Source organism: Hirundo rustica, chromosome 4 (assembly GCF_015227805.2).
Source record: "Hirundo rustica isolate bHirRus1 chromosome 4, bHirRus1.pri.v3, whole genome shotgun sequence".
Classification (NCBI taxonomy): Eukaryota; Metazoa; Chordata; class Aves; order Passeriformes; family Hirundinidae; genus Hirundo; species Hirundo rustica.
In genome coordinates, this window is record NC_053453.1 from 42,234,617 (window position 1) to 42,522,974 (window position 288,358).

Sequence of the window (288,358 nt, forward strand, 5' to 3'; positions counted from 1 at the left end):
TCTGTATCTGTGACAGAGAGACACATTAAAATGACAGCTGAATATGAAGCAAGCTCTTTTTCTAGTTGGAAAACATACTGAGCGTAATAACTGTATTGCTAAGGAAGAAAACAAGGGAAAAGCAGAATAGGGGAGACAAAATATGTAAACCAAGAACTAATTTATGCTCCCTTTAATGAGTTCTTTCATTTCTGTCCAATGAACTACATATGAAATGTCTAATGTTATGTATTCTTGCCTATCAATCACAAAAAGTCACAACAAACCCCATATCTTTTTAAAACATTACTTAATAATGCAAATGGTGTTATAGGAGATGGGACAGAAAGAGTGAATAAATGCCATTTTCATTTTTGAAACCAACACAAAAACAATCCATAAAAGACAATACAGTTTTTAAGCAGAGAAGATCTGCCTTGTTCACTTCTAAATTCTGTAAAGAAAAACAAATAGGCAGCTGGCTTCATGGACATCTTTGACTAATTTTCAGATGAAAACATAATTGCATAACAGGATCATGTATTGAGTCCTGTAAACCTGTGACAGACAGTATAGAGAGCAGAACCAAGGTTCTGTCTAGATTTACCCATATACAGATAATTTCTGTAATTTTTCTTCAATGACTTTATAGTTTTAATTTACTTACACTTAATTTAATTAATTAATTTAATTACACTTTATAGTGTTTCAATTTGCTTTTTAAATAGATGGTGTGTACAGAGGTGAAAAAACCAATTATTCCAAACAGAGAGAAGGCTTTACCAGAATTAATATGTTTAACAAGATGAGATTCTGTGGAAACAACTCAGTATGTAGTGGTCAAAACCAAAATCGTTCTATTTGCCCTAATGTATTGCACATAGTAAACCAATGATGGTTATTTAACTGATGAAGACACATATTGTGCACTACTGAGGACTGACAAAAAGATCAGAACGGATTTCATCTCAGACAATGAGTCCATGATTACAGTAGCAGGCACCAGGAGTGCCCACTGGTTCTCATGCCAGCTGGCTGTGATTAGCCCATCGTGGTACTAAAAACTACCCTGGCCCTCACAATGGTGCGAGTGCATTCAAGCTGCATGCTGGGAATGACCTTTGCAATCTATTTGACAGCTGCTGGGAGAATGGGGGTTGCATGGGCCAGAAGTCTACTAAGGACCATGCTATTAAATTAAAACTACAGATGGTCATATTCCAGTGCTAGACAACATTTCTAGTTGCTATTTAATTTATTGGTACAAATGCAGCCTCTAGGTCTCTACCCATATTCCACTACTAAATATCAAAATTCTCCATGAGAGAATTCACCTATACAGAAGTGATGCTGGGTTCCTAAAGCTATTTCAATAAAACAGTATATTTTTCTTGGAAGGGCAAAAGAACATGCAGATGTCAGACACTCAGAATCTAATTTTCAGTAAGGAATATATGTGAATATTCCACTGTATCTTCAAAGATTCCTTTATTTTTGTTTTCCCAGTAAATGTTTCTTTTCTAAAAAATCAAAATACTTTTTCCTCTCAAATATCCTTTCTTGTTTTACCTCTGTAAAACATATATATGTGAAATATTGTATGAAGACACACATACACTCCAGCCCATATGCACACTTTACATGTATACTTATTCTCTAAATGAAAAGTATCTTTTACTATTGACAATAGTGGTGAGAGGTTTTGTATTTCTGTGTTGGGTTAATTTTATTGTTTCTTTATTTGTTTGGTTTTGTTTTTTTTAAATGGGAACTGTGCCAAAATATTAGTCCTTCAATTCCTTTCTACACCATACACCCATGTCACCGCAATCTCAGAAGTTTACTGCATATTTTGTGGATGTTTTTCAACAGTCTTTAATTTTATCTTGCAGAGTAATCACATTAAATATATTGCACTTTAAAACATACATATTCTATTTAATTAGTGGTAAATTTCAAAAGGGTAAAAAAACCCACTTCTGTTTCAGATTCAATAAACTTAATGATGAATGTAGGAAATAAAACTTTAAAATATTTTTAAAGAAGCTTATAAAATTATAAGAAAAATAAGGAGGAATTTATAAATATTCTTCTTATGAAACTATTTTACTTTAAAATTACTGAAAAGTTTTCCTTTCTTCATTCTTAAAAGTGGTTAGATTCTTAATTTCTATCACAAGTGCTGTTAACATCCTAAACCCCTGAATTTTAACAATGTTACCCTAGTTCATGTGAATAATACTTGTGTTTATGTGTGTCATGGATTTAAGAACAACAAAATTACTCAAGTGTCAACTACTCAAAGTTATAACAATGCTGTAGATCTTACTTTTGTATTTCAGTAGTCAAGAACAAGATAATTTGGATAATTAATACAGATTTTTGCTTTTTTACCTACATAAATAATGTAAACCAGTGCTTGAGGTACATTATTATTTGGAATGCTTTCTTAATTGTAAAATCTATCAGGTAGTTCTGACTCTGTGATGTGTATTGCATTGGCTAATCATATTAATTCATAATTCAATAAACACTGTACAGAGTTTTCAACAGTTTTAAATTGTCTTGTGTGAGAAAAGGAATTATTTTTCAAATTTTAACATATGGTGTTTTTCAAAATGTCTAAGCATGCAAGCAGAAATGTGAATGTATCATCCGTATAAATTGTATAGTGTGGTGTACTAATCCTAAGGAATGGGTGGTACATTTTTCTGGGTGTGTTTAAAGTAACATTTTGTGGTTCTGATACAGACCTGCATGAAGGCAGTGAATAATTGTCAGTGTGGTATTTTGAAATATTCTGCACTTTCTTTAACCGAAATTTAATTAAATGCAATGAGTAATTTACTTATATTTCTTCAAACAGTTAAAATACTTTAAAACAAAAACCCAACATAACTGTTTTAGTCATTATTTACTGTTTTACTCTGGTTGCCATTATGGTTCAAATGTTAGGATTTTACACAATGGGAATACATCAGAATAGAACAACGGAGGGTCAGAGAACATCTCTTTATAGTTAGCATAGAAGTTCTTTAACATTTGGAGTCCAAAATTATGACAGTTAACATTTTGGGGGGGGGGGGGGGGGTGCACTTCTTAGTATATGTTTGGCTACAGAACAGCCTATTTTTATAGCATCCCTAGCGCAAAATATATGACTGTGGTGTTTTTGGTCCAAATCCAGACTTCAGTTTTCATGATTCAACTTTCAACACCTCTCAATGTAATAAATCATAATAGGCAGTGAGGAATCTACTTATAATGCACAAACCCAAACCCCTAACCCATTGAGACACCACAGAAATCTGAAGTTTCCACATCTGAGGAGCAAAACAAGTATTTTTTAGATTGCAAATTCATGTTAGCAAATGGTGTGTTGGTAACACTAAAACAAAAAAGCCCTGTTGTACAATGAAGTCCATTGAGCTCTCTTCACCATAGCTAAATTTGGCAGGTTAATATGAAAGAGTGAAGATTCAATGTCAAAAAGTCTAAAATTACTTAAAATCTCAAAATTACTACAAATGTGCACCACAGGACTGTTTTGGGAAAGTAAAAAAACTTTTAAAGATTAGACTTTCTGAAGACATAATGTGGAAAAATAACGAAATGAAAATTCTTTTGCCATCAAAAGTAAAGTGATTTTTTTTTTTTTTTTCCTCTCAGAAATGTTGGTTCAAAGGGGGGGAAATTAAGACAAGAAAAGAGGTTTTTGTTGCAGGAGATGAGAATCTATACAAAGGATGCAATGAGTAGTGTCTTGTCCTGGTTCAGTATGTGAAGTGCTGTAAGCTACTGTTACAAAAGTAACTTTTACTATTTTGACTGCACAAATCATCTTGGAGACTGACAGGGACAAGTTGCCTTGAAAATTGTTGTCTTTTTTCAGTATTAAAGACTTACTCGTCAGAAGACATTTTCAACAGAAGTAAAGGAAGGAAAATGGTATGTACAGTGTCTCAGGAGAAGAGATGGGAGTTTGTGATGCAGGTGCAAACTATTAAATATTTTAGTTAGAAGGTCTTTTTGGAGTGATGCCAGAAAGATACAGAAGAAGCTGTAACTTCTTTTAGGTCATAAAGAGGTAGTTTACTGGTACTAATGTGAATCTAAACAGATTGAAAATAAATTATAAATAATTTTAATTTTATGGCTTTCTGAATAAGTGATATTTAGTTGTAACAAGCACAAAGATGTGAAAACAATTATTAAATGGATACTGAATTACATAAATAAGCAAATATTCATATAACTATATATCGTTTAAAAAGTAGAAAAGGAGAACATTAGAAAAGGAGAACTCACAAAAAAGAGCAAACCAAACAACAATAATTACACAGTATTCGGCAGTTAAACTTCTCTATTTAAATCTTGCTTTGAAAAGACATTTGGAAAACATTTTGACAGTAACATATTGTTTATTCTTACTCATAATTATACTTCTCATTTCTGTAAGACAGTAGGCATCAGAAATATACCTGTGTTGGAATGACACCTACAAGAGGAAAGAAAGACATTTACAATTGAAAGCTTTTCCCAGGGATGGGTATTTTCATAAGGAACTTCCTTTGAAAAACAAAGTAAGGTGACACATTTGCTCCTTCTGTATCTTACCTTCCATGTAGCTTCAAGCTGGAAAATGACAAAGCTGTCAGATGAAAGTACCACACAGTTGCTCTTCCTCTTGCAATAAAATTATTTGCCAAATAACTCCCTCATCCTGAATAAAACCTTTTATGTGAGATCAAAATAAATCTCTGAAAGGACCCAACTGGGAACTTGAGATAAGAAAAAGGTGGTACTATTGTCTGAGTGTTATCTCAGACCTAGGGGGAGGTTAACAAGCTGGAGGAGAAGAATCTATCACTGATAATGGATGTAAAGAATGCTGAATTTATGTGTCACAAGGAAAGCCAATTCAACGATTGTGCTGAAAACAGCTTGGATTGGGGAAGAGGTAATTAATTCCAGCAAGGGGAGATAGTGACCAACTCACAGCCCACTGACTCAAGAGAAAGATTGGGCATGGGACTAATAAGCATTAGAAGCAGGGGAATCATTTTACCAACAGAATAAGAGAACAGCATAGCCAATGAGCATTAATTTATTTCATTAGTTAACATGACAGTGATGAAATAGTGAAAATTTTGAATTAGATTGGACCACCACCACTGAAAATCCCAGGCTGAAGAAGAGCCAAAAGAATTCTGCTGAATGTATGAGTGATGACTCTTCTTGACATCTCAAACTCTCTCTCACCTCCCACCCCCTTTTCTATCTCTTGATCTCTACCTCACATTTATTGTTAAATAAAAACCATGTTGTTGACTGCAGAATATGATCTTGTTTGCACCTTAAACTGGGCAGAAAAATCTCTCACTGATAAATCTAATCAATAGGTCACGTGACCCCAAAGGAGCCTTGATTCTACCCACATGACTGTGGAAAACCCCACCAACTGAGAAATTTTATAGGAAGGGTGCTATTCATAGAGCTTTTGTTCTTGCTCTTGTAGTTTGCAAATAGCTGAGGCCACCCTTTATTTTACATATTTTTTGGCTTTAGGTTTGTTATGAAACCATCAGTTTAATAAATAATGTGGAGTGCTGCTTGAAATTTAATACCTTGGCAGTTTTTGATGTAGATCTCAGCAGTTACAGATTATTATTTATACAGTTTCATAGAAAACAGCTATTGTTGTTCTACAAACAAACCACTGATGCCTTAATAAAAGCAGGCAAGATTTTAGTATAAATTTCATTAAAAATATGCAGAAAATTTATGAGAAGGGTGAAACTCAGAGAGAGCATACATGCCTCTTATACATTCTTTATTATCCTGAAAATCTTTGACATAATTTTTTTGAATTCTATTTCTAGATTTCTGCATGGTGCAGTTTTATCCTTATTGCAAGTATTGCATTTGATAGCTGATGTGTGCAGAGAACAATACCTTTAGATCTTTATATGTATAAACAGATATATAGGTCATATATTAAAAGAATATTGCTTCATAACTCAGATATTTGAAGACAAAGTGGGGAAAGAAAATAATAATCCTCATGTACCTGTCAAAATTAATTAAAATCCCCAAATCTTACACTCATTTGAGACTTTCACTGTCTGTCTTTGATTATTTGTTAATTTGTCCATAACACAATATAACTATAAAAGGAACAAGAATATCAAGTGATCTTAAAAACTAACTTTGTGACCTTGACTGAAGAGGATTTCTCTGTAACAAAGACTGAAGACAAGGCTGAGAGTAAAAGGGAAACTGATGTTTGAGGAATCATGATTAATCAAACTAAATTTAGTTAAACCTTTTTTATTATTTTTATTCACAACATTGTGTTGAAAATTATTAATGTCCAAAGCCAACATTATAAAAGTAAATCTATCAAGGATATTATCATTACTGCTTACATGAATCCAGCAAATAAATATGTTGTGGGGAAAAAAAATGAGATATTTTCAAGCCACTGTCATGTAACCTGAAATCTGACAGATAAGTAAACACTGACCGCTGTGACAGAACCCTGTTCAGCAATGAGAGAGGAAAACCAAGACCAAGTCCACCAGTATTACCAAATTTTGTATGGTTTGGGTAATTTATGAGCATTAGTAAGCCAGTCCTACTCCAGTATCAATACCTTTCCCTCCAAATCTAATTACTTGAGACAAGCTTTGTGAAAAGTGAAAACAGGTCTTTACCAGGAGCTCCTGTTGAGGACTTTGCCCTCCTCTCTGGGAGGAATGCGATGTAGAAACTTTTTTCCACTACACTGTTGAGTTCTGCCTGAATCTCCCTCTACACATTTCCTTCACATAGGCTGTTTCCTACACATCTCTTACCCTCGAAGCCTGAGACCCCTTAGTCTCAGAGGACACAGAAGGATACTGTTTGCTTTGCAGTCATCTTATTTGGGCTTTGTCACACCTTCGCCATAAGGTATTCACAGGGTTTTAGATAAAATAGGCACGGTGATAGGCACTTGGCAGAAGGACAGCAGTTAAAGCAAGGTAAAACAAGGTTAAGCCCAGTTAAGTCCTGAGCACCTGCACTCAGGAGCCCAAATGACCGTAGAAAGCCTGTGACTATTGCCAATAATGACAAAGTAACATTCACTGGGGCTACAGACAAAATAATTATCACACTTTAAAATTACTTTATTGGAATTTGAGTTGATTCACTTTGAATGAAGACATAGAAGTTAATATTAGTCCATATTTTGGTACAGTTTAAATTACAATTTAAGTCATATGGGAACATCACAATTAGCAGGAGAGACTTGAAACCCAAGAAATAAAATTAAAGCATGCTTTCATTCTAAAAGAAGGAACCATAAAGAGAATTAAAACCATTTCTCTAACAACTTCTCATTAAAATCCTTATTTAATAACATTAAAGCCTTTTCTTGCCCTTCCAGAACAGGTGTAATAGTTAATATTCTTAGCAGCATTAAAGGCTATTTGGAGGAAAGAACACCTAAGTATTCAAATTGCTTTTCTGGGAGAGAAGTTGTACCAAATTTACCATTCCACTGAGGCCTAGTGGAAACCTACCATAACTGACTATGATTCTGTCAAGTGGATTCTAGCTCTCCAGAAGGCAATAGATTTAACATGCTGGAGAGGGCCAGCTACTTTTCAGTGGAGTGGGAGCCACACTGATTAAAGATTAAAGACTTAAAAGAGAATCAGAATCTGAGATTGACTGCTGCCACTGATGCAAAACATCTAATATACAACATAAAAAAACTCCTTCTGACAAGAACTAAGATGCATTAATTATACATTTAAAAAAAAATACCTTCTGACAAGAATTATGATTAATTAAAGTGATTAACTTGAACTGGCAGTATTAACAACATATTTGTAACCTCCTTTAAGAATATTAATTACATAATGGACTCCATCATAGCCCACAAAAATTTAAACTTTGAAAAACAAAAAGATGTTACATTTCAGTGTGTTACACTTTAAATGTCAAGATGCCTATTTCTTCCTCTTTTTTGATTCACCTATTGAAAATGAAGCTACTACTCATTTAAATATTAATCACTGGAAAAGATGGGACAAGAAATCCCTTTTTGAGGTCCTAAATGTTTCCATGCTTGGAATCTAGGAAGCAAATATCATGTACCTAAGCAAATTTTCTATAGCCATTTTAGAAACAATATGGCACCCAATCTGGTCTTCAGTTGTTGCTGCAAAAAGATGAAATACACCCTTGTACAGAAAACTCAGAGATTATTGAGGTACCTAAACTGGCTCTAGAGAACTACTTTAAAGTAGATGAACTGTCATCTATATGTTCAGGCTAGACACACCGAATAAGTCAAATATAGTTGTGCCTGAAAATATGAATTTTCTTCCATGTGTTTAAAAAGGTCCCTGGGCTACTACTCTTGATGTAAGTGCGTACACAGAATCTTTTTATGGATGTCCTTTTGCAGATTGAGGTCTTATGTCCTATAGATCATTCTGAAGAGATGCAGTTTTACTGACCATTTAAGAACTCCTTTAGGGTATTGCTGTGTGTATCTAATGGGGATATTTTGAGCCTATCAATGGAAGATTCATTATGGGTCCTATGAAAATTGTATTACATTTTATGTGTTTTATGCCTTTGTAAAATTGGGACCAAAAAAAAAAAAAACACAAACCAACCCACAAAAAACAACAAAAGCCGAACACAAGAAAAATCAAGCAAGAAAAAAACAAACCAAACCAAAAGCCCAAGGCTCCCCAAACTTATCAGAACCCACATTATAATTGAAATATAATTGGTTCAAGATGAGAGAAATTCACAGTTGCTAGGAAATTTGTTTGGCTAGCAAAACCTTTTTAACAGGGAATGGGAAAAGTTATTCTCTCTTTTTAAAGTAAAAGTACTTCTATTGTTAATGTGTCTGAATCAAAGGTAACTTATGTATATAATTTACTACAACCTAATGAGGTAAGCATTTGAAGTATTCAAAGCAAATTTAGAATACTGCTATAACTCAATAACAGATACACTTCTTGACATTTAATATATGTTGGGGAGGATGAAGCCAAAAAACCCTATAAATATGATTGCCTATATTCTGAGAATGAGAAACCTGTAAGTGAGATAGAATTGAAAGTAAGTTTTGATGTTTGAGGTGTCCTAGCTACTGGATGTCTGGGAAAACAGTTATGTGACCAGCTGAAGGTTACCTGCAGCCAGACCCAGGTCAAATGGAATGTTCTGTCTCACCCCCCAATGGTTCATCCCACACCTGTTCCGCTCCCCTGAAGTATCAGGTATCTGTAACCCCATTGGCCCAAGGCTTGTTCCAGCCCACCCTGAGACCCCTTATCTGGGGGCTTCAAGGGTGGGAGGCTCTCTTTGCCCTTTGCTTTTCGCTCTCCCCCACTCCCAGCCTCTTCCTTCCCCCACCTTCCTAGGCCTTGTCACGAGCTGCAGCCTGGCGGCTCCGAGCCCCATATCCCTTACAATAAACCTCATCTTTTAAAACCCAACTTCAGAGATCTCTCGTCTACATTTATCTACACCGTCCTGGAGTCCACAGCAGCAGCAGCAGCGCAATTTCTATAAATATAATTATTAAATTGTTCTTTGTTCATCAACAAAGAAGAATTTACAACTGATTTTCCATAAAAAATGAGGTCTTCAAGTCTCACTGGTGAGAATAAATCTATAAACTACAGTCTACTTTAAATTTGAGGACTTTTATACCTTTTTTCTTTATGCAAAACACTACTCTTTTCATCTTAGACCATGTCAAGGTAAACAGGACCTAGGAAACTTTATCAGCTGAAACAGAACATGCACAGGAAAAAGACAGCATTTCAACACTGCTTGCGAACTCCAGACAAGGCACGGGCTACACACCATTGGCATAACACTGGGAAATTTTGCATGCCCTGAGGCAAAAATTTCCATTGATACCGCTGTGTGGGCTCGGCATTATTTATTGTCGGTACCATGAAGGCAAATTTTGGTCTGTCATCGGGATGCAGAGGGATCGTAAAAAAACAATCCTTCAGATCCACAATGAGGACCGGCCAGTCCGCAGGAAGCATGGTAGGCGATGGCACACCAGCCTGCAATGTCCTCATGCCTTCCATCACGCCATTGCTCTTTCAGAGGTCTTGTAGCAACCTCCATTTCCCAGACTTCTTTTTGATACAAAAGACAGGAGTGTTCCAGGGACTGGTAGATGGTTCTAAATGCTCCTGATCCAGCTGCTCCTGTACAAGTTCACGAAGGGTGACTAGCTTGTCATGAGGGAGGGGCCACTGGTTCTCCCAGATGGGTCTGTCCACCAGCTACTGTAAAGGAGGCATGGGACACTCTGCGCCCTTCATCACAGTGGCCCCAATCATAATTTCGTTCCCAATCGCACCCCCCACACGGCCAAAACATCCCTCCCCCAGAGGTTCTGAGCAATCTCAGTAACATGAGGCCAAATTATGGCTGTCTGTCCCTCCAGGTTCGTGATGGCCGCAGGATTCTGGCTCACGTAGCATTGCTTTGTTCCTCCTAAGCCTGCGATCGATGTCTTTGCCAGGGTCAAAGGCCACTGCAGGGGCCAAGCAGCCAGGGAGAGAATGCTCACGTCGGCCCTGGTATCTAGGAGACCACAAAGGTGAATCTCCGACGGCGTGGCACAAGCCCACAGCGTCTCAGGACGGTCTTTGGTCAGGACAGCAGTCCAGCGCACCTGAGGTGGCCCAGTAGAGCCAAAGCTGCCATCACCTCGTGACCGGTCCTCGGTTCTGGAAACAGAAGACTTAAAAGGAACCAGTTGAGCAATTCGTGTGCCTTTTGGGATAGTCAGAGGGGGGGTGGGTGTGGAGACCATTGCATGAATCTGTCCCGAAAAATCCGCATCAATCAGTCCCAGGTGCACCATGATACTCTGAATGGTGGCACTGGACCTCCCCATCAGGAAGGCGCTCATACCATCACCCAAGGGACCAAAGGCATCCAGGGGAACCTTGTGTACTTGGTCTGAATCAATCACAACAGACTCGGCTGTGCAGACATCAACACCTGCTGAATCGCGGGTGCTGGCTGCAAGCCTGCTGAGCAGATCTCCATCAGTTGGGGCTGAGGCAGAGACATTTGTGTCGGCATGCGTCTCGCCTTCGTGCTCCACGTTGTGTTTCCCAAACTGCCCAACGAATGACCATTCATGTGCACTGTTGCCTTACACACACATCCGCAGCGTGATTCGGCCTTCCACATCGTGCACAATGAAACAAGATAGCCGTAGGCTTCTGTGCCTTTCTGCCCTGTTTCTTCCTGGCCCGAGCACCCCATTGCTGCTGGTGCACACCCTGGGGAACATTCCAGGCAGACTGCACAGCAGCAGCCACAGCCGGTTGCAGGTTGGACAACCATAGCCACAGCTGTAGGCACAGCTGTAGGCACAGCTTGTTGGACAGCCGTAGCCACTGTTGCTTGGACAACCGTAGCCATGGCTGGCTGTACAGCCATAGCTACGGCAACCATCTGTTGGCTGGAAGGGGTTACCTTCGCACAGGCCTCAACCATCTCCAACATGGATGGTTCCCCAGGAAGCGCCTCAATTATCCTCTTGCAAACAGCATTGCAGTTGCTTCGAGCAAGGGACTGAAGCATGATTTTCCTTGCCGCAGGATCACTCACCTGCTTCTCAACCGCAGCAGTCAGCCGTCCTGCAAAGCACAGGAAGGGCTCATCAACTCCCTGGACAATCGTTGCAAAGGACTCCTGTGGAGTAGCCAGCTGTATGGTCTGAACCAGGGCTGCCATGCCTGTCTGCTGGCACTGCTCCTGGACCAAGGGCTCAAAACCAGCCTGCCCATCGGCCCTGGTATAATTGCCTGTTCCCATTAGCATATCATTATTAACCTGTCACCGAGACACACAAAGCAGCCACACACAGACAAGCGGTTTTGCAGAGCAGAGGTTTCTCCGTCCAGCCCAAAAGCTGAAATCCAGGCGGAGAGAGAGCCTCTTTGTTTTATTTCTTACTTTTTATACATTTGTGGGTCTAGCAGAAGATTGGCTTCTGGGGTTTTTCACCCCTCAGCCAAGTGGCTAAACCAACTGTCAGTTACAATCGTTTTCAGGTTAGAAATATGCAAACAAAGGACAGAGAATGAAAAACAAAGTATTTGTTTATGTTACATGTGTGAGAAAAGGTAGAAAACTGCTCCTAATATTGTACAGTAGCTAAAAAGATCTGACTCCATTTTATGAACAATCAAAAGGCTCAGAAAAACCAGGGTGACACCTGTGCATCCATGTTTTCTGCCTCATTTCCCTCTTGAAGCAGACCTGCATACAAGGATTAGGAGAAAATTTTATAAATAGCCTAATCATCCTAAACAGTTCCTGTTTATTGCCAGCACTTTGTTCTCATTTTTGGCTAATGCAAAGTTTTGCCAATTATATATATATATATATATACACACATACATGCAGCAGAATCAAAGGTGTCACAAGATCTTTGAAAAATCCTCACACATTCTTGTCCCTTGTCTGCTGTGATTCCCAAGGATGTCATTATGACCAGTGTAACGGGCAGAAGGGTGATTGTAACGAGTAGAAGCAGAACCTTAAATGTACAAGCCTATCAGACCAGCTAAAGCATGATGTGCAGATGTCAGCCATTCCAGTTTATGCAGAGGATCATGATCCAATCCTAAGTTTCAAAGAAAAGCAATTCTGTTGTGTCTGTCAGAGGTAGAAACATGCAATAAACTCAACAGATTGAATCAAAGCAAAGTAATTGGACAATTACAACACTTAAGTGCACCAATGTAACTCATGAGTTTCTCTTAGGCCTGATGAAAACTTGCTTGCATAAGGTCTTTCACTGAGTTTCAATTAATAACAGGTTGTGGTTAGATGTATAGACATTGAATTAATGGAAAGTAAAATTGCTAAAGTATAAAAAGTTAGTGATGAAAACATAATTTCTACAGCTAAAAAAATGCATTGAAAATTTAACATTGGTTGTTGGAAACCTATTATCTTTTATCTTGATCATTATACCTGCTTCTCATATTTCAGTCATATCCAGATTTTTGTACTGTAACAAAGTATAATGTGTTCTTTCAAAATGTGGATGATTTGCTTATGCTTTTTTTATGAGTATAAACTTCAAACATATAATAGTTGTGACCAGTGGGAGCTATTTAGAAATTCACAAAGATTAACAAGTAGCTGGGAGGGCCTCTCCATTTGCCTCTTGACATAATAGGAAAAAATGTTGTTGTACATATGTTTATTTTGTATATATCTCTACCTACCTTTATGACCCACTCCTGTTGCATAAAACTAATAGGATTAGAAACAACACTTAGAAACATCCACTGGTAAATCCTATATATATAAATAGTAAATTGCTGTTATAAATAGTAAAACCTAAAAAACATTCAAGATTAAAGGTGACATCTAAACATCATCTGGTCTGATCGTCCACTCTCCACCATCAATGTTTTGGTTTTTATCCTATTTCTAAATTTCAATTAAAAAAAACCCAAAAACCAAACCCACTATCAAGGAGTGTAGTATATTCCACAGGGTTTGCATCCAAACCGCCTTTCATGCATACAAAATCAAAACTCCTGTACCCTAGTGAGTTCTGTACCTTATGTGAGACTCCTAGTCCTAGCTGTATTTGGAGAGGTGCTTAGTTCTGAGGACCCAACTAGAGCCATTATCTTAAGACATTTCAACCCTAAAACTCGTCCAAAAAGAAAAATATTTGATGGTGCTTTGGGTCCATCTTTGATTTTTGATGATTTATACATTACTCCTATTTTGGCAAGTGTTCTGAGCAGTAATGGGAAGATTGGCAATAACATGCAAATTTCAAATACCAAGGGACAGGCCTGGAAGAGATGCTTTGCTTATGGTTCCTGAGCAATTGCCAAAGATAGTATGTTATTGGTTTCTCAAGCCAAAAAAAAGAAAGAGGACAGCAAGAAGTGGTATGTACAGAGTAAATTAGTGTGAGAGATGGTTTCTGCTTGAGTGTTAGTTTCAGGGATACCTTGAGTTCCTGAACTCTGGACACATCATGAATGCACACAGAAGTGAAATTGACGAAAACCACTTAAGCAGAATTGTTGATCTCATGTAACAACAACCTACACGATTATAAAGAAAACAAGCAGAGAATTTAACTTTTGGGCATTTTGCCTCACCATACTTGCAATGTACTAAGCCAGACAGCATTTTAGGAAAGAATTAGATGTTACTTTGCTCTTAATTTTCTTCAAAGAAAAGGAGGCAGAAATATTTCTAATATCATGTATATCCAATGGACTGTTTTCTTTAGCTGTTGTATATCTTCACAAGACTAGACGACTGCCGATGGGAAAAAGAAAGAGCCTGCTCTTTGTCCTGGAGGGAAAATATTGCTTTATTCTCCAGTCCTGCCCTGCCTTGGTTGGAGATCTTCCCCGATCACTTTCCAGTACCAGAGTGCCGAGGCCCTGCCCACACTCGGACTTTTTCCCCAGGGGGCAGGGCCCAGAGGCAGGGACAAGACACTACCCAATCAGGAAGAAGTGGCAGTGGAAGAGAATTAGGTTACAGCTGAGTCAGGACAAACCACATGATACAGATTACAAACGCAATGAAACACAATACAAACCAAATTAATACATTACAACATTTCCCCCTTTCTTATTAAATTGAGAAGGAGGAAGGCTCAGTCTGTGGGAGATGTTCAGAGTTCGGACCTTGAGTACCTTTAAAGTTACAGAAAATTACTTTTAGTGCAAACAAACTGTCTAGAAAAACACTGTTAAGGGATAATGATAAATAGAAGGAGAAGGTTCGGTGCTTTTTCCTCCTCCAGGCAGCACTGGCCACTTGTGGGACCTCTGCAGGTGGCTTTGCAGTTTTAGGGATGAAAGGTTTCACCCACTTGGCTGGCACCCACTTGAGACCTGAGGGAGTGGCCACACAGGCATACCCACGACCCCAGGTGATCAGATCATGAGGACCTTCTGTTTCCCTGGTTGCTGGATCCTTTACCATTACCGGTGGCTTTCCTTTAAGCTGCAGTTGGCAGTTCTCTCTGAAATGGCACACAAATAGTGGGTTAAGATTTTCAAACGTGCAGTTTAAAAAGTTCAGAGTGAACAAGGCTTTGGACAACTGGATTTGGGGTGTTTCTAATTTTAGAGACTGATGTTGTTGGCTGAGGACCCTTTTGAGATTTTGGTGGGTTCCTTTCCACGATGGCCTGACCTGTTGGGGAGTAGGGGATGCCTCTTTTGTGCTCTACTCCCCATTGCTGCAGGAAGCTTCTGAACTCCTTGGATGTGTACGTGGGTTCATTGTCAGTTTTTATTGATTTGAGGATGCCCAGGAAGGAGAAAGCCTATATTAGGTGTTTCATGGCATCACTAGACTTCTCCCCTTTGTGGACAGAGGCATAGACAGCTCCAGAAAAGGTGTCTACAGATACATGGACATACCTTTGCCTACCAAAGGACATGATGTGGGTCATGTCTGTCTGCCATACCTCACAGCTGTTCAATCCCCTGGGGTTTGCTCCTGCCCTCAGGGCTGGGAGTTGCTGGCACGAGGGGCACACTGACACAATTGCCCCAGTCTGTTCCCGAGTTAGGTGGAACTGGCAGACTAGGCTTGGTTCATTCTGGTGAAAAAGCTGATGGCTGATTTTGGCTTGTTCAAAGATGTTTGGGAGTGGGGCCATTTCCACAGGCGCAGCCAGAGCATTAGCCCTTCTGTTGCCCTCGGCTATGAATCCTGGTAAATTGGTGTGTGATCTGATGTGCATCACATAAAATTGTTGCTCTCGGTGGGAGATCAGATTTACTACTTTTGAGAGCAAGTTGAAAAGTGCAGAATTGGAGACCTCACTCAGTACAGCTTGTTCAGCTCTGGATACTACACCTGCTACATAGGCCGAATCTGTGACCAAATGGAATGGTTCAGGAAACCTTTCAAAAGCTCTAACAGCTGCAGCCAACTCAGCTACCTGAGGCGATCCTTCCACCTCGACAATATCTTTTTCCCACTGCTGAGTTTGAGGATCTTTCCATGTTATTACTGATTTATGAGATGCTCCAGATGCATCTGTAAAAACGGTTAAGGCCTTTAAAGGCCTCCTGCTCTGAACACTTTTTAATGACAATTTGAACTGAACTTGTTCTCTAAATAATTTGTGAGCAGGCCGATGAATTGAAATTTGACCTATGTAGCTATCCAGAGCAAACTGCAAAGCTTCATTTTCATGAAGCAGGTGCTCCAACATTGCTTTTGTGATTTGGCCCAAGTCTGCCTCAATTGGGATGTGAATACACTCAAAATCACATCCTGACAACTCCCTGATCGGGGTCTTGGCTTTCCGGATCAATTCTGCTACCAATTCCTGTGGCCTGGTCATTCTTTTGGACCGGTAGTGACTGAGGAAAATCCACTCTATGATTAAGAGGGGATCCCTACAGTCTTTATTCTTTTTTGATTTTTCCACTCTTTCCCACTGAAAAATCATTCCATGTAAGTGTGGCAATTTGCCTAAAATGATGAATTTAAATGGCAAGTCTGATTTGCACCTGTTGGCCTGTCTGGTGGCCATACAATCCTGTACCTTTTCTAGGGCTGCTCGTGCCTCTTGGGTAAGGATCCTAGGAGAACTCTCCTCTCCTCTCCTCTCCTCTCCTCTCCTCTCCTCTCCTCTCCTCTCCTCTCCTCTCCTCTCCTCTCCTCTCCTCTCCTCTCCTCTCCTCTCCTCTCCTCTCCTCTCCTCTCCTCTCCTCTCCTCTCCTCTCCTCTCCTCTCCTCTCCTCTCCTCTCCTCTCCTCTCCTCTCCTCTCCTCTCCTCTCCTCTCCTCTCCTCTCCTCTCCTCTCCTCTCCTCTCCCCCTTTTAAAAGATTGAAGAGGGGGTTTAGGTCCTCAGTGGTCAGACCTAACCAAAGTCTTACCCAGTTTAAAGACCCACACAATTGCTGGACATCTGCTAAGGTCTTGATGTTATTTTTGACAACCAATTTTTGCGGCACAATGGTCCACTTACCAATCTCCAGACCCAGGTACTTCCAAGGCAGCATCCTTTGAATCTTTTCCTCCTGAAGCTCAAACCCTGCAGCAACCAAAAAATCGATTATAAGGTCAAGCATGTGGGACAGTAAGTCATCATTGGCAGCATACACGAGCACATCATCCATGTAGTGCAGGATGATGGCTTCTCCCACAGCTGTGCGCACTGGGGACAGCAGGGAAGAGAGGTACCACTGACAAATAGATGGTGAGTTTTTCATCCCTTGGGGAAGAAATATCCAGTGGCATCTTTTCCTTGGGGCTTCTCGGTTGAGGGTAGGGACCAAGAAGGCGAAACGTGGGGCATTGTCAGGGTCCGGAGGGATCTGGAGAAAACAGTCTTTGATATCAATAATTGCCAAATTCCATTTTTGGGGGAGCATCGCTGGGGATGGCATCCCTGGTTGGAGAGAACCCATGTCCTCAATGACATTATTAATTTGACAGAGATCGTGGAGGAGCCGCCACTTGCCTTTGTTTTCAAAAAGAAAAGACTGGGGAATTCCATGGAGACCTGGTTTCCACAATGTGGCCTTTAGGTAGCTTTTCATCCACTAGCTCCTGAAGCGCCTTCAGTTTTTCTTTACTGAGCAGCCACTGCTCTACTCAGACTGGTGAATCAGTTTTCCAATTGAGTTTCTGGGTAGGGCACTCTTCAGTGGCCACAGCCCAAAAAACTGGGGGGGCATCTGGAATGCCAGTCGTGACCCCCACTGGGCCATCAGGTCTCACCCCTACAAGGGCTCTGAATAGTCTAAAACAAATGGATGCAGTGCAGCTAATTGTCCGTTTGGCCCCTTAATTTGCACAACATATTTGATTGTTTTGCCAATTTCATCCCCCCTACACCTTGCACATGCCCTGCCACATTTTGCAGTTCCCAATGTGAGGGCCACATCCTTTCTGGTACAATCGTTACATCCATGCTTTTGTCCAAAACCCCTTTGAGGTTTACTACTTCCTCACCGTGACGGACCTCACACCCTGTTATGAGTTTGTCCCTCCCAATAACTCGTGAGGGGCAAACATCAAGGTGTTTGTTCCTTGTGATGTCTTTTTTAGGGAACGGGTCAGGTGCTGGAATTGCCTGAGCTATTATCTGCCCCTTAGGCAGAAACAAAGGTGGGCAGACACAGTGCAGCCAGAGAACTAGTTGTTTAGGGTTTGATGAGACAAGACCCGGAAGGATCTCAATCTCTCTCAGTGTGTACTTGGTGTCCCCAAGGATGACATACTTACTGCCAACATGTTGCCAGGAGCCTACCACTTGTAGATCCATTGAACCTAAATGCCAGTCTGTGTCACTTAGGTGCAAGGATTCTGTCAGTTGCAACCTAAAAGGCTGTTGGAGACATTCAGTGATTAGACAGGGTCTGCTCACGTCATGATCTGAAAGAGGCATATCTGATGACTTCTGCTGAAAGGTAGAACTGGTTATAGCAGGATTATTTAATTTAACATTTGTATTTTCTAATTTTTTATTGCCCCTCCTCGGACTTGCCCTATTTATGTTGGCACGCTGGGCAAGCTGGTGCTGAGATCTTAGTTTTTTGAAAAATTCCCCTTGGACCCTTGAGACCCCCGCCCCCATTGTCCCGAAAGTCCAGAAATTGTTTCCTTAAAGGGCATTGACATGCCCAATGTCCAGCCTGATTGCACAGGAGACACGTCGTTCTTCTCTTGGGCGGTGGCCATGGCACAGGCATGGGGCATGGCGTCTGCTGCGGCAGCTCTTTGCGGTGGTCTGAATGCATCTCTGCAACTGTGATTGAGGTGATCTGTCATGAAGGGTACCTTCTGGGTATGCACCTGGAGCATGTCATCTAAGGTTGGCACTGGTTCCAAGGCTTGCAATGTTCATGTGCATTGGTCAGCGCCATCTCCTCCAGGACCTGTTCTTGGGCTCCTTCATTCTTAACCTGTGACTCCATAGCTCGGGTTAATCGCTCCACAAATGTTACAAAAGGTTCTGATGGAAGATGCTTTATTTTACTGTAAGGTTGGAAGGACCCATCAGGCTGGATTGAAAAGAATGCTTTGAAAGCAGTCTCTTTAATGCGCTCTAAAACAGCTAAAGAAATTTCCTGAGCTTGCTTGTTGGGGGAAGGGGTCCCAATTACTGTGGACAGCACCCTCCCTTTTTGACCATCGGTATGTGACAAGGGTGGCAGAAAAGCCGGGATCACTTACTGCTTCCGGGTTCCCGGATCCCACCCCCCCCTCCCCTCAGGGGTGTGGGAACTGGGACTGTGGGCCAGGAAACCATGGGAACCAGGGGCAGGAAGGGGCTGGAGGCTTGACTCACATGGGGCAGAATTGGAGGGCAGAGGTTTGAAGGTAGGGGTCGGAGTCAGAGGAGAGGGCAGTGCCGGGGGTGGCACTGAAGGGAGGGAGGGGTCTGGGGAGAGGAAGGGATTGCGAAAGGGATTGTGGGAAAGAGGGACAGACAAAGGGAGAGGCTCCTCCTGACTCGAGAGCACATGGCTTCGGCCATTTTGGACAAAGGAGTCCCCTCCATCTTATGACCCCCGTTCCGAACTAAGACTAGTTTGGGATTCACTAAGATGGGGGTTTTGTGCACTCTAACTGCCTGCAAAAGTAAACCAAACCCAGGGTTTACAAACTGGGGAAGAAGGGAGTTTTCGGGAAAGTTTAGGGGTTTCTTGAGGAATATCCGATTTTGGGGAAGAGATTTTGGAGTCAGGATAGGGAGAAACTGAGGAAACTGGGGAAAATCCACAACAAACTGGCTTTTTTTCATTTTGTTTTTGCATTGCAAATAAAATCTGCAATCTTGTCCTAGGGTAACTTTATGATGCTTGTATCCCCAATTGTCTGTTCTGTTTGTGCTGTATATTGAGTCCTGTGCCTTTAAGACTGGTTCTAAGAGCAAGGAGAAGCGCAGAGTTTGTTTTGAGAAATCTGCCTGACTCCTCCACATTCTTCTGCGGACAGCGTGTTTGGCGGAGGCTTGGAGAGACTGCAGGACAGAGATTTTTTTTTTATTTTTTTTTTTTATTTTTTTTTGCTTTTAGTTAGTTTCAGCTAGCTACGGCAGAGAAGTTCCCTGGATTGTTTTTTTTCCTTTTTCTTGGAACTGTTTAAACCTGCTCTGGACTGAAAACCCAGGGGAGCACTGGGGGCTGCACCTGTGGCCCACCGGGGCCTGGACCTCAGCATTTTCCAGCAGCGCCGGAGAGACTGGGACTGAGGAGAGTCCAAGAGAGAGCCAAGCTACACCCATGGCAAGGACTTTCTCAATTTGCCATCTCACTTCAGAAGGAGAGGTTTTATTGTTTTCATATTATTCATTCTTTATACTTGTATGCACTTTATTTGTTTAGTAAAATAGTTTTTTCCACTTTTCTCCAAAGAGGTGTTTTTTTTTTCCAGACCGGTTGAAGGGAGGGGCCACTTGGGCTTGCTTCCTTAGAGGGATCCTCTACAGGGGTTTTCTCCCAAATTTGTCCCAAACCAGGACAAATCTCTGTGGTGGTGCAGAACTGTTTTATTAGATTTTTGTAAGAAGTTTATGTTATGGTTCGTTTCACTGTATCCCCAATTCTGTATCCCTTTTGTGTTGTCTGTATAATAAGGTGTTTTGTGTCAATCATCCCATACTTCACATGACATGTAACATCCCCTCTGCCCCAACCCCCCTCTCTGGGGCAGCTTGTCAATCACTCCCGGGGTCCCTCCCGGATTGTGAAATCTCCGGGAGAGAGCTTCAGGTGATAGGTAGCCTGGGGGAAATTCCTTTAGCTCTGGATTTTAGTGGTCTGAAGCTTGGGGGTGGGCACACCTTGTTACCCCCTGAAACCCCTGATTTGTGGTCTTTTTTGTATCCTCCCTGGGACCCTCCCCCGCTTATAGGGGGTCGGAGGGAGGAGCAAACTCTCTCAGCCGCGGGGTTCTCAGCCTGGAAGCTCCGAGCCGCTCGCCTCGGAGCTTGGAGATCTCTGCTAATAAACATCCTTTAACCTGCTAAGCTGAGAGCCAGCCTTTTCTCTTCTGCTGCTGTTGACTGTCACCTTTGGGTCCAGCTGCCAAGCCGAGAAGCCAAAACGAACTGGAAACTTTGTGTCTGTGTTGACCCGAGCTAGCTGGGGGTCAGCTCCCACCCGGAGCGGGGACACAACCGGACAAATCTCCAAAGAGCAAAATTTGCTTTTTCCTTACCATTAGGGGAGCTTGATTGAGACAATTTTTTTGCAACAGGTTCCCAAAATGCTGGGGAGCTTATTTGCTCTAATGATACATCTGGAAATTGAGAAAACAAATACCGAATTAATTTTTTCAACTGTTTCTTTGGACAATGGGTCCTGCCATTTTCCAAGGCACTTAAAATTTGAAAATAGACTCTTTTTTGAAACACAGACAGCCTAGCTTCCATTTTTGACTTGGATTTTAACATTCTGTGTCCCCTTTAGCTGTGGCTGGGCAACTGACAGTTAAAAACCCCTTGCTGGAGAGAGAAAAAAAAGAGCCAAGAGAGGAAACTGTTTCCTTTTCCACCCCCCTCCCCCCCCCCCCCACCAGGGGTTGCTACAAGGAACAAAATGTGCTATTAAAGCACCCTGAAAGTTTTCTCTGAAAGGAAAAACCTTCCCCAAAAGGGAAAAACCCCTTTTCCCTGAGAATCACTGCCTCCTAAAAAGATTTTCCCTTAGAAAACCCAAAGTGATACTCACCAAAAATCCAGCGTTCAGACTAATCTTTCATTTCTTTCCCAATCACACCTTTTGCCTGAGACTGACCCTTTTTGGTGCAAAAAGAGCTTCCAGTCCCGGATCCCAGGGTCGGCTTTCCACGAACATGTGGTAACCTTCTCTGGGAGCAGCCTGCCAGTCAGGGGCTTCTTTGCAGCACTCGGATGGGAATTTTGAGTCCAAAGGAGAAACTGGAGCCCTGGCCTGGAGAATCCTGTGTTTCGGAGACTCCACAGTGAACGCCAAGCCTGATAGGTCTGCATCTTTGCGTGGGTGGTCTACGTTTCGTGACTCATGTACCTGCGTGAGATTCCTCAGCCACGTGCTCTCTGAGTGGTTCTTCCAGCTTTCTGGGAGCCCCCTGTGGCTTTGGGCCACACGTTTGGTGCCAGTTGTGGTGTTTCTTTATGAGACCAGATGACCGCCAATGGCCAAAGAAAAGAGCCTGCTCTCTCACCAGGGGAATAATACACCTTTACTCTGGAGTCCTGCCCTGCTGGCTGGAGCTCTTTCCCAGTGTGGTGCTGGCGCCAGAGAGAGCTAGCCTCCGCCCATCCCGGGGCTTTTTCCCCTGGGGGGATGGGCCTAGAGGCAGGGACAAGCCATTACCCAATCAGGGGCAAGGTGGGAGTGGAATAGAGTTGGGTTACATTCCAGTGTGGGAGATGGGCGCAGCCGATCAGGGACAAACCACATGATAACAGTTTCCAAGGGGAACAGGGAATACAATAAAAAAACATTACAAACCCCAATGTAAAAATGAAACACAATATAAACCCAATTAATGCGTTACAACAAATATCAAACTAGATTTTGTCAGATAATGCTGTCAATAATACCAGTTGATGCAATTTTTGTTGTTAAAAATATATTTATTTTATTTTATTTTATTTTATTGTAAGTTTTTTTACTTTTTTCAAGTAATGATGCCAAGTTGGTTAATAAAGAGTTTTAGGCACTAACTATACTTTGAGGTTGTCTCAACAAAGCACTGAAAGAGGAACTTCTCTGGATGGCTTCAGCCTTTGGCTGGTTTCTAAATGATCCAGCTGGCACATGGTAATTTGTGTTGAGAAGTTAAAACCAACAGTTTATAACACAAGTCAACCTATATCCCTGTATACTGTTGGTTATGAGGAACTAGTATTGCTTAAGCTTTCCATGAGTCACTTCCACAGCCTTTTGGATAGAACTCCATCTTAAACTAGTTTTTCTGCTGAAAAAATTAAATGCCTTTTAAATTGCATCATATTTATTTCATTATATGATAAGAATTCCATTTTATGTTCTTGCACCTCTTGCAAGTATGGTAATAAGATATGTGTGTATATTTGCTGCTCCTCATAACAAAAGCCAGATAAATGTAACAGTGAAGGAAGTAATACATCTACCTGAGTTTATAGCTTGGCCCTGTTCAAGTAGCAAAGTTAATACAAAAGATTTCTTGAAGCATAAAAAAACATAAAATGCAATAAAATTAAAATATCTAAGCGAACCTAGAGGAAAAATACATCATTGCCTGTTAATTTTAGACAACATATTTTTCCATAGAACACCCTCACTGAGGGTTAATACTTTGTTTTCTTGAAAGCAATTACTCTACTGTGCAGTACATTAAACTGCAGAAAAAACCACAGCAATAAACAGGAATAATAACAATTCTTTAAAGTGTCCCCAGTGTGCTGTGATGCTAACTCACATATTAAACCTAAATTGTTCAACAAACACCGTAGAATGTATCTGCAGAGCTCAATCCATCTTTTCTCATCTAGCATTCTTAAAGTAAAAAATTGGCTGCAAAACTGCAGTTTCAATAGCAACTCTCACAAAATTTATTTAAATTTTCAGGAAACAATTTTAGAAACTAAGCCCTTTTTGAAAAATCAGATACATGACTGAATAATAAAACATCATAAAATAGAAAAGGTTGGCCTTTGTCTTGCAAACTATTTTGTATAGCTTCTGCTGGGTCATTTGAACTAGGCATCATCGCATTTCAGAATTTTCATTCTAGTTTATGAAAAATATTACACTATTCATATCTGTTAATAAAGTAAGTGCTTTACCTTTAGCAATCACATACTGTAAAACAAACTTTCTGAAACTCATTAGCCTATTTGACTATTATAAATTACTTAATTTCCATTCACTGTTAAGAGAAAAGATCTCTACTTTCTATGATGTCTGGAGAAGAGTGAGACTTTTATCTTTGATGATTTTGGATTTCTAAACAATGGGGGAAGCATTAACTATTCAGTAGAGAGATTAAAAAAACAAACAAACAAACAAACAAAACCAACAAAAAACAAAACCAACTCCACAAATTCTGAGATCCTCTAATGATTTCAGTAAGGTAAAAGTACATCTGAATTTTGTTTGCCGCATTGAACTAGCCTTGACAAACAACCTATAACTGATCATTCTATGGGTGAAGAAATTTTTTCCTAATATCTAATCTAAACCTTCCCTGGCATGACTTGGGGCACTTTTCTCTTGTCCTATCACTTGTTACTTGGGAGAAGAGACTGACCCTTACCTGCCTACAACCTGCAGGTGGTTGTAGAGAACGTTAAGGGCTCCCTTAGGCTGGTTTTCTCCAGGCTAAACAACCCCAGTTCCCTCAGCTGCTCTTCATGGGATTTGTGCTCATGCCACCTTCATTGCCCTTCTCTGGATATGTTCCAGCACCTCAGTATCTTGAGGGGTGAGAACTGAATGTAGTATTTACACATAACCATATTTATAACCTCATACAACTGGCCTTGACCCGTTGATCCAGCCTGTCCATATCACTCTGTAGTGCCTTCCTACCCTCTAGCAGATCAACATTTCCACCCAATTTAGCATCGTCTGTGAACTGACTGTGAAGTGTAGAATAAGGACTTTTACAATTAGAAATTGTAAAGCAGGTGTGTAAAGCAGCTAGGACACAGAGGGAGCTATCTCCTCCAAACTGTGCATACTTCAAGACAAGGTCCAGGTTTAAATACACATTGATCCCACAAACCCACACCTCCCCACCTGCCCATTCCCTACCTTCTCTCACTTTGTATTCTAATGAGCTGTCACACCTCCTGGTGGTCCCGAGTTGGGGTCTTGGGACAAGGCCAACGTCTTCCTCAGGCTGATCTTCACTTCTGGGCAGATGCAGTGGAGGTTTAGCTGTTTTTCAAGTCACTTTGCTCTTGCCAAAGATTAGGAGCTTGATTTTGCTGTATTCAAGCCACAAAGTTCTGCTTTATCAATTTTTGACAAATACCTAGGTCTCACTTTGCTGAGTTTCAACACTATACATCTTACCTATATGACTTTTACTTAGTAACTACCTAACAACCAATCTTAATGGCTAATCTTCTGTGTTCTCAGTACAAGCTGTGTCTTTATTTTTATACAATCACTAAGAGCTGCTTCAAAAATCTTGTGTTTTTATATTCATAAACATCATATCAACTGAAATTTCATTCAATTCCTAATCTGTATCATAGAAAGACATTAAACAGAACAGACCCCAGCACTGAGCCCCAAGGAAGAGTCTATCTCTCACTGTCCCCAGTATTCTCACTTACCTCCTCCTGGGGTAGAGGAGTTCCTTTACATGGGCTCACTCCCATGCTGTGCTCACTGCTGCCAGCAGGTCCTGGCAGCACAGCCAGGCACACTCTATAGATGCCATGGATTTCTCATTGCTCGCTGGTTGGGCTGGCACGGTACAGCTCCTGCCCTGCTCTGCACAGTGCCATGCCATTCCCTGTTTGCCCACTCAGTGGGTGCCCCTGCTAGTAGCTAGTTCCCTAAGGCTGTCTTCTATGCATGTGGGGGGCTTGGCTGCTGCTGCTTCTGGCCCAAGCCAGGTCACATCCGATGCTCTCACATTAGCTTGCGGCTCCTGACAGCTCCCATGGCTTCTACTAAGGTTCTCCCACACTACTTGTGTGCGCCATACTAGAATGCTCTACTCCTGATCATGCCATCACCAGAGACACTCATCTTGGCTACTAATGTAACAAACATACTTACGTAGTCTGATGTAGTAAACTTATTTATAACTTCAAAGATGCTGTCAGGGTTCAGAATCAATGCAGTATTCTACTGCATGCTATAATCTAGCACTTTTGACAGATTATGTAAGAAGCTGAGTATATCCTGAGATTGCTACCTCTTTTTTCTTTTTTTTTCTTTTTTTTTCTTTTTTTTTTTCTTTTTTTTTTCTTTTTTTCTTTTGTCTTTTTTCTTTTTGTTTGTTTGTGGTGTTGTGTTTTGGTTTTGTTTTTGTTTTTGGGGGTGTCTCGGTTTGAAAAGACAGGTCTTTGCTAGGGAGAGGCAGGCCTCTCTAGGAATGAGGAATTCAAATCCTTCCCTCCATGTTATTACAATTTGGAAGATTAAAAAAAAAAAACTTTTCAGTCAGAGCTACGGGGAAAGGAATAACAGTCCTTTACTAGTAAATATAACAGGACAGACAAACAACAACAGCAATTATAATAATAGTAAAACAGAACCAAGAACCCCGAGGGCAAACGGTGGAAACTCCAGTGCTGATGGCTGGGAGCGGTGGATTGTCCTCGGCAGGCAGGGGGGTGCCCTGGCAGAGAAAGTGGGCAGTGCCGGAGAACTCGCAGCAGCTGGACCCGGGCTGACCCAAAATCCAGCAGGGCAGCGAAGAAACTCCAAATTCCTGGGCGCTCCAGCAGATGATAGAATTCCCAGGACCAGACTCCACCGTTAGCCGTGGACTCCAGGCAGCTACCAGTAGCCCGACCGTCCTCCCCAGAAAACCGAGAGCAGTGACCCCTCCACCCTCCGCTCCCGGGAGGTGGTTTTTTTTCCCTCCCCCAAAACTAAGTGATCAACTTTCTTTTTCCGGTTGAGCACCCTTAAACTATCACTATTTAGTCTCCTAGCAACTTAGTGGGGGGGAGGGGGGGGTGGGGGGGGGTGGCAATTCTACAGGAAACTTAACCCTCAACAGGGTTTTTTTTGTGTAGTGCTTTGTCACTTGACTCTCTCACAGAGCTCCAGAGCTCCTGCTCCATTTTCATCCCAGCTAGCTCGAGACAAGCAGCCAGGCAGAAGGAGCTTTCTCAGGGTCCTAAAAACCCAGGAAGCAGCCGAGAACATTTCCCTTAGCACGGGAGAGCAAGATCCCATCGATGGCAAAGGAGGAGGTCTGCGCTTGATCCAGGGGTGAAACCAAGGCTTTATTCTGTCTTTCTTCTGTGGTCCTGCCCCACAGCCCAGCACGGATCAAGAGCCCCGAATCAAGAGGCCTGACCGCGTGTCGCTTGGGCTTATATCCAGGGAAGGGGCTAAAGGAGGGGACAAGCCAACACCCAGTGAGGGATAAGGTGGGACTGGAACAGGGTTGGAGGGACATTCAAGGAAACCAGTGGGGAATATAAAGAGAGGGATCTTCTCGTCCCTCGGCCTGTCATTAGATGTATTTACCCGAACCCTCCAGAACCTGGGTGGGACAGCCAAATGATAGACACGGCCCACAGAAGGGGACTGGGAGGAATGTGGGAGAATGGGCTGGAAAAGAGGCAGGGACAAACTTCAGGATATTGCATTTTCCAGAAGAACAGGGGAGTACAGAACAAACCATTAGAAAACCCAATATAAATATGAGATAAAATATGAAACCAAATAACACACAGCAACAGTGCTTTATAAAAAGCCAGTGGTCCAGCAAAAATAAAGAATATGTTGCATAGCAAAGAATTCATCAATATAATTTTCAGAGGCAACATTACCTCACTTTTCAATTGATGTTTTAGGTATTCCTATACCATTACTGCCTATAGCTGCCTATAGTATTTTCTTTCTGCATTGAAGATTTCAACACCTGAATTATATCAAATTATATTTGCATGCTTCTATTTTACCTGCAAGAGTAAAAATTGATAATGAACAGATTAAAAGGTTAACTAGTCTTTGTTTAAATTATACAATTTATGATCCAAATTGTAATACTAAATACTAGTTACTCTGAAAGCCGCATATTTTGGTAAGAAACTGTGGTGGTGCAAAAGTTGTTTTACTATGTTCTTAAACATTTTCAATAAACTTTTCTGTAAGATTTATAAGAAGTTGTATGTAATGGTTTGTTCCACTGTACCCCCCCCGTTTTATGTAATAGTTCCTCCCCTAAGAGTCTGTTATATAACTAGTCATTTTCTGTCAATCATCCCACTCCCCCACCTGTCCCTGTCAATCCCCTCTCTCTCCTCTTGGGCACCCTGTCTGTCACTTCGGGACCCTTCCCTGGTTTCTGGAAAGATCCAGGGAGGGCGTCGAGTGATAGGCTGGTGTCTGGGAAATCCCCTACCCCCTTCTTGTGGTTGGATCGATGTTTAAGAGTTAACACTCCCTGTTACACCCCCATGTTCCCTCATTGGCTGACCCATTGTCACCACCCCTTGATCCTCCCCTGTTTATAAGTTGTTGCAAAGCTTTGTTCGGGGCTCTCTCCGGGCAGCAGCTCTCTGAGGCGGAGCTCCTTGCCCGACTCCCCTTGAATAAAACCATTCTTAACTCTGCTTGAGAGAGTCAACCCTTTATTCATCGCCGCAGTCGTGACACCATCTGGTCTAGTCGCTGGTGTGGGGGAACCAAGACCCCACAGGGAGGAGGTTGCTTGTCTAGCCTGCAACCCCAACCTAATCGCATTAGCCGCAGTGCAGGATCTGAGCTAGCCTGTGGCCAGCGCCTGCCAGGCGCAGAGGACACTGCAACAAGAAACAATCTGTTCAATAGTAGTTTTCCTCTTAGGCTGAAATGGTAAAATTATCTCACACTCTCAAGGAAAAGATGCCCTGTGAAACTGTCTTTCTTAGGTGCATTCTTGAAACAATTCAACTTACATTTCATCAATCCATTTCCAATCTCTTTTTTATAACTCTTGACCAACCTCTAGGGATCTCATTAATAATTATGTATTAGGTTATGAAGATCTGCCTGCTGTTTTTAAACTTATTAAAGTATATGATATAAAAACCAGAATTTTCGGAGTGTATGAATGTTGCAAGAATCTGTTGCAAGTTCAAAACTATATACAGTGTAGGAGAAAACAAAATTTGATATATATTATTATAAGTCTTCAACAAGACCATGAGTAGCATTATATATTGTTTCACTTTGCAACTACATTACAACAATAAAATAATAAAAAATAATTATTGATTTCTATTGACATTTTCATCTCAAAATTATCCATGACTAATTGTGTTACACAAAATACTCCAATTTGTGTAATTTCTGAGTTTTCTTATGCTCTTGCTTTTAATTCCCTGCTGCTATACTGTGCATGGGTTTATGTCACATCAAATTAAAAGAACTGGAAAACTGCCCTTTGAATGACATCAATTTCTACTCAGATCTCAAATTAATTGTATTTTATTTTATAATTCCTGAAACAAAGCCACTTTCAGTTTGTAAGACTTGAGTCATTACTAAGGAAAGTGGTTTTAGAGTAAGGTTTTAGTGTTTAGGTTAACCCTAGGTAGATCCAGGAATCAATTACCAAGGGTTACCATTGATATGAAGGAAAACAATCCCACCATTGAGCTATATTATAAAAGTCACTTTCTTTCTCCCAAGCAATATTATTTGAAGTTAATTTACTTTTTTTTTTTTGAAGCAGTAGACTTGAGGATCTCACAGAACAACACAGTTTACAAATTACGGGTTACATAATATTTCTAGATATATCGAGGGGCAATTCAGAAGTTTAGTTTCTGTCAATATTAAATATAGCTACTTCTATTTGCACAAACACTGAGATTTTTGTCAGAATTTCTGTTTCCGCCTTATCAGAATTCTCACAGGTTTTGAAAAATAGCTTTCTGTGATAAGGAATAAAGCAGTAATAGCACAATAGCTCAATCTGTGAGGGCAAGATTGGTCTCTTATTCACAAAGTGATTTCAAATTGCCAGAAGGGACTGACTGCTGTAAAGTGTCTTTGTGGGAAACATCTTCAGCAAAATTGAATAATAACATTTCTGTGGGCCTTATGCATTTTGTGAAGGATGTGTGTTTTCCTGAACTCATTTCATTCTCATAATCAGCAAAAGGTATCTCAATACAGCAAAATCATTCTGTTTTATACAAATGATCCTGGACACCTCCTGGGAAACATTTCTTTATACAGAATGTATAAAGAAGCTTCATTCAAGTAAGGAATCTAAGAGGAAAAGGTCTGACATTTTCATACTTTGTTCTCGTTTCTATTCTGAAAAGCTTGAAAAGTATGAGAAAGAACAATCTGAGCACATGTGCATTTCTGTGATTGGGCATTTTATATAAAGTTTTCTACTTCTATTCCTTAGTCTTGTTAAAAATTATTTGCATTGCAGGTATTTACTGAGAGTAGCTTTCATTTTAGCTGGAGGCTTCTCCAGGGAAAGCTCTGAAAACCTGAAACTCCTTTAGTACCATTTTTTTTTTGTACTTCTCAACCTATGAAGTTGATTGAAAAAAGCATCCCTTAATGAACACATTTTAAATATTAATCTTTTCATCCCTAGTGTGAACATTTATCCTGTTTCGTTTGATAGAACTTTAAAATATTATTCTGAATTTTTAGAATTAGCAGGCAACAGTGTTCGTAAAATTGAAGAATCTCTGGGTTATCTCAAAGGAAGATGTGAATTAAACTTTATTTAAAATTTCATGTGTGATATACTGCATTAAATACTCATTATGTTTGTCAGAGGCAAAAATGGAAAAGAGGATAATATTTCCTAAGAAAATCTCTTAACAGATTTCTGGAGTATTCAGCCATAGTTATATTTTTGCTTCTCTGACTTTAGTTGTCTTCTTGTTTCTACCTTCATGAGATGGTGGAGCATATAGGAGGGTTTTATTTGCCTTGTGAAGATGTGCAAAACAGTGTCTTCTAGGCATATGGAAAGCTGACTTACAGAAAAAAAGAAGTAAAAAAAGGAATGTCCTGTTTCAGGGAGGAGAAATTGTCCAGAAAGTGAGTGTCCTGGGGTGATGTCCTAGGGTGACTTTATGATGCTTGTATCCCCAGTTGTCTGTTCCGTTTGTGCTGTATATTGACTTCTGTGCCTCTAAGACTGGTTCTCAGAGCAAGGAGAAGCACGGAGTTTGTTTTGAGAAAACTGCCTTCTACACATTCTTCTCTGGACGGATGGTATTTTCAGCGGAGGCTTGAAGAGACTGCAGGACAGAGACCTTTTTGCTTTTAGTTAGTTTCAACTAGCTAGGGCAGAGAAGTTCCCTGGACTGTTTTTTTTTCCTTTTTCTTGGAACTGTTTAAACCTGCTCTGGACTGAAAAACCCAGGGGAGCACTGGGGGCTTTCACCTGCGGCCCACCGGGGCCTGTACCTCAGCATTTTCCAGCAGCGCCGAAGAGACTGGGACTGATAAAATACTGAGAGAGAGCCAAGCTACACCCATGGCAAGAATGTTCTCAATTTGCCATCTCACTCCAAAACGAGAGGTTTTATTGTTTCATATTATTCATTCTTTATATTTGTATACACTTTGTAAAGTAAAATAGTTTGTTCCACTTTTCTCTGAAGAAGTTTTTTACCAGACTGGTTGGAGGGAGGGGTCATTTAGGTTTGCTCCCCGGAGGGATCCCATTCAGGGGTTTTCTCCCAAATTTGTCCTTAAACCAGGGCAGGTGACATTTTGGTGCTTGTATCCCCAATCGTCTGTTCTGTTTGTGTTGGATATTGTGTTCTGTACCTTGAAGACTGGTTCCGAGAGTCAAGGGGGAGAAAGAAGCAGTGCCCAGTTTGTTTTCAGAAACAGCACTCACTCCTCCGCATTCTGATCCTGGACTGAGCTATCTTCAGCACAGAGAGTGGGACAGAGTTCACCTAGCTAGCTGAGGCAGAGAATTTCCCTGGACTGTTTTTTTTGGGTTTTTTCTCTCTCTTTTTGGGGGCTGTTTAACCCTGCTCTGGATTGAAAAACCCAGAAGAGCACTGGGAGCTCACACCTGCGTCCCACTGGGATGCCAGAGGGACTGGTAAGAGACTAAGAGAGCCGAGCTACACTCACAGCAAGGCCTTTCTCAATTTGCTGTCTCTCTTCAGAGTGGCAAGAGGTTTTGTTGTTTCATATTAATCATTTTTTTGTGCTAGTGGGCACTTTGTTTGTTAAATAAATACTTTTTTCCACTTTTCTCCAAGGAAATTCTTTCCCAGACCAGTTGGATAAGTGTCCAGGGAGGAGTTTCCTTGGAGAAAAGTGGAAAAAAACAGTCTGGAAACCATCTGGGTTCACTTCCCAGAGGGACTCCATTCGGACGTTTCCTCCCAAATTTGCCCTAAACCAGGACAGTGAGGTAGACTCTCTTTAGCAGTATTTCTGCATTGCTGTTATAGATTGTCCATACTGCTCTTGATGATTTAACATCTTTTACATTTGATTTTCCTTGTAAACAACCTGAATTGAGCCTGACAGCAAAACTCATCTGCTCTTTTACTTGATTAAGAGAGGAACCCTTGCCATTTGACATACTTAATGCCTTGCAATTTGACATACTTAATGTCAGTCTTACTGCACCACAACATACCTGAATAGGGAAGACAAAGCTTCAATTTTGCTGGCTAAATCTAGGTGTAAATGTAGGCTTTTCCTCCCCAGAAGAGCTGGACAATATACTCCAGTATTTACAATGACCCCATATGAAAGCATAATTCATTGGATACCACTGTTAGCCTTCAGTACGTCACAAAATTGTCCTAAATTAGAGTGGCTTTCACCCACCCAGTTGGGTTTATGTTACACACAAGATTGTAGATGGATAAAGGACAAGCAATGGTAGTATATAGTAAGCATGATTTGACTTGCTTCTAACACATGAAGATCCTGAATATCCTATAATTCTGGCAGGTATAAGACTACTCATTCAATGATTGTGTCTTGCTAGAAGAATGCCTAAATGCTGTTCGTAATGGATTTTCAAACTATCACCTTTAATTGTGCTGTATTGCTGCTGTAGCATTTGCAAAACTTGTAGGAGCAGAACAAATACTAGCCAAGGTGGTGATATTCTCGGGGCTTCTTGAAAGTTTAAAAATTTATGTTTAAAAACTAGCTGTGCTTTGTTTAAAACCAGGAGTGTAAAAATTGAAATGACAAAGTTGTAATGGTGGTTGATGAATGGTGGAGAAAGAAGTGGTAGTTGATGATGTAGCTTCAAAATAATATCTATATTCAGTATGCCCAGTGTTTAAACTACTGAGTTTGTGAAGCAGCACCACTCACAGAGGTAAGCATCCTTGCTGAGCTTCCAGCAGCACAGAGGACCCAATTTTGTTTCTTGCTACAAAACACAGATGAAAGATATCTATCTCGAGAAAGAAGTATATATATTGTAAGGGATTTTTGAAAAATATGAATCAAGATCATGCTCCTATGGCTTTTAGAATCACTGCAGCAGCTAGAAAAAACCTGCCTCAGGCATGATACATACAATCTAGTATAAGCTGTAAAAACTCTAAGCAAAAAAACAAGAACCATCAACATTGCCCAAATCCAACACAGATACACAGTGTTAACACCAGACAAGATGCTTCTCTTCTCTAATTTTGCAACTTTTTTTTTTTTCGTTTGCACTTTCTGCTCCATTGCTGTGGAAAAAAATTACTGAAATGCCTTCAAAGCCAAACAACTGACACTTTTCACTTCAGGAAAAAAAATAAATAAATAAAAGTTGTTCTTTTACACTTGTTGATTTCTGCTCAATGCTTCTACTGTCTGCAGGTCATCTGCAATGGTAATTCAGAGCACTAACCAGCCAGTGTGAGCAAAAAATGCCAAAAAGAAACAAAGCCCATCAGGTTTTGTAGCAGGCAGTAATTGTACCCATTGTAGCAGGTAATTATTGTCTTATTTTCCATACAAGCCAAACTGATAGCTAGTGTTCTGAGAAGGAGGAATAAATTTGAAAGCCATATTTTTGGTCAGCTTTTTGATTAATTTTTCAGCTTGTAAACCCCTGCCTGCTCTTTTGAAATGCTGTCTTTCCTAGCTATTGCAGTTAAGAAAATATCTGCAGTTCCATAAATTTCATTTTGCTTTGCCTTCGAAACAGAGTTCTACAGGGTACTAAGTTAATATGAAATAAATCAAATCAAGAAACTGATTAATTTTGTTATCAAGATGAAAGTGAAAGAAATTAAACATTCTGAGGCAATGTTAGTTTTCAGCATTCACAGCTGCCAGTGTTCTCCAGACAATTCCATCGGTCTATGACAAACAACCAGTTTTCCAAAGCAATAAATTTTATTTAAAAACTAAATTTTTTGGAAGAAATAAATCTACAGAGACATACATAATAATTGCCTGAGTAGCAGCATTAGATACTATAGATCAAGTTATTAGCAATAAATGTGTCCAAGCCTACTGAAAAATAGATGTCAAATTGCATAGAAAATACAAATGGTCATAACATTAATTTATATATCGTATAGTTTTTACAGGATGGCAATAGGGACTCTCTCAGTTTGCTGTCAGATGCACCCTTGTTCTACTTGTCTTATAAGAAGCTTATTATAAGCAATCTAAGCCATGCTGAAACAATGAAGATGAACTATGCACTAGATATCATGAGTAAAATGAGGAAAGCTTAGGTTAAAAGATTACTTTCTGCAGAATTTGTGTGTGGTCTTGCTGTGTTGAGTAACCCACATGAATGTAATAAAAAGGAAATCATGTTTGTCATGTAAATAGAAAGTTGTGAAGTTCAGTCTAAATGTCTTTGTCAAGAATCTTTAAATTCTCATATACCTGAACCTGTATTATTTAGTATTCCTTCATCTTTTATATAAAATAAAGTTTGAGATGTGAAAGAGTGCAATTTAGATGCTTTGATGTATATTATGCTGGTTAAATTAATGTTAAATCAAAAGTGTTTGACTGATGTTTACTATGCCAGGAATAAAAGTACTTGGAAAATTTCTGTTAGAATACTTTTCAGTGGGAAATGTCAACAAAATCGATGTTCTAAGTCTGCAGTTTTAAAGCATTTTCTCTTTTTGGTCATGAAATAAATTTAATTGCAAAGAGGTAGTGAGCTAATAGGGACCAGGGGTACTTTTTTCCTGCCAGTGGGGCTTTCAGCAATTTAACTTGCCACCAGTAAAACTGGCAGGAGTTTTGGGCAGGAAGCAAACCAAAATATTTCTCTTTATGTTATTCCAAACCCAAATTTTCCTGGGAATCCCCTTGCTTGTAAAAGTTGTATTTTTAGACTTTATCTTGAAGTAGGATGACAAAGATTTCCATTATTTTAGAGGGATATTTTTCATTTTCAATTTCTGTAATATGAAAATCCACTAGGCAAGTAATAGATATTTCTGAACAGCCTGCTAGTGCACTATACATGCATATGTCATTAAAAAGTTTTATTTAACAGTATAAGCCAATTGATACCTCTATAGCCAAAGGCAGCAGCTCTGAGTAGTGACTTATCAGAAAATCCAAGCACTTTCTATGTGTCTGACATCTTCAGTGTATGAAGTAAAGTTGCACTAGATCACAAATGTAAAGTGTATTTTAATAATCCTGGTCACATTGCAACACATTCTGCTGTCTCTAATATCTGCTCCATATCTTGGGACTTCATGAAAGTCTTACTTACGAGACAATTTTAAAACTATTTTATTAAGACCTAAATCCATAAAAAACTTTTACACTGAAACCTTATGACAAGGAGTTACATTTGTAGAAAATGCACAGTATTTTATAGAGAAACCAAAAGAATGTTCAATTGCAGAAGGTCGTAAAAGAACTAGTTCATTTCTCAAATATTGTACCATCAAGGATATAAGATTTCCCACAGTCGAACTTCTAGCAAGTTATGTTGCTATACTAAAGAATTTCAGTTCAATTTTCCAGCAGGCATGCATACACATTGTGTTTTTCAAACTGCAGCACTTAACTCTGTGCTGTCAGGTCTCATCTGGAAAAGATACCTTTGTCACTATAGCTGGGTACTTTGAGATTTCTATTCTGTTGACAGGTACTCTAAAAAAGCAATATTATGAATTGTCAGTAAGGAAAAATAGAGGTGAATTCTTGGGTTGATGGAATATGTAAAGGAATGGGAGATAATGGGAGATGAGGACACAATGGTAACAATATAAAGGTTTTGCCACATGGAAAATACTTTGCTCGTATAGTCCTACATTTGCTTTCTGCTGCTGCTCCAACTGAACCTCTTTTGTCTTTCTTATTCCCAGTATTCATCCCAGATACTTTGAGAAGGTTTAACTGCAAACTAAACACTGAACATTACAGCTGCAAAATCCAGGTGCTCTGCTGTGATATACATTTTTCTAGAAAAAGCATCTGGATGCTTGGCTGGCTGCACCATGGAAAGAACTGGCTCTTAACGTTGCTTGTATTGGCATCCAAAGAAATTGCCTAAGGATCAGTCTGCTGTGGGGCTGGCTGGGATATGCTGCCCAGCTGGAGGTCATAGTCCTTTGATAGGCCTGTCATTGTAAAGAATTTGATCAAGTTTATATACTTAAGAAAAAAAATCCTATTCAATTTTTTCATGATCTCTTCCACATGTAATGCCTTATTATAGTATAAAGGACCTTTATTATAGTATAAAGGATCTTGTACAAAATCACTGAGTAGAGATACAAGCAACTTTTAAGGACCCACGACTTTGGCTAGCTCTTTCACAATCCATATACTACACAGTATGCCACAGAAAACTGCATTTCTGTGTTATATCAACCTTTTATTCCAAAACAAACCATTCTGAAATAACTGATTTACATTTATATATTTTAATCTGAAATGTAAATAGCCTCCACAAAAAATCCACTAAAATGTCCTTGAATTGTTAATTGAAATAACCTAATGAACTAAGTTTGGCAAAGTCTTTCAAACGTATCTCTGATGGCGATACAAACTGAAGATTGGAAATATTTCCTTTCACTTAGAAACTCAAGGATATAGACAAGAAGTTCAGGAAATCTCTGGTAAAGACATGAAAGTAATTGTGAAATTGAGAGGATTAATAATATTGGCTCTATGCATATAATAAGCCTGGAAAATAACTTTTTTCTTCAATCACTAATAATTTTTTAGAATTTATTTTTGCCTTTCAAATTAAAGACACTCAATAACAAAAAAGACTAAAGAATAAAAGACTAAATACTAAAAGTCCTTAATCCAGAGCAACTGCACAACTCAGAGCTCTTCTGTGTACAGTGGAAATATTGGCAAAACAGCTGTGTGGATAAGATTCATGAGCATGTATATGCTTTTTTTCTTTCTTCCAATGATTGCTAATGTTTCTTAGTGTCTTCGTGTGTTTTCTTCCACCTTCTACAGCTGGAAACTTCTTGCACATTGCCCTAATTCCAGCAAAGAGATGCATCAAATACTCAAAGTTCTACATCACTAGTTTGGAAACTCTCCTCCATAAATCCTTTGTGAGGGCAGCAAAAAGGGTGAAGAGATCATTTGAATACTCTACTGCAGTTTGCCAGCATCCTAATTTCATGTAGTCTGTAAGGCGACTATAGTGACCCTAATTTTAAACTACAAAATGCATAAATATGCAAAAACATCTTGCTCTGCATATGTAGAGGCTAGTAAAAGTATTTTTTCTTTGCAGTAAAACCTCTTTTTCTTTTCCTGGAAAACGTTTTATTAATATGACAAGGAACGAGGAAAAGAAAAAAAAAAAGGAAAAAAAAAAAAAAAAAAAGGGAGGGGGTAAAATAAACAAACAAACAAACAAACAAATTAATTTAAATTAAATTAAATTAAAAAACAAAAAACAAACAAACAACAACAACAAAAAAACCCCATACACACTACCTAAAGGAGATTCCTTTGGCTCCTTTTGTTGGAAATCTCCATGCAGATCAGACAGACCTATGAGGGTCAGTATTATTATGATTTTGAGAAGAGAACTTGTACAAGTTCCCAGACCAGATTTACAAACAACTGCAAATTATGGCTGACTACTTTAGTAGCAAATAACTAGGAACAGGTGCAGAGAATACCTACCAAATTGATTAATGTTAGGGCATTCCTGGTCTGGAATTATTTATTTGCTGACAATGGACAATTTTTCATTTAATTCACATATTCACATGGTCACGTATTTTCCTTTACATTTCTGTGATCATACCAGCATAAAATAAGGCAGGCACTATATTTAGGACCTCTGAATACATACTCAGGGCTTATAGAGTTCTCCATTAACTACATCTATCTCTTAAATTCCTAACACAATGTATACACTCTAATTCTCTAGCTAGAAAAGGTATACTCTTTCAGATATTTCAGTATCTAGAATATTTGCTAGTGATCTGATTGAGGTCATAAAATCTATTAATTTATTTTTTTCTTAACACTGAAGAAAGAAATTTAATTTGTTGTATGTACAGCATTTTAAGGCACTTTGTGCCATTACATTCTTTGATAAAACTATGAAGTATTTCATTAATGTTTTCCTGATAGGCTATCCCATAGAAATTACAAATACCATTTGTTTTATAATATTAGTCATTATTTCTCCATCTCTTTTTGGATCTGCTTTGAACTTCTCAGGTGAAAAGCAAAGAAGTCCATTCACCACTGCTCATGGTCTCTTTGATTAAGCAACCATGCAATATCGCAAACATTATCACATTTTCATCATGTTAGTTAAAGCTTTCCTGAGCTCAGGTAGCAGGGGAGCAAAGAGCAAGGGTTTTTTTACATGTGTTCATGTACCTGAAACTGTCTGTTGGGAAACACATTCAATGGTTTCATGATGCATTTGGTTGCCAAGAATGAGCCCAGACCCCCCCTTGTTTAATGGAGGTTCAGAGCTGTGTGTGGGCAGCTCTACTGCTTCCAAGGTTTTCGGGACACATGGAACTTCAGCAAGAAAGTGCAGCAAGGAATAAACTATCATCACTTAAAGACTGTCTGTCCCTTTAACACCTTGAGGCCCTGGATCCAAGCCTGTGGTGGTAGAGTGTTCCAACACAGGGTCATCCCAGTTGAAGTCTCTGAGTTGTACAGCCAGGCCAGCTTCCAGGGAATCAGTCTTTCACACTGTTCTTTTGTGCCCATTAGGGCAGAAAGCGTGTTAATGGCACTTTGCAGATGGCATTCTGGTGCAGTGCTACATTATCAGCTGAAACCCCATGCTGGCAAGGCCAGAGTCTTGCTTTAATGACTCACTTCTTCCAAATGTGAGTAAAGAAAAGCAGAAACCCCAGCGACTGCAGGAGCCAAACTACGTCTGGCGTGACTACTGCTGACATAAAGTTAACAATCCTGCCTCACCAAAACAGGTTTTTTGCAGACACATGGTGAACAGGAGCTCTCCATATAGCTCTTCCAGTAGCCACATAAAATTTTCTGTTGCTAATGATCTCTGCCCCCCATTTACTGGCCAGCTCTTCCAGAGATTGCTTGGCACACTGAAGTTTGGGGGGGAAAAGCATGCCAAGAGCCATTTGAACAATTTAATTCAATGATGTAATTCCAGTCCATGACAATGGTACGCATTGCTGCTTAATGTATTACTACAGATGCTACATATTTTCTACGTGTAGTCCTTAGCCCAGATCCATATTATTCAGGTTAGTAGAAAGTTGATGGTAGTCCACATTAGACAATAAATACTACTTCCATATGGTAATATCTCATTGTGCTATTTTGCTTTTGTATAACTTCTAGCAAATGATTCCTTTCGGTCAAATATACGTTGCAGAGTTTTGCAGGGATGATGGAATTAGAGATCTCTAGCTGAAAAAAAAGTGAAGGATCTCTAAATCCCTTGTTGCTAGAAAGTGCCCTTTTTACTGAAGTAGCAGAGATATAATCAGTAGCTATATTAGAATACTTTATCCTTCCAATGTGCTTTACAGAAATACTTACAAATAGAATTCAACAACTTTGCTAACATGTAAAGTTGCAGCTGTCTTTTTCCTCCCTCTTTAGAGTGGAAGAAATAGTGTGATAACACCTTATCTGATGTAATCTATTGACTCTTAGTCTTTTAACTGTTTAGATATACATATATTTTTCTGTTATGCTCACTCAGTATGATAACAATGGGGAAGAAATGTAAGATCTTTGCTGGTGCAAAGTGCTGGTGCTTCATTGCCTAGCTTCTTGTAATAAAGAGAAAAAAAGAGTGCTTTTTCCTATCTGATTTGACAGATCTTATGCAAATACTGTGCTCAGCATTCAGTCCATCAGATATGCAAGACTGCTGAGAATTTCTAAATAATTTTGTACAATCCTTAGTGCATCCTTTTTTTGATTAACATGGTATTTTAGTAAGGAATAATTTCTTGAATGTTTAGCAATGAGAGGGGCTTTAAAAGCACAACATACTGCAAAACTTATTTGAAATATACATTGGACTAAATTTTATATGATACACAATGCAAATGTCGTATCCAAGGCAATAAAGGTTTAATGACTAAAATAATTATTTTCTATTCATTCTTCTGTAGTTATATAGGAATAAATAAGATGACTTTATATTAGGTTTATTGAATTACTGGTGCAAATTAAAGTGGCTTCTCTAAAAACCTGCATTTGCAGATCAGTGATGGAAAACAAACCATCTCTTCTACCAGAAGTCTTTTTTTCTGTCTCTTTTGTTCATTTAAGTTAGTTGTTTGTTAGTTTGTTGATAGTTTGTTGATAGTAAGTTAGAGACTTGGCAGTTGTTGACACTTAAAAATTATCTGCAGGAAAATGTAATAATACGTCTATATTGATTTTCAATGAAAAAGCCCTATGAGCTCCCTCTGAACGTTTTCCAAGAAAGTTATCTGGCTGAGGTTTGATTCAAATCTTTTAATGTATTTTTATTTTCTTAGATGTTGTAATTTTCTTTGAATGTACTTGTCAGGGTTTATCTCAGAAATGAGATCCAATTCTAAAAGCCCATGGAAAAATTGTGCAAATGAGTACCAAAAAATTCCTTGGACCTTCTATATAAAATTGTTGTGTCAGCATTGTGCACCTAATTCTGGCAGCTTTCATCTGGACTTTTGTTTAAAATAACCTTCCATTTCTGAGTGGGTGAATTGTTCTAAAAACAGGTAGAAATTAACACAACAACAATGGCATTCACCATGTACACAGGTACTAATACAAATTATACATTTATGGAATGCCAAAATGCAAAGAAAAACAATGGAATGAAATTTCCAAAAAGCACAAATTACACCATGCCTGCGTATGCAGCTTGCATCTTGCTTGGTGTAAGTGACAGTGCTTAGAAGTTTTGCTGGATTAGATTTTTAAAAAATAATCTTTTTTCCCTGGCTTTTGCTGCAGCAAATCATGAGAAAATTATCAATGGTATGCAGAAACCTGGGAAGGAAGTTGAGGGATTGCTGTATAATAAACCACCTTCAGCAGATGCTCCTCATTCCAAGGAAACAGTGTATGAACTAGAAGACATGAAGGGAGAGATTCTACTATAAGGATACAAACCTTAAAATCCTTCGAAGTATGAAATTCCTAGGCTCAAATCTTAGATTAATGTGTGTAGAAATTGCCAGGACTGGTTTAGTCTTCTAAAATTTATTAGATCCAAAGAAAAATTTTGCATGTCATTTTTACATGGAAAGAGAATGGTCATTTTCGTTACTGTTGAATAAGAAACACGTTCAGACTTACACTGTGTGGTTGGGGGTGTGAGGGTGGTGGAATTAAATAAAGAAATAAAATCCTCCCTGATGGAAGACTCAGTTTGGAGAAGGATAAGTTCTTTATATTTAACCTGCAAAAAGATGAAGGTAGAATAGTTTATCATTGTAACAATTCTTACTCTAAGCTAACAATCTGCTGCAGCAAGGAATTTCTCAACCTCAAGGAATAACCTTGAGAGGCACGCCTATTCAAGGGGATATCATGACATGCAGGATCTTAGGGAGAAGGGGAGACGAATCACACCACCACACTGTTCTAATTGCATAGTGTTACTTGACTGTCATGGGTTGACACGGTTTTGTTTCTAGTTATAGAGAAATGTATAATGTATTTACAGGTCAGGATCTGGGAATTGCTTTAGAAAGGTCAGGGACCTATCAGAAAGTTTGTTAGAATATTGGCATCTAGTTTGACCACTAAAAATGTCAGTTGTGACTTTGGGAGTACACACATAAAATCCCTTGATTTCCTGCAGGTCACTCTCTTACCCTTTGACCAGAGAGAGAAAGGTAACGTCGTGCAGCAGCCGGGGTCGGCCGGCCCCCTTTGCCCTGGCTGGGTGGCCGGGAGTGGGCTTACCCGGGCCCAGAGGAGTGGCCCTGGTCTGGCTGTGCCTCCGGACCCCATCTGCTGCCAGCAAGGGGAGCAAGGCAGGCCAGCCCGCCGGGCCCCTGTAAGAGCTATGGGCACCGTTTAGGCCGAGGCAGCCCTAAAAAGGCATTTCTGATCCTGCCTGGTTTTTTGTGATTCCGGACTGCCCGGGTTCTCTGATCTCTGATGTTTCTGCATGCGTTCTTCCCCACTCACCAGCATGGCCTTGGAAATCTTAACACTATGAGCTGCAGCAAGAGAGAAAAAAGACTTTAAGCAGATTTAACCCTTTCCTGGCAACACGAAGCTTCCAAAGCCTAACCCTTCCCTGAGAAAGAAAAGGACAGAGTGAACATAAGTGAACATAAAGAAGAAACAGCATGAAGTCAGTGGAGCAAGAGTGAAAAGACTATTGGGACAGGGGGTTGAGGAGTTTGTCATTCTATTCTTATTGAGCCGTGGAAATGAACTTTATATGTAGATTATCCCTTTAAATCATGGGAAATATATGCATTTGGGGAGATGATTGTTTAGATTGATTGGATTTGAGCAAAAGTGTTTGTGATGGACTAAGTGATATTAATCTCATAAGGTGCTTGAACAGAGAGAGAGATGAAAAGCCTTCTGTGCTAGTGAAGAAGACGTTATCTCTGTGCCTTGAGATAAAGAAGCCTTTGCCTTTACAGTTATTCATCTTTAAAAGCTAACACCCCAATATGCAAAAGTCTAAGACCTGTGACCCATAAGCAGCTTGGGAAACTGCTGATGGGAGGAGTCACAAAAGCAGGTTTCCCCAGCCGGCTGTTTTTGTGACAGTTAAAACCCATAAGAGAACTGTTCTAGGTTGTCAGTGGGATCCTAAGAGAGACTCCTCTCCTAAAGAGTGGTGAAAGACTATTTTCAGATGGTGAAACTGACTGAAAATCACAGGTTTTGTCGCTTTATGTTGTTTTCTAAGAAAGTTAATAGTTTGTAAAAGGAGGGAAGGGTGTTTTTGGAGTTTCATTCTGTTTTAATTTTTCCCCAGTTTTCTTTTTCCATTCTTTTAGTGTCTATTAATAAAACTGTTTGTTCATTTTTAAGCTTAAGTCTGCTTTGCTTTTCTCCTAATCTCTCCCACAGAAAAAGAATAAATGTTAAGACCATTACACTAATTTTAGCCACCAAAATTTGGTGAATGTGAAACCACTACATCGAGATTTTCACTTTTCTCTATGTTACTAGATATTAACAGAAGCAGTTGGGCTAAATTGGTAAAAGCAGGGTATGAGCTGATTCTTGAAACAGTGACATAACTTGAAAACCGGCATTTGATTTGAAGAAACTTTCATAAAATATTGTCCTGGTTTAGGGCAAATTCGGGAGGAAACCTTCAAATAGGGTCCCACTGGGAAGCAGACCCAAATGGCCCCTTTTGGTCCGGTGTAGTATCCTTTTGCTCCATTTGCCCTGCAACTCAGGGTAGCTTGGTGGCTTGCGGAGGAATACTACCAGTGTGTGGGGAACAGAGCCCCAGCGGCAGTGCCTTAGGGAACCCTGAACCTGCTGGGGCTCTTTAATCCCAGGTTGACTCCTGCGAGGACAAGGAGGAAGGCGAAGGGAAGACTCTGATCCGAGGATAAGATTCAAAGGGTTTACTGAAGGGAAGTCTGAGGGAAATACAAACTTTGGAGGGTAAAGGGAGGAGAGTGCACAAAGGGATCCACGGACCAGAGCTCCTAGCACAGGCTGTGCACAGGCTTAATTACTGAGGGGCGGGGGGGGCGGTGGAGAAGGGTGGATACAATTGAGCAACCAATGGAAATAACTGGGGAGGAGTTAGGGGGGGAGAACTTTAACATGGGAACCAATAGGATTCTGGGGTAGGAGGGATTACATTACCAAGCCCAATGGTGCATCGAGGGAAGTTTGATTAACAGAGAACATTCTAGGGAAAAGGGAAGGGTTTACAGTGATGGATAAAGGAGGGGTTTGCACATATAAGGAGGTAGGTAGGAGGATACAACTTTGCAAAAAAACAACTCTTACAGAAACAATAGGGGAAATTGGATTGAACCAAATTAATGAAATACAACAGTCTGGGAAAAAAAATCTCCTTACAGAAAAGTGGAAAAAACTATTTATTTAACAAACAAAGTGCCCAAAAGCACAAAAAATTAATATTATGAAGCAATAAAACCTCTGGTCACTCTGAGGTGAGATGGCAAACTCAGAAAGTCCTTGCAGGTGTAGCTCAGCTCGCTCAGTCTCCCATCAGTCCCTCCAGTGCTGGAAAAGTGCCAAGGTCCAGGCCCTAGTGGACCGCAGGTGTGAGATCCCGGTGCGCTTCTGGGTTTTTCAGTCCAGGACAGGTTTAAATAGTCCCAAGAAAAACAAACAAACACACAAACAAAACCAGGGAGCTTCTCTGCCTCAGCTAGCTAAAACTAACAGCAAAGGAGAGCTCTGCCCTGCTGTCTGTCCATGCTGCAGATAACACAGTTCAGGAGTGGAATGTGGAAGAGTGAGTGCAGTTTCTGAAAACAAATTGCGTGCTTCTTCTTTCCCCCTCTTCGCACTCAGAACCAGTCTTAAAGGTACAGAACACAATATCCAACATAAACGGAACAGATGATTGGGGATAAAGGCATCAAAACGTCACCCTAGGACAAATATACAAGACTCGCCTTATCTTTTGCACTAAAAAGAATTTTGGTGACTTTATATCAAGCATGTAAAAATAAAATACCTTTAAAAGAACTTTTTAGGAGTGATTTAAGCAGATTTTTTTTATCACTGCCTTGAAGAAACAGCAGGAAAGAAAGTTAAGCTTGTCAAAATAAATGAGTATGTTAAGCCCCAAATATAATAGTCTTCTTACAGAAAATAAATATGTGACAAAGGATCATCACTCTCTGCTGCCTGTGAACAAGATATGAATATTTACTTTTGAAGTTAATCAGCTGCATTACTCAGTTTATCTGACTGTCAGGAGATTTCTGGCCTTGTTAGCTTGATTCTGATTCAATGCTTGTTTTTTAAGGTTTCAGCCATGACTGGATAGCAGTCTCACAGGAAGAGAAAGTATGGTCCCTGGCAGCCATGGAGGAAGCAGAGACTGTTAAAGGTCAAGGGTTCTGACCTGCTGGTTTTAAAACCAGGTAAATCACTGAAATCCTAAAAGCTTAGATTAGAGTTTTTGGCAGGATTTTGCACTGTTGTTTGGCAAGGCCATTTCCTCATGGTGCTGCCCTTTCATGCAGCAAAGCAAGAAAAAAAGAAAGTGACAGTGTCCTCAGAGATGGATATATTTGGACAAAAGTATATGAAAGACTTTGTATGTGCTTCTGGAAGTAATCCAGTGAAGTCAAAAGGGTATAAAACTCAGTGGCAGCCTTTATCTTTGTGGGCTTGCCAGTTTCAGTGGTTTTGGTCTGCTGCTACTGTTCAAGTTGTTCCTTACACAGGTTAGCTAGAAGCAAGGACAGGTCTTATATTATTTCTGACCTCTTATCATTCCAAATCTACCAGTGTAATTTTCATATAGGAGTCAACTTTATTTTCCTCTTTTTGATTTGTTTTGTATTTCCTTAAAATTGCGGAATTTGTATTTGGCCTCAAGGTCAAGGTGATAAGATGTATGATGCTATGCTACATACGAGAAATTCATTTAGGAAATTGAGAACAATCTTCAAAACTTATATCTTGAAAAAATAGTAGTAGAATTATTTCAATGACACATAGTAAAATACATCTTAAAAAAATGATACTTTTATCTCATTTTCTGAACAGGAAACTATTAATAAATCTGTCTTTTCCTGAAGAAAGGATGTTTATAACTTTAAAGAAAATGTCTATAATTTAAAAAACTACTTTCCTTTAAATTTTCCTGGCAGCATTCTGTTTTAAGTAGCTAATTTTCTTCCCTCCCAACAAAATAAGCAGAAAAAATTCAAAAGTGCGGTTTTTCCTTCCAAAACCAGAATAATTAGGTATCTGTATGTCTATATTTGTATATAAATGTACAGTTATTCTTAAAACAAAGATGCTGGCTGCCTACTAATGTCCTAGGTTCATCACAGCAGCCCAGTTGTTCATATCTGTAAACAGGTTTGAAGATTGGAGTTGGAGTGTCCTGAACCTCTGGCTGCTTTTGAAAAATTGACAGCATGTTACTGGTAAAATAAAAGGCCTTTCCTGTCACCCTAATTGTACATGTCTGTCTATAATCTTAATTAAAGAAGAAAGATACCTGTGATTATTTTTCCTGGTATCAATATTATTATGATAATTTTCAGAATCTATATTCGCTATTTTGCTTTATAGTCTCAGATCATTTATCTATATAACACTGATTTGGCATAAAAAAAAGCCTAGAGTTTAGGTTTAATCTCTGTTTTTGTTCAGAAGGCCCTACATTTTTCTTCTCATTTTCAGAAAAGATCCTCACTCAATCTGTGGTAAGAAATTTTAATTAAAATAGTTACATTACAGTTTTTAAGATAGCCTATTTTGATTCTGTTTTAGAAAAGCTTTACCTCCTACTTTTGTCCCTGAGGGAAAAAAAATATTACATCTTTTTGTCAGTTTATTTTTATTCCTAAGTGTTACTATAGAAGTGTCAAAATAATTAGGTCAAGTGGTGGTAATAAGCCCAACAGATATAAATAACTCATCTTGTGACTTGCCCTAAGATTATTCAACTTCAGTTTGCAGTTTAAATTTTGGTAAATTTATGACAGCTAGTTTAATATATTGAAGACAAGAATAGACTTAATTTTATGTAATACATTCATTAAAGATTTCTGTCTTTGTTTAAGAAGATATCAAATCATTAGCTCCATCCTCCCTCCTGCTTTTTCCTAGAACAGCTGAGGAGAAAATCTGTCTAACCTCAGCAGCCTCTGAAAATTAAACAGAAAAAAAAAAAAAAAAAAAGCTGGAATGACTACAAATTTGAAATTACCCTGACCATAGGGAATTTTTTATTAATTGGATACAATAATACTATCAGCTAGTATAAATCATACACCTTTATTTGAATATCTACTTTTTACAAGATAATTCTTCATATTTACATCATTTACTATTAACAGTCAAATTCAAAATGTTTTTTTAATAATACATGTAGACATAGAAATATACATATCTGCAAACACACACATATGTGTTTGGCCCATACTTTTACTTTAAATGAAATAAAATTCAGGGATCATAAATCACAGTAATGAAGACTAAAGTTATACCACTACATTTTTGACAGGTACCAATATTAAATCAGTCCAATATTAAATCAGGTACCAATATTTCATCAGTCTCTAATTTCAAATTGTGTTCAAATATGAAATAGGTACCAGGAATGTCATCTTCGCTGAAGAAGCAATACTGAAACTGCCTCTCAAGCTGGATAAAGAAAAGAAAAACACAGGCAAGTTTTTGCTTTGAACAGGAAAGCTTGATCTTGGTATTCGAGAACCAGAAAGAAAGAACAGGTAGAAAATTTTATTCTTAGGTTCTCAGAACTACACTTTGCAGAGGTTTTGTCCATTGTGTAGCCTGAGGTATATGATAATGTAAGTCCTATGCCAAACCATTAGCATCAAGATGAATTTCTTTCTGTTAGTGCCAACAGGCTTTGGATCAAAATGCACCAGAATCAGCACTGCAGATTTTCCACATCATTTTTCTTTACCTCTTGTTGGAAGCTGTTGCTTAAGACATTGTTCATCTACACTCAGAAAACTCTATAGGAAACTACTTTTCCCCAGTCCATCCTTAAGGAGTCACAGAATATGCAGAGGTGGAAATGACCCACAAGGATCATCAAGTCAAACTCCCATGCACAGCACCATCCCTAAAAGTCACACCATCTGCCTGAAACCACAAACCAAACCCTTCTTGAATTCTGACAGGTTTGCTGCTGTGACCACTTCCGTGAGGAGGCTCTTCCCGGGCCCAAACCATCCTCTGGATGAAAAATATTTTCCTACCATCCAACCGAAACCTGCCCTGACATGACTTCATGCCGTTCCCTTGGGTTCTGTCACTGGTCACCACAGAGTGACATCAATGACTCCCTTCCACTCCCCTTCACATGGAAGTTGCAGGCTGCAGTGAGGGCTCTCCTCAGCTTCCTTTTTCCCAGGCTGAACTGACCAAGTGACCTCAGCTGCTTCTCATACAGCTACCCCTCAAGGCCTTTCACGATCTTCATTGATGTCCTTTGGAAACTCCTTAACAGTTCAAGATCTTTCTTATACTGTGGTACCAAAAACTGCCCCCAGCACTCGAGGTGAGGCTGCCCCAGCTCAGAGCAGAGTGGAACAATCCCCTCCCTTGCCCAGCTGGCGATGCTGGGCGTGATGCCCCCCCAAGGACAGGGTTGGCCCTCATGGCTGCCAGGGCACTGTTCACTGAAGGTCAATTTTCCATCATACAGGACCGCCAGGACCCTTTCCACAGCTCTTCTTTCCAGCATCTCATTCCTCAGTCTGTCCATACATCCAGGGTGGCCCCATCCCAGGTAAAACAACCAGCACTTTCCCTTGTTGAACTTCATATGGTTGGATCATTGCCCAACTCCCTGATTTGTCAAGGCTTCTCTGCAGGGCCTCCCTGCCTTCCAGGGTATCAACAGCTCCTCCCAGTTTTGTGTGATCTGCAAACTCACTTAGTATCCCTCTCAGTCCTGCATTTCAAGTCATTTCTGAAGATGTTGAAGAATGCAAGGTTGAAAATGTAGCCTTGTGGAACCCCATTATTGACAGGACCCCAGTCCAATGTCACCCCTTTCACTATAACTCAGCATTTTTATATTCTTCCTAGATATTTTATTCTGGATGATGTATGAATATGAAAAATTTCACTATTTAGTAAAACCACTACATACATTTTGGTAAATATGATGATGCATAATGAGCCTCTCTGTCAGCAAGTTTCATCATCATTCTTTGCCATGAACTTTTGGCTATTCAACGTAATTTTGGGTAACGAAAGGGGCTAAAAGGGGGAAAGGAAGAAATGAAACATAAACAGAAAGGTTTAATTGAAAGTGGCATCTTAAGCACCAAAACCTGTCTGAAATTTTTGAGTATATTTGCATAACATCTTGACCCTGCAATAATTAAGCAGATATCTGGTATTATACATGCATGCTCTCCCATGATTCATTAGAAATACTCACATAAGTAAACATTGGCATGGGATTAAGCATTCTCAAGATTGTGGCATGAATCCAGCCAATTACTGGTAATTGGTCTGCATTCACAGTCTTCTTGCTGATGGTGTGTTGTAGCGCATTATTTGGGTTTATATTGTATTTCATTTTTATATTGGGTTTTGTAATGGCTTCTTCTGTACCACCCTGTTCTCATGGAAAATATATCATCATGAGATTTGTCCCTGATCCTTTTCCCCATCCATCCTCCCATGCTGGAATGTAATCCAACTCTGTTCCACTCCCACCTTATCCCTGATTGGGTAGTGGCTTGTCCCTGCCTCTAGCCCCTTCCCCCTGGGTAAAAGCCAGGAGAAGCACATGGATCTCCCTCCTGGGACTGGGACAGGGACGGGGACTGGACTGAGCTCCAGACCTGTGGGGGCAGGACCCCAGAATAAAGCCATGATTTCCCCCTGGACCAAGGGCAGACTCTTTCCTTTTGCCATTGACAGGGACATGCTCACTCTAAAGGAAAAGGTTTGCAGCCTCTGGGATCTTTAAGGCCCTGAAAGAAAAATTCCTTCTGGATGTGGTTTGTCTCTCAAGTTAGCTGAGGCAAAAACGGAGCCAGGGCTCCAAGAGAGAGAAAAAGACATGCCAGGTAACACCCAAGCATGGTGCTCAAAGCCACAAAGGGCTCCCAGAAGGCTCGAAGAACCATGAGTGGAGCACGTGGGCGAGGAAATTCATGCAGGCACGTGAGTCCAAAAATGCGGCCCATCCACGCAGAGAAACAGACCCGTCAGGCTTGGTGTTCACTGTGGAGTCTCTGAAACACTGGGCTCCACAGAGGGAGGCTGTGGTTTTCCTTTGGACTTAAAAAACCCATGGGATTTCTGCGAAGAAGCCCCCCCAAACGGCAGGCTGCTCCCAGAGAAGGCGTGTTTGTGGGCAGCCAACCCCAGAAACTGAAAATGGAAGCTCTTTTTGCACCAAAAGGGTCAGTTTCAGGCAGAGGGAGCAACTGGGAAGTTTATTTGTCTGCACACTGGATTTGGTAAGTATTCCTAACTCGGGAATCTTAGGAAAAAATCTTTCAGAGGCTTTAAACCTCAGGGAGGGGTTTTTCCTTTGGGGGAAGGTTCTCGCCTTCCGGGCAAACCTTCAGGGTGCTTTTAAAAGGAAATCAGTTTAGGGTACACAGCCCCAGGGCTGAAAAAAGTAACAGTTTTTCCTCCCGGCTTTTTTTCTCTCCAGTGAGGTTTTTTTTTTCTTTCGGTTTCCCAGTTGGAGTTAAAGGGGACACAAAAACTTAAAATCTGAGCAAAAAATGTGTGCTAGGCTGTCTGTGTCTCAAAAAAGAGTCTTGTGATATATGTGCTAAAGTTAATTCGTGTTATCAAATTATTAAGGGTAAATGTTAACTGTATGAATATGAGTGTTAAAGATGTGCTCAAACTAACATAGGTAAAGGTAAAATGTAGAAACCAAAATGGAAAAATTTCCTCAGCTTGGGAAGCACAGGAGGGACACGAGGAAAGTATGATTGGAATTACCAGAGAGGGGGCCTTGAAACTATCGCTGCCGGGAATCCCTGAAAAGAGACAAAGGACAACGGAAAACGGAGATACAAGTCCGGAGACCAAGATAATCACTTCAGATGGATATCTCTACTCGTCTCCGTCGAAATTAACATATCCACGACACACCCGGGCTCGGCCATCAGCTGCATTGTTCCACCCTACCGGTCCATTCAGACTCCCGATACCGGGACTTGCATAATTAATGAAGACGCCTCGGAGAGGATAACGTCAGAATCTCGGACTTCACTCCGCGATCTAGTGTATAAAAAAAGGTGGCTGGAGACCAAAATTGTGAACTTGGGGGGATACCAGGCTGGCAGAAGCTGATATCCGTGTTCACCCAGCGGCGATCCCGGGCTCGACGCTGTCCTTTTAATTGTGGCTTTCTGAGACTGATATTTTGTCTCACAATAAAATTCTAAATTTTTGATACATCGAATCTGGTCAATTTATTTATAACAGTCTATTACCAAATTTTTAGAGCCTTGGATGATTGTTCAAATAAACTGTTGAAAAAATATATTCCCTGGTTGTTTTCTCATTTTCCACATGTATCATTAGAACAAATAAGCTTCCCGCAATTTGGGGAGGCCGTTGCAAAAAATTGGCTGAGTCAGGCACTCCTAAGAACACAGAATTTGCAAATTTTGCTATCTGGAGCTTGCAAATTCAGCTTGCATTGCAAAAGCAAAATGAGGTGATAAAACAGCCAGTTCCTTCTACATTTTCCCTAGTTCCCTCAGTTTCTCCCTCTCCCGACCCCAAAATCCCTTCCCCAAACCTCCTTTCTTCCCCAGTCTGTAAATCCCGTGTTCAGTTTACTTTTGCAGACAGTTTGAGTGCTCAAAATCCCCATCCTAGTGATCCCCCAAGCTAGTTTCAGTTCTGGGGGGGGTTCACAAGGAGGGGTTTGGGGAGATGAATGGGTTGCTCAGGTTACCAAAGGGATTATGGGAAGGAGGGAGAGACAAAGAAGGAGGCTACTCATGGCATCTGCCATTTAAGGGAACAAAGGAGTCTCTGCCATCTTGTGAACCCCCCATCAGAGCCCCTCCCTGCCTCTGGTTTCCGTGGTTTCCCCTCCCACAATCCCAGGTCCCATGCCCTGGGTGGGGGGAGGGCCTTTCCAAACTTACAGTAAAATAAAGCAGCTTCCATCAGAACCTTTTGTAACATTTGTGGAGCAATTAACCAGAGCTATTGAGTTACAGGTTAAGGAAAAAGGAGCCCAGGAACAGGTCCTGGAGGAAATGGCTCTGCCTGATGCAAACGAACAGTGCAAGGCTGCCATCCTCAGCCTGCCCATGGAACCGGCTCCAACCTTAGATGACATGCTCCAGGTGTGTGCCAGGAAGGTTCCCTTCATGACGGCTCACCAAAGCCAGACTTCAAGAGATGCATTCAAGCCACTGCAAAGGGGTGCTGCTGCAGACACCCTGCCTCCTGTGCCTGTGCCACGACCACTGCCCAAGAGAAGAACAACGTGTCTCCTGTGCGATCAGGCTGGACATTGGGCATCTCAATGCCCTTTAAAGAGACAATTTCTGGACTTTTGGGACAATGGGGGCGGGGGGTCTCGAGGATCCAAAGGGAATCTTTAAAAAACTAAAAGGTGAGCGCCGGCTTGCCCAGCTTGCTGACATAAATAGGACAAGTCTGAGGAGGGGGGATAAAAAATTAGAAAATACAAATGTTAAATTAAATAATCCTGCTATAACCAGTACTACCTTTCAGCAGAAGTCATCAGATATGACCCTTTCAGATCATGACGTGAGCAGACCCTGTCTAATCACTGAATGTCTCCAAAAGCCTTTTAGGTTGCAACTGACACAGTCCTTGCACCTAAGTGACACAGACTGGCATTTAGGTTCAATGGATCTGCAGGTGCCAGGCTCTTGGCAACACGTTGGCAGTAAGCATGTCATCCTTGGGGACACCAAGTACACACTGAGAGAGATCCTTCTGGGTCTTGTCTCATCAAACCCTAAACAACTAGTTATTTGGCTGGGCAGTGTCCGCCCACCTTTGTTTCTGCCTAAGGGGCAGATAATAGCTTAGGCAATTCCAGCACCTGACCCGTTCTCTGAGAAAGGCACCACAAGGTTTGCAGCCTCTGGGATCTTTAAGGCCCTGAAAGAAAAAGTCCTTCTGACTGTGGTTTGTGTCTCAAGCTAGCCAAGGAAAAAATGGAGCAGGGCTCTGGGAGACAGAAAAAGACACGCCAGTGGTGGTAGTGGTGTTTAGCTACTTCTGATGGCAGTGGCAGTGGTGTTTAACTACTACTTGCAGACGGTAGGGTGGGAGGAAACGTGTGTGTGGCAGTAGGCATAGAAGATGTAGAAAGGTGACATATTTAAGTGGTAAATAAGCTGCTTAGAAGGCTAGATTTGATTTGTTTTCCATCATCACTTTCAGCAAAGAGATTATATAAATATTTTAGACAGTTAAGAAAACAAAAAGTAAATATAAAGTAACAGAATGACATTGTTAGACGTTTTGGAAATGTCCCATGAGCCTTCTATTTTAATTCTAACAGTAAATAAATATTGAGGTTTGGGAAGAGTTTTCTTTACATCAAAAAAAAGTACCTCTCTTCTAAGAAAATATAAGCTGATTTGCAAATCATAACAGATAACCCAGTTACTATGACATGAAATAAAACTCCATGAAAAATTTATTTTTCTGTTTTTTTCTCAGAGGTTTCAGCTGTATGACCTCTTCTAGAATTTTTGCTCCCTACAACAGGCATTAACAGGCATTTTACTTTTTCTTGCAATCTCACCATGGCTGTTATTTCATGAAATTATTAATTCAAATTGTAAAAATATATCAGAGTAATAAGATTTTCACTGTTGGAGCTTTTATCTTCTGCTCTTGAGACCTACAAGTTTCTCATCTGACAGTCTAAAAGAAAGAGAAAGTCACTTTCCCCACTTTTTTTACAGTCTGTTCCCTACTCACACATAATATATTCTTTTTCTCTTGATAAAAGTAGAAAAAAGAAAGAAAAAGCAAATATTCCTTCAGACACCTGAGCTTGTTCTGTACTTCTCTAAGTATGCAAATTTTTAGGAGTGTTCTCTAATTGGAATTAATCAATCAACCGACTTTTTTTTTTTTTTTTTTTTTTTTTTTTTAAATGGCAATTTACCTGGAACACTTCAGGCATGCTTGAGAGCTTGATTAAATCATACACACAAATAATTAAATCACTAAGAAGGAATAATGATTATTCACAGGAGAGATTAAAATTTAAGTACTTTTCTCACAATTTTATTTTTAATTTTTGTCACTAATAGTGAAAAATCAGATTAAAAATCTAAATAGATTTCAAAGTACTTAGAGTGTTCAGCAGCCTACATTTTCTTCCACATTCTCATTATATTCAGAAGATTTTCTGAATCCAGAGTACTTTGGAAAATGTAGCTCTCTCTTTCTGGAGTGAGGGGAGACATTCAGAAGCACCTACATGTATGCCTGAACAAGGAGTGACCGTTAAACAGCACACAGCTGACATATAATTGAAGATTTACTAATGCCTGAGAATTCTGAAAGTTATTCTCTTAGACTTCTCAAGATTTATTCTCTTTTTGGAGCTATATGCTTGATAAGGACGGGTGGTGCAACAGAAGTGGGGGAAAATCATTGCTTCAAGAAATTACTATTGTTCCTTGAACAAAACAGAAAACTTCTTCAAGTGTTGTGAGATATCCACTGGTTTCAAGGGCATGGTTGGACCATTGCATAGTTCAGGTGTAAACTTGGTAAGGGATGATGTCCTAGTTTGGAGACAAATTTGGGGGAAAACCCCTGTATAGGATCCCTCCGGGAAGCAAACCCAAGTGGCCCCTCCCTCCAACCAGTCCGAAAAAAAAAACCTCTTTGGAGAAAAGTGGAAAAAGCTATTTTACTAAACAAATAAAGTGCATACAAGTATAAAAAATGAATAATATGAAACAATAAAACCTCTCCTTCTGAAGTGAGATGGCAAATTGAGAAAGTCCTTGCCATGGGTGTAGCTCGGCTCTCTCTCTCAGTCTCTCATCAGTCCCAGTCCCTCCGGCGCTGCTGGAAAATGCCGAGGTCCAGGCCCCGGTGGGCCGCAGGTGCAGCCCCCAGTGCTCCCCTGGGTTTTCAGTCCAGAGCAGGTTTAAACAGTTCCAAGAAAAAGGAAAAAAACAGTCCAGGGAACTTCTCTGCCCTAGCTAGCTGAAACTAACTAAAAGCAAAAAAAATCTCTGTCCTGCAGTCTCTCCAAGCCTCCGCCAAACATGCCATCCAGAGCAGAAGAATGTGGAGGAGTCAGGCAGTTTTGTCAAAACAAACTCCGCGCTTCTCCTTGCTCTTAGAACCAGTCTTAAAGGCACAAGACTCAATATACAGCACAAACAGAGCAGACGATTGGGGATACAAGCATCGTAAAGTTACCCTAGGACAGATAGTTACTCTGAGTCAGAATGTATTAAAAGGGACAGTGAGGTGCCAGATGGGATCTAAGTGTGATATATGTCCTAAAGTTAATTCGTGTTGATAGATGAAAATGTAATATCCTCCCAATAAATGTAAGTTTTGTTTTAATCCAATAAACTATGAGTTAACTCAGAAGAAAGCAGCTCAGTAAAAGTGCAGGAATTTCTCTCGCTTGAAAAGACAAGGGAGGGGGAAGCACGAGACATAACATGATTAAGAATTACTAGGAGGGAGACACAAACATGCATTAGCTACCAGGAGAGAGACACAAACATGCTTTGGCTACAAATCGTTAAAAAGGAATGTAACATCTGCTCCGAAGTTACTTTATGTTAATAGAATATAAATTGTAATACTGAATGTATGATTATAAGTCCTTTATAAACTAGCATGTTAGAAGTTAAGTTTTGTTTTAGCATTTTATGGGTTAACTTGGGAAGAAGAGGATTTAATACAATACAAAAATGTCCCTAGCCTGAAAAGGTTTGGGAAGGACACAGAAAGAGCTTGATTGGAATTACCAGAAAGGAGGACAGAAGACTGTCACTGCCAAGAATCGCTGAAAGGAAACAAAAAGCAACAGAAAATAGAGATGATAGCCCAAAGAACCTGATGATAGTTTCAGATCCGTATCTAGATAGTCTCCGGCCAAAATTAACATGTCTACACCACACCTAGAACCAACCATCGACAACATTGTCCTCCTCCGCTGATCCATTCAGACTCTTAGAACTGAAACTTGCATACTTAATGAAGCTGCCTCGGATAGAGGACTTTCGTCATCTCGGGCCTCTCTCCGCGATCCAGTGTATAAAAAGAGGCTGCTGCAAACCACAGATGTGAACTTGGGGATAACAGACTGGCAGAGTGTGTTATCGTTGTTCACCCAGCGGCGACCCCGGGCTCGACGCTGTCCTTTTAATTGTGGCTGTCCGAGACTGTTATTTTGTCTCTTAATAAAATTCCAAATTTTGATTTATCAGATTTGGTCTTCTCATTTATAACAATTTTCTGGTGACCCCGACGTGATTGGAGTAATACCGGGACCCCCGTCAGACCCCTGTCTCTGACCAGGAGGCGCCCTGCTGAATTCAGCGGCCTGGTAGAGCTGGGAGAGCCGGGTGGAACCGATCAACCACACGACAGACTAAAACAGCTAAAAGCCACATTTAAAAGGGGATAGGCGAGGTCAGAGCTCTCGGGGAACTCAGGGAGGTTTTGGGAAGCAGAACCTCCGGAGCCACAGCGAAGAAATCTACTCATAAAAGTCTACGTGCACGAAGAATCCATGCAAGAAAAGGATCGTAAGTATTGCGTGGTTGAGTGAGGGTGACCAAGTGTGTGCAGTGAGACGTGATTTATCACGAAGCGAGTGGGACCCCAAAATCGCAGTTCCATTTCCCCACGAGGGGCGTGGTCGGTTGCGAGGGAAGCGAAAGTTTTGGAAGTAAAACGCACCTCACAAGTTAAGCCTTGAAAACTCAGGGAGTTTTCGGAAAGGGGGATCGGTCACAAGAAGGCTGAAAGGGAAGGTTACGTCCCTACAAGAGTTCCGGGGACTAGTAAACTTTTCAGCCTAGGACCGGGAAAGGTCCAAGGAAGAGAGAAAGGAGAGCTCGCAATCACCAGAGAACACCCCGAGGGGGAGCGATCACTCTTAAAGAGCCAGTATCTGGTGGACCCACACCATGGGGCAAACGAAAAGTAAGAGTAGTAAAAAGGCTTTAAGAAAAGCCAAACAGGGAACCAGTAAAAGGATCCCTGAAATCCCGATTGAGAGTCCATTGAGATGGATGTTAGAACATTGGGACGAGTGCCCCATCAGGAAAAAGAAATCAAAGAGTCAGATGGTACATTACTGTATGGAGATATGGGGAGGGGTGGAAATACGGGGCCATGTAACTTGTCCTATTTTTAGGACATTTGAGGAATAGGTTTGCAAAACACTAACACTTTATGTCAAAGAGAGGGGAAGTGAAGAGGAACAGGGATATGCAGGAATCTAGGGAAAGATCGATGCTAGGCTTTTCCCTGTGAAATTAAAGGGCCCTACCTCTGTCTCAGGGGATAAGTAGGAACCTTTAGATAACCTTCCCCCACCTTACATAGTGCCCTCACCCCCTCCCCTCCCAAGTCCAGATAAACCCCAAAACCCCAGGAGACTGGGAGATCCTCTGGGTCAAGGGATCCCCGGACCCTCACCCCCTCCATCTGCCCCTCCGTTAAAGTCACAATCTGGGCCCCCGTTCCCACCGGTTGGGCTCCCTCCCCCGCTAGAACTGGTGCCAGCTCTTCGGCCATCGGGGGGGTGGTGCAGGTTCCCCACGCCCCTGCCCCGCTCCTTGATGGCCAGCCACTTAAATTAAATCTTGCGGCGTTCTTTAGCCCCGCTCCCATGGCACCACAGGTCCCAGCAGAAGCTAAGCATACCCCACCCGCTAGGAGGACTAGGAGACAGCTAAAAAGAATGAATGAAGCAGAGAGTAAAAGGGAAGGTGAAAAGGCTAATCTATTTCCCTTAAGAGAAGTACCAACCGCCCCTAGAATTATCGGGTACGTAAACGTCCCGATTAACACCAGCAATGTGAGAGCTTTCAAAAAGGAGATGGGAAAGCTTATAGATGACCCCTTAAGAGTATCTGAAAGGCTGGATGAGTTTTTAAGAACTAGTATATATTCCTATGAGGATCTCACAGCCATTTTGAGGTCCTTATTTAACACAGAAAAGAGAGAAATTATACGACAGGCAGAAATAAGGGAATGGGAGCGACGGAACCCTCAGAGTACCCCGGGAGATCAGAAATAGCCAAGCCAGGATCCCCAGTGGAATGCCCAGACCGAGGAAAGTAGACGAAACATGATCAATATGAAGAACATAATCATTCAGGGAATCAGAGAGGCCGTACCCCGGGGGCAAAATCTAAGTAAGGTTTTTAGAGAGTGCCAAAAGAAAGAGGAAACCCCTACCGAATAGTTAGAAAGGTTAAGGAAAAGTCTTCAAATATATTCAGGAACAGACCCTGATTCTCCTGTGGGAGAAGTCTTGCTAAAAACCCAGTTTGTAGCAAAATCATGGGAGGATATACGGAAAAAGTTAGAAAAAATTGAAGGGTGGCAAGAGAAGGGATTACAAGAGCTATTGAGGGAAGCTCAGAAGATATATATGAGGAGAGATGAGGAAAAGCAGAAAATACAAGCTCGAGTGCTGGTAGCAGCTGTAAGGGAAGCCCAAAAACAAGAACGACCCCGGGCTTCAGAAAAACCTCTAAAGAAAGGACCATTGAGGGGACCAGTGCGTCCACAGAAAGGGACCCCGGTGAATCGAGCAGAAAGGTTGGAATGCTTTTACTGTAAGAAAAAGGGACACATAAAAAGGGATTGCCCGAAAAGGGTGAGGGATGAAAAGATGTTTCAAGAAAATTAAGGATGTCAGGGGCTCTACATTTTAGGGTCCATAACATCCGAAGAGCCCTTGATAACATTAAAAATTGGACCCAAGGGAACAAAGATGGACTTTTTAGTAGACTCTGGGGCCGAGAAAAGCACATTTAAACAGTTACCCCCAGGATGCCAGGTCAGCAAAGACTTTATAGTGGTTATAAGGGCCAAAAGAGAACCTTTTAAAGTTCCCATAGTAAAGAATGTAAAAATTGAATCAGATACTAAATTTTGTTGCGGAGACATGTTATTAGTAGAAGAAGCTGATTATAACTTGTTAAGAAGGGATCTGATAGTAGCACTGAGTATTAACTTAATTGTAAGGGATTCACGGATAGTAGTTAGCATATATAAACTAACCTGTAAGGATGAAGATAAAATTAACCCTAAAGTATGGCACACAGGGAGGGAGGCCAGGAAGCTAGACATGACCCCTATTTCAGTTGAAATACAGAGACCCAAGGACCCCATAAAGATCAAACAATATCCTATCCCTTTAAAAGAAAGACAGGGACTGAAACCCATCATAGAGGATCTAATAAAAAAGGGCATTTTGGAACCTTGCATGTCAAAGCATAACACCCCAATTTTAGCCATTAAAAAGACAGGTGGAAGCTATAAGTTAGTGCAAGATTTAAGAGCAATAAATGAAAGGACAAAGACACGGTTTCCTGTAGTTGCCAATCCATATACTCTTCTAAATAGAGTCTCCCCCGAGGACACATAGTATAGTGTCATAGATCTAAAGGATGCATTCTGGACCTGCCCTTTAGCCGAAAGCAGTCGGGACTTCTTTGCATTCCAATGGGAAGACCCTGACACTAATCGCAAACAACAGCTAAGATGGGCCTCACTTCCTCAAGGGTTTGTGGACTCGCCCAATTTATTTGGACAAGCCCTAGAGCAATTGCTAAGTCAATTTTCTCCCAAGAAAGGGACAAAGATCTTGCAGTATGTAGATGACTTATTAGTAGCTGGTAAAACAGAAGGGGATGTAAGAGAGTGTATCATTAAATTATTAAACTTTTTAGGGGAAAAGGGGTTGAAGGTGTCTAAACAGAAATTAGAATTCACCGAGCCAGGAGTAAAATATCTAAGACACTAGCTCATAAGAGGAAAGAAAAAGTTAGATCCAGAAAGGATAGCCGGAATTTTAGAACTGCCTTCCCCCAAGAATAAAAGGCAAGTACGCCAATTGTTGGAGCTGTTAAGCTATTGTAGGCAGTAAATAGAAGGGTATAGTAATAAGGCAAAATTCCTATACGAGAAATTGACAAAAGACAAGATAAAATGGACTGAACAGGATGACAAAGAACTGCAAAGACTAAAAGAGGCCTTAGTAACCGCACCTGTCTTAAGCCTCCCCGACATAAACAAAAAGTTCCAGTTGTTTGTAGATGTAAGTAATCACACAGCCTACAGGGTTTTAACACAGGAATGGGCTGGAGATAAAAAGCCTGTAAGCTACCTTTCAAAATTATTAGACCCTGTAAGCAGGGGATGGCCCACATGTTTGCAGGCCATAGTGGCTGTGGCCTTATTAGTAGAAGAAGCCAAAAAGATCACATTTAGAGCTCCTATAGTAGTCTATACCCCACACAATGTGAGGACTATCTTACAACAAAAAGCTGAAAAATAGCTCACGGATGCGAGGCTTTTAAAGTATGAGGCCATTCTCATCCATGCTCCAGAATTAGAATTAAGAACAACCCAAGCAAGCAATCCAGCAGGATTTCTGTATGGGGAAGCACTGGGGAAGCCTATGCATATTTGTTCAGACTTGATAGAATTGCAGACAAAAGTAAGGGAGGACTTAGAAGATGAAGAATTAGATGAGGGGGAGAAATGGTTTGTAGATGGGTCGGCCTGAGTCATAGAAGGAAAAAGAAAATCAGGGTATGCCATCATAAATGGGAAAACCGGGGAGGTAGTCAAATCAGGTCCCCTAAGCACTTCTTAGTCAGCTCAGGCATGTGAATTGTATGCAGTACTGCAAGCCCTAAGAGAGCTGAAAGGGAAAACAGGGACCATCTTTACTGACTCTATGTATGCTATTAAGGTAGTACATACTTTTAGAAAAATTTAAGAAAAAAGGGGACTAATAAACACTCGAGAAAAAAACTTAGTGCATGAAGACTTAATAAGACAAATCCTCGAAGCAGTAAGAGAACTAAAAGCTATTGCCGTAGTATATGTAAAGGGTCATCAAGCAAGATTACAATTCAAAATAAGGGGAAATAATTTGGCCGATCAAGAAGCCAGAAAAGCAGCTCTTCTCACCCTTGAAATCCCTGAGAACATACCAAAAGGTCCCCAGGAATTTCCTCCGCATCCCACAAAAAAAGAAATCGAGGAATTTAAAAAGATAGGAGGTACATTAGAGAATGGGAAATAGAAACTCACTGACGGTCGAGAATTAATTCCAAAAGCATATGCCCAAAAAATACTGAAGAGATTGCATTCTCAAACCCACTGAGGAACTCAAGCATTAGCAGACCAGTTCCTGAAGTTTTTTAAATGCAAAGGTATCTTCGAATTAGCAAAGCAGGAAGTTCAAAATTGCCTAGTGTGTCAGAAAATTAATAAGTCAAGAATCAGACAAAATATACCACAGGGACGACCTTTAGCATACCGCCCCTTTGAGAGGATTCAAGTAGATTTCACTGAGCTACCCAAAATAAGAAGGTATAAGTATTTACTGGTAATAGTAGATCAATTAACACACTGGGTGGAAGCATTCCCTAGCCCCAGGGCAACAGCACAAACCGTGGCCCGAAAGTTACTAGAAGAAATAGTACCTAAATATAGAATCCCTGACTCTATAGACTCAGACCAAGGAACCCACTTCACATCAAAGATCATAAAACACTTAGCAGAGGCCTTGGGGATCAGATGGGAATATCACACTCCTTGGCACCCTCAGAGTTCAGGCCAGGTGGAAAGAATAAATCAGACTCTAAAGGCCCAATTGTCCAAACTTATACTAGAGACTAAAATGTCATAGGTAAGGTGTCTTCCTTTAGCTCTCCTAAATGTTAGGACCAAACCCCATTCAGGTTCTAGTTTGTCCACCTTTAAAATGCTATATGGAATGCCATATGAGCATAGAATGCCGGTTAGACACCCCCAAATAGAAGATTGCCAGATCCAGTCTTATCTTGTCTTAATTAACAAAAATTTACAGGAGCTCCGAAAACGCGGACTAATAGCACAAGGCACACCTCTGAGATTTGCTATTCACAAAATCCAGCCGGGAGACCAGGTGCTGATCAAGACGTAGAAAGAAGCCCCATTGTCACCGCACAGGGAGGGACCTTTTCTCATCCTCCTCACCACTGACACAGCAGTGAGAACAGCAGAAAAGGGTTAGACACACTCATCTCAGGTGAAAAGAGTTGAACAGCAAAGCAGCTCTCCGCAGTGGAAAGTCACCTCAGCTCCGAGAGACTTAAAGCTGAAGATCCATCGGGAAACCTAATGACCAGCGCTTATCAGATAAATTGTAACCAAGCAGGATGTCCCTGCTATCCCTTTGCTCATTTTAAGTGCGGGTATTGTAAACAGATTTGAGTGACTCATTGTTACAGAGGGGCCAGGCCGTAGAGTTTATGTGAACATTGCTTTGAGGAGGAGAGCAAGCTTACGAATCTATTTCTATACATTGCCACAGAATCGGGTCTTTTTAAATTAGATTATCCTGAGTGGTTTCATTATTTCACGAACGAGATAAGGGGAGGACTAAATAAAAGAGCGGAGCCACTCGTAAGAAAACAGTGAAAGTACCCTGTTTAGCTGACAAAGTGAAATTAGCCAGGTGGGAACAATACAAAAGGCGATACGCTCAAAAGAGCACCTGTAGGAGCCCTGAAGAATATCCCTGCTGCCAGGAAGATGGTTTACCCCGCCGTTAGTAGCACCCCAACGGGTGAAGGGTTGAGCAGAGGGATACGCCTGTGGGTAACCCTGGTGACCCTGAGCCTAGCCGTGTACCCCACAAATAGCCTCCCCAACCTCGAGGAGGAGACGGGGAAAGGAACTGACCCCCCAGAAGTTCACTCAGAACTTACCTGGGATCAGGTCTCGAAATCCAGGGTACGAGTAGACTGGTCTACATTGCAAAGGGGAGGGGACTACAAATTGAATAGTAGGTTTCAGATGAACAAAACCAATAACCTGATAGCAATGTCTAAGAAAAGAACTAAAAGGCTTACCTTTAATTCCCACCTGCATAGAATGTAATAAAACTGTATGGATTGGGGGGAAGAAAGAAAGTACCTTTGTAGGATACTTACAAGTGAACCAATTGTGTTATGATAAGAAAAAACTAGACATGTGTACCCTTAACGGGAAAACATATTAAGTGAGACAAAATAAGAAATTGCAAACCAATTCCTTAAGCGGAGGACCCATATTGCTAGATTTGCTGAGTGAAAATAATGAAAGGGTATGTCTGAAACTAAAAAAGGTGTTTTGTTTTTCTAAAGATGAAGAAGGGTTAGACCCAAAAAACAAGATACAAAAGGTAACCTTAGAGCTAAAAAGGCAGGAATTAAAAGCAAAAAAAGAAAAGAATAGAGCAAGAAAAGATGAGAACACTTGGCGAGCAATATGAGCAATTAGAAAGAGAATCTAGTGATTGGAGCCTGTCTGCCTCCAGCAAAAATCTCTTCCTAGATCTAGTGCAAGAGATTGCTACCGAATTGAAGCTAACTAACTGCTAGATCTGTGGAGGATTGAGATCAGCAGAAAAGTAGCCCTGGAAAAGTGAGAGTTTGGCCCCTGAACAACTGCTCAGGTGGGATAACAAAATCTTAAAAACAATGACTCGACCAGAGGGATAGACACTGGATGAATGAGTAATAAGGACAATTTGCATTAGCAGGGAAGGAAATACATACAGTGAGACAGTAGGTTACACCCCATGCCTATCCACCCTAACTGTAAATTCAAACAATAAGTCCAAAATGTGGCAACCTGAACCCCCCAACGGGTATTAGGGAAAGAAAAGGGAAGAAGGATGTAAATAGATAGAAAAAGTTGGACTCTGCTAGCACCAAGTAACAAATGCTAACCCATACTACTCCCTGACTGACTTAGTAAGATTTTAAGAAAACCCAGAAAACATATATATCAGATGGAAAGCCCCAAGTGGAATCTACTGGATTTGTGGGAAAAAAGCTTATAGTGAGTTACCCCGAAAGTAGAAAGGGTCCTGCACCCTAAGAATGATTAGACCCTCATTCTTTACACTCCCCCGAACGGGCAGTAATTTGCTGGGAGCTCCTTTATATGAGACTCTCAGCAGGAGGAGACAAGAGATAAAAAGAGAATTTCCACAAGTAGGGGGGAATCAGAAATGGGGAGAGTATTATAGCCTGCAGAGCGCATTATAGAGTATTATGGCCCTGCCACATGGGCACAAGATGGGAGCTAGAGCTACTGGACCCCAGTATACTTATTAAACCGATTGATCAGGTTACAGGCTGTAGTAGAAATAGTTTCAAATCACACTTCGGATGCTCTAAAGCTGTTAGCCCGACAGCACTCACAGATGAGAGCATTTGTATACCAAAATAGAATTGCCCTGGACTATTTATTAGCAGAAAAATGGGGTGTGTGTAGAAAATTTAATGACTCAGAGTGTTGCATAAAAATCAATGACTATAGAGAGACAATTAGAGATTTAGCGGCAGAAATTTAAAAAGTTGCACATGTCCCAGTAAAAAAATGGAACTCTATACTCCAAGCTTCTTAGTAGGATCAAATATTTAGGGCAGGAAATTAGTAGAAAAAGGTGGGATTTTTTATCCTGTGTTCTGTAGCTGGATTAGTCTTCTTGCCCTATCTGATACCCTGTCTAATTAGATTAATCCATACAGTAGTCCAAAGAATGCAAATAGCAGCACTCCCTATGGACCCTGAATTGGCCTCAGGGGGAGCAAATAAAACAAAGGCAGTCCCAAAAATCATGAAATTGAATGAGAAAAAGAGTAAAGCTGCTCAGGTGTTAGAAAAATTTAAAGCTCAAATGCAAGAAGGAAGCTTAGAAAAAACCTATTGGAACGAGACAACTGGAGAGCTATAACCTGAATAATAAAATAGTTAAGAAGCTTTTTTATCTTAATAGAGAAAAAAGACTATAACCAGAACACGAATTAAATTAGTGAATTTAGAAGAGGGGGGATTGTGATATATGTCCTAAAGTTAATTCGTGTTGATAGATAAAAATGTAATATCATCCCAATAAATGTAAGTTTTGTTTTAATCCAATAAACTATGAGTTAACTCAGAAGAAAGCAGCTCAGTAAAAGTGCAGGAATTTCTCTCGCTTGAAAAGACGAGGGGGAAGCACGAGACATAACATGATTAAGAATTACTAGGAGGGAGACACAAACATGCATTAGCTACCAGGAGAGAGACACAAACATGCTTTGGCTACAAATCATTAAAAAGGAATGTAACATCTGCTCCGAAGTTACTTTATGTTAATAGAATATAAATTGTAATACTGAATGTATAATTATAAGTCCTTTATAAACTAGCATGTTAGAAGTTAAGTTTTGTTTTAGCATTTTATGGGTTAACTTGGGAAGAAGAGGATTTAATAGAATACAAAAATGTCCCTAGCCTGAAAAGGTTTGGGAAGGACACAGAAAGAGCTTGATTGGAATTACCAGAAAGGAGGACAGAAGACTGTCACTGCCAAGAATCGCTGAAAGGAAACAAAAAGCAACAGAAAACAGAGATGATAGGCCAAAGAACCCGATGATAGTTTCAGATCCGTATCTAGATAGTCTCCGGCCAAAATTAACATGTCTACACCACACCTAGAACCAACCATCGACAACATTGTCCTCCTCCGCTGATCCATTCAGACTCTTAGAACTGAAACTTGCATACTTAATGAAGCTGCCTCGGATAGAGGATTTTCGTCATCTCGGGCCTCTCTCCGCGATCCAGTGTATAAAAAGAGGCTGCTGCAAACCACAGATGTGAACTTGGGGATAACAGACTGGCAGAGTGTGTTATCGTTGTTCACCCAGCGGCGACCCCGGGCTCGACGCTGTCCTTTTAATTGTGGCTGTCCGAGACTGTTATTTTGTCTCTTAATAAAATTCCAAATTTTGATTTATCAGATTTGGTCTTCTCATTTATAACATAAGTAAAATCTAACAGTCAAAAGAATTTACAACAGTAATTAAAGTATAATGGCAGATTATTAATAAATAGGAAGTTTTATTCTCGCATTGTTTTTCTTTCTTTAAAATGAGAGTCCACAAATATAATGTCATAGATTCAGACTGGAATCAGATTGCCTTGGAATCAGACTAACCTGGGGATGTTTTCTCTCTTTGATGAAAATAAAGACTTTTCAATGTTTTATTTTCATACAGTTAATCTGGAAGAAGGACAGAATTGGCATATGAGTCACTCTGAATTAATGCAAACATAAGCTTTGTCTCATTTGAGGAATGGAATAAATATGGAAGGATTGTCTTTATTTCAACTGAAACAACTCACTAGCTTCCTAACCATAAAACAAGAATGTTTTTTCCTAACTCCAAATTGCACTGCACTAAAACAATTCCTTCAGAATATTAGTTTTCCTTAAGTTGGTAATTTTAGTCATAGTCATAACAGATTATAGTAAAATTCAGTGACATGTTGAGACTAGTGAATTTAGTGACTAAGATAACTATTTTCAGAAATCTAAATCGCTGTTTTGTGTTCATTTGTAGCTCTATATGGATATATTATACAAAAAAAAGACATTGCTTCTACTGAAATGTTTTTAAATGGTTGTCAAGCTTGTCCACTTTCTGTCTGAGAATTTTAAATCTCATCTTAGAATACTTTCTTACAATATTTTCACCTTAATCCTTGTTAAAATTGCATATTTCAACTAGGTTAGAAGCTTACACTTTAGAGGAAAAAGCACTCATTGTCCTTCTTTTTCTTTATCAATGATTCCCAGCAGCAATGATGTGCCATAGTGCTGCATATTATGTGTGGGAGATTAGGGACAGGCGGTCGGAAGATATCGCGCTGTACGGGCAGACAGAACCCCTCCCTCAACTCTTAGTTGGTTAGTGTCCTTGATAAGATAAGCAATACCTAACCTGTAACGTAAGCAGACGGATGTGATGTAGCAAACAGAGGTTTTATAACTCCATGTAACCAGTTAATAAACGCCATTAGCCGTCCACCACACTGGTGTCTGTGAGCTGATGGACCGAGCAGCCTGGGTGTGGCTGCCGTGTCGTTCCTGAACCAGGTCGCTACACCTCAGCGGAGGTAGCAAGTGGTGCCGAAACCCGGGAGTCGCCCGGGAGTTCGGGAGTCGCCTGGACGGGTGAACGACGGCCGAGCGGCTGGTCCAGCTCGGCGGGAGGGACGCCTCCGGACCCATGCAGAGGATGGAAGCTCTCGTGAAGGTCGTTTCTCAGATTCATAAGCAGTGGGGAATTGATTGTAAAGCAAAAGATTTTACCCTCGCAGTGACGAGGCTTTTGCAACTTAGTATTATTGATCGTCCGGTGGATATCCTCCACCCAGATGTTTGGGATCAATGTACTAAAGCTCTTGCCGAAGACACAATGTCTTCCAGCTCAGGGAAAAATCTTAAAGCATGGGGAAGGGTTGTAAAATCTTTACAGAAAGCGTTGCATGAACAAGACACCTGGAGAGCTGCGCGAAATTGTTTAAAGGTTTCCCCCCAATTAGGTATCGCAGCAGCAACGCAAATTTTCTCAGAGGGAACTGTTGTTGAGAATTTTCAGAATGTAAAAGAATGTACTCTGAATGTTAGTGATAATGCTCAGAGTGTTGATGAAGTCGGTTTGGCTGAATGTATGGGCTCGGGCTCAGAAGGTCAAGAGCTTGCTTCGAAGCCCCCGGTATCAAGGCCGCTCACTGAAGAGATAAAACAGATGCAGTCATTTTACAACGGTCTAGCTGAAGAAGCTAGGAATGCTGAAAAAGTGGGGGAGGGACCTCCACCTTATGCGCCTCAAGATAGCGCTGAAAACAAAGAGAGCTCGTTTGCTAACACGGGGGCGCGCGAGCAGAAAAAGGGAGGAGAGCGCAAAGAGAGAGCTGAAGCCAATCTTTGCCAAAAAGCGCGTTTTTCTAAGGCAAGAAGCTCCCACAGCAGGAGGCGGGGGGAGCGCAGGTGCAGGAGGCCCAGGGGGAAGGAGCGGCTCAGCCCAGAGAGAAAGGGGCGGGGGCCAAGGGAGAAAGAGTGGCCCAGCCCCGAGAGAAAGGGGTGGGGGCCCAGAGGGAAAGGACGGCCCAGTCCTGAGGGAAAGGGGCGGGGGCCCAGGGGGAAGGGACGGCCCAGTCCTGAGGGAAAGGGGCCGGGTCGGAGCCCGACCAAAAAGCTCCAGAGCCCGGAAGCAGCCAGTCAGTCGACTTCCGGCTCTGAACCGGACTTCAGCTGGGACTGGGACAGCCGGTCCTCTGCTGCCGGCTCTGACTCCGGCTCTGACAAAGAAGAAGTAACAGTATATAAAATCAGTAACAACAATGTTTCTACTTGGGTTGAGGGGAAGTCAGAACGAACTCCCCTCACAGACTGGAAGAAGATAAAAATGGCATGCTTTAAATGCAGCCAGGCATTTAAATTGGGCAAACATGCAAATTATCAGACTCCCACCTTCAGTGCCCCAATCATTCAAACCCTATCAGATTCTCACAGCATGCAGACACAGGAGAGAGGCCACATCTGGCACCTCCTCCTCATTCAGTCCTTTAGCTATCTACCAAAAACCTAAGTCAGATCCTTACAATTTGTTTCTTAGTGTGTTAAATGCTACCTTTTTGTCCTTGAACCAATCCAATCCAAACTTTACAAAATCATGCTGGTTATGTTATAATGCAGAACCTCCTTTTTATGAGGGTGTCACCCTTGATGCTCCTTTTGAATACTCTGCAGCAAACAATCCACACAACTGTAAGTGGGACACACCCCGGAGAGAAATTACCCTGAGTCAAGTCACAGGCCGAGGCAAATGCTTTGGCAGTGTAACCATAGCAAAGCAGATGGGAAATATCTGTACTGAGTTCATCCAACCTAGTCAAAAGACTGACAAGTGGGCAGTTCCGTTCCTATCAGGAATGTGGGTCTGTCAACAAATCAGAATAACCCCCTGTGTGTACCTTAGCAAATTCAATAACCTCGCTGACTTTTGTGTCCAAGTTCTGATTGTTCCTAGAGTCCTGTATCACCAAGAAGAAGAAATGTATCACTTTTTAGAAGAAACCATCCTGCTCCACAAAAGAGAAGTAATGACAGGTATAACCATTGCAATGCTCCTTGGCCTAGGAGCCACTGGTACAGCCACAGGTGTTTCAGCTCTCGTGACCCAACATCAAAGACTTTCTCAGCTGCAAATGACAATTGACGAAGACTTACTGAGAATTGAAAAATCCATCTCCTCTCTGGAAAGATCTATCTCCTCGCTTTCGAAAGTCATCTTGCAGAACAGGCGAGGACTGGACCTCTTGCTCATGCAGCAAGGAGGCCTGTGTGTTGCCTTGAGAGAAGAATGCTGTTTTTATGCAGACCACACCGGAGTCGTGCGAGACTCCATGGCCGAACTGAGAGAAAGACTGGCCCAGAGAAAGAGAGAGAGAGAGGCCCAACAAGGATGATTCGAGTCATGGCTCAATCAGTCCCTGTGGCTAGCCACCCTTGTTCCCACATTAATAGGCCCTCTCACCATGATACTCCTGACATTGATTTTTGGGCCTTGCATTCTAAACAAGTTAGTGTCGTTTGTTAGAAGACGTTTAGACAAAGTCGACATCCTATTTGTCGAACGCATGCAATTATCGTGAAGTGTGTTTGTTACTAACATTTTATATTATTTTTGTATCCTATTATACTAACTTTAACAGCTTTTGTATTTTTATGACATTTATACTTTTATAACATTTATACTTTTATAACATTTATACTTTTATACTTTTATACTTTTATACTTTTTTATTTAGTCATGAGAGGGGGGGGAAATGTGGGAGATTAGGGACAGGCGGTCGGAAGATATCGCGCTGTACGGGCAGACAGAACCCCTCCCTCAACTCTTAGTTGGTTAGTGTCCTTGATAAGATAAGCAATACCTAACCTGTAACGTAAGCAGACGGATGTGATGTAGCAAACAGAGGTTTTATAACTCCATGTAACCAGTTAATAAACGCCATTAGCCATCCACCACACTGGTGTCTGTGAGCTGATGGACCGAGCAGCCTGGGTGTGGCTGCCATGTCGTTCCTGAACCAGGTCGCTACACCTCAGCGGAGGTAGCAATTATGCAAATATACCCATTTGTTTTCATAGTCCCTTTGCACTTTACAAATTGTTATGAATCCTCTCCTTGAGTATCAAGTAAAGTTTACTTCACACATTAAGTTTCTTGGTAACACTTATATATATAGTTGTATTTATTTAGATTTTTTGTCATTTTAATAATATTTAGATGAATTTTATATTTGTATATTTGTGGAACAAAACATACATTTAATTTTATTGATATTAATAATATATTTTTGTGGATATCTACCAGGAATTCAAGCCCTTTTTTAAAAATTTCATCTAGAAATTCAAATCAGACTTGATATATGAATATTTATTCAAGTATTCATAAGCTCATTAAAAAAAAAGTCATTTGCAATAATATAGTTTTTCCAAGTGGAGCTTTTAGCATGACACAAACTTCTATCAGCATGCCAAACCTCAAGAGGAGTGAGGTTGACGCATTCTGTTCGTATATCATGCCAGAAAAGTACTACAAATCATCAGTAAAGTTTTTTTCACATTACTTGTAGAAAAACTCTACTTTTTGACTTGTTCCCATTTAGTGAGACTCAAATGGTGAGTAGGTTTAGTAGAATAGAGCTGTGTTTTGATAATTGATGAAAAACTCATGATCTAGAGAGGAGAGATTTAGTTCACTACTTTTACACTCTCCCCAGCAGCTGGTTACAGCCAGGGGTAGCTTAGAGCAGTTCTGAAGCTGAGCTATTGCTTCAGACAAAAATCCCAGGCTGACCCAGAAGAGAGTTTTGCTCCATGCAGATGCTCTGAGTAATTCCATACAGCTGAGAAGTTATCGTGTATCTTAGATACATGAGTCATGTCAGTGGTAAGAAAGAGACAAGCATCTAGTCTCTCTGCAAATCAAAAGACATTTGCAAAATGTTACTGATTTTTTAAGGCTATTGAACTCAGGTTTCAATGATGGTGACAAATTCAAAAGACATATCCTGCACTCACTAGGTAGCGAAATTTTAACTCACATATCCATGCAACTATGTTCCACTGAAAAATACATCTCCTTATGTGATGCACATAAACTCCCATTTTTTTATCTAAATGTATCAAAAAAGTTCAATGCATGTCACTCTCTCCTGGGTCTTGATTAAGCACTTACACTGGTGATCTACTTTTTTGGGATGATAACTGGACCCGGGCTCCTGTGTTGAGATTCCAGGTACTGAAGGATAGCAGAGTAAGTGCGATGTTTTCTCAGTGGATATCTGTTGTAGAAACCTGCTGTAGTAGAAATAGAAATGCATCAATATAAATCAGAAGAACTGCAAGATGGTTTCTGTGCTTATTTTTCATTGTGACACTGGAGTGAATGGTGACCTTACAAGAATATAGACAGATATATACGAATTACTTGCCTTGGCTGCCAATAAATAATGACAGGCAACAGCAATCTAAAAACTCATCCACAGAAAGATGAAATGCTGAATGCTAGTTAAATGACTGGGGAAAAAAAAAAAAAAAAAGCAGCAATATGAAATTTTATATCTTTACTGATTTTTTTTTTTTTTTAAGAAATATATCCTTTTGCTGGTAAGTCATAGACAAAAATCAGACTGCATTAATTTTTTTATAGCTCTTTACAGAAGGAACTGTAGCAGTGAAATGGATATTAGTGAATAATTCTGAGTGTCAATGCAAGTTATATAAAATTAGGCAAAGATTTTGGTAAATGTCAAATCCATGTCTTTTCTAGACTTACAGATTTTGATTGTTATTCTGCTTTCTAAAGTTGATAAATTTAAGAGAAAAAAAATATTTTACAACTGATTCTGAGATTCTCTTTAAGATGTCCATTGTTATTTGTAAGGGTTGGATTCATAGAGGCTTCCCAAACCTACTTTGGAGAGATTTTTACAGCACAATAGGTGGTATCAGTTACCCAATATTTTAGATTGGATATATCTGGGTGTGCAGTAAGCAAGGAAGAATACAGGTCTGAGAAGACAGCAGCAAGAAAAGTCAGTTCTGAAGGCCAGAATCAATGTTGTGGTTAAAACAATAAATTGGGAATTAAGTTGCAGCTTTCAGTCTTTCTTTTTAGGAAGTTGTTTAGAAAGTTGTTTTTAGCTGCAAAAAAAGAAAATTCTGTGAACATTCACAGATTCAGGATTTGTCTAGATGTGACCTTTTATTCTGCCTGACCTTCAATCCACATCTAGCTCTTTTTCCTTAAAGCTAAAAATTATAATAACAATTATAACAGTAATATTCTTGTGCTAATGAAAAAAAGTCACCCTCTAGTAATAATCTCCCAACTAAATTCTAAATATTTGTTCTAGAGAAAAAGATACAAATACAAAAGAAATGTAGTCTTTCAGAGAAAGAGGAAGAGAAAAAAGTGTTTGGGGATGATATTTCTTTTCTGTCAATGGACATATCTTTTAACATTTAAACTTTGAGCAAAGTCAAAAGACTTTTATTTTCTGCAGTTGCATGAAAACAATTGATCCCACTACTTAGTTTTCTGTATTTGTCAGAAATTATTCATCTCAGTACTGGTAAGCTCTATTTTAAACCTTAGAAAAATTGAACAATAATTCACATACTCCTTCACTTCTACCCTCTCTCCCAGTTACTAAGGTGATGATCATATGTGTTATTAATGCAATCTACTTAAGGAATTATATAAGGGAAAAAAAAAAAAAAAGAAAAAAAAAAGAAAAAGAAAAAAATCAGATCATTTAAGTCAAAAAACCTCAGTGAAAATAACGGAATCATAGGTAAGTGATCAAGTGAATGATTTCCAAATTATTTATAGAATAGAGAATCTAATTTTGTTGTTTAAAATATAATCAGACTTCAAATAATTAAAGCATGGAGAAAAAATGATAGATGGATTCTGTGCTTTTCATTTATTCTGATTTGTGATAACCACTAGACAGATTAAATAAAACATACTCTCACATTGTAGAAACTGCCACAAGGTTGAACAAACTCCACCTCCAAAGCCAATCAACACTCTGAATTTAACATGAGCTTCCACAATGCAGAAATCAGATGGAGATTTGCTGAAGTTGGCCTGGAGATATTTGCTGTATTAGATTTTTAGCAATCATGATGTTATCATATCATAGATTCTGTAGCAAACAATTGAAGTCAAAATTTTTTGCAGTTTCCTATTATAAAGAAACTTCGAATTTAAGAGCGATGCTTTATACTCATTCAGACCCAGAACTGAACACTGAACTCTTTTTGGAACTCTTTTAATAGGCTTCAATTTTCTTCTTCTTCTCTCTCTCTTTTTTTTTTTTTTTTTTTTTTTTTTTTTTTTTTTTTGCTTGTGTATCCTGCATGTTGGCTATTTAATACCTATTTTAATACCAGTCTTTCTATGCAGTTGGTTTTTGGGTTTTTTTAAAGTAAATAGCTAACATCTGATTTTTCCTTTCAGATAAAATTAACATAGGAATATAATGAAAAAGTCCCTGTCCAATAAAATATACATGTGAATTACATCATAATGAGGCTAAAATTGTTAAAACACCAGAGAAAATTCAGAAGAGAAAGCAGAATGAACATCTTTGACTACATGACTTGATGGAATACAAGCTACAGGTCAAAATTAAATAAAAATGAGTTCTGAGACAAATGAATCACAAACGTGACAGGAAATTTTCTGTTAGCATCATCATTGGGAATTAAATTGTAGAAAAAAGATACCTCAATTTGCATTTCCTAAAATCCACATCTGAAAGGGCAAAAGCAATTTCTACTTGTATTATTATAGTAGCTTTAAAATCCCTAACATGATTAGGCAATAACATTTGTGAATAGAAGACAGAATTGAATTATTTGGTTATTATAATGAGAGAGAGATGGAGAGAAAGAAACGTAAATCCATTCTAACACACAATAACCTCAAAAGGCATGTCTGTCTCTGCTGAAACATCTCATGGACTACTTTTCAGTCAGCATCTGTCCCATAGGAAGGATACTATTACACATTGTCCAAGAAATGTCTCTAAAGAAATCTTTAAAATTTTCTGCAAATGGAGAAATCCCATTTAGGAAAAGCAGGGGGAGTGTTATATTTTTGTTCTTCCAAGCCACTGATTGCCATGGACTGTGGCATTCACTTTCAGATTCAGACCTCTAGACCCATTTGTGCTCATATGAACATGAGCTATATGTGAACAAAATATCTTTTTCTTATATTCAAAAAAGATTAATTAGTGAAGTTGATAGACCCTACAGAATGACTCCACTGATAAAAGAAACTTCCTACAGGCCTTCACCAATGATCCACTTAATGCCAGTGCTCTGACCTTGGTGGGAGTCCTAATGCAAGCTAATAGGGGAGCGTGACACATCCTGTAGCATAGAAGTCTGGCTTTTTGTTTGAAGTCCATTGCTGTCCTATGCCCCTGTAATTCTCTAGTTTAGTATTACAGTTCTTAAAAAGTACATCCCTGCCTAATCTGTTGCTATCCTCTGTTGGACATACTGCTCTTGAATTTACCCTGTCAAAGTCAGTAGGTGTAAGAGTCACTCTATTATGAATAGTGCAATTCTGATGCCACCATTCAGGCTCTTGAGATGCCCTAAAATGTGACATTTTCTTCTGCTGCTCTGGCCTACTCTGGTGTCATGCGGATCCTCTGTCATGTATAATCTCATGTGGAGAATTGACCTGGTGAGCATCTGAAATTATATCAAACATCTCTGAGATCAGTGAGAGTTTAAGAACTTGGCTCAGATACATCTGTGCAGACATCCATATTTAGCTGTCATTTCCAATTCACCAACACCTCACCAGCTGACATATATAATCTTCCCTCAAATATAATAGCTCTGCAACAAATCTGTAAAAGAGCAGATTATTTTTGATTGCTTTCTCAGTTGTCAGAGATAATCAGAAAGTGTGAAATTGCAAGTTTTTGGGACATTGAGTACATCTGCATGTATTGAAATAGTCCTGAAATGGAATGAAACTTCATAATGCAGCAATATTTTTTGTTATTTTTAGTTTCCAGTGAAAATTATTCCAGTGACAGAACATAAAAAATACAGAAAGAATGTTATACAACAACTGGACTGGCTTTTAAGTCACTCCCATCAAACTCAGTCTTTTTCCTAGAATAGATTTCTTCGTGGGAATTGCATCTTTTTTTACTAAGTGCTTTCTTCATCATTTATAAATCTGATCTCCTTATTGGATAGTATTTCCCTCCTATACTTATAACCATGTTATTCCCAGAATACCATAGGCCATTCTGTGAGAAAAAAAAATACTTCTGTGTCACACAGTATATAGGCTAACTAAGGAGTCTGTTCTTCAAGAGAAAAGAAGAGTTTGGTCTGTGATTACTATGTAGTAACAGATGGAAGAAGGAAATGAGATTAGTTTTTAAACCAATATTTTTGAGGCCATAGAATTCCCCAAAAATATTGTTATTTAAGGTTCACTCAATTTAGAACTAAAGATAAAAGGAGGAAAAAAACAAACAAAAACAAATATTGAACCCCTCTTCTCCTCCTTAATAATTGTTATTTTTCTGAAAATTTCATTTCTGCTGCATAATCATTAACTCCAGTAATCAGTATTCTGTTACTCTGAAGGCTGTGGAGGTTGAACCTTTCTGCTAAAAAATTATGAGCCCAAGAATATTAACTATATGCTTCAGTAACTATGCAAGTGTGTTTATATCCACTGAAATTATGTGATTAAAAGTTGGGCTTTAAGGATAAAGATTTAAATTTCTTTTGCAGAACCTAGTATATATTCAATAAAAGAATAAAGCGTCCACTACGTATATAATATTTAAGATTAAACAAAAGATCTTTACTTTTTACTTGTTTACTTTGTTCACATGCCCAGACATTTCATTTAAAGTTCATAATTTAATAGAATGATGAGGATCTAAGAACAGTCAAATTTATAAGAAGAGCAAGACTTTAATTTTCCTTCTTAATTAAACTATGCTTTTGTTATTAATATATCCAGTGCTCCTATCTACATGTCTTCAGATGCGGCTGAGGACCCAAGGTGGGAGGAAGACTGGATCTGCCTGTCTCTGTTGAGCACTCATCAGTAAATAAACTTGCATTCTGACCACCAAATCTGGAGTTCCCTATAGGGCAAATATTTAACACACTAAAACACTGGGAAAGGAAGTAAACATGCTGAAAGGGGGAATAATAAGCACTCTTTAAAATTTAGCTCTCAGTTTAATTTTTATGAAGTAAAAAAAAAAACTCCATGCGTGTACAAGTTGTTTTGAACAAGCTAGAAGTAAATTATGTACTGAAGGACAGAAACAGAAGATGACTATTATATGTTCTGAGTAAGATACCTATAAAAAGTGACCCACCTCTCAACTCCTTGTAATCTCTGTATGCTTGTACATAATGATGTGTTACTATTCCAGGAAAGAATAAAAAATAGCTTAAGCTGTCTGCATAAGAGAAAAAGATTTTAAGAAAGTCTTCATTTAAAAGACACAGTAATGATTATGAAAGTACTTCTAAATGTGAACCATCTGGTTACTTTGGCAGTTTGGAGATAATTTTTTATTTTAGCACAAATAAGCTAATAATTAACTGTTCTGATCATTATCAATAATAGCAGATCTTGCTGTACATAATTTGTAAAATAAGCTCCATTCCTAAAGTAATCATTACTCTTTTAACAAAAAGAATTGCAATTCAGTGGTATTAACCAGTTCAATAGGCAGAATTTACTATTATAAATATACGTAACATTTATTTAAATATAGTCAGGTATCTACCCAAACCCACCAAGTAGTCACATGTCATATTTCACAAATTAAGAACTATATGTCTCCTTCAAGAAATGTAAAGACAAATGTCTAGAGAAGAATTTTATATCTCCTTTCTTTACTGTCCTTGGTACCCATCCAAATTACTTGTTTTTTCAGGATTTAATCTTGCACAGGGAATTTTATGCACATGGGTTCTCATTAACTTCAAAAGGATTTTGCAAAGACACAAGATAAATGTTTTCTAGGACAGTCAACCTAAAGGTCATTTGTGGTGTTCTTTAGAGAGACCCAGACGACCGTCAATGGCAAAAGGCAGAGTCTGCTCTTTCTCTGGGGGGGGAAATGAGGGCTTTATTTGGGTTCCAGACCCTTTAGCTCCTTTAGCTCCTTCCCCATCCCTGTCCCATGGCGAAAGAGCCTGCCCTGACTCCATCCCAGGGCTTCTATCCAGGGGGCAGGCCCTAGAGGCAGGTACAAGCCACTACCCAATCAGGGACAAGGTGGGAATGGAACAGAGTTGGGTTACATTCCAGCGTGGGAGGATGGGTAAAGAAGAAATGACGGGGAGCAGCCGGAGTCAGGCACCCTCTCCCCAGAAGTAATGGTGAATGCTCATTTATTAAGGGTACACAGGGTTCTTTTATACATATATCATTCTTGTGCATAAGCTGTTCAGGCAGCATTTTACTACTTGCTATTGATTAACCCCTAGTGTTCACACGCCCCAAGTGGCTATACTATTCGCTAGTGTTATCTGCATAAGCATTCCTTTGCAGTTACCTGTTTACAACTTTGTTGAGGGGCCACAGCTTGTTCCCAGACTATTCGTCCTTGACGGTGCTAAAACAAACAGCCTTTTCCCAACACTGCAAGGCCTCTCTGTGTCTATCTCCAGAAATCCTTCTACAGATGGGCATGGCTGAGCAGGGACAAACCATGTGATACAGTTTCCAAGGGGAACAGGGGATACAGAAGAAAACATTACAAAACCCAATATAAAAATGAAACACAATATAAACCCAATTAATGTGCTACAACAGTCATTAGAGCTAAAGAAAAGAATCATTGGAAATGACCCAGAGTTATAGCAGAGAAAATGTTTATAGAGTTAGACTTCTGCTGGTATCTAAATCTCATCTGTGCACATTTTGACAAGTAGGGTTTAAAAAGAATTCCAGTACAGTTCATCTTTTCTTAATAAAATTGATTCATGTAGTTGAAGTCCTAGCCAGGGCTCTTAGAGTAGCTAATTTGAAGATAAATCTCACTTTTGAGGAGAGATTTGACCTTTGGATGCACACATGAAATTTTCATTATATTAATGGGAGCCACATTCTTGCATCCAAGGGCAAAATTTGCTCCTTAGGAAAAAATAATATAAAATAAACAGATAATAAACTGCATCAGTGCAGTCAGGGAAGCTAATTGCATAGGAGGGATTTCCATTGGGATGTCTTTAAATGCTGAGAAAATAAACTTTTTATATAATACCTATAAAACTCACCAGCTTATAATATCTCGAACCTTGTAAATATAAAGTGAATTTTACTGTCATCCAAATAGATAATTTTGTAAACAAACAAGAAAAAAAATTTAACCACCGTATTAGAATTTCTACATTTTTTTCTTTTCCATGTGGAAGAAAAAATGTAAAAATATAGGAGGGGAACACCCTTTTCTTTTTGGAGACATGCTCAAGAATAAAAAGCACAATGAAAAGACTCAATATATTTTTAAAAATAATGTATATGTTATATTTACTCATACAACTTATTTCTTTCTGCAAGTAGAGAATAATCACGCAAAGATCTAGCATGTGTAAAGTTCTGCACAGAAAAATACAGTTTGTTTGTTATAATCAAAACAACCTGACATCTGTAGAATGACCCTACTACAAAAAAAAGGGGTATTTTCACCCATACAGTGCAAAAGTACAGGGAAATTATGCTAATTGTCTCAAAATGCCAAGGGTTTACACTGATTTTTCAGATCAGTATTCTTGTTTTCAAATACATAGTATTGAAAGCAAGGAATTTTTCTTATTTTTTCAAGAATACTATTTCCAAGTCTGTGAATGTTGTTTTTACCAGTCCCCTTCTGTAATGTCCCTGATCTACATCTCTTCATCTGGGTGTCCATTATTAAGTGAAGCCATTACCCACTTTCTTCTAGGATTTTTATCAAGATAGGCAAGCTGACTTTGCTCACTGAAATCAAAAGAAAATGAGGAAGAAAAGACAATCATGATATTGTTTAAAAAAAAAAATGGACAAAAAGTAAAAAAAAAAGAAAAAAAAAAAAAAAAGGGAGAGAAATGAGATTAGAGAATCACATGATATTTGTATTATTCTCATTCCTTGGGTTTTAGCCAGTAGACTACCTTGTCATAAAAGGTGGGGCACTTTGTCTCCTAACATCAAATTTTGCCTTGGAAGACAAAAACAAACCAAAAGAAAGGCACTGCCCCATTATCTACTGTGAACATATTTATTCTTTTGGTCACTTTCCCTGTTTTATTTTGCAAAGGTATGCTGTGGGAACTGACAGTGGTTAGAAATTAGATTTTAGGCTCCAGGAAGTAGCTTGAAGCCTGTGAGAAAAGCCAAGTACGTAACTCTCTCACTTGGGCCTGGGAAATCATAGGGAGGAAACCAAAACAATCTCTGCAGATATCTTCTTCCTGATACCTGGTGTTTTTCCAAGTTGTTTATAGTAAAGATGTCTACTGAGAGGCATTGGTCTGAAAAAAACAATAATATTCATTGTACCGAAATACTGTATAAAAGATCTTACCTTTCAATAAACCTTTGCTATAAGCCCTCCAAAGGAACCGGGGTTCTATGTATTGTTATTTGAGCCATCCCAAATGGTAACGATAGGTATGCTGATCTGAAACAATTCAGAGAATCAACAGCTACAAGAAGATTAAAGCAGAAGGAAATGTAGTCCAAGAGGAATAAGCTATATACTTGTTACATATTTATGTATTTTGTTCCTCCAGGAACAGCTGTAATCTTTCTTTGTCTTGCCAAAGTAGGTAACCTGTTATCATCTTATGACAACAGAAACTAACTCATTGTGTACTAGTAGGAATGGATAAGGATGTGTTTCTTCCCCATGAGTTTTCCACACGGTGCAAAGTTTATTAGTCACACCTCTGAACTGCTCTCTTGTGACCTCTAAAGCACAATAAGAGTGACCAACAGGAGCTAGACTACTAGGTTTTCAAAGCTTTCAATCAGTATCAAAATCATAGCATTACATACATCTTCAAATCACCCTCAGATTCTAGTAATTTTTATTTTAATTAGATTTAGTAATGAATGTGATTTTGGTGCTGCACTTCAATTAATGAATTGATCACTACCAGTCTGCATACTGTTATACACCTTTCATCCTTTAAAAAAGCTATTTTTTCAGTGAGATGCTCTGAGATATCCTCCTGAATATTGTAAGATGGCAAATTATTAGCTGGAACGGGCTGTCAGAAAGAGCAGCTTTATTTATTGCTGTGTACCCCTTGCCAGATTCCACAAGCCCTCTACCTTATAAGAGAATCTCTACTGTAAGAAAATCTTTTCACTCCAGGTAAAAACTTGGTTACAGCTAGCAGGTTTGATTGAGACCCTGGAGGTTCTGTCTTTCCCCATGTTATGTCTTTTACAGACTGAAATATGATTTTAAAGAGTTAAGATTTTAGCTAAGGGTTAGAAGCAATTTGTATTGATCAAGATGTAAATTACATTAGTAAATGGTAGGTTAATGATTATTCGGTGCCCAAGCTAGAGCTAACTGTTATATTATGAGCTTGTTTATAGAAAAAGTGGAGTAAATTAACCGACATAAGAACAGACTGAAACCACTAAGAACAATGGCCAGCACCTGGACTTCATACCAATCAATCACGAAGCAAAGGACCTTGGATCATGCCAGAAGGTCACACAAACCTGATGAAGACTCTCCTGACTTCATCCTTTGTGACCATTGACCCAATTCGAGACCACCGACCCAGTTCAAGAGAAGAACTGCCCACGCGTGAAGGACTAATAGCCTCGTTTTAATGCAGAGCTGGGATGGAAGGTGCTGGGGTTATGCATATGTATTTTATGTAAGATCTTGAAAAATAAATAGAGAGCAAAGAGCCTTGTTTAGGGTGGCCATGCCTTTCAGAGATGTCTCCCGTGCCGCCCGCCGGTGAATAAACATACCACTTTCTAACTTTAAAGGGTTAGAGGGACTTTGTCCGTGACTATATCGGTTTTTAATGACACAGGACAGTTAAAAATACTCTCTAGGTGGCTTGAAGGAGATCATCTAAGTGGTCAGACAAAGTAAATATACCAGACCTAGTTTTCTGAAACCTAGTCTGATGGAAATCAATTTTTTTTTCCATTTTTGCCTCATATTTTTATACAGTTAGTAAAACAGATACCTTAGAACCAAATAGCACTTCTAGCAAAATATTTTTTAGTGTTTCATGTTCTCTAGGGGATTCTAATCCAAAATCTTGGTCTAGAAGAGTTTTGGATCCAGGGAATAAATATATGCATATATATGCTTATAAATATATGCATATACATATTAGCAAACATTTGTTTTCTTTAACTTGTGTTTTCTATAATCAAGAAAATTCAAAAATCTTAAAGCAGGATTTAACTAGGCACATAAACATCTGGTCTCTTGACTTAAACTATGTAGAGTTGGGGTCAATGGCAGATTTTGGCCTAGACTTTTCCTGAAGATGTGGATGCCAAAAAATTAGAAAGTTGGCTTTTCTTCATTTGCAGGTGTGAAAATTTTAATGCATGTAACTGTGGTGACTGAATACATAACAGAAAAAATATGGAAAAATGTAGTACTGGGAGTTGCCTGGCAGCCTGCCAAAAGACTTCCCTTGTTTAGACAGAGAATTTTAATTATTGTCCAAAATTATAATGGAAAGTGGCTCTTGTAGATTCTGAAAAAATAAAAAAGAAAGGAAAAAAAAAAAATAAAAAAAAAGGAGCCAACACAAATACACCTAAAGAGATAAGTCTACAGACTTCCTGCATGGTTTTACATACATAGTTGTTTTAGGAAAGAGAACAAGTGAGATCCATCCTGCCTTTGAAATGTCATTTTTGCACATCCTTCAAAATATGTCCTTTAGGGCTAATGAGTTCAGAAGACATTTTGATCTCCTCACATATACCTTGAAACACTTTCAAAACCAAAGGGGTAGTATTTCAAAGTCATACCAAATGGTCAAATAATCAATATTTCTTTTTCTCCTGAGCTAGTCTGCAATCACTATGCAATGGTTAAAATGTAGCACCTCTCCTTTATCAGAGGAAAGGTTGTCAGTTTGTTTAAGGTGCAAATTGTGTGTTTTCAATACCAGGGAAAGGCCATCTCCTGAGTTACTTGACTGTTTCAGATTCTGAAAGCAGAGGATCTCACTGACAATTAAAGATGCGCCCTGTTAGTGGTACAATGACAAAGCCGTTGTAGATGGAAATATCTTCACATAATTCTGTTGTTTTGCACTGGAATAAATTAAGCTGACAGAGATTGGCAACATACTGGGTTATAATTTGAATTTCCTTCTTTTAAATACTTTTTGTTTAGAAGACACAAATTTAAATGCCTGCTGTTTACTATAATTTCAAAATCATGCATGTGAATAAGTCCACCCCAATAGAAACCCTGTAAGTTTAAGTAAATTGTACTGAAACTGGTGCTGACTGAATACAAAGAGAAGATGATAAAGGACATGCTCTCTTTTCAGGTCAATTTTTAATATGGGGACCATAATATTAGCATGTTCAAAGATACTAAAGATCTGATGATTACCGTTTGTAGTGCTTTTTTCACTGGAAGAGGGAACCATTGATAACAAAGTTGCCAGAAACTTATTATACATGAATTTTAAATAAAATTTAACTGCTATTTCAATTAAAATTACGGAAGTTTTTCTTAAATATGAATGACTGCTACGCATCACAATTCCACACATGCTTTTCTGAATCCAGCTCATTTTACAAAAATTCCCTAGTGTATTCAGAGAAATATTTGGAGAAGGATTTCTACTAGTAGGTCTTAGAAACAGATATGCTCATTCAGGAGAATCGCGTGTCTACCTATAATTGACAAAGCTGTATGATACTAACATAAAGAACTGCATTCATGATTTTCTTTTTTTTTTTAAATTTCTCTTACTGTGCCAAACTAAGCTTTCAATTTGAACCTTTCTGGGACTAAAATTTGTTTTTTCTAATTTTTTTTTTTTAATTTTGCATAATATTTCACTACAATAGCAAACCAATAGGCTGAAACTGAAGAAAAGCATTTTGACTGCCCTGTAATATATATTTATAAATGGCTTCTGCAATCAAAATATTTGGGGGGGGGGGGATTAATAAGGGGCTATTTTTCCGAAACTTTTTTTTTAATTCCGAATTCTCCCTAAATTTATGAACTCAGAACCTTTACAAAATGAACTTTTGCCCTAATAGCAGTTTTAAGGTAAGTAGTTTTAACCATACTATATCATGAATATTCATTCATGAATATATGGTTAGTTAAAACAAAAAGGTAATTTATTAGTGACATGACAAAAAACAACTTACAAAAGGGAGAACAGAAAGATGTTAACAGATGGGGAGGAGCCTCATTTTTGTTGTATACATACCCATGTTTCTTTTGTATAAGTTGTTTTGCTTGGACGTAATTTAATAGCTTGGAGAATCTCTCTTTATTTTGAGCAGAACAAGTTAGGCAACCATCTCATTATTATCTGTAAAACACAAAGTACTTTATCTATTCCTTAGTTATATGTAGCCCATCTATTTTAATTCAGGCAAAATTCCTACTTAAGATATTAAGGACTTTGTGACTTGGCCTTCGTTGCCAGCCCAAATCAATATTTATGGTAGCTTCAGATTGCTCAGACTTGTCCTTCTGCATAAGAGGGTGGGGAGTGGTTAGTTTACCCAAGAGGTTGATTATATAAAAGAGCTGTTCTCTTATATGAACAATGGCTCCAATTTCATGACACAATCATACCCTAACTCTTAATGCAACCCTGTGAATAACCTATCCACCCTGTTCTACCCCTGCTTCCATAGTTATGCTGTTGAGAGAAACTGGACAGATCAGTAAAATACATAGATATTTTTAGATGGAACCTATTTCCTCTTCATGTGGCTATGCTGAGCACATCTCTGGAGATACAACTTACAGCCATCTAATATGCCATGATGTCATAGTATAAAATCCAAAATAAAATATAAATATAAAATCAAAACACAGGAATATTTAAGCTACCACATAGGAGGAGCTGAAGAACAAGTCCCCAAGAAATCCCATATAATTCCTCTGTTCAAAAGGCAGGAAGTGAGAAGAGAATCTAGAGCAGACTGTGAAGAGTGTCAGAACTCAGCAAGCACCATCACAGTTACAACAAAAGATCAGTGTACAAAGAACAAAGCTAGTTAACAGACAAAGCCTCTGCAGAACAGCTGGATTTACAGTGCTGAGGCTTGTCATTTAACATGGAAATGGGAAGAAACTGGGCAAAATCATCCCTCTCAAAGCTAGGGAGTCTTTCCTAGAGAATAATTTTTTATTTTGCAATTAAAATGGAGGTATATTTCTTGTTGCATGTTTACATGTTAACATTAACTTTATATTCATATTTACTTTAAGTATAAACTGAGAGAAGTATCTGGAAACAATATAAATTTAAGACATCATTTGATGGAAATTGCATGCTAGTCTGGAAACTAGCAGAAAAAAATTGTCAAATACCATAACTTCCCTGTTTCTTGATGGCAAAAAAAACCAGATCACTGCTAATAAACCTGCACTTGTCATGAGAAAAGCCCAAAGAGCTTTGTGGTTTAATAGTCCAAAATGTGCAAATAATTTATATTTTATTTGTCCACTTTGATTGCCTGGCCTTAAAACTTTTGAAAAAATTAAACTGTACCTCTATTTCTCTATTGTTACTTCCATTTTATAATACATCTCTTTCAGTGACAATGTCAGTGTGCTTATTAAAAAAACCCAAAAAAACACCAAACAAAATCTGCTGGAAAAATATATGCAGGAGAAAGGAGAACAAGGCAGTTACGCACACTGTAAGAGGTATATTAAACCAAAAGAGAGATTTCATATACAATTTCAGAGACATTATCTTCAAAAGCAAAAAACTGAACCCACAATATGAATAAGTTTATATAAGCCAAAATAAAAGGGGAAAGAAACTTCATTTCAGTGACGGGTCTCAGTGCAAATCAATGAAACTATGATTTGGCTTCATAATCTTTTGCCACTTCTTGAGTGCTTCAAGTTAAATTGGAACTTTCTGTGAGTGGAAAAACTTAATTTGGAGGCATAAATAAAAGTAAAATTCATTGACTGGGTAAGCAACAACAGTCATAAACAGAAAAAAATAATGTTCAGAGTAGCATGGTGGGAGACTTGTTGGCCTTTTCTTCATCTCTGGCTAACTTATATTGAGGAGACAGGTGCCTGGCTTCATTTTCTTCAGGTTTGGGCTGGCAAACCTGATGAGCTTGTAAACCTTTGATGGTTCAGGTGACATGCTACAAAACAGAACAACCCTAATGACCTGTAAAGTCTGTTAAATTGGAAAAACTGAGAGAAAAATGCTCATATATTCCTTCATCTAATCTATCAAGGAATTTAGAACAGTTGCCTCTGACTTTTAACAAATTATGTTTCTAAATTATCTTTTTTTTTATATTGCTTCTCAGTAGCAAGCATGATTTTCTTCCCATGGAAAGCAGGAAACTCAGGAGTATAGTTATATAATTTTACATCCAAACATCATAATCTTCCTCTGCCATCTTTATGGTTGAAAGCAGATTCTGCAGTCTGTGTTTCAGCATTCATCACTTGTGCAGTCCTGGAAGAACTATGGAACAACCAAACATAGCAGTAAACACCAAGCAGTCAGTAATCAGCAGAATGGGTGGAAGGAAAACACCAGAAAGTTTCAGAGAGAATGCACATTCAAGAAGATGCTGCTGCTTTGACACACAGGAGATATCTGTGCAAAAGGGAAGGGCTAGGCAGTCAATTAAATGATTCATTCAGCCTTGGCTAATGACCATGCTCTTTTTATCTACTGAACCCATTACTCCTGCCTTGGTATCAGCAAAACCTTATATTAAAGGCATTCAGAGGACCAATTTCAGGGATCAGCAAATTCAGGTATATACATCAATCAGTCTTCTATACCTTTTAATCACTCAAAAATATGTATAATTCCTGTTCATCTATCTGTAATATGAACACATGTAATATGAACAACTGGTGGCCAGAATAGAACATTGTCGTGTTTCAGCCTGTGGTGAGAGAAAGACTTGTACTTCCACATAATGAGAATGAAAACAACAACTGGAGATTGTAAAAGTTGTCAAATCTCTACCTCCCTGCTATCAGGAATCAGCTGATGTTGCCTTTTTAAGTTTCCAAACCAACTGCTTGCTTCCTTTCCATTTTCTCCCAGGTGTCAGCGTATCAGCTTTTAGAGCTATATTTGAAGTGACACCTAAAATTATTCTTAACTTTCTTTATTGAAGATTCAGATCAAGGCTATCATGATCAGTTTACTATTTTTTGACATATCAGTCTAATCTATTGCTATGAGGTTATCTAATCAAATCAATCATATTCACCCTTCATTTAAAATGGCAATTCATCAGTGTGACTGTAAGTCTATGGTCAACAATAGTATTATCCATACCGGAGAAGACAATAATTTAGACAGACTCTTGCTGATTGTCCTGTGTCCCCTGTAAACTGAAAATTTACCTCTTCTTTATCAGACTTGGAAAATCTGAAAGATATTTTGATTTGTGGCATGGAAGATAGGTGTGTGATGAAGACCAAAGTCATTATAAATCATTAACGCAGTTGATCACATCTTGAAAGCTTGACATATTACTAATATGACCGAAGCTGAACTACCAGATATCTTTGTATTTGGGGAGCATGACATACAGAATATAATTCATTATTTATTTTATGGATTTTTTTTTTTCTGTCTTGGTGCCATCAAAGATTTTTGTCAAGCATACTGAAGCTTTCAAAATCTGAAAACCTCAAAAATTGTTTGTTTCAAACATATAGGAAAGTTATATAGACTTATGTCAGTTAAATTATTCCAATGACATGTGATTTTAAACTATTATTCCTCTTATGAACATTCTCATTCTGGGCTAAAGAGGCTGATGTCACTTACATTTAAACTTAGCCAAAAAGCTACACACCATTTAGTATAAATTTGAATCCACCCAGGAAGACTTACTGAATCTGACTGGCATGAAAGGTCTTTTTATCAACATGGATATGCTTTACTCTCCTTCGGGAGGCTTTGACACGAATGGATTTTATCAAAACCATACTTTTCCAATAATTGTCTTTCTGTTTTTGTGGCAACATACACTCTGTAAGTCTGTTGAAGGCACCCATCAACTTTTTTTTTTTTTAATCACCATTGTCTCTTCAATAATACAAGTGACAGTTGTCAAATGTATCTACTGAAACATTTTGATCACCATTGACATGACAGAGTAGGAGAACAGTGTATAATTAGTCAGTCAGTAACAATAAAGATGGTTTTTATAGCTACCAGATGGGTAGTTTATGTATATGTTTAAATGTGTCCAGAATCTTATGTAACAAATTGAACATTGAATTCAAGTTATCCTTTAATATCATCAAGCATTTTGCAAAATTACACTAAAATGCAAAGGACAGTAATAGCCTTCTGAGATAAAATAAGGGTAATTACAACATGACTTACAATGTGTTTGAAACATGCATCTCAAGTTTTGGCAATGACAGGGCACCTATATTGAAAAATAATAGAAACACACCTCATAAAAATTGCAATTTCACTGCCTTTACCAAAGCAAAACTCATACAGATTGCAGTTCTGTGATAGTGCTTTATTTATGTAATTTTTCAGAATATTAATGGCTAATCTAATACAGTCAAATCTGCTAAATATTAAGCCTGAGGAATCATATTTTCTTCATGACACATAATGCTGGTTTTATATTTTACCCTACAGGAAAAGGAAGTTAATTTTACTTTTCTGCTTTTGCAGCAGGTACAACTAGGAAATTAAAAGCTGTAGCCCCTGCTCAAGGATTGTATGGAGGTTTAAACTTACAAAAGATTCTTTAAACTCATCTAATTTTTCTTCATTTTAAACCATTCTGTCAATACTTTAGTATTATAATGAGTACTATTTTGTGGAAACTCTGCAAAAACAATCACATAGAGAACTATCTTTCCAGTAGTTTATTAAATTCCCAAAAAGAACACTATTCTGATTTCCATTATCAGGCAATTTGCTTTCTAAACTGGGCATTTATTAGCATGTAAAAATGAAAATGATTTTTTTATACAACTTCAAGCATATATATATATACACTAGTTTTGTTTTTTTTGTTTAGTTTTGTTTTGGTTTTGGTTGGTTTGGTGGGGTTTTTTTGTTTTCTTTTTTTTTCAAATGAGCATGAAAGCACTGGGAGTGGCACACAGACTTGCTGCTTGTAATATAACCTAAATTATTTTCCCCACATGAACACCTGTGTTGGAAGAAGATCTAACAAAAATGTGTTGATATTTTTCTGTCCAAAACAGATGTGGAGGATCTGCCCCTCTTCCTAGTGCCATTTTTACAATGGATGATATAAATCATGAGCCCAGTCTTTGAATATCAAGTGTCCCAATAATACATCCACTATTTTTAGAAATATATTAAACAAATTATAGATAGATGAGCAACTGAGGGAGAAATTTGTTTTCCTCATATGGTGGTCTGTCTTGGAACTGGATTGCTTTAACAAAATGTAAATACAGCATGGAAGGTCAGTGGATTGGAGTACCGATTTCCCTCTTATTTTTTTCTTTATAATAAATCTCCATAAAGGCTCACTTTGTTGGGGGTTAAGTTTTCCTGTGGATTTTTTCCCCCTATAAGTTGCTAGAAGACTAAATACTGATAGTTAAAGGGTGCTTAACCCGTACAAAAGGAGTGGATCACTTAGTTTAGTGGGAGGGAAAGGCTCCCAGGAGCTGAGGGTGGGGGTTCTTTTTCGGCTCTCCTTTTTCCAGGGAGGACAGTTGGGCGACGGCTAGCTGCGTGGATTCCGTGGTTAACGGAGGGGTTCGGTCCTGAGAATTCCATCATCTGTTGGAACGCCCAAGAATTCAGAGTTTTTTGCCTGCCCTGCTGGATTTTGGGTCAGCCCGGGTCCAGCCGCTGCGGCTTCTCCAGCACTGCTCACTTCGCCTGCCATGACACCCCCTGCCTGCTAGGGACAACCCACCATTTCCAGCCATCAGCCCCGAGTTTCCACCATTTCAGCTTGGTGCTCTTGGGATCCCAAGAGATCAGACTGCCCGGGACTTGTGAGACAAAGTCCCTCGGGGTTCTTGGTTCTGTTTTTATTATTATTATAATTGCTGTTGTCATTTGTCTGTCCTGTTATATTTACTAGTAAAGGACTGTTATTCCTTTCCCCATAGCTCTGACTGAAAAGTTGTTTTTTTAATCTTCCAAATTATAATAACACGGAAGGGAAGGGATTCCTAGAGAGGCCTGCCTCTCCCTAGCAGATACCTGTCTTTTCAAACCAAGACAATCAGGTACAGGCCAGAAAATTTCCAAAATAAATTAATAACAATCATCCCATTATTCCAATGGTTTACTAAACTGTAATCTATTCCGAACCTAATATATTAAGAAAGTAGTAATGATAAAAGAAGGTATCACAATCAAAAAATTTGTCATCTTAGCATGAAAGAAGGACAACATACGTTCCAGTAAGGACAACATGTAATATCCCTCTGAATATTAACAAAAAATGAATAAAAATGAAACAGATATCGTAGCAGCAGCACATAAGTGTGTGTGTGCATGTGTATGTATATCTATATACATATTGGCTTAAATATACATACATTAATATTTATTGTAGAAAATTATTGCTGCATGTTGCTTGCTTGTAGATTAGTGATTGCCCAGTATAATTAATGACACAGACTGCTGGGATCTCTAACCTCAAATCTTCTGAAGGCAGATATTTTCACTCCTTCAAAGGAAGAAATGAAAAATAATTGAGTCACAGATCTTTTTGCCTTCTAGTATATGACTTTTTGTCTTCAAAACCAGGACAGCTTCCATAGATTTTATAATTTTAACAATAAAAATATTTTTATATAAAGCATATATTTGTTTTGACTATTTGCTCCATGAGGTTGCAAGAAAGAAGATTCTCCTAGTTTCTTTCAGCATGGGCTAAACACATGGGTTGAATAAAATCTTCTCTTATTCCTTGCCTTGGCAGATGATGTCCATGATGTCTTGTAACACTCTGTAAATGAAATTCCTATCACTACATGTAAGATGGGGTAGTTTCAGAAATATCCAAAGTGTACATAAAGAAGAAACAAAGTTCTGGAAAACTACTCTTAATTTGTTGATGATGGTAGGAAGATACTTTCTACAAAATGCAGACATTCCTTGTGCACTTTTGACTGTACTTCCTATCTAGAGGGGTTCCTGACTTTCCAGGTACTGCTGCTCTGATCCAAGGTTTTAAGGGGTGAGTCGGGGAGCTGCATGTCCTCCTTTACAGCCAGACACATGAAGCTTTAGGGTGTAACCACAGGCACTCACTCTTCTCCTGCAATACTCCGACTAGATTTGTGAAGAAAAATCTGCACCTTCCTAAAAATCTGTGTCTCAAGCTCTGTATTTTATTTTAATGTGTTAATCAGTTAGCAATATATTATCATTATATATAATCATTGTACTATTTGATTTACCAAGACTACCTCTGAAATAGTTATTATATGTTCAGTTGTGCTAAACTACATTTTAGTGAGGGAATGAACATGGTTGGAAGCTAATGAAGGAGTCTGATAGAGATCATAATCTTTATTTTTAGTATGATGACTTAGCAATAATGGCATGTAATTTAATAAGAACAAATGCCAGAATCTGCACCCAGGATAGAATAACATTGGACACAAGTAAAAATGGGAACAGGAGTGATTGGAGAGCAGCCCTACAAAAAGAAGTATGGGGAGGCAGCAGGCTCGACAGGAGTCAACAGTGAACCCTGGCAGCCCAGAGGGCAAAATGCATCCAGTGGTGCATAAAACAATGCATAACCAGCTGTGGAAAAGATGTGATTATCACACTGTACTCACTGTTGTTGCAGCCTCGCCACAAGCTGTGGATCAGGACTGTAGAAATTGCTCCTCTGCTGTGGACTCCAGGACGGTGTGGATAAATGTAGAAGAGAGATGTCTGAAGTTGGGTTTTAGAAGATGAGGTTTATTGTAAAGGATATGAGGCCTTGCTCTGAGCTGCCAGGCGCAGCTCGTGGCAAGGCCTAGGGAGGTGGGGGAAGGGAGAGGTAGGGAGAGAGGAGTAAAGAGCAAAGAGTAAAGAGCAAAGAGACTAACCCACCCTCGCAGCCCCTTGATAAAGGGGCTTGAAGGTGGGCTGGAACAGGACTTTGGCCAATGGGGTTACAGATAACTGATACTTCAGGGGAGGGTTACAGGTGTGGGATGAACCATACATTGGGGGTGAGACAGAACATTCCATTTGACCTCTGGGTCTGGCTGCAGGTGACCTTCAGCTGATCACATAACTGTTTTCCCAGACATCCAGTAGCTAGGACATCTCAAACATCAAAACTTACTTTCAATTCTATCTCACTTACAGGTTTCACATTCTCAGAATCTAAGCAATCATATTTATAAGGCTTTCTGGCTTCATCCTCCCCAACACAGGACCCTGCAATCTAAGAAGGATGTGATGGTCCTTTGTTGTGTCCAAAGGAGGTGATATACAAAGCTGGTGAAGGGGCTGGAGGAAATGTCCAGCAAGAAGCGAAGGGGAATTTTGAGCTTGTCTAGTTTGAAGAAAAGGAGGCTGAGGAGTGACCTCATTTCTCTCTGCAGTTTTCTAAGACAGGGACATCTCCCAGGTATCCAGTAATAGGACTTGTGTGAGTAGTTCAAAGCTGCACCAGGGAGAGGTTTAGACTTGTCATTAGGAAACATTTCCTTAACAAGATGGTCAAAGACTGGAATAGGCTTCTTAGAGAGGTGATCAATGCTCCAGAGCTGTCACTGTTTAAGAGGCATTTGGACAATGTTCTTAATAATGTGTTTTAACTTTCAGTAAGCCCTGAAGTGATCAGGAAGTTGGACCAGATAATTGTTGTGGGTTCCTTCCAACTGAAACAATTATATTTATTTATTTTTATTTAATTAATTATTACTCAATTCAATTAGATTCTGGATTAGTTATGCACTTACTAACATAGCCAAGGTCCCATTTCCTCTAGACTGGGGTTTATTAAAGGAATATTTTTAGCTGGAAGTTTTTTGGTTTTTTTAAAGAAGAGATATAATTTAGATGAAATATTGAAAGACTATTATGTAGGGAGAACTAGGTGTAACCAAACTTTATGAAAATGCTATTAATCCCTCAGAAGATACATCGAATATAACAGAAAACCAAAGGCATTTTCTACGGAGATGGCAATCATGTGAATAAGTGAAGAGAGGCTATAGAAAATGGAATGGGAAAAGTAAATAATTTAGGGTATTTCAATGGAAAATATACAGATTCCAGCTTTTAAATGATTCCTATCTAAAAGGCATCAAAACAAGAAATATCTGCTCTTGTATTCCAAGGAATATTTTTGACTTTTAAATGAAACATGGCAACAAAATCTGAAAATTTATTTACATGTATCTGTGGATTTCAAAAGACAAAAGATATTGTCATTATAAGCCTTAATACAAAGGGCTCTGAAATAAATTCAAGGAAAAAAGAAAAGGAAGAAGTCAAACCAAAATGTAAATCCAGGGATAAGGCATGTAATTATTTTGGTTAAAATATTAGAAGTCTTTGTGGTAAACCATTAATATTATGAAATTATGTTTGGTTAGAAGAATGTTTTTTATTCTAGATTAAAATCTTGTCAGGGCTTTCAGTGTTGTAATTTGCCTAGATGCCAAGATCCAGCTTGTCAAGTTTCATTTGCTTGCAAGAGCAAACAAAATTTGTCATCCGTCTGAATCAGCTAACTGGCAAGAAACAGCTAAATTTGATGGAAGGATAAGGAGCAGAAAATCTGAAACAAAGAAAAAAAATCCCCTTCCTTTAGCAAGGCTGCTTCCTCTTCAACAGACATGACCTATCATAAAGCTTTTATAGCATAATCTTTGGCAAGAGACGGAACATGAAACTCATAAAAGCCTCCCATATAAGTTAGTAGAAAACTGGAAAAATGCAACTTGATTGTGGTTTTTCCTGAAAAGAATAGTATGTGAAATTAAAAAAGGGGAAAAAAAAAAAAAAAAAAAAAAAAAAAAAAAAAAAAAAAAGTAACTTTCTGGAATTTGGGGCTTGTTGTTTTCTGATTTTATGCATACTTTTTGTTGTCTTTCAGGACAAAAAGCAAAACAAAGACAAACAAACAAACAAATTAAACCCCCAACAAAACCACTAGGGACCATGTCCAACATATTTTCTGCGAAAAGACTAGTATTTTTCATGCACTTCTTTTTTTGTTAATCAATAGTGGTTACAAAAGTGTATCAGGGAGGAGATAGCACTTACTGATACTTAGAACAAATCTAGACAATATGAAAAGGATTCTTGTTGCTAGAACAACTTTTTGTTCTTGCCTCAGATTAGACCCTTTCTGCTCATCTTAAAGTAAAATAGTTTTTTCCACAGCTCTTGTGTTTCTTTTTATGTTCAAAAGCTGTGTTACCTTACACTGTATCTTAGTACACCATACTGTATCTGCCATTCATAATGTCTTGCATAGATTTGTCTCTGTTCCCCATGGCTTTTAGAAGCATCTTAGTGTATTCAGTTTCTCTTCATATCAGAGCCATTTTGTGTTTTGAATCATCTCTGTCTTCTTACAGATTTCCATTTCTCTGCAATATCCATTTTGAAGATATAGTCCCAGTGAATTTTCTCAGTGGTATAGATCTGAGTTTTCAGATGTGCCATTTGCTCAACTGAGGGTACCTGACATACACAGACTTGACTGCACCTCTGCAGTATTATCTTCATCTGATACAGAATATAAAAATAATCCAGAAATAGTGAAGTACAACATCATAAAATATAGGCATAAGTGTTGTAGTGCATTAATTTGGTTTATATTGTGTTTCATTTGGTTTGTAATGTTTTTCCCCTGTTCCGCTTGGCAACTCTTATCACGTGGTTTGTCCCTGCTCGGCTGCGCCCATCCCCCACACTGGAATGCAACCCAACTCTGTTCCACTCCCACCTTATCTCTGATTGGGTAGTGGCTTGTCCCTGTCTCTAGGCCCTTCCCCCCAGGGAAAAAAGCCCTGGGATGGGCAGAGCCGGGCTCTCTCTGGCCCCGGGGATGGTGAAAGGAGCTAAAATAGCTCTGAACCAAACAAAGCTATAATTCTCCCCCCACCCCGGACAAAGAGCAGGCTCTTTCCTTTTGCCATCAGTGGTCATCTGGGTCTCTCTAAAGAACAACCACACATAAGAGTAATTAAAAATATTCTAACATGGATAAGTTTTATACACAAAATATTTAACAAAAATATTTAATCATACAACAGAAGGTGTATGCTGGGTATTTGCATCATGCTTATATTGATCAAAAAGGCTTATTTCCAAAAGAAAGTAATACAGACTGTATAAACTCCTGAGATGCTACATACATGAGCACATGACTTGAGCACAGTGCTAAGGTTGCTCAAGGTTGTTGTTTTGATCCCCATTTGGGCCATTCACTTAAAAGACAGACTTGATGATTCTTGTTGAGTCCCACCAACTCAGGAGTTTCTGTGATTCCGTGACTTTTGAGAGGTGTGGCTGTGACCTGTCAGCCAGGCCTAATTTATGAAATTGCTTAGGAATGGTAAATGTAAAACTAGCTGGAGACAGTTCCATAATGGATATTTCTTGTTCCATTCACAAAGTTACATGACAAAAGACAGTAAGAAATGATCAAAGTGTTGGTGAATATTTGACATAATGTGCAGTTCCTTCATATGTTGCTCCAATACCAGATCTCTTCTTGGCTCCTTACTGATGTGTGAATATTTCAGTTCTGATGAATAGACACTTTCATCTGCTGTTTTTGGTTGCTTCATGCTGAAGTGAAATGCGTGACTGAATATTTGCAAGATTTGGCATCAAGAATATAAAGGTCTCCGTGTGCAATAGACTAAGGTACATGAAAAACAGATGACATCATTCTTGAGCTTCCAGCCAGTTTCCAGATAAATCTTGCGGAACATGTCCAGGAGGTGAGTGCCTATGATCAGCTAATTCTTCTTTCTTGCCAGTGTTTTCTCTTGGACTATAAAACTGGCTGAAAATCAAGAAGTCTTAATGTGGTGTTCATGTCAGGTGAAGAGAAATAAATAGACTGTTTGAATATTTGATTCAAAGAGCTTATAATGATATTCAAGCAGACTATCTGAACTATACCGTTTTGGTCCAAATAGCAGAATGTTATCTTGTATCTTGAAAAGTTACAAAATGTCATTCAGGGAACTGGAGGCACTGATGTATGGCTAAAACTTGCTAGGATTCTGATCTCTGAAAAACATAACCACAGGTTGGAAGGACTCTCACAAAGGCCACAAAAACCCTTTTTCATCAAAACCATATAAGAGTTCTTTAAAATAAATGTCTCCTCTATTTTCTTCTCTAAACTGAAATAGATGCCTTTATTTCAACATTCTTTTACTAAGCCGTGTCATTTAAAATTTTTTGGCTCTCCTCTCAAAAGTTTCCTACTTTTTAAAACATCTGTGAACAGTAAGGGTCAAAACTAGACACTGTGGATGACCACACCTGAGAAAACTTGCAGACTTCTCTCTGGATATGTAAGTTCTCTAGCAGCATTATGGAGTCGATTTAGTGTACCACACCAACTAATCACAAACCAGTAGGTTTTTTGTCTTATTTACACATAGGCAGATATTTTCTCTTCTTTGTAGTAGTTGATTCAAGATCATATTCTTAAATATAGCTCTTTAAATTCTCCTTTATATTTGTTGTGTTTTCTTTTTTTTTTTTTTTTGAAGTCCAGATTTTAAGAGATTATGTTATGATCCTGTCTCCAATAATTTACAATCCTTCTAAAACATTTCTGTAGTGTTTTTAAAAATGTTGCATTATAAAGGTTTTGGCTTCTTTTCTTCCCGCCAAGGATGAATAATACTTGGGAAACGCCAAGCTCGAATTTGGACTTGGAATGTTTGTTATATCTTATCTATTTACAGTATTTATGGGCTCACACACCATGAGCTCTTAGAAAATGAAGGTAAAATTGAGTGCTTCTAACTCTTTCCAAGGTTATTTAAGGGATAATCCCCCAATAACAAAATTATACCTATATTATTTTTACTTTTGACCCAGTAATGACTATCCAAGGCCTGCAATGTGGACCTTTTTCACCCAATTACAGAAAACTACCCAAACCCATGAAGAAGAAGGTGAAGAAGGACTCAGACAACACCCAAAATCCTCAATTTTGACTCATATGTACTACTATATGCTAATATCACATATTCTAAATTTCTAGGATTCCAATAGAGCATGACCTAAAATACATCTGCACTTTGCCTGAACTTCTTCTGTGCTTGTGAGCGATAGATTTAACTCTCCTTTCATATTTCAGATTTAGTACAAATCTTGACTATCCTTTACATCATGTCAGTGTTTGAGTTGAAGTAGGGAATTTCACATTGAACACTCTTGAAAAGTCTGTACTGTGTCCTACTGTTACTACTTTATGGTTTTGTTTATTGCAAACTGTTTAATAACTTGTTCCCAAAATATTGAAGGAGACAATGTTATGCCAACTGGTCTGTTACTTCTGGTGTTCTTCTTTGTTCCTTTCTTTGTTGCTTTCTCTTTCCTTTGAAGGTGGAAGCATGAAGAGTTTGACTATTTCAAACACCTTGATTCATTTGTTAGTATTTAAGAGTCATAGTGATAAATGAACTTTCCTATCTGTTTGCTTTTTTCTTCCTTTTAACATATAAGTAGAATTAGTTACATTTCAGGGTTTCTGGTTTTGTCTCTGTGCATTTATTCTATCTGCTGGTCAATTTGCCTAATATTGTAGGTTTGTGTCATACCTTTTTGATTTTTCAGTTCTGCTTTGTATCTGATGCCTATCTTGTTTTGCTGCAGGGAAACTACAGGCTGAGGAGGGTTTTGTCCCAAGTAGGAATTATGATTTAGCAAAAAATACAGGCCTTAATGTGTAATGTAAATGTAAATGGAGTGTTTCCCTGGTTCATGTAAAGCAGATTAATCCACTTTCTCTTTCTCTTTGACTTTCTCTTTCTAAGGCTTTCTCTTATGACCCATGCTATTTCTCAGGGCAGAAAAACCTGGTTTCCACAGGTTTTTTTTTAAGTTTGTGTACTGTTTTCTTAAGTTCAGGATCTTATTTACCAAAACAAACAAACCCCCAAAAAACCCCAAACAATGAAATCAAATAAAACTAAAACCATCAGTCCCTCATTACCAATGTCTAATTTATCATCATCATTAATCATCATTTGTTTCATTTATTTTATATTTTAAAGACTGAAAATTTGGAAATTCTAAGAAAAAAATAATTCCCCAAAATATGGATGAGCATAAATATGACTAACACTGATATCCATGCTTCATTATGAAACATATATCCTAAGTTATACTTTTGAACAAAAGTTTGACTTTTATTTAATTATAACCCCAAATCATATTGATTTAATTTTTATTAACTTTGGGGAAACGTTCTGCAGTTTAATTTGATCAGTCTTTTGAAGGACCAGATCAGCTAAAATCAGATGATATACGAAGACAAAGAGGACACAGATGTCAATTTGGACACTTTTTTTTTTTTCTTCTAGGAAAATAATACTTTTTCCAAGATAATGGACCAATAATTTTAAAGGGCTGATCTAGTAACTTATTTCTTACTCTAAGCTTAAAGCAGAAATGTCTGGAAGACTTTAGGAAAAAAGCCTTCTACTCCATTACCTCTTCTCCAGTCCTTTGTAGCCTTCAAAAATGTCACAACAATTCATAGGTATTTAAAGTGATGAGAATGTTCCAGATACATTCTCTATTCTGACTAACTTACAAGTTCTTTGAACATAGGTATAGAACTTGACCATTTCTACTAAATAACAGACTCTGCTTGTATGGAAACAAATCTACTATAAAACCTGCTATTGAAGTAACATAATTTAAAAAACCATATAGTAAGGGATTTTTAATAATTCACATTTATATTTTAAATTTCAATATATTAATAGACTTTAATTTGGTTTGTTTTGTTGTTTTTTGGTTGTTTTTTTTTTCCTTTCTGTTAAGGTTATTTTTAGATTGTATTGGCTTGTAGAATATCGCAGATCGTCTATTACCTAGACAAGATAAATCTGATCATAAATCCAATTCGGCTGACCTGGCTTGTTCTAGAAAGAATTCCCTAGGTGAATAATAGAACTCATACAGAGAACTCAGCCAATCATGGTCAGTCCAGAGAGCAGACATATCATCGGTCAAGGAGCTGAGCAGGGCTAAGACTAAGACCAATCAGCAACTAGATCTGGGAATTTTGAACTCCCTATGTAAGAAGGTTCCAAACAATAAAACAGGCAGTTTGTCTTATGATCAAGAGGACTTGAGTCACGATTTCTGTCTCCAACCTACAATCATCACGTAACAGTAGAACAGCCAAAAGATATATCCTGGGGTTTCTTACACTGACATAAACAGCACTCTGAGCATCTAACTTTTCTCAGAATAACATACGTCCCATGACAGGTACCCAAGTTACTGAAAATGACAATAACAGCTTTTTCCTCCGTGAATTCTATGGGTAGTGAGTCTCATCTCATAACTGCAGCTGAGGCTGCCAGCATAAGTACCCCACCAGAAAACAGATGGGTAAATATGTAGCTGTTACAGTTCCTGGACACTTCAGACTTGTGTAATGGAACAGAAGTTGTAAGTGGGAGACTGTTTCTGCCAAAGACGTATTTCTTTTTCCCCCTAGCTTTGAATAAAATTTTTTAAATGTCACAATGAAAGAGTGTATACTTCCCATTACTAGACTTTCAGCTCCTTTTTTAGTTGCTTCATATACACATTTGGAAAAGTAACAGACAAGAATAATTCCATTACAGTGATGCAAATTAAATGTAACTTTACTAAAGTAAATGGAAGCATGGCATGGCAAAGCCAGTGTAACTACAGAAATCAGACCTCAACCAGTATTTTTTTACTTCCAACTAAATTACAAAGGGAAAAAGTAAAGGAAAACTTACATAAATTCAACTTTTATTCATTCTGAAACCAAATAAACTCTTCAGAAAAAAATCTAAAAGGCATGAAAAAGAACTTACATACACGATTCAAAACGCAATTCAAAAGACTGTAGATTTGAATGAAACCTATCTCACAGGAAAATCTTTTTTCTGTACTATTTTTTATGAACTTGAATATGTACTATTTATCTGAGAAAGTAGACATTAAAAAAAGGGGGGGGTGTGTGGGGGTGTTTGCATCTATAACTTGGAGGAAATTATGAAAGAGCCCAGGTGATTCTCCTTAAATGCCCTTATCTTATTCTTGAACTACTGGCAAGTCCATGAAAATCTATGTTGGATAGACTTTATTAAAAGAACTAAGGACTGATTTATTTTTGTGTGGAAGAGGATTTTGATACATTGCCAGTTTGTTTATGCTACATTTAGACAGCGAAACGTAGAACATCAGAAAGCTTTATGGACCAGAAGACCCAGATAGTTAGGAAAGAAGAAAGATTGTCACTTTGACAAGGCAGCTAATGTCAGTGGTAGCTGGCAAGAGGATGTGGCATTCATTGAGAAAATTACAGTGGAAAGAGCAGCTAGTTTTATAAAGCAATTAAAGCAAATTCATAGAGATTGTCAGCTTTCTTATCACAGGAAAAGAATTTTCTCACCTACAAGCACTGTATTTTCCATATCAGGTGCAAAATTTAATGTTTTACTTTTGCTTTTAATGTAAGTTTTGAACCAAGTAAATATAAGATAAAAATTAAATCACATAAGTATGAAAATATAGATCCTTTACACAGAAGGCATTCAGACAGAGGTACTACTATTTCCAATGCTGCATGAGTAAATATATTTTAGGATATATGTAACTTGTGGTCTTATTTAAAATTCGTTTGAAAATATAATTTCTACATTTCTATTTTATGAAAAATATTTGCATATAACATTGAAAAATTTTGGACATAGTATATCCACTTGAATGCTTGACCTTTCTATATGAAAATCCATCTTCTAAAAATGAAGAAGACAAAGGCAAGCTGTTGTCTGTAATGTGAAAAATATCAAAATCTAGCTTGCTACTTTGCAGTGTACAAATACATGATCCAATCTAAAACAGTGATTTCCAACTAAAAAATATTTCTCATTTGTCAGGATCCTCAACATTATTTGCTGTTGCCACTGCTGTGTGTACTCTGTGTCCCTGTATTGTGCCTCTATAATAAATGACCTACAACATTCCCAGAAAAATGGAGAGATGTGGCACAAGAAAGCAGCTGTGAGGGAATGTTTGTGGTTTTTACTTAAATGCAAACTGAGTTGGAAGACAAAGGACAAGATTGCACTTGTGAAGCTGAAAAAGGGAATGGAAGTTTCTCTTCCTAAGACTCTGTTCATTGAGTGGGGGTTGATAAACTCAAATTTTATAGATTAGGAGATGAGCTCAAGATTTATAGATTGGGAGTAGCCAGAAGATACAGAGGAGATAAACGACCATTAAGGAACACCACTCCCTGGAGGGATCAGAAGCACCTGGTCTGGGAAAAGATTGAAAAAAGGGCTAAAGTAGCATCAAATGTGAAGGGATCAACAACCAATAGCAGATCATATACTAAGAACTGTGTACTATCAATGAACAAGAATTTCTTTGGGTTTTGTCTGTGTAAATATGGGGGAAACGGGATAAAGAACTATGTGTGATGGAATGATTTTCACTGCCCAATGCAGGCCTGAGTGTATGAAATAACTTCTATTGCACATCCTGGCCAGAATAAAGTAATGCCTAAATTACCTAACACTGAAAAGATGTTGTTGGTGCATGTCTATTTTCCCTGTAGTTGCAGCAACACCATCACACAAATGTGCAGGACAGCCGGGGAATCAGGCCCAGACAACATGGAATTAGAAAAGAAGGGTCTTCCTTGACTTGCGTGATCTTTCATGACAAGGTGATCTACTTAGTAGATCAGGATTGTCTCAAACAACATCTTTCACATAAAAAAAATTATGAGGTGTTAATACTAGTGTTAACTAAACCAATTCCCATTTCGGTGTACTTCAGCTGTAACAATTAGGAGAATATGTTACAGGAATGCCTATTTTTGGATAGGGCACATATTTAGATCTAATTAACTGCAAGAAAATTTCTACTTTGACATTAGGGATAGGAAAAGACTGTCAAAGGTGAAAAGCTACTGCATTGTTAATAATTTTATGAAGATTTTCAAATTCTATCATTTAGAATGGAATTGTAATGTACCTAAATCCTTAGAGGAAAACTTTAGGTATAGAAAATAAATTAAAATATATGACATGTGATGATCTAAATGACACAAAACACTGAGAACAAAAAAAGCTTAGAAAGTAATCTTCCATTAATGAGGAAGCATTTGTTAATATGTAAATGATAGTGATGGTTTGTGAGACTAGAATATTAATAGTTAATGGCTTTAACAATTGGCCATTTGCAAAAGCTGTGTGTGCTTTGCTGGGGATCTGCTAGGTAACAGCCCAGGGGCAGAGGGCTGAGCACCTGAGGATGACCAACAAATCAACCTTTGTTAAACATCAAGCCAGATTTTGAGCCATATAAGAGAAGAGGCAGATAAGAAGTAGATCCTGAGGAGGGATGGGGTTTTATCATGCTAATGTCCTCCCTTACACAACTGGCTCATGTGTGAAAACTCCCCTCACGGGGAGATAATGAGGCATTCACATGTAAAGCTGAAGGGATTCATCCTGTCTGACGGGGCATAACTAGCTCAACTAAGCTGATGTGAGACACCTGCCATATCTTAGAAGGTGTCATAAACCATCAAAGACTCCTAAAGTGCTGCCAGACTCATTTCTGGGGGACTTTCTGCCCCTGTACATGATCCACAGTCTGATGAAAGAGATCCACCAGTGTTTGCATCAGTGTAGAACTCCCCTCCCAGTTACCTGGGATTCCAACGCAGCCTGAGCATATATTAAACCCATTAAACTTTTTTTGCTTTATGGGTATTTCCCCACCCCTGAGGGATCAAGACAATCACTTGGAATAAGGAAATGCTACAATAAAACACGGTAAAGTGAGCCGTAAGGCCTGTGACCGTAAGTAGGAAGGCAGGCAGGAAGGAAGGAAGGCAAGGAAGTAAGGAAGGGACGGGAAGGTAATGTGAAGGGACGGGAAGTGGAAGGGAAGGGAAGGGAAGGGAAGGGAAGGGAAGGGAAGGGAAGGGAAGGGAAGGGAAGGGAAGGGAAGTTCCTTGAAGGTGACTTTCCTTTCCTTTCCTTTCCTTTCCTTTCCTTTCCTTTCCTTTCCTTTCCTTTCCTTTCCTTTCCTTTCCTTTCCTTTCCTTTCCTTTCCTTTTCCTTCCCTTCCTTCCCTTCCTTCTCCTAACTTCTCAAAATATATTGTAAGCCAGACTGAAAAGCTCCAGACAATACCTCAATGAGTGCATAATTGTGTCTGGATAAATTAAAGTTGGCAAAATCAAAGTCTGTCAAGTGCCCTACTTTCTCTGGATGTTGGGGTTTTTTTGTTGTTTGTTTTGGTTTGGTTTTTTTGTTTTGTTTTTTTGGTGGGGTTTTTTTTTGTGTGTGTGTTTTGGGTTGTTTTTTGTTGTTGTTGTTGTTTTATGTTTTTTGGTTTTGTTTTGTTTTGGTTTTTAATTTGCCACGTACCTTATTCTACCTTAATATTAGGAAGATATAAGTAAAAGTTTGTTATTGAGCCTCCTGAGAATGTTGTTTCTTCTGTGGGCTATCCAGAGTGAATTAAAGTACTTCCTCCTAAACCCACTGAGTAGACCAAGACATAATGTGGTTTTTAAAAGAGTAGATAGAAAAAAACCACAAAGCACCATGATCTAACATTCTCTTATTGATGGTTTACTGTTGGGGGCTCCTTGGCAGGAGTTTAAATTCCCCGGCATTCAGGTGGTTTTAGTCTTTTTTGCCCTCTGCAAAGCTCTGAGCCAAACGAATGAAAGAGACAGAGTCTTCAAGGTTGCATGCTTCGTGTTTATTGTTTCTTATCTTACAATTTTCTCAGTGTCCAGAAAGATGTTTGCCACAGCTCGGACATCTGACAACTCCCCCGTCCCAGGGCTGTCCTTATCTTTTATACTAATTGCTACGTATTCTTTATTTACTATTTCTTACCAATGTCTATCACTATTACTAAAAAAGTCATCTTTACTCTGACCCAGTCCTCACTAACTACTTTGTGCCAATGTCACTGCAGAAATGGAGTGAGGGAACAAGAAGGAAGAAGAAGGAGACAACGCCCCAAATTCTCCATCTTGCCCCATTCACTTCAATGCCAAAAATCCCAAACCCACTGTTTTTTCACCCTGTGATATACTAAACTACTATTTTTCACACTTTTGTGGCCTGTAAACCCTCTTGCAGTGCAAGAAGCCTTTCCCATGGACTAAAATCAAAGCCAGTGTCTCTCTGAGCTCTGGGCTGGGGTCCCACACCCCCATGCTCAGGTTCCTGACCCTCCAGGGCAACCAAAGGAATGCCCTGGACTCCAACCGTTTACCATCTAAAATACACATGAAATATCAAAGACACCAAAATATTGCTAAGATGTCCTCTAAATCCACAGACATCAGCAAAAACAGTAAGGGTACAAAGGCTTCAAAGCTGCACAGGTGTACATTGAATGAAAGAAAATAAATCAGCCTTCACACATATTTTGATCTACAGCTCTGAGTTTAAAATGCATTCTTCTGTAAGGTAGAATTGAAAGAAATGTACATGGATATAAAATACTTAAAAATTTCACAATAAATAACTGAACAGTTATTTAGTACAAATGTGTGTGTGTGGGGGGGTTGGTTTGGGTTTTGTTGTTGTTGTTGTTTTGGGGTTTTTTTGTTTTGTTTTTGTTTTTGTTTTTTTCTCTTTATAATTTTATATGTGTGTAGGGGAATCCATAACATTAAATAAATCTCAATTTCACACGTCTACCCCTGTGTGGTGGTTGCCATTAAATCACCTGTGGATACTTTAAAACGGAATTATTCTCTGAATTCTCCTTGGTTAGTAAAAGTGTGCTTAAAATTCTTGTTATTAATCTGTTGTACACGCACCCCTCCATACTTGTACTTTCTTTTTTTTTTTCTAGAGGCCAGTTCAGTTGTATGCCATCTATTGTACATTATTTGTCAATTTGGTTAGTGTATGATGTTTGTCACCCTACTACAGGCAATATTGAAGTCTGATTAAACTAATTAAATCAAAAAGAGCTTGTAATTCATCTAGGATACTGCTCAAAAGGGATTGTAGGTAGTATCAAAGCAGATATCTAGGGACAAAGCCTTCCTACTTGCTTGTTTGGCCATTCTTCTTCCTCCTCTTTCCCAGTGGTCAGGTGCATGCTGTGCAGCTGTCCTCCTTACATGACCATAGATGTTTTTCAAGTGGTGTTCACAGCATAGGTTCTCAGCCGAGGTTTCCAAGAAGTTTTCCCTGAAAAATGAAAGCAACTCGGGACTTCTGTCAGTTCCAGAAAAAAACCAAAACAAACCAATCAAACAAACAAAAGTCCAGGAGAAATTATTTTTATTAGGAGATCATAAGAATTTGTCATGACAAAAAATTTGAAGGCCGATGTTTTGGGTTTGGGGTGTACAATCCCAATGGAAGATTGATTTGTACAGATCAAAATGTAGAGGTGTATTTTCACAACAGATTTATGTTAACTACCTATTATGTTCAACATAAAAAGAGATTTTTTTACATGTGTAGAAGCAATAACAATGAAAGAGCATTGGTAGTGCACATTGTCAATTGATATTTTTTGCTCATATTTTCTGTCTGTAAATTGACTAGACAGATCACCTTCAGAGAACTTGCTGAGTTCTATTACGATATAATTCCCAGTGAAGGAGACATTTTTAATCTCTTTGATCCAGAGTTCAGAAAAGACAATAGAAAACTCAGCGCAACAGCACTTTCCATAAAGGAAAAAGTGACATACTGCGTATATGCTTTTTCAAAAGGTAAAAATTGTCTTGACTTATTAAAGAAATATGGGTACTGATCTAGTATCGACACCCAACTGCAATGGACAAAAACTCTCTGACAGTTTAAAGTTAGAAAGTTATGTTTATTATGGCCGGGCAGCACGAGGGATATTTCCCTGATATGCACTGCAAAATTCACAGGTAATTACAAAGCCTTTTATTTACGAAAGTGTTGAATACCCAAATACAAATACATATTCATACCCCTGTCACCTCCCATTCCTCGCTTTGTATGCTAATTGGCAAAAAAGGCTATTAAGCATGTGTACTTTGTTTCTTAAAATGAATTGGGGGTCTCTTCTGGGGAGGAGTCACCCAAAATGAGGAAGTAAGATGAGTCTTCCTCCTGACCTTTCTACCTTTTCAATGCATTCATGACAAAGAATCCTTGTAGAACTTATAGTTTCCTGTGTTGAATGGGTTCTTTAAGCAGGAAGTCTGCCGTTATCTTATATCTTATTTACAGCATTTTGGGTTTTTTGTTACAAGCACAGCTACATAAACATAAAGTTGACAAGCAATGAGTTACTAAATCCGGGACAGTTTATCTAAGATCCGGCTTCTGTTAACTGCGAACAAAGCTTACCGACTTCAGCTAATTCAGCAACTTATTATCTTAACTTTCCTAAAAATCCTTAGTTCTTCAAAATTAATGTCTCAGTCTGTGATATTTTTTACAAAACGGCATTAGCAAGGATAAAAATATGCAGATATTTAATTGTGGTTCAGTGGATTATTTTTCTTCTTTAATAATAGAATTCTCTCTTTGCTGTTTGTTTAATGCTTCTTCAAGGTTTTCAGAAAAATTAGATAATTACAGAATGGATGGAGCAAATCAGTATGACATTTTTCATGTCATGATATGATGTTAGCAATTTCCATTAAATTATGATTCTGATTAACTTCCTTTGAGTTACAGCTAAGCAAACTCTAATTATTGCTCATTTTTAATGATTACAATATTCAGTTTCCAAGTCAGGGTTTTATAAATACTCCATTCAGAAAAAAAAAAAAAAAAAAAAAAAAAAAAAAAAAAAAAAGTTCTGAATCTTTCTTACCAATTTAATTAATATACAGTTTGGTTTATGTTGTTGCTAGAAGAAAAATGTTAATTTAAATAAACATTATTATGATTTGCACTACATCTTCACATCCCTGATCAGATATTCATATTCGAGTGACATGAAGATGTGTTAGAAATAAGAACACCGCCATGGGAGTTTTTAGGATACAATATCCTGAAACTGTGAGCTGTCATTTCTGCTGGTTCTAAATAGTTAAATATCAAGTCTTTGATATATGCACAAAATAAGGACATCACATCATCAAATAATGTATTATCAAATAAATCTTAAGGAAAATTTACATTATATATTATTTAATGTTATCCTAAACACCAGTTAACTGTTAAATAATGTTGTGGATATTCTCTTAACGTTCTTCTTATTCTGATATTACCTCATCTAAGTTGACTGTGTTTCCCATGCTCACTAGCATTTGGTCTGCTATGTGTAGACACTGAGACAAAAGCAAATGTTCCTGATGTAGTACCTTAAATGACTCTCTGGAGTGAACGTTTGATCAATAATTTGCTCTTTAGATCCTCTATTTAAAAATCTCAAGGGACAGTAACAACTACTTTTTTTTTTTTTCTTTTTTTTTTTAAATGAGATACTTCTCATCTGCTGTTGCATTGCATTTGGTGTTTAATATTTCCTTTAAAGCTCTCCTTTTATTCTGTTGCACATTTAATCAAATGCAACTAAAATGACAAAGCAGACCTGATTAATATATTGTTGCTACACAAGAACTGGAAACAGCCTCTAGGCAATGCATTTTTATCTCTCATGGGTAATAAAGCATTCCTACATTAGTGTATATATTTAACCTCCCACATGTTGTTGAGCAACCTTATTTACAGCATGCAAAGTTCTTTTTCTGAGACACCACAGAGCAAGCACAGTTTAAGGTACTACAGAGTAGTTTAGCCATGTGACTCCCATTAAGATAAGTTAGAGTTTTGAAAATATACACAAAAACTTTTAAGACCATGCCTTTATCTGATCAGTTTCTGCAAAAAATTCATCCCTGAGATAAGAAATAAGATTCTGACCTATTTAGTTTTAAATTTTATGGCCTGATTTGTTGGTTTATTGAAACTGATTTATTGAAAAACTGATCTGGAAAAAAACCTATTATTCTAAAATAATAAGCTGTAGTGTTGAATGGTAAGTTCTAGTTTTTATTTATTGCTTCCTTTAGAAAGCAACATTTTTAGTTGCAGTATTTCTTGTAACTGGATAAGAGATTATAATTACATAGTCAAAGTCTGTCCTCAATTATCCAGAAGTCCTTTCCTTTTAGGTCAAACCCTCAAGCAGGGAAAAATCCAAGAAACTATTCTGAGATGTGACTATTAATGTTTTAAAAAAACAACCAATCTGAGATTTTCTCAAATTAAAACCATAGTATTGGTTTCTGTCTGTGTAGTTCCTTATTTGACTCTTACTCACCTATTTCAAAAGTGAAAAGTAGCCTTTTTATGTGGCACGAAGTAATAATTTTCCTGTACTAAATCTAGTAGAGGGTTTTCCTATTCCTTCTAAATTTATGCAAATTTCATCCTTATGAAATCTTATTTATTTAGATCTTTGCCCATCTTTTGCCCTAGACAGTAAGACAAATATTCTTCTGTGGAATCTCAGATAAAACTACCAGATTCATTAATATCAGACTGTTAGCTTTAGATACTTCAAAATCCTCCATTGGAGCAAATCTTTTCTCTCTAATACAATTAGACACTTTGACTTTTACACATAGGTACTTATGCCTACATTCAGTGTCTGAGTTTAGATTAATTTTTTTCCTTAAAAACAACAACAACAACAACAACAATAGTTTCCTCTGCCTATAGAATCCAAAGTTAATTAAGTTAATTTGAAATTGTTGGAGGAAGGGCACACACTTTGTCAGATTTTCTTTGGAAAGAAGCAATCTGAAGTGTCACAGAGATAGCTAAAAGTCCAAAACCCCTGAATTCTTCCAAAACAAGGTATGTGGCATAAGAACATGCTTCATGGAACAAGAAGCATTATTGTACCAATAAGCAAAATGAACGTAGATTTTTACAAGGTCTTCAGTCTCTCTCCTGGTGAAAAAAAAAAAAAAAAAAAAAAAAAAAAAAAAAAAAAAGGCCCATTGATACTTAAATCAACATTTCTTGCAAATGCTGGAATAGTGTTTGTAGCTTCAGCATTAGACAGGATTACATCTACATCTTTTAATGGTAACAAGCAGTGAAACCTGAGGCTGAAAGTATATTTACTTTTTGTGAATTAGCAAGGAGAAAAATGAATTGTTTTAATCCCTTCTGACTGATATAACCATAAAAGAGGACTATATAACAACTAGGGCAACAAACAGAAGTGTCTGAAACAGAGAAGCTCAGGTTCCCTGAGCACAGTTTAGCACCCAAAGTCAGGGGAACTCTGCAGCAAAGAACAGGTCTATTAACAAGCAGAAAATTGTCCATTGGAAGCTAATTGCAGCAATATCCTTCTGAGTGTGGGTCATTCAACACAACTATAAGTGAAAGTGCAACGTATTTTTTTGGGTAACTGTTTCCAAAGGAAACACAGGGGAGGTAGAAATTTGAAAGTCAAATGAAGAATAGACAGGAAGAGGATCATGACTTCTCTCCTGACAGAAGGATGAAACTTTTTCCCTTCTCCTTTTTTATTTTAGTTTTATTCATTTTAGTTTTATTAGGTTACTAGCATGCAAATGTGCAATATTTCCTGAGCTATATACGGACTCTTAATTTTAAAGGTGGATGATTTGGATCTTGGTGGTTTTTTGGGTGGGTTTTTGTTGTTGTTGGTTTTTTTTTCTTTTTTTTTTTTTTTATTTTTTTTTCCCCCTGCAGAGCTTATATAATAGACTTTAAATTGTTTGTAGGCTATATTAGCAGAGTGCCACTTTTTTTAGGAAGAGTCTAATGGGAGTACAGCTTTATTATTTTAGGGAGGTTAGTGCTTCAGCACTTTCTACTTCATATGAGCTATACTCCACGTGATAACTAAACAAGTGATGGCGCAGACACTGATTTTCAGCAAAGATTATCAATCAACGTGGAATCATGTGGCTGACGCGATACTGCAAATACAATCAGAGTTTTCTCTGTGTAAATATGTAAAAACTTAATCTTAACTCACCTAAAATCATTGGTTTATGAGGAAATGCCTTCCTTTCCCATCTCTCTGACCTGCTGCCTATGCTTCGATCCTAAAAGGAAAATAAGACTCAGTGGTTCCCATTGCCACATGGGATGTGTTTGCATTGCTCTGATGCCAGTGGAGCAGACCAACACAGAACACACTTTATATTCAGGAAAGGGTGCAAGAAATAACATGAAAAACAATATGAATTATTTAAGCCTAAATTTCAGAAGTAAAAGATTCAATTTCCTCTGATCTCAGGTAACTTAGTTTGAGAGAATTATGTAATTTGTAGTTGTGGTTATTCCCCGTCACAAGTTATGATGGAATAAGCTTGAAAATGCCAGTTATCCTAAACTATTTTCCTCCATTTAACCACAGAAAAAATCAGCTCTGCCTTATTTTATAGAGAAATTAGGTGGTAGAAGAGGGAGTCTTTTAAAATGACTTTTTCAATTTTCTTTCTTGCAAAATAGCTTTGGCTATTTGCGAAACTTGAATACATCAAGGTGTTCATTGACAATTAACAGCTTTCTTGTATCTGCAGAAAGAGTTACAGTGCAGTTGCACTGTTGGGGTTGATGGAAGTTCAGTCAAATACATGTTTAAAAGCAGAGGAGAGTGTTCCAGATTATAAATGTGAAAAACAGCAGAACATGTACCATTTAGTCCAGAGTATAAGAAATAGAATCATTTCCCTCTTGTCCCCATTCGCTTGAGAATGTGCAGATGTAAATTACATCAAAATGTGGGGAGAAAAAGGTTGGGGGGAAATAGAATTTAAGAGCAGGTAGAATATTTTCAGATAAATGGACACTCACCTTTTATGATTTTATTTTTAAATAAAGGAAAGAGGCATTTATTTGAAGTAGAGCTGAGAGAGCACCTGGTGAGCAAACTTATTAAAAAAAAAAACTATAATGAAAAAGTTCTTTTGAGTTGGCCAAGGCCTGCAAATCTTGAATGAAATGGATTGAAATAAATGGAAACCTTTAAGGGGAACAAATTATTCCACTATCAGCAATACTAGTAAAATAGTAACTCAGATGAAAATAGTTAAGAAGCTCGAATGTCTCAGTCATGATTGGTTGTCTGTGAGGTTTGGGATTAAACTCAAAAAGGGAATAAAATGAGGATTTTGAGTGAAAGTGTTTTGGAAAGGAGAAGATTGCGGACACCATCAAAAGGAAGTTCTTTTCCAAAGAAAAATCACTTTTTCAGGCAACACTGCTGTTCTTTATGTAATATCTTCATCCTGGCTAATGGAAATCTGTGGTATTTATCGTCAATCCTTGTGCTGGTTTATGGGAGTACAGCTCTGTCATAGCCCACCTCTATGCAGACATTACACTTAGTGGCCATTCTTTTCTTCTGTAAAATCCTAAGGGAGTTTTAATCTCTCTGAGTTTTCAGGCTTGCAAAATAAGATTATCCTGTATATTATGTCTCCTAATCCTTTCTTAACCTTCTTTTGGCAAATGCCAAAATTAATTGCATCTTTCTTTATTTTCTCCCATCTAATAAAGCAAAAGCCCCTTCAGAGATGTTTAACAGAAGTATACAATACTGGTCATTCCTCTGATCTTGTTTATAGCATTTGGTGCTACAAGGAAGTAAGTAAACTATGCAAAACCTGTCAAGGACACAGCCAAAAGAGTTGTGAGTGACGGTGGGATAATTGAATCTTTTTAGTACCCAGCTTAGTCTAACTTCAAAACTAGACAATCCAGCTACAGATTATTGAAAAAATGCAATCCATACTGCTACTGATCTAGAGAATGGAGTCAGATAAAAAAAAAGTGGGCTGCCTGACACAGTAAATCATACATAAGCAGGCTAACAGCTGTGGTTCAGCTACCTACAATCCTTAGAGTGAACACAGCCTGAATCTGGATTGCGTCTTTCCTTCTGCTCGTGCTGGAAAACATCAAAGCCCTTTTTAAAGGGCCCTAGAGTCATGTAACATGCAAGGTATCACCAACTTGGTAAAGAAGCCTAGGAAGGCTAAGCACAGATGTCTCCATGCTTGATGACACGTGACCAGTTAATAAACCCAGTTTTGCCCTTCACATGTGTTCCAACAGAATCAATGGATAAAAATACAAGCAAGAAAAAGCTGAATGTAAAAGTTTGGATTGTCTGTTACACTGTGGAAGATGTGATGCTGGAAGAAGATAATTTTCTCATTTTTCCTTTAAAAGACTGCAAAAGAGAATTTGGAGTTCCTGCCCCTATTTTTCTTCTTTCACTCCCCACTGTGACCCCTGTGACCCTCTTAGAAACTTTTGTTCATTCCTGATTGTTCCCAGAGCTTCCAGTGCCTTGTCGTTAGGTATAAGCTTTCCTGGAGACTGATAAAATAGTTTTCTGAAATCAAGTCTACCTCGTCCACTGCTTTTGGAGCTATTTTTGTGTATCAAGATTCTCTTGCCTTTGAACTTTCTCATTGTATTAAAAAAAATATTTCTTCATTTGCCCTGATCCCTGTACATATTCCTAGTAGGCTGCTTCCCCGCTCCATAGCTTCCATTCGCATGTATTTATCTTTTTATGTTCTTCAGTTGTATTTTTTAATTTCTTTTGCTATCACTCTAACCATCAAATCAAGACATATTTTTCATACAAAAAAAAAGGCATCTCCCTGATTTCTATCTAAACCATCTTGCAAACATGGGTTTTTTATCCCACTAGAAGCTGTGTAGTATTACTCACCTAGATTACATAAAAGGGTCAGAGAAAGGAAGTCTTCAGTAATGACTTTAACATGGACTAATTTTAACAAAGGACAGAAAAGCCTTCTCATAGCAGAATGACTAGTTCACATGTAGGCATTAATGATGACTAGTTGCAATCAGGAACACTCCTTTAGTGTTGAAATTCAAGTATATTCTGTTAAAATGTAGCTCTTCAGAAGGACCTCATTTTCCATCATATATTGTAAAAACATGGTTCTGACACTTTCAGTTGCAAAGCTCAACCAGGTAAATCATATCTTGTAACTAGTGTCACAGTAAAAAGAATCCAGTAGTGCAAATTAATCTTCAAACCTCCATGTGCTCTTTGTGTTATGTGTCATTATGTCAAAAGGTAATAAAACTTACAATAGTAATGCAGTAGTGGCTATAATAGCAATGCAGTATTTATTTGGCTCCAAATGGATATATGTGCAAAAGTTTATTCTGTTTTGATCATCATACATTTGTTTTTTGAATTCTGAAGCTTAAAATATAAGGAGTAAATTTCACTAGTATTAATTTTTCTTATATTTTTTCTGACATGCTTCCCATTATTTTTAAAGATTTTTATTTTAGCAGTCAATAGTTGTTCAAAGAAATTATTAACATTTTTAATTGTTGAACTGTGTTGAAACAAAATTTTACAAGAACTGGCACCAGAGTAAGTTATTATAAACTGCAATAAACATTGTCTAATTTAAAAATGAAATCTGCATTTCATCCCTGTTTTGTTTCATTATCTCCAAGTCAATTTCCTAGGCATTCACCTCTTCCATGACAGCAGCTCTGGGTATGGGTCTGCCACATATGTATCCGTTCTTCATGTGCTACTAACGTCACACTCGCATGCCAGCAGTGGGAAACAAGTTCAAGGCAGTTCTACAGCAATTTGTGACTGCACAAGTATTTTGCATACCAATAAGCCCATTGAGGTATAAAACCCACTGGTATGAGTCGATGTTTTGCTAGTGTGATTTCAAAGATCAGTATCTCATGTGGTTCATTCCATTTTCCAGTTGAATATTTTTACTATTATTTTTACAGCTGATGTCATAGTGTCAAATAGATGGCACAGCAAGGTCAGAACCCACAGCCCAATAGTGCTTCCTTGAGAGACCAAATTTTCCTACAGCAAATTGTCTTTTACCTAGAATAGGTTTTTGCTGGAGGTAATAAATACAGAACAATAAATGTAGTAAATTTTGCAATTTTTTTTTATCAGAAGGGAGAGCAGCAATTGTATTTATCTTGTTTTATGCAGAGATTACTGAAGATCTGAGCCTTAGAAAGATGACTTGAAGAAGGGCAATGAATATAGTTTTATGAATAGATAGCATTATTATCCTCTTATGTAGAAAGACCCAATTTGAGGAGAAAGATTGATTCATATTTACTCTACTACTTGTTAGAGTAGTAGAGTAAATATGAGATAATTACAAAAAGAAAATTATTTTGGACAATATGTTTCTTTTTTAACAGTTTCCCTTCATCTCTGGCACATGTTTTCTGGTCTTCATATAAACCTTTTTCTCTCATTGTTCTCTTCTGTTTCTGTGTAGAAAGTTTGTGCTCAGAAGTTCTATATCTTGTTTGATTTTTTTTTTTTAAACATTATTCTTAAAAACTGTTAATGACTGGTCACATTATTCAAGTATTTTTTTGTATAAGTCTGAAATTTACAATTGCTTAATCTATTTGCAAACTACTTTGTTGTCACTCTGTCAGTGGAAGTGTTCTTTAGATCCAAACCTTCTTTCTTCTGATTTTCATATGAGTTGATTTTAAATTGTTGATATTTAACTATAAGGATGATTCACAGCAGGATGTTCCTGAACCACAAAGGAATATGACTGTCATGTCAAAATTTCATATTCAAATGTTAACTTCTGTGCAATTTAGGATTTCGGTTGATGTTCCTGACTCACAAAGCAGCATGTTTCTATTCGTACTATGTTAAACATTCATAAGAAGCACAAGCATACATTACAGACTCACAGTGATTGTTCAGATTTATCCTTAAGGATTATAAACTCCCTAGCATATCAATTCTACAGTCATTAGACAAAAAAAATAATACAGCAAGGAACCAGCAGACATTATTCATACAATGACTAATGCTAGAGATCCTGAGTAGTGTCAATTACCATTATGATCAGGGATGCATAAGGGCCTAGATACCAGAAGCAAAAGGAAAATTCTAAGTAGGGAAAATTTAGCTTTTTATTATCTCTTAGGATGAGGTCCATTGAGTTCATAGCTAGTTATTAAAATGTCTAACTTTGAAAATTGTGGTATTTCAAGAAATATGTTCTGTGTCATCCAAAATGCAGAAGGGAAAATGGTATGCAGGCCTGCTCTGCCTTTTGTTTCTGATCAAAATTCTATATGAATTTCATGTATATTTTATTTTCATGCTCTATTAGTTGCTTATGGTGATTCACCATAGAAATGGATAGTATATAAAGAATTTTTTTTTCAAGTGTGGTAAAGTTTGGTGTTAAGCTACATTTATTATTTAGACTTTTAACAGACTAAAATACAGGAGACAAGAATAGAAGATAGGCACACAAAATACTTTCTGAAATTATTTTTATTATATAGAGTCATTAAAGGGTAACAGTTACCAAACCCTGGCCTTGGAAATAAGCTCACAGATTACATCTTAATAGTACGGTAGGAGAACTGTGTGCAATTCTGTTCCATAATCAGAAATGCAATTTAAAAGGGATTAAGAGTGTGGGATATCCGCTCAGTTCAAAGAAGGCAAGGAAAAGCAGGCCAAAGGAAAGATTTCAACTGTTAACTTAAAACCCACACAACAAGTTTCCACTAATACAGAGTACTTCAGCATATTCACATATTCACCATCAGGCAATAAAACATATTCTGTGTAATATATCAATCTTTAGTAGGGTCTACCTTCCACTTACAAGGAAAACAAAAAACCTGACCTCAACTTCCATTAAAGAATTTCTACTCCTGAGTATAATTAAGACTGGAATATAAAATTACTTTTTCTCTTAAAAGCATTTTTAAGGCATAAACCTGTCAGTTTTGAGGAACATACACTTCAATATTTAAACTGGTATTTTATTATTTATATATTTATATAAAAACCCCATATATTTATATATTATTTATAATCTATCATAGTAGACAAGAATAAAGCAGTTTAAAATTAAATCAAAATCATTACTTTCTACCTCATTTTTCTTCAGAGAATGACTAGATTAGGTCTGGAATATACTTCAAGAGATTCATTCACCCTAGTTCAAGACAGGGATATCAAGACAAACCATTTGCAACAAGCCTGTACATTCTGTAACTGCCATTTAAAAAAACCCCAAAAACTATTCTTGAGTTTCTTACAGAAATGTCTTTCTAATATTTGAACGCAGTTTGCATCAATCCAGGCAGTTTATTTTTTGTTGTATTCATAGTGAACTCACCGCTAATGAGAATGAGACTATTCATGAGGTAAGAAGTCACATAAAAACTTACAAACAAACAATAATTAAATGAGAAGAATCATTTTAGGCTGCATCTGAGGCTACAATCATAAGGATTGTTGTGAAAATAGATACCCTCTAAATTATCTAAATGTCAAATCTGAAAATCAACTCCAATTGAGGCAGAATGTCATAGAGTTTGCTTGGTCTCCAGCAGGGATTTGAGATGTATCCTATAGCTTGCTGCTAGGAAGAAAGAAAACATGAAATTGAATTTTCTCATTGTTTATAGTGATGAAATTGATACCTATTTTTTAAAAATCTTCGGCAACCAAATTACTTAGATTTTGCAGACCTATCTGGTACTGTGAAATTCTGTTTTTCAGCACTCTGAAATACACCTAAATTCAGGACACCTTAGAAGATTTAAGAGCAAATAAAATTGATCTGATCCAGGATGTTTCAGCATTCTTTTGGCTTTCTCTTTGATTGTTATTGTATGGTACATGTTAACCATCTCTATTACCCAAAACAGCTTTAGTGTTTTCTTAATATTTTAAGTGACTGACATACTTTCATAATAGGCCATAGGCTTGCAATGGCATATTTGATTCCAAGTTTTTAGATATAAGCACAAATAATCATTATAAATTCTAAAGCCACCATAGGATACCATGTTTATCTGCAATAGCAAAATATATTTTGTGCATGTATGTAATTGTGGTTTGGCTTGAGTCTTAGTTAAGCAATTGGTAAATGTGTCTCCTGGAACTAGTTTCTGGCCTTGAATGCAAATGACTTGCTTCACAAAATTAAGATTTCCTGCTGGGAAATTTGTAAGTTTCAAATGTACTTTGCCACCTTAATGGCTCTCGACTTACACTCAAAGGAGAAGCAAAAGAGTCCATTAAACAGTGTACTGTATATAACACATGGCAAAGAGTAAGCTTTAGAAGGCCATGTATACCTCTGAAATTAGCAAATTTAAGCAATTCAGAAGACCAAAATTAGATGAACCGGAGATAAACAGTACTGGTGAATGCTTTACTCTTTAGGACGTAAATTGTTAGTTTTAGTAAAATTGATACCAAAAATTGCTATAATTTTAACTTTTACTCCTAGGTACTACCATCAGATTTAAATGTATTGTAGTGTGAATTCCAGAATAGGACCCAAAGGTTTGATACCACCTCTTCTATTATGTTTTCTTTCTCTGATTTTTGACAAATCACTTATCCATCCAAAAGTATGACAAACATCTTCCTATCAGTGCCATGAGGTTTAAGGCAACTTACTCACTAAAATTTACTAGCATGGAAAAATAACATAAATTGTGGTTTATAAATGCCTTCAAAAATACAGTTCTTTGAAGGAGATATTTTAAGATTCTCATTTTTTACCAATTTTATATTTTGACATTTTATAGCTGGGTATGTTGGAGGCTGTAAAAAATGCTTCAGAAATAAATTAATTCATGTTTAAGAATGTTCTACAAGTCTGAATCTGTTAAAATCAGTTTTTCTTTCCCTGTGATATATTGGTTGTATAAATATGAAAACTTCTACTGGCTACCATAATTGCTGATTGTATGAAATATAGCTTCCTAAAAAGTGTACAATGGAGTATTTTGTTTCAGCATCTGTTATATGTCAGTGCAGAATTTCAAGGGTACAAGATTGTGTAATCTTTCTTTGCAGAATACATCAGTCATGAAAAAGTGAGACAGAGTTAAAGAATTAGCCTTTCTTGGCTCTCATTGCATGTAATTTAGGCATGCATGACCCATTGCCATGATTTTTGTACTTATGCCAGCTGGTTCTGATTATTAAGAAAAGCAGCTTTGTATGCTGAAGATAGAAGAAGAAACTATTATCATACAAATGGAGCACTTTTGCTTCTAAGGGGTATAAATACCCATATAATAAAAAAAGTGTCTCCAACTTCACATGTTGCAGAAAACAAATAATAGCTCATCAAGCATACTACAAATGGAACTTGGATATGGAAGGTACCTTACCAGGACCAGTGTGATTTTCTTCCCCTTTTTTGAAGTGGGACATGAAAGGGCTAAAAGTTTTACAGTTCTTACTCTTCTCAAATGAGCTAATTCCAAGAACAGAGGTTTTTGAACAGTTTATGGGAAAATTTTGTTAAACTGTACATTCTTACTCTGTCCTAATGTCAGATATGATGAGTTATATTTCCCATAACCTCCTCATTGATTTTAAACCAGGCACCATGAAAATCCTGGATTCCTAGCAAATAAGAAACTCTTTTAATATTTCCATCAGGGAATAATAAAATCAAGTATGTATAAAAACATACCCTTTAGCATATGAAAGCATAGAAGCATGTGAACTTATACAATAACCAGTAGATACCTCATTTTGAGTATATTCACATATTGACACAACAATGTATGCCAAATAAAACTCTCATGAAGCCTGGAACTCAATAAGACAGCATAATAAAATCTAAGATAGAACTTCCTGAAGTGGGATCAAAATCATCATGTTCTACTAGGAATTGCTCTGGAGGGGTAAAATCCCTAGAAAAGATAACTAGATAACTAAGGAAATGGTTGAAGTAAAAATAAACTTCATTTGGCATATGGCACCTGGCATTTGGCATGTGCAAGACATAGGTAGGGGTGCAAGTTTTCTAAACCTGAAAAGAAGGGGAAAGTATAAAAAGATTTTGCAGTATACTGAAAAAGCATTAACAATCCATTTTGCAAAGTGCATGTTCAGTTTTTCCTATTTCTGTAGTATTTTTTACTTCACAAATTTTTTGATTGTTCTTATAGAATTTTTAACTGAAACAAAGGGTTATTAAATGTCACAGAAAAGAAAAAAAAATATTGTTAATGTGATATTGATAATTTATGTCAACTTTACTGTAAAAACTTCAAAGTGATCCAGTATTTGATCATAATTCTGATACCAATTGTTTCCACAGAGTGAATTAATCCTATGAATTTATAGCCAAGGTGAACACAACATAAGCCAGAGGAAGAGTGAATTCAGGAAACGTAAAGCTCATTTGTGTATTCCCATGACTGCATGATGTTCCCCTGACCATTTCATCTGGAATTAGGGTGTCTATATGATCAGTGACGCATCAGACCAATGGCTCTTCTCTTACCTTTATCTGAATCTTCCAGACAAGAGTCCCAGAGCCCAGGAATTGAAATCCCTTTACTTAAGCTTCACTTCCCATGAAAAGATCCTTTCTATTACTTCGATCAGATTTCTGTGGCCAAGAGGAACCATAATAATGACCTTGTTGGCCCTGGATACTACCTAGTTTCATTCACTGATTCCTATAACAACCCAACAATTTTATGTTTGAATTAGATCATTTCAAAGACAATAAACTGAGACTCAAAATAATATGAACTCATAGATAGAATAGGAATAAAAGACTGAAAGATAGACAGCTATAATAGAGCCCTTGGTAACCCATCCCAATAGATGGTTTCATGAACTTCCTCTTGTACCCTTTAAGACAGAAGAACAATATGAGAGAACAAGGCTCTCTTCCAACAGCTATTTGAATGTCCATTGATAACAGTGTGCTAACAGTAACAGCACTTAGGTCCACTTTATCCACAGATTATTAACTTGCAGGATATTTTGCCAGACTAGTTGTTGCAACTCAGGTAGTTGTTGCTCAGGCAGTAAACACACTCCTCAAACTTATCAGGTAATTTTATAATCAGATAATTTTAAAGCAAGATTGTCATTAAGTGCCTTGTGTCACAGAGGCAACAGGCAAGAAGCAGCCATAAAGACACTTGCAGACAGTTTTGCAAGGTTCAGCACGTCACTCCTCTTGTCTTCTCCACCAACCAGGTTTGGGTCCAGTCCCAGGAAGCATCTGCATAAGAAGTTTGGTGGCACACTGGATAACTCCTGTTAGAATTATGGGGCTTGCTAGCAGAAGCAACTCACTGTACATCAGACTTGCCATGGGTGTCCCTTAATGTCACTCTAGCAAAAAAATCTTGCTGGTCATCCTCTTCCTGATGGGAAGGTGCGGGAAGGTGCGGGAAGGTGTGGGAAGGGAAGGTGCAGGAAGGTGTGGGAAGGGAAGGTGTGGGAAGGGAAGGTGCGGGAAGGGAAGGTGCGGGAAGGTGCGGGAAGGTGTGGGAAGGGAAGGTGCGGGAAGGGAAGGTGCGGGAAGGGAAGGTGCGGGAAGGTGCGGGAAGGGAAGGTGCGGGAAGGGAAGGTGTGGGAAGGGAAGGTGCGGGAAGGTGCGGGAAGGGAAGGTGCGGGAAGGGAAGGTGCGGGAAGGGAAGGTGCGGGAAGGGAAGGGAAGGTGCGGGAAGGGAAGGTGCGGGAAGGTGCGGGAAGGTGCGGGAAGGTGCGGGAAGGGAAGGTGCGGGAAGGGAAGGTGCGGGAAGGGAAGGTGCGGGAAGGGAAGGTGCGGGAAGGGAAGGGAAGGTGCGGGAAGGGAAGGGAAGGTGCGGGAAGGGAAGGGAAGGTGCGGGAAGGGAAGGGAAGGTGCGGGAAGGTGCGGGAAGGTGCGGGAAGGTGCGGGAAGGTGCGGGAAGGTGCGGGAAGGGAAGGGAAGGGAAGGGAAGGGAAGGGAAGGGAAGGGAAGGGAAGGGAAGGGAAGGGAAGGGAAGGGAAGGGAAGGGAAGGGAAGGGAAGGGAAGGGAAGGGAAGGGAAGGGAAGGGAAGGGAAGGGAAGGGAAGGGAAGGGAAGGGAAGGGAAGGGTGATATATGACCTAAAGTTAATTCGTGTTAGGTAATGTGATATGTAATTAATTCATGTTGAAATGTAGTGATATGCAATATAAAATTGATCTGCGTTTGGTCTGATTTAAGATCTGTAAACCTAAAGTGTGTTTAAGGTTAACTAAGACTAAAACTACAAGAAGGGGACATGGGGGTTGGGGAAAGAAAGAATTTCTGCCGGGAACAGCCTCGGGACCACCAACAAAACCATAAAAGAATGGAAAATGGGGAGAGTAGCCGTGCCTTCCCCGGAGATAGGCGTGCTAACGATCGAACAATTTAGAGGAGATTAGTAACTTATCTGTTCCATCCCAATTTAACATTTCCAAACCTTCTCCGGACCCAGCAATCATGACATTGTTCCACTCCGATAATCTATTCAACTGACCCAGGACCTGAACATGAATACCTAATGAAGCTACCACGAAGCAAGAGTTCTACGGTCGCTGTCCACTCTCAGCGAAAGACTGTATAAAAACCGGCGGTGCTGGGCACATTTCGTGAACAGAGGGGGTTATGGAGTAACAGAGCCCGTTACCACATTCACCCAGTGCCAAAACCCTGGGGTTCGACACTGTTCCTTTTAATTGTGGCTGTTGGAGACTGAATTTAAGTCTCAAAATAAAATTCTAAATTTTGATTTACTGAATTTGGCTTGTCAATTTTTTACAGAAGAGAAGGTCAGGGAAGGTCAGGTCAGGGAAGGGAAGGGAAGGGGGAAACTAAGATTGATGCTGGAGCATATCATGGCAGCAGCACAGAGAGTACTCCCTATCATTTGCAGGAAGAATAGGGAGCTGTTATATTTGGCATTTGGGAGGAGAATTAATTCACTGTCCAATACTTCCTGGATATATTTTTCTAGTCTCGGATATAAGCCCTTCACTCATTGCTCTCCTATATCACTGAAATTAGTATTAAAATTATCCCCTTCTTACATCATTGATAGCAGGGAATTTTGAGGAGTGGGAGAACTTTCTCAAACACATTGTTTCCTCTATGAAAAATGTGATAAATGTGGTATTTCACTTTCCATTACCAAAGACAGGTCATATTTCAAGCATATTCTTTAAGGCGAATGAGAGAAGAAAAAGCAAAATGAAAAGGAAAAGGAAAGGGAAAAGGGAAAAAGGAAAAATAAAAATAAATAAATAAAAGCAATGCAGAAATCAACTGTACAGTTACACCTGTAAAATTTAGAAAAACTTTTACCACCAGATATACCAGGCATTCCTCAGACAAAACTTCCTCAAAGAAGTAGGAGTTTTGCCTTTCTTTTTCTTCCTTCTCCTTTTCCTTTCTATTTTCTTGATAGAGAGTAAATTATAAATTGCCTATATACTATAAAAGTGAATAATTACAACATTTAGACTTTGACTTTCTAACTTAATTTGCCAGTTGTAGCCCAGAGTATTTTTTTTTTTCTGAAAAAAAAATAAACAGCCTCATAAGGAAGTATGAGAAATGGCATAGGCTTTTACATTCCATTTGCATGTGCATCACATGAACTGCATATATAATAGTGCTGATGCTGCCAATGAGGATTTTAAAGAGGATTTGCAGGTTACTAAGTGTCTGGCCTCACCTTCAGGGCTCACAACTACAGTGAGTCAGTAAGAATGGTGCCAGAGGATTTAATCCTATCTCAGTTTCTTTTGTTAAACCACTGAACTTGCTCATTATGGAAAAAAATCTACCTATAAACTACAGGCAGAACATTTAAGATGGCTGTTGTTAGGTTTGTGGCAAAAAAAGGAATGGAGGCTTTATTACTGTTTCTGTGCTAGGAGGTGTAGGAAGTTCCTATTCAAAGATTTTGCTTAGGCTCCTCTGCTGTTTTGTCATGTTCAAGAAACAACAGAAATATTTGCCCTTAATTGAACCTGCAACTGCTACTCTAAGTAATATATCAGGGCATTGGGCCAAGAAGTGAGAGACCTAGTTTCCCATTTCATCTTCAGTCTCACACAACTCAAGACTGCCTTGCCCATGGCAGTCAACCTATGCAGTCACCTTCTACAGTGCAATAAAAAGAGCAGGCATCAGCAGAAGAGCAAATAAAGAAGGAAACCTTGTGGCCAAACCACTAATTGCAGAGTACTTCCAAAATTGCTTTCTTTTTAGTGAATGTTTATGTGGAAGAAGTGTTTCCAAGGAGTAGGAGCTACAACCTCAGATGCTCCCCCATCTCCATTTGAATGTAATGAGGGAGACCTTTCCCAAGTTCCCCCACCCCCCATCAGCATTTCATTCCTGTTCTGCACTGGCCACCCTCCAACTAGCAGCAGAACACCTTTACTCCCAGCCCAGACAAATTCAGCATCCTCATAGCATGATTCTGGAGGAGAGTTATGTGGAAATCCCCAGGATGATCCTCCAGATGTACCATAGATAAATTCAATGCCATTAGCATGTGTGTCACAGTGTACTTAGTGTATCACAATCTGTAGAAGAGTAAAGCATGGAGAAGACTCTTTTCTGAGTGAGATGATGTCTTTAAACAGTCAACTAGGCATTTCTAGAAGTCATGTCTTAAAGATGAAAAAGGAGATTTTAAATGGTTGTAGGTTTTTTGTTGTTGTTGGGTTTTTTTGTTTTGTTTTTGTTTTTTAATGCAGTTCAGTGAATTTAATTTCCTTAAATTTCAGTGTCTCTAGAAGATGCTGGCTTAAAATTTTTCATAATACAGGTAGATAAAAGAAGCAGGACCAGCTTTCCTCCAAATATGTTCAAATAACACATAACCTTGGACAAGCTAGGAGAGTTAAATTTAAATATATTTTTTTTCTCTTTCTTTTCTTTTCTTTTCTTTTCTTTTCTTTTCTTTTCTTTTCTTTTCTTTACTTTTCTTTTCTCTTTTCTTTTCCCTTTCCTTTTTTTTTTCAGCTTTAGAGCCTTATGTGTAACACTATCAATATTATTAAAACATCATCAGATAAGCTAAAAATTTCATTACAAAGTATAGAACCTTCAAACAGCCAGAGACTTTGTAAATTATATTCATATTAAAAAAAAAAAAAAAAAAAAAAAAAAAGAATTCTGCTTCATGTAACATTATTTTTTTGTAATTTTCATGGTTTAAATAGTTACTCAAAACAAACAATAAAAAAGCAACATATACGGCAGCTGAACATCCTATATTCTCCATGAAAATTGTGTCCTTTCATTACCTACTTTTTATATAATATAATGCAACTGTAACACAGGATATCTATTATCAAGACAAAGTAGCTACTCAGAGAAAAAGTTGTGTTGTGTTCTCTCAAGCTTATCTCCAGGAAGTGATTTTGAAACCTTTGGGTTTGAACTAAGCAGAAAGACACAGCTAACACAGCTAATTCAGCTGAATAGAAACACAACTGTGGCTTTAGCAATGTCCCACTGATGTTCAGTCAAAGGCCACTGAAATCATGTGAAGCTCTGACTTTCAAAACAGGCTTGTTTTGAAACAAAGGGAAGAACTTTAGAGTTAGGCCAAACAATAAATAAGGTACAGGAGGTGCACATGGAGCTCTATCTAATAACACAAGAACAAAAGAAGTTTAGGTTAAATTGAGAGACAGCTTAAGATAATTTTAAGACATGTTCTCATTAATTTAGAGAACTGATTAGTTAAGGTTCATTGAAGCCAAGATATACTATTCAAAAGGAAAAGGAAAACCAAATTTTTTTAAGAAATAGTTTTGTGAAGTAAATTCCTAAAGAGATAGTGATATTTAATTTCTGCTTGTCTCTTCTTTTGCTCTTGGAGGTGGTTTATTTTTCAAAGAGAATGAAAACAGAGACTAAGAATTTGAGAGTGATTAAGGATACAGAAAATATGGAGGATAAAATGGAATTAATGCCAGAATATCACTTAAGACAGGGTTGAGATGAGACTCAAGCGTACCACCTTTATAGTGATAAAGTTCATTTAAATACAACAAACAAACAAATGTACACAAAAATGGAACACCTAACTTTAAAAACCTGACAGATCTGAATGTAGGACATTGGCCAGTTGAAGACAGAAATGTCTTTAAGAAAATTAAAATTAAAAACAAAAAAAGTCTTATAGAAAACAAGGGAGATATGTATTTCCCCAGAGGGAACACAGACAAAGGAAGAACTGAGAACTCCCAAATATGTTGAGAAAATAAAGGAAATATAAAGAGGAACCTAAACTATAAACTTTCATACAGAAATGAACACTTTAGAAGGGTTTGTTGAACAAGGCTTTTTCCCTTGTATTTTACACTGACAGGGTTGTTGAAGTGACACAGCTGACTGTATCTTTCAAGTTCTGCTGACACAGCTTGTTTTCTCAAGATCTCTTGCTCAGAAAAAGAACTTCTTTGGAAAAAAAAACGCTTAGACATTTTCAAAACCCCCAAGAGTTTGCCTGTAAGAATGTCATTCAAAAAACCCCAGACATGATTGCATGATTAAAAAAAAACAACAAAAACAAAACAAACAAGCAAACAAACAAAAAACACAACAAAAAAACAAACAAACAAAAACAAAACAAAACAAAACAAAAAAAACACCACCACAGTTAATTATTGCAAAACTTCTTGGGTACAGACATTTTTCATAAGTTCAGGACAGTACAAGTTTATAGGAAGGCTGGGGTTTTAATCCATCTGTAAAATGTCAGTTCTAGGGGGAATTAACCTATGGGTGTCTTGGGTTTGACACCATATCTCTATTTTTTTAATCAAACATACCAAGAGAGGTGTTACTCCATGCAGTCCATATTGCTTTGACTGAAGAAATCAGCTGTGTTTGAAGCTTGTGTAAAAGATCAAAATTACAGAACAAGTACATGTAGAACACCTTGAAAAACTGATTCAGGTATAATTTCACTATTACAGATGACAAGGTAAATATAGGCCTTTTAAAGTGGAAACAAAAACTGCCTTGCAAGAGATGAACAATTGTATTATAAATCATTGGACATAACTAGCAAGATTATGCCAATTTAGGCTTTCTAGCCTGAGTGGGAAAATAAATATTCAACTATAATAAATGAGTAAAAAGCCCAGAGAAGTCCTTTTTTAAGGTAATTTCAAAAACTGAAACTCCTTTTTTTTTTTTTTAATCACCAAGTATGAGCATATTGTTTTCAGAATGTAGTCTTTTTTAACTGTAAATATTACCATTGTATGGAAATGAATACTGATATTTTCCCAAAGCTAAAATGTCCCAGCAGGTAACAAAATCCAAATTTAAATCATAAGATACATAAGCATTTTTACTCAAATGCATGTTATTCTACTACTGCTTCACAAAGTTTTTCCTTTTATATGTCTTTTTCCTGAGAGCAGTGTAGCATAAGCTAGTTTACTGATTGTTATATTGGAAATAGTTTAGAGAAAAAATAAATACCTTGGAGTTTGTTATGAATTGCCATAACTTATCATCATAGAAATATTGTGTGTTGCACCAAAAGTAAAAGGCAAAAAATGTTAAATGTAAATACTCATTTCTCTGCATAAAGTCACAGGAAGCATGGGAAGTGGGCCAAAAAAAGTTCCATGGAACTAAATGATCATATGTAATTTTCTACAATAATTATAACTATAAAAATATTCTAATTAATAAGAAAATAATTCAAGAAAAACTCCTGGCAAAGCCTTACCCATGCATTTTTTACATGAAAAGGCATGGCTCAATCTTAAAACTTCTTGTTATATAAATAATAAGATTTAAAAATTTTTGTTACATAAATAAAAAGTTTTTACATACTGATTTGGCTTTTGCATACTGATTTGGGAGCTTCTTTTCTTTTTACAGCTATGTATATTTTTTGCCTTGTTGGAATCCTTGATAATAAGGTATCCTTGATAATAACTCTTTCAGAGTTACTGAAAGTTACAGAGTTACATACTCTTGGTATCCTTGATAATAACTCTTTCAGAAGTATAAACTGATAAATTTTGGCATAGTTATTTTTCCTGGCAGGGTTCTCCAATAATGAACTAAATACAATGAAGGTTCTCTGCATGCATATGATGATATTTCTTGATAACAGTACTGGTAAATGTGCATCAAAGGAAAGAACATGTCATCCTGTATCTGTTTTGATGCACCAAATGATTTCTTGAAGCCAGTTTTAAGTCTCTGTTATTCTTTGCTGTTAAGTAGAGGTGCCATTGAAAAAGAAATGTCAAGTCCCTTGGGCTGAAAGCAGAAAAGCTATACAATGCCTGTCCTGTTTGTGAACTCTGGTAAAGACCACTTAAGTCTTCAAGCAATCTTTTACTTCTGAAATTTAGGCTTAAATAATTCATATTGTTTTTCATGTTATTTCTTGCACCCAAGGGGGCCTATCACCTGAAGCCCTCTCCCTGAGATTTTGCAACCTGGGAGGGCTCCTCAAAGTGATAGACAGGCTGCCCCAGAGCGAGGAGGGTGGGAGGACTGTCACAGAACACTTTGTTATACAGACAACACAAAAGGGATACAGAATTGGGGATACAGTGAAATGAACCATAACATAAACTTCTTACAAAAACCTAATAAAACAGTTCTGCACCACCACACAGCCTCTATTCCACTTTCATGCATCCTAGATTTATTTTGTTTGGTCTTCATTTTTGCCTTTAACACACTTATTATCTTTCTGTAATTCAAGTACCTTGTAGAAGCTGAAGAACATCTCCAAAATGCTCTTATCCTTATCAGCTGTATTTACAATCTTGTCAAAGTGCAGCACCACCTTTTTAAGAACTCATTCCCATGGGGCTCAAGATGCCTGAATGGTTCCATCTGGAGTGAGTTTGTTTACACCGATCCTGCCAAAAAACCAGATAATCAATAGCCTACCACTGAAACCGGCCATGCAGCAGAAATGTGCTCAGCTGCTGCTTCCTATCAACTTCTTCCTGCTTAGGGCATCCCACAGCCACAGACAACCAGCATAAAAATAATTAAATCTGAGTATGTGATGAGCCCCACAAGAAGGCTGGAGACATGGCATGAGCCCTACTCAAAAAGCACCTGGGGTGATAGACAGAAAGAAGAAAAAAGGCTGAAGAAAAGCTGTCAGGTCATTAAGTTTCAGTACTAAAGACTTAATATATAATGTACCGTTATACCATCTGGATGTTCATCTCTACATTTTCTGAGTTAATATCTAAATAAAGTGAAAGTCTCTATTCCAGAGTTCAAAAAAGGGCCATGCTGAAAAACAAAGGCTTTACTGTATTTCACAGAAAAGTCACATATTTTTGCACCAAATCTGTCATGACATATATGATATGTATGTCATAACATATACAGAATAATTGCAGAGAGAGATAGTACCTCCTATTAAACCAAAATATATAGCTAGAGGAAACAGGCACTCAAACAGGACACATAAGCCTTTCTACTGAATGAAGTGTATGCAACAAAAAAATGTGTGTTGGAACACACTGAACAACCGCTTCTGCCATCACACTAAAGTGTGGAGAGTGGGCTGGGACAGTCCACTGCCTTGCAGTCAGAAGTCAGTGGAGGTATTTGCTCTGATCTACACACAAAAAAGTGCTTCCAGTCTCTGTATTTATGTGCGGCCTCTGTGCAAAAAACTGTGAGAACACAACCTGAAAATACTTATTCTATTTTTTATTTACATTAAATTTTGATATGAGAAAATTATTCCCTATACATAAAGACTGATTTGGATTATCAGTATTAGTAGTACTGATGATATAATAATGTTTTTTCTTGTGTGGATGTAGTTGATAGATAAATCACACTCCATCAACACACATCTTTTGTCTCAGGTCCAAAGTCTTCCCTAGTTTTAAACATCTGGACAGAATACCACTGCTCTCAGCAGTATGCATGGCAGTCATGGAAAGTATAGAAACATCTCTGTGTGAGACTCCAGAACCAACTGAAACAGCAGCTCAAAGAGGAGCCATCTTCTTTTGGAATCCTGTACATGTCACAAGAAATTAAAGGATTTTCCAAAGCCTTTGGTACAGAGTTCACTGTCTCTATGCCCTTAAAAGAAAATCACATGAGCTACTGCAATGTCTCCCCTTTACTATCTGATGACCATGTTACAGAAACCTAACTCCTACCAGAAATCTTTGTAGATGGGAGCCTCTCCTATCATGGCTTTAACTTTTCTAGATTATTAAAGTGTGTTAACTGGGTTTATATTGTGTTTCATTGGGTTTGTAATGTTTTCCCCTGTTCCCCTTGGAAACTGTATCATGTGGTTTGTCCCTGCTCGGCTGCGCCCATCCCCCGCACTGGACTGTAACCCAACTCTGTTCCACTCCCACCTTATCCCTGATTGGGTACTGGCTTGTCCCTGCCTCTAGGCCCTTCCCCCCTGGGAAAAAGCCCTGGGAGTGGGAGGAGCACTTTTTTCGCCTTGGAATGGACACAGGGAGGGAGCTAGCTACTACCTCCGGACTTGCTAAGGTGCTGGAACCCAAATAAAGCCTTTATTCTCCCTCAGAAGAAGTAGCCTCTCTTTCTCTCTTTCTTTTTGCCATCGACGGTCAGCTGGGTCTCTCAAAAGAACTACCACATCTGGCACCTAAACGTGTGGCTCAAAGCCACAAGGGGCTTCCAGAAAGCTGGAAGAACCACGCGTGGAGCATGTGGCCAAGGAACCTCACACAAGCACATGAGTCACAAAACACAGCCCACCCATGCAGAGACACAGACCCGTCAGGCTTGGCGTTCACTGTGGAGTCTCCAAAACACAGGATTCCACAGGCCAGGGCTGTAGTTTTTCCTTTGGACTTAAAAAACCCATCGGATTTCTGCAAAGAAGCCCCCCGAACAGCAGGCTGCTCCCAGAGAAGGTGACCAAATGTTCGTGGAAAGCTGACCCAGGGAACTGAGACTGGAAGCTCTTTTTGCACCAAAAGGGTCAGTCTCAGGCAAAAGGAGTGATTGGGAAAGAAAGGAAAGATTCGTCTGAATGCTGGATTTTTGGTGAGTACCACTTTGGGATATCTAAGGAAAAATCTTATTCAGAGGTATTGTTCCTCAGGGAAAGGGGTTTTTCCTTTGGGGGAAGGTTTTTGCTTTCAGAGTAGACCTTCAGGGTGCTTTAATAGCACATTTTGTTTCAGCTGCTGGGGCGGGGGGGGGGGGGGGATGGTGGAAAAGGTAAATGTTTCCCTGTTGGCTTTTTTTTTTCCCCCTCTCTCCAGTGAGGTTTTTTTCCTTTCAGTTTCCCAGCCACAGCTAAAGGGGACACAGAAACTTAGAAACTTAAAATCTGAGCCAAAAATGGGAGCTACGCTGTCTGTGTTTCAAAAAAAAAGTCTATTATCAAATTTTAAGTGCCTTGGAAAATGGCAGGACTCATTGTCCAAAGAAACAGTTGAAAAAATTAATTTGGTACTTGTTTTCCCAATTTCCAGATGTGTCATCTGAGCAAAGAGGCTCCCCGGAAGTTTGGGAAGCTGTTGCAAAAAAGTTGTCTCAATCAAGCTCCCCTAATGATAAGGAAAAAGTAAATTTTGCTCTTTGGAGCTTGCAGATTTTATTTGCATTGCAAAAACAAAATGAAAAGAAAAAAAAGCCAGTTGTTTGTGGATTTTCCCCAGTTTCCTCAGTTTCTCTCTATCCCGACCCCAAAATCCCTTCCCCAAAATTGGATATTCCTCGAGAAACCCCTAAACTTTCCCCAAAACTCCCTTCTTCCCCAGTTTGTAAACCCCAGGTTCGGTTTACTTTTGCAGGCAGTTAAGAGTGCACAAAACCCCCATCTGAGTGAATCCCAAACTAGTCCTAGTTCGAAAGGGGGGTCACAAGATGGAAGGGATTCCTTTGTTCCCCAAAATGGCCAAAGCCATGTGCTCTCGAGTCAGGAGGAGCCTCTCCCTTTGTCTGTCCCTCTTTCCCACAATCCCTTTAGCAATTTGTTCTTTTCCCAAGACCCTCCTTCCCTTCGGTGCTGCCCCGGCACTGCCCTCTCCTCTGACTCTGCCCCCTACCCTCAAACCTCCACCCTCCAACTCTGCCCCATGTGAGTCAAGCCTCCAGCCCCTCCCTTCCTCTGGTTCCCATGGTTTCCTGGCCCACAGTCCCAGTTCCCACGCCCCTGAGGGGAGGAGGGGCTGGATCCGGGAACCCGGAAGCAGTAAGTGATCCCGGCTTTTCTGCCACCCTTGTCACATATCGACGGTCAAAAAGGGGGGGTGCTGTCCACAGTAATTGGGACCCCTTCCCCCAACAAGAGATTCAGGATTTATGCAAAGCTCAGGCCAATTTTGGATGCAAAAGTGAATACTTTCACAGCCTTTTAAAAGCAAATTTAGCAGGGAATCCTATTGTTCCCTTTAACCTCTGGCAGCATTTTTCTGCCCTCCTTTCCTCCACACAGTTTAGGCTTTGGAACTCTACATGGAAAAAAGATTAAGTGATTTACTTCCGGAGCTTTGGCAAAATCCTGAAACGGATGTCGATAATAATAATTTGCCAATTCAATTAGAACATTTATGTGGTCATGATGAATGGGTCTCAGCCCTCAGGCAGGCTCAGGAAATTCCTTTAGCTGTTTTGGAGGGCATTAAAGATGCTGCTTCCGAAGCATTCTTTTCAATCCGGCCCGATTGGTCTTTCCAAACTTACAGTAAAATAAAGCAGCCTCCATCAGAACCTTTTGTAGCATTTGTGGAGTGATTAACCGTTACTGGTTAAGAGTGCAGGAGCCCAAGTACAGGTCCTGGAGGGGATGGCACTGACCAATGCGAACGAACATTGCAAGGCAGCCATCTTCAGCCTCCCCCTGAAATCGGCTCCAACCTTAGATGACATGCTCCAGGTGTGTGCCAGGAAGGTTCCCTTCATGAGAGCTCACCTCAATCACAGTTGCAAAGATGCATTCAGACCACCGCAAAGAGCTGCCACGGCAGATGCCAAGCCCCCTGTGCCTGTGCCACGGCCACTGCCCAAGAGAAGAACGTGTCTCCTGTGCGATCAGGCTGGACATTGGGCATCTCAATGCCCTTTAAAGAAGCAATTTCTGGACTTTTGGGACAATGAGGGTGGGAGGTGCAACTGGTCCAAAGGGAATTTTTCAAAAAACTAAAATGTGAGCGCCGGCTTGCCCAGCATGCCGATATAAATGGGGTAAGTCCAAGGAGGTGGGATGAAAAACTAGAAAATGCAAATGTTAAATTAAATAATCCTAACCAGTTCTGCCTTTCAGCAGAAGTCACCAGATATGACCCTTTCAGATCATGACGTGAGCAGACCCTGTCTAACCACTGAATGTCTCCAAAAGCCTTTTAGGTTGCAACTGACAGTCCTTGCACCTAAGTGACACAGACTGGCATTTAGGTTCAATGGATCTACAAGTGGTAGGCTCCTGGCAACATGTTGGCAGTAAGTATGTCATCCTTGGGGACACCAAGTACACACTGAGAGGGATTGAGATCCTTCCAGGTCTTGCCTCATCAAACCCTAAACAACTGATGTGGCGGTGCACGTTTATTTCATTTTGTTTTATGTTTTAGAATAAGCTCATTGTAATGGTTTTGCCCTTGTACCCCCCTGTTCTGTGAATGGTTCCAACTTGTTTATCGGTTAGAAGGCAATGTTCGTTTTCTGTCAATCACCCCTTTCCCCTTTATCCCTACTTGTCAATCCTCTCCCTCTCTCCTTGGGCACCCCGCCCATCACTTCGGGGCCCTTCCCTGGATTCTGGAAAGGTCCAGGGAGGGCGTCGAGTGATTGGAGGGGACTCTGGAAATCCCCCACCCCTATCTTGTGACTGGTCCCCTGTTCTGAAGTTCACACCCCCAGTTACACCCCACCGTTTTCCTACTGGCTGACCCGTTGTCGCCGCCCCTAAACCCTCCCCTGAATAAAAGCTGTTGCACGGTTCTGTTTGGGGCTCTCCTCAAGCAGCAGTGGACCAAGGCGGAGCTCCATTCCGGTCTCCCCTTCAATAAAACCATCTGTTCACCCTGCTTGAGAGAGAGTCGGCTCTTTTCTCTGCTGCCGTAGTCGTGACGACACCGAGTGCCCATCTCTGTGTGGGGGAACCAAGACCCCACAGGGAGGAGGTGGCTTGCTCCGCCTGCCACCCCGACCTCTCCGCGCGCTTGCCGCAGTGTAGGCTGAGCTAGCCTGAGGCTGCGCTTCTCCAGCGCTTTGGGACACTGCGACAAACTAGTTCTCTGGCTGCGCTGTGTCCGCCCACCTTTGTTTCTGCCTAAGGGGCAGATAATAGCTCAGACAATTCCAGCACCTGACCCGTTCCCTGAAAAAGACATCACAAGGAACAAACACCTTGATGTTTGCCCTACACGAGTTATTGGGAGGGACAAACTCATAATAGGGTGTGAGGTCCGTCATGGTGGGGAAGTAGTAAACCTCAAAGGGGTTTTGGACACAGGCATGGATGTAACAATTGTACCAGAAAGAATGTGGCCTTCACATTGGGAACAGCAAAAAGTGGCTGGGCACGTAGAAGGTATAGGCGGAATGAAATGGGCAAAACAATCAAAAAGTGTTGTGCAAATTAAGGGGCCAAATGGACAGTTAGCTACACTGTGTCCATTTGTTTTAGATTATTCAGAGCCCTTGTGGGGGTGAGACCTGATGGCACAGTGGGGGGTCACGACTGGCATTCCAGATGCCCCCCCTGGTTTTTCAGGCTTTGGCCACAGAAGAGTGCCCTACCCAGAAACTCAATTGGAAAACTGATTCAGCAGTCTGGGTAGAGTAGTGGCCGCTCAGTAAAGAAAAATTGAAGACGCTTCAGGAGCTAGTGGATGAAAAGCTAGCTAAAGGCCACACTGTGGAAACCACGTCTCCATGGAATTCTCCAGTCTTTGTTATAAAAAAGGCAAACAAAGGCAAGTGGCGGCTCCTCCACAATCTCTATCAAATTAATAATGTCATTGAGGACATGGGTTCTCTCCAACCAGGAATGCCATCCCCAGCGATGCTCCCCCAAAAATGGAATTTGGCAATTACTGATATCAGAGATTGTTTTCTCCAGATCCCTCTGCACCCTGACGGTGCCCCACGTTTCACCTTCTTGGTCCCTACCCTCAACCGAGAAGCCCCGAGGAAAAGATACCACTGGATATTTCTTCCCCAAGGGATGAAAAACTCGCCATCTATTTGTCAGTGGTACCTCTCTTCCCTGCTGTCCCCAGTGCGTGCAGCTGCAGGAGAAGCCATGATCCTGCACTACATGGATGATGTGCTCGTGTATGCTGCCAATGATGACTTACTGTCCCATGCGCTTGACCTGACAATCGATTCTTTGGTTGCTGCAGGGTTTGAGCTTCAGGAGGAAAAGATTCAAAGGATGCCACCTTGGAAGTGCCTTCATTCTCATAAAGCTTTGCAGTTTGCTCTGGATAGCTACACAGGTCAAATTTCAATTCATCAGCCTGCCCACAAATTATTTAGAGAACAAATTCAGTTCAAATTGTCATTGAAAAATGTTCAGAGCAGGAGGCCCTTAAAAGCTCTAACCATTTTTCCAGATGCATCTGGAGCCTCTCATAAGTCAGTAATAACATGGAAAAATCCTCAAACTCAGCAGTGGGAAAAAGATATTGTCAAGGTGGAAGGATCGCCTCAGGTAGCTGAGTTGGCTGCAGCTGTTAGAGCTTTTGAAAAGTTTCCTGAACCATTCCATTTGGTCACAGATTCAGCCTATGTAGGAGGTGTAGTATCCAGCGCTGAACAAGCTGTACCGAGTGAGGTCTCCAACACTGCACTTTTCAACTTGCTCTCAAAAGTAGTAAATCTGATCTCCCACCGAGAGCAACAATTTTATGTGATGCACATCAGATCACACACCGATTTACCAGGATTCATAGCCGAGGGCAAGAGAAGGGCTGATGCTCTTGCTGCACCTGTGGAGATGGCCCCACTCCCAAACATCTTTGAACAAGCCAAAATCAGCCATCAGCTTTTTCACCAGAATGAAGCAGGCCTAGTCCGCCAGTTCCACCTAACTCAGGAACAGGCTCGGGCAATTGTGTCAGTGTGCCCCTTGTGCCAGCAACACGCACTCCCAGCTCTGAGTGCAGGAGCAAACCCCAGGGGATTGAACAGCTGTGAGGTATGGCAGACAGACGTGACCCACATCATGTCCTTTGGTAGGCAAAAGTATGTCCATGTATCTGTAGACACCTTTTCTGGAGCTGTCTATGCCTCTGCCCACACAGGGGAGAAGTCTAGTGATGCCATGAAATACCTAATATAGGCTTTCTTCTTCCTGGGCATCCCCAAATCAATAAAAAATGATAACGGACCCACATACACTTCCAAGGAGTTCAGAAGCCTCCTGCAGCAATGGGGAGTAGATCACAAAACAGTCATTCTCTACTCCCTGGCAGGTCAGGCCATTGTGGAAAGGACCCACCAAAATCTCAAAAGGGTCCTCAGCCAACAACATCAGTCTCTAAAATTAGAAACACCCCAAATCCAGTTGTCCAAAACTTGTTCATTCTGAACTTTTTAAATTGCACATTTGAAAATCTTAACCCACCAATTGTGCACCATTTCAGAGAGAACTGCCAACTGCAGCTGAAAGCAAAGCCACTGGTAATGGTAAAGGATCCAGCAACCAGGGAAACAGAGGGTCCTCATGATCTGATCACTTGGGGTCGTGGATATGCCTGCGAGTCCACTCCCTCAGGTCTCAAGTGGGTGCCAGCCAAGTGGGTGAAACCTCTCATCCCTAAAATAGCAAAGCCACCTGCAGAGGCCCCACAAGTGGCCAGTGCTGCCTGGAGGAGGAGAAAGTGCTGAACCTTCTCCTAATTATCATTTTCCCTCAACAGTATTTTTCTGAACAGTTTATCTGCAGTAGATGTCATTATTTTATTTTTCAGCTTTAAAATGACTCAAGGTCCGAATTCTGAGCATCTCCCACAGACTGAGCCTTCCTCCTTCTCAATTTAATAAGAAAGAGGGAGATGTTACAGTGTGTTAATTGGGTTTATATTGTGATTCATTGGGCTTGTAATGTTTTCCCCTGTTCCCCTTGGAAACTGTATCACGTGGTTTGTCCCTGCTCTGCCGTGCCTATACCCCACACTGGAATGTAACCCGACTCTGTTCCACTCCCACCTTATCCCTGATTGGGTAGTGGCTTGTCCCTGCCTCTAGGCCCTTCCCCCCTGGGAAAAAGCCCTGGGAGAGGGAGGGGCGGTCTCTTTCGCCTGGAAACAAGGACGAGGAAGGAGCTAGCTATTGGCTCTGAACTTGCTAAGGGACTGGAACGCAAATAAAGCCTTAATTTTCCCCTGGAAAGAGCAGACTCTCTTTCTTTTCACCATCGACGGTCAGCTGAGTCTCTCAAAAGAACCACCACTAGATGGTAAACTTCGTTTTCAAGTACATTTCAAAGAATTTCCATGGCTTTATATAGAGGTCCATTTGGCAAGAGATTTCTGCAGATCTAATACAAAGTGAAGAAAAAAAAAATCAGATCTTTGAGTCATTGCCAGCTGGCTTAACTGGTAACAACCTTTTGATCACATGGGAAAACATCCTGGAGCCAGGTGGTTTGAGACCAGAATGGCACAAAGGCTATCTTACACATCCTTCCTAATCTGCAGTTTGTAGACCTCAGAAAAATGAAGCTGACAGCTCAGAAGTTAATGGCTTTCTTACCATTTCATCCAAAGTGAGTCCACATTTTTGGGAGGGCTGTGAGAATCCCCTTGAAAGTTTTATTGACATAATTTACAAGGTGCCTTCACAGCAAGTGCAGCCTAAGGATGATGACGCAGCTTGGGACAGATGCAAGTCCTGGAAACAAAGCTCTGTTCCAGAAAAAAAGGGTATGTGGAGTATTCCCAGCATATGCTTCATGGAACACAATGTCTGCTTCAGTAGTGGATAAATGAGGAAAATATAGTGGGAAGGGTGGGAAAGAAAAATGGAGCTCTCTGAAGGTGTTGAAATAAAGCCTTAGGCAAAGAAACCTAGGAGCCTTTGTTGCCATTCTTGTCTTTTTCTCAACATAGTTATATAACATCTGTCCTCAAGAGAATAATTTATCTTAATTTTAACAAGTTAAAGGAAATTCTAACCACAGAGATGGTACTGGAGAAGGAGAGCAGACTGTAAGACATAATTCTGGCTGAGCAGGTGTCAATACTGTACTCTTCTGAGAGTGAACTGAAGTCTGTACTAAATGCTCTGCCAAAGTGATGTTGCTGAATTGTAAATGCTCAACAGCCCTAAGTTATGCCCTAGAAAAAGAGTGGTTAATTTCCTCAATTAATTCTTAGCAATTTTTCTAGAGTCTGTCCACCTTTCAAAGATATTGGTAACTAAGCAAATGAATGAAGCATAAGTAACACATTTTGTGAGACTTAAAATTTAGGGGAAAAAAAACAACCCAGGAGTGTTGTCAATTTTGGAAAAAAAATCTAGTACTGGGGAAAAAAAAAAAAAAAAATAGGATATTTGAATCTCCATGGTTAGTTTTACTGGTACAGTACTATTTCCTCCACCCATACTTCATGTGGTACTGGTCAAGTTATCAGTCACGCAGCTAATACATTATTTCTATATTATTTTTATTCCTTTCTTGGCCACAGTTTCTTTAGACACCTAAATTTTCTTCACAGACCAAAAGTTTAGCAACATTTCATACACCACTGGTAGGACACTTAATATTATTTTTTTCCTGTAAAATAATTGTAAATGTACATATTTTAATGTAATTTATTACCTGCTAACAGAAGAGGATTTTTTGTGAAAGGATGATAAAGAATTAGTCAAACAGATCTTTCTGATACACAAATTAATATGATCACCTGTTAGAAATAAGTATGCATCTTTGTAAGAAAAATAATAAACACCATTTTTTAATTGATCAAAACTTGAACAAACAATGGGCTGAATGAAATTCATCCTAGTGAATTGAACTTCAAAGAGTTTATGTTAAGAACTGTTTTATGACTGACTAATTAACAAGAATTAAGAGTGAAAATATATTCTTGTTCTCAGAGTAATCCTGCTGGGAATCTTTCAATTAACTAAGCCTTGCAAATGAGCTTTTCTAATTGACAGTTGGTAGGCTTAATCTTGGATGAGACATTATCTTCAACTGGTATTGCCTTGGAGTGAAGCAATTTATGGAGTGCTCAACAGAATAGATCATAAATTATATAGCTCTGTCCTTTGCGCAGGGGAACAATGGATCCAAAGGCAAAAATATTTAATCTGACTGAACTTTTTAGAGCACAACTTGATAGAATATTTAAAGCTGCTATAATATAGATAGCATTAGAACTACCCAGAAATTTTTTAAGGGACATATTTTATGAGGTCCAGTAATCCTGAAGAAAAAAGGTTTTGAGTACTGTCAACAAGGCAAGATGCCAATAGTATTTATAGCTGACTTGTGTAAGAGACTATGACTTGTGTAAGGAGGGATGAGCATCACACCAGGAGAGAGGAGGGACAAATAATCATGTTACTTATTTCTGAATTTTGGATATTGGCCATAATAATCTGAACGTTACACTCCATTAGCTATATGTTTGAATAGAATGCAGTTGGAAGGTTTGTTTTGTGTGTGTTTATAAAATTGACAATGTTTCTTTGAGGGGTTTTCTTTCCCCCAAGGTGTGTGTATGTGGAAAACAACTTCCAGATTTTCTAACAGCCTAAACCACAGTATGTTTATAACCTTCTTTTAATAAAGATACCTGGGTACTGGAATGTACTACTCAGCTGGAAAGCATTCTCCCTAAGCCAAAGCTGTATCTACCAACGAGATAAGCATGCAGTTCAATATCACAGATCATACAAAGGAATATCTGCCAGTGAACTGGTCTACTGTTCAAGTCCTTTTTTGCTGGTCCTTCTTACAGTTCAGAAGATTTTTTAATTGACTTGTGTTATGTCAGTTTTCCAGAACATTTCTGATATTCAATATAAGGACAGCATCCAAATGTCAGTCAAAATATTTTCAGCATATGGCCAAAATATTTTTCTAACCAGAGTTAACTAACTGGCAGAGGGTGTTCAGCCCCTTGTAGATATTGGTCCCAAGCAAGATAACTTGGTGGCAAGACCTCTGGCAATTCATAGATAAGATGTAGTTGAACTAAAATACAGAGTAACAGCTTTTAAATCCATTAAAACAATTTAACCATCAGGATGGCAGAGGCAAAATGTGAGATTTTCTATTCACTTGTTAGGAATTTTGATCACTTTAGCCTTAACCCTGTTAAGAGAAATGGATACTACACTGGGCATGTTAATCAGCAAATAACTCAGGTTTCCAGTTTAGCAATTGCACCACCACTTTGACAGTGACTAAATTTTAATTGAAACCTCTCTTCTGAGTTGCTACCTGCTCACAAGAAAGAGAAATGTGACTAAGAATCGTAAAAAAATTTAAAATCTACATATATAAGACATATTATGCAATTGTATTAAGTTTCTTTATTTATTGTATTTCTAGTTCTGGTGTTTAATTTACAATGTGGAATTAAATTATTTAGGATAAAAATGCAAAAACTTAAATTGCTGAGATTTAATGTCAGAATATCAGACTGAAATGGTCCATACAAAATGGTGCTTTTTTTGACTTGTTTTGAAATCAGTAGATGAGAAAAATCAAGAAACACTCATTTATTTAAAGGGATTAATGTAGAATGTTCAGAACTGACTTTTCAAACTCACAAGATTAAAACAGTGTTCAGGGATTGAAATTTTTTTGCTTCTTAGTTCCCCCTCTCCCTCCTGATGGCTGATAATATTATCTTCCTTATCACTAGTTTTCATAGCCTCTATATGTTTTCTGATTCCTTCTTTCTGTTATCTCAAATAGAGGGTTCATGTTCATACCTTGCACTACAATGTTTTTAAGGTCAGACCACCTTATTTTTATACACATTTCTAAAAAATTGTCTTATGAAACAGCTTAATCTAGATGAGATGATCAGATGTATGTGTTATAGGGTAGTAGCAAATACTTTGGTGTCATACAGGCTTTTAAAAAGTCAGAAATCAAAGTCAGACAGTGCAAAGGTGGAGCAATAGTGTTGTATAAAACCACCAGACTCTCTTCTGATGGCATGAAGAAACTCAGCTTCAAAGATGCCAACCCAAGTAAAACTGCATTCTTTTGCTTGGTAATCCAGGCTGTAACTATAACAGTATTTTAAACTGCTTTGGACCCTTACTGAGTTGGAGTCTTTTAAAAGTCTACACTTCCAAAGGGCAAAGAGATAAAATTTCTGTTAGCCAGCCATTAACTTTCAAGTTTTCAAAGTAAGAAAACAAGGCGTAAGCTCAACTTTTGACTACAAACACCATCTATTTAAACAAATTGTGGTTTCATTTTTTGGTTTTTGGTAGGGTTTTTTTTGTTTTGTTTTGGTTTTGTTTTTTGGTTTTGTTTTTTTTTTTTTTTTTTTTTTTTTTTTTTGGTTGTTTTTTGTTTTTTTCAATTTGGTGTGGAAATATGTGCAGATAAAAAGAAATAAGTCATCTTGTAACTATGCAAGACAATTTTAGAGACCAGGATTCTATTTTGTTTTACATCACTTCTGGATTGTCATTCATGAATTAACATATTTAGTATGTTTTATTCTCTTAACAGATAAAAATGGTCTATAATTTCGTGGCTCAAAACATACTGAACTCAATGACAGTTTTAAATAAAAGGAGGTGAATTTACTCACTCATCTTTTGATAAAAGGCCATTTTACTCACTTAGTAAAAAACACTTTGACTACATAAGGTGATAAATCCTAAAAATATCTAGATAAGATATAAATTTCTTATTTAAGTTGGAATTTTTAAAAAAAGTTGAAAGATCATCTCATACACAGTGAAATTCTAGATTCCAGATCATCCTTTGATTCAGAAGAACTGGGACATGAGTTCTACATTAGGAATAGAGTGAGAGGAAACCTTTCATACTATTCAGAAACTCCTGTAAAAATCAGAAAGATCAAAATGAGTGGCTAAAAATCCTCCACTAAAAACCAACAACTCCATTTTTCTTTTTAAAAAATGTAATAATATTTTAGAAATTAGGGAGGTAGTTGATCATATTGTGTTTTGAGCTTGAAGCGAAGTGGGATCTGGTTGGGCAGGACATCTTTTGGCAATGGTGAATTGCCAAAAATTGTTTCAGTTGTACATGTGATCATAGAAAAACAGTTTTCCGGCTTTAAGCAGCAGAACAACAATTGCAATTAGGAGGCTGGGATAGAGGAGGTAGTCAAAAATGGAAAGCGCTGGTGATTCTCCATCTCATTTCTAGATTCAATACAAGGGTTTGGTAGTATCTTCCTTCCTTTCTTTTCTAGTGACCCTACCCTTGTGCATTTCTATTTGCTTGAAGAACTGCCAGATGCAATGTTTTTCTTCATTTATTCTAGTCCTAGGAAAAACAGGATTCATTATTCACTCTTTTCCTTTCCCATCATATATCTTTTAACAGACCCTTCATCTATTCAAGATCTCCCATGACCTTCCATTTATCTTACTTTTTTACCTGTTCCTCTGAGTCATTAAGATTTGCATTCTTAAAATTTGATCACCAGAAATCTCTGTGTTGCTTTTGGACCACTGCTCTTTGCATTTACTGACTATAATTAATGGGAATGGTGATTTGGACCAAATTTTCTCTTTCTTTGTCCATTTTGTTGTTTTCTGAGAAAGCAAAATGTTTATTTTTTTTCTTTTCATGGAGAAGAAAAGGAGATAAAAAGGAAGGTACTCCAAACGTTCAGATGGATGTTAAAAAAAAGTGCCAACTTTTGAAAGAAAGGATCTAAAATGTTTTTGGAACACAATCTGTGGCAGAATGTTTAATGGTAAATGCTATGAATCACAAGTCAAAGGAAATTCTTGTGATCCTGAAAATTACAGATTAGTAAGATTGCTGAACATTAACAAGGTGCATGGCAAATTAGCAAGAAATGAGCAATAAAAACTGCAATTTATATTAAAGATTTTTTCCTTAAGACAATCATATCTATTGTTTGTGCCTATTACACTTGTAGAGATTATTTTTCCATGTAGTCAAAAGAGTTGTATTCACATTAAAGAGAAATATTAGCAATTCATTACTGCAAGGAAGAAACTGAGAAGACATAGATTTTTGTTATGAACACTCTTTAAATATATGTTTATTTTGTTAGGCACAAAAAATGCTACAGGATCACCTAAATTATATTATGAAACTACTAACTCTTTGCTAGTCACTGTAGTAACTCGTGGTAAGATCTGTGGTGGTTAATAATTTCTGAGTGAGGAAAGACTACATTTTGAGCAGCCTAAGGAAGAAGAGTGAAGAAACCAGTAGTGGTTTTAGCACTTATTCTCTTTTTGTGGGAGGGAAAGATTAGGAGAAAAAAAACTAAAGCAGGTTTAAACTTAAAAATGAACAAAAATAGTTTTATTAATATATACTAAAAGAATGAAAAAGGAAAAAAATTGAGAAAAGAAAAAAAAACAACTTTAACTAAAACAGAATGACACTTTAAAACACTTCTTTCCTCTTACAAACTATTAACTTTCTTATTGAACAACATAGAAAGACAACTTAGGATTTTTTCAGTCAGTTTCACTATTTAAACATAAATATTCATTACACTAGGAGAATAATCTTTCTAAGATCATTTATGAAGATATTTGCTACTGCAGACTGTTTTATCAGCAAAGCTTCTCAGGGTATTTGGGCTACAATTTACGAATACATTTTCTAGTCTAAAATTATCTTTTTCTCAAAGGCTGAGACCTCCTTTTAACCCAGGAGCAGGGGGCTTTAAAGTTCCCAAATAAATCTCAATTACATCAGTCCTTAATTTTAATTAGAATAGTATTCTACCTAACGATACTAAGATGCTGAAAAGAACAGTTTATTTCTCCATAATTTACCTTAGAAAAGTCCAGTTAAAAATATCCACTTCTTCAATCCTATTCTAATATTATTAGTTCTTCTACTTCTAATCTGACTGACTTCATGCAGTGTCTTCTATGTACTCTCTGTTTTTCCTTTATTCTCTTAAGGAAGAACTGTGCTTTAAAAGTTCCATGTTGTTAAGAAAGGGTTACAGCTGCCTGGGCTTGCAAGAACCACGTGCAAGCACCGAAGCTGCAGGAGCTGAAGAGGATGCAAAGCTGTGCTGATGGAAGAAGTCGGTAGATGTTCTTTTTTTCCACCCCTCAATCTCATCCAGGGCGGCTTGGCTCAGAGTTGTTATGAAGCTGCAGGCTTTACTTTCTCTGCTACGAGCAGTGATTAAGCTGGGCCATGTTTTGGCCCCTTCTACTGCGGTTTGAGCACATGGCCCGCACTGCTGAAACTGCAGCCGCCTCTTTTTCCCTGCTGGCAGCAGGGGAAAGGGGCTCAGCCGGCCCAGGCTGCTCCCTGTGCGGGCAGCGGCCCTAAGAAGCCCAGCCGGGCCTGGCCCAGCCACCCAAAGGGGCAGCAGGGCCTGACCCAGGCCCGACCAGGCCGCCCATGATGTTAACTCATGGCTGATTCTAAAGCGAGAGAGCTAGCGGTCGGCAGCAAATCAGTTTTAAATGTCCCTTCCAAAGTCACATCGACACTTCTCATTAGTCAACTTAGCTGCCCATATCCCGGCCAGTTTTTGATAGGTCCCTGTCCTCCCTCCCCAAACCACTGCACGGTCAGGGCAGGGAAAAAACATTTCACATTTCTAAAACAAAATTGTGCTAACCCATGATAAAACCTCCTTCAATATTTTTTCATCAATTTGTGTAAAATGATTTTTCACACTGCATTCCCTTAGCCACAGTACGAAGATTCCTCACTCTTTTTCTCATTTACAGAATTAATATAAAAGTTGTATATAGTTCCAGATAGAGGAACCAATTACACCATATTTTTTTTTATATGCTGGCTTTGGCAGTGCAGAAAAGTAGACTTTCTGGACCCTTCCCTTCATTCTGGACATTAGTTTCCACATCTGCTTTACATTCTGCCAGGACTGCTTTCATAGCTGTTTAAAGTAGATGGCTGAAATTATCTTGATTTAAAGCAGTCCTAAGGGATAGTTAGCATATAGTAGAAATGCTATAGGACCCAGATAGCTTGTAATTTAAGGATTTAAAGCCTGTGCATAGTTTTCCTAAATCACTATAATAATCCTCTTCTCTTTACAATTTTTATAATATTCAGTTTGCCTCTTCCTTACTGTGTATTAGAATATGGTGTTCTGACTTCAGTGGAAGAGCATCATAGTGTAAAAGTCATTCCCCAAAAGCAGCAGTAGGTTAGCTCAAAATTAGTAGGTGTTTTACGCACAGATAATCTCCTGACTTCTGTGTAGCACAAGAAAAGCAGGATGCAGACAGCTTTGTGCAGGTGGTTGAGCCAGTGCATTTCACAAGCCTAGCACTAAAGATTAGGCTAATCCCGTGGCTGCCCTAGAAGATGTTCCTCAGTGTTAACAACAGTGAGATAGCACACAAAGTCAGGGCAGTGCACCACACCTCACAGGCCCAGGGTTCTGCTGGAATTCTTGAAAATTCTGCCATGTAGTCTTGTCTTCTTGGGTTGCATGGCTACAATCTGCACAAATATTTTGGCTTGTTCATTCAGTCTACATAAAGAAACTCACTGTTACCCCCTTCTAAACTGAGAAATACAGTTGTCTTGTTTACACAGCTGCTAAAACTAATTCCCTATGGACCTAGCTTCCCCTATGGAGCTTATTCTCCTTTTTGTTGCTACAGTATAACTTTAGGGTAAGGCATGTTAATATTCCTTTTAAGGACTTGGATTAAATGTCTTTATGTTCTTTTATAAAACAAAGATGAATACAGCATCTAAAAAGCTCTGGATTAGAAGCTTTGGCTTTGTGGGTGTATTCCTGTGTGTGTGTAGTCACTCTTCTTAAATGACTGAAAGAATGATCTTTAATTTCTCACTAAATCAATTTTTTTTTTTTTTTTTTTTAGAAGAGAGAGATTTTCGTAACATGAGAAGCAGTGACATCAAAGTACAATTCTTGCCCATATTGGTCCTGTTCATGATAGGTAAATGAATTCTCCTATTTTAAGAAAATATTGTCTTGACAAGATAAGAATGGAAAACATCCACTTTGATGTTTTATCTTTTCTAATCTGTTATCTGATATCAAACATGACAGGTAGATAACATAAGTTCAGCAATGTCAAAGGAAAAAGTTCAATATGAAATGAATGAATGTGTGATCAGAATTTATTCTCCTTCACAGTGATTTTTTTTTTTTTTTTTTTTTTTTGAGGGGTGTTATAAATAAAATCGACCAGATTCGATTTATCAGAAATTTAGAATTTTATTGTGAGACAAAATATCAGTCTCAGAAAGCCACAATTAAAAGGACAGCGTCGAGCCTGGGATCGCCGCTGGGTGAACACGGATAACAGACTCTGCCAGTCTGTTACCCCCCCAAGTTCACAACTTCGGTCTCCAGCCGCCCCTTTTTATACACTGGATCGTGGAGTGAAGTCCGGGATTCCGACGGTCTTCCCTCCGAGGCATCTTCATTAATCATGCAAGTCCCAGTATTGGGAGTTTGAATGGACCGGTAGAGTGGAACAATGCAGCTGATGGTTGGGCCCGGGTGTGTCGTGGATATGTTAATTTTCAACGGAGACGAGTAGAGATATCCATCTGAAGTGATTATCTCGGTCTCCGGACTTGTATCTCCGTTTTCCGTTGTCCTTTGTATCCTTTCAGGGATTCCCGGCAGCGATAGTTTCTAGGCACCCCTTTCTGGTAATTCCAATCATACTTTCCTCGTGTCCCTCCCGTGCTTCCCGAGTTGAGGAAATGTGCTGGCTTGAAGGCAAAACCAGCGAGAGACTCCAAGTCAGAAAAAACAATTTAATAGGAGAGGAAAAAAAAAGGCAAAATAAAATAAAACACATGCAATGATACAAAAGATCACTGACAGAGTCAGAATACAACCTGAAACCGTGATGGTAGCAGTCCAGATGAAGTGGTCTTGTTGAAGCAGTGTTCTTGCAGAAAGGTCTGGTAGCTCTTGTCCTCTGGGAGTCCAGTGGGTAAGGCTGCCTGTGCTGTCCCAAGGGCCAGATTATATCCAGGTGGGAATGCTTGGCTCCTCCCCCTGGGCGGAGCATCTCACAATGGACTGATATCATTTTATCAGTTTTGCAATGGGTCCTTGATTGCCTATTAAACAGAGATAGCTCCTGGGGAGAGTTATCTATGAGTCATGCAGGACGGTATTGATGGGCCATTAACAGAAGATAGTCTGGAGGGAGGGGGCACGGGAAACAGTGGTGCACAACATTTCATGTAGATGGTGATAGAATACATACTTTGGGCACATTTTACATTGTAACCTAGGACATAATCCACCCCTTATTCTATGACCATCTACATCATACCTAAATTAATACATTCTTACAGCTAGATAGATAAATATACACATATACAGAATGAAACCCTACACTCAGTTCTCACTTAAAATTAGGTCTCCCTGTGGTACACAACGGGTTTCCCCATCTTTCTGCATTACCTACCAAGTGGAACCAGGTCCTTGAGCAAAAACAATCCCACGGATGGGTCTGCCTTTGCTTGATGTGGGATTAATCCAAACAGTTTTTCCTAAGATGCCTTTCATGAGTACCACAGGGACTTTATCTCCATCCACTGTGTGCAAGGGTTCAGACTGGGCAGGACCAGCTCGATTGATTGACCCTCGAGTGTTGACCATCCAGGTGGCTTTTGCTAAGTTCAGTTCCCAATTTTTGAAAGTCCCCCCACCGAGCGCCTTCAGGGTAGTCTTAAGTAACCCATTGCACCGTTCAACTTTCCCGGCAGCTGGTGCATGATAAGGGATGTGATATATCCATTCAATGCCATGTTCTCTAGCCCAGGTGTTTATAAGGCCGTTCTTGAAATGGGTCCCATTGTCTGACTCGATTCTCTCAGGAGTGCCATGTCTCCACAAGACCTGCTTTTCAAGGCCTAAGATAGTATTCCGAGCAGTAGCATGAGGCACAGGGTAGGTCTCCAGCCATCCAGTGGTGGCTTCCACCATAGTTAGCACATAGCGCTTGCCTTGGCGGGTTTGGGGAAGGGTGATGTAGTCAATCTGCCAGGCCTCCCCATACCTGTACTTCAACCATCGTCCACCGTACCACAGAGGCTTTACCCGCTTGGCCTGTTTGATTGCAGCGCAGGTCTCACAGTTGTGGATGACCTGTGAGATGTTGTCCATAGTAAGGTCCACGCCTCGGTCACGGGCCCATCGGTATGTTGCATCTCTCCCCTGATGACCAGACGCATCATGGGCCCAACGGGCTAAGAATACTTCTCCCTTGTGTTGCCAGTCTAGATCCACCTGTGATACTTTCACTTTGGCGGCTTTGTCCACCTGCTCGTTGTTGTGATGCTCTTCATTAGCCTGACTCTTGGACACATGTGCGTCCACGTGTCGAACCTTCACGGTCAGCTTCTCTACTCGGGCGGCGATGTCTTGCCAAATCTCAGCAGCCCAGATGGGTTTCCCTCTGCGCTGCCAATTGGCCTTTTTCCAGCGGTTCAGCCATCCCCACAGAGCATTAGCTACCATCCACGAGTCGGTGTAGAGATAGAGTCTTGGCCACTTCTCTCGTTCGGCAATATCTAAAGCTAGCTGGATGGCTTTAAGTTCTGCAACCTGACTTGATCCACCTTGTCCTTCAGTAGCTTGTGCAACTCGTCGTGTGGGGCTCCATACTGCAGCCTTCCATTTTCGGTTAGCGCCTACAATTCGGCAGGAACCGTCAGTGAAAAGGGCATATTGTCTTTCAGTCTCTGGTAGCTCGTTATACGGTGGGGCTTCCTCGGCACGTGTCACTTGTTCTTCCTCTTCTTCAAAAGATAATCCAAAAGTCTCACCTTCAGGCCAGTTAGTTATAATTTCCAGAATCCCAGGGCGATTCGGGTTTCCAATACGGGCGCGCTGTGTGATGAGGGCAATCCATTTGCTCCATGTGGTGTCAGTGGCATGATGCGTGGAAGGAACCTTTCCCTTGAACATCCATCCCAACACTGGTAGTCGGGGTGCCAAAAGCAGCTGCGTTTCAGTGCCAATTACTTCTGAGGCAGCTTGAAGTCCTTCATAGGCGGCTAAGATTTCCTTCTCTGTGGGAGTGTAGTTGGCTTCAGATCCTCTGTAGCTTCGGCTCCAGAATCCCAGTGGTCGGCCCCGAGTCTCCCCAGGTACCTTCTGCCAAAGACTCCAAGACAGGCCATTGTTCCCGGCTGCTGAGTAGAGCACGTTCTTCACCTCCGGTCCCGTCCTCACTGGGCCAAGGGCTACCGCATGAGCGATCTCCTGCTTGATCTGGGCAAAGGCTTGCTGCTGTTCAGGGCCCCAGTGGAAATCGTTCTTCTTGCGGGTGACCAGGTAGAGAGGGCTCACAATCTGGCTGTACTCAGGAATGTGCATCCTCCAGAAACCTATGGCGCCTAGGAAAGCTTGTGTCTCCTTCTTGCTGGTCGGTGGGGACATGGCGATGATCTTATTGATGACCTAAGTGGGAATCTGCCGCCGTCCATCTTGCCACTTTACTCCCAGGAACTGGATTTCTTGGGCCGGTCCCTTCACTTTACTTCGCTTAATGGCAAAACCAGCTTTCAGCAGAATCTGGATGATCTTTTCTCCTTTCTCAAAGACTTCCCCTGCTGTGTTCCCCCATACAATGATGTCATCAATGTACTGTAAATGTTCAGGAGCTTCACCTTTTTCCAGTGTAGTCTGGATCAGTCCATGGCAGATGGTGGGGCTGTGTTTCCACCCCTGGGGCAGTCGGTTCCAAGTGTACTGTACGCCCTTCCAGGTGAAGGCAAACTGGGCCCTGCACTCTGCTGCCAAAGGAATGGAGAAGAAGGCATTGGCAATATCAATGGTCGCATACCACTTTGCTGCCTTGGACTCTAGCTCGTACTGAAGCTCCAACATGTCTGGCACAGCAGCACTTAGTGGTGGGGTGACTTCATTCAGAGCACGGTAATCCACAGTCAGTCTCCATTCTCCACTGGACTTACGCACTGGCCATATAGGGCTGTTGAAAGGTGAACGAGCCTTGCTGACCACCCCTTGGCTCTCCAGTTTCCGAATCATCTCATGGATAGGAGTCACAGAGTCTCTGTCGGTGCGGTATTGCCGTCGGTGTACTGTTGTTGTGGCGATTGGTACCTGTTGTTCTTCAACTCTTAGTAGTCCCACAGCACAGGAGTCATCTGAGAGACCAGGCAAGGTACTCAGTTGTCTGATGTCTTCTGTCTCTACAGCAGCTATCCCAAAAGCCCAGCGATATCCTTTTGGATCTTTGAAGTATCCATTTCTGAGGTAGTCTATGCCAAGGATGCATGGGGCCTCTGGGCCAGTCACGATGGGGTGTTTTTGCCACCCATTCCCAGTTAAACTCACTTCGGCCTCCAATACAGTCAGCTGCTGGGACCCTCCTGTCACTCCAGAAATAGAAATGGATTCTGTTCCTACATACCTTGATGGCATCAGGGTACATTGGGCACCAGTGTCAACCAAAGCCGTATATTTTTGTGGGTCAGATGTGCCAGGCCATCGGATCCACACAGTCCAATAGATCCGATTGTCCCTTTCCTCTACCTGGCTAGAGGCAGGGCCCCCCTATTCCTGGTCATGGTACACGTTGCTTTCTTCCTGTAAATATGTTCCTGAGGTCCCTTCAAGTGGATCAGTCATATCATTTTTCTTATACTGTCTGGAGTTCTGTGCCTTTGAGACTGGAGCAGTGTTGGCTCTAGATGAGCTCTTCATGGTAGGTGTCTCTCTCTTCAGTTCACGTACCCGGGCTGCTAAGGAGGAGGTGGGTTTTCCATCCCAATTCCTCATGTCTTCTCCATGTTCCCGAAGAAAAGACCAGAGGTTACCCCGTGGAGTGTATCCTCTCTCCCTGGCTGGTGGGTACCTGCTCCTAATGGCAGAGACTCTTGTTGGTTCTGGCGAGATGTGGTAAATTTCTTCCTTAAGTTCTTTTTTTAGTTTCTGATGGCCCTCTTCAATCAAGCTCCGGACTTGCTCAGCCAGCCTTGTTTCCACGGATGAGACATGAGTACGAAATGGGGCGGTGACAGTATCCTCGTAAATTCTTAGTTTATTGACCAAGACGCCCACCCTGTCTTCACCTTCCCTCCATTGCAGCGTTGCCAGGTAACGGGAGTACATCTCTGGTCCAAGCCGTGCAAATCTCAACCACATCTGCGATGTGCACTGGACATCATCTGGGCTTTTAGGAAATCTCTCGTCTTCTGAGAAAATGATCTCCAGCACAGCCAATTCCCTCAGGCATCGGATACCTTGTTCCATTGTGCTCCATTTTCCTTGGTGCACCTGGAGGTCTTCTTTACAAAGGTATCTGTCCCTCACACTTGTTAGCAGTCGCCGCCAGAGGCTGAGAGTTTGTTGGGTTCTCCCGATCCCCTGGTCAATGACCACATCCCGAGACAGCGATCCCAGTTGCCTGGCCTCACTTCCATCCAGAATGGTGTCATTGGCTGCAGCGTCCCAGATGCGGAGCAGCCAGGTCAGGATGGACTCATTTGTCTGGCGGGTGAATTCCCTCCGCAGGTCACGCAGTTCACCCAGGGATAGAGAGCGGGTGATGATCTCTGGCTCTGTCTCTTCTGCTGGGTGCGAAGGTCCTGCCACATCCTCATCAGTCATTATGCGGACTGATTTGCTCTTTGATTTCTTCTTCTGAACAGGGGCAACTGCCACTGGTTTAGGTTGTTCTGCTTCGGTGACAGTTTGTGTGGAGATGCTGATGGCACCTTTGGTTTCTTTCTCCTCTGTGACAGCTTGTGTAGACACTGACACTGTTGCTTTGTTTTTGGTTCCTTTCTCCTCTGTGATGGTCTGAGTAGATGCAGAAACTGTTGCCTTGTTTTTGGTTCTTTTCTCTTCTGTGACAGTCTGCATAGATGCGGTTCCTGTTTCCTTTACGACAGTTTGTGTAGACACTGATGCCGTTGTTTTGCATTTGTTTCTTTTTCCCTCCTCCTCAAGGAGACGCTGCACCACCCCATGTAGTGTTTGATTTCTAAACATGGTGAGCATGGTGCAGGCCGTGCAGAGAAGGCAAAGCAGAACTAACAACAATATTATGCTGTCCTTGGCACCTAGAGAGAACTCAATACTTTTGAAAACTGCTGTGCCATACCTAAAAGGCTGGAAAAAATCATTCTTTACCCCTCCCCACAGGGGCTGGGTGCGATTGTTGAGAGCCCAGATGTAGCATTCTGGACCAGGACAAGAACACAAAATAGAGTATATATTCCGAATGATGCTCATTGCCTCAGAGGTTATCATACAATAAACATAATAGACCAATACAGCAATTCTGGTACCATACCCTGGTCTACACATGAGCATTAAGACCGGCAAATACTGCCCCATGTGTGGAAAAATGTAGAGAGCTAGGTATAAGATATATGAAAGCATGTTGAGCATCATAGCGGATAGCTGTTTCTTTTTTCCTCACTACAAAATTGTAATTCTGACTTTTCTCAGTACCTCCTGCCCCACGTTGGGCACCAAAAATGTATGTGCTGGCTTGAAGGCAAAACCAGCGAGAGACTCCAAGTCAGAAAAAACAATTTAATAGGAGAGGAAAAAAAAAGGCAAAATAAAATAAAACACATGCAATGATACAAAAGATCACTGACAGAGTCAGAATACAACCTGAAACCGTGATGGTAGCAGTCCAGATGAAGTGGTCTTGTTGAAGCAGTGTTCTTGCAGAAAGGTCTGGTAGCTCTTGTCCTCTGGGAGTCCAGTGGGTAAGGCTGCCTGTGCTGTCCCAAGGGCCAGATTATATCCAGGTGGGAATGCTTGGCTCCTCCCCCTGGGCGGAGCATCTCACAATGGACTGATATCATTTTATCAGTTTTGCAATGGGTCCTTGATTGCCTATTAAACAGAGATAGCTCCTGGGGAGAGTTATCTATGAGTCATGCAGGACGGCATTGATGGGCCATTAACAGAAGATAGTCTGGAGGGAGGGGGCACGGGAAACAGTGATGCACAACATTTCATGTAGATGGTGATAGAATACATACTTTGGGCACATTTTACATTGTAACCTAGGACAGGAAATTCTTTTATTTTGGTTTTTCCATTTTACTTTTACCCATATTAGTTTGAACAAATCTTTATCACTCATATTTATACAGTGAACATTTACCCTTTATAATTTGATAACACAAATTAACTTTAGCACATATATCACAAGAGGGAAGGATGTTATAATTAAACTTGCTGTCTAAGTTAAAATTAGTTGAGAAGCTCTATGGGAATGAAATTGATTTTGTCTTTTACTTTAAGCTATCTTGCTTATTTTGGCTGGTAACATCACTTTTGTCAGCATTAATTGCACCTAAAGTGAACATTGGCATATGCTATGATCCTCCCTCTGTGCCAAAGTGTAAAGAAAATACCTAAAATGTCCAAGCAATAGTCACTTGTTGTACACATTTATAGTGTTGACACTTAAATAGCATTGAACTGATTATACTGGGTCTGGCTGGGTTAACATTCTTCACAGCAGCCAACATGGTGCTGTGCTTTGCATTTATGACTCAAGCACTGCTGGTCACACCAAGGCCCTGGTTATTAGGGAACAGTCCTAACACAGACTCTGTGCTTTCTTGTTCTGATTCTGCACACAGGGAGCCCTGCTGTGCTTAGAGGGTGGAGGGATGGAGGCAAAAAACAGCCTGGAAAGCTGGGTAAGGGAGAGAGGAGGGAGCTGGGGCATTGCCTTATAAAGTGGCTGTTGCTTGGAGGCTGCCTGACCATTTGTCTGCTTGTGAGAGGTGGTGAATCATCACTGTGAAAAGTGCATATTATATGGCTCTACGCAAGATATTTACTATATGTGTTGTGTTAATTGTTGATGTTGTATTAATATTTTGATAGTATGGTAAATGTAGTTTTGTAGTTAAAATGTAGTTTTTATGTACCAACCACAGGAAAACGTAAATCTTTCAGAGAAAAAAGGAATTTCCTACTTCCTTATCAGAAGAAACAAACTCCTCCTGCCTCTCTCAGCCTTGAGAATGCCACAGAGATTAAAGGAAAAAAGTGATACTAACCAGAGACAGTTCTTTGTTTAAATAGAGTTTATGCATCATGTATGAAATATATGAATATTCAACAGGCTATTGCTTTTAAGAGATGGTCCTTTGTTAGCAGAGGTCCCTCCTTCGGAGCTTTTTGCTTGGAGGAGGCACCCAGATGTCTGTAACTTTGTTTTTTATTGTCTCGTATTGTCCTAACTCTAAAATTGTTCAATTTTTTTAGTCTAATTCTATTTTTTTATAACCATCATATTTACTATTTAACTTTTAAAATTTTAAAACAAGTGATTGGCGTTTTTCACAATTATGGTAGCAGAGGATGGTTAAAACACCTCACTGCCGGTGCCTCAGTGGAATCAGGGTGAGGATGGCGCGCCCTGCCCAGTTTGGCAGCTTTGATCTGTGTTTCCCTGCTATGACCAGCAGATGCAGGTTACGATCAATGGACAAAAGGAGGCAATAAAACAAAGAAAAGGGAAAAGATTCCCTAAAACCGCGGTAGTTAGCCCCTAAGACTAAAGTGTACATGAAGACAAAGACCCAAGGACAAAGGACAGGTAAGTACTGGTTTGGAGGGGCAGTTAAGGGGGGGATGAATGTGTGTGGATGAGAGGCAGCTGGTTATCCCAGACCTCCTAAGCGAGTGCGGAGTCTCACATGCGGCGTTTCCGTTCTTTCGCGAGAAAGATGGCCAGTAAAGAGACGAAGCGAGTGATAAGAAGATTGAGAGAATCCCCCCCAGGGAAACTGGGACTGAATTTTAGAGAAGGGGTGGGACCCCTAGGAAGTAAAAAAGTCTGCTGGATTGAGGGATAATTGCCCCAAGATCATCCAGGACTGAAACCTGCTGGGTTGAGGGATTATCGCAAGAACACCCAGGGTTCTGCCAGATTGAGGTTATGCCCAAGAGCATCTGGAGTTGGACAACGCAGCTAGATTAAAGGGGGAAAAAAAATGCCCAAGAACATCTAGGGTTGGACAACACAGCTAGATTGAGGGGATATCCAAGAGCACCGGGACTGGCCAGTAACACCTAAAATTGTAATAGGTGATTTGAAAGTAAAAGGTACCTTATTGTTGTTTGGTTGTGTGAGAGTGAGTCACACACAAAATCTGCCTCAGTTTCCCCGGGCGGGTGGGGGCTGTGGCAAAGTGTGTGGGACCTGCGAATAGGCCATTGTTTCCCCAGGCGGGTGGGGGCTGTGGCAAAACGTGTGTGTGTGACACACAATTCAGCCCTTTTTCTCTGGGTGTGTGTGTGTGTGGGGGGGGGAGCAGTAAAGTGTAAGTGACACGCAAATTAGCCTCATAGGTGGATCGGCACCTGAGGCGACCAGATTCTGGGCCCTCCTCAGAGGCCCTGCTATACTGGAACCCAGAGACCAAACCCAAGGCGAGGGGGAGGACACACAAAGCCACGATTCTCTGGCGACAGGCTTCATGTCCTAAGAAGTGTGAAAGAGTGTGTAAAAGTGAAGGAGGAATGAAGTAAGAGTAGATGGAAGAAAGCACATGTAATGATGGCTGTTATATCTCCTTCGAGGGAGGTGTATTATATTTGTGTGGGATAGAAGGGATTTTTGTGTGTGTGCATAGATAGAAGTGGTCTTTAGGTTGTAAGAGAAAGTGAAAAACAGAGGTGGGGGATGAATAGATAAAATCTTAAAAAATAGGACAGAAAACCAGTAAGTTGGATACAAGGAAGAAAAAAGAGTGTAAAAAATTACCAACAGAAATACCTCAAGATAGCCCTCTCGGCATTATGTTAGCTAACTAGGATAAAAACCCTTGTACAAAAAAAAAAAGGAAAAGGTAAAGATGATACAATTTTGCATGATAGAATGGGCAGAGAAGGAAATAAGATCTGACCACGTTTATTGGCCTAGATATGGCTCTTTTGAGAACTGGATTTGTCAGGCTCTAAATATATTTGTAAATTCAAAAGAACTGTTTAATCCTGAAGAAAGAGTATATGCCACACGTTGGACAGGAGATTTTGGGAGAATAAAAATCTTTAACATATCAGAAATGCCCGAGACGAAACAAGAAAAGAAAAAGGGGAAAGAAAAGGGAAGGGAACAAGAAGAAAAGAAGGAAAAAGAGTGGGATCCTTTGCAGGCTTTGCCCCCTCCCTTCCCGCTCGCGCTCTATCCGTCCGCGGCCGAGGCCCCTGTCCCGGGTCCCGCTTCAGCCCCGCCCGCCGCCAGCACGGTCTCGCAGCCCGCAGCAGCCCCGCTTGCCCCGGTTCCCATCCCCAGTGCCCGCTCGCAGCCAGCAGCAGCTGCGCCGGTCCCCGCATACATTCCATCCCCGGCCCCGCCGGTGAATTCGTCTGCCCCGGCCGCCTGCTCTATGGCCGCCTGGGGGCCGTGCCGGGGGTCCCTCCTAACGCGTGGTCTAGGGCCGGAGCCCTGACCGTGCCGGGGGTCCCGTCGGTCCCAGCCGTCCTATCGTTCTATCGCTTCCCCCACTGCCTGATCCCCGGCTGCTCTGCCCGAGCTGGCTGCGCTGGGCGCTGCCGCCGCTCCTTTGTCTCTGCCGGGAGTCGCTGACTCAGCTGCCATTAGCCCCGTGCAAGCCGCCCATGCTTCCCCCGGGTATTCCCCGGAACTGCCCCCTCCTCTGCCGGTCCCGGCAGCAAACCCCGCCTATGCTCCGCCCTTGGAGGACCAAGCCTCGGCGCTTTGCCCTCCCCTTCCCCCCCTTCCAGCCCCGAGCTCCGTTCCCTCGGTAACCACAGCGACTGCTCAGACTTCTCCCTAGAAATGCCTTACCACATCACTAGAAGTTCACTTAAAAGACAGCCCTCTCTGGATTCTTTCTCAAAACACGGGAAAAATACTGCAGAGGATGAAAACCAAAAATGGGATAAAGAAATTAGTCTATTCCCACTGAGAGAAGTTCCAAGGGGGGGGGGGGGGGGGGGGGGGGGGGGCGGGGGGGGGTGGTGTGTCGGACAGGTTTTCTAAATGCCCCTTTGACTTCTTCTGAGGTCAGGAATTTTAAAAAAGAAGTCAAAGGAATTTTAGAAGATTCTATCGGCAGAGCTGAACAACTAGACCAGTTTTTAGGTCCAAATATTTATACTTGGGAAGAGATGCAGTCTATAATGAAAATAATATTTTCTCAGGAAGAAAGGCAACTAATCAGAGCAGCTGGAAAAAGAGAACCCACAAGGGCCCCTTGGAGAAGACAAAATGCCAACTGCGCCTCCTGAGTGGCGTCAAAATAATGAGGAGGGGAGGAAACACATGAATGAATATCGTAATTTAATAATCAAGGGAATATAAGAGGCGGCACCCCGAGGGCAAAATGCTAAAAAAGCTTTTGAGGCACAGCAAGAAGAAGAAGAATCTCCAACTGAATGGTTGGACAGACTTAGGAAAAACATGAAACAATATTCCAGAATAGACCCTGAAACTGATGTGGGAAAAGCTTTGTTAAGGATTAACTTTGTTACTAATGCCTGGCCAGATATTAGAAGAAAATTAGAAAAAATTGAGGGTTGGCATAATAAATCATTAGATGACTTACTAAAGGAGGCTCAGAAAGTTTATGTCCGAAGAGATGAAGAGAAAGCTAAACTGAAAGCAAAACTTACAGCAGCCACCATGCGAGAAAACAATTTCCAAAAATATCAAAAACATACAGACACTACTTCTAGAGATAAAATTAATAGAGACAGGGGAAAGGAAAAAAATAGAATCCCAATACAAACCAAGTCTCAGCAGCATTCCAGGAATGTCTGCTTTTACTGTGGGGGTGAGGGACATTATAGGAGAAATTGTCCTAAGCAGGTAATAGATCTGAAAATCTTCAAAGAAATGAGCACAGAAGAGGAATAGAGAGGTCAAAGGCTCTATTTTTTAGGGGACAAGTACCATCTAGAGCCTGTGATAACTCTAAAAGTGGGTCCCCAAGAAGAAGAATTGGAATTTGTAGTAGATACAGGGGCAGAAAGAACCTGCCTGCTAAATGTACCAAAAGGTTATAGTGTGAATAAAGATACTGCAAAAGTAACAGGGGCAAAAGGAGAAATTTTTACAGTTCCAGTCATTAAAGATGTAGTAATTGAAGGGGAAACTAAAATTTGGGTGGAAGATGTTTTATTGGTCCCAAAGGCAGGTAGCAACTTACTCGGAAGAGACTTACAAGTGAAATTAGGAATAGGGGTTATACCAGAAGATGGGAAAATGACAGCTAAAGTCTTAAAATTAGGCCAAGAGGATGAAGAAAAAATTAACAAGGAAGTTTGGGCTGGGGAAAGAAATAGGAGAGGATTAAATATTGACCCTGTAAGTGTTACAATAGAGAGAGAAGATTGTCCCATACGTGTACGTCAATACCCCATATCTTTAGAGGGATGGGAGGGTTTGAGGCCAGTAATAGAAGGACTAATAAAGGATGGGACATTAGAATCTTGTATGTCTCCCCATAATACCCCTATTCTCCCAGCAAAGAAGCCTGATGGGAGTTATAGACTAGTACAAGATTTAAGGGAGGTTAACAAAAGAACTCGGTCTCGTTACCCAGTGGTACCCAATCCCTATACACTTCTAAGTAAAGTTCCACCCCAGCATCAGTGGTTTAGTGTAGTGGATCTTAAAGATGCTTTTTGGGCCTGTCCACTAGCCAAGGAGAGCCGAGATATCTTTGCCTTTGAATGGGAAGATCCAAAAACTGGAAAAAAGCAGCAATTAAGATGGACGAAATTACCGCAGGGGTTTACGGAGTCTCCAAACTTATTTGGGCAAGCTTTAGAAAAAATACTGCAAGCCTTCTCCACTCCTCCTAGAATACAAATTATCCAATATGTGGATATCTTCTACTATCTGGGGAAGATGAACTTGAAGTTAGAGAAGCTACAATAAAGCTTTTAAATTTTCTTGGAGAAAAAGGATTAAGGGTATCAAAAGGGAAACTGCAATTTGTAAAACCAGAGGTAAAATATTTTGGACACTTGATAAGTAAGGGTAGTCAAAGGCTCAGTCCAGAGAGAATTGCAGGAATTTTATCCCTTCCACCTCCCTCTTCAAAGAGGGAAATCAGAAAACTACTCGGATTGTTGGGATATTGTAGGTTATGGATTGAGGGGTACACACAGGCAGTAAAATTTTTGTATGAGAAATTGACAGAGGGAGAAAATATAAAATGGACCAAGGAAGATGATGATAAATTAGAAAAATTGAAGTTAAAACTAGCCTCAATACCAGCCTTAAGCTTACCTTCACTAGAAAAACCCTTTCATCTGTATGTGAATGTAGAAAAGGGGGTAGCTCATGAAGTTCTAGTCCAGGAGTGGAAAGGAGTAAAGAGACCAGTAGCTTATTTATCAAAGATGTTAGACCCAGTGAGCCATGGCTGGCCAGTATGTATTCAAGCTATAGCCGCTACTGCAATCCTGGTAGAAGAAAGTCGTAAACTTACTTTTGGAGGTAAACTAATTGCGTGCACACCTCATGCAGTTTGAAATGTGTTAAATCAGAAAGCTGAAAAATGGTTGACGGACTCTAGAATGTTAAAATATGAAGCAATCTTGATAGTTAGTGATGATCTGACATTAGAGGTAAACAGGAGTTTAAATCCAGCTCAATTCCTCTATGGAGAACCAGCAGATCACCTAGTACATAACTGTTTAGAAACTATCCAATACCAAACAAAAGTTTGGGGGGATCTTGAAGAACAAGCTCTTTCAGAAGGGGAAATAATCTATGTGGATGGTTCCTCCAGATGTCTACAAGGAAAAAGAATGTCAGGTTATGCAGTAGTTGATGGAAAAAACATGCAAACTATTGAAAAAGGAAAATTACCTTCAAACTGGTCAGCTCAAACTTGTGAATTATATGCTCCAAAAAAGGCACTGGAATATTTAGCACACAAGAAAGGAACTATATACACTGATTTGAGGTATGCTTTTGGAGTAGTACATACTTTTGGAAAAATTTGGGAAGGAAGAGGACTACTTAACTCAAGAGGAAAAGGATTAGTACATGAAGGACTCATTTTAGAGATTTTAGAGGCATTAAAACTACATTAAGGAATAGCTATAGTACACATTAAGGGACACCAAAAAGGAGTGACCCCAGAAATAAGAGGAAATAATTTAGCAGATCAGGAAGCTAAGGATGCAGCAGAAAATGGAGCTGAAAGAGTCATGTTAATATTAACTCCAAATGAGGAAAAATTGGAAATCCCAAAGTTTAGTAAAGCAGAGAAAAAAGAATTAAACAAGATAGGAGGAGAACAGGCTGAATCAGGGAAATGGAAACTTCCTGATGGAAGACAATTACTTAATAAAATACTGGCTAGAAAAATATTAGAAGATATGCATCAGAAAACCCACTGGGGTGCTCAGGCCTTGTGTGATCATTTTTTAAGGAACTATGGATGCATTGGGATTTTTGGAGTAGCAAAGCAAGTAACTGAAAAATGTATAACTTGCCAAAGGATAAACAAAAAGGTAATGAGAAAAACAACATTAGGAGGTCGTGAGTTAGCTCTTCGACCATTTCAAAGTATCCAAGTAGATTTTACTGAACTTCCTCAAGTACAAAGATGGAAGTATTTATTAGTAATAACAGACCATTTAACCCATTGGGTAGAAGCAGTTCCCACTACCAAGGCCTCAGCCAATATGGTAAGACCCTTTTAGAACAGATTATTCCCAGATATGGAATGGTTAATAGAATAAACTCAGACAGAGGAACGCATTTTACGTCAAAAGTATTACAACAGATAATTCAATCTTTAGGGATAAAATGGGAGCTGCATACCCCATAGCTTCTACAGAGTTCTGGTCGTGTAGAAAGGATGAACCAGACTTTAAAGAGAACTTTGACCAAATTAATAGTTGAAACCCAAATGTCATGGGTACAATGCCTACCTTTGGCCTTATTGAGGATCCGAACACAACCCCGGTCAGACCTGGGAGTGTCACCCTATGAAATGATGTTTGGGTTACCCTTTTTAACCACCCAACATGAAAATGCTACCTATGAGGTAGGGGAAATGAGCGTTAAAAGATACATTAACACCATTGCAAAAACTCTTGAAAACTTACGGTTGAAAAGAATAATCCCTCAAACCACACCTTTAGACTTTAAAGTCCATAATGTTCATCCAGGGGAATGGGTGCTAGTAAAAACCTGGAAAGAACAATCTTTAACTCCTCAATGGGAAGGTCCTTTTCAGGTATTGCTGACGACCGAGGCTGCGATCCGGACCAAGGAACGAGGGTGGATCCACGCCAGCAGAATCAAAGGACCTGTGGATGAACCTAAGGAGTGGACGATTACATCTGAACCAGGTGATACAAAACTGACTCTTAAATGGGGACTGGGTGGTAATGAACTGGGAAGACCCAAATGGTCCAAGAAACATACCCAGGATCACACCTAATTGGGAGATAAGGCCAAGCTTATATCAGTGGTTTCAAGTACCGCCTGGACAAGCTTTGAGACGCCTCAGATACCCTCCTTGGGGAGGAATACTTCCACTCCAAACAGGAGGATCAGAACTGTTTCAGACAGAGAACTCTTGTATTCACGCCTTAGCCTGTGATTTATACAAGGAGGAAGAGGAGTTGCAACTTCCATCAGTGCCAGACCAAATACCCTGTTTGATTCACCCAAATACCAGACATGCTAGCTGTGTTAAATGTAAATGCTTAAATTGTGGGAAGAATTGGTATTGTAGTCCACACAAGCGACGCTCTCATTGCAGGAAGTGTCAAGGGCCAAATCGATCTCCTATCCAAGTAGAATTCGAAGAAACTGAAATAAAACTTTGTTTTGTGGATGGGAATTATTAGTGCCTGTTGAATGGGAGATACCTGAAGAACAGTGGGAAATGACAGTTAAGGAGTGTCAAAAATGATTTGTCTGGAAATTAGCTAAGAGGAAGTGACAAGGAAATAGACGGCAAGACCAGATTGGCCTCTGTATTCGCCACCAAGAAGATCAAATACACCTGCTGTGGGTTGCAACCTCATAGGCATGGGACGTGGGAGTATAAGCCATACTGGACCTCTGTTACTCCTTTTTCTGTCACTCAATTTTTTTCTTCTCCCTTTTGGGATATCGACAAGGCCATGTTACAGATGTTACCAAAAGCTGTACATAGAAAGACACCGAGGTTCTTTTTTCATCTCTCACACTCATGTCAACAGCCACTGTTATAACCCATCCAAATTGGGCAATTGCATACATAAAGGGAAGAAGTACTGGATTGCAGAGAACTTAGGAACAAGTGGTAGCAGGATGGGAAGTCAGTGCCCAAAAGAGGAGAGATGGATTTGTTTTACCTACATTACTGGGAAAAAAGCACTAGATTTTGTAAAAGAGCAGTTGATAAGCAAAAAGGCTAAGTCAGTACAACCACCTAAGCCTGTGCCAATTTCGACCAACGATTTTATACCAAACTTGAACAGCAATTAGAAAAAGAAATAGATATCTCAAGGATGGGTAAAAATCAGTTTGTAGAATTAGGAGAAAAAATAAGTAAGGAACTTAACATAACCAATTGTTGGGTCTGTGGAGGGGCTTTGATGTCAGAAGAATGGCCATGGAAAGGCAGCAGCTTAGGCCCAATTGAGCTTCTAAAATGGAACCAAGCAAGTACAAGTGGAGAAAACAGACCAGAAGGGTGGATTTTAAGCTCAACAGTGATAGGGGAAGAATGTCTCTGGCGCACTGGGAAAAGCTTCCTTTACGAAGTAGGAAAAACACCCTGTAAAAGATATAAGGTTAGTAATGGAACTTCTGTATGGTGGGTCCCAGAAGCACCAACCGTGTATTGGTCTCAAGAAAAAGCAAAAAAAAGTGAATTGTAAGTATGATAACAAAACAAAACTTTTTCAATGTAATGATACAAGTAAAAATCCTTACTATGGCATCCCAGAAATTTCCAAATTTTGGGAGAATATAGATCAACAAAAATTTAACTATTGGAAAGCTCCAGACGGCTTATTTTGGATATGTGGAAAAAGAGCATACCCAAAACTCCCCTCCCAGTGGAAAGGGAGCTGCACTCTAGGAATTATACAGCCAGGATTTTTTCTTTTACCAGGACCTGATGAGGATCAATTAGGGATACCAGTTTATGAGGATCTAAAGAGAAACAAAAGAGAATTGATTGGAGGATTCCAAAAATGGGGAGATGAGGAATGGCCCCCTGAACACATACTGGAAACATATGGGCCAGCCACCTGGGCACAAGAAGGGAGTTGGGGATATCGAACCCCAATTTATATGCTAAATCATATTATAAGACTTCAAGCCGCTGTAGAGATAATAACGAACAAAACTGGTCAGGAAATGGAATTAATATCAAGGCAACAAACCCAAACAAGAGCAGCTGTGTATCAGAATAGGTTGGCTTTAGACTATCTATTAGCTGAAGAAGGGGGTGTTTGTGGAAAGTTCAATACAGCAGATTGTGGTTTAAAAATAGATGACCATGGAGATGCCATCCTGGACATAGTCAATGATATCAGAAAAATCGCCCACGTACCAGTTCAAAAGTGGGAATCAATGCTAAATACTAGCTGGTGGGATAATGTGTTGGGAGTAGAATGGTGGAAAAAGTTAGGCTTCTTCCTTTTATGCACTAATTCTATTTTTTTATAACCATCTTATTTACTATTAAACTTTTAAAATTTTAAAACAAGTGATTGGCGTTTTTCACAATCACCCTGGTTTTTCTGAGTTTTTTAAAGCCTTTTGGTTGTTCATAAGATGGAGTCAGACTTTTTAGCTACTGTACAATATTAGGAGCAGTTTCTGCCTTTTCTCACACATGTAACATAAACACATCCTTTGCTTTTCATTCTCTGTCCTTTGTTTGCGTATTTCTAACCTGAAAACAATTGTAACTGACAGTTGCTCTGGCCATTTGGCTGGGAGGTGAAAATTCCAAAAGCCAATCCACAGCCAGACCCACAAATGTATAAAACGTAAGAAATAAACAGGCAGAGGGGTTCTCAGCCTTGGCTCAGCCTTGGGCTCTCTCGGAGGAACTCTCTGCCCTGCAAAATCTCTCGTCTCCATGTGATTGCTTTGCATGTCCCGATCACAGTGAATGATTGATTTTCCAAGTACTTTTCCCTATTTGCTTAGTATACAGTCTTTATCTGAATCCATGAGTTTTCTTACTTCTACTTTTCCTATTCTTTACTCCATCCCATGGCAGACAGGGGTGTGTTGTGGGCATTGAGTGAGTGACATTGTGTGTTCCTAATTTCTGGGACAGGTAAACCCACCACTCTGATCTGTATTTCATTATATGTTAATTTTGTCATTCTAAGCAGTCATATTAAAATTAAATTAATACACAAAATACTTGCACAAAGGAAGCAAAAAGATACAGTCTGAAAGATCTGTTGAAGTAAATATTCCTAAACTCACTTCAAAACAAATCTCTGTTCATTATAGTATTCAGAGCTGGTCTGGTATTAGCAAGAACAAAATAAGAGATAAAGTAATCTTTTCTCTTGAAAATAGCTTCTCTCTTTAACATCTAGATACTCTCATACATGAAATACCTATCTCAATAGAAGGTAATAATATGCAATGAAATAGGTATTTTAACACTGCTCAAATCCTAATGTCAGGCTTACTGTGATTTCACTTATTCTTAGCAGAGCCCTTAATTCTAAACACACTATTGCTTTATACATATCTAGCATCTTTGGGGATCAGTGTAATATTAACAAATATGGAAAAAAAATAAAGAAAGAAAGAAAGAAAGGGAAAAAAAAAAAAAAAAAAAGCAGCAGCATTTAAATGTATTACTGTGGGGGTTCTTTTGAGAGACCCAGATGACCATCGATGGCAAAAGGCACAGAGGGTCTGCTCTTTCCAGAGGAGAATTAAGGCTTTATTTGGGTTCCAGTCCCTTAGCAAGTTCAGAGCCAATAGCTAGCTCCTTCCTCGTCCTTGTTTCCAGGCGAAAGAGACCGCCCCTCCCTCTCCCAGGGCTTTTTCCCAGGGGGGAAGGGCCTAGAGGCAGGGACAAGCCACTACCCAATCAGGGATAAGGTGGGAGTCGAACAGAGTTGGGTTACATTCCAGTGCGGGGGGGATGAGTGCGGCCGAGCAGGGACAGACCACGTGATACAGTTTCCGAGGGGAACAGGGGAAAACATTACAAACCCAATGAAACACAATATAAACCCAATTAACACACTGTAACATATTACAAAGTTGTTTCTACAATTTTAATTTCTATTGTTAGAAATACTTTTCTGCCAGATGTTTCTCTTGTATTAATTTAAATGCTGGCTTTAAGATAAATAACAAACAACCAATAGCAATTTAGAGGTATTTCTTTGATTGCTGATAAACTCAATCCAATACTCATAATGTTGAAATCTCAAAACTCCACTTTCAATAGCATATTCACTAACATGATGATTCTTTTTAATGCTGAAAAGTATTCAGAAATAAACTGCCTTTTAGAATCTTGCAGCCTAAATCTTGGAAAGGATTTAGAAACTTTTTAAAAATCAGAATAAATTATGATCTTTCTAGATAAGCCTGGAAGTATGAATTATATTCTTTAAAGGGTCATAATTGTATTCATTTTAGGCCAAGAAACTGAATCAGAAAGGCAAGACTAAAGGATATCCAGTCCTCCAGCCCTCTGATATCTTTCAGAGCAGATTCAAAATTTTGCTTGCTGACCTTTTATTTTGGCTTGAGATCCAACTACAACGTATTCCCAAATCTATTTAATTCAGGAAAGAGAGTGAAGGGCATTTCTTGATCATGAGTCTTGGATGAATCAGTCGCACAAAAATACCTCTGGCCTACCTGTCTTGCTAGTCTCTCAGGCTGACAAAGCAAGGATTGACTTGTAAATCATTTATAAAATCTTGTTAAAAAAAAAAAAAATAAAGACAAAACAGATGCTTGGAGCTTCTCAAAAGCTCTGGGGCAGCTAAGTCCTGCAGATAATCATATTCTGGTTAACAATCATTTAACCAGAATTATTTTCCAAATGACTAGATACTGCTACATGTAAATCTGATTCATTGCTCAGACTACTTGGAAACAAATAATATATCACCTTTCCCTGGTCAGCATCACATCCCAAATCACTGAGGAGTCATACATCTCTAATCAATGCTGGCAACAATTCCTTACCTTTTGAGTTATCAGCTCTCTGGGATTTCTGTCAGTTGCAAACCAGAAACTAATGCAATGATCTCTTCACTAATATCCCAAGGCCTTTGTATATCTCCCACAGTGTTTCCATTCAGCTGTGGGTTATTCCTGAAGGCCAAGATCTGTCTGACTAGAACTGGTCAAGAAGGCCAAAAGATCTTCCTGCATAACAGGAACTTATTTGCTAAATTCATTAAGTAATTCTCCTATTCTACTCAACACTGGTGAAATATCCAATAAAATATCCTGCATCAGGAAAAAAATATCAGAAAGCTGTTTATCAGCTATGGGCATCTTTGGAGAATAATGTAGGAAATATATCCAATGAGGGAAGACTGAAGAATTTTCAGCTCACAATCCATAGAAAATGAAAGAACATTCAACAGCTGTACTCAAATCTTTGTGCCAACCTGTTGTAATGCATTGATTGTGTTCTTTATATCTGTCTCTGTCTGACTGGTGCCCATCCCCCTTGGGCCAGGTCCGGCTTCCCCCCGCTCTTTCTGAACACTGATTGGGTGATGCCTCTGGGTCTCGCCCATGGGCCCTGCCCCCTGGGGGAAAAAGTCACAGCGGGGGAGAGCCCGGGGACACTCGGGACCGGTGATCTATCAGGACAGTTCAGCAAACAAAGCAGGATAAGTGAATAAAGCTGTAAAATCCCAAAGGAGCTGAGAATAAACTCTCTTATTTTGTCATCGGAGGCCGTCAGATCTCGTGGGGAAGGCTACACCAACCATCTCCCAACGGTAGGAATAATTCTTCCCCTTGTTTACTGAGAAGACAGAATCTTGTTAAGCAGAGATAACGAACCAAGTAGGTGATTTACAAAGCAATTTCAAATATTAAGATTTTTCTAAAGTTAAAAACAACTAATTCTTAGTATAGTTCTGCTACTGCTGTTGGGGTTATATAAGTATTGACCAGGCAAGTGCTTCCATGTATGAGCTTTTGAGGTTTCTTTTAACCTTATTTCCTTACTGTTGCAACTGTAAAAATGGATTAATGATCTATTTCAGGGGCTTCTTAAATTGTAGTTTCATGATAAAAAGACACTATTTAAATATTATACTTTTCTTTTAAGTCAACTATAGCCTAATGATATCAGTAAAAGCTATAATTTCCATAGCTCAAAGAGAACCAAACCAGGAGAAAATAGTTTCTCATTTAAGTATTTCCTAAGATTGCTAGTTCTGGGTTTTTTTGACAGAACTCTGTTTCCTGTACTGCTTAATACATAATTCAGCAGTGTTAATCTTTGTCACAGTAACTGAAGATATTGTTTAGTTAGACTAGGAAATCAATCCCTTTCATGTAACATTTTTATGACTGGGTCATAGACAGCAGAAAGAAAAGGGAAAAAGCAGACCAAAATTACTAAAAGGGCAAATGTGGTGGTGCAGAACTGTTTTATTAGGTTTTTATAAGAAGTTTATGTTATGGTTCATTTCACTGTATCCCCAATGTTGTAACCCTTTTTGTGTTTTCTGTATAACAAGGTGTTCTGTGACAGTCCTCCCACCCTCCTCGCTCTGGGGCAGCCTGTCTATCACTTTGAGGAGCCCTCCCAGGTTGCAAAATCTCAGGGAGAGGGCTTCAGGTGATAGGCCCCCTGGGGGGAATTCCTTTAGCTCTGGATTTTAGTGGTCCGAGGCTTGGGGGTGGGCACACCTTGTTACCCCCTGAATCCCCTGATTTGTTGTCTTGTTGTATCCTCCCTTGAACCCCTCCCCCGCTTATAAGTGGGGGGAGGGAGATTCAAACTCTCTCAGCCTCTCAGCCGCTCAGCTCGCAGCCCGGAGCGCTCTCTCCGCTCCTCAGCTCTTGAGCTAATAAACATCTTTCAACCTGCTAAGCTGAGAGCCAGCCTTTTCTCTTCTCCTGCTGTTGGCTGTCACGACACTATTGGGTCCAGCTGCTAAGCTGAGAAGCCGAAACAAACTGGGACCTTCTGTGGCTGTGTTGACCTGAGCTAGCCAGAGGTCAGCTCCTGCCTGGTGCGGGACGGAACCAGACACAGGCAAAGGCATAGTTACTAGGATTGATGACAATTTATATGGCCTTACTCTCAATAAAGTACTTTGATAATATTTTAAAACTGAGCGGCTTTTACCCTTGGGCTGAAGAAAAGAGGGTTCATATGGTCTAAATCAGCAATTTCATTTGGATCAGAAGTGCATTTCCAAATGCACCCACTTAGCATCCCTAATTTTGTATTATTGAAGAGTGCTGGAACATGCAAACTTGATTTTTCTCAGGTGTAACTGAACCATTTCTGTACTCTGCATCTCACTGATATGTGCTTCTGTGCCTAATGGTTGCCAGTTAATGGGCCTAAATTAGAGATGGTCAAAGTTAAATGTAATGAGTATATAACAGATCTGGGATTCGCAAGAAGAAGGGTTTTACTCAAGAAATTTGCTCTTGTTTCTCCATACTGCTTTTGCATATGGATGCACATCCAGAATCCTTCCTTAGGAGGTATAGTTTGGCCTGATGGACTCCATCATGGTTATGGTGGCTGAACATTCCTCTGCTGATCCTTTCTCTTGCCTTTAGCTCACCTCCTGATACATGCCCTGCAGAGTCCAGTGTGTCCATGATCAAACAGCATCAGATTCTTCATCCTCAGGCAGGGTGAAAAAAGTGAGGGAAGCAGCAAATCCACATACTCTGAGAGAAAACTTAGCTGCCTTTTTTGTTTGTTTGTTTTTAACAAAAGGACAAAACAAACAAAACCATCAACAACAAAAACCCAAACAAACAAACAAAAAAAATAAAGCAGAGCACAACCTTCCATTTCTTCCAGTGGTGGTGATCCTGTGTAATTGTATATGGCAGCCTCTGCTGTTGTTGTGCAATTATTTGGGTTGATATTGTATTTCATTTTATATTGGGTTTTGTATTGGTTTCTTCTGTACTCCCCTGTTCCCCTGGAAAATGTATCATCCCGAAGTTTGTCCCTGCTCCTTTTCCCCGCCCATTCTCTCACGCTGGAATGTAATCCAACTCTGTTCCACTCCCACCTTATCCCTGATTGGATAGTGGCTTGTCCCCGCCTCTAGCCCCTTCCCCCGGGCCAGGATAAGCGCACACTACAGCCTTTTGGCTCCAGGACGGGGACAGGGAGCGGGCTCCTGACCCTGCCAGGGCAGGACCACAGGAGAAAGACTGAACAAAGACCTGATTTTCCCTGGATCAAGTGCAGAGACACTTCCTTTTGCCATCAGCAGGCACCTCTCTAAAGGAAAAGGTTCACAGCCGCTCTAGGATCTTTAGGGCCCTGAAGAAAAATCCTTCCAACTGTCGTTTGTCTCTCCAGCTAGCCAAGGCAAAAACAGAGCTGGGGGGCTCCGAGAGAGAGAGAGAGACACCACACTCTGTGATCTGATAGTGCTGATGATACCAAGAGGCTAATGCTTCATGGGGCCACAGTCCTCCATTTGCATTGTTATAGATATTTTATAATCTGAATTCCATCTCAACATAATTACTTTATTAAGAATTGATATAATTTTGTTTGATTCATGATAATGTTTTATCAAGAAGAAAGATCTTTCTTCCCTCTTTCCCTCCTACTTTCCTAACTCTTCTCCTCCCTCATTCCTTGTTTCCTGGTTCTTTAACACCTTTCTCATGTCAATATGACTAATAAGAGTATTTACTGTTTTAATTTCTGCAACGGGCCGTCAAGCAAACCTTGACTTTCTAATGTGGTTGTGCAGGTTCAGAAATGCTGAGCATCCCAGAGAAGACTTTGATCAAATGAAGTCAAGTTGAATACAAATCTGAATAGTTTCAGTCTGTGAGATGTTAAGTTGTAGATCTCAAATATCCAGAGTTCAGTTACTATTTAATTTACTTTCTTTTTTGTCATTTTTGGTTTGTTTGATTCATTGTGGAGGACTTTTTCTGGATTTTTTTTTTCCAGTTTCTTTGGGGTTTGGTTGTTTGTTTGGGTTTTTTGGGGTGTTTTTTTGTTTGTTTTTGGGTTTTGTTTGTTGTGTTTTTTGTGTTTTTTGTTGTTGTTGTTTTGGGGTTTTTTGTTTGGGTTTTTTTGTTGTTTGTTTGGTTGGGGTTTTTTTGGTGGGGGCTGTTTTTTTTGGTGGGTGGGGGGGTTTTTGTGGTTTTTTGTGCGTGTGTGTGTGTTTTGTTTTTTGGTGGGGTTGTTTTGTTTTGTTGGTTTGGTTTGGTTTCTTTTTTTTGTTTATTTGTGTGTGTGTGTGTGTATGGGGGGGGTGTGTGTTTGCTTGTTGGTTTGGGGTTTTTTTGTTTTTTTTTTCCAAAATAAGAATGGAAGCAAATAAAATAATCTGATTGAACTGTTTAGGGGGGAGTAGGGAAAAAATAGAAAAAGGAAAATGAGTTCTCCCTTTAAATTCCACAAAAGCTATTATTACTTTCAAAGTTGTCTCTCATAATTACATACTCATTTTCTGAGAGCTGTAATACCCCTTCTCAGCAGACAGCTGAAAGCATCATAGATGACGCAAAATGTTTGCTTTTATTAAACCAATCATAGATCCTCTAGCCTCTGATATTACATATTTGTTTGTCAGACTTAAAATGCCAAATGATTTTTTGTTGCTCTTATTTTTCTTAAAGAAATATTGTAGTTGAACTTATGAGCTCTTTGTTGATACAGCTTGAACTATAGTTCTATGTTGAAAAATGGTGGTCCTTTTAGCTCAGAGGTTTTTCTAGAAAAATAGAAAATTATATCATAGAAAATGGCAAAAGAACAACAACAAAAAAAAATCCCCCAAATCTCAATACCATACATTATGTCAAAAAGTTCAAAATATTTCCCTCATAAAACAGCTGCTGAAGGTGATAAACACTGACACTTCTGAGGAATACACTAAACCGTATTTGATGAATTGGGATTTATAATTGTTCTTTGGAACAAAGATCTTAATTATTTACATAGATTCAGTGCTTAAAACAACTGGGCACTAAATCCCTGATGTGTGTTACAAAAACTAGAAATTCTGGTTAAAAAAAAAAATTTTATATATATATATATATATAGCTGAAAAATAGAAGACTAAGTTCCTTATGAGTGTTCAGTGTATCACGCTTTTATAAAGCACACTAGGCAGTCTCTACTACAGGTAGAGAGGAAAGATGTTCTGTCTCAAGATAATTTGGAAAAAAACCTCCCATTACCTGTAAGAGCTAAATTTGCTACCTTTTCAGGAAATTTTATCTCTATCATGGTTACAACATCCCTCCTAGATTGTCTTTCTTGTCATGTCTACCCAGCTGCACAGTGACTAAATTTGCTCAAAGAAGTGCCAATCTGCCCTGCTTCAGAGCCCTGCCCTTGGCAGAGGAAGCTACAAGGGCATGGCAAACATCTGGCCATCCTTCATGCTAATCCCATTCCAAATGTGATGTATATTAGACTGGGTAACAAATCAGATGTAATCTTTCCCTGGGATTTCCACATAGATTACATTGGTTACATTGGAGCAGTGGTAACAGAAAAAATGTACCTAATAAAAACCCAAGCTGAAAATAACACTGTTGTGTGGGTTGAAAGATTTCCATTGCAGATTTCTAAGAAAAATCATGAGGATTTCGAGAAGCAGGGGAAAGTATTTGTGTTAGAGGAAAACATTTTTTCACTAATGACCTGAAAAGTGAAATATTCTAGCTAAATGCCAAATTCTGTACAAATTTTGTAAAAGCTTCACGCCTTCTTCCTGTTTTCTTTTTTTTCCCAGAACCTTAGCTGGACTGGTTTTCCCATAATATAGAATAGCCAAGGAAGCTTAAAATGAATCCTCTCCTGACAAGTTTGGCTAGAACTGTTACTGACAAAAATGTATCAGGTAGTTGTTTTTTGTTTGGTTTTGTTTGTTTGTTTTGGGGTTTTGTTTGTGTTTTTGTTTGTTTGTTTTCTTGTTGTTGGGTTGGGTTTTGGGTTTTGTTTTTTTTTTTTCATTTGTGAAACTTGCTGAGTTTTTTTTAATTTTAGAAAGTTGTTTGCTTTTCTTTGGCTAGATATTTGTCAGGATTTGAAGATGATTATTGTTTAGCAACAATCAGAAATGTCATTAACAGCATTTTAGCCTTTTAAATAACTGCTTTCATAGTTTCTGATTTCTGTGGAAGCCTACTATCTCTGAAGAGCTCACTGGCTTCTGATGCTACTTGTTCTGTTAACCATAAATTATTTAGTCAAACTATGTAAACCTAACCATTTAGTTCTGATACTGCTCCAGGTAATGAAACGTCTGAGCACACATCTCTGAGCAGGGCATCTCCTGCTAACAGGGAAAGGTGTATTTCCCTCCAGCACCACCTGCAGACCTATTCAGTCACAGTTAATTAATAGCTACATTCGTCACTATGCAGCAGCTTCTTATTTCTTCTTTGCATCACAGCTTCCGTCTCGGAAGATAGGTTATATTTCTTTCAGCTGTTGATTTTAATGGCTGCCATTAAGTGCATCCTTAGGCTCTGTCTGTAATCAGTGAAGAAAGATTTCTCCAGAGAGTTGATTGGGAGCATTCATATCAGGTGCTGTTCAAAATGGTCTGGGTGAACCATCTTCACTTTACTGTGGAATCTGAGTGGGATGAATACCCTGGAGAACAAAATGTTGTTATCAGTCTACTATTAAGTCATTTGCTTCCAATTGTTTGTTCCACCATCCCAACTTGAAAATCAGCTTGGAGGTTTGTTATGTTTTTTGCTTTCATTTTTGTCTCCCGGCTAGCTCTTCTGCTTCTTTCAGTATTTCTGCTGATTTTTCTGAACACATTTTTTCTTTAGCTCATATTCTGAGCTAGTAAATAATTTTGAGACCATCTTTGTCACAATAGTATGAGAAATGTTATGGGAAAATTGAGAACTGTTATGGGAAAAGTCCGTAACTGTTGGAACTAGATGATCTTCAAGGTCCTTTTCAAACCCCACACAATAGACGATGATGATTCTATGAAGTAATAACTCCTCACAACTACAGTTATCCATTCCAAGTGTAAATGGCTCTTGAAAGAAATACTGGCTACAAAAAAACATAGCAGGTTGCCAAAACAGGATGAAATACCCAACCACTGTTTGATTGAATGGTATATTCTGGACAACCGTATATGTAAAAACAATGCAGTCCATAACTGGAAAGGTGTTTAAGCATGTAAATCTTCTTGGATATAAGATAAATATCAGTAATATAATTCCAGAGATCCAAATCTATGTATCTATAGACATAGATTGTGCTTTGGAATTGCACAGAAAAAATATTTCTATTTTTTTTCACTGAAATATCAGAATTCTGCATCAATGATTCTTTTTTTATTATTATTCTAAGTACTCTCTTGTTTGAGTGCTATGGGATCCTGGTTGTAATTTCTGTTTTTTTCTGTATTGCTACTTTTTCTATATTAAGGTTATTCCCTGTATATTTTCTAGGAAAAATGTAATTTACTGTTTGTTAGTATGTTTCCTATTTCCATGTGTTCAGTCCAGATTATTGTATCTGTATCTAGCAAAAATCAAATTTATTAGAAAGGGAGATTTTACCAGGTATTTCACATCAAATATCACACTGAAACAAATTTGTCTTCTATAGTTTCCCCAGTTCCCTTCTGTTTTTTTCTTTCCTTGTTAATTTTCCATCTCTTATTGTTTCTTTACGTCTAAAAAAGTCTCATGTATTTTTCAATATCTTCTCCGATGGATTTGGTGAGTCATATATGAATCTTAAAATAAAAAAGAAATATAAATAATTTGGTTGTGTATTTTTGTTTTGTTTTGGTTTTGCTTTTTAATAAATCAGTAATAGTAACTCTTAGGCCTCTTCTGTAGACTGTTGAAATGCAGCAAAATTAGTGGAAAGTTTTATAATACGTTTTCACGTTTCTTATAGAGGAAAATTTTGCCCAATATTATCTCTGAGGTTATAGTGCCGTCTAGAGGTACAGTTCTAATTCCCTTTTTTCCCACTGGCTCTAAATATGAAGAAGATATAAAAAAAAAAAAAAAAAAAAAAAAAAAAAAAAAAAAAAAAAAAAAGTATTCAGGGATCTAAACAGTGTCCAGGAAGGACAAGGGGTACAGTAGTAATCATGTGGCATAATTATTCACATGAGTGAATTATTCACATGAGTGCTTATGAATTTAAGAGCCACTTTCCCACATATTACTCTTGGATGATGGAGGCCTTCGTACATTTACACAATGGTATGCAAAGTCTAGGAAAGAGTAGTCTCTGTGGGAGAGGTTGAGAAGTATCTGACAAACCTGAGAAAATGATTCCACATACTCTTTTTGGCACCCCAAGATATGGGAGGGAAAATATTTCAACATTCTCAGTACCATAAACATTGCTTTGAATTCTTGCAGCTTGCTTTCATGCTGTTCACATGTTGTCTGAAGATTGAGTTCAACAAGCATTTTAGAATTTTTTGCATTAGCATCAGAGACTGAGGGGAAGCAAAGATGCTTCATTACTAATACAGACTAGAACAATATGGGAAAGAAATAGACTCACTGTGAAAGAAAGATGAAAAAGCAGAAAAATAAAACATCTTTAAAAAGAAGAGAGTTAAAATCCTGTTATTTACTGCCTTGGGATTAACAGATTTTGTGCAGTGAATGAAAAAGAAAGAAGGCCCATTCATTCACATTTTCTGTTTATGCACTGTTAGTGCTGCAAGTCCTTGTTGTTACATATTACCTTTGTAAATTTTGTCAAACTGCTGTGTTGAACATTATACGTGTATGTCTTTCTTTAGACTTTATATCACCACCATTAGCACAATGGCTTTGCATTGTGGTACTTCTAACATTTCTCATTTTAGAGTTAAACAACTTTGCTTGCAAAACGAGTTTTGAAGGATTATTAATATTATTGCATCTATTATCTATTATTTATTTATATGAGGATATTCTTGTTAGAATTTTTATCCTTGAGCTGTCTTCCATAACTCTGCTATTAATTTTCCTAAAATTACTCACAGTAACACAACTGATTCTCTGAGTTCTCTTGTTTAGTTAAACTTTATTTTTGAATGGAAATTGTCTGGTAAGGGGTATATACTTTAGATAATTAAATTATATTTCTCTCAGCCTGGAGATTTCAACTGGTTTTGTTGACCAGCACAAGTAAAAAAGTCTTACATTCAGAAAAGTCTTTTTAGCAATGGTACTTTTGATGAAGGACGATCAAAGCTTTGAAACTTCTGAATGTAGATTCTTAGGTTTCATTAATTAGTAGAGTTGCTTGGTTTAGATAGATAGCTTGAAATCAGAATTTGTTTAGTTTAGGATTAGTTTAAGCTTCATTTTTTCAGGAAGCTGATGAGGAAATTTACCTAATGTGTGATACGTTTTGTGTCCTGTGTATCTGTGATTCTGCACACAAAGTCTTCAGCATGACTTGGAGCTGACTATCCAAAAGTTATTAGTGAGTGAAAGGGAAAGGGAAGGGGAAAGGACACCCTAACCCATCCCCCCTATATTTACACTGGTCTACTTTACCATTTTATCTGTAGAGAATACAACGGGACAGGTACTGATCTGGGGCAAGCAGCTTTACAGTTCAGTAGCTCAGCAGCCATACAGAACCAATATGAAGTTCACTTTCTACAAAAGCTTCTAGCTGTATGAAGCCTACAATTCCAAACCATTGCATGTAGTTTTAATCTGTTCCCTTCCTGAAAGCAAGGACTATAACTGTTTTGTGTAAAAATAACTAGACTTGTGTATACTAGTCTATATGGCATCAACACTTATTTTTAAGGTGTGCAATAGCTTTCCATCTTGTTGGCAAACCTGCATTAAAGACCTCCGTTGAGCTCATCACTCTGTAGAGGGTTGAGGAAAATGCCTCTTGTTTATATGTATTTCTTTTTAGGATTCCTTTTCAGTTCTTCATTGTTTCTACTTTTTGGTATTTAATTTAATGCACTAGAGCTTCCCTGAGCACCGTCTGATAGATTTCATTGCTGCTTTTGCAAGACAGTGTGCCAGAAAAAGAACATCTGGTTTTAAATGACAGTGAATTAAGCCACCTCTCTGATCTTAGTCCTGGGAGCCTAGGACATATAGCAGGCAAGCCCTTTCCTTTTATGTGTGCAGTGCAAAAGACATCTCTGTTTATCATCTGCTTTAGAAAAGCTATAAAAGTGTAAACTAAAAAAAAAAAAAAAAAAAAAAAAAAAAAAAAAAAAAAAAAAGCAATGAAATAGCTAAATGTCACAAAAACTCTTAATAACCCAGTGTGACAGGAACCATTTGTGGTATTACCAGGAAGAACTGTACCATGTACTTCAGCAACAGCACAGTTTCTATGAGGCAGCAATGGTAATAGCACACTGTAATTTTTCTCACCCATGTTGTATTTACACGCTGCTAAAGTAGCAAAATACTTGAGCCCCCAGTGTGTACAGAACCTGGAAGGTACCTCTAAGGCCAGGCAAATTTTATTTTACAGCTTAAAAGCTTTAGACCTTTAGGTTTTATGAGCATAGATGTGCAATTCTGCACTTTTCACCTCCACATATGGCTGCTTGCAAGTTCACCACAAAGGGGGTTCAATGCTGGTTTTGCTCTAAATGCTTCAGACAATTCTCGGGAAATCTTGAAGGAATCAGCACAGTGCGGTTATCTTATCCCAGGACCAAAGTTAAGGTATTTTCTTTTTTTCTTCCCCATCTCTTCTCCTCCTGGTGGAAAACTAGGAGGAGAAGGAGTTGGATTTGTGATGGAAATTCAGTTTTGGAGGCTACAAATATTACTTTGAGAAACATGGTATGAAAAATAATATGACAAGTGAGGCAAAGTTGAGATTTTTGGAAAACATATTCTGGTGATTGTGGTAGAGAGACTTCCATGTGAAAATCCAGAATAACTGTTCAAAAATGGGCAGTAAAAGAAATAAATAAGGTTATAAACACAACAGGCTTTGCTTGAATTTGCCACGGCCACCGGAAAAGAAAACCAAACAGACTTCTCAAAAGGTTAGTTTCCCTACAACTCTGATTTACATAGGTATTTGAGTCTATTATAATGTTTTGAAGAACTTTGTGGTCTTGTGCAGTTGAGTAGGTACATTATTCTGAAAGAGATAATAAAGCTTGCAAGAAGAGTTTACAATATCCATTATCATAAAGAAAGTTTTTAATTGGTAAATATACTATGGACACAAGAGGTTCTCCAACAGGCTGACAAATATAAAAAACATTCTATTTTACAAAACAAACCAACCAAAGCAAACAGCCAAAAAAGAAAACAAACAAACAAGCAAACCCACCGCCAATACTATGAGAACTCCCCAAATTTTCAACCATTTGAAAGAGATCTAGATAACAGTATTACAAGTATTATAATAAACACTTCAGTTTAGGTAAACATGTCCCAGGCATTCACTTTGGGGTGGGTTGATACTGGCTGCATGCCAGGTACCCACCAAAGCCATTCTATCACTCCCCTCTGCAAATGGACAAGGGAGAAAACAAAAGGCTCATGAGCTGAGATAAGGACAGGGAGAGATTATTCATTGATTATTGCCCTGGGCAAAAAAGACACAATTTGGAGAAATTAATTGAATTTATTGCTATGAAAATTAGAGCAGGATAATGAGAACTAAAACAAATCTTAAAAACCCAACTTCCTCCCACTCTTCCTTCCTTCTCAGGCTCTATATTCTCCCCCAGCAGTGCAAGAGACAGGGAAGGGGGGTTATGGTCAGATCATCACAGGTTGTTTCTGCTTTTGCTCATGGAGAGGAGACCTTCCCCTGCTCCAGCATGGGGACCCTCCTGTCACCGAGACACGCAAAGCAATCACACGTAGATGAGAAATTTCGCAGGGCAGAGAGGTTCCTCCGTGCCAGCTCAAGGCTGAGTCAGGGCGGAGAGAGACCTCCTTGTTTATTTCTTACTTCTTATACATTTGTGGGTCTGGCTAAAGATTGGCTTCTGGGGTTAAACACCCCTCAGCCTCAGTGGCTAGACCAACTGTCAGTTACAATTGTTTTCAGGTTAGAAATATGCAAACAAAAGACAGAGAATGAAAAACAAAGGATTTTTTAATGCTACATATGTGGGGAAAAGGTAGAAACTGCTCATAATATTGCACAGTAATTAAAAGATCTGACTCCATTTTATGAAATTTCAAAAGGCTTTTAAAAACTCAGAAAAAACAGGGCAACATCTCACCCTTTTAACTTTACAAAAAAAGAAAAACAGAAAAAGAAAAATGAACCAATTTACAAAGGGAATATATACAAATTCAATCACTGTCTGTGGAGGAATCATCAGAGTGATCACTCGAGGATTCATCCACTTGGTGGCTTTCAAGTTGATCACGGCTTCCACCTTGCCTGTCGGCCGAATTCTGCCTCTTGCGGTCGCAGGTCAGGACGGACACACTTTGAAGGCAGCCAGCGTGTCCCAGTGTCCGTGGACGCACACACATACCCACGCTCCATAGCAATTAGGTCATAGGATCCTTCCCATTGCCTGGTGACTAAATTTCGGACCCATACCTTCGCTCGAGGCTGTTGCACACCGTCCGAAGCCTGCAACGAGAGATGATGGCTCAAAATGACAGGATTATTTGAGTTCTGCAGCACCGTAAGGTGATTGATGGTGTACAAAGCCTTTGCCAACCGACTGTGGGGGGGTTTCACCCTGCATTCCCCGTTTTTGAAGAACACGCTTGAGTGTACCTTGAGCATGTTCTACAATCGCCTGTCCCGTCGGAGAATGAGTGATGCCAAAGTTACGTGACACACCCCATGACTGTAAGAACTGCCATACCTGCTGCGAGGCATAAGCAGGACCATTGACGGTTTTCACAGCAGAAGGTATGCCAAGAACGGCGAAGGCCTGCCTTCAGTGGGCAATGACATCACGGGCTTTCTCTCCTGTGTGAGCAGAAGCCCACATCGTGGAGGAGAACGTGTCCACTGTGACATGCACATACCTGAGCCAGCCAAACTCGGCGACCTGGGTGACATCGGTCTGCCAAAGCTCCAAGGCTTTAAGGCCTCTGGGGTTAACCCCTGCCGGCTGTGGCGCACCAAGGGCGTGACAGTCGTCACACGACTCAACAATTTCACGAGTCTCAGTGGCCGTCAGTTGGAACTGCTTCTGCAGCGTATGCGCATTTTGGTGGAAAAACCCATGCGACGCCTTGGCCTGCGCGAGCACGTCAGGCTGAGGGGCTACCCATGCTGGGTTAGCCAACTTGTCAGCCCTTGCGTTACCTTCCGCTACAAATCCTGGCAAGTTAGTGTGACTCCATACATGCAGAACGTACTATGGATGAACTCTGGCCTGAATTGCACACCACAGGGCCTTCAGTAAATTAAACAAGGCAGGGTTATTGACCTCCTTCAAAACTGAACAACCCAATCGCTGTGTGATGTCGGACACATAGGCGGAGTCCGTGATCAAATTGAAAGGTTCCTGGGAAAATTTCTCAAATGCCATGACAGCAGCCCTTAGTTCAACCAGTTGGGCTGACCCATCTTCATGGCTTTCCAAAACCTGCCACTCAGATCCATCCTGCCAGGTAACAATGGCTTTTCCTGTTTTGCCCAAACCGTCAGTGAAGACGGTGGGTCCTTGCACTGGCTCTTGGCTATTTTTGGGTCGTAGAGAAAATTCAGTATTTTTGGCCACTTGCAGTAGCTTGTGGCTAGGCAGATGATAAGTGATCTGCCCTGAAAAACCCTCGAGAGCACTTTGCAGTGGAACATTGTTCGCATAGCTCCAATCAAATTCCTCCCTCTGAACCAGGAGTATGATCTTTGAGGGATCTGCACCCAACAATTGCAAACAGCGTTGCCGGCACTTGATTATCAAGCATGCAATCAATTCAAACAGCGCAGTCACCGTCTTATGTGGCTGATGAGGCAGGAAGACTCATTCCAAGATGTGCAGAGGATCAGTCCAATCATCATTCCATTGGCTGATGATACCTGTAGGATGTAAATCAAGAGTGGTAATGAACACACTGACATCAATGGAAGGTTCAATGCGGTACACCTGGCAAGCCAAAACAGCTTGCTGAACCTCCTCCAGCACTTTTCGTGCCTCAGGGGTCAATTCACGAGGTGACTTTAGATCAGTGTCCCCTTTCAACAATTGAAACAAGGGAGACAGTTGTGCTGTGGTCAGTCCCAAGTAAGGACATAACCAAGTGATAACACCTACCAGCTTCTGAGCATCATTCAGTGTCTTCACCAATTGCACAAATTGCACCTCCTGGTGACGGATTGTCCGTCCCAGAATTTTGACCCCCAAATATTTCCAGGGAGGTTGTTGTTGTACCTTTTCTGGAGCCACCTGCAGTCCATGTGAATGCAGAGCATTCAACAACTGAGGCTGTATCCTCAGCAGCTCATCCTGGGTGGGCGTAGCCACCAAAATGTCGTCCATATAATGATAGACATGAGCATCAGGAAACTGCTTGCGAACTCCAGACAAGGCATGGGCTACATACCATTGGCATAACATTGGCAAATTGCGCATTCCTTGAGGCAAAACTTTCCATTGATACCGCTGTGCGGGCTCGGCATTATTTATTGTTGGTACCGTGAAGGCAAATTTTGGTCTGTCATCGGGATGCAGAGGGATTGTAAAAAAACAATCCTTCAGTTCCACAATGAGGACTGGCCAGTCCGCAGGAAGCATGGTAGGCGATGGCATGCCCGCCTGCAATGTCCTCATGCCTTCCATCATGGCATTGACCTTTCGGAGGTCTTGTAGCAACCTCCATTTCCCAGACTTCTTTTTGATACAAAAGACAGGAGTGTTCCAGGGACTGGTAGATGGTTCCAAATGCCCCTGATCCAACTGCTCCTGCATGAGTTCACGAAGGGTGACTAGCTTGTCATGAGGGAGGGGCCACTGGTTCTCCCAGATGGGTCTGCCCACCAGCCACCGTAAAGGAGGCGTGGGACACTCTGTGCCTTCATCACAATGGCCCCAATCAAAAATCCGTTCCCAATCGCACCCCCCACACGGCCAAAACATCCCTCCCCCAGAGGTTCTGAGCAATCTCAGTAACATGAGGCCAAATTAGGGCCGTCTGTCCCTCCGGGTTTGTGATGGCCACAGGATTCTGGCTCACGTAGCATTGCTTCGTTCCTCCTAAGCCCATGATTGATGTCTTTGCCAGGCTCAGAGGCCACCGCAGGGGCCAAGCAGCCAGGGAGAGAATGCTCACGTCGGCCCCGGTATCTAGGACGCCACGAAGGTGAATCTCCGACGGCGTGGCACCAGCCATGGACACGGTACACAGCGTCTCAGGACAGTCTTTGGTCAGGACAGCAGTCCAGCGCACCTGAGGTGGCCCAGTAGAGCTGAAGCCACCTTCTCCTCGTGACCGGTCCTCGGTTCTGGAAACAGAAGACTTAAAAGGAACAAGTTGAGCAATTCGTGTGCCTTTTGGGATAGTCAGAGGGGGGGTGGGTGTGGAGACCATTGCATGAATCTGTCCCGAAAAATCCGCATCAATCAGTCCCAGGTGCACCATGATACCCTGAATGGTGGCACTGGACCTCCCCATCAGGAAAGCACTCATGCCATCACCCAAGGGACCAAAGGCATCCAGGGGAACCTTGTGTACTTTGTCTGAATCAATCACGACAGACTCGGCTGTGCAGACATCAACACCTGCTGAACCGCAGGTGCTGGCTGCAAGCCTGCTGAGCAGATCTCCATTGGTTGGGGCTGAGGCAGAGACATTTGTGTCCGCACGCGTCTCGCCTTCGTGCTCTGCGTTGCGTTTCCCGAACTGCCCAACAACTGACCATTCACATGCACCGTTGCCTTACACACGCATCCACAGCGTGATTCGGCCTTCCACATCATGCACAATAAAACAAGACAGTCGTAGGCTTCTGTGCCTTTCCGCCCTATTTCTTCCTGGTCCGAGCACCCCACTGCTGCTGGTGCACACCCTGGGGAACAACCCAAGCAGGCTGCACAGCAGCAGCCACAGCTGGTTGCACGGCCGCAGGCACAGTCAGCTGGACCGCCGTAGTCACCGTCGGTTGGACAACCGTGGCCACAGCCGGCTGCACAGCTGTAGGCACGGCAACCATCTGTTGGCTGGAAGGGGTTACCCTTGCACAGGCCCCAACCATCTCCAACATGGATGGTTCCCCAGGAAGCACCTCAATTATCCCCTTGCAAACAGCATTGCAGTTGCTTCGAGCAAGGGACTGAAACATGAGCTTCCTCGCCGCAGGATCACTCACCTGCTTCTCAACTGCAGCTGTCAGCCTTCCTGCAAAGCACAGGAAGGACTCATCAACTCCCTGGACGATAGTTGCAAAGGACTGCTGTGGAGTAGCCAGCTGCAAGGTCTGAACCAGGGCTGCCATGCCTGTCTGCTGGCACTGCTCCTGGACCAAGGGCTCATAACCAGCCTGCCCTTTGGCCCTGGTATAATTGCCTGCTCCCATTAGCATATCGATATTAACCATATGCCTAGGATCACCTGGACCCAGTGTCCTATTCCGTTCCACCGCTCTGACTGCCAACTGAGTCCATTTATGCTCAAAGAAGTCATATTTGACCGGTGGGAAAAGGGCCCAAGCCAGGCTCCGAATGTCAAAGGGTGTCAAAAGACTGGCATTAAAATAACGGAGAACCTGCATCACCTCGGCAGAGCCCAGACCATATTTCCCGACTGCATCACACAGTTCTGTCAAAGCCTTCCAAGCTAAGGGTTGATAGGTATTATGAGTAGCACCCTGAAGGACAGGGAAGGCCTGAAGACCCTCAGATGAAGCAGCAGCACCTGCCTTATCCTGCCCTGTGGACCCCACAGGGTCAGAGGCAGGGACTCAGCTGGGGATCAACTGAACACCAAACACTGCATGTCCAGCACCAGCATCAGCACCATCGTTCAGTCCTTTAACCTTAGCTTTCACTTCCCCCGCAGAACCGCCAACGGTCTCTAGGGTGTACGGTCACCTGACGGGGGGAGCGTCCAGGCTGTGGACGAAGAGCCAGCGGCGCGGGAACCTTTGCTCTTGTCAAAAACCGGCCGCATTCCGGCCGTGTCCCCGTTCGCACCGAACTTGGGCACCTCGGCGCCCACAGCTGCTGCAAACGTTTGCAGCGGGAGGCGGGGGGCGGGGCGCCGGGTCCGCCGCATCCTCAGCGGGGCTGGAGCCCGCACTGGCCGCCGGAGACCGGTCACATGGCTCCGCGGCGGGCACACATCCCGGCGTAGCTGGGGAGCTTGGGCTGCGTTCAGGCGGAGATGGCGACCCACACCTCCGCCACTGCCGGGACCGCGCCACCCCCACCAGCAGCCCATTAGAACCGGCTGTACCAGAGTCCTTCCCCGCCCCGCGAACGCCGCCCGCGGCCGCAGCCCCTGGGGCTGGCGCGGGAACCGGAGTGTCCGGGACCCCCGCGATAAGGGCCCCTGTGGTGGGGCGGAAGCCTGCAGGCACCGCCACTTCCGAGCCTCCCATGGGGGCGGCGTCCATCGAAGGACTGACCGGGACCCTGCCTCCGGCAGCATCCCCGCCCCGCGCTGCCGCATCGGCAGGCGGCGCAGGGGCAGAAGTGGCCAACGCACCCCCCTCCGGCCCTGGCCCAGGTTGTAGAGCAGGATGCGCCGCTTCACCTGACTCCATCGGATAAGTAACGGTCGTGCGGCAGAACGGACAGTGCACAGTGACTGAATCTCGGCCAAAAGAAAGCGGAGGCCACATCCCCGGTCCACCACCCCCCCCCACCAACGCCGGAAAGGCATGGAGGGGAGGCGGCCCCGCCCCGCTCCGGCGGCTCCGCGGTGCGGGGACAGGCGGGACCGGTCCCGGGCTAGCTGGGGTCCCGCCCCCCCGCTGCCCGAGATCATCGCCGGAGCCCGAGGTGGGGGAACCACGCGGCGGAGGAACCGGGGAGGGAGGGGAAGAGTCCGTATCACAAGGGAGCTGAATTCGGACTCAGACAATACCCCTGGGTCTGATATAATGACAAGCTAGCTCCCCTCTAGCTCCCCGTCCTGCTTCGAAACGGGGCTGGTAGCCTGCGAGTTGGGGGGGGGTCGGCCTCCACACAGCCCTCTCAAATAACTTCCACTGCAGCAACAAACCTGCGATTTCCTCATCATATTCTATTTCGAGAGCGTCCATTAAACGTTCCCCCAGGAGGAGCCGTACCTGCCAACTGAGCACAGCATTTGGCGTGGAAAAGAACCCATGCTGTCTGCCCCACGTGAACAGAATCTGAAGCCCCTCCCAGGAAACCTCAGTGTGTTTCCGCTCCAAGAGGTCTTCCCAAAGTTCCAATACTAGATCCTCCTGCATGGCAGGCACAAAACAGGGAAAAGGGGAAAGAAAACCTCACCAGACCGTTCTTCCACTCTCAGGGGTCACCACTTGTCACCGAGACACGCAAAGCAATCACATGTAGACGAGAAGTGTCGCAGGGCAGAGAGGTTCCTCCGTGCCAGCTCAAGGCTGAGTCAGGGCGGAGAGAGACCTCCTTGTTTATTTCTTACTTCTTATACATTTGTGGGTCTGGCTAAAGATTGGCTTCTGGGGTTAAACACCCCTCAGCCTCAGTGGCTAGACCAACTGTCAGTTACAATTGTTTTCAGGTTAGAAATATGCAAACAAAGGACAGAGAATGAAAAGCAAAGGATTTTTTTTATGTTACATGTGTGGGAAAAAGGTAGAAAACTGCTCAGAATATTGTACAGTAATTAAAAGATCTGACTTCATTTTATGAAATTTCAAAAGGCTATAAAAAAACTCAGAAAAACCAGGAAAACACCCTCCCACAGCAAACAGTCTACCAGGAGCTTCTCCAACTTAATTCGTTCCCATGGGCTTCAGTTCTTCATGAACTGCTCCAGCAATCTCATTCTGTCAAGTGCAGTTCTCCAAGAACAGGCTGCTCCTGTTTAGTAACATGCAGCAGTGTACTTGTGGAGTTACTCTACTAAAGTCATTATGTAGAGCCCACATGAGATAGATCTGCACATTTTGAAGAGTTATGTTTTATTATTCTATTTTCTGTTTTATTATTCTAGTTTTATGCAGACTATTTTGTGATAAGAAAACCCATCCAGCCCCCTTTAAGTACTTGCTCCATACACTGCAACAGAGAAAATGAAGATGAGTAGAAGTAACAATCAGGCATTTATGTAAATTCAGAGTGGGTAAGATAGTAAGATCAGTATCCTTTTTCTGAATCTTTGCTGACTAGGATACAGAGAAACCAGTTTGTCCAAAATCCTGAGTATTCCAGCTTTATTTACTGCTTTAATAGCACTGTGCAGATTCACTGGTAGTTTGTGCTGTGCTACATTTCTCAGCTCCACGAAGAAACTTTTTCACCTAGCCAGGACTAATGGACCAGTAAATATTGCTGATGGCAGTTCTACATTCCCCATTGCAAAGCAACCGAAACATACTAGTTAATATGAAAAATAAAGATTGAAACCACAGGCAATACATTATTTGCTTGACCCTTTTGCCAATGTATAAATGCTTTCTTCATCCTGCTTTAAAAAGACATCTGAGGCCAGAAGCTTTTCCAATCAGTGTTTAAGCTTTTTCCACAGTTATTCAATTTTTGGCTTTGGCTATTGGGCATTTTTCTAGGCTTAATTTTTGTAAAAATTTAGTAATTTATTGACAGAGGGAGTTCATGAAATACGTAATTTGGAGTCAGAAGTGTGGATTTTCATAGGACTATATGCATATGAGCCAAAAGCTACAACAATACATAAGTGATCTGTCTGATTGTGGTATTATTTCTTTATGAGACCAGATGACTGCCGATGGCAAAAGGAAAGAGCCTGCTCCCACACCGCGGGGATATCACGGCTTTATTCTGGAGTCCTGCTCCTGCCAGCTGGAGTTATTTCCCGTCCGCCTCAGTGCCAGAGCGATCCCGTGCCCCCCCTGTGCCGGGGCTTTTTCCCCGGGGGGGGGACGGGGCTAGAGGCAGGGACGAGCCACTACCCAATCAGGGACAAGGTGGGAGTGGAACAGAGTTGGGTTACTTTCCAGTGTGGGGGATGGGCACTGCTGAGCAGGAACAGACCATGTGATACAGTTTCAAGAGAATACAATAGAAAAACATTACAAACCCCAATATAAAAATGGAACACAATATAAACCCAATTAATGTGCTACAACATCTGCTGACTACTATCAGTATTTGAATATTAGGTTCTCAGTATAAACCATGCAAGACTTTGTCTTCTCCATTCCTGTTCTCTAAGTTCTGAGAAAGGTTGAAGAGATGCAACTGGCTGGGTGTATGAGAAATCTTGCAATACACACTCAGATCTGCAGGGCAATTCAAGACAGAAACTTCCCTTGGGTATAGTGGTTCTGCATTCCTTCGAACTATTCAGATCATCCCAGAGGGTAGAGTAGCCCTCTGAGAGGAACAAAGGAACATTGTTTTCTGATGAAATTAAATATAAAATAATCTGAGATCCTGAAGACAAAAACTGCTTACAGCATGATTTGAGGATCATGTATATCTATATGCTTTTGCCTCTGTAGTCTTGTGGCAAGCAGATATATGTCATATTTCAATGTGAAAAAAAGCCCATTTCAAAAAAGGTAGTTGCTTCCTAAATTTGTCTGGGCATAAAATCTACCAAATCAAACAAACTTTTCAGTTCAGATATTTCTACCATCCATCTTTGAAAAACACAGTATTAATTTCATCGCCTCTATTATTCACACTGTGTAAATAAAATAATATTTTGGTTATGTGTTTTATTTTTGCAATGCCACATAATAATACTTAGTAGGGGTGTAAGTCAATCACAATGTAACAAGAAGTCAGCAATTTTCTGCCTCAGAGAGGTAGAAAATTTGCTCTGTGCTGGCTTGCTCTGTTCCCTGCTAATATAGAGGCAAATACAGAAAAGAGGAAAAGCAAAGTTGAAAATTATATTATGTAGAGGGTCTAAATAATTCTCCTTGGCCATGGTAAGAGGTAAATTTTAGTTAAACTTTGCTTTTATTATTTTTTAATTATCCTAACAGAAGAGGAATGTAGATGTTGTTGCATGTTAATTGGTCTAAAATCAAAGCAGATCTCAGTAAGTTACTTTTGACATGTTCTTATAGAATAAGGATGGTAACTAGTGGTGGGTTAAATTTTCCTGTGTACCAGGTGCTCACCAAGCCCATTCTTACACTCCCCTTCGTTAACAGGGGAGAAGATATTAAAAAAATCTCAAAAATTGAGATAAAGACATAGGGATAATTTGTCTATTAACGTCATGGGCAAAACAGACTTAGGGAAGATGAATTTAATTTATTTCCAAGTTAGGTGTAACAGAGTACAATAAAGGGAAATAAGAACAACTCTGAAACACCTTGCTTCTACCCCTCCCTTTCTCTCACACTCAATTTTGTGACAAATATTTCCATCTCCTCCCCTCCATCAGTGTAGGGAGATAAAGAACAAAGGTTCCAGTCAGTTCATAACAATTCATCTCTGCCATTTTATTCTCTTTATATTTCCCCTACTATATCATATATTCCCTCTCCCTGAGTATAGCTTTTCAGTAACTTCTCTGGTGCGGGTCGTTTCCACAGGGCACAGTCCTTCATGAACCCTCCTCCAGGATGAGTTCCCAAAAGGCTCACAGTCTTGCCAGGACCCTCCCTGTTCCAGCACGGTCTGCCCACTTGCTGCAACTACTTTGAGCTTACGTCCACTTACTCCTCTTGGCATGGGGTTCTCCATGGTCTGTGGATGGATGTCTGCTCCTCCATGGACCTCATGAGCTACAGAAGTTAGCCTGCATCACTGTGTTCTTCTCCACAGGTCTTCTCTGGCAGCTGAAGCACCTTCTTTCCCTGACCTTGGTGTCTGCAGGGTTGTTCCTCTTACATTTTCTTGCTTCTCTTTCCCAGAAGCTGTTGTGCAGCATTTTTACCCTTTCTTAAACATGTTACTACAGAATTGGTACCAATACATGCAAACATGTAAAAACACATACCTACAAAACTAGTCATTTGTAGGGCAAGTTGCATGTGATAGATTCCTTTTGTTTGCTCAGCATACTGATGTGCACCTTTTAAACTCAAAAGTTTTTCTCACAAATGGATATTTTAAACTCAATATTGTCTAGAATTCTCTAAATAAAATTTCCTTCTTCATTTGCACTCTGGAAAGATTAAATGTAATCCAACACATGGCTCTTTCAACCCAGTCAGAAATCCCAGTACTATTTGTGTATCTTCACATTTAAAATCTTCATGACTAGTAACATCATATTCCTTTTTATTACTACTAATATTTATCCTGAATTAAGTATTTTCCTGTCAGAGTCCAGGGCATTCCTTTGGTTGCCCTGGAAGGTCAGAGACCTGCACAGGGAGGTCTGGGACCCTGGCACAGAGCCCAGGAAGAGATTGGCTTTGATCTCAGTCCATGAGAGAGGCTTCTTACACTGCAAGATGAATTACAGGCCACAAGAGTGTGAAAGATAGTAGTTTAGCTTATCACAGGGTGAAAAACAGTGGGTTTGGGTTTTTAGTATGGAAGTGAATGGGAGCAAGATGGAGGATTTTTGGCATTGTCTCTTGCTTCTTCTTTCTTCTTCGTTCACTCCATTTTCTGCAGTGACGGTGGCCACAAAGTAGTTTAAGGAGATTGGGTCAAAGTAGAGATGACCTGTTCAGTATAAGTGATAGGCATTGGCAAATAATGATAAATAAAGAGTACGTAACAATTAGTATAAGAGGCAGTAGTGACAGCCCAGTGCTGGGGGAGTTGTCAGATGCCCGAGCAGCTGCAGAGATCTTAGTTGGGCACTGAGAGAATTTTAAGATAAGAAACAATAAACAAAGAGCGCAGCCTTGAAATCAAAACCTGAAGACTCCGTCTCTTTCTTGTGTCTGGCTCAGGGCTTTGCAGAAGGCAAAAAGACCCCAAAACCACCTGAATCTCAGGAAGTCAAACCCAAGATTCATCCTAAATTAAACCAGGTCAAAGAAGCTCATAGAAATTCTGTTATGAAAATAACAGTCATTAAAAAATATTACTTTCACTAAAAAGAGACTTACAAAATTCTTGAAAGAGTTAGCTTTGGACAGTTTGGGGGGGGGGGTGTTGGGTTTTTTGTTTGTTTGTTTGGGTTTTTTTTTTTTGTTTTGTTTTGTTTGTTTGGGTTTTTTTTTTTTTTTTTGTTTTTTGGGGTTTTTTTAAAGTCATTTTATCTGTACTAAAGATAGCCTTACTCATAATACTCTAAGTCTCGAAGTCTATAGAACTGAAAAATTAATGAGGATACAAATATGAAGAGGAGGAAAAAAACCCAAGCCAATAATTAAAATATGGTTAAAAATGATGGTTAAACAAGTAAATTTAGTTTACATAACTGTTATGCTTTCCTGAAACCCAGCCAGCTAGGAAAGCTCTTCGAAAGCCACCATTACATATCATTTGTGTGTTTGTATCCCCACAAGAGAGTATTCAGGGATTAAGTGGTAAATCATCATGTTATCACATTTGGAAGTGCAGAGCAAGAGCAAGGAAGAAGGTGTCTGAAGCCCCAGGGGTGAATTTCTATTCAACAGATATTCTGTCCATGAAGGAAGATGTGTGTTCTGAATCTACATTCATTTAATGGAAAAACAAGCCTAAGGAAAGGGCTTGTCAAAAAAATGTGCTCCACCCCCTGAGGAGGTGCGTGAAAAATCTTGAGAGCTTAATTTGACAACCTTCCAAACTGAAGAGGGCACAGGAAAAACAGAAAGCCAAGCAACATTAGTAGATATAAGAACACATAGTAACTATTGTCCTATACTATTGTTAATTACAAAGGCTGTTTTTCAATTTTTTTTTTTTTTTATTAGGATTCCATTGTGACATCTACATTCGTCATTTATCTAATGATAAGTGATTTAGGGGGCCACTGGTAAAATTCAATCTTTTCACATTCTTTAGGCATCAGGAAGCCTCAAATGGAAAATAGGCACAAAACAAGCATACTATAGAAGCTAACAGTATTTTTTCTAAGTTTACTTTTATATCTGAGTGCAGGGATAAAGAAGCACAAAGGGGAAAATAGTGCTCAATATTTTTTCTTTATTTATTTGTTTGAGGTTTTTGTGGGTTTTAGAGTGGGGGATATTGGGTGGTTGGTTTGTTGGTTGGTTTTGATTTGGTTTGTTTATCTGTTTTGGTTTTGGGTTTTTTTAATAATTGAAGTACAATTACTGAACAAAGCACAAGGTCATGGAACCAACACCTGGTCGTTTTGATCAAAACCAGTAAAATTCAAGTTATCTCGCACCACTTTACAGAAAGGTCTAATAAGAATGGAATTTAATCATTCAAGAACACAGGCAGACACCTGGAAACAGGAAATACACAAAATACAAAAGATGTGGGAAACAAATTGCTTCCATCCATGCCCTGATTTCTATTCCTCTAAGAACTCAGAGAACTTCAGTTACTAAAGTCTGATAAAGAAGACCTGCTGTCTTTCTTCTTCAGACTCTTAACTGATGGCAAAATCTCTCATACAGATATCTGCTTCTTCCTTGAAGAAACTCACTGAAGTCCATCTAGACAGTAGATTCGGGGCGGGGGGGGGGGGGGGGGGGAATTATATTTCTCCCCCTGTAATTTTACTGTCTTTAGAGATTTTGTTCCATCTCTGCTTCAAAAATGGAGCTGGTGAACTGTTCCTCTCTTGTACTGAGTTAGAAGAGACTGAACTACAATTTCTTTTATTTCCAGTAATTTTCACAGATTATTTCAGAAATTGCTTAGAGCTGGATTTGATATAGATGCACATGTTTAATTTAAATATTCATATAATATTAAATTATTTTTTAATGAAGTTTCTTTTTCAACTAAATTAAATCTTTGGTTTTAAATTAGTAAAGAAAACTCTTTTTGTAAGACGCAAAATATTAATGGGAAACAAAATCAAGTCCTAAACTGGCTAAATCATGATAAAAATTCATTAAGCCAAGCATAAGCAAGGATTTCTAAAAAATCTGCTAACTACATTAATATTTGTATTTTTCTATTGACATTTGAGCTTTAGAGTTTTGAAAATGTGTCTGCCATATGTCTTTTTTCAAAAGAATTCTGAAAGAATCTGAAAGCAGAATTTCCCACACTGTAACATCTCTCCTGATGATAATATGCTAATAGAAACACTAAAAGAATCCTGTTATGGACAATGACATAACATGTTGAACACTTTTTTACCCATTTTAAAACTATTCTTAATCAGTAACAGTACTTGGTACAAAACTGTAAGGCCTTGTTTCACAGTAGTGTAAACACAGTGGAGATCATTCTGAAAATCACAGTGTGGTGTCCTACTGAGAATTTGTAGTGAAACTGTCTTGAAAGACTCATAACAGAGACTGATGATCTGAGATAGAGTTTTATGCTATTAAAGCAATATGAATAAATGCTGTTGCCTGTTGTAGCAAAGACAGAATAGTCTGATCCAAGATACCTTTGCTAGTCCCATGTTAATAAAACCATTCTGAGTAACCTACATAGAAAATAATATCTGATAAAAAGCATGGCTAAAAGTTGCCTTTTAGGATATTTTCATTGTGTACTAAGATGTTCATAAGGCTCTGAGATTTAATTATCTGGATATTACTATATGATGGGTCTTTGGAAGTTCATCCATCCCTTCTGCCTGATCCTATAAACTGTGACGGTATTTTCTGCAGTCTGGGTAGTCCCATGAAAAAGACCACCACTTATCCCATACAGGTCAAAGAAACAAGTTTCTGACAAAATTACTGCTAATGACTCATCAAATTTAACCCAGTTTTAATATTCCACCTGTATTATCATATTCCTTAGCCCATGTAAATTAAGGAAATGTTTGATGATAAAATGTTCATAACTTCATAACTGTATTCACCTTTCATATTATGTATTCATAATGTAAACAACTGAAGGACAGAAACTATAAATAAAATTACATGTGACTTCAAGAAAGATCACAAATTGAATTTTTTCTGCCACTTTCCAGTTTGCCTTTTAGGTTGTAGGGTGGCTGGTGGGAGGGGAAGGAATTAGCATCCAGAGAAGTAACTTTACTTATCCTGAATGATGACTATATCTCAGAGCATCCTGCTAACTCATAGGCACTTCTGCTGCGCTATAGAAAGTATTTGGGAGGAAAAAAAATATATTTCATAAAAAATTAGTCACAGCTATAATTCAGAAGTATATGGGTATATTGTTTTCAATTACTGGAGGACATAGTTATCACATCTTCTTGGCTTTGCTGAGAAATGTGTTGTGGTCCTTCTTTGTTTCCAGCTGATAAACTAGCAGCTTCTTGTGGCTGCAGGAAAGATTCCCATGACTACTTCATCTGTATTAAACCATTTGTCATGGAGAGTTAATGGATTAGATTTTTTTTGCTCTGTGTATGTAAATTTAATACATACTGCTTAAGAAATGCATGAAAACCAAAAGTATTTATGCAAAATGATAGCAAATAATATTAAAAATAGAGATGTGTTAGGAAAAAATAGCTGCAGTGGTATCAATTGTATCTAGTAATTCACTAAAAATATTTCTAATATGAATATAGGAATCATTTTAGTTTATCTGTTTCCCTTTAGAAAATATCATTTATGCCTGTTTCTTCATTTTTATTAGATATGCAGGATTCCAGAACAATTAAGATGAAGAGGACTTTTTCTTTCTTTCTTTCTTTTTTCTTTCTTTCTTCTTTCTTCTTTTCTTTCTTTTTCTTTTTTCTTTCTTTCTTCTTCTTTTTCTTTCTTTCTTTCTTTCTTTCTTTCTTTCTTTCTCTTCTTTCTTGGTCCTTAGTCTTCTTTTCTCTTCTTTCTTTCTTCTTTCCTTCTTCTTCCTTCTTTTCTTCTTTCTCTTCTTTTCTCTTCTTTTTTTCTTCTTTCCTTCTTTTTCTTTCTTTCGTTCTTTCTTTTCTTTTTCTTCTTTCTTTCTTTCTTTCTTTCTTCTTTCTTTCTTTCTTTCTTTTTGTGGTTTTTTGTTTGGTTGTTTTTTGTTTTGTTAGAGTTTTACTAAGATTACTATAAATTCTTTTAAGAAATATCAAGGCACATATGCAAATATTTTATTTAAAAATGCTTCTCTGTAGAGAGTATTCTAAACCAATGTTTCAGAGCATGGTAACAGTTAATCACATCCAGGCATCAAAGACCTATGATAAACTGAGGCTTGATTCTAATGAATCAAAAAGAGGGTTTTTTTTTAATTTTAGGTACATAACCCAATCATGTCAGAATAAAAAGCAAAGTATCTTAAGTATAGTCTTTCTATTTATGAAAGTAGGAATCTTTAAAAACTCTCAGAACTAAGATTTAAGGGTTACATTTCCTCATACAAGAGAACAATACACATTTAATGAAAAATGGAAAGCAGTGACTAAAACAAACGAGCTTAAACTACAGTTAAAAATATAGCTGATTAAAGATAGTAGAGTGAAACAAATAATACCATGGAGATGATAAAGCAAAAAATACCTTCTTCATGGAACAGCCAGGAAAATGATTACTTCTTTTAGGATGGCAAAAATGTTCATTGTCTCCCTTGAGTCCTACAGCAAACCAATGGACTGTAATGAATGGATATTATCCATACCTATTCCTATATATAAAATATAAAAAATTAATTGATTTTCTTTCCAAAAGGCTTCATGATATTTGTGCAGTACAGAATGTATGAACAACAGAATGAAGAACATCCTGATGTGAGTTTAGCAAGATCTGCAGAAAAATCTCTACAATATCTTAAACACATGACAAATATCATCAAATAAAAATATTCCAATTAACCTGAAATTTGAGCATTATTACCTCATCCTCCTCCACATTATCATGAGGAAACACAAAAAGACAGTGATTGGGATCAGAGAAAACACTTTTCCTTGAGGCTGTTTCTCCACACAAAGTCCTAGGGCCTCTTTTGTCCCTGCCTCCAAGGCAAATAAATCTATATGAAGATTTATAGAAGCACTAAATTAAGTGCTTCTATAAATAGATTTAGGGTTACAAAGAATATAACCTGTCAAAATCTGTGTCCCCAGCTCTGCAGCACGAACATAATAAGCTACCCTAATGAGGCACATAAGTCTTGGTGGACACATCTTAGAGAAAAGCAGTGAGTTTTTAATTAGAGTTCTAGAGCCATCTCAGAACACCCTTGTGGAGGCAGAATTTACCTCATTACCAAATACAGGCATTCTGCGAGGCTTATTTTAATCCTTTCCTGTTGGTGTTATTTATAGAATTAGCCACTAACATCCTTGTTGGAACTTACTGTATGTCCAGTCTGTGCTCTGCCGCATCACCCCGTGACTGCAGAACAGAGACCCTCCCCACAACCACCAATGACTGTCACTGGAACCTGTGAAAGAGTCGCATAACAGGCCAGGTAATGAATCTTGCACAGATTTATACAGCTGTTAGCTTTCCTTCTCCATTTTTTTTTTTTTTTCTCTCCTGTTAAGCAGGAACATTAAATGCATCATCAAATATTTCCTTTCCTGCCTGTGGTTTGGCCTTAAGACCATGTGAACCGCTGTGCCACCTCTGTCCTGGTCTGTATGGTTATTAGTATGCCCTACAGATAACTGCTGGGAACCTGTTTAACAGGTAGTAGCATTCTGAATAAATACACTCAGTCATGAAAGGTTTTCTTGAGGTAGTTTTCATTACATTCAGATGGGAAAAATTGAGGTTCAGATATAAAAAGTCAGGATAATAAGCCATGATTCTACTTCAGCATTATACAACATGTGTATAAGATAAAACACTGCCATGTGACATTTAAGCTGAGAATGTAAATGAAAGATTTTGTGCCACATAACCCGTGACAGGGGATCTCTGTTAAAACATTCATCTATGAATACGAAGGGCTCATTTCAAACCTTTATTTAAGCAGTATAAATGCATTAACAAATAAATCAGCCTAATACCATAATGTAATAAACAGCTTGACCCCCTTCACGGCTGATTATTTTCACAAAGTTGGTTTCCATCTTCTGCATGTTGGCAGAGCATCAGCATCTAAACAAAAGCCGGCACAGAGTGATCTCTGCTTTATATTTTGAAGCATTTCATTACAGTAAATGCAGAAACTCTCAACTGGATCAAATTATGATTGGTACTGTTGAAAGTCAGTTAGACATTTACCAAATTCTTTCCCTAAACAAGGCAAGAAATGAAGAAGTCCTAGAAACTGCAGTTATTTTACAGAACTCTATTCTGACTACTGAATAGCTATGAGAGCACTGGTTCAACATTTCTACCATCTCACAGAGAAGGGATATAAGCCAGCTGCTGGAAATTCAAGTCCTATGCCAAGAGACGAACATATTGTGTGGTATTGAAGAAAAGAAAAGATGGCTAGACTTTTGGATAATGGTCAATTAAATTTTTCCACAGCAGTTTGAACATGATGGGAAAATGTATTGAACCAGTCATAATTGGTAACTTGACATGACACAAGTAACATGCATTTCAGACATAGTTGTGCTCTTCTTCTAGAGTCAAAATATTAAACTGTTTTAACACAAATAGTTGTGATGCAATTTAGCAGAAGCAGAAATGTTTCAATAGGATGTGAGTGTTGCACACATTCTCCCTCACTGCTAAAAGGAGGTATTTGAAAACCAGGAAGTGTGACTGACAGTAAAAAATAGGCTGGTGCTGACCAATGTATTGGGGTTTATAATCGGAGAGCAATTTAGAAAGCAAATAATTTGTGAAGAGTGTGAGGCAGTGGTTATTGGTAAATGTGTTTATACATGAGTTGCATGCTAAAACCTGTTTTCCTGACAATATCTTAAGAATGATGATTGCATTGCTGACCCTTGTTTCTTGCTCATGGCTCTAACTTTCCATTTTTTAGCTTAGAACAACAGTACTGCTTCTAATATGTTACAAAATACTCATGAATATTTACACAGATTCTTATGAACAACCAAACACTCCGTGAGCATAAGACTATGAGTAGTTACAGATAGAGGTTGTGATTCCACACACCCTTTTCACAGACACAATAAACTTCCAACCCATCAAGAAGCAGATGAAAATGCTTTCTGTGAGTATATAATGTAACAAAAATGAAGTTTTCTGTTCATAAAGAATTTTCAAGCTAATTCTGATTAAAACTTCCATTTTGTTCTATACAGATGCCTAGAATAAATGGCCTAAAGTGATTTCAACTGAGTATTAATTGTTTACTTCAGCCAATAAGTATTAAATACTTAATATCTCTGATAAATCATTGAAACATCATGTGTGTGTGTGTGTGTGTATATATATATATATATATATATATATACACACACATTGTGGATAGATAGATAGATAGATAGATAGATAGATAGATAGATAGATACCCAATAGCTGTTAGCAATGCAACCATTGCTCATGGCAACTCATTGTCAGCATTTCACTAATCACTTCAAAGAATCAAGTACACTTTTTTTTGATTGTATAAAAAAGAATTTGCTAGCTTGATGGTGTTTTATCCTTTAACACTGTAATAGTCCAATCCTTTTGGTTTGGAAAAAAATAGAAAACTGTAAAGTAGATCTGGTCCTAATCTTATTTTTTATAGTTTTAAAAAAAAAATTAAAAAAATAAAATATCTGTCTGAAGATACAACCCAAACTGAAAATGATAAATATCCATCTGTTCCAGCTACAAGGAAAGACAGTCTAAGAGAACAAAGTAAAATCTCATGCTCTATTGTTAGAATGCAGCCAAGATCAAGTTGTCCATTCAGGTCCCAGAACACTGCATGTCCACACTGCATAGTGAGGTGTCAAGCTGAAATACTAAGTTAAGAGCCCAAAAACAAGATAGTGCTATCAGTGCAATGCTGGTACAGCTGCACAGGCCTGGCAACATTGTCTACAGCCCTCCAATTATCTCATTCAAAGCACTATCTGGCCTTGGTGTGACAGTATGTCAAACTGTATGCATGGCTTCTGGTGGCAGATCAAAAATAGTGTGGCTAAATGATGTAGAGCACCAGTCCAGATTGCTTCTACTCTGCTGTTTTCAGATATCTTCAAGCGCCCTGGTGAATTAAGTTTTTATCACCAACTTTACACCAAATGAATCTTAGTCTGTTCTCCTGCATGGAGCATAAAAAACACATAAAACTTGGCATAAATTTGTAATCAAGTATCCTCGCTAATTTGACCAAAATAAAAGAGTTTGCCCAAGCCCATTTAGAGCAAACTGGTTCTTCTTTTCTTTCTGTAGCACACAGGTCTGACGGGAAACGTGTGACCTGCTTAATGTGGGATACAGATGTAGGGAAAACAACAATAAAACAAAGCCACAGAAAACTGCACTCTTCCTTGCTTCCTTGGAGTCCAGTGGATTGCTTCCAACTACCCTCTATTGCTGTTAAATATATCAGGAAAGAGGAACTATGTTCACATTATGCTGAGCAATGACTAACATGACTGATAAGAGAATAATAATAAAAGTGTTTATAACAGTGTTTGCCAACATCTGTGTCTTTTTCCCACTACTAGGTATTTAATGTTTTATATTTCCTACCTTGAAAATAAGTGAAGATTTAACAATCTCATATTTCATTACAACTTTTTTTTGCATTGACTTTTACAAAAAGTTCAATCAACTATGAATAGTAAACAAATTATTAAATATGCATAGTCTTTTAATGAATAATACATAAGAACTAAATTTGTCAGATAAACTTTTTCTAAAAATATCATCTCTAAGCAAACAAACAACAGATATAATAAAAAGTTGACTGCAGTCTACTCATAAAAAGTTTTGCTTTTTTTCTATGTTTTGCTAAAATATTATTAGATGTATAGTTAAAGAATTGTAGAGGTTTTTGGCAAGTCCTGAGGATTTCCCTCAATGTCCTGAGAATTTCACTTCTTGTTGCGGAGTTAGTATGCTGGTAAGGAGAGATAAGTAGATGTAGTCAGACCACAGCTGTTACAGCCCTTAAAGTGGTGCTTTGCCCTGTTAACTCACCCCAAAATAAAAATCTAAATAATTAAAAAAGAATTGGGAGTTTCTCATTTATTGTCTCTCAATGATTTCCATACTACCTCTGCTCAGTTCTCAGTTTAAATGTAAAAAAGCTGTGGTATTTCCCTTTAACTGTTCCATTCTCAAATTCATCCTAGACTCTGAAAGTGAAGCTGGCTTTTCTCTGGCTTGCACATCTCCTACAAAGACCCTGCAGTCTGACTTTTAGGAATTTGGTTGATGAGGTGCCAGCTGGAACCAAGCCTCGTTCATTCCCCGAGATGCACTGGTTCCTCAGAGCAACAAAAGGCAAAAGTAACAGCAATTTTCTCTAGACAAGAGTCTGAACACATCGACAGATAAAGTATTGTGTGTCTCAGAAGACCTTTGTTACCTTTGTGACTCTGCTGCTCTAGGTTGCTTCGTCACCTTTGACAAATCGCTCCACTTGTCCTTGCTGTCTTTACTACATCCATAAAAAGAAATAGTCTGTCAAGTAGATGATCTAAGTAGAGCAAAGAATGCACAATAATTACTTGATGTAAAGGCAATCAGAAAACTATGTGCAACCTAGTCTTCTTTTAAATTAAAAAACACGAATACAAATACTTAAGAATAGAATAAATCTGAATGTTTTTCTTATAAATCACAGGCTAACTCCCCCTGGGAGAAAAGGAACACTTAAATAGCTAATCATCCTGACATGAAAACAATTAACATTGAGATGCTGCTGAGGATAGGTAATGTATAAAATCACTAACAGCTATTTACCATTTTCAAAAATGTTATTGTAGCATCTATTAAAGCAACCCACAATCACTAAAATTTTATATTCTATAGAAATTTATTTGACAATGCCATTACTACTGTACAATTTCCTAGCTGGAACTGATTTAAAATCAGACAAAAAGTTAAACTGAGGAGAAAGAAAAAATCAACACACCCAAACGAAAACTAAAAAAAAAAAAAAAAAAAAAAAAAAAGGTAGTTGAAAGTGAAAGAAGACAAATGCTTGTTGATATGCTTGCACGCTGGGAAGTAATCTTTATATATTTGTTGCCCACACTATGTTAATTCATGAAAAACTTCCTGCCTCACCAAGTAAGAACAGACAAAAAAAAAAAAAAATCAGTTTCTTTGTACTTAGATGTCTTATACCTTTCTTCATCATGTGATTAAAGGAAATTACACATAAACTCCCATGTAGTTCCTGTAAGACACCAAGATAGGAAGAGAGGAAATAAAAGTAGATATTGTTGTTCACATTATTGATTTACTTGCCAAAGACATTCACCAACCAATGACAAACACGTTCCAGATCAGAGAAGACATGATGAGACCAAAAACTATAAGTCCAGCACCTGGAATTTTTCTGTTACTTTGATACAGAAATAAAAAAAAATGTTTGCAATTGACATTTTACAAAGTTGCAGGTTTCTTGACTAGTGAATTTATTTTACAAAGGGCAGAAACGTTCTCCTGTCTGGAAAAGATTGAATAAGAATGAAAATGTTAATGAAAAACAAGAGGTTTGGTTTCTTCCAAGGTTTCATTTATTTGGTTTTTATGTGGAAGATCCAAACAACTTTAAAAATGTCCTTTTGTTTTACAGCACTTTATTCCCATTCTCAGCCCATGCCTGATTGAAGTGCTAGTTTTCTGTTTACTTTTGTTTTCACCATTCTACTGAGCTTCCCTAAGTTTCTGATACTTCTGTCAGGGATTACACTTAAAGCTTTCTTTCCAATATATTAAGCTATTGAAGGTCTTATTGTAAATTAAAAATAAAAAAGTGCATGAAAATATTACCAACTTCCTTTAAAAGAAACTACTGGAAATAGCTGGATAGTGCATAAAACCAAATCCTCTATTTCTCTCTGGGAAGAATTTGCTCTCACATATGCAGAACTTTACAAATAACTACTTTTTGGTAGTAATTATTCAACTCATTCTTTCCTATCTTAACCTTATTCTTTCACTTTTTAGCAGCTTATCAGAAATTATTTTTTCAGAGAGGCTATGAAATTATAATCCATTATTATAATCCCTTGCAAAGAAATCATAAGGATAAATGGTTATCCATATTCCCCATTCATGTCTTGACAAACAAAAAAGAAAGCTATGAATTCTTTAGATGCTCCTTTGTGACACAGAGATTACAAAGTCATTACATAATAAGAAATAGTCTATATCACTATAGCAGCAACAGACATATTGTTACAAAGGTCATTTATATCATTCTTACTCTTCTGTGCCTGACGAGATCTCAGTACCTCTCTCGTTTGACACATGGAGAACACTTAAACCAGGGTGGCGTGTGGTGTTTCTTAATGAGACCAGACGACCACCGATGACAAAAGGAAAGAGCCTGGTCTTTGACCAGGGGGGGAAATTATTGCTTTATTTGCCCAGGAGCTAGTTTTAGCTCCTTTCCCGTCCTCGCTGGAGCCAGAGTCCCTCAGGCCCCGCCCATCCTGGGGCTTTTTCCCCAGGGGGCAGGGCCCAGAGGCAGGGACAAGCCACTGCCCAATCAGGGATAAAGTGGGAGTGGAAGAGAGTTGGGTTACTTTCCAGTGTGGGGGGCATGGGCGTGGCCAAGCAGGGACAAACCATGTGATATAGTTTCTAAGGGAAACCGGGGAAACATTACAAATCAAATTAAACACATATTAACCAAATTAATACACTGTAATAGTGGTGAAATTTGAAGGGAAGTGCCTGTGCTGTTTAAAATTGAACCAAACATGGCTTTGCTCCAAGGAGACAAGCGTGTAAGTGCCTGGGTCAATGCCAGTGCATTGAAAAGTTCAGAATTTCTAAGGAAACAAATGTCTTTGACAGAAGTTGGGCTTGGCTTGAGAGTGAAAAAAGCAGAAAATAGTCATGATTTTCAAAAATATATCTACTCTGAAAAAAAAAAATTACTGAAGATCAATAGTCTGAGCTAGAAGAAGAATATCTGACAAGCCCATATGGCAAAGAATATCTCCTTGTAGGTCTAAATTCAGATTTAAAATAATGCAGCTTCATTTTGAAGAAAATGCACCTGAGCTAAAACAATTTACCTTTGCAGGACAGACATATACTACTCTACAGCTTTCTGAAAGGTGGTTGTAGCCAGGTGGGGGTTGGTCTCTACCTCCAGGCAGTGACTGACAGAACAAGAGGACACAGACTTAAGCTGTGCCAGGGAAATACAGGTTGGATATTAAGAAGAAGTTTTTTTGCAGAAAGGTTGATAAAGTACTGGGATTATCTGCCCAGGGAGGTGGTGGAGTCACCATCCTGGATGTGTTTTAAAAAAAGACTGGATATGACCCTTGGTGCCATGGTTTAGTTGAGATGTTAGGACTGGGTTGGAAACGATCTTGAAGGTCTCTTCCAACCTTCTGTGATTCTGTGATTCTGTGATTCTGTGAACTCATTCAACCACACCTGACTCATTCCAGACAAAAGGAAGGTCATAAATACTCATTTTACATTTCCTTGGTTAGTCCAGGCAGAACAATCTTCGATCACCTTGTACCTACTGGTGTAGGAGCAATCTTAGAAGAAATTTCTCAAGTCCCTTGCTATCCATGAAGCTTTGTGAAGTAGTTGAAAACTACTGTGGAATAGTTGCACTCTCCAATTAAGTAATTTTCTATGGTATTGCTGATATGCCAAGGAAAACGAACATCTTCCCTGTGGGAGTGAAGAAAGATGCAGCAGAATGTAAATTTCCTTCTCAGGCCAAGAACACAAGCATAAATCAGCTGGGAACTGCTCTAGGCTTGTCACAGGACTCTACTCTAAAAAAGAAAATTAGCATATGCATAAATGGCTGTAAAAATGAAACATAAAGAAAATAATATATTAAAAAGAATATCTAAATATTTACAATAAAGCTGGGATGAGATTTAAAAGGTAATTCTACTGTTCTTGTTGAGCGTTGAGTAAGTATGAATCCACAAGATGACTAATACCAGCTACTTGCTATTAGCATAGCAGTTTAAATAATATAAACTGCAGTACATGTTCCTTTTTAGCATAAGCAATACAGTCTACAAAAAAAATTATACTAAGAAATTAGTACTCTTATTTCAAAGCTAAACATCACAAAAATAAATATTTTAAATGAAGTAGATTCCTTATAATGACTTTCAGCCTTTTATCATTATTTCCAGTAAGTTAGAGGCTCAGAATCAAAGTACACTCTGGGGGCAACATGGCATTTTTTTTCTTTAGCTCAATACAATCTCTGGCTGCCTCCTTGTTACCTTTGAGATACAAATCCTTGTGAGGCCTCAGTCAGATGCAGCAATGTTCCAATAAATAAATCCAGTGGGATGCCTGTTCTGATTATCCCAATTCATCTTCAGTGCAAGCTGATGATATATGCACATAATAACAAACCAGTAGGAGGTATTGAAGAAAATCTAGATTTTTCTAATTAGACATTTGCTACAAAGAACTGAGAGTTATATAATCATCCTAATATGCTGTAGTGCATTAATTGGGTTTGTATTGTGTTTCATTTTTATATTGGGTTTGTATCCCCTGTTGTATCCCCTGTTCCCCTTGGAAACTCTATCACGTGGTTTGTCCCTGCTCGGCCGCGCCCATCCCCCACATGGGAATGTAACCCAACTCTGTTCCACTCCCACCTTATCCCTGATTGGGTAGTGGCTTGTCCCTGCCTCTAGGCCCGTCCCCCCTGGGGAAAAGCCCGGGGACAGATGGGGCTGGGATCTCTCTGGCACCGGCGTGGACGGGGGAAACAACTCCAGCTGGCAGGAGTAGGACTCCAGAATAAAGCTGTGATATCCCCCCAGTAAGGAAGCAGGCTCTTTCCTTTTGCCATCGGCGGTCGTCTGGGTCTCACTAAAGAAATACAACACTAATAGACACAAACAAAGCTTTACTTTGTTTGCTACTGAAGCATGGATAATTTGTCATCCATTTAATCTACTGTTTTCAACAGATTTATTCCTTTGCATTGTTGATTATATATGATGATATCAATAATCTCAGTTTATAGAATTCAAACCACTGTGATTAGGTCTGAGCATATTCAGGCCTGTCTTTCTAGAGGGGTATTATTGGTGAGAGGATCAAATTTGCTGATCTTATTTATTCTAGCCGCTTAGATGAAGAAAGCTGTAATAGCAGAAGCCATTTATGTGATATAATTATTCTAATTAATATGCAGTTGCTTCCAGGAAAACATTTTGTACAACTTGGGTCCCTAACCAGTATTGCCACACTGATGAGCATTTCTTGTTCAAATGTGGTCACAGTCTTAGCCACTATACTTTTTCCAGAAAAATAGATCTTTCAGGGGAAGATGAATACCTAGAATGTGGATTGCTAGTAGTAAGAGTGTAAAAACTCCTGAGTAATTAAGAGAAATGAGTGAAAAACACCTTTCTGCTTAGAAGAGACCAGCACCCCTGCTAAGTCTCAGAAACTGAAAACCTTCAAGAAATAAACAATAAAAAATGCTTCCCTGAAAAACTGAGGTGTTTTTCAAGAGATATTCATCACTGTAGATTGTGAGGAATTGGTGCCAAACATCATTATTTTCTAAGAGAAAATCACCCTTTAGGCCATGTATAGCTGCAGAGAGATGAATTCAAACCAATTTCAAAGTCTGACTCACAAAAGAAAGGTATCCCAGAAGGAGAAATTCTATGTACCTACCTCCCATTGATTCCAACATCATGGAATACCAGTTACCACATTCAATAAATATTTTCACTGTTTTACAGACCATCACAGCATTATTAAAATTCTTTTGATTTAGGCTAATCATAATCTGGTTCTCCTTTATGCCAACATCTACTGGAGTGCAAATGTAGACAGGATTTACTGGCATAAATAAGTAACCTTAGAGAGGAGAGTAGTCCTCCCCACAACTAACGGCAGTGTAAGACGGTATAGAGTGTTTCATCTGCATTTATTTTGAGAATAAATTTGCTGTTTACTATTAGTACTCTATGCCCTTAAAATTTTTTTTTTTTTTTTTTTTTTTTTTTTTTTTTTTTTTTTTTTTTTTTTGTCTTCTTCAGCATCAGTCTGCCTTTAGTTGTTCTTTGGTATCACGTCTCAGGAGATTTCCCTACTAACATGTTACCATCCAGCTAGAGTCTGCCAAGAGGACCCTAGTGACCATTTAAAGTTATACCAAAATCTATATTTAGTCTCATTTGGCCACTGAGAATATAGAGAACAATAAAATAGAATTATTTAAAAATATAAATAATTTTCCCTCTGAACCCAAAACATTTTTCTATTCCATAGTTAAAAATATTTATGTTGCTGTTCATCAGCTTGATTTTGCTTTTCAACTTGGGTACCTGATTGTCTTTTTGCTCTTATGCACCCGCAATTGCACTGTATTGCATTCTTTTTCTCCATTTAATGCAAACAGAATAATCACTTACATGTCTCCATACGCTATAACACTATAAATTACCACTTTATGAGAGAGAGCATATTGGATTTCATGGGAACAACTGAAAAACACTGCTTTTTAATTGTCTCTACTACCTGTTTTTCATCACTTGCAGACCTAAAATCAATGATATTTTTCTGAAATGTAACGTGTCAAATTAATATATTCATGCACAGTAGCAGCAATGATAACACTAATATGTCTCTTGTAATAAGCTGTGCAGCAAACTCTCTCTAGACATTACCAGATGCATCACAATTCCTGATAGAAAATCCATGGGAAGATTGTAAATTTACTAGTTTTGGGTTAGTTTTTTTTTTTTTCTCTGCTGATACCATGTCAGATTCCAACTGTCAAAACTTTTAGCAGCAAATATGAAAAAAAAAAAAAATCTACTTTGCAATATCCTCTACCTTTTAAATGAAAAAAAGATAGAAATTTATAAAATGTCCCTGATTTTGTTGGCTTCTCCCTGATCAGATGGAACAGCCCGGAACAGAACAGGGAAAAGATTAAAGACATGGGAATATTAAGAATTAGAGTTTTGCAGCTAAGTTGTCTCTGTGTTGAAAATGTATCTGTGTGCTCATGTAAGGAAGTCAAATAGACATATATACCTATCTGTCTGTGTTGATGGAGTTTGTTCAATATGAAACCATAAATACTTGTTTGTGCACAAATGCTTTGTAAAAGTAAGATGTAAACTCTTTGTGTTTAATCTAATTCCATGTTTTCACAATGTAACAGAGATGGCAAATTTCCCATCTCTACAGCTAGAACCAAAACCTGTCTTCTCCTATCAAAAGAGACTTAGAGAAGAGCAAAATTGTCTTCTCATTTCACACACGTCAATTTACAATTGTGGATGCATACATATGTGACCAATTAATAAAAAATATGGCAAACTTTCAGAAAATTTTGTTAGTTTATTCAAGAAAGTGCAGTTTATATTACTTCCTGTTACTTCCTTAGACTGCACATACTTACTATCAAAACACTGCAGGATATTTTATAAAAGGATCTAAATATACTTTTATGCTGTAGGACTGTCTTTTAATTTACCTTTGTTTCAAGATTTCTGGAGAAATCTTCACTTATAAAGAGAAGGACATGCTGCTTGCTATTATAATTTTAGGGAAAATAGTTTTTCAAAGCAATTGCATTGCACATTTTTAGCCTAAGATTGTGAAATAACACAAACAAGGTTTCATTTTAAGACATAATAGCCCCTCATTGTTGTTTAGTATATGGCATAGCATGTGTAAAATTGTGACAATTTAAACCTGGCTGAATCAAATAGGTATGAAATTATATGTAATGAATACACTTAAATAATAATGGTATTATAGAGGTATCAGTTTTCCTCTCTATATCATTGCATACATATAAGGAATGTAGAATTTTCCTCATTTAAGAAAAGTTGATATTCTTACACATTTCCTGGCGGAAAGTATCTACATTTCCATACAAAAACCTCAAATCATCCCAATCTCCAAATATATTGCAAAGTTCAGGAAATATTATGACAAGAAAACTTAAAATGTACCTACACCCAGTAAAGCTATGTGGCATCATTCATATCTGATTTCTCTATACTCAAAAAAAAAGTGTTTTTTTGCTTTATTCTAAAATTAAATTAGTTAAATTTAAAATACTGGGCAGAGTTCTAATATATATACTAAATACTAAACTATATACTAAATAAAAAAATTGCACCTTTTTTCATCAGTGAAATGGAAAATTGCAAGTGGAATGGGATACTGATTTTCATATAAAAGTCTTGCAAAATAACTATTATTAGAAATAATGTATTTCTTCTCTACTTCATGGGTATTTCACACCCATGAAGTAGAGAAGAGACTCCAGAAAGGAAGGAGAGCTAAGGGTGGCAGCAAGGCCTACTTAACAAAGGACACAATCTTATTGTAGATGAACAGGTCTGGTTAGGTGATGAAGAGCATGGTTGACCACAGTCCAGCCAGGCAGGCAGGTCTGTAATGGGAATGCAGGACCCAGGTCAGGCTGGGGAGAGGATGCAGCAAGGGCAGGCCACGGCCAGGGATGGGCAAGACACAGACACAGGAAAAACTGTGGCATCATTTGGGCAGAGACTGATGGTGTAAATCAACATTAAGGCAAGGAGATGATAATTTAATCTTTTCTTTTACATGGCTGCACCACATCAGAGCAGACTTTGAACAGGGGCAGCTAAATCCCTTAGGGTTGCTACAGTTGCAAGAGCTGAGTACAGAGAAAGTACTTCAGAACAGCAAGATCCTGCTGTACTCAGGGCCCTGAGAAAGAGCATGGCCTAGAGAGAAAAAGCGAAAAATTTGTTTGAGATGTCACTGAGATATCTGTGTCTGGTTCTGTCCCCGCACCAGGCGGGAGCTGATCTCCGGCTAGCTCAGGTCAACACAGCCACAGAAGGTCCCAGTTCGTTTCGGCTTCTCAGCTTAGCAGCTGGACCCAATAGTGTCGTGACAGCAACAGCAGAAGAAGAGAAAAGGCTGGCTCTCAGCTTTGCAGGTTAAAAGATGTTTATTCTGGCCCAGCTGCGGGAAGCCCACAGCTGATCCAAACCTCAGGCCACAGGGGCCAGCAAGCGAGAGAGGAGAGCAGAGCTGAGACTCCGAGCTGAGAGGCTGAGAGAGTTTGAATCTCCCTCCCCCCACTTATAAGCGGGGGAGGGGTTCAAGGGAGGATACAATAAGACAACAAATCAGGGGATTCAGGGGGTAACAAGGTGTGCCCACCCCCAAGCCTTGGACCACTAAAATCCAGAGCTAAAGGAATTCCCCCCAGGGGGCCTATCACCTGAAGCCCTCTCCCTGAGATTTCGCAACCTGGGAGGGCTCCTGGAGAGACAGGCTGCCCCAGAGCGAGGAGGGTGGGAGGACTGACACAAAACACCTTGTTACACAGAAAACACAAAAAGGATTACAACATTGGGGATACAGTGAAATGAACCATAACATAAACTTCTTATAAAAACCTAATAAAACAGTTCTGCACCACCACAGATATTCTAGCAACAGTCCAAACTGGTGGCTGTAAGCAACTGGTTTGGATGAAGGATATTTATTAAAACCAGAGTGTGACTCTAAATACAGTAGATTTTGAGTAATAGCATTTGACTTCTGGAAAAAAAAATACCCTGCAGATTTCTAGCTAAATATTCCCCATGGACAGTTTCCACGGTGTGCTACTGTTGTACTGTATACTTCCATCAGCTTCCAGCACGTCTCTATAAATTGTGACTTCTGACAGGACCATACCTCCAGCCACACAATTGCTGTATTTGCTGTACTGATGAAGACTGCCCCAGATATCTCCAGATATGACAATTCAGCAGAAATGTTTGCAATTAAAAGCCAGCATACAGAGGAAGGTATGTGTGAAATATAGCACTCCTGAGGAACAAGAAATCAATACTAATCAAGTTGTTGTCTGAGAAGTAGGCTTTTGTTGTTATAGTTTTGAATAAATAAGTCATTTTTATGAAAGACATCTTTTTAGAACAAGTTTTAATTCCCCTCATAAAAATTCTTTCCTCTTCCTCTTACACAAGCAAAACATACACATGCATAACATTGCTTTCCTATAGAAAACATTTTATGAGCTGATTCTTAAACAACAATTTATTTAATTTCTGCCTATTATTACAGCCAAAATTTTTACCTCTGTTTAAAATGTAACAGGACATTGATATGTGTGGGATGGGGCAGAACTATGGCTATTCCTGTGCCAAAGAAATCACAGTAGATTGACACAGTGTGAAGACAACATGGTAAATATCTCAGCACTGCATGTTTGTGAAAATTTTTCAGAATAGAATGAAGAATAGACTCATAGAATTGAGTCATAGAATGGTTAGTGTTGGAAGGGTCCTTCAAGATCACAGAATCATAGAATGATTTATGCTGCAAAAGACTTCAAAGATCACTGAGCCCAACCATCAAACTAACGCTGCCAAGTCCACCATAGAACCATGTCCCACTTTGTTCCCTCCCTCCCTCCCTTCACTGTGTGCAGGGACACTTTCCAGTACACTAGCTGCCCAGGGTCCCATCCAGCCTGGCCTTGAACATGTCCCTTCAGGGGAAAGAATTTCTCTCTTATAAATTACCTGAAACTAATCTCAGTCAGTTTGAAGCCATTCCCCCTTGCCCTATCACTGCATGCTCTTTTAGCGAGTCCCTCTTCAGCTCTCTTTCAGGCCTCCTTTGGGTACTGGAATGTAGTAGTGTGGGATTTGTTTTGGTTTTATTGTACGTGCTGTTAATTTATGGTTCATTCTGTGTACCCCTGTTTGTTCCCCCCAATGGTCTTTCCCTGTTTTTCTCCCCTCCAACTGTTATATGTCAATCCCCCACACCACCCTCCTCTGGGGTCTGCCTGTCATCTCGGGGCCTTCCCCTGGAGCCAGAAAGTTCTTCCAAGGGTGTCGATTGATAGGTCAGATCCAGAGGGGGTCCCTCCTTATCATTTATGTTTGGTTTATGAAAATATCATTCACGAGGGTGGCCCCTCCCTGGTGATTCCTGATTTGTTCACCCCCTGCCTCTTCTCCTTGTACCACCCCCAAATAAAAGGTGCTGGCAAGCAGCCTGGGGGCTCTGCCTGGGCAGTTACCTGGAGGTCAGGAGGTCCCGTGCAGGGGCTCCAATAAAATCTTGTGACCCTGCTCAGCAGAGTCCACCTTTCTATCTCCGCCATCGTTGCCTTGCACCACCGGTGCCTACCGCCGAGGCTGCGTGGGAGCCAAGACTCCACAGGATCGGATTAGCTGGCACAGCCAGCTGTCCGTACCTTTTCACGCCGCAGTGTCTGAGCTAGCCCGGGCGAGCGTGAAGAACACACTTAGGCACCGCAACACTGGAAGGTTCACCAAGGTCTCCCCAGAACCTTCTCTGGGCTGAATAAATCAAGCAGCAGTTTGTAAAGCAGAGAAGAATGAGAAAAATATCATAGATGTGCTTCATTCTCTAGTGTGACTTACATGAGTATATAAGTTCAACGAGACTCAGGTAATATGCTAGGTGAAATCAAGGTTCTGAATGGTTAACTATTTCCATCTCTTTACATAATTATATTCTAACTGTGTTTGTTCTGGATTTAACTATGATTGAGTATCTTATGCAAGGGTTAATTTCCGAGCATTTAAAATTCTTTGTGACGCTGTTTCCATCTTTGCTTTTTAGTTGTCTGAATTCTGTCTTGAATATTTTCAGAATTTGGACAATAAAGAGCAAGGCAAGCTCTCATCTTGCTCAGTGAGACTGAAAGGACTCATCAAGATAATTATTGAGGAGTGTAGTCAATATATAGCTTAATTTCCAGTTTCTGTAACTCTAACTCACATTAATGTTAATCATTGAAGTATTGTCAAAATTCAATGTATTACTATTAGGTAAGCTTCATTCGGTTTCAAGATAACTAAGCTATGTTTTGGAAGAAGACATTAACACAGAAGGAATTAAAATATGGAATTGTATGACTTTCTTTTTTCACATGGAGAAGAGTCATGTCTATCATCTAAACACTGTTTTAATTTGCTTTGCTGAACTTGAACCATTCAATCTAAAAATTCCATGAAGAATGACTGTGCCTCAGGCTGAAATGTCCTTGAAAATGCCACTTAAAACAATTCAGATATTTCTGAGAGCAAGATCAGAGAAGAAAAATCTATTGTTTTGCCCTTACTGAAAGAACCAAGGCAATCATTTTTTAAGATATTGCACCATCTCTCTGTTTTGGATCATGAACTGGAACTTCAGCCCTACCTTAATGAAAAAAACCTAAAATTTGAATCAATTGTCTGTCTCTGAAAATCTCTGTGGTTCTTCTCATATTTTCAATATGAGTGGGTAGACTGTGACTGTTGAACACCCAAACAAATGATCTACACTTTTTTTTCAGATATATTCCCAGTCATAAGATACAAAAGAGTTATCTATAAAAATTCTCTTATTTTCAATGGCTATTATGGCTCCAGAAACATAAAATGCAAGCTCTGGATGTAATGTAGGAGTTGCACTATAACATAAAGAAATATGACAATTTAAGAGATTCAAGTTAAGGTTCCACAGGTAAGAGTAACTATGGAGTTAACTGTCCTAAAGACCAATGAGTACTAATTGACATTTTTTCTTGTTTTATGTCGTGGTTTACTTGATTTTGCTCATTGTAATACAGTAAAATATCAGCAGCATGCTATACATACACATACACATATATTTTAACATTGTTACTATTGGCTGCAAAATACAACAGAAGAACACCTGGCAACTTTATGGTAGAGAGAAAAGCAACAACAGCTGTCTTATCTATCTGTACAAAGGAATGAGATGAAAAGCAGCTAATAGGAAGAAAAAACCTTAATTTTATTCTGTTATCTTTTCAACACTCTTCTTGGAAATGAAGAGCAGATTTCATTTTTCTTGCATTAAAATATTGGTCGTAAAATTTTGACCCCAATCAAAAATATTTTCTTTTGTTCTGCCAGTTAATAATACAGCAAGAAAGCATAGTAATTAACTGAATTTTAGTCTTTTAGTTAAAAAAAGACATTCTAATAGTCTGAAAATTAGGGTCACCGATCAAAAAAGCAGTTGATTTCCCTTAATTTTTACTGTTTCATCAAACTTTTATTCAGATTTAAAAGTGATTGTTTTTCCTGCACATCTACTATTTCAATCCTCTATTTTCCTCCGTTTTCACTCTAGCCAAGCTTTCAGACAGTGGTAATTTTGTAAACAAACAAAAAAAGGTTTAATTTTTTTTCTCTGTATGATCATGGAGTTAAGAAAGACATGTCCTGCTGACCAAATTGATCTCATTCTGTGGCAAGTTGACCCGCTTAGTGAACACTGGAAGGACTGTTGATGCATCTACTTTAAGCTTCAATAAAGAATTTGATCTTGTCTTCCACAACATTCTCCAGAAAAAACTGGCTGCTCATGGCTTGGACAGGTACCTTCTTCCCTAGGTAAAAAAAAAACAGTTGAATGGCCAGGTCTAGGGAATGGTGGAGAATGGTTACACATCCAGGGGGTGGCCAGTCACTGCTCGTGTTTCCTAAGGCTCAGTACTGGGATGAGATTTGTTTAATATCTTTATCAATGACCTGAATGAGGGGATCAAGGGCACTCTCAATGTTTATGTGTTGGAGTGCAGGGCATTCCTTTGGTTGCCCTGGAGTGTCAGGGACCTGGACAGGGGGGTCTGGGACCCCAGCCCAGAGCTCAGAGAGACACTGGCTTTGATCTCAATCCATGGGAAAAACTTCCTTCACTGCGAGAGGGTTTACAGGCCACAAGAGTGTGAAAAATAGTAGTTGAGCTTATCACAGGGTGAAAAAACAGTATATTTAGGTTTCTAGCATTGAAGTGAATGGGGGCAAGATGGAGAATTTGGGGCGTTGTCTCCTTCTTCTTCTTTCTTCTTCCCTCACTCCATTTCGGCAGTGACGTGGGCACAAAGTAGGTAGTGAGGATTGGGTCAGAGTAGAGATGACCTTTTTAGTATAGTGATAGACATTGGTAAGAATAGTAAACAAGAAATACGTAGCAATTAGTATAAAAGATAACGACAAGCCCAGTTTGGGAGGAGTCAGGGAATTGTCAGAAGTCCAAGCCGCAGCAAACATCTTGTTGGACACTGAGAAAATTGTAAGATAACAAACAATAAACGAAGTATGCAGCCTTGAAAAATCTAAACCTGAAGACTCCATCTCTTCCTTCGGTTGGCACAGAGCTGTGCAGAGGGCAAAGGACTTTAAAACCACCTGAATCTCAGGGAACAAACCCGACATTATGCAGATACCAAGCTGGGTGCAACTATTGATCTGCACAAAGACTATATGTTGGGATATAGAGAGGCTTGGATTGGTGGGCCAAAGCCAATTGTGTGATGTTCATCAAGGCTAGGTGCTAGATCCTGAATTTGCAACAACTGCAGGCAGCACTGCAAGCTAGGGGCAGAGTTGCCTGGGAAAACAGCCAAGCTAAGAAAGGCCTGGGGATGTTGGTCGACAGAAGCTGAACATGACCCAGAGGTCACCAAGAAAGCCAATGGCATCCTGGCCTTTATCAGCAATAGTGTGAACAGCAGGACCAGGGCAGGATTGTCCCCTGCACTTGGCACAGGTGAGGTCACAGCTCAAGTTCTGTGATGGTTCTGGGCTTCTTAGGAAGAGAAATTGAGCTTGCTGGAGTGTGTCCAGAGAAGGACAATGACGTGGGATCTAGAATGCAAATCTTACGAGGCACTGCTGTGGGAACTGGGGTTGTTTAGCAGGGAAAGAGAAGGAAGACCGTATCATTTTCTTTAACTACCTGAAAGCAGGTCTTAGCCAGGTGGGTGCTGGCCTCTTTCCCAAGTACCAGGTGATAGGATGAGAGGAAGTGGCCTCAAGTTCCACAAGGGGAGGTTTAGATTGATATTAGGGAAAATCTCTTCACAGAAAGGGTTGTCCAAGCACTAGAACAGGGTGCCTGGGGAAGTGATGGAGACACCATCCTTGCAGGTATTTAGAAGACATGTAGTGTGGCATTTTGGGGCATGGTTCAGTAGTGGACTTGGCAGTACTGGGTAAAGAGTTTGATTGATATTCTTAAAGGTCTTTTCCCAAACTAAATATTCTGATTCTGCAGTTTTGTGAAATCTTAGAGTTTTTTGTTATATTACTAATTTGCTAATGTTAAGTTATCCTATTATTTATCACTTATTACTGTTCTCTACTGATCTTCTTGTTTGTTTGTTTCTTCTTCTCATTGCATTGTTATTCTCCTAGATATAGTAATTCTGGCAAAATCTTTCTTGCTATTTCATTTTCTAGCAGAGCCACAATAGAATCAATACCTAAGGGATATTTGAAATTATATTAAAAATTGGCAATATTACACAGTCCATTAAAAAAAAAAAATAGTCAATGCTGTATTATTTCCTTTATATTTTCTAGTATTTTCTTTCTTTTGCTTTATTGTTGGACCATAAATCTTGGACAGCTGTACAGAATGAACAATGCATAGGACATACAATATTTGTCACACCTAGGTCTATTTAGGTCTATTTAGGATTATGAACGTATGTCTTAACAGTGAGATATTCAGTGGAAAAACTTATTTTGTGTGGTCTAATTTTCCATATGTCCTGCCCAAAGCTGAATGACTTGGCAATCTGAACATAAGGTTTATTAGGAAGTACAGAAATATCTGTTCTTTCACACTTATCCTAAGATACCCCTGATAACAGCAAAATGAGTTTCTTGTTATTCATGAGACATAATTTGGCCCTCAAAAAACTATAATGGTACATCACTTTTGTGCTGTATTTACATACATTTAAGGCCATTAAGTTTAAAAATCATAATGGGGAAAAATTATGTAGGCCATATATTATGCTGAAAAAAGTTCTATCTGCCATCACTATGCCAACAATATTTGTGATATGGATTCAGATATATCAAGAGAAAATAAGTTTTATTAAAATTAATTAATCTTGTTGCTCATGACAATGATGAAAAGATGAAAAAAAACCCCCCCCCCAAATTTTGTATTCTAATCTTCTGTCTATGTCAGAGGTAGATTTCAATATAATAGGCAGTCCTTGCAGCACAGGTAATCCCTAGAGGAGCTTTCCACAACTTCTTGCGTAGACAAATTATTTTTATAAGTTTATACGTACCATGTGTCTTGCTCTGCAAGAATTCATTTGAAATATATGAGAATTCAGACTACTTGGGAGACAGTCAGACGCTCTTTCAAGTGAATAAGTAACTTCACTTACCTGAAAAATATATCAGGACAGACATTAACAAAATAAATAGGATAGACAGCCACAATTTGTGCTATGTGTACTACCTGGGAGGAGCCACTGAAGCAAGGGCAATAGTGTGACAGCCTGAGTGTTGCTTTGGTTGTTCACCAAAAAGCCATTTTACATATCTCTCTATCTGTCACTCATTCTATCTGTTATTTATGCAGATTCATTATTCAATTCCATCATTAAATTTAAAGACTATTTAACTTACTATATATAAAATGAATCATTTTTGTAGGTACATCAGGCATAAAAACAGTTAGATCAATGAAGGGATCCACTGGGTAAAACTTTCAGGGCACAATTCATCTGATAAGCTTTAGATGTCTATTTTCAGAGATAATCAGACAACTTAAAAATGCATTTAACTTTATTGACCATGGAGCCAGTCTTGAGTATTTGACCTTGAAGTAGATAATTTATACCACAGAAAAGCACTGGGATTTATCTAGCTTGTTGTGGGTTTCTCACATGAACATTGAAATATCTGAAATTATCCTCTTAGATCTTTAGACTAGGAGATGTTGTCATTTTACTCAAATGAATCTAGTGTGCAAAGAATCTCCTAGTGGGTCTAAATTTAAATCAAATTTAGCCTTAAACAAAAATGTAGATATGTAAAACTAGGTGAGATAAAGCCCCACCAGGGGCTCACACCTTTTTCTAACCATAGAGAAAATTACATGAGGACATGGAGTAGTCAGTATCCTTATATCTGAAAGAAGTATAAGAACTATTTCTTCATTCAATCACCAGCAGTCGTGCTCTGGGAAGGAATAGATGTCCAGTTTACACAAAAATCGTGTCAAAACTTTTCAAATTACCGGAGAATTTTATTTGATCTTTAACTAATAAGCATTTAATTGTTTGAATTCACTAAAATTCTCTGCTAAAGATATGTTTTCATGCATTGCAAGGAGTAAAAGTCTGGATAACAGGTTCTCTTTCTCCTAACTAAAACAAAAATGCTATCTTAGTGTCGCAGTGTCCAGAAATCGCACTGACCAGCACAGCCACAGGCTAGCTCAGTGTCTCACTGCGGCAGCGTGGTAAGTCGGAGTGGCAGGCAAAGCGCGCCGCTTCCTCCCTATGGGAACTTGGATCCCACCGCCAGCGACGGGCATGTAGATGACGTAAGCGACCCTGGCAGCTAAGTGAAAGGCGGTCTCTCTCGAGCAGGATGTAACGTAGGTTTATTGAGGCAGAGGGAGCGCGGGGCTCTGCACGCTGCAACCTGCTGCCCAGGAGAGACCCCGAGGGCAGGCGCACGGCAGTTTTTAAGGGGGGTGGAAACGGGGGTGGCAACAACCGGTCAGCCAGTCACAGGAATCGGGGGGGTTAACCGGGGGTGTGAACCATAGAACTGGGGACCAACCACAAAATGATGGGAGGGGATCTCCAGGGCCCCAGCCTATCACTCGGCACCCCTCTCGGAGTTTTCCAGAAGCCAGGAAAGGGTTTCCGAGTGACAGACAGGGCGACCACGAGGAGAGAGGGGGGGGATTGACAGCGACAGGTGCAGGGAAGGAATGAATGACAGAAAACGTCCTAACTCATAAGGGGAAAACCAATGCAGAACACAGGGGTATACAGTGGACTCAACCATTATAAAAATAACTTTAAAATCTTACAACAATAACTTAATAACTTAATAAAAACAATTCTCACACCACCACATCTTAGGACTGAAATGAAAAGATGAGATCATTTGATAAATACTTTTCAACTAAATTACACTGTTAAAAAGTTTTATACACTAATTTAGCAACTTTTAAGAGTGGAAGCAAATATAATTTAAAGATAGCTAGCACACAGATTAATTAAGACTTTTAAAATGCTCTTTATTTCAGTTATAGTCATTAAAAAGTTGAAAGCAATGGGAGATCATACATGAACAGATTTTTTTCTTTCTTATACTGAAAATGAGCCTGACCCAAAAAATCCATGAAAACTATCTTAAAACCTGTTCAGTTTTGAAGTGGCTGATAATTTGATCAGAATATATTATTTATTCAAAGTCAGAATTTTTTTGTAGTTGTTTTGATTTTTGTTAGAACATGTGTTTTTCAGTGAATGCTCATGTAAAATAGGAGATTTGTTATTAACGCAAGCAGTGTAATTTGTTTTCTAAATGACAAATTCACTTTGTCTTTTAAACCAAAGTGATATATGATACTTAACTCTGACCGTCCAATCACAAACATGAATGGTCAAATCATTTATCTGCTTGTTTACACTCTTATTTTACATTTCCCATTGAAAATTCATGCTTTGTTACTGATTAGATGTCTTGGTTTGGAAAGATGTGTATCTGCCAGGGAAAGCTGGAGCTTCCCATGAAATGGAAAATGTAAACCCTCTCCCTCCAAGTTATTGTAATTTCGCCATTAGGGGCTTTCAGGCAAAGATATGGGAATAGGAATAACAGCTGTTTACTAGGAATAATAAAAATACAAATGTAGCAGTACAAAAAAAAAACCCCAAACAAAACAAAAAACAAACAACAAACAAACAAAAAAAACTAAAAACAAGCAAACAAACAAACAAAAAATCCTAGAAACCCTGAAAGAGTCAGAATAAAACCTGACACCCTGTTGGTCAGTGTGTTGGAAGCAGTCCAAATAAATCGTCCTGGAGTAACAGATGTGGTTCTGTTGGAGTAGAAATAGTCCTGTAGAAAGGGTCCAGTGGTGGTGAGATGAGTCCAGTCTTCCTCTGGAATCAGTGGAAAAACAGGCTGTCCTGCAGTTCTGAATTGCAGATTTTATCCAGGTAGGAATGCTGGGCTTCTCCCACTGGGTGAAGCATGTCACAATGGGGTGATGTAATTTTATCAGTCAAGTGGTGAGCCTTAATGGCCCATTACCAGAAGATATCCCCTAGAAGGAGAATGAGTCATGGAAGAGGTAAGAACACTGCTCCACCTGGCTTTAACAGCTGGCCTATTAACAGAAGGCACCCACCTCCTCCCCCCCCTGGAATTATGAGGGATGGGTTATACAAGAGATAAAGAAAGAAACACCTCCCCAACCAGTTTGAACAGATGGAAAATAGAATACACATTTTTGGTTACATATTGCAACCCCAGACATTAGATCAGTGAAAGTGATTTTATTAACAGAGGGTTAAAGCATTCACAGGAGTTATTTCGAGATCCACTGCAAATTTATTGTAGACAGCTAGGATGAACCTAGTTGCAAGACTTATAGCTGAGTAATTAGAGTACTCATCTTCAAACTGAAACAAATTTCTATATTACTTACAGTGTCAGTGACTGACTAATGTCTGTTTTCATGTAAAGATCATACTTTTTTTCAATGCCAGCAAGTTCTGTTAGAAAGGAAAGCCATTCACTCACTTGGGTCACAGTTTTGATTTGGAATGAGTTCTACACAAAGCCACAGGAGAGTTAATTCGGGCACGCAAGAGTGCTTGAATATGTTCCTCTTAATTATGCAAATTCCTAGAAAATTAAGTACTCTTAGGATTTTACTCGTTTTTATTTCACTTTTTGAGCCTTTCAGTGTTATCGCTTGGAAATACAGGAAGGATGTTCCCATGAGAAAGATCAGAAATTTCTCATAGGAATCCAAAGCCCTTGCAGCAAAGATGATTTTTGCATTGAAATTAACTCATGGAAAATTGTATGGTTTTGCAAGTTTCGAACTGAAACATGAATATCTTACAGGAAAATAAAATTCCAATTACCCAAAATAACTCTGGAGCATGTCTGTTTGCACCTCACTTAATTTATGATATTTCAACAGAAAAATTAACAGTTATTACACAGAGAGAACAGGTCTGTTCTCACAGAAATATGATAAAGAAACCACTAGCATTGGCAACAACTATAATGACTGAAATTTTCATAATTTTCAGATTTGGATATGCAACATCACATTGTTAGTATGAATGGCCCAGCCCCAGTCTTATGGCTAGAAATGCAAAATCACATTTTTCTGAGAAAAAATTTTCCTGGATAGAAAGAAAACTAGTACATACTGCTGTCCTTTGATAACCAGCCTGAAGGAGCCACAAGCCTAGTGCTAATGCCAGCAACCAAAATGTCATTTGAGAAATGCAACTTTTCTTCATATGTAGCGAGCAGATAGGCTTGTCCATATTTTTAATTTGTCATATTACCATTAATGTGTCTTTTTATCTCTAGACATACCTTCATAATCCTGCCAAAACAGTTAAGGCGCAATGCATGTCCTCTCCTGAATTTAAGAGCAGCAGTGTGCCTTTGTCCTTCTATAGCTTGTGTAAGATATAGGGAAAACCATTATGTCTTTTCTTTTCCCCCACTTCCTAGAGCATAATATCCATGAAGCAAAGAAACAGAACCTAATCTTTTATCACAAAACTCTTAAATATTTTACCAGTATAATTATGCTGGCATTATATTCAACTATTTTGATTTCAATGATTTGACAAGTGTAGAAATATGCCTCTTGCTGCTGAGGACTCCAGGACGGTGTAGATAAATGTAGACGAGAGATCTCTGAAGTTGGCTTTTAGAAGATGAGGTTTATTGTAAGGGATGTGGGGGCCTTGCTCTGAGCTGCCAGGCTGCAGCTCGTGGCAAGGCCTAGGAAAGTGGAGGAAGGGAGAAGTAGGGAGAGGAGATTCCAAGAGAGGAAAGTCCTCAGGAAAGGGTGCAAGCAGAGAGCGTCCAGCCGCCCTGGGACCCCTTATCAGGGGTCTTCAAGGTGGGCTGGAACAAGCCTTGGGCCAATGGGGTTACAGATACCTGATACTTCAGGGGAGGGGTACAGGTGTGGGATGAACCATACATTGAGGGGTGAGACAGGACATTCCATTTGACCTCTGGGTCTGGCTGCAGGTAACCTTCAGATGGTCACATAACTGTTTTCCCAGACATCCAGTATCTAATACATCTCAAACATCAAAACTTACTTTCAATTCTATCTCACTTACAGGTTTCTCATTCTCAGAATAGAGGCAATCATATTTATAGGGTTTTTTGGCTTCTTCCTCCCCAACATCTCCCCCGTTCTTATTAACAACCTAAAACACCAGACACTGTCTTACTCATTACTTTTTTCACACACTGAAGTATGCAGGGAACTGCTACTAAAACTACAACTACTACTATTAGAATGATCAAGCATATCTTACAAAGTTCCTTTAGCCAAGGTGCAAAGCTCAAACCATCAAACAAATTGTCTAACCAGGATGGGTCATCTATTGTAATTTGGCTAGCTAAATCTCTCAATTCTTGCAATTGTTTAGGAATGGAAACAGAGTGATCAGATAAATTCATGCAGCACAAACCTTCAAAATCCTCACACCCATGTCCATGTGCCAGAAGAAGGTAGTCAATGGCAGCTCTGTTTTGTAAAGTGGCATGTCTGATTGCTTCTTCATCTGTTAGCAAGTCACTGATCATAGTAGAGGTGGCATTTACTTCTTTGCTGAGCCAGCATCCTAACTTGTTTAGTTGTTTTAGGGCAATTGAGGAGCTTAGCTGAGGCAGGAAAATGCTAGCAACAATTGACTCCCCTGAGTTCCAAGGATGGAAATCACTATCACAGTTGCTCTCATATTGATGTCCCCAGGAGGATCTAATCCTCCTGCTTTTCTTTTTGACTACCTTTTGACACTGGGAGCAATTATTGTGAGTTGTCCCATGGCACAAGGACCACCATCTATTTTTGAAGGTATACCTTGCCAGGCTCTGTCTCCACAGATGAGCCAAATCCCTTTAGGAAATCGAATAGGAAGTTTGTTAAAACGATCTGCGTGGGGCTCATCATATATGAGAAGCTTAGTTTGATTGCACCAAGAAGTCATGTTACTATAAACTGGGTGATAAGGGGTAACATTTAAATGAGGAATAGTTAGTGAGGTGGGTGGCTTAGCTATCAAGGCTTGGTTGTTCATAGGTTCCAAACAAGCACCTAGATAACTAAAATGTAATTTTCCTTCCTGAGAAATTAAAGGGTACTTCTGATGTAGTCAAAATGGTTACTTTGTGAAAATAAACCTTTGTGCGTCTTCTCTTGGGACTGGGTCTGGTCTGGACTGCAGGACACCTCTGCCGTGTCTCTGGCCCCACATGCAGCCTGTCTCTAGGTTAAGATGAGTGCTGGATGACAGCCATGAAAGGAGGGAGCTGCACTGTGGAAAGCAGGTTCATACAAAGCTGAGACAAAACAACTATAGGTATTTCCAAGGTGATTTAAGAAATAGCTTAAATATTCATGGCATATGATTATAATAATGGGGTCTACATCCACAGAAAAGAAAAATAACCCAAAAGTATTAAAGATGTGACAAAAGGAATTGCAAAATTACAGCTACAGTCTTTCTTGCAGTGACAAGGCATATTCAGGATATTTATTTACTTTTTAAAAACTATTGATTATGAGGAATTTCTGATCATTCCAAAATGCATTTAGAAAGATGAATTAAATGAACTACAAAAAACCAAATTCCTTACAGATACAGTTCTGAACATAGAAAACAAACCTTTACCTAAATAACTTCGGACATTTGCCAACTCTGCTATAATAAATTGACTAAAGGAAAGCATATACTTTCCTAAGAAAACATAAGCCCCTTGTTTTTTCTTAATCATACCTGACATCCTCACTGCCAAGATATGTTTTTCTTTTCTGTTTTCAACAGAGATCAATTTTTTGCCAAGTTAATACTTGCATGATGGGTAGAAAAATACAAACATACATTTTGCAATAATAAGCCGTGTGTGCAAGAAGAATGCAATTATTTTCTTTAAAATTAGCATTGGCTAACTTGAGTATTTTCTCCCTGAATGTACGTCATCATTCCCATTTTTTCCAAACATGGACTCTTTTTCTGTCTTGTTAATTTCAATATATTTAATTGTAAGTAGTTTGCATGTGGTGAACTAAAATATTGCTCAAGCTTTTGAGTATCACTTTGAGTTGTATTTGGATGGCTAGGAACTTGAGCAAAAACTCAGATTCTATTTTGTGCTAAAACATACCACAGCTTCATGGATCAGACTGAGTCATTCAAATATCATATTTTATTCACACAAAAGCATGGAAGTGTTAACCATATATATTCACAAAACGCTTTCTAATGCAAATATTTCACAAAAACAAAACAAACAAAAAACCCACCAAAAAACAACAACAAAAACCCCCACCAAAATCAACAAACTATCTTTGCTGTCAAAACTCAACATTTCCAGAGAGTCATAGTTAACAGCTCCAGATATACATATTTTTATAATGAATGTAAGATCCATTAAGAATACAGAATTACATCTACATTTTAGTAGTTGTCATCCTTTTTTAAATACTGCTGTTCATAAGAAGATGACATATATTTAGTCCCACATGCAAAATCTCAAAGTAATCACAATTTTTTTTGTGAAAGATTCAGATGCAAAATACACCTTGAAAAGGGAATATTGACAACCTTGGTCACACAAGCCTTGGATGTAAGCTTTGCTGTAGCTCTTAACTATCATTCTCTCCCTTTGTTCAAAATGGAACGGTGTAGAATGGGAATTTCTTCACCAGGTTCTGACCAGGAATTGTATGATCTTTTGATCTTCTGGTACATAAAGTGCCTGTACCATGACACTGGTCAAAGTTCTAGTTCCAGCTCTAGAGACATTCCTTTTTTCTCCAGCTGCAACTGGTGGTCAGTATCCTTCTACAACTTTGGGCACGTTTTACTTCTCTGCAGACAACCACACCACCATTTGCAGTACTGAAATACTGCCTTCTGAACTATTTTGCATGAAAGAGTAAGCAAAGAGAATTGTCCCCAAATTTGCCAAAGTTCTGAAAGGACTTCTGTTCTCTTTAGCAGAATGAAAAAACAACTAACCATCGGCTTCTTAAAATAGATTATAACGTTATTTTCTGATTGTGCATATTCTATTCATGCTAAATAAATTCTATGCCATACAAAACAGTTTTAGTGCTGCTACAATTTTTCAGTCAATGTACATGCATTGTAAACTTGACATGCTTGGTTTAGAATACTTCTTATACAACAGACACAATGCATAAATATTAGAGATTACAATTTTAGAAATAAATCACTGTGTGTGTGCTATTTACCCTATAGTAGTGTGACTTCCTGATCTATATTCTTTAGCTAAACTTAGAAATACAGTTTTCATATTTAACTCCTAAAATGTAGTTCATCAATATTCGGTCTTGAAATTAAACAGTACTACAAACATCCCCATACTCCTAATTCTCAACTCAAAAATTGTACTTTCAGATTCTGTATTGTTAACAAACACAGCTGGAATCAATCAGAAGAACAAACTAGTTAGTGGCTCAATAAATTAAAAAAAAACAAAAAACAAAAAACAACATTTAAGTAATAAAAGTGTGTCTACCTATGTCTTCACATCCAGTTCTGGTCATCTGGAACCAATCCTGTGCAATATGCTCTTGGATGACCATGTTTGAGTGGGAAAGTTGGACGAGATGGTCCCTTCCAAACTTAGATATTTTGTAATTCTGTGATTATAAAGACTGCCAGAATAAACACAGACACAAACAAAAAAGTAATTATTAGAAGATGGGAATAAATAGTCTTTAACACACAGAATGAGTCCTTTTAAAAAAAGTGGCAGAGTATTACCATTTTTTTGTGTAAGAGACCCAGTATTAGATGGCATTTCCACATCAGGTCTATCAGCATTGCACAAAACTAATTCTGTGCAAAGAAATACTTAAGGAGGAGTTAAAGCTCCTTATAAAAAAACACTTGAAATCAGAGAACTAAGTGTAGCAAACACCCTGGAAAGGAGAGATGATCAAATAAAAAGCAATTGAAAAAAACCCAAAAAATTTGCAAATGGAGTGACTACAAGCAAATGTACTAAGATGAAAGGAGGTGCAGCAAAAAGGACTGAAATTTGCCAAAATTATCCCAGTTGAAATCCCAAATTCATGGAAGAAAGTTAAGCAAAGAGACAGGAGAAGAAATGGAAGAAATGAAATGCTAGAAAAAATAAAAAAGACACTTCTGAAAGCAGGTGAAAGTTATAAAAGCCACTGAGATGACACAAAGTGCAGAGAAATGGACTGAATTGATCAAATTGATTCTCATTGAAATTGCAAGATTTCATTCCCTCTCCTGAGAGGAAAATTTGAATTTATTCTACATCTATATTAAATTATCTCCATGCAGGTCACTCCCCACCCACCTCCCCCCTCCTCCATTTTATATTAATTTAATTTTCCATTTAACTTAAAGGAAAAGGAAAGTTTTGCACATAGTGGTGTGGTGCACCTCTGCTGGAAGGTTACTTTGTACTGCACTATTCCCCAAATACTCATCTACCATGTCAAGTTTTCTGCCAGCTGAAGTAAATATACTCTAATTTATTTGTACTTGACAATCTGCTTTGCACTGATAGACAACTAGTAGAGAAGCATAAAAGTGTTATGAAGAAAAAGTTGAGAATTTTTTTTGTATTGGTCAGGGAGTTAAAAATGATACTTACATACATAAATAACAATTTTGCCTTTTAGTTTAGTAAGCTGACATGGTTTATAATTAATTTGATTTGCAGTATACATTTCCAGATTACAGCAACGAGTTTAAAATATCGAAAATATTGCTGTGATTATAGAAAGGCTTCAGGAAGATAGAAAGAATGTAAGTTCTTCCTTTCCCTGTGGAACATGGAGGAATGGAAAGGCTTGAAACAAAACAACCAAATGTCAAGCTTTCAGGTTCTGTCTTCTTAAGTTACATTCCAGAGTTAAAAAACCCCACAAACCAACAAACAATAAACAAGCCCTGTTAAAGAAAACATTAAATATGTCTTTTTTTTTTTTTCCCTTTTACACATAAAGAGCTTTGTCTAGAAACTCTTAAAAATTTTCCATTACGATGCACATATTTTGTCCAATATATATACTTGGATCCAAGATGAAGAGTATTCATTTTTAAAACACTGAATATAGGACTTTATTGCAAATCAGACTATTTTCTTGATACTTGGAAATATCTTTCATGTTGATATGATTATCTTTATGGGTTATGGTTGCATATTTATCACTACTACCTTATAAAACATTTATTAATTTTAAGTTTCAAATTAATAATATATCATTAATATCCCTTCCAATCCTAAAGAATAATGTAATTTCATTTTGCAGAAGAAATCTTTATTAGAGAGATGACTTTTTTTAGAGTACCAAAATTATTTTGAATTCATCACTGTTTGTTGTACTGAGCGATTTATAATTATCTCCCAATTTAATTTCAAAAGCAATTAGATTTTATCCCACTGTGTAATAAAAAATAAAGGCAAGTTTGAATTACCTGTTTATTTGGGGGGAGGAAACAGCTGGGAAGTATGTAAAGCAACTTGAAATAATTTCAATTATTAGCTCTCTTGGTGGAGTCTGCCATATTAGAATATATTTATTAATATTGGTTTAGGTGCTGATCCTATAAAGATCACTGATCTAAATAAAGAATTCCATATTCTGCCTGATAAGGGTAAAATTGAGATAAGGAAAACATGAAAAATAATAATTATTGAGGTTTATGACCAGAAAATTATACTTAGTAGTGTATTTCAGCTTTTATAAATTATTTAAAAGTCATGCTAACATAGAAAAATACATGGGTTGAGTTATAAGAGCAGCTCAGCTGCTGTTTCTTAGTATAACACTGAGAATATCATAGAAATAAATTCAGGACAGTCTGAAAATGTATAGCTGAGGAAAGTCAGTAGATGCAAAAAAGTGGTGTGGGCTATTTCCCTGCTCGATGTTGAAGGCAGCAATGCAGAATATCAAAATGAGGACAAACAGGTAAAAAGTTGGCTATGATAGACAGAACTGTTACATCTCCCATATCACTTTCGCAAAGCAAACAGTTAATTCACAGAAGTTCACGCTGCATATATAAATTTCTTCTATCATGTCTAAGAAGAAAAACGTATCTCAGCATGAATATCAAATATCCACAAAACTCAAAAAGGGTTCTCCTATAAGCAACACAGACTTAAATTATTTGGAGAAGATGGAGAGAATGTTGAACCATAAATCCAGGTTTTTGGAATGGCACCTTCAGATAGATCGTAGAACTTCTGGAAGTTCTCCATTACAAGTGGTGAAGTACTTTTCTAAGTAATAGTTTGGTCCTTATGGACTCATCTGGAAAATGAGGATTGAGGTCCCTTCTCTTACAGTGTGTTGCAGTGCATCTAACTCAGTACTTTAAGTAACAGAAGAGTTGGCCCAGGGGCTTACCAGCTTCATCTCTCTCTAACCTAGCTCCACAGAGGCAGATATCCAAACAAGAAACTCCCCCCTACTTCTCAAATATGGAGTCAATATGAAAGCAGGAGGCAGTGAAACCTTGGTGCCCAGGCCTTATCTCCTTTTCTGCAGCACAGTCTTCCTCCCTTTTGTCATTCTTCAAGCTGGAACACAAGGAGACCTTGAACAAATTTGAAAGTGGGGCCAGTCCAGAAAAAAGGTAAACAACTCTTTCTTTTCCCCTGCCTGGTTAGTGAGTGTTTGTCTTGATATCATGTCTGGCAGATGCAAGAAAAGCCAGCAGCTTGGCAATGGAGATACTAAGCACCAATTCAAGATGTTTTCTGATAGTACCCTGGACCTCACTAAGCTGGATATCCATTACCAGTGAGAGCTTGAAGCATATTTCAGGAAATTCTTGGAGCGCTAGGGGTGTTCCAGGAAAATGTTAAATGAGATGCCATTACCTAACCTGGACCCAGACTGACTATGACTGCCAACAAGCTGAGCTATTATGTGACGCTCCAAAGCCTCACACTATAGATTTTTGGCAGTTAAATCTTGCATTCAACAAATTTGGACTGTTTTGATAAACTTAATTTGTAAGAAGTACTGTTTTTATTCCTGTTCCCTTGGGAGCAGGTTAGCAATTTAGGCTGGAACCCACCACAGGAGACATCATTTACCCACCGACTAAAAAGGTCTTTAAAGTGCAAGGGTTTATGGTGTTTCCTGAAAATATACTTCCCTCTAGCCACCCCCCGGCTCTCGCTAGCTCAGTTATTCAGGGGTTTTAGGGAAATATATTTCAGAGAGACAGAATAGAGATTTCAAAAGAGTGGCTCTCACCCCCAGCTTCCATCCAAGCTTTATTCTCGATGTGATGTTCCAGGAGGCCGAGGAGAGAGAGAGAGAACCAGGAAGAAACAGGGTATATCTAGTTTTGGGCCAAGGAAAGATATTGGCCCTGAGCCAATAGGGTCAGGAGTAGGTATGATAGGGAAAAAGGGTTGAACTACATAGCACAGGTTTCAGGGGGACTCTGAGGGGAAAAACCATTCCTCAGAGGAACACAACATCTCCCCCTTTTTTGTTTAAGATCATTAGAAGAAGAACATTTGGTTACACGGAATGTGGGTTTTCCCACCAATTACAATTGGTGGGGGAGCCAATCTGCTTTAGGTTTGCCAACTCTATGTGGTTGACTTCTGAGGTAGAAGGTATGAGACTATTGATAGCCTTGAAAATCAAACAGCGTAGTATCCCTAACGCTACTGTTACAAGGAAAAGAATAACAAGAAATAACAAAATTGTTTTAACTATAGAAGTCCACCACCCTGTAAGTCCCCAGCCTTTGCACAGTTCTTTGATCCAGTCCTCAGATTCTTGCTTCACTTGTCCGATCAAGCTGTTCATGCTTCGAAGCACAGCATGGATGTTTGGAGCCTTCGAGGTCAGGTTTAGGCAACACAGTCCTTCAAATTCCTGGCATTCATGTCCATGAAGTAACAAGAGATAATCTATAGCAGCACGGTTCTGGAAAGTGGCCTGTCTGGTAATTTCCTCATCTTCTAGGAGAGAGCTGATGGCAGTGGACGTTAAATTTGCCTGTTTGACTACCCAGCACTCTAGATGGCCCAATTCACCTAGAGCTTTAGCTGCTGCGACCCACGGAAGGAACAGGGACACAGCAACTCTTTTTGACTTGGCCCAATGAAAAATTTCTGAATTACAATTTGGATCCAATTGGTCAGCACTTCTCTTTTGAATTTTGTTTGCCAATTTGTTTTTATGAGTCCATTCACCAATTAAAGTTTGGTTGGGTGTCAATACGGACAACCGCCCTATGGTACATGGCCCTCCTAAAAGCCGAGACGGAATTCCTGCCCATGCCCGATCCCCACAAACCAAGAACAATCCCTTGGGGAGGCTTCTGGGTCTTGAGTGAGATGGGTTTTCTGCCTCGATATGGCTTATCTGATGACACCATCTTTTTGCAGAAAACTCCTCACGATACTGTTTTATATTGTGGTACTCATTAATGTTAGGAGGTTTTGGGTAGATAGAAAAATGTATGCAGAATGATGCAGGGGAGGAACCCAATAACTCTAATTCTTGGGGTTCTTGAGATACCTTGGGCAAACTTGGCAACCACTCCTCTAAGGGGTTCACGGTCATCCCAGATTTCTGCTGATGACCCTTGTATGGTCGGAAGGTGTTAGGCTCTGGAATTTCGTTGGACCTATGTGTGTCTAATCCTGCTGGAAATTCTCCAGCCTGTAATGGAATTCCTACCAGACAGGTGGACATAGGATTCTCTGTTGATGCAGTGGACAAACATATGTTTTCCTGCTGAAGTGTCTGTGCCAAGGTCACCCAGACATTTTGACGCAGCTGAGGGATGATCCATGCAGCTGCCAGACTGTTCAGCAACAACAAGATGACAACTTGTATGGGGTTCATCACAGGGTTGAGTGTGAGGTAGGCTTTCTCTAAAAGGAAAAACAAACATTTTTAAAATATGTTAAAAGTTTCTGTTTCTGCCGGAAGGAGTCCACATCTAGGAAGATTCTTTTTCTTCCATCCGGCGGCGTCTTCTTTTGGATGCAATGGCTACTTGCCTCTTATCCCCTTCTGCTGGAGCTGGATTTTTAGGGACAAAAGGTTTCACGCACTTCTGGGGAATCCACCGAGGGCCTGAGGGAGTGGCCACGCACGCATAGCCACGACCCCAGGTCACGAGCTCATAGGGACCTTTGGTTTCCCAAGTTTCTGGATCCCTAATCATGACTGGTGGACGCTGAGACAATTTGAACTGATTGCCACTGTTAAAATGGCGTACCACTGGTGGACTCATGTTTTCAAATGAACAGTTCAGAAAATTGATGGTAAACATGGCTTTGCAGAGTTTCTCATGTGGAGACATCCACACAGTCGTACTACTCTGTCTAGCCAGGACCTGTTTGAGCGTCTGATGTGCTCACTCAACCACAGCTTGACCTGTGGGGGAGTGAGGGATGCCAGTTTTATGTTCCACTCCCCACTGCTGGAGAAACTCCAGGAACCCCTTGGACGTGTACGCTGGGCCGTTATCAGTTTTGATTTCTTTTGGAATCCCCAACACTGAAAAAGCTTGCACTAGGTGTTTCTTGGCATGTTCAGTCTTTTCCCCTGCATGGGCAGAGGCATACACTGCACCTGAATGTGTGACAATGCTTACATGAACATATTTGAGGTGTCCAAAACTAGGAATGTGCATGATGTCTGTCTGCCATACCTCACAACTGCCAAGGCCCCGGGGGTTAACTCCCATACCCATCGATGGCATCGCTTGGACCTGGCACTTGGGACAGGTGGCCACAATGGCTCGAGCCTGGCTCCGTGTTAGCTGGAACTGACGGATTAGGCCTGGCACATTCTGACGGTATTGTTGGTGACTCAGCTTTGCCTGTTGGAAGATATCAGGGAGACGTGCATTTTCAACAGGTGCAGCAAGGGAATCTGCCTGACGATTCCCCTCTGCAACTTCACCTGGCAAATCCGTGTGTGATCTTACATGCATCACATAGAACGGATGTTCTCGATGAGAAATTAAATAAATTAGCTTTGAAAGCAATCTGAAGAGATGTTCATTGTCAATTTCTTTGAGCACAGCCTGCTCCGCTCTGGACACTAACCCCGCCATGTAAGCAGAGTCTGTTACCAAATTAATTGGTTCCAAGAACTTCTCAAAGGCTCTTACCACGGCAGCTAGTTCAGCCACTTGGGGGGATCCCTCCACAAACTCCACATCAGCTTCCCAACGCTGAGTCTGAGGATTTCTCCAAGTCATCACCGACTTGTGGGAAGCCCCGGATGCGTCCATGAACACTGTGAGAGCCTTGAGTGGTCTCCGACTCCTCTTCTCATGAGGAATGAGGTGGAATTCCTCATTGAGCAACTTGTGAGACGGGGCATGGACTGATATTTGTCCCCTGTAGCTGTCCAGAGACAACTGGAGACCGGCATTGCTCTGGAGCAAATGCTCAAACATCTCTTTGGTCAATCTCTTGGGAGAGTTCCTTCCCTCCTTAGAAAGTTTGACCGGAAGGTGAATACATGTAAAGTCACAACCAGCCAGCTCACACAATCTCACCCTTGCCTTCCGAATCAGTTGAGCTATCAATTCTTGTGGCTCAGTGATGGTCTTGGATCTTTGGTGAGAGAGGAAGACCCACTCTATGATCAAGAGTGAATCTCTCTGCCCTTCGATCCATTGAAAAATCAAACCATGCAAATGTGGCAGTTTTCCTAGAACAATGAATTGGAAAGGTATGTTTGGCTCACATTGATGAGCCTGCCTCTCTGATAAGGCCTTCTGTACCTTTTAGATTGCTGTCTTTGCCTCTGGGGTCAGTTCCCTGGGAGAAACCAGCTCCCTCTCCCCCTTCAATAAATTGAAGAGAGGGTCTAAATCTTCATTTGTGAGGCCTAGCCAAGGTCTTACCCAATTCAAAGACCCACACAAGGAGTGGAGATCTGCTAAGGTTTTGGGATTACACTCAATTTCCAATTTCTGCGGAACAATGGTCCTTGCAGCTATTTGTAGACCCAGGTACTTCCAAGGTGGCATCCTTTGAACTTTATCTTCCTGCAATTGAAATCCAGCAGAGGTTAAAACCTTAACCACTAGGTCAAGCGTGTGTTGGAGTATAGAGTCATTGGGGGCACACACTAGTAGATCATCCATGTAGTGAAGGATGATGGCATCCTTTCTCTTGGCACATACTGGTGACAATAGTGAGGCTACGTACTGTTGGCATATGAAAGGACTAGATTTCAGACCTTGGGGAAGTACTTTCCAGTGATATCTCTTCATTGGGGCTTCTCGATTAATGGTAGGAACCGAGAATGCAAACCGTGGGGCATCTTCTGGGTGTAGAGGAATTTGGAAGAAACAATCTTTGATATCTAAAACAGTCAATTGCCAATCTCGAGGGAGCATTGTTGGAGAAGGCATCCCTGGTTGGAGTGGTCCCATGTCCTCTATAATTTTGTTTATTTCTCGGAGGTCATGAAGCAACCTCCACTTGTCCTTTCCCGGTTTCTTTATTACAAAGACTGGGAAATTCCAGGGGCTTGTTGTCTCTTCTAGGTGACCTTGAGCCACCTGCTCCTCCACAAGCTCCTCAAGCGCCTTGAGCTTCTCTTTACTCAATGGCCACTGTGCTACCCATCTTGGGTTATTGTCCAACCACTTTAGTTTGTGGGTAGGGCGCTCCACAGTGGCTATTTCTAAAAATCCTGGGGTGTCTTAGGAATGACCAATTGGACTCCCCACTGTGACATGGTGTCTCTCCCCCATAAGGGGAGCCTTATAATCAGCAACGAATGGACGGACATTTGCCAATTTCCCGTCAGGTCCCTCAATTTGCGCTATGTTTTTTGAGATTTTTGCCATTGTGATTCCTCCTATGCCCTGAAGTTTGCCTGCCACAGGTTGCAACTCCCAATGTGATGGCCACATGCTCTCAGGTATAACGGTAATGTCTGCGCCGGAGTCAAGCACCCCCTCCACATGGAGGCGGTCGGACCCATGGGCTAAGTTACATGCTAGAGAAGGTTTGTTCTCCCCCACCACCTCTGCCCAGTAGACTTCTGGTGATTTTCCATCCGCTAGGACCTCAGCTGGAACAGGAATGGCCTGGGCAAGGACTTGCCCCTCTGTTAGGTGGAACGGTGGGTGCATGCAGCATGCCAACAGTGTGAGGCCTGTTATCTTTCCCTTAATGGTCATGGGAGCTACCTCCACCTCCAAGGGTGTGTGTGCTGTGTCCCCAATAACAAAATACTCACTGTTCGGTTCCATGTGGTTAACCTTCATGTCCTGTGAAATGTTTTGCAGGTCCACTGTAATTACTGTCCAGTCAGTAGATCTGAAATGAAAACCTTTGGTAGTCACGAGCCTACATCGGCCTCACGGCTGCCATACCTTGTTAGTTGAACATTTGACATTTTTATTTTTCTGTACCCCCACACCCTGCAACCTGCCTTCCCCCTTTTTTGTTAAGAGAGACATTTGTTACGGTATGGCCTTGTAAATTTCTTTCTTGGCGCGTCAAGGAGATAAAATCTGGGCCGCGCTGTGAATTCAGTTTGATTTTTTGACTTGCGTTTCTGGTTTTCTGGGCAGGCCTTGGCAAAGTGTCCTGGCCTTTTGCAGCGGTGGCAGATGATGTGCTGCAGCTGGTCTGATGACATCGGTTGCCTCCTTGCTCCTGGTGCTGCAGCTGCCACAGGCTTTGGGTGTGTCAGCCCTGGATTCCTTTCAGATGCACTGAAAAGTTCTGCTCTCCTGGTACAGGCTTCTATCATCTGTGCGAGACTAGGCGATGGGTCAAGGGGAAGGCTAAGAATGATTCTACGACAGGTCTCATTAGCATTCCTCTGAGCCATCTCCTTAATCAATTCTGCCTGTACCACTGGGTCTTGCACTTGTCTTTCCACTTGACTTCCAGACGGTCAACAAACTGCAAGAAATTCTCTGAAGGAAACTGTTCAATGTTAACATAACTGGTCTTTATCTCAGGTGATGGAATCTGATAAAAAGTTTTTTCTGCAGCATTACAGATCTTATCTAAAACTGACTTGGATAACAACCGAATTTGCTCATTCGCACTAGATAAATCACCTTCACCACACAAATGATCATGTGTGATGTCATTGTGATTGCTGTCCTGAGCATCAGTAGTTTGCTGAATTTCCTGCAATACTGTTTTCAAAGTTTTTTTCCATAATCCTTCCCATAGGTCATACTCTGAGGGAGTTAATAGGCATCTGAATAAATCTTTAATGTCACTGGGTACCATCTCATTTGAATTGAAGGTAGCTTTCATCATGCCCTTAAATATTTCACTGGATCTCCCAAATTGTTTCTGCATTTTACACAGCTCTTTTTTATCTTCGTATGAAAAAGGCAAATACTCTCTACGCACGTGTCTTTTACCTACATATACTACAGGGGCCACAGATGGAATGCCCTGCTGATCGTTATTCTGAGTTGCTAAAAATCCCGCTGTTTCTCTATTGCCGAGGCAGCTCGAGGGTGTTGTCCCACCCCCTCCCTGGGATCCAGCAACAGGCAGCTCTTCCCTCCTCCCCTGGGGTCCAGCAACAGGCAGTTCCTCCCTCCTCCCCCGGGGCCCCACGCTAGGCTGCCCTTTAGCCCTTGTAACAGGGGGGGCACCCCCCCCCCGACTCCGCTGCTGCGGGCTGCATTACCTATCTCCCCATCCGCGCTGGGAGTAGTGGTTGTAAGGCACCCTCCCCCCTCCTCCTTCGCGCGGCCGCTGGGAGGGAAAGGGAGGCACTGGGGAGAAGGGTGGGGTGGGGGATTGGGTGTGAGATATGGGGTCGGGGCGGGAAGTGGGGGGAAGAAGGGATAGTGGGAAGGAGGAATGCAATGCCGTCCGCCATCAGGGCTGACCGCATGGTGCGAACCCCCGAGGGTCTCATCCACGTGGCTAGAGCTCCGAGAGGAAAAAATGTGCATCTTGCTGAGGGAAAACAGGTGGGAGAGGAGGGTATAAGGACGATGGGTGGGTTTGAGGAGCATAATCCAATATGCAATCAGGGAATCCCTGCTTCTCGGGACCAGGGTATTGCTGAGAGGTTTTGCATGGCTGTCTGCTGTTTCCTGCTTCTAAAAGCTTCTTGCGTACTTGTAAGAATATTGGAATAAATGAAGAAATTTTGTTTTCCCCATTTTCAACTTTTAAAGTTATTAATTTTCCCACATCATCCCAATATGAAACAGAATTTATATCTTGTAGAGTACTGTCTGGAATCTCAGCTGACAGCCAGGAAATAAATTTGATTAAGAGCTTATTTGGAAATTTTAGATCTGTTGTAATGTTTTTAAGTTGTTTAAAAGCACTCTTTTGATTTCTCGATAAACGTATGCCCATGTTTCTGATGTTTTAAAAGCAAACTGTTCGAAAAATCTTAACCCCTGACGTGAAAAACCAAAGACGCCGCTGCGTCCCACTCGCTCCCGAGGTATCAGGGGCAAGGGGGGCTGGTCGCGGCTCGGGGCGGCCGTCTCTGGCCGCTTTTCCCGACTGCGGGGACACGGGCGGAGGGGGTGTCCCGGTGCCGGCTTCTGTCCCGGGGCCCTCCCATAGCTAGCCCACCCCAAAAACGCGCGGTTCTCCCCAGTACACAGAACTCAGCCGTTCCGCAGAGAAAAAAATCTCAAACCGCGTTACGCAACACACTCCGGCGCAGGGTCCTAAAGCCCTCTCACTATTAAACTATAGGGATCTTCTAGCGAACCCCGCAGCACGTGTTGCAACGTCAGTGTTTTCTGTCTAAGGCCGATTCACTTTTGTAGTAAAAGCGAACTCCCGACCTTGTCCTGCCACCCCGAGCTGCTCGAAAACAGCCGATAGGGGCCAGGTAGTTGTGCCTCCCAAAGAGATTATTAACCCCTTAAATAGGGAGTCCCTCTTCATGCGTGGGCTTATTAATATTTCATAACAAACCGACGTTGGGGGCCAACTGAAAATATACTTCCCTCTAGCCACCCCCCGGCTCTCGCTAGCTCAGTTATTCAGGGGTTTTAGGGAAATATATTTCAGAGAGACAGAATAGGGATTTCAAAAGAGTGGCTCTCACCCCCAGCTTCCGTCCAAGCTTTATTCTCGATGTGATGTTCCAGGAGGCCGAGGAGAGAGAGAGAGAACCAGGAAGAAACAGGGGTATATCTAGTTTTGGGCCAAGGAAAGATACTGGCCCTGAGCCAATAGGGTCAGGAGTAGGTATGATAGGGAAAAAGGGTTGAACTACATAGCACAGGTTTCAGGGGGACTCTGAGGGGAAAAACCATTCCTCAGAGGAACACAACAGTTTCCTTCTCCTTCCCTAAGCCATTCAGAACCTTAACGCTTATGGGAAGACTTTAGACCACACTGATGTAAAGTTCAAAGTAGATAACTTGACAGGTTTTGCGGGGGGTGGGGGGAGGAAAGGAAGTATTTTTTTTCCATGCAAGAGGTGTGGGCCAGAAGTCTTGGCTTTTGTGGCTGAGAAACCTGTTTGTGTTATTGAAAACCTGTAGTCAATCATATAAACATCTATTAATTTAAAATTCTATACCTAGGTTATATCTCCTTTCAGTCTAACTCTGAATTCTTTGGGCTATCAGATGCCTCTCATGAGGGGAAGCAGAAGTTTTCAAAACAGTAATGCAGTCTCCAGAAATGCACGGACCTGCTAAACATTCTTCAACCTGGCTGCAGACAGGCAACCCAAAAGTGGACAGGGTCTTCCACAGAAAGTCAGTGTGACAGGTAGGATTGTTGCACAACAGATGCCCTAATAATTACTATTTTTTTTTCCCCTTTTTATATAAGAAAATGTCATGGCAAATCTGCAGATTATCTTCTATCGTGCTTAGGAAGCAAAAACTGAAGCAGGTAATTGACTATTTCAGCCATCACCTAGTAGCTTAATTCTTTTCTAATTACACCAGCTGATTTACTTCAAAAAACTCCCAACTTGGAGTCAAGCCCAAACTAAATCTTCATGTATGAAATTCAACGGCTTAAAAGCATGACTAGATCAGATGTGACTGAAGGCATCACGATTTGAAAACAGCCAAAGAGTTATTGGTTTAATAAAAATGAACACTGAATAACACCCAGAAAATTTTACAAGAATTTGAATGAGCACAATTAAGGATATTATTGCAAGTCTGCTAAAAGTAAAAAAAAGTACTTGTGATATAAAACAAGTTAAGGGAGAAGGAGAAATTAAAAAAAAAAAGGCACGGGCTTAATTTTTTGTTTCTTGTTTTTCATCTTGTCGGGTACCAGTTGTGGATTGACCCTTGCCAAACACCAGGCACCCATGAAGGTCACTCGCTCACCCTCCCCTGCCACAGATGGGGAGAGGAGAGAAAAAAAATTAATGAAGGGTTAATGAGCTGAGACAGGACCAGGAGAAAACACTCCAAGGGCAAAACAGACTCAAAGGTACAAAGTGAATTCATTACTAACAGGGTAAGAGGAGGATAATGGGAAGTAAAAGAAGCCCTTAAAACACCTTTTTTCCCCCAGCTCCTCCCTCTTTCCCACTGACAGCACAAGGAGACAGGACGTGGGGGTTTTGGTCAGTTCATTGCCTGAAGATTTTGTTTCACTGCTCAGGGAGAGGAGTCTTTCCCCTGCGGCACTGTGGGGTCCCTTCCCACAGGAGACAGCTCTCCATGAACTTCTCCAACATGGGTCCACTCTCATGAGCAGCAGAACTGCCGCAATATGAGTCCCTATCATTGGCACACAGTCCTCCCAAAACTGCTGTGACATGGGTCTCTCTTTCCATGGGGTGCAGTACTCCAGGGACAGGCTGCTCCAGCCTGGCAGCAGGGCCCTCTCGCTTCAACAGGTCTCTGTTGGATCACAGCCTTCTCCAGGCATCCACCCACTCTGGATGGGCACCTACCTCACGGGCTGTGGGTGGATCTCTGCATCCCCCGTGGATCTCCATGGGCTACTGGGGCACAGCTGCTTCACCATGGTCTCACCACGGCCTACAGAGGAATCTCAGCTCCAGCACCTGGAGCAGCTTCTCCCCCTTCTTCTCCACCCACCTTGGTGTTTCCATGTTGTTTTCCCTCACATGTTCTCACCTCCTCCTCGTCTCTGACTAGAAGAAGAAAACTGTGCACTTTGTTTTTGTGTGAAGACAGATATAGATAGTGCTAAAGGAAATCTTGCTTCTCATGCATTGCAGCTGTGTTAATTATGAAAGAATGGGAACAGCCTTGTCCTCACAGCTATGGGTGTGATAAAAGAGTGAATTAACCAGTAGAGCAGTCAGTTGGAGTCTGCTGGGCATGTTGTGAAGAGGAAGAGACAGGAGGTCATGCGAGGGACAGAAAAGATGCTGTATGAGGGACAGACAGGGTTAGGCAGCCATGCTAGGAACAGGGAGCTGGAAATACAGAAGGAAGGTAGAAGGAGAAAAAGAGCCAGAGCTGTGTGGAGCTAATAATGGGACTGCAGCATAGAGAAGGTATGAAAGACTTTTAGATAACAAAGATGCTTGGAGCCCTCTGAAGTTTTTAAAGGAGCACTCTTGAGTGCTGTGGCCATCTCAATGATGACATGTTTTAATTTTCTTCTTGGATATTTTATCACAGAGGTGTTACCAAACTCCCTAATCGGCCCAGCTTTGGCCAGCAGTATGTCCATCTTCAGAGCCATCAGGGTTTGGCTCTGCTGGACATGGTGGAACCTTCTGGCAGCTTCCCACAGAAGCCACCTCTATGGCCCCCCCCGCTACCAAAAATTAGTGCAAAACCAACACAGTACCTTATAAAAATTTTAGATGAAACTCATACAGCAGTTTGCATGATGTTTCGTTTTGCCAACAATGTTGTGATTCCATATGTGTTGGCAACAGTACATTTGTCTTTGTCTACTCCCCTGCCCAACTGTCTACCTCCTCCTCCCTCCATCCTGAAAATAACAATTCAATACTGAAGGTTTTCTTCTATATGGAGTAATGTAACACAATATGTTAATTGTATTTCAGTAAAATATAACAACCACATTTTCTTCATCCCTGAGAGACCTTCCCATCACATGCCATAATTTCAGCCTTGTAATCTCTTCCAATAAGATCCCCTTGGACTTCTGCATGAAGAAGCTTGCACCATCATGCATGAAAGATGTTGGAGTCCAGGGCATTCCTTTGGTTGCCCTGGAGGGTCGGGGACCTGGACAGGGGGGTCTGGGACCCCAGCCCAGAGCTCAGAGAGACACTGGCTTTGATCTCAGTCCATGGGAAAAACTTCCTACACTGAGAGAAGGTTTACAGGCCACAAGAATGTGAAAAATAGTAGTTTAGCTTATCACAGGGTGAGAAAATAGTAATTTTAGGTTCCTAGCATTGAAGTGAATGGGGACAAGATGGAGAATCTGGGACGTTGTCTCCTTCTTCTTCTCCTTCCCTCAATCCATTGCTGCATTGACGTGGCACAAAGTAGTTAGTGAAGATTGAGTCAGAGTACAGATGACCTTTTTAGTATTAGTGATAGACATTGGTAAGAAATAGTAAACAAGAAATACGTAGTAATTAGTATAAAAGATAGGGACAACCCAGCTCGGGGGGAGATGTGAGGAATCCATGCAGCTGCGAGCATCTTGTCGGACTCCAAGAAAATTGTAAGATAAGAAAAAATAAACAAAGTATGCAACATTGAAAAATCTAAACCTGAGAACTCCATCTCTTCCTTTGGCTTGGCTCAGAGCTGTGCAGGGGAGCAAAGAACCCTGAAACCACCTAAAAAAAGGGGAAAGCCCCTGACAGAAAGACTTTAGGCTGAAACAACCTGCAAGTAGATTATGGTGTCAATATTCATAGTACTGTTCCAAGCATAACTACATCACTGCAATCTGCTGTTAAGGTTCAAAAGAGGGTTTCCTGTGGGCTGCGATTGGGCATGCAGCACCTCAATTTATGAGCACATTTTAGAAGTATGAGTATTCACAGAATCATTTGGGTAGCCAAGAGTTAACCAGATTAACATATCAGTTTTATAGATGATGCTTAAACAAAAAAAACTCAGTGGGTGAAACAAAATGTTAGCAGAGCAGTTGTTCAGTATTTCCAAAAATAAAAACAAAAACAAACAAACAAAAAAAGGATATAAAGAAATCTTCCATGTCCTTTCATATTTCTAAATCCTAGCTTGGATTTGAAGAGCTCGGTGCTAGTTTGCTCCTGTTACCAGAGAAAATCCATGAGGAAGCAAAGTATATGTCAAAACTTGTTACTTGTTTTGTCTTAAAAATTAGTTCTTTACTTATGGAATTTCTGAATTCCCTTCTGCCAAACCCTCCTGTTTAGTCAGATCTTTCACTTAGAACACTGTGCATAAAGACTTCTAATCTTTACCTCTGTGGAAGTGTTTCTGAAGTCATTATACAAGATTAGGATGAAGTTGATTAGACCCTTTGGAATAGGGCACATGGGGTAGGTGGAGCAATATATTTGCAACATCTTGAACTAAGCAGCTCTCCTGTGATTGGCAAATGTCATTTTACTCTCAAGAAAAAACTGACAGTTATTTGGTAATAATCCTCACATAGCAAGATACCCTAACGACAATATGCTAACAGGAATAATGCAGAAATTATTATGTGAAGAAGCCAGAGTGTTTCTTTTCTTTTCAAAGTTGGATATAGTATGGTAGTCAGTTCGGCAGACTATACTAATCACATTTAAGCCAAAGCAATCAATAAGTATGTCACAGGTTTCATCAGTCATGCTTGCCCATCCTGTGCCCCAGATTATTCAGATCAGAGAATTTGTTGAAGGAGGGTATGTCTGATTTCTGGTGTGCACTGCTTTATTTTACTCCTGTGGAAACTCAGATATGATAAGGAGGGGAAGGCCCATGCACCTCAATCTTAACTTCTAATGCAGTTAGGTCACAGATAGAAACTTCTCACTTTCAGGAACTGAGAGGTGCACCTGAGATCACACAGTAGATGGGACTAATAAATTGGTTGTCAGATTGATCAGATTTATTTCTTCATTGACATTCTTATTTTTTATTTTGACTTTTGTCATAAGCATATACTTCAATGATGCAGAAATTTTGATGCCACAGTTTGCAACACAGTTAGAAGTAAAAAAAAAAACAAAAAAAAAAGCCAGAAACTGAAATTTTATTGCTCATTCTGACATTTAACTTTTAAATTTATGTAGTTAACCACAAATTTATGGTTTTTTATTAATCTTGGCCATTTTTTCATTTGAAAAATTGAACTTATGGTTTGACACATGGTTATTCCTATGTTAATAAAATCAGATACCATTGCAAGTGAGATGTGGAAAGGAAAAGAATGTGTAATGGTGAGGGTGTTTAAGGAGAGCCTTCTTTTAGCCCTAGTAACTACTAGTCTATCATATGTCAGTCACTTCTACTTACATCCACTCAAGGAAAGGTACAGCCCTTCTTTATTAAAGCATATGTTCCAACGGTACTATATGCAAAAGGTTTTCTTGAGTCACTCAATCCAGATGGGAAAAATAAGTCTTTGTATACTGAGTTACAAAATGGTCAGCTGAAGGTCTTTTCAGTTCTACTAACAGAAGTAGCTGTTAATATATCAGGAGAGACATGATCAAATGTATTTCAAATTTTTCTTGCACAAATAATATGATTTTCATCATTTTGTAAATAGGATATGTTTTGGATTTTTTTTTTTCAGTTAAACATATTTTAAAAACTGAAGACTTTAGATGTAGGTCTAAAATTAATTTAAAAACATGAAAATTTAATTAAAAGTTTCAATACAACCAAAATGTGTTGATTTTGTGGACCTGGACATTTTTGGATTTTAACTTGCTTCGGAGGACTTTTAAAAATGTTTCTAGTTTGATTTGAAACAAGAAAATACATAAAAAGCATGGAAAAATTTTTGAAATGGAGAATCTAGTTCTTGCCCGTCCTACTCTAATTCCTGTTCATCTGAATGCTTTTGGTTTTCAAAATGCAAATTAATTAAATTTCTTTGTCCCATAAGTATCTTCAATGATGTCATATTTTTCGTGAGAATATTTTTGGTCTCTGCAACAGCCATCCAGCCCTAACTTTGCGTTTTGTTGAGGCTTTCAGCCTCTTCAGAAGTTACACAAGTGAAGCTGTCTCTGTTTGCCAGATGGGGTTATAGCACTAGGAAAAATAAAAAGCAGAATAAGAGGCGATCTGACTCCCACTGACTTTTTGTACAATCTCAACTACTGAAACCATCTCATCTCACAGTGATGAGGCAAAACAGAAAATAGCTACCTTGCTGTATTTCCCAATTTGTAAGAGGCTTGCAATGATGTTTTGGAAGAGGAGAAGGGAAAAGTATTTCATGGGAGAAAGGAAAACAATTAAAAGGAAAAAATTCCTTGCATAAAAAAATTCATTGTATAGGATCATAATAGTATGTATACATGCTGTGGTTTAGGAATGTCATTCTCTAATTTAGTGCTCCCATTAAAAGGAAAACCAAGCATTCCTCTTTTCCCCTAGCCCCTTCAGTGATAGACAAAAAAGGCAGAGATCCCAAGCTGAGATACAAACAGTTTACTGAAAACAACGAGATGAGAAAATAACAGCAACAATATTAACAATAAAAGTGGAAAAAAGGGTGATTTACTTCTAAACAATACTCATCAACAGACCTACCCAGTGCCACCTGATCCATGAGACAAAGAACAATATGGCAGCAGACTCTCCCTGCACCACCTTTTTCTTCCTGACAGTAATCCATTCCCGCCACCCTTCTTGGAAGTGAGTATCCCTTACTTCTGTCACTGGTAGTGATGTACAGAATAACAAACTAGACGTTCACATGGCTTCAGGCTCCACGCCCTCAGCTACTATGAAAACCTGTACAAGTCTGATTATTAATGCGAACAAAAAGAAAGAGCAGTTTTTAAACTCTGACTTGAAACTGTGCTCACACAACTTGTTATACTTTACTCAGTAAAAGTGCTGCAGCATGTTGAATCCTAGGGTCATTGTTTACAAGTAAACTAAACACCCTGGACCACAGAGATATACTGAAGTGTGGCAATATCAACAGATCATTCATTAGATGAAGTGTGAAAAATTCAACAGATACTATGAGATTTTATGTTTCTGAAAAAGTATCTTATCTAAACCAGAACCTATTTTAATATAATTTTGAAATCTGTGTAGTTAAAAACTTTCTGGTTTATTATAATTTTTTTATTGTGCAGCCTGTTCAGTTTTGAAACAAATCCCTAAGTAATATTTACTGTTGTTTGCAGTTTATAAAACAGACTGAAATGTACAGACCTTAGTAAACTTACTTAAAAATATGTAGGAAATGGAGTGTGGGATTATTGTTAGTTATTTAGGGTGTTTTTCTTTACATGGGTAGAACACTTATGCAGAATGACAGAAAGCCCCAAAGCTAATGCTGTAGCATGTTGTTGAAAATGTGACTTTGTTTGTGTTGCTTACATTAGGTAGATTTTTCTGTCTGCTAAATAAGAAACGGGTGAAATAATTTTCAGTGCTTACTATGGCAAGAAAGAGCAGAAATTAGACCTGTTGTTTTTTCTGCTGTGTGCCTATCAATCCAGTGGCGTTATTTCTATGCAGCTATTATTAGCCAAGGAAAGGTTTCCTAATATTTGTGTCTACAATTTGTTGCTGCGTTGCATTATCTGTTTTCATATTGCATTTTATATTGAGTTTTGTGTTATAATGGTTTGTTCTGTACTCCCCTGTTCTCCTGGAAAATGTCATGTCCTGAGGTTTGTCCCTGCCTTTCTTCCCTGTCAATCCTCCCACACTCCTCCCAGTCCCTTCCTACGGGCCCTGTCTGTCATTCGGCTGTTCCTCCCAGATTCTGGAGAGTTCGAGTAAAGACATCTAATGATAGGGCTAGAGCTGAGGAGGTTCCTCCCTTTATGCTCCCATTGGTTTCTTTACATGTCCCTCCGACCCTGTTCCACTCCCACCTTATCCCTCATTGGGTGTTGGTTTGTCCCCTCCTTTAGCCTCTGACCTGTATATAAGCCCAGACTGCAAGGCTGGGCAAGTACCTGGCTTGAGCTGTGGACTGAGGCAGAAATCCAAACAGGTCAGGACAAAGACTGGAATAAAGACCTTGGTCTCACCCTCAGATCAGGTCTTTCTCCTTTCCTCTGCCACTGACAGGGTCTCTCTCTCTCTCTCTCTCTCGTGATAAGGGGAAAAAGCCCCTTTGCCACTCCCCGGGTTTTTAGGACCCAGGGGAGTTTTCCAGTCTTGTCACAGTCTTGAGCTAGCCTGGGCAAAACAGAGCCAGCAGCTGTGATAGAGACAAGAGGCAGTTTGTATACTGCGTTTTACCACATATTGTAGTGTCATCCTTTACAGACTGAACTGTGCTGAAATGACAAGAAGGCATTCATGACTACACATATTCAGAAGTGGGAAGTAACTTAGAGAAAGTAACTTATTCAGCCTGTTTTTTTCTGTTCTTCAGCTGTCTAAGAATAAATTAAAGGTTTTTTCCTAAAGCTTTATAAATTTGAATGTCTATATAACTCATTGAATTTCTATTTTCATCAGGACATGATTAAGTTACAAAAGAAAAGTACTTTGAAGGTATAGAAAATCCTGTGGTCAGTCACCAGTACAAGAAAATCTAAATCAAATTACTGAAGTTCTTACAGGACAATCCAATCACGAATGTTAACACCTGGCATTTTCAGAAGATGTCAGTAAGATATTCAGACAAACCTAAAGGAATTTTGAATAGAAAAATTCAGGAGATATTTGGCATGATCCCTTTCATGTACAAAGGGTAGTTTGTCTTGCAAACCTGTGCTGACGGCAATTACACAAGTGAATTACACTTACTTGTCTTTACTTAGGTTTAGCTACCTTCCTTAGAACTACCCCTTACATTTCTGAGGAAGATAGTGACTATGAAGGCATGTAGCCATCTTGAGGGTTTGCTCAAAATAGAATGGATTTTTTTTAAAAAAAATAAATAGTCTGCTATAGCATTTACAATATATTAAATACATTTTATGTAATATATTAAATACATTTTATCATATTTACTTTTTTTTAGAAGGTTACCACCAATACAATTCCAGCCAAAGATTGCTGATCTTGTAGTCTTCTTCAGCCCTTGCCCTTCTTTTTCAAATTCCTATATTATTTTTAGTGATTTATGTATTTACGAGTATATTTTTGTCCTTAGGAGAATAACAGAAACAAAAAGACAAAGTTCCATGCATGAAAATCCAAGTTATACTTCATGCATTCTCTATTGCTTAAATTGCATAATGCAGTGAATATGTTCAGATGATAAGGCAAATTTTTTCTACATCTTTTTGGTTACATATCAGATACTTCATGATAGAACAAATCACCACCCTGTGCCACCTTCGATTTTGTTGAGTTTTTTTAAGACCTAGTAGACCACAGTGCACCTTCTAGACCTTCTCCAGGGAATTGAAATCTTAATTTTACAGCAGGTGATCTTAGAACTGCCTGAATCAAATACAAATGCTGTAGCACAGAAAAAGAGGAGGTAGAGGGCAAACCAGTTATTCCAGGAATAGGAACCCACAGAGCAGAGTAAGAATTCACAAATTAAAATCCCAAGAATCAAAAGCTAACTGTTCAGGAGGCTGGAAAAATGCAAGGAGCTGCTGACATTGTGTGAAGTTTTCAGTATGCTCATGATGGCTGTAAAGATTTTAGAATACTTGGCAGATTCAGAAAAAAAAAACCAAAACAAAAACCAAAATCAACAACAACAACAAAAAAAGGCAATAGTATTTTAGTCCAGCCAAGGAAGTTGTATTGCTGAGGTCAGTGGATATGTAATTGTTTTGGAATTTTTCTAGAGGGTAATTTTGAATTTTCTCTTACATAGGAATTATGGTTACTCAGTACATCTTAATTTAAAGGTGTGCCTTTTTTTTTCTTCTTAATAATATGCTAGCTGATTAACAAACCGTTTGTTTTCTAATCAGTCCCTCAGAGTTAAATCTGGTTTTATATAGACCCATAAACAAACCAATGATTTCTTATGAAATCATGAATGTATTTTCAAAGTGAGATAAAAACAATTAAAGCAGATCAGCTTTTCCATTCATATACTATATTCATTATTTGATCATTATTATTATTGTTCATTATTATTGTTTTAATATTTCCTTTCCAATTTGTTCATATCAGTCTTTACTCATCTTTGTGTTAAGCTCAAGTACTGACCTATCTATCCACTTTCTTAAAATTTCTAGTTCTTTCTCTGATTGGTGCTTTCTCAACTCTGTTAATTAATAGCCTTCCTCTGACTGCCTCACATACTGCCTCTCTCGTAAAACAGAGACAATTAACTTTCACAAATTGCAAACTTTCTCTGTGATCTGTACTTCTTTACTGCTCTTGTGTCATCTCCATTGACACTATGGGATGTTTGAGGAATACTATAATCCACCATAACTTCATGTAATTTACAGAGCATGATGCAGAACAAAGGCACATTTTTGGCTGAATTATGAAAAATCCCTGACGAAAAATTATAAAACAAAAAGATGGAAAGAGAAAAAAAATAGAAATAGTTTTCCTCAGATGCTCTCATATTGGGTAAAACATCACCTAACTAAGCTGGCATTAATAGATAAGCAGTTTTACTTGAAAGTTTCAAAATACTGTAATATTTTTTCTTTGGCTACTCATAAAAAGATACAAGACTGTCTGCATTAAGTCTGCAATTACTGTCACCACAGTAGTTAGTTCAAATGTAAGCAATTACAGTGACTATCTTCTGTCATAAAACTGTTCCATAACAGAAGAGGATAGACAAATCTCAACTTTTCTTAAGATTCCATAGAGAATACTCCAAAGTATACGAAATCACAGCTTCTAAAGAAAAATGCTTTATCCTGCAATGTAGTTTGGGATGTATTGCACTTCACAATGAATAAAATCCAAAGGTTCTGGTAAATCTTTAATGTGTTAAGCAGTAAAGGTCATCTAAAGGAATACAGTTAACTTTTGATCTTTTAGTGAGAATTTGCACTTTTTTTGGTAAGAGTACAGTGTTCACTAATAGTGAAAAAAATTATTTTGATAAAATATTTAGCAAAAATAGCCAATTACTATGACTATAAGCAACATCTTTTAATATTTAATGTTAAGAGGCTCTTGACAGATAACAGAGGTTGAACTTTCAATAACATTTAACACTTCAAAACCTCTCAGCACCTAGAAAAGAAATGTAAACTGTAATACTAGACAGTAACTAGAGGCTTCCTTCTATGGCATTTCATGTTATGACTGTTCTGTGACTGAAAAATAGCTTATAAAATACTTTTAAAGCCTAGATAGCATGAACAATATGTAAGAAACTATGCACTCCCTGTCCCTTCACACCTCCATCTCTGCCTGAATTAACGTTTTTCTGATGGCAATCACCACAGTGTTCCTCTGTTCCTTCATTTACCCCAGAGTCATTGCTCAGCGTCCCCTTCTCACTGCTAATGCTTCATTCCCCTACTGATCTACCACACTCAGTATTTCAAGGAGACAGCAGTTTTCTGAGATTATTCTTGAGAAAAGTGCACTTTTAATGAGATTTTCTTTTAACTCAGGAAAGACATTAACGGAGAAGGTCACAGGTGCTGTATATGAATGCTTGGATGTCAGATCTTTGTGGCCCACAGTCAATCACATTCAGCAGTGAGACAGAAGTGTAACTTTTTAAGTGCTTTTGCATGTGCCATTCTGGGCATTCATCCTTTAATATTTCATAACTTGATATCCCCCCCCACTTTGCCCAAACTTTAGTAAATTCTTAACATTTGAATTTTAAGCTTTTATGCAAAAGAGAAAGTGTCACCTTTTAACTGTCCAAGGCATTAATACAGTCTGAACTTGTCACAATTATCCAAACACTTCTCATATAATGTCTTCTGAATATTTTTTTTTCCCTGAATCCATCATGGTCTGCTGACAAAGGCTTCTGCAACTCAGTGGGCTCTTTTTCAAGACCTAATATGGTCTTCTCCAAAACTGCAAGAAAAACACATGTAATTCCATTTTGGGCTGGTCCACATCTTGAGCAACTTGAAAAAAATTACGTTTGCCTTGAGCAAGAGAGACCAAACAACTTCCAGAGGTCCCAACCAACCTGTATGAATTTGTTGTTACATGTTGTTAGACATGTATCCTATTTGTCTATATGTTCTCTATGTTATGTCTATAAATAATGCACCATGTTCCAAGCACAGAAGAGAAATAGTTAAGCCACTGATGGGAAAAAAATTTACATAAATATACAATTCATTCTTAGAGTAAATTTGTCTGAGAAACCCACAGCAAGGGGTGCATCAGCAGCCAGAAATGAAAGACACAAGAAAAAGAAACTTTATTCCAGTTACTCAGCAGCTGGTTTAAACTACTGTTAATTTTATGGCTAACAATGAAGAGATGTACTTTAAAAATAGTTTTATGACAGAATATCTTTTAACCACAGGGTTTGGAGAAATTAACAAAATGGATTTGTGAGTTTTGGGATATAATTTCCTAGCCCAGCTAGGGATAAATCCTACCCTGTTGTAATGCATTAATTGGGTTTATATTTAATTGGATTTGTAATGTTTTGTCTATGTATCATGTGATCTGTCCTTGCCAGCAGTGCCCATCCCCCACACTGAAATGTAACATAACTCTGTTCCGCTGCCACTTCTCCCTGATTGGGTGGTGCCTCTGGGCCCTGGCCCCTGGGGGAAAAAGCCACGTTGGGGCGGAGCCAGGGCTCTCTGGCATCAGCGAGTCATTGGGAAAGGTCTCCAGCAAGCAGAGCAGGACTTGAGAGTAAAGCTGTAATATCCAACCTGGTGCCAGAGAGCCAGACTCTTACTTTTGCCATTGGCAGCTGTCTAGTCTCTTGGGGAAAGCTACACTACCCCTTCTCGGAGTCAAAATTCATCAGGTTGTGCTGAAGGCTAGCAACATAGAAGACAGACTGAATAGGACTGTATGTATCTAAAATGGCCGCACTGTTAGAATGCACCTACCTCAAGGTAAATATTCTGTGAAATATGCCACCAAGAAATTGTTGTAAAAATCAGGGGTTAGGTTTAAAGGTTGCCTTTCATACAGAAGCATCCAGTATTTTATATTTTGGGTAGGTGGGGATTTGTCTCCAAAGAGAGGCAGGAAGATGTAGCAAAGCTAGCAGTAGGCTTTTACTCTCTCACACTTGTCTGCATACTTTTTTTTGTTAGAACACTAATGTTTTCAATTGTTTTTATATACACCCATTTAAACTGGAGCCCAGCTCCATTATATATATATATATATATATATATAATCTTTATGTTTTCTTCCGAATTTTCAGTTTCTTCTAATATAATGCAAACTGCATTATTAACTGCAAATTCCTCTGACAACACTAGTTCTATAAGTCACTCCTGCTCCGTACCTGATACAGGGTTAAAACAGTGAAGAAAATTTTGAATTTTTGAAAACCGTAACTGCCTACTGATCTTGGCTAAAACTGCTGGAAAGTTCCAAAGGCTCACTACCAGCAGAGAATAAATCTTGCCGGGACAAGATTTCAGATCCTGTGATAATTGGGTCTAATTATTCCATATGCAGTGGGATAGATTACAATCAGACGCAGGGTATTCCTTCTTTACAGGCACCCAAAATTCAGGGCTTTAAAGATATGCCTACCTCACAGCATTGTTTGTTTGTGTAAAGTTGGATTAGTTAACACTTATATTTTTGTCATTTTCCAATACCAGGCATTTGGTTTACTTTTTGTGGGCTTAGATAGATACTTTGCTTGTGAAGACATTTTGCCAGGTACTAATTAGAAGATCTGTAAGAGAATAGTTTTGCTGCTAATTTATAAAGAGTATTTCCTTCTATAAAACTACTTCTTTTGTTTTCAGTCTGATGACTGCACTTTTTTTCTGCATAGCTGCATGATTTTCCCGTTAATTTCACTGCTCATAACATTTTTGGGCCGTCATCGCCATCTCCTTGTTCAGTAACATTGAATGAAGATAGAAGTATGCTAATCTTACTAGAAGCTCTATGCTTCTACCTACCTTGGTCTTCTGGCAATGAACACACAAAGTACATGAGTCTAAACAACAGTATTGCAATTTGGCACCTACTGACCTCTGTGGCAAAACTTGTTTCATCTAGCTGAGAATTTGAGAGTTCTTTTATCAAGGTGTTATTTTTCTGATAGTTTTTATAAGGTAATTTAACTTTTTACTAAAACCTGTATAAACTGCTTTTATTGGAGAGTCCTCTGTTCTTACCTGTCACCCGCTTCATTTTGGCACTTGTTTTTTGACTGAATTACTTCTTTGCTTTATATATAGTCTTGCATCCAGTGGTTTCCTGTTGAAGTATTCTGGGAAAAAGGCATGTCAGAGTCTGTTCAAAAATGTGATTTTGCAATCTGTGTCTATGACTTTTAGGCCGACTTTCACACAAACGTCTCTCCAGGTGTCAGAAAAGAGCCCTGTCTAAAAGTCACAAGGCAATACAGGAATTTATTTTTAACTTTAGTTTTGCTCCAACTGAACCCAAAGACATTTCCAATCACAAATTCAGCAAGATGAAAGCAATACAAAAAGCAAAACAGACTGTAGAGACAGTCAACATTTCACCACATCTTCTTTTCACACCAAGGAAAGGGACTAGACACTAGTACCCATCAATACATATCAGAGCCAAGATTTTTTCCCATAAGCATGCTTTTAATTTTCTACTGGTCTGCATCATTATAAGCAGTCAACCTGTCCAATAAATCCAGGATATAGCTGAACAATCCCCATTTTGTTCTGGTTTGGTCACCCAGGATTTAATGGTTGATTTCTTCCATTTTCCATAAAATTTGTACCAGTATTTAATGTACAGATATCTGTTCCTCGGTACAGGAGGATTTAATGATAATGTGCTGCAATGTAAATGTGTGATTACTGTGAACATTTCCCAAAAGAAATATGTCATCAGTCTGATGCAGCCTTTTAAGTCCCATTGCACAAAACAACTTCTTCTTTGTAAGGAAGGAAATTAGAATGAATTTGAAATGTCATTTTATGTCTGTTTTTCTGCTGAGTTAACAGTGTATCATGGGTTAGCACAATTTTGTTTTCTAGATATAGAGAAATGTAAAATGTTTTTCCCTGCCCTGACCGTAGAGTGGGTTGCGGGGGGAGGACAAGGACCTATCAAAAAGCAGGCTGGGATATTGGCAGCTAAGTTGACCAATGAGAACTGTCTGTACGACTTTGGAAGGAACATTTAAAACTAATCTGCTGAGACCGCCTCCCTCTCTCACTTTAGAATCAGCAATGAGGTAACATCGGAGGTGGCGGGCAGCCTCGGGTCGGGCCTTGCCGCCCTTTTGGGCGGCCGGGCTGGGCCTGGCCGGGTGTCTGAGGGCCGCTGCCCGCACAGAGAGAGCCTGAGCTGGCTGAGCCTCTTTCCCTTGCTTGCTGGCAGGGGAGAGGGGCAGCTGCAGCTCGGCAGTGCGGGGCCATGTGCTGAGACCACGGCAGAAGGGGCCAAAACATGGCCCAGCTTAATCACTGCTGGCAGCAGAGAAAGCAAGCCTGCAGCTCCATAACAACTCTGAGCTGGACTGCCCTAGATGAGACCAAGGGGTGGAAAAAAGGACCTTTACCAGCTTCCTTTATCAGCACGGCCTTGCATTTTTTATTCAGCTCTGCAGCCCGGCGCTTGCACGTGGCCTTTGTAAGCCCAGGCAGATTTAACTCTTTCTTACCACACGGAACTTTTAAAGCACAATTTTTCCTTAAAAGAAAGAAGAAAGAAGAAAACCCAGAAGGTACATGGAACAGACACTGCATGAAGTCAGTTAGATGAGAAGTGAAAGAACTAATAATATTGGAATAGGATTGAAGAAGTGGACATTTTTAACCGGACTTTTCTAAGGTAAATTATGAAGAAATGAACTGTTCTTTGCAGCATCTTAGTATTATTTGGGTAGAATGCTATTCTAATCCAAATTAAGGACTGATGTAATTGAGATTTATTTGGGAACTTTGAAACCCCCACTCCTGGGTCAAAAGGAAGTCTCAGCTTTTTGAGACAAAGATAATTTTAGATCAGAAGTATTCGTAAATAATACCCCAGATACACTGAGAAGCTCTGTGGATAGAACATCACAGTCTGCAAAAACTCCGGGCAGCAACAGAATGTGTGACATTGAGAGCACTGGACTATTTTGTCTTGTAGCAAACATCTTCATAAAAAGATCTTAGAAGGACTCTTCTCCTAAAGTAATGAGTGTTTATGCCTAAGTGGTAAAACTGACTGAAAATCCTAAGTTGTGTCTTTCTGTGTTGTTCAGTAGGAAAGTTAATAGTTTGTAAGAGGAAAGAAGCGTGTTTTAAGGTATCATTCTGTTTTAGTTTAAGTTTTTTCTTGTTTCTCAACTTTTTTTTTTCTTTTCTCAGTCTTCTAATATATGTTAATAAAACTATTTTTGTTTATTTTTAAGCTTAAGCCTGCTTTGTTTATTTTTCTCCTAATCTCTCCCTCCCACAAAAATATTAACACTAAAACCCCTAGATTAATTGGTGTTTCCGCCCGGTCTTATTAAATTAAAACAATTACATAGTTTCATAGGAAACAGTTTTTTAGATATGTTTTCCCAGGAGCCAAAAGGTATTTTTAAAAATGTAGCTGTGGTGAAGGACTATGAAGCTCATATTGGTTTATTCTCCAGAGCTCATTGTTACAGTTCTTAAGGCCAGAGGAATGATATCATCTGCATAACACAGCCAACATATTTTAACCTAATTTTGACTCAGGCATTCTCTCAGAAAACAGATGGAATGGCTGCACTCACAAATGCAGTCAAGAATGAAGTATGAGAATGAATGCATGAATTATATAAGAGCTCAGGATATTTTGCAATCACAACTATAAACTGCAACTCAAAGTTAGAAATTAATGTATCCTATCCTTGAAAGTTATGCTTTCTATTCTAAAATTATACTTCTTGGATATTCTTAGAGTACATTTCCCCTAATTATCAAACTTAGTAGTGAAAGAATAGGCATAAAAAACAATATTTCATAAAACTGCTGAAGTAGATTAACTTTGTCCACTAGGGAGGGTGGGATTTGAAACTTATGACAGCTTTATACAATTTTTCTTAAAGACGATAAGTGATACATAATTAATTAGAAACTTCTTCAAAAGTATGAGGGGTAAAAAAACCCAAACAAACAGACTGCTGTGTGAAAAGTGAACAGAAGTAAAAAACTGAATTTCTGCCTCAGTTCCAGTCAAAAGCACATATTTTGTTGAGACAGAAAAACACTTCAACAATATTTGTATTTTTTGAGAGCTGTTTGGAATGCAATTGAGACAGAAAATGTTGGGAATCACTGTGAAATATTACTTATCTTCTTTGATGAAAAATAGGAATTAGCCTCAATTTTAACCTCTTCATTCCATCTACTTTATCTGAGAAGGTAGGTTATAATGAATGAAGTGATGTGCATCAGCTATTCTTTGGATACATTCTGCAAGTCTTCTGCAGAAAACCACAAAAAGCAGAATGTATTTTTTTTATGGCATTGAATTCTGATGAGATACGATTTGATGCAACCACAAGCTTTTGTTCTCAAATAAATATCCTCATAGTGTAACAAATTAGAAGTTCCCTGAATGTGTGGAGAGAGGGATTATTCACTTACCATCAGATATCTTGTCTCTATCAAATGGCTTCAAGCTAATTGTATCAGTCCTATGAATTCTGGAAAAAATTTAGTAAACTCCTTCCGAAATGTTTTGCTTTTTGGAATATATAAATATTTTTTATGTTTTAGCAATGTTAAAAAAATCACTTTAGTTTTCAATTATTTATCAGATAGCTTTGTAGCTGCTTCTTGTGAAACACCTTTCTCTCTTTTGAAAACAAAATTCAGTTGCAGAAAACATAATTAGAGAACTGTCCACAAGTTCAAAAATACAACTCACATTATATTCCATTTGAAATATTATTACTTCAGTGTTGATTATAGGCCTCAGTACATGAATATGGCAATTTGAAATCTGACCACAAGTGTTATGAGCTGGTGCATTCTTTTCAGCAGTTTGTGAAACTAAGCCATGTGGCAGGACATTATTTATGTATATCTCTTTTAAAATCTTTCTGCCATGAACAGGAGAACCTAGATAGTGCATTACCGTTTGTTTGTTATTAGAACATTTTGGTTTTGCCATTCAGCTGCTGTGACAATCCAAGGAGCTGACAGAAGTTGCAGTTAGTGTGTATTACACATTGGGTTTTTTGGATAGGACTAGTCAAAAGGATTCAGTATTATTTAGGTTACTAAACAGCGAGAAAGATCAGATCTTGGGTTAGGGTCCTACAGAGGAGAGGGAGAGGGAGAGAGGGGAGGGGAGGGGAGGGGAGGGAGGGGAGGGAGGGGAGGGGAGGGGAGGGGAGGGGAGGGGAGGGGAGGGGAGGGGAGGGGAGGGGAGGGGAGGGGAGGGGAGGGGAGGGGAGGGAGGGGAGGGAGGGGAGGGAGAGGGAGGGAGGGAGAGGAGAGGAGAGGAGAGAGGGAGAGGAGAGGAGAGTGAGAGGAGAGGAGAGGAGAGGAGAGGAGAGGAGAGGAGAGGAGAGGAGAGGAGAGGAGAGGAGAGGAGAGGAGAGGAGAGGAGAGGAGAGGAGAGGAGAGGAGAGGAGAGGAGAGGAGAGGAGAGGAGAGGAGAGGAGAGGAGAGGAGAGGAGAGGAGAGGAGAGGAGAGGAGAGGAGGCTAAATTTATTCAATTCCTGTAGAAATAACAGTATCTTAAACTAAACATTACTAAAAGTAATGTTAAAGCAAAAGATAATACATGTTTCAGTAAGAATCTCAGAGTATATATGACTTTTAAAACTTGCCATAACATTTCTTATAAAATGTAAACATGCAAAAACAATTCTAGAAACAAACAATTCTGCAACTTTACTCCATCTAGGGTTAATATAAATTAAAATTCGCAAAAGTAACATCATGTGCAGAGAAGGCAATAACCTAGAAGTTATTATATTTATATTTTTCCTGTTTTAAATTACTTAAAACAATGTTTTTATAATTTATACTATATGTTTTGTACTGGTTGGATGTTTCTTCCTTTTCTAGTCTGACTCTGTGGTCCTTTTGAAATATTTAATATTTTTCACTTCATGCTGCAACCCTATAACTTCAGTGGTGGAACTTCCTGGGGTTTCCTAACACTCCTGGCTCATTCATGAGCCTGAAGAAACTAGAGCACAGACAAAAGGTATCTAGGTCTGGTGGCCTGGCAGCATTTTTCAGGCTGTCTTTCATCACTTCTGGATTGTGCCATGATTTAAGACAGTATGATGATTAACTGTACAAGCAGTTCCCAGGACAGTCCTCTCTCATCTGTGATTAGCTAGTTCCTGTCCTTTCTTAGTTACTGATCATGCTCCCAGCCAACTATACTATATTTTCATATAGTGTTTATATTCCCTGGAAGTCTATAATCATATTGTTCTTATCTTCCCTCTAACATCTTCCTAATGCCAAGCCTCTATTTTCTAGCTTATCATCTCCCAATCAAACTATCCTTGCACACGATTCCATCTGTTTCCTTTCTGTTACAAAATTTGGTATTTGAGAAGGTTTGGAGAAGCTCCTGCATTACTGAGCAAATCTCCCTCCAACTTCAGAAACATTGGTTCAGGTTTCTGGCCTAGATTCAGATCCTCTCAGAGGTCTTAAGCAGTGTTCATAAATGTGAGGGAGGTGGTTTGAAATGAGACATGTGAAAAGAAAACTAAAGAGATGAAGAAGAAAAACCTGGTTCCAGTCTCCTTTTAAAAGTCAGTGTTCAAATGTATCAGATATTTACTGGAACAGAGATGGGGCTTTTGAAGCAGGTTTTACATGTAATTCCAGATATGAAATTGTGCTGTATTCTATTACTTGCGCACAACAACAGTGACACTTGTGCTTCATTGAAATGGAACTTTGAGGGATACAGCACAGTACAGAAGGTGAGAAGGCGGCAGAGCCAATGTACTACACACACAAATCTCAAGTGAGCCTCCTTGCTCTTGCACTAAAGTACATCATTCTCAAAAGAACTGCATGATATAAGAACATGCTTCAGTGTTTCACTAGCATTATTTTAGAATCTGCTGTCTTCCTGCCATTGGGGAAGATTGCCTTGGTAAAAGATCTGCATACTCATATAATTCCTCTGGTGGTGAATTGTGTTGCAGCGCATTGGTGGCCAGTCACTGATGGCGTCCCCACGGATCAGTTTTGGGCCGGTCCTCATTAGTATCTTTGCTGATGATCTGGATGAGGGGATTGCAATTCTCAGACAACAATAAGTTGGGGGTGTGTATTGATCTACTGGAGGGTAGGAGGGCTCTGCAGAAGGGCCCTGGATGGGCTGGATCCCTGGGCTGAATCCAGCGATACAAGGTTCAACAAGACCAAGCGTTGTGTCCAGTACTTTAGCCACAACAACCCCATGCAGGGCTACAGGCTGGGGGCAGAGTGGCTGGACACCAGTCAGACTGAAATGGACCTGGGGCTGCTGATTAGCAGCAGCTGAACATGAGGCAGCAGTGTGCCCAGGTGGCCAAGAAGGCCAATCCTGGCCTGTATCAGGAATAGTGTGGCCAGCAGTAGCAGGGAAGGGATTGTTCCCTGGTACTCAACACTGGTGAGGCTGCACCTTGAGTGCTGTGTCCAGTGCTGGCCTCCTCAGTTTAGGAAGGACATTGAGATGCTGGAGCACATCCAGAGAAGGGCAACAAGGCTGGTGAAGGGTGTGGAACACCAGTCCAGTGAGGAGTGGCTGAAGGAGCTCCTGTGAGGAGACGTTTAGCCTGAAGAAAAGGCTCAGGAGAGACCCTGTCACTCTCTACATCTCCCTGAAATGAGGCTGTAGGCAGGGTGTAGACCAACACAAGTGCAGGTTGGTCTCCTCTCCCAGGCAACCAGCTATAAGACAAGAGGACAGTCTAAAGCTCCATCAGTGGAGGTTTACATTGGACATTAGCAAGAAGTTCTTCACAGAAAGGGTGATTTTTCATTGGAATGGGCTGCCCAGGGAGATGGCAGAATCACTGTCCCTGGAAATATTTAAGAAAAGACTGGATGTGGCATTCAGTGCGATGGTCTAGTTGAGAAGGTGTTGTTGGACTCTGTGATCTCAAATACTGTTTCCAAATGAGTTGATTCTGTAGTTCTTTTGCATCCAACCACTGTATTCACAAGCTTTATGGCCTCTGCCATATTCTGGTGGCCTCTGTAATTAAAATAACAAACTGTTTTTTATTCTTGCTTTTTTTTTTTTTTTTTTTTTTTTTTTTCAGTTTTAGTGAGTCGATCTTGGTTTTTAGTTCCGAGATTCAGGTGGTTTTAGATTCTTTTTGCCTTCTGCAAAGCTCTGAGCCAGACGCAAGAAAGAAACAGAGTCTTCAGGTTCTGATTTTTCAAGGTTGCATGCTTTGCTTATTGTTTCTTATCTTACAGTTTTCTCAGTGCCCAACAAAGGTCTGTGCAGCTGCTTGGGCACCTGGTGACTCCCCAACTCTTCAACTCCTCCCGGACTGGGCTGTCACTATCTTTTATACTAATTGTTATGTGTTCTTTATTTATCATTATTTGCCAATACCTATCACTCATACTAAACAGGTCATCCCTACTTTGACCCAATCTCTTTAAACTACTTTGTGCCACCGTCACTGCAGAAAATGGAGTGAGGGAAGAAGAAAGAAGAAGCAGGAGACAACGCCCCAAATCCTCCATCTTGCTCCCATTCACTTCCATACTAAAACCCCAAACCTACTGTTTTCTCACCCTGTGATAAGCTAAACTACTATCTTTCACACTCTTGTGGCTTGCAATCCATCCTGCAGTGCAGGAAGCCTTTCCCATGGACTGGGATCAAAGCCGATGTCCCTCTGGGCTCTGGGCCAGGGTCCCAGACCCCCCTGTCCAGGTCTCTGACCCTCCAGGGCAGCCAAAGGAATGCCCTGGACTCCAACAAGTCAATATCTTCTTTCAGCTGGTCATTAAATTTTGCTTCCATTACCAGTGATGGATTTTTCAAACATATTCACTGCTTGTTACTCTTGGGAGTAATTTCCTGTTAACATTCATAAAACTATCCTAAGTTCTCCTTAAAAATTATTCTTTAAAACCCTTTCTTTTTAGGAATAGAAGATACGTGAAAATTATTATCTCAGTCAAAGTTCATGCTTCCCAACTTGGACATTGGCCAGGACAGCCAACAATTCCTTACTGTTTCCCTGCTTTCTTTTTAAATTTGGTAATAAGTTTTGTCACCTTCCAAGACCTTTCACACACACACACACATAGACTCCAATTACAATCACTATAGTCCTAGAGAACCTATTTACTCTGTTTTCAGAACACTTAGCATAGTCTCTAGCCATGGGCCTTCATTCATGTCCAGGAATTTCAACAATCAGATCAAAAGAATCTCAGTCTTTGTGCTTTTCTATTAGACCCTACTGTAAGAGATATGAGAGTCAAAACTAGACTATCCCTTAAAGGCCCCTTCAAAAACATGATCATATAGTAATATCACTAATTACATGATCTCATTCTAAAGAATGGCATTGCTATAGTGCCCTTCCAGTAATCACTGCCTTGAAAGGTTTGGGTTTTTTTTTTCCTTAAGCCTAAAAGCCATTGCTAGACAGATCTGTGACATACAATTTTTTCTTAAACAAATCATTTTCTGAAACCATTGTAAAATTCTCTATGATGCTTCTTGGCTCAAACCATACACTGACTGGTGGCAGAGGCATAGCATCTTCTGACATAGTTCTTATGGTGAAGCATGTTCTTCTGAGAGTAGTCAGGCTTGATTTTGCCTTTGTAAAGAAATTGCATATGTTATATACAGGTTTACCCCAGGATCCTGTTTGACTTGCATGGCTTTAGACATCTTACACCACCTAGAGGAAAGACAAAGTGAGACTTAGAGATTCTGTATTAACTGTAAGCCCATATGTACAGTTACATACAAAACTATATGTATATTTAAGGATTTTTCTTCCTGAAATACTGAAAAATCTAGAGGAGATAAATCCCTGAAAATCTGAAGCACAGCATAACCTGTATACATATTTTATGGTAACAAGATAAGGAAGCAAGGAGTGGAGAATAATTAACTAATTATAAGTTGATAAACTGTGCATGCTCATTTGAGGAAAGATGTTTCAATTTAGACACAGAAGTGATTATGTTCATCTCCCTTGTGACAATAGAACTTTCCAGGCCAATTTCTGCAACATATTTATCCTGTTTCTTTATCCTAGATGACCTTTTGCCCTACAGTATGAATTTGAAGCTTTAGTACAAATGTTGTTGAAATAAAATTATCTAGAGAAAATAGATATGCCTACAAGGCTACAAGGGAAGAGTGAAAGTTTGTTCCAAAGACATGTAAGCATGTTAAAGTTTATCTCAGTTGAACATCATTCTTGATTTTTCTTTCCCAACAAAATTGAATTTCCTCATAAATGTAAGAGATTTTTGCACTTACACTAAATTGTAAAACACAGCATCAGTTTAATGTCTTCTTTCATCCAGATGGCACACATCAAAACTTGAAAGTGACAAAATTAGGACACACAGGGGGAATCACTTCATTGTCATAAATGTTTATAAGTTGAAATATTAAAAATATATAATTGTGTTGTCCGTTATATAAAATATAGGAGCTTATGTTGGCTTTCTAGTTTTTGTTCAGGACCTGGGCATATAACATCAGAGGTTGGATCTGCAAGCTTGAGAACATTTTTGGTTCAATTGTCTTCTACCAGTAGGTGTCTTGCAGTTCCAAAAGCTATACCAGGACTCTTGTGCTTTGATCATAAATACCTCAGCATAGAAATGGAGCAAAAGTAGAATGTGCTTTTATTAGAGTATGTTCCAAGAAGAGAAATATTTTAAAAGGTCAAATTCTGCAAGTGTAATTTTTTGATAAGCTCTTGTATGGAAAACTAATCTAAAGAATCCTGGAATATAGCATGCTTTCATGCTGATCCCAAGGAAGTGGGATCAAATTAGTAACAGATTTACTATGCAATGGAATGCCTGCACACCATAATGAAATGCTGCATACAGGTAGCAAACTGCCCTTAAGTGAGCCAGCTCAGGTGTTGGGTATGGACTCTTTACCAAGACAAAAGTACTGGACTGTGTGGAGCAGTGGTGATCAGACATGAGCTGATTCCAAAAGTTAAGACTTCTCAGGTGAAAAGAAAGATGTTGCTGTCCTTGGAACTGTTTGGGAACCCAGTGAAACATTCTTCTGATCAAAATGTGTTTAATTTCATATGAACGTTTTTAATGAGTGAACGTTTTTGTTTTGTGAAAGAGAAAATTATGTCAGAAAAGATTTTTTTTTTTTTTCTGATGTGGAGTGCACTACTGTAAATGTATGAATTCTGCTGCTTCTTGAGCTGCTTATATTTACTGTTCACTCAGTAGGGTTTCTCAAACATTTCTGTCTACTTCTGCCTATAGTATAACTGGCCCTGAAGTAAATGGATTTATCTTAACTGTATACAGAGAAATGCTCCTCCCTTAGGACAAGGGAAAAGCTGTGGATATCTGTCTAGATTTCAGTAAAGTGTTTGCCCACTGCCTCCCACAGCATTCTCCTGAAGAAACTGGATGCTCATGGCTTGGATGGAAGTACTCTTCACTGGGTTAAAGCTGGTTGAATGGCCAGGTCCAGAGAGTGGCAGTGAATAAAACTAAATCCAGTTGGTGGCTGGTCACCAGTAGCATTCCCCAGGGTTCAGGATTGGGCTGGTCCTATTTAATATCTGTAATGATGATATGTAGTAGGGGTTTGAGTGCATCCTCAGTAAGTTTACAGATGACACCATGTTAGCAGTGAGTGTTGATCTGCTGGAGGGTAGGAGGGCTCTACAAAGAACCCTGAACAGCTTGAAGCAATGGGCTGAGGTCAAATGTATGAGGTTCACCAAAGCTAAGTGCCAAGCCCTGCGCTTGGGTCACAACAACCCCAGGCAGTGTTATGGGCTTGGGTGAGAGTGACTTGAGAGCTGCTCAGCAGAAAGGAATATGAGGGTGCTGGTTTCCAGGCATCTGAACATGAGGCAGTTATGTCTCCAGGTAGACAAGAAGGCCAATGACAACCTGGCGTGTATCAGGAATGGTGTGGTCAGCAAGACCTGGGAAGTGGTTGTCACCCTGTACTTGGCATGGATGAGGCCACACCTCAAATCCCAGTGTTTGGTCTGGAGCACAAATCTTGTGAGGAACAGCTGGGGTTGTTTAGGCTGGGGAAGAGTAGTCCCAGGGGAGAACTTACCACTCTCTACAAATACCTGAAAGGAAGTTGTAATCAGGTGGGGGTCCATCTCTTCTGCCATGTCTCAAGTGAAAGGATGAAAGGAAATAGCCATAAATTACCAGAGATCCAGATTAATTATTAGCAAAAAATTTTTTCACTGAAAAAGAATTTCAGGCATTGGCATAAGTTTCAGAGGGAGGTAGTACAGTCATTGTCTCCCCAAGTGTTCAGGACATGATCTGGACATGCTTGAGTGAACATTAAAGACTAGTGTATCGTTGTGTAAATGCCTTCATTACAGAGATTGATTTAGATAATGCAGAGCCTCCAGCTTATATGGAGCATTAACATATGTCTCTGTATGTTGTAATATATGCTTAGAAAGTAATATTATTTATTGGGACATCAAATATAACCGTTCCCATTTGTACAGACTGCAACTAAATTATTTTCCAACCTTCATCACCATTCTAATTTTCTCCCCAGAATTTATTTGCAAAAGTATTTGAAAAGAGTTCAAAAAAGACTATGTGACTTCTGTTGGTCTTGGGAACTAAAGATTCTGTGTTGATCTGTATTATGTTTGACTTCAAAGCTACAACACAGAGATATGCAGAATGGTAAAAAAAAATCTGTGTTTCATTCAGCATCTTGCAATGGCCTCTTCTGGACAAGTCAGGCTTAAAAAATGGCAATAAAATGAAATACTGACACTTTTCTGAAACTGTCCTAGCCTACAGTGATTTGTAGCTCATGGTTTCTTTCAGCAAGATGTAGTAGTTTGGGTTTAATAACGTTTGATTAGCTTATCTTTCATAAATTTTGCCTCATCAGTTTGTGGACTTAAATCTTCTGATGTAGAATTTCATAGAAAGTATTTGCCTTGAAGCTGGATGTCAACTTTTAAGGATAGCTTAACTTTTGTATTCATAATTGTTTATCTGAATATAAATATATATTATGTTTATTCAGGGTGTTCTCTTCCATCCACTACAGGTTGCTTTAATTATAAGCCTGCCTATTAATGTAGAGAATAATTTTAAGTCTGCCTGATCCCACATTTCCTCTCTATGGGCCCTTTGCTCTGTGCACAGAGCACAGAGCAATAGTACTCTATAACTACACAAAGTACCTTTAGTACTTCCTCAGTCATACTAGTGTCATTCTCTCTACAGCTCACAATCTCCACAGAAAATCTGCTAATAAAAACTTTATCACTGCTGAGAACCAAGGTACTTTTTTTCTTCCTTAGTCTATTCATTCAAAGAAAATAGTTGCTTACTATATACAGAGTGTTAACAAGTCCCATCTTGTTGCACAACAATCTACTCTTGTTCTGGAAAATGTTTTTTACTATCATCACTTGTTTGTAGAAAGCAAATGATACATTAAGACATTGCCAGAAAAAACTGTAAGGAAAGCAGGACTTAACTACTTCCATTTCGTAGATATGCAGCAAAAGTAAATAAGAAACTTGTATTGCTAAAAACACCATCTTCTGAAAATGTGGAAACTCAGAACTAGGAACATTAATTGCTATAAACTTCCAATAGAATATGTGGTATGCTCTTTCTTCTTTCTTTGTCTCATTTAATCTACCCTCCTTCACTTTAATGTATTGCCTCCTGTGCTGTCACTACATGCTGTTGGGGGTTAAGTTTTCCTGTGGAATTCCCCCCCCCCCCATAAGTTGCTAGAAGACTAAATACTGATGCTTAAAGGGTGCTTGACCCATACAAAATAAGTAGATCACTTAGTTTGGGGGGTGAGGGAAAGGTTTCCGAGAGCTGAGGGTGGTGCACTCGCTGCTCTCAGTTTTCCGGGGAGGACAGTTGGGCAATGGCTAGCTGCATGGATTCCACTGTTAACGGAGGGGTTCGGTCCTGAGAATTCTATCATCTGTTGGAGTGCCCAGGAATTCAGAGCTTTTCGCCTGCCCTGCTGGATCAGGGTTAGCCTGGGTCCAGCCACCGCAGCTTCTTCAGCACTGCTCACTTTGCCTGCTGGGACACCCCCCTGCCTGCCAGGACAACCCACCATTTCCAGCCATCAGCCTAGAGTTTCCACCGTATTGGCTTGGTGCTCTTGGGGTCCCAAGAGATCAGACTGCCCGGGACTTGTGAAACAAAGCCCCTCAGGGTTCTTAGTTCTGTTTATTATTATTATTATTGCTGCTGTTATTGTTTTTGTCTGTCCTGTTATATTTACTAGTAAAGGACTTTTATTCCTTTCCCCATAGCTCTGACTGAAAAGGTTTTTTTAATCTTCCAAATTATAATTACACGGAGGGAAGGGATTGGAATTCCCCATTCCTAGAGAAGCCCCATTTCTCCCTAGCAGATACCTGTCTCTTCAAACCAAGACACATGCCTTGGTAAAAAGTCCTTCTCCATCCTTCTTCTAAGCCCCTTTCATGCAGTGAAAGGCTACAACATCTCCCTATGTTCTGGAAACAAAAGAGAGAGTCAGAGAGACTGGAGACTTGCTCTTTTGTATGTTTTTGTTATATAGCTTGGCTCTGGGGGAGCTTGCTTGCTCCCTTGGCAACGCGGAGGAGGAGGTACACACAGCTTCGCTACACAGCAAAGCTGGGACTCACACACCCCTCGTGGGCTTTTTCCCCTTGCTGGGGAGTCCGTTTTGCTTCACTGATCAGGGGTCATCCAGCGATGGGGGACGCCTCCTCAGGTCATGGCGACTAAATAAAGCTGCTTCGGCGGACCACCGTACCCCTTGCACTAGTCTAAAGTGTGACTTCAGTCCTGGATTCTACTTTGGTTCCCTGTTTGTCAGAGTCTCTCGTTCTTGAGTCGTTCCCAGAATTCCAGTGTTCTTTTTATTTGCATATTCAGATGCTATCCGATGAATGGGAGCAGATGTACAGGTAATAAGGTGAATTCTTAAATAACAAACAAGTAAATAAGGTGATTAATCAATATTAAAACAGGAATAAGGCAAATTCTTTAAACAGAACTAGCATTAACAATCTTAATGGAATTACTTAACAATTAAGTAACTAAAACATAGATCATTTGAATAGAACTTGTTTATAACACCTAGAGCCTTCTCTTCTCCAGGCTGAACAGTCTCCACACCCTCAGCCTCTCTTCATATGAGAAGTGCTCCTTTGACCTGGTTTAACACAGCTGTGTCTTTCTGTGTTGGGGGCCCCACCGCTGGAGGCAGCTATCCAGGCAGAGAGAGTAGCAGAGGGACAGAATCACCTCTGCTGTCTGCTCCTAGTTTGCAGCCCAGTGTACTATTGGTTTTCTGGACTGCAAATGCATTGCTAGCTCATGTCCAGTAGTTTGTCCACCAGTATTCCCAAGTCCTTCTCTGCAGGGCTTCTCTCAATCATTTCCTTTCCCAGGCTCTAATAATATTGGGGACTGCCCCAAACTAGGGGCAGGACCTTGTACTTGGCTTGGTTGAATGCCATGAGGTTAAATAGAAAGTGAATCCTGAAGATGTAGGTTCAGTGAGGCAGCCTGAACAAAGTGTTTGGTAATAACATTAAAAGCTTCTGTAGTAAAGCTTCTACAGAAAAAAAAGTCAAACCCAGATAATCAAAACTTTGGTTAAATGCTGCTTCTGTAAATGATTTACATAAAATATTTAATATATGTTAATAGCTGCTCCAACAAGGCTTAGAGGTGTCATTAAACCACTCAGGCTTGGCAGGAAGTAAGTCATCCAGCAATTAAAAAAACCAAACCTCTCTCAGGAAAATGAAAATACCTACAGTTATATAGACTCTACAGGTGGTTAAAATATAACCATTTTGTCAAATGAGCTGAGCCATCAAAGGAATCTGAATTTATATTCACAATCTAAATCTAGAAAGTAATCAAGAAATAAATAATGTAAATCATCAAGCGTACATCTGTTAGATATGCAACCAGGTTAAAGATGAAAAAAGGTTATGAAATACTTAGAAGAGGATGCCCAGTTATCAGTCCCAAAATCTTGCAGCTTCTAGCTGGTTTTGTCTTCAGAACTGATGGAGGTCTTTAGGCAGGTGACATTTCCCAAAGTGTCTCAGGGAGGCTATTTCAAAAATAATGCAGAGGCAGCTGGTTATTGCATTTTAAAAAACCCTGCATTTCATATTTATTTTACTTGTAATCTTTTGCAACTGATCTAGACACTTCTCTTCCTAAATAAATTCTTTTCATTTTACTATTAAGTTTGTTTGATGTGATGAATCACTGTGAATCACACCAGGTGATTCAGAGGCTATAGCCTGTAGAGCTCGTGGAAATTGTAATCAAAAAAGCCAGCTTGATTGGTCTTTGGAGAGATGTTCCCATGTATACATATGAAGATCCAAAAGGCAGGTGGCTCTTAATTAGGTAATGAAGCTCAATTTAATTTTCAGGGTTGTTTTAGGGGTGGGGTATTCTTGCTGAGGTGGGTTTTTTGTTGTGGTTTTGGTTTTTTTGGGTTTTTTATTTAACTTGGGAGGGAGGGTAGGTCAGCATGAATCTGAGTAATGTGGACTTCAGTGGTCTGTATGAATTATTTGACATTTACATGAAGTGGCATGTTATGACTAGATAACTAAGTAGGAAAAGCAGGCAGGTAAAGCTGAGAGTAAGGACTCTTGGGGTGTAAAATGTAAGTTTGAATACTAACTTTTACTTAAAACACTCCATTGATCCTGGCAGAAAAAATCTATGACACTCATGATGCTAATTTGAATGGATCAGTTGAGATGAGGCTGCTTTGCATAAAGTCTGAATAACCTGTTTTTCCCTTTTACACAAAACTGTTTGTATGTGGTTGAAAAGATAGTTAATATTTGCTTAAATCAGCTAAGTGAGAAGGGACAAGACCAGGGGTCAAAGGCAAATCCAGTGACTATTATAGAGCTGTTTTCTGTGACTGGTACAGATGGTACTTTCTGACTTTGTCAGCTGAAGTCCAGCTGTGACACTCCTGTGTAACCTCTCCACTAATCTTCCAATAGATCATTACTCATAAATAAACCTTTTGGGCTGATTTTGGTGGGAATCTAAGGTAGACCCACAGATCGTTCCCAGGGATATTTACCTTGATATGCTGTGCCTAGGTCTCAGAGTGAAAAGGGTATAAGATTCCCCCCCAGCTGATTAACTCAGCTCAACTAACATCTTTCTATTTCTTTTTGTTGACACTACAAAAAAAGTAATGGACGGATGTGCATTATGTTTCATCTGCTTAGATTCAAGAAGTCCATTGTAAAATGTGAGTCCACAGAGTGTTTATTATAGTGTGTTCTTGCACCCTCTCCAACATCATTCACGTGTCTCACTTTTTTAATCCATGCATGGTATTACTCCTCTGTGTAAATAGTTATCAAATCCAGATGTTTCACAATCTCCTTTCATAAATTTGCCAAGACATCTGATGCCAGAGCTGTGATGGCATCCATCCTCTGTCCACAAACACATTAATGACTTGCTCTCCTAATCACATACAGCTAAAGCACCTCTTCACCTCACATTCATACTAAACCAACTCCTAAAAGGTAGTAACTTTGAAAGCCCCTTTTTTTCCTTGCTGTTGGCCTTGTTGCAGCATATCAAACATAGATGGTTTGGTATTGGGGAATGACTTGCCTAGCTAGAAATTAGGCTGGTAAGGGTGATCTCTTGCATAGTCCTGACACAAAGTTTCAGCAGTGTAAAGACTGGGCTGCCCTATGTACCATAGCAGTATGTCCTTGTACATGGGGCGAAGAAGGGTCAGGTATGGTGGTTTGAAGTCAGCTTTTAGACAGCTTTTCAAAGAGAATCTTCTTGTAGCACTGGTATTTTACCTCCTTGACACCAGAACAACTAGAACACTGTTGAATTTCTTCATGGTGACTTGCACCTTGAAGTGTTTAAGAATATGACTCTTATTCAGTAAATTAGTTTAATAAAAAATGCAGACAACCTAGCTACTCCCCTCAGAACAAAACAGTTATGCCCTCTTTAATACATATCACATGACTGATAAAGAGCAAAAAAATAAAAGTTCCTGAGAAAAAGAAAATAGTTTTTTCCTTTTTTATATTAAACTCTAATATTGCATTTCTGACATGATGGGATGCTGTTCAAAGAAGAAAATTAGCAGTACTTCCTATCACTTTGTCAGTCAGAAATCTGCCCTTGAGCAAAAACTTTTTCAATTTCTTAGTGTAAATGAGATCCAGAGCAACCAGCAAAAGAACAGCCCTGGACTCCAACAAATACTGTTCTTCAGTAATGTAATACATTTAGTTTCCCATCTCTGCTAGAGCTCCTTACTAAACTTCAAACTCCAGTTTTCACATTATCCAGATGTTTTTTCTTCTTAATATTTTTACAGCCTTTTCCATTGAACTCTCTCTTGCTGAGATGTTAGATTATTCCCTCACTGAGAGTCTCTGGTTTATGATTCTGTTTATCTTTCTGTCCATCTAGTTATACATTTGTGGCTATGCAATATATAGAAACCTAAGCCAAAATTTTCAACTTAAGTTCTCAGGTAATATATTGAATTTACACATTTGATTATGTGGTTTTTACTACCTTAATATAACATGAAGAAAATGAGTGGTTTCAGGTAGCACTTTTTGTCTGATCAATTATAGATATTTAATTTTTTAACTATTACTTCTTCCTCAAGATCTTTTGTCCCTAATAAACTTGAAGAAAATTTTGGATGCCTTTATATTTTAAAGGTGTTGACAGTTGTTTACATAGCTGTTACGATTTATATTTTCTGTTTAGTACACAGCTGCTTCTAAAAAGTACATGAGTAAGAAGTAAGCAAAGCCAGAGAATGGTGAGCTTAGTACTATTTTATGCCCTAATCTCACATGGATACCCTCAGGAGTAAAAATATCATTAATCTGTGTGATCTGTGTAATTGCATGCATTCTGACAGATGAAGTATGGGCCAAAGTGATCAACTCATATTTTTATTATATTGCGTGTTTTACAAAGAATTGTTATTAAATAACATTCTGAAATACATCTCTTAATGTGAAAACATGTATTATTTTATTTACCATCTGGTGGCCTGTGAACTCAGACCTGTGCAAGTCCTTATTCTTAAAGAAGGCTTGCCCTTATGAAATTGCTGTAAATCTGACCATACCAAAGAAAACTAATTGCACGTGTAATGATTGATTTTCTTAATATAGAACTCACATATATTAGCAAAATAATGCAAATGTTACATCATTGTTAATAATGGTATAGGAACCAAATTTAGGCAGGTCAATAAAATGCACGTGCTCATTAAATAATGTGAATCAGTAATAAAAATGTGCAAGTCTCAGGATTTCAGCAACAACTGAGAAATTGATCAAATTCAAATGTCAGTGTATATGGTATATTTTCATTACTTGCAGACTTTTATAAACTCAACTGCTTGCAAAAAAACCTAGATTTACTTGGAAAGTAAAGATGAAGGAGGTTCCACATCAGGATATTTTGCGCTTTCCCCTTCAATTTTTAATAGGGTTGTTGTTGTTGTTGTTGTTTTGGTCAAATCTAAGAATCCAAACAATTCTTTTTTAGGAAGCTGAAACCTACTCATTTTCTGTTCCTTAAAATTCAGAAATTTGTTCATGGGGTGCCTAAAGAATCAACATTCTTGCCAAAATGATGTGTTTGTCTGTCCTGGTTTAGGGACAAATTTGGGAGAAAACCCCTGAGTAGGATCCCTCTGGGAAGCAAACCCAAGTGGCCCCCCCCCTCCAGCCGGTCCGGTAAAAAACTTCTTTGGAGAAAAGGGGAAAAACTATTTTACTTAACAAACAAAGTGCATACAAGTATAAAGAATTAATAATATGAAACAATAAAACCTCTCGTTCTGGAGTGAGATGGCAAATTGAGAAAGTTCTTGCTGCGGGTGTAGCTTGGCTTTCTCTCAGTTTTTATCAGTCCCAGTCCCTCTGGCACTGCTGGAAAATGCCGAGGTCCAGACCCCGGTGGGCCGCAGGTGCAGCCCCCAGTGATCCGCTGGGTTTTCAGCCCAGAGCAAGTTTAAACAGTTCCAAGAAAAAGGAAAAAAAAACAGTCCAGGGAACTTCTCTGCCCTAGCTAGCTGAAATTAACGAAAAGAAAAAAAAAAAATCTCTGTCCTGCAGGCTTGGAGAGACTGCAGGCCTCCGCCAAACACCCCATCCAGAGAAGAATGTGTAGGAGTCAGGCAGTTTTCTCAAAACAAACTCCGCGCTTCCCCTTGCTCTTAGAATCAGTCTTAAAGGCACAGAACTCAATATACAGCAAAAACAGAGCAGATAATACAAAGCATCATAAAGTTACCCTAGGACATTGTCAAAAGAGTCTGAGGAAAGTAGATGCTCTTTTATTTAACTGAAAACTAATTTAGCAATTGAAAAAACATTGATAGAAAATATTTCTTAGCACAAATAATAAGCCAAATACTGTGTGATTTAAGCTGTACACCCAAAGGAGCAACCACTTTTTCATCTTTCTGGTATCAAACATCTTTTTAAAAGGATTTAATGACATTGGTGGCCAGGATAATAAGTTTTCATGCTCTGTAATCCTATTTTTAATTTTTAAAGTACCTTTAAACCTTTCTCCTTCTTTCTCTGCAGCTGAAACACTTCAGGGAAAATATGACTTCAAAAAGGAGTGGGGAAATAAAATGCTAGTTATTATATAGAAATCTTTGATTGCACAAACCCACAAATTGCATGTTTCATTTTGTTTTAAAGTAAGTACTATAAGACTTCGCTTTCAAAAACAATGAGATATCTGAGGGTTTAGATTATGTAATTATCAGAAGTCCACAGAAGACTCCTTTATAGGCTGAAGCCTGTACTTTGCAGCCATAAAAGATGATTTAATTTAGTTCTTTCTTCGATAAACATTTAAAAGCCAACCGTTACTCAGTTTATAAAACTACAAATATTAAATCCTACAATTAAAAAAAAAAAAAAAACCACCAAAACCCACCTTTCGTGTTTTGACCTTAAGAAACATTTCACTGTGTGGTTTAGACAGGTACTTCTGATCAAATTACAATAATGAGTCAGATTTCATCTCTGCTTTGTGTTGTGAACAGGGAAGGCAATTAATGTGGAATCAGTCTGGGAGTCATCCTGTATAAAACAATGTACTTTATTACAGGGGGCTGCAACAGATGACAGTTCATGTAATGATTTGTTACCAACATACAGTTACTCTTCTGCCTCATGGCATTAAGGCTTAATAAATCATGTTTCCATACCCAAGCAATATAACTTTAATGTATGCTGTAGTCTCAGGACCATCTGTACACCAACCTTGTCAAGCCAATAAAGATTACACATCAGAATGCTTAAATAATTCACCAGTTTTACATCAGAGATTCTGACAGATTCAGACAACACAAAACAAACTAAAATGAACGGAATATAGAGGAGAAGAGGAATTTCCTGTAAAAATCATTGATTACTCCAGATGCCATTGTGTAATAAAAATCTGAAAAAAACCCAGGGATCACTTTAGCTTCCTGTAAAATGAATTGTAATCTTTCCTTTGAACATTTTACTCAGTCCCCTGCTGCACAGTGTGTATTTACTGTTGCATGGCCAGGATCAGTTTTAAAAGCTGTACCCTTTTCAAATGGTGCGAAACTGAAATATACAAGGAAATATAGTGCTGTATTATGTGCAGAAGAAAAGCTTATTAGACTTCAGATATAGTTAATAAAATCTAGCCTTGAAACAGAAAATAGATTTGCAAAACAGAAATATGAGATAAGACTTTGGTCTCAATCAAGAGGACTTTTCCAGAAAGTGTGAAATGTAGCAGAGAACAAGGTTACAGTTTTGTCTCATTTTTAACAGCTTGGAAAAAAGAGTACTAGAGCCAAAATACTGCCTTTAATGTTGTTTTCAGTATTCCATCATGATTTTTATCAGTCATTTCGCTTTATCACAAGGCCTTTCTTCTCTTTCCATGCTGGGGCCAATCTTACAACAGAGCAGAACAGATCATAATTTCCTTTTTCATTTTTAACATAGTCAAATGGTGAGAAGAAACATATCAGTCTGATGTGTTTCCACCCTCTCTTTTCTCTTTTGTAAAATGAGATATCAATAAAACCCTAGATCATTTCATAGTGTTAGAGAAAATCTAGATAACTTAGCTGCTGAACATAATAGGAAAATCACAAGCCATGGTTTAAAGAGCATCAGTTTTCAACTGGTTTTACAAGGACTAGGCAAAGAAGGTGAAAATAAAACAAATTATTAAAAAAAATTTTGAAGGAAGACTTCTTTCAGTATGGGGAAAAAAGCTAAAACAATAAAAACCAAGACTTTTTAATAGGTGTCGGGGAGATACTTGTAAGCAGTTGAAAAGAATCAGAAAATGAGAAATCGCAGGGTGAAAAAAGTTTAAAAGATGAAAATAATGAAATGTAAATAAATGAAACATAAATCAGAACCAGACTGGCTAGAATAAATTGAGCAGAATTTATAAGGGAAGAAAGGAATAAAAATAAGCAGTTTTATTTCAGAACTAAAGGCCCTGCAAAGAAACCCAAAATGTATAAGAAAGTTGACCTTAGTGAAATGATGTGCAGTTAAAACTGAAAACATAATTAAAAGTGGTTGGAAATATTATTATGAACAAAAAACTGAATGCTTAAAAATTGAAAAGAACCAACGAATACAACTTAAGACTGCTGACTGAAACATAAAACTCAAAGTAAATAAACTCGAATTTAATTCAGTGTGAAAATAATATGGCATAAAAAGCTGCAAGAGGTAACTTTGTTCATTTCTAAAACATACCCCAATGGAAGAGACTTGACCTTCATTTTAAATATACAAATCAAAATGGAAAACCATTGTTTTCCATAGGCAAAACCAAAAGCTGTCACTTTTTATTTGCAGCAGTTATGTTTGAGTTTTTTCTTACTATTTCTCAGCATAGAAGTTGGAAACACATTAAAAACACAGATCTCTCTTTTTTGTTTCATTTTACTGACATTACATTGCCTAATACATACCCTGAAACAAGCTAAGATCATAGTCCTTCTTAACTTATGCCTTGCAAGAGCAGGCTTGATGTCTTTGACTCCACTGAAAAGTGGCTACAACTGGACACAGAAGCTTGTTCATACAAAAAGTTTTCTTTCCTTTTTCATACCAAAGGACAAAATTAATGGTTTTTTTCAATGATAGAAAGGATAAGAGAGAAAAAAATCAAGTTTCTATCAACTTTCCTGAAGTCCTGTGAAAGATAGTATTAAATTTCCTTAACTGACCAGCTAGTCAGGATCAAGTACATCTTTATTTTTTGTACTGTTATAGGCTACTTGAGGTAGGAACCTGTTCTTTTTCTGTACTCATGGTGAGCTCTGAAGATTGAATATCTGGTTCCTGTAGAGAAAGAACAGATGTTTAACTCATCAAAGACTTAAGGATAATCTGGTATCTAGGCTTAAATGCTTTATTCTTTTCATTCAAGCTCTCTACTAACTTCAGTTTGAAATCAGAAAAAAAAACCAAAAAACCCACACTGCAGTGAGTCTGGTGAAATGAGGCTGCCAGAGTATATTTCCAATATTTATACTTACTCTGTTTTTAAAGATCTATATTTGCTAAGATTTTATTCATAACATTGCCTTGAATTTACTGCCTATATTAAGCATCTCTAAAATAAATAGTTCTATTTCTTGTTCCAGTGTAATTTTTAGATTATAGTATATGTATCAGAGTATATGATATAGTATATGGATCAGAGCTGAGGAAAATCAAAACTTCTGAAATTAAGGTACCATGTCACCTTCATTTACTTTAAAAAGAATAAACCTTTAGGAATACATCATGAAGTTATTCTGATCCAGATTTACAGTAAATATGCATGTGACCAAGAGACTTCCAAGACATAAAATCTTACTAGTGGGTATTATATTTCCTACTATTGGAATAATAATGCACCATTCTCTTTTTGAATAGAGTATTTTATTTCAAAGTATTACCTTTGGTTATTATTGTAGAAGCAACCCTAACAGTTTTAAAATTTCTTTTGAAACTTGAGTTGATGCCAACAGTGAACTTGTGTTTCTTTTGAAAACTCTGGAATGTGGGGAACAAGCATCTATTTTAAAATATATCCTTAAATAGGAAACATCCCCTAATCCAACATGGAACAGAGGATAGCTGCTCTCCATACTATAGAAATATTTTCTAATTTAATATAAACAAAATGGAAATGAAACTGTTCTTTATGAGTGTACCCTTAAATGTATAGTAGCATATTCAAGGCTCTCATTGAGCAACAAAATTAGAGAAATTAATGTTGCCTAATGATTTGGCTAATGTTTTCATAGTGAGAGACAACTTCTTTCCTATTCTCTGAGGTCAGGTGGCACAAGCACTCACAATGAAAAAAAAAAAAAAAATAGTACTATCTCATTTCATTGAAAAAGATAAATATCGAGGACACACTACACTGAGATTGTAAATCCTTCATGATTCATAGGCTAACATATAGGGTCACAGGCTTGTCACAGCAATAAGAGCATTGACATAGTAACAGACTAAGAGAAGATGATGCTTACAATGAGGAAAAGGAAGGATAGACATCTGTAACCATAGCCAAAGACTACACTGCTGCAGATTCCTGGACAAAATCCTACAAATTATATTCCACAAGATATGACCTTGGATGTCAGGATCATTAAACTTTTTCTTGGTTTCTTGGTTTCTTTTTGCCATAGTCATTATTTCAACAGTGACAATGCTGCTTGGTTTTGATACATTCAGACAAAGAGTCTGTGTTGCTAAAACCCTTCACTGATAAAGGAAGGAAATGTTTGCTGTGGACATTATGCAGCCTCCTCTGTCTCAAGCACATTTTCTGAAAAATCATTGTGAAAATGAACTTTTCCTAAGGAGAGGGGGGAAAATGTAAAAAAAACAATCTTTGCTCTTTTGTCCTCTCTATGCCAGAGAGGAGGTTCGCAGTTTCAAAAAATTAATGTCTCCCAGTTAGAGCATATCCCTATACTTCAGCATAATTTTCAATATTGTGTTTTGTTATCCACAGTGAGTTAAATCATCTATATCAAATGTTGTTATGTTGTATGAAAGCTGTCTGAAGAAACACCGTCAAAGTTTTATAACAAAAGGTATTGAATTTCCAGAAAGATGATTAGCTGCTCCTTGTCACAAAACTGATGGGTGATTTGTGATTTGGAAATTTTAAATACAGTTATTAGTTATCTAGGGAGAATTAACAGATATGAATACAATGTGCATTTGTCACTAAGCTGAGAGGACAGTTAAAGTACTAGAATAAAGAATAGAATGGAATCTAATTAATGTGTGTGGTTAATGCTTTTTAGTATGTTTACTAAGAGAAAATATGAAATTGTTCTTCATTAAATTTGTAGATGACACACAAAGAGAAAGGGTATCTATATTAAATTCATTTGGCAGGGTTTGGCAGCAGGGGAGCTGCTGAGCTGGCTGCTATGAGATCAGATCAGCTTAACCCACCACAGTCTTTTCTGGTGCCAGACATGGGCTCTGGAAGGATTTGAGAGAAGGGCAATAACCAAGAGAGGCAATGAGCAAATCTTGATCTGAATATTACCAGAAAGCTGAATATTTGTGAGGACTCTTTTGTACTTGTAATGTGGTGTAGGGACAAAGGGTGTGGCATGCATGTGTTGTCCACCAGTGTCAGTGAAGTCATGATATCTGTTCAAATTTGGTGGATAATACTCTTGATCAATGTATGTGAGCTTTGTGTAGACTGTATGATGAATGTACATTTCAATGATAATTTTTAAATATGTTCTTCACAGAGGTGAGGGGGCATGTCTGGGGGACAGATGACCCAGTGCAGGCAGAATGGATGTAACCTGAAGGAAGCTGCAGCCTGTGGGGCACATGCACTGAAGCAGCTCTGGAAGAGTTGCAGCACATGGGAAAGACCCTTGTTGAAGAAGTCCATGAAGGATTATATCCCATGGGAGGGACACCACAATGGAGCAGGGGAAGGCCATGAGGAGGAAGCAGCAGCAGATCCGAAGCATTATGAACTTACCACAACCCCATTCCCCATCCCCCTGCCTCACTCAAGGGTGCAGAGGGCAGAAGTACAGGAATCAGGAGAATCTGAGCCTGGAAAGAAGTGGGAGTGGTGAGAAAGTGTGTTTAATTTTGGTTTTGTTTCTCACTCTCCTACTCTGTTTTCAATTGGAAATAAAGTAAATTTAATCTTTTTTGCCTGTGACAGTAATTGGTGAGAGATCTCACTCAACCCATCAGCTTTTAATCTTACATTGTTCCCTTGTCCTGCTGAGGAGCAGAAGCAACAAAGTGGCTGGGTGGGCACCCACTGCAGTACTGAACACTGAAAGGTTAGTTTCTTATCAATATCCCTGTTCTCTGCAAAGACTATGCAGTTAAAGTCAATAAGCTACACAAACTGAAGGGCAGCTTTTAAAAAGCAGTAACTAAGAAAAAGGTACTGAGAAAATCAGATGAAGGATAATTCATTGAAATTGTTTTCTGGTAAGTGCAATTTTTGAGAATATCATGGTGAATTTCTTATGTGTAAGCAGAGCATAAGGATTGAAGGAGAAAGTGTAGATACTGTGATTTCTTACTGCCTTTCTCTGTGTGGCATTTGTGAAATAATTTTTTGATGATGTCCACTTCTGGTGTTTATTCAAGAGAAAAATAGGGTGATTGCATTACTTTCTGTAGGTAAGCATGTAATAAATTTATTAAAGTACAGACATCTTTAACAGGCAGAAATTTCACCGTATACAGTGGGTGGATGCTTTTATAAGACAAATTCAGACTGATATTGAGGAATTCCTTTTTAACACAGAGTAGCTAGCCATTGAAATATCTTTCCCAGTGAAGCATTGAATTTTATACCAGCTGCAGTCTTTAAATAAAGGTTAGATCATTTTTCTAAAACATCTCTAGCTCAGAAGTTGCAGAGTGGATACATCACTTACCAGTTTAAAGTCTACAGCTTCTACAAGCAGGTTAAGCTACGATGATTCCTTACAGACTTGAAATCTGTGTTAATTCTTAAGAGGTGTATTAATTTTGAGTGATAGATTGGAAAATTAATTGCCAAGAACAAAGAAACGTAGGCACAAATTTAGTGAAGTGCTTGTAGAGATGAAAAAGGCAAACACAGACCTGTTGTATAAACACAAAAGTCTGCATGCAAAAAACTGGACTCAGTGAATGACTAGTAATTTGATTTTAATGCATCTTACTATGGATTTTATCTTGTAAGACAAAATGGAAAAGTTTTGGAGAAAATCACCTATTCTATAGGACAGAATTTATTTTTTATTGTGGTATTTGTATTTAATTATGTAGATTTCATGTCTGAATTTTAGCATTTTTGTCAATGGGTACAAATGGCAAAGAAAGAAAAGAAAACACGGTGCAGGATTCTCATCTTTCTGTATAGTTACCCCTAAAAACCTGGTTTAAAAGTAGGTTCACTAGCAATTCATCACATCCAGGTTTTTGACGTTTTCAATTTTCATGATTCAAGTTATATTTTCTGGAGAAACAGCTCTAGAATAGGGTGAATGAAGCCAGGTACTTTTCAGCAACCATATAGCGTATATAGTGGCAGATCATCTGTTATGACTCTATCCAGGTACCTCCATTCGAGCTGAAACTTCCACTGTTTTTTGGAGGTGTTTAGAGAAGGCCTGAAGATTAAGAAGAAATTGCTCATAAATTTATCCAGCTTGGAACAGCTACCATAGCATTGCTTTTCAATGACAAGAAGCTGACTTAGGCAGTTGCTGATGGCAGAAGGAGAAACCAGAAAAACTAAGTTGTCTACCATCAAACCTGGAGAAAACATACAGTTAAGCAAATAAGTATAAAAACTGTTATGGCTGACACCATGCAATTTTTTTTTCTTTTCTTTCCAGCCTGTGTATTCTATCAGAGCAACCATATGCTTTTATTATATTAACAATAATGCTTTGCTCCAGAAAATAAGAGTGATTAATGATTGATTTGCCATTGTTCTGTACTTTACCATGTAGTTCTTGCTATGCTTCAATTTAAATGCAGACTTTATTGCCAAGAGCTTTGTTCTACATCCCACCAAGATTGCTTTTACATAGTAGAAATAGCAAGGAAACCTGACAAAAGGCCAAACTTTTCACATAGCACACAAGAGCTGCACATCCCTAGCCTGTCAGAGAGCAGACCAAGTTGATCTGTATAGTTCCCTTTTCTTTTAAGGACAGTGTGTCTTGTGGAAAAGCAATGTCTGAAGTTTGACATCCTGCTATGCATTTCCTCATCTGACAAATAGAAATTAGGGTTTTTCCCAGTTCATATGAGGGCTGTTCAGATTTGGGAGTCATGTACAGTGAAAGTTACTTGCTGTCAAGTCCATTTTCCTTTCTGGTTTGATTCTTCCCCTTGGTTTTAGCAGCCTACCTGGTCCAGCCAAATGTGTTCTCTCCTTTTCTGGATGACATTCACAAGCAGCTCAGTTTTCACCTCCACACTGGAACAGAGTTTTCTTAGAGTAGTTCTTCTGACAGCTCAAATGTTCTTAGAGCTTTTGCTAAATGGATTTTGGATGGTCTCTTAACAAGAGGCAAAGCTAGAGACTGCTCAGGATGTCATGCTGTACTAAACTAAGATGCATGGGTGCAGCAACCTTAACCTTTTTTTCCTTTCTCCTTGACTGCAGGGAAAAGCATTGTATTAAACCACACCAATGTATATTCAAATACAGGCAGGAATACAGTTTGGAATAATTTTATGGTAAGTATCCTTTGATTCTTTCTCTTCTTGTGGGGCCCACCAGTTAACTAACTAACTAACTAACTAACCAACCAACCAACTAACTAGGTAACTAACCTACTCTTAACTAAACTAGCACTAAACCCTCATCCCTGCATCTCTTAGAATCTAGGAATTTTAACAAGTAGAGCTGATGCTTTCCTTGTGCAATAGGTGGAGTGGTAGCCAATGACATATCTAAACAATGTTTATCCTGTAAGCACATTTACCAAGAGTAATCCTATATCATTAAATCTTTTAGTATTTGTATTATGTATCAGCTGATTTCTTCTTTTACCCTTCAAAAAAAGTCAGAAATCTCTTCCACATGCAATTACCCCAGATAGCTGGGTGTTGACTATGTGTGAGTCACTGGAGTATATCACTACATGTGAAATTTTAGAAGATACACCAGGATTGTTGTTGTGTGGTTTTATGAAATTATGATGCATTCAATTGGTTTATTTTAAGTTTTCTATTATCTGGTTCCTGTTTTACATTAGGATAAAGAGTACTTTCCAAGTACAAACCGAGACCATTTATTATATCAAATAATTCATCTCTATCCCCAAAAACAAAAAGCTACTTCTCTAGAAAAGTTGTAAAAACAGATAATGTAGTTGATTTAGGAAAATTGAGCTATGCCTAGCTGGTTAGCGGGCATTTCTTTCCAATAGAAGAGATAATGAAATTTCTTCCTGGCTCATACTTGTGGATTGGAATAAATAGCTGCAAAGTTCTCAAGGCAGGGGTGTTTTTCACCTTTAAAAATATGTCTCCCTCCATATTTTAAAATTAAATTTATTTTCTATATATAGAAAAAAGAAATTGAAGATCTAGTGATAAACTGGCCTTTTCTGCATTTTGGGGGGTTTCTCTAGTCCCTTGTTGCTTTACAGGATGAGACACTATAGCACCTCATATATAATTTTTTTTTCTGCTTATTTGGCTGGAAGTACTGTACACTTTCAGCAGCTGCATGACTATGCTGCCCTGTGCCTATGCTGCACTGTGTCTTTTTGTGTCCATGAGTTGTATATTTCCAAAGCTCAGAAGTCTTATTCAAAGAAACTGTGAAAATGCACAGACAGCAGAAATGACAACATACAATATCTTCCATGGCTCCAGATGGACGGGAGCACGACTTCTGACTCCTTTCATTTTGTGTGTGTGGTCACTTGACAAGTTATCTGCAGGGATATTACTAATACAACTGATACTTTTATTTGAAGTCCAAGCCTATCAGTTAGAATGAAATCATGCTGAAGAACAAACACATTTTATGAGGACAGTGAAAACTTTCTTTGAAATGAAACTTAGCCTCATGAAATCCACAGCTCTAGCAAGTGTCTCCAAGTGGATGACCAGTTGGTTAAGGAAAACTATCAACAAAACACCTCATTCCCATGAGCATCAGAGCTTCCCTGCTGCCAAAAATAGTCTCATTTTTATGACTGTATAACCTGCCAGCATCTAAATATGACTATTAGGCACAACACTGTGGAGAAAAACTGCTTTAATTTTGTGACCTGAGTACTCACAGACCCCCACTACAAACAGTCTCAATAAGAAATCCAGGTCTCATATGGCCTGGATTTCTAGGAAGAGCTGCGTATACATTAGCTACAGAGGTGTTTTACTTAATGCAAAAGCCACCAAAACTTCTTGTACCAGTCTGCACATGGTAGAGTTTTTATGAAAAAGCTAAATATATCCTCCCATTACAAATAAAATCAGGCATTAATAAAAGTTTTCAAGATCTGCTGCTCTCACTCTGTTTCTTTGATTTTTAAATTTTTTTTGCTGGAAATAACTGGGGAAAATCTGATATTTTCAAGAAAATTTCAGTACCAAATATGCATCTTTCTAGCATTGTTGCAGTGTCCCTCACACCTAGCAGGCGCTGACCACAGGCTAGCCCAGTTCTGCACTGCAGCTACATGGATCGGTCAGGGTTACAGGCTGGGCCAAGTAACCTCCTCCTGGTGGGTTTTTGGTTCCCCACACAGGCGAGTGGACCTGATGGCGTCACGACTGTGGCAACGGAAAAAGGGTTGACTCTCTTTGAGCACGGTAAAAGGTAGTTTATTAAGGGGAGTCCAGCAATGAGCTCCGCCTCAGACCACAGCTGCCCAGAGAGAGCCCAGATCAAAGCCTTGCAGCCACTTAAAAACGGGGGAGGAGCCAGGGGTGGTGACAATGGGTCAGCCAACTAGGGAACACGGGGGTGTAACAGGGGAGTGTCAACTTATGAACAATGAACAAATCAGAAGAGGGGAGGAGGGGATTCCTCGGGCACCAGCCTATCACTCGACACCTCTCCTGGATCTTTCCAGAATCCAGGGAAGGGTCTCAAAGTGACAGACAGGGCGACCAAGAGGAGAGAGGGGGGATTGAAAGGGACAGGTGCAGGGGAGGAATGATTGACATAAAACGTCTGGTTATATAACTAACTCATAGCGGGGAAACTATTACAGAACACAGGGGGGTACAGTGGAATGAACCATTACAAAAATAACTTATAAATCTTACAGAAATAACTTAATAACTTAATAAAACAACTCTTACACCACTATATAGCATAAAGAATTTCTAAGCAGCTACCAACTTCAGCTTGTCAACTTCACAAAACTATTACAAAATCCCAAACTCTCCTTGAAACCTGCACATAAACCATTCTTTTTGTCCTGCAGTTTTCTGAGTGAAAACAACCTTGCCTGCATTCCCCTGTATGTTGTGTTACTGAATTAAGCCTGAATTAAGAGTGGCAAATTGGAATGTTGAACTTCTAGAGAAGAGCTCCAGATGATGATGCTGGATGCTTTTTCAAGTTCCATTCTGTATGGGGGCAGCATTATGTATCATGCTGTCTAACCCATTCATAATTGATTACCTCAAGCTTCTGTCCATACAGCTGAAATATTATACACAACACTGTATTGAATGGGCTGGATGCACGCTTATGACTACACTTGAAAATGAAATGGGTAGACACTCTGCCCAGAATATAGTGCTCTATACTGCCATAATGGACGAAACATAATAGCGTCACAGAAAACTCTCAGGCATTGAGAAGAATGGTTTTCATGAGGATTGACCAATCTATCTCTGTACCAATTCATATTTCCGTCTTCATTCATCTATTTCACAAGAGATATGCAGTGTTTCTCCAGAAATGTTGCACAGATTGGAATCTGTGCTCTTTTCAGCAATTCTTTTGACCCAAAGCACTGTAACAGTGTACCATAAAGGACTCACAAGAAATTAAAATCTACATTTGTTTACAAATCTGTTCGTCTCAGATTGTATGTTATTATTTTGTTTTGAATTTGTGAACAAACCTTTGACTGAAAGGCTAAAAATAAACCTGAATCTCATTCTGCCTTGGGAGTGGCATAATTTTATTATCCTGCAGATCAGGTGATTGTTATTGTTATTACAATGATCAGATTAATGGTAGTACTCTTTCACTCCCATTGTAGTCATATACTGGCAGAAAATTGAACCAGTAGATCAATGATTCTTGCCTTTACAAAGACAATTTCTGTCCTGCCCAGCCACAGCCTAACTAAAAAGGAAAGTGAAATTACTTATGAACCTAACTATGAAAGTGCTAAGTCAGCTTCCTTCAGAGAAAATGCAGACAGATATTTATGTCTCAAAGTGGCCCCAGCATATGTGGCTTAAGATACAAGCAACCTCAGTAGTACCTGAGATCCCAGGCTATGAAAAAGTCTATGCTTTAGCTAAGTTAGATGGCGGTGATTGTTTTTGGTGGAAAGGAAAAATCAAGGGATTCTCTACTGCTGGTGGAGCTTGCTGAGTCTAATACTGACTGCAAGAGACTTAGCACTTAATCCAATACAACTTGCCTTCACTCGAGTGCACCTAGAATTCCTTATGCCTCCTTTAAAAGAAATTCACTATAAAAATATAATACTAATTATTAACTAGAAAAAGAATATTTGCTCTGCTGTTTTGAGTGTCTTCAATGTAACAGTGAAAAAATTATTATTATTATCATGAGAATATTAAGGGTGGCAACATATTCAGAATTTATGCAGAAAATGACAGGTAGAAGAGAGATGAATTAAACAAAATCACACAAGAACTCTCTGTCAAAGTTAGGTTTGAACTAGTATTTCCTGATGCACAACTGTACTTGGACCTTAAGAAATTCTCTCCTCTCACTTGTTGCATATGCAGAAGAGGTTTCAAGCTTACATTGTGTAATAAATACGATCGACCAAATTCGATAAATCAAAATTTTGGAATTTTATTGAGAGACAAAACAACAGTCTCGGACAGCCACAATTAAAAGGACAGCGTCGAGCCCAGGATCGGCGCTGGGTGAACGCGGCAACACACTTAGCTAGTATGTCACCCCCCAAGTTCACATTTCTGGCTTGGAGCAGTCCCTTTTTATACACTGGATCGCTAAGAGAAACTCGGGACTCAGAGGCTCCCTCTTCCAAGGCAGCCTCATTAGACATTCATGTTCCAGTTCTGGGGTTCTGAATAGAGTTGCTTGAGAAGATAATGCCTTTAATTATTGTGTCCAGGTGTGGTGTGGAGATGTTAATTTCGGGAGGAGACGGATGAGATATCGATCTGATGTAATCATCTGGTTCTCTGGGCTTCCATCTCCCTTTTCCGTTGTTTTTGTTCTCCCTTTAATGATTCTCGGCAGAGGTATTCTCGTGTCCCTTTTTCGGGTAATTCCTATCATAGTTTTCTTGTGTCCCTCCTGTGTCTTTTCTGGCAAAAGAAATTCCTGCACCCCTCTCTGTGCAGCTTTCGTCTTAGTTAACTCTTGGTATACTGGATTAGAAACAAAACTTATATTTATAGGGGTTGAATTACATCTTACATCTTTTTAACACAAATTAACTTTAGGACATATATCACACATTGTATATCTGTCCTGCCATTCTCGGTGCTCAGCTGTTTGGACAGTGTGCACTCCATGTCACAGCTCCAGGTGTGCCTTCTCTGTACAGCACCTGCTGCCAGACAATCTCATTGTCCAAAAGCATGCTCGTGTGCTATACATAGTTGCACATCATCAGGAAATGTCAACATGCACTTGAATTTTCTACTTTTAAAGCAAAAATCCCCAATTAATTTTTTCCACCTCAAAAAATAGTAATAGGAGAAAAAGATAGCCAAAGCCGTCAATTAAACTAGGGAACTGCCTGCTCCTTCTGTTAGTTCCAAAAAAGATACAAAAAAGAAAAGCTAGGGTAAACACATTTCCCAAGGGTTATAGGGTATTCAGCTCTGCACTAGGTATGTGAAATTGCATCAGTATCCAGTATCAGTCTCCTAATCCCACAAAATACATTTTAAAGTAAGGACACATTTATGTCTTTGTCTTTATGAGGAGTGTCAGCTCCTTTCTCCTTTCCCAGTGACTGTGAACTTATCTGTTTCTAAATCTGTCACAAACTCCATTTGTGTCCTTTCTAGTTTTTTTCTTCCTTGCACAATGGAGATCAAGCATCATATTTCATGGGATCTTTGTGTAAATACAGATTTAAAGTAAAAAACAAAGCAAAGCAAAGCAAAGCAAAAAAAAAAAAAACAACAACAACAACAACCCACCTTTAAATAATAGAAAGCATGCATCATGGGTCTCACAGCACCGGAAGGGGCTAAAGTGACCCAAATTATTTTTGCATTCCCATAGGCTTAAAACTGTTGGAGAATCAGTGTTATTGTAATATCAGCCAAGAGGGAAGTCCTCTGTATGTTGTTCACACCCTGTGCACTGCCTGTTGTTTCAAGCAGCAATGACAACCCAACCCATTCCCAATTGCTGACAACATCCTGCCTCCTGTGGACTGGTTCCTTTCCAGGGGTAGTGCAGTGGCTGGGAAGAAGGTATATCCCATGGAAATTGCACACAGTTCTATCTGCACAAGAAGAATCTTCCTGATTAGGAGGTTTTTACAAGGTTACCAAGCATTATTCATGACAAAGATGACAGTCTCTCAGGTTTTGTCACAAACCTACCTCACTGGAATCAATTCCCAAATCTGTAATCTGTTTTTATTCTTATAAAATTTATAAGAATTTATTACTTATATAATGCTATATATAATATTATATATATACTTTTTTTTTTTTTTTTAATGAAAAGAGATGGAAAGTTAAAGATGGGGAAACACCAAGTTACACAACCACCTACAAGCATACTCTTCCCTCCCATGAAAAATATTGTCTTGGGAAAAGATTTTTTTACAACTCAAATAATTATTTTTAATGGCACCTATCAAGGAGTGCAAGTGTCTCCTCCATTTAGGAAGGAAGCGCTTGCCAGCAGAGCTGAATTATTTTAAATGCTAGTGATGATGCAGCTATATTAGGAGTAGAGCACTGTAAATCAAAAAAGATACTGGCACACACTGCACAGCTTGGCACAATTATGTGACACATGAGTCAGGATGTGTAGTACATGAAAGACTAAAAAAATCAAAATCTTCATTCCTAATGGTTGCACAGGGACATATCTTCAAAGGGTTAAGCTGTGTAACATCCATTAAAGTAAACAGAGGTTTAAATCTTAAATCTTCTGTCTCACATTCAAGACTTTCCATATTGTAGCATGACTTTCTTTATACAGAGCATGAAATATCATATTTTTCCCCTTAAAACCTGAAGTCAACAAAATGAGGGGTTAATCCCTTTACTTTATGATGTGCTACCTCATCTCCTTAGCATCACACACACACCCACACACACACACCCCCACACACACACACACCCCTCCCCCCCCCCCCCCCCCCCCCAAAAAAGAAAAAAAAAAAGTGGCATTATTTTCTCATTTTTGGAGTAGTTGTCATTTTATGTTTTAAGAAAGGCAAGTGAAGAGGAATATAAGGGAGCATCATAGTTAGTGTCTCATTTTGTTGCTGTTGCATTTTTCTCCCCATTTTAACAATTGTAATAAATCTATGTTTAGGGAGATGCAGACTGGGGCAACAGTGATGCTACCCCCAAAGGTGGTTTCTGTACAAAAGGACAACTGTAAGACTGTTCAAGATCTCTGATCTTGGCTCTTGTTCTACTTGCATTAAAGAATTATATCCACGTCTCACTAAAGATCAGTATTCATTTTTCCTTTCTCAGTAAAACAGTTTTGAGGGAACAGTAGGCATCTCCCACTGTTGTTGTGTATTATTTGGGTTTATATTGTATTTCATTTTTATATTGGGTTTTGTAATGGTTTCTTCTGTACTCCCCTGCTCCCCTGGAAAATGTATCATCCCAAGGTTTGTCCCTCCTCCTTTTCCCTGCCCATTCTCCCACACTGGAATGTAATCCAATGCTGTTCCACTTCCACCTTATCCCTGATTGGGTAGTGACTTGTCCCCACCTCTAGCCCCTTCCCCCTGGAAAAAGGCGAGGAAAAGAAGGTGGGTTGCTCTCTTGGCTGGGGGTATAGGGACTGGGCTCCTGAGTCAGGCAGGAGCCCGGATCAAGTGCAGACCCTTTCCTTTGCCATTGGTGAGTACCTGCTCCCTCTAAAGGAAAAGGTTCACAGCCGCTCTGGGATCTTTGGGGCCTTGAGGAAAAATCCTTCCAACTGTGGTTTGTCTCTCAAGCTAGCTGAGGCAAAAACAGAGCTGGGGCTCTTGAGAGAGAGAGACAACTACATCCCACTGAGTATGTTTATCTATACCACTGATTGTCAGTACCTTGCCTGAAGCAAACCCCAGTCTTCATTTTGAGGTACAGTCTTAAAATCTTTTACACCACATGCTGAATTTCTGAAATATTTTGCCTTCAAAACTTCTTGCATGTTTGTAAATGTGCTAGGAGTCAAATCTCAGATCTGACTTGAAACACATTTTCAGTCTTTAAAGACATTAAAGAGTCTTTAAAGAAATGGCTAAAATAAAAGGAATAGCTAAGTAATGATATACTGTTAAATAAATTAGCTATACAGTATTATGACGATGATGATGAAAGGTCAACAGCTTATTCAATCTGGTGAAGATGGATTTCAAGACGGCGAAAATTCTTGAGTTAGTTCAGCAGCAAGCAAGCAGAGTTAAAAAACTAAGAGTGGCAAATTATTACATTCATTTTGAAGACAGAATATGACTCTAATATTTCCCTCACAATTTTTCTAGAGATGATTAACGTGCCTTAATAAGAATGTGCTTTATGAATTTAATACATATTGTGAAAGTTCATGTACACATAAGGTAGTCTTTTATTGATACAGGGGATTTGAGGCTCCTTCTAGGCCAAAATTTAGATTATCCAGTCATACATCTCTGTCTTGGTGTAATGCTGCATGACTGAGCAGATACAGTAGTTTCATTACTAATAAATGAGATGTCCCTTCCCTATCCCACTCCAGTAGTCTATTCCTTTCCTAACTGTACAGTGCCTCCTCCTCCCCTTTTTAAGGAAAAAAAAAAAAAAAAAAAAAAAAAAAAAAAAAAAAAAAAAAAAAAGAGAGAGAAAACATTGGAATAAGAGGTGAAACTGTTTACTGGTCTAATGAAATGGATCTGTCTGTGAAGGTCTGATAAATATTGAAATGGGCAGGAGTGGGAGTAGGAAGATTAAGAGAATCTCCTCCCCTTTCCCTTCAATAGATTGCTAGATTCGTTCAGTTGCTTGTTCAGCACATCCCATAACAGGCGCTTCAACTAAGAATGGTTTGAAGTGTGGCGGAGAATGAGAATTAGATCCCTATGTCCTTTTCACAGACAATGCAAAGAGATGCAGGATGTTTACACAGTCAGAGTGTGCTCTGGTCCAGATTCCGCCTGATCTCTGCAATACTGGCACAAGTGTTTTCTGTCCAGCACAGCAGTACAGGCTCAGCTTCTCTGCATTCAAACTGCAAAGGCAATTAAGAAAATAAATGTAGAAAATTCAACAGCGATTTTGTGTGTGTGTGTATGAGGCTGTTTCTGCAAACTCCAGATACTTAACAAACTCTTGAGTCCTGAAGACTTTTGATTCTGTAAAGGGTAAAAGATAGATATTGAAGGATACAAAATGTAATCCTTGAAAACAGAAGAAAAAGGCTGTGTAACAAAGCTTAAGAATTCTGGTTCAGTTTTGTTTTTAATGATTGTTATAAAGTCAGGATTTAGTGCCACCAGTATTTTTTATATGGCTGTATGGCGATATAGCTGTACTGCATGTGTTGTCCTAATTTTGACACCTGACAACCATAAATTATGGAAAACCCTTAAGAGGCTAGATATTTTTGCAATTGCTTATTTGTTCATAACATAGTTTTCAAAGACAGTACGGAATATTTCTAAAGCTGAAAGCAAAATTCCACGTTTCTCTCTTTGCTGGCAGTGCAGGTTTAAGCAGTTTCTGCTCTCAGCCCTTCCTTCCTGTCTCCACACCACCGCATCCATTGTACCAGCACAGCTGTTTGTGCAGTTTGTGGTGAAAATTGGAACCATCTGAGAAATTCCAGGGCAGCAGAGAGAAATCAAAATCAAAAAGAAGCTTATAACAATGTGTGAATTAAGATGTATGAGAGGCTAACCTTGCATTGGGACATCTATGAGGTTTATGGAGGCCTTGTTAAGTTGACCCAAAAGGATCTGAAGTCCAGGGAAACTTTAGAGTCTCTTATGAAATTTCAAAATATGTCTAAAGAACCCTCATATTTATCTAATTCAAACCCTCTCTCTCTATCTAGTGACCTTAATTTTTAGCTGTTTGCTGCTCTGAAGATTCTTTATGGAGCAATATTAAACTTACTGAAAATTAAACCTTCCTGAGGAGTTAAGACAGACCCTTTAAGTGCCAACTGTTCCATCTCCCTTTTGCTCTTCTCTCAGAATGTAAGATGAATTGTAGATAGATATATGTTTATGTAAATATATAGGTAACGGGAATGTGTACATATAATCTTTGCAACATTTTTGAAAGCCATGTTTTTGTTTTTTCTTTTTGTGTCAGATAAGCAGTTTGTCTGGTTTTGCTGCCTATGGGGGAAGCAGAACATTCATGACAGATTTATTAAATACAATACCCATATAATTAAACACAGTCCTTTTCAAAATATTTTATACCCAAACTAAGCTGAACATTTAATTTATGCAGCAATCCACAGACACTGATGTCTCACCTGTCTGTTGGGCAGTTTCTCCAGAGTGCCTCTGTTCCTTCTTTTTTTGATAACAAGGGGTTCTGTTACACTTAAGTCTCACACCAAATGTTGCCCATTTATAGGCATATAATTTTGGAGCACTTTACTGCCCAGATGCTTTGCATATGAGAGGCTGGGTATCTGGTTTCCATTCCAGGGACCAGGCAGTAAAATGCATATAATTTAGGTCCTTTGAGATTTTGGCTAATTTCAAGTCTGTGAATAATGGTTGGAACTATTCATATCCTTGATGCTAGGCAAATGCCCAGGAGATTTACTAAAAGGTTAAATCACAGCAACAGTGGTCTCCAACTCAGAGCTTTTAGTCACAAACTCATTTTTCTTTACCTCATATTCTCATAGTTAGTTGTGCTTTTAAGTAAGCATTTTTCTCCTTAAGCCTTAAATACTTGGCAAAATTTCACTGCTATTTTACCCTGATAGTTTTGTCTTCAGATCAGACAGCTAAAATGAAGTAATTTTGGAAGGCTGCATTTCCTTAACATCTTTCCCCAGAACATCTCAAAATACATTATGAAAAATAATCAAGCTCTTCAGTATGAATACTTGAATACTTGAAATTAATTCTGGCACAGCTCAAGTCTTTCTTCTCCTGTCCTGATTCATTCCTCCTCTCTCCTTCCCCTCCTATGCTAACAGAACTTCAACTACCTTTGATTCATACCTGTTTAACAGCTATGTCTTACTGCAGATTATTTCTGCTAAAGGCTTGATTACACCATACTTCACCAGCCATTAAAATCTGTTTTCCTTCTGTAGTCGGGTTTTTTCCCCCATACCCCTTTATCTTTTTGATCAATTACTACCTGTTCAGTTTACACTTTGTCATTTATTGAATGAGTCTTATTTCCTCAGTATCTTCTTCCTTCCTCTTTTAATATGTTCCATTTCAGTTTCACCCCTTTCATCAATCTTTTGACATGTTTCTTAATTCTTTATTTGCAAAACTGACTCTTTCTTTGTATGTGTTTCCTTTTTGCTTGAATCAAAAAACTGAAAATAACTGGACTTCCTTTGAAGGGAATTTCTTTTGCCTTTTCACACCATTCTTCTTTTCACTAATGAGTTCAACTTTTTTCAGTTAAGAGAATATCTCACATCTTTGAACTTCTAGTGTTGGAAAACATATTTTTCTTTTTTCCCCAGTTGAGTTTGGGTTGGACATGAAAGATTCAAAGTGCATCACAAAATCAGAAAATGACATGGGACTGAATAAAAAAGGGAGAATGTCTACATCTGTTTTTTCACTGAATGTATTCTTTATCTTAACACCCTAATTTGAAGACTATACCATGGGAGTTCTCATTGCCATTCTGTGTACTTTACTGCATAAAAATCACTAAAGACATACACTGTTGCTGATTTCAGACAAGGTTGTCTTGGTTAGTCTTTTTCATTCATTTAGCTGTCAGTAATGATGAATACATTATAAATGGAAGACACGGTGGTTTTGACAGAGCTATCAAGAAATGCTTTACACCTTCCTTTACCAAAAGGGTTAAACAGATGCCCAAGGCACATTTACCAGCTGTACTACTCTTAAAACAGTACCAGATATCTCAGTAGCTGCTTTCCTCAGAAGCAATGTTGCAGGCTAGAGTCACTCCTTTACCTGCTGCCTCTTCTCAGTGTTCCTTGCTACCTCCCCAACACCCTTCATCTACTTCCTGGCTGCTTTAATCATTTACTGATGATGGCAGTGAGAAGCACTGAAGTTTTTAATAAAATTATTGGGTTTAGTAGTAATATTAGAGATTCTCTTTCTCTACTAATTTGTCAACTAATTACTTCTAGAATTTAAGAAATAAAAATAGCAAGTGATATTTTAAAAATAATAATTAAAAAAGCATTTTAGAACGTGTTGTTTCAAAATATTGACTCAAGAACCAACTGCCTGCTCTCAAGACCCAAAAGTGTACTACTTGGCAATGGGATACTGACAGCTTGGGTTTGCTTTTGATAGCATTAAAAATTTCGGTGTTTTGAAAATAAAAACCCAAATATGTATGAAAGCTGCTGAAGGAACAGATTATTAAAGTTCTGAGTTGTGGGAACACCATGATCATTCAGAAGTCTTGTCTTGATAGAGAAGGAAAATACTCTGCCCTTTTCAAAACTCCTGATCAGTCCATTTCACCAACAGACATGACATGTGAGCACCATCAAGTGGCAAGGCACGTAAATTACAGGTAGTATTTCGACTTCCTCCTTTTTCCTCAAACCACCGAATCTAATTAGGCATTTAGATGTTTATATTAAATCTCCTGCATTTTTAAAAAATCGCATAACTCTCTTTCTGCTAACTTCTCAAAGATGTGGTAGAAGTAGAAAGCTTTTTTGGAATACTCTGCATGTCACCCGAACTGGGCATTTTGAGTGTTCCATGGTGGTTACTACTAGCAAGTATTTTCAGTGTACCTAAAATTCTTTTGCAAACATGCCCTTTTTTCCTCTGCTACTTCTATCACAATCATAACATATTCCTCCCTAGTGTGACAAAACCACCGTTCCCCTCTGCTTTCTGAGAATAGGGTTACAATTGTTCAACTTGGTTTTCCCCCTTTTTCATGCTTACATTGTTTTCTTTTTTTTCCCCCATTCTTTTTTTTTTCACTGCATGATACTCTGTAAGGTACCAATAAAATTTTGATCCATAAAAAACGACTTAAAACAGGCATCAAGACTGTATATCAATCCTGCACTTCACTGAATTTGGGAACCTTCACTGAAGACTATGGAGGTAATCATGTGGGCTTCATTTGTGCTATATTAATGATGACTGGTTCTTTTAAATTTCTGTAGCAAAATCAGATCACCAAAATAATATTGGTTAGAGGAACTTTATGTCTTCTGCAATAATGATACTGGAAATCTATGTTCACTTTCTATGTGTGTGATTTTGTTCTTAGGCCATTCCCCAAGAACCAGATTACCTAAGAATCAATTAGGATTTTCTTTAAGCATGACTGACTTTTGCAATGGTCTTTTCCTTAAACCACGCCCCTCACCCACCAGATTAATCGTAGCTATGACTGACATGACACACTGACACTCTGGCTTTTAAGTAGATAAATATAAAGCCTTTCACTTCTACCCTCTTCTTTTACTACTTTGTTGCCAAAGGTGAAGTACAAAAGCAGTGTAAATTCCCTTGGCCTTAACAGCAAATGTACATATAACTTCTTTCTTTGCTTCAGTAGTTCTTTCATTAATATGCAGGAACCTGGATGTCACACTTTATAGTAGTTACTTTTATATTTTAAAATCTTCACATCTGTGGGGGTTTTTGTTTGTGGTTTTGGGGTTTTTTGGGGTTTTTTTTGTTTGTTTGTTTTGGTTTGGTTTTTGTGGGGTTTTTTTACTGCTTCTTTAGGCTGGACAGACTGTGCCTTTTTAAGAGACCTTCATATTAAACCAGAGCCAAAGACCTTCTGCACTTGAGCATGTTCAATCAGTTATTATCAAATTATGAACTGAACATCTGACAGTAGACAG